This window comes from Apostichopus japonicus, chromosome 21 (genome assembly GCF_037975245.1).
Source record: "Apostichopus japonicus isolate 1M-3 chromosome 21, ASM3797524v1, whole genome shotgun sequence".
Classification (NCBI taxonomy): Eukaryota; Metazoa; Echinodermata; class Holothuroidea; order Aspidochirotida; family Stichopodidae; genus Apostichopus; species Apostichopus japonicus.
Window position 1 is genome coordinate 6,686,497 of NC_092581.1, and position 288,358 is coordinate 6,974,854.

A 288,358-nucleotide genomic window follows, 5' to 3' on the forward strand; every position below is an offset into this window, starting at 1 on the left:
AATTGTTGATGTAGCCTACCAGGTAAAAGGTTGAAATGACTTTAACAATTTCAAATTCAATAATTTGATTTATTATGCCATTTGGAGCACATAACATATAGGCTATAACAGAACATTACTGGCTAAAACTAGGGGGGGGTGATTGTGTGGGCCAACCCCCCCTCTTCAAAAAGTGGGGGGGGGGGGGTTAAAACCAGTACAAACTATTATAAACATAGCTAGGCACAAATTGGCTACATTGCTAACATTGGTTGCCTTTCTGAGTTTCTCTGCTAAATAATGTGTCACTGCTTGTAGGTTTCCTGTTAAAAAAATTAACGTTCTTTAATTTATATATTCCTATTTAAATCAACATATCATCGATTAAGCTCATTAACATATTCCAAATCCCGATTTAGGTGATGATTGACATGTGGAGATACATCACGTGAAGTCACCTGACAAGGCGCGCGAATAATTGAAAATAAACACGAGCACAGTGGAAGGTATGATTTGAGCTTGAATCCTGTAATTGTTAATCCCCTGGGTATATATTTAGCTACAGTAAAACGTAACCTTACAGTAGGCCTCACTGCAGAACAATATCATCTTTGTTTATGGTGTAACTGGAAGAGGTAATTGCATCTGTGTACGTACTGTGGGCCTATGCAGTTGCATGTGTATTCCTATACTATAGCTCCACGTGTTTGAGTAGACAAGCCCAGTTTGCATTGAGATAATTGCACGTCATTGACATATCAGTTTTTCAGCCTTATTGTTACACCGAAATCTTTTTGCAAGTATAATTGTTCATAATTACCATTGACATAATCATGATGAACACCCGTGCTAGCTTGTTAGCTTCGTAATTTTGGAACTATTTCATTATTCGCGCGCCTTGTCAGGTGATTGCACGTGATGTATCTTCACATGTCAATCATCACCGAAATCGGCATTTTGAATATGTTAATGAGCTAAATCGATGATGTCGATTTAAATAGGTATATATCAATTTGAGTTGCTAGAAACTTTAAACACGGAAATTGACTTCTACCGATTTAATTCGACATATCATCGATTTAAACTGGTAGATGTCGATTTAAATCAGGGTTGTCCAACCTTTTGCAGAGGAGGGCCACATGGAATGATTATGATGAAGGAGGGGCCGCATGAACCCTACGCTCGATTTTTTGCCCGGAGCCCAAGGCAACAAAATGTGAGCACTGCACGCGGAGCGCACTGATTTATTTTCCTTCCTGATAAACAGATGAATAAAGTACAGCCGCCCCCCCCCCCTTCCGCTGAGAGTGCCACACAAACTGACCTGTATGCAGTTTTTTTGACCCAGAAGGTTCGAATGATTGATTATATAGCTTCAAATTGTTATCGATAAATCTGCTCACTAAAATTTCGCACCGTACAGCATCTCTGGCGGGTCGGACGCAACCCCTTTGGCGGACCGGACTGTGGCCCGCGGGCCGTAGGTTGGACAACCCTGATTTAAATGGACATATCATCGATTTATTTTACATATCATCGATTTAAATTGGTACTGATATGTCGATTTAAATCGGTATATGTCGATTTAAACTGGTATAAGTCGAATTAAATTGGTATATGTCGATTTAAATTGACATATACCGATTTATTTTACTTATCATCGATTTAAATTGGTATATGTCGATTTAAATCGATGATATGTCGAATTAAATCGGTATATCTCAATTTAAATCGACATATACCAATTTAATTCGATGGTGTATGGGACGTTATCGATTAGCAGTGATATCAGGTGAAGTTCGTCGTTGTCAAGAACCTGTTGTAGGTCAAAAATTCCTCTTTCGGAATTGTGTCGAACGCCTTGCTTATATCTAACGTCAATAGATTTATAGTGTAACCTATGGATGTTATAGCTTTTTCTGCTAGCACTTTAAAGCATGGAGGTGTTTAAAGCGAGGACAAGTTCAGCTGTGCAACGTCGTGAAGTGTAGGCAGTTTGGGTAATGGGGAGGATATGCTCATCAATTGACGGACGAATCCTCCTGGCCACACAAACCGCAAGAATTTTCCTCAGTGTTGATAATAAAATGACTGGTCTTAAGTTTTCTGGTGGACCTTTAGTCTTTCCCGGTTTTTGGATAGGAGTTAGGATTCCTTGTTTAATTTCAATTGGGAAATCTCCTGATTCGGCTATACTATTTATAAGATATTTGCTATGTGTTTGTGTGTGCATGGGGCATTTTTGATATGTTCGGCTGTGACCTTGTCACAACCTGGGGTTTTATTATCTTTTAAGGATGCGACTGCGTGTTTAATTTCATCTTCATCAAAGTTTAGTTTTTCTGCAAACACGTTTGGTTTGGGATCTGGGAGTCTTTTCGAAATGTTTGCTGATTTCTTTAATTTTTGCGTCGGTATCTCCCATGTGTTTATCGCCAATTTTAATTGTAATGGGGTCTCTCTTACTCTTTTGTTGTACTACTCTTATTGCTGTAAAGAAACGGTGGGAGTCATCCTTACAATTTTCAATTTCGGAAATTTCGTCAATTAATTTTTGTTCATGGGCAGTTTTGACTAGAAATTTTTGTTTAATTATTTTGTTCCTTTTAGTTTTTAAATTTCTCTTTTGATCAATATCTTTACAGTTGTCAATTTGTAGTCTAAGGTCTTTTTGTTTATTGGATAAGTTTGCTATTTCAGTATTATTAAAACGTACTTTTTTTGTGGGTGGATTTAAGTTTTGGGCATTGTCTAAACAAATTGTTGACAGTTCATTCCAATAAGTAGCTGGTGATTGGGGGAAATGGTTTCGTTTAATGTGTTAAATACGTTTTCATTATAGTCAATTTTGTTTGTTTTAAGATGGCAGGAATTACTATATTTAACAGTCTTATTGACTGGATAAATTTGTCTTCTTGTTGAGCTATTTAGGGTGAAACTACTTATAATGATTTTGTGATCAGTGTTAATATGAAGGCCATTATTAGCTCGAGCATCAATATTAATAGATTTGAAGTTTAATGGGGCTATGATATAGTCAACTTGGCTTCTGATAGGGTTTCTGTGATTATTAGGTATAAAATTACTTGTATAAGTGTTGATATGCTCAAGTTTGTGTTTGTAGAAAGTATTATAAGTATAGATCGTTACGTACAATTAGGTCTGTTAAGAATTCACCATTAGTATTAGTATTGCCAGTGGTGTATTTTCCAATATGTTATAGGAAAGAAAGGATTTGATGAGCCAACTTTTGCATTGAAATCACCACATATAATTACTTCTTTTTATTGACAGTATTTAGTAGATTTTGGTAAAATTGTTCGGTTTCTTCAGGATTCTTATAAGTTATTGCTGATGTAGGGGCATAAGCATTAATAATATGTAGTGGGTGGACTTTGTTATTATAAGTTCTATAAATGGTCAACAGAGCAAGGCGATCAGATATGGTTTTAAAAACACAATCAATTCCTCTCTTAACAAAGACACCTACACCGTGATATGAATTGCTACAAGCTGCTTTAAAAAATGTATATGAATTGGATTGATCTGATCTTGGTAGTTTGACATGCGCACTACAATATTGAGATTACTATCAAGCTCCATCATCTACATGACTGGCTGGTGAAAGCCAGCTGAACATACACTTTTAATTGCAATCTCAAATTCACTGTTGTTGGCTATACGCAGGATAAAATCCAGACTCAGATTTGCAAAGAATTGTGGTGGCGAACAGTTAATTCTGCTCACGTAAATAAAACAGATCTCCTTGAGTTGCATTCTTCTTCAAAACAAAAAATCACTACCTTGGTTCGTTTTTCTCGAATTGAACAAGACAGGTAACATTTGAACGCAATGGCGTAGGAACCGGGGGGCTGGGGGTGGGAGGCGCCAGCCCCAGTGAAAATATGGGGGCGGAAGTATCATTCCGCCCCCCCCCCCGCTTCGCAAGCCAGAAAACCCCTTTTTCATTTCCAAATGAGAAATAAATCTCATTTGGAGCACCAAATTGCATCTAAGGCCAGGTGAAAATGCAAAGTTATTTACAAAATGGAGTGGGTGTTGGAGTGTGCTATATTGCACCAAATTGCATCTGAGGCCACCTGGAAATGCAAAAAAAAAATTCAAAGGGGAGGGGGACACCCCTTAGACCCCTCCCCATGCCGGCCATCAGCCCCCACTCAAAAGTACCTTCCTACGCCACTGTTTGAACGCATTTGAGTCAGGCGCGTAGCCAGGAATTTGCCAAGGGAGGGGCGAAACTGTAGAATCGGCATTGCAAACTATCTAAGCGTAGCGCCACCATAGTTTGGCGCGAAGCGTACAAGAAAATTTTGGCTGTAAATGCCTCCCAGATTGCTGGAAATGGCACTTCCCAGGCCTTGTAAGTTGCATCTTAGCATTTTCTCTTTTGAAAATACTATAGAGCAATATCATAAAAACATTAAAAAAAATAATATGCTCAAGGGGGGGGGGGCGGCTGCCCCCTTCGCCCCCCCTTGGCTACGTGCCTGATTTGAGCTAACAACATCCTGCATAAAAGTTGCATGCAACAAATGTTAATCGTATTTATCTGCAACGACTCGGCGTTATCTGTACTACTTCAGCTCTCACAACATAGGCACTTGTAACGTTAGTATTGTGGCATGGCATTATTACATACTACATTGCGTATTTTGGATGATGAGAAACCAGGGCCAGGAAATCGACCAAGCAGTTTTAAGTAGACCGGGGGTGTTACATTTTCAATGATATATTTTACGCCTACATGTATTCGTTAGATTAATCGTCCATAAAGCTTTCGTTGCAAATCACCGTATGTTCGTAAAATTTCGCTAACTTGGCGAGGATATAGTAACGTTAACATTTTGTTCAATTTGACCAATCAGTGCCAAGGAATATGTACATTCTCTGTTACGTCCGAAACAGGCGTGACTCGTGATTGACAGCTTGGTTCTGATTGTTTTAGTCATCATTTATTTGTCTATATTGCAGACCATGGGCGGCGATCCGTACTTCCGAGTGGGGGGATATGACCTTGTTGACTATCTAAGCGTAGCGCCACCATAAGTTGGCGCGAAGCGTACAAGAAAATTTTGTGATTTACAAACCCTCTAGATGGCCGGAAACGGCCCTCTCCGAGGTTTCCAAGCGGCATATACCCAACTTTAAAATAGGGATATCATGTCCGAAATATCTCATAATCAGGATCCAAAATACTTTTTTTTTTAAATTTCGGGTGTTATTTTGGGAAAATTGCCCCTGTCAATCTTGTTTCAGGCGCTACGTTAGAATGTTCGAGAGCTCTTTTATATTATTCGATGAAGAAAATGGCCTCATGCAGGCTTTTATAGGCTATACACATGCAATACACAATTACACATAGTTACATTCCTAGGTACCGATTGCTAAGGCATCCAGGTGAAACGTGCATTAAGCATTACCCTGGTAACATGAGATTCTCAGCTGTTCGAGGGAACATGTACGTGTGTAGGCCTACTATAGGGCCTATATGAATACTATGAGGGTGCATATATGTACTATATCAATACCGTGGGCGCAATAATACATTTTGTTGTTATAGGGCCAATGAAGCCTACAGTCAACTATATTCTTGTTTTATAAAGACGGTTTATTTGAAAAGATCGCACTGCGTTTATGGTAGGCGAGAAATGAAGCTAAAAAAGAGCCGTACATTCACGATGATGCATAAATGTAGGCATGAAAATATTATTATCCCTGGCATTTGGTCGGGGGATATGGTGTATTACATCCCCTCCACCCATTTTCATGGGGGATATATCCCCCTCCCCCCCCCCCCCCAGGATCGCCGCCCATGTTGCAGACACACAGCTAGAGTTTTCTTCATAAAAATTACACAATATAACCTAGCGTTGGTCTACGCTAAGGGACCAAACGCCGAAATGGCTTCTTCGTGACCGAAAAAAAACTTCAAAGTGTTGCAGTAACAAAGACCCCTCCATTGAATATGAACAACTAACTTACGTTGACCTTCACCACGCACTACAATGGCATGTGTTTGTATACAAATACAGTTCTTCTAGTTTGATGAGTGTACTCATCCTGTTGATTTGCCTGGAAGTAACCTCTTGATGGCAGGTGATCAGTCCTAATTGACCTGTTGAACATGAGTTCTGCTGGTGATGACATGTTGCTTGCAATTGGCGTTGCTCTAATCCTCAAAATGGTCAATGCTAGATCACCTTTTGTGGCTTTGCATTTTCGTATTGTTTACTGGACGGTCTGTACCATACTTTCTACTAGGTTATTGCCAGTAAACTAATTGAATAGTGGGGTGACGACGTTGTAAGTGAGATGTTCCATTTTTCACACAACTGCACAACTTGGCGCCTGCCCAGTGTACTGTGGACTGTTGTCCGATACTATCTCTCTTGAGGGTTCAAATATACTAAAAAGCCCTGACAGTCATTTTGTTGCACTGGTGATTAAACTAATAGAAACTTTGAGAAGTAGTCATGCAGTCATAATCAAATACTGTATACCTTGCATTGTAACAGATCAGTTCCAAGCTGTAGCCATGAACCTTTCGGTACATATTCATGTGGTTGAAGTGGCTGAAATTACTAGTCTAGGAATCTTCTTGGCAAGGCTCACATGTTTTAATAACATTTCAATGCCTTGTTTATCTTTGACCAATAAACATATTCTCTCGCCAACAGCCTATTTTTCTCAATTCCCTGGTGAGTCTGGTGACTCAATTTAGTGAGTCTGGTGAGTCTGGTCTGACTCAATTTTGTCAGTGCCCATTTGCTGCAAATAACCGATATAGTAACAAAGAAAAGCTTAATACAAATTAAGCACATGTGGCTTGATGATTTCATCAAGGTTTGAGTGAGTTTGTCGATAAACGAAGTTTGTCGATAAACAGAGATTATCGATAAACTTAGTTTATCGAGCGAAAAATATAGTTCCCATTTGATAAACTCGGTTTATCGCCGATAATCTTAGTTTATTGAGGTACCCCTGCTTTTCGCTCGATAAACTGAGTTTATCGAGCGAAAAACAGAGTTTAACGGCGATAAACTCGGATTTTCGAATTATTGCACATATGGCTTGCCATAGGAGTACCACATTAAGTAGAAAAAAACTATTGTTTTTAATGGGGGTCGAAGGTCATTTGGAGTCACCAGAGGCCAAAGTGTGGAAACCTTGTTTCATAATCTACCGTATCTCCCAGGTCATCGAAGGAAGGGTACGTATGGCAAGCCGTTTTAACATTTACCTCCCTATTCTACTTAAGTTGAATTAATTCCACTTAAGTAGAATACAATTAAGCTTAAGTGAAATGAATTGCACTTAAGTAGGATGCATTTTACTTAAGCTTAATTGTATTCCACTTAAGTGGAATTCATATTAGCTTAAGTTCAAACGGTTTTTGTCTACATCGTATTTTACTTAAGTAAAATACAATTCTACTTAAGTAAAATACAATTCTGCTTAAGTAAAATTCAATTCTACTTAAGTAAAATGCAATTCTGCTTAAGTAAAATTCAATTCTACTTAAGTAAAGTGCTATTCTACTTAAGCAAAATGGCTTTTCAATTTCACTTAAGCTAAATTGCATTTTACTTAAGTGAAATAGAATTACGCTTAAGTGAAATGTGATTGGTCAATCTATTTCACTTAAGTAAAATGCAATTTAGCTTAAGTGAAATGTGATTGGTCAATCAGTATGCTACTCATTGCGTCACTGTACTTGCCGCGAACTCCGACTTTGTATACTATTATAGGTACCACACCACGTGTTCATCCGCTCAATAGGTTAACCATTGTCAGAAAAGAGGTAAAAGCATAACGTAAAGCTTGTTTAAGCATGTTATCATTTACTGTCATCGTTTTTTCTGCCTTTATACGAAAGAGCATAATTTGAAGTACAGATGGTGTGAAAATAGGGAGGATCGAAGGTGATATAAACCATTTTAAAAATCTTTGGTTAAATGTTGATATTACTCCGAACGAGCATATGGAAGGGTTCAGTGTGATAAACTTGCTCCTCTTCTAGCTCATAATCTAAACGGTCATGATATGGAAGTTTGCAAGTGCCATGATAGGCCAAGAACACAGCTATCATGTGGTGGGTAGGATATACCAGATGAAAACTTCTATCTATGCTTTGGCAGGTCTTAAAGTGACGAGTTTAGTGTGTAAGTCAATGGAACAATTAATTGTGATGCGAGACCTATAGAGTTACGTTCAAGACGTACTAGTTACGTAACCATTTGCGGCCATTCCCCCATACTGCGATACTTATCCAGCTTTCGTTGTGTATATACGAACATAACACCATATACTTACCCTTAGCAAATGAAGCAAAGCTATGTTTATCACTGAGTCTGAACGTTAGACATTTGGTAAATGCAGCCAGCCAATCAATCGTTGCAAACTGTTGCTGATGCTGTTGGAAGGGCACTTTTGAGGGCAAGGGAACGACTACAACACGACATACCGCTAATCAGTGGTTCTAGTAGTAGAAGTACCACAAGGCATGGTACCATGTAAACATTGCCCACAGACCAACCACTTCTCCACACGAGGTAAATGTTATAACGGCTTGCCATATCCTTCAAGTCCACTAAAGCTAAATTGTATTTTACTTAAGTAGAATTGAATTTTACTTAAGTAAAATGCAATTGTATTCTACTTAAGTAAAATACAATTCTACTTAAGTAGAATACAATTTAGCTTAAGTTAAATTCAATTTCACTTAAGCTTAATTGTATTCTACTTAAGTAAAATACAATTTTACTTAAGTAAAATTCATTTAGCTTAAGTGAAAAAGAATGACAATTTTACTTAAGCTAAATTCAATTTTACTTAAGCTAAATTCAATTTTACTTAAGTAGAATTGCATTTTACTTAAGTAGAATACAATTAAGCTTAAGTGAAATTGAATTTAACTTAAGCTTAAAAGAAAGTGGTAATTTTACTTAAGTGGAATACAATTAAACTTAAGTAAAATACAATTCTACTTAAGTGCAATTAATTTCACTTAATTGTATTCTATTTAAGTGGAATTGGTTCTACTTAAGTAGAATAACGAGGTAAATGTTACAGCGGCTTGCCATATGTAACGGACAGATGCTGACACTGGGCGAGAACACTTTATACGAAGAGTGCCGCATTACGAACATGCTCAAACAGATATGATGATGCTCGAATGCCATACGCTGTCGGATATGTCATTCTCAAGTGCAACGATGATCAAAGTACACCTTCAAATATGTGGAAAACGTTAAGGTTGGTTTTATTCGTCTCTAAAATAGAGTTAATGTTCCATAACAATATACGACCGAAGACTTGATCAAGTCTGTTTTTCGATCGATAAACTCAATTTATCGCTCGATAAACCGAGTTTATCGAATTGGAACTATGTTTTTCGATCGAAAAGCATAGTTCCTCAAGAAAATCTGATAAACTGAGTTTATCGACTCGAAAAGCTTAGATTATCGATTTAGAGACCTCAGTTTTTTAACAACTCTGCTTTTCGCTCGATAAACTGAGTTTATCCCCATTTCCCCACAGCACCAAACGCTCACCCTTGACAACCGTGGAACTACTGATTTGGTTCTGTGTCAGCATGTCCAACGTTAGCATATTAGCACTATTTCGTAGGCCAGTACCTTCTTACGCCGTTAGTTCCCATGTCCGATCCGTCTTGGTGCGTATGGAAAGCCATTTTAACATTTAATCGGGAATTTCAGATATCTTAAATTGTTTCTTATTTTAGATATCTAAAATTCTATTTCAGATATCTAAAATTAAATTCGAGATATCTTAAATTTAATTCGAGATATCTGAAATTTTATTTCAGATATCTGAAATTGAATTCGAGATATCTAAAATAGATTTCGAGATATCTGAAATTCTAATTCAGATATCTGAAATTGAATTTGAGATATCTGAAATTGAATTCGAGATATCCGAAATTGAATTCGAGATATCTGAAATTCTATTTCAGATATCTGAAATTGAATTCGAGATATCTGAAATTGAATTCAAGATATGTGCAAATCTAATTCGAGATATCTGAAATTGAATTCGAGATATCTGCAATTGAATTCCAGATATCTGTAATGCAAATGCAGAAATTCCCGATTAAATGTTAAAATGGCACGTATGGAAAGCCATTTTAACATCTAATCGGGTATTTTCAGATATCTGTAATTGAATTCGAGATATCTGAAATTCTATTTCAGATATCTGAAATTGAATTCGAGATATCCGAAATTGAATTCGAGATATCTGAAATTGAATTCGAGATATCCGAAATTGAATTCGAGATATCTGAAATTGAATTCGAGATATCTGAAACTGAATTCGAGATATCTGAAATTGAATTCGAGATATCTGAAATTGAATTCGAGATATCTGAAATTGAATTCGAGATATCTGAAAATGAATTCGAGATATCTCGAATTCAATTTCAGATATCTGAAATTCCCTTGTATTTCGAGATATCTGAAATTGATTTTAAGATATCTGCAATGATTTGTAGATATCTTAAATAAATTGGAGATATCTGTAATTTAATTTGAGATATCTGAAATTGTTTCGAGATATCTGAAATTCCTTATTAAATGTTAAAACGGCTTTCCATAGGTGCGAATCTTTCACGAAGTCACTAACACTATTCTCGAACTGCTACAGAGAAATATCAGTTTGGTACCACCCTAGAACACATCACATGACCCTCCATGCATGGTACGCTCCCAATTGACATGAATTCTCCAAATTTAATAAACTCGATGGCTACGGGAAGCACGTCACGTGATTCTCCATGATTGGTACGTTTTCGTGCCGTGCAGAGCGCCTTCCAGGACATATGAAATTCGATGATCAGCCACCTCAGCTCAATATTATGTAATATATACTGGTAGGTATAGCCTAATGTTACAAGTGCCTGTGCATACAGCCGCAAATCGTTAAACCTTATTGAAGCTCGGTGTGATGGTGAGGTAGCAGTGTCATGTATTTCTGTGACATGCCCAGCAGTTTAATATGATAATGACAGCTGTAACGCATTTACTGGAATTTAAGGCACCACCGTCATTCGCAAATGACCCAGGTAATCTAATGCAACAATGCTTCTCCTACTAGTACTAGTCCTAGGATAACGTTAAATACAGACCTTAGCATAGGCTCTAAATTTGGACTACAACTCTGGACCTAACGTAACAGTAATTACAGTAACAGTTGTGATGCCGTGGCTACACATGCGTTTGCTTAGGCCTAGAGGTTCATTCATATTTTAAAATTCAATAGTCAGATTTGCCATTGTCGTCAGTATAGGTTAATGACCTGATAAAAGCATCGGCGGATGAATATATGTTGCCCCCCCCCCCCCCCCCAAAAAAATGTATCTTTGAAAGCCTAAGCTAATTCAAACTCAAAGCAAATGAATCAGATCAAGTATGGCATGGCAACAAGTCCCTGTGTGTAAATGCCGCTTGGCAAATTAATGTCCAACATTTATGTGAAAGCAACCTTTTAGCCAGAAGTATATTAACCATAGGGTTTGAGCAATAACTAGCAAGTAAAGGCCAAATATTAGTAATCATACATGTATTTTCAGTTGGATACATAGCATGGTGGGCTCATAATTGATCAACGATATCTATCTAGGAAAAATCCAAATCACTCAACTGTATGCAATTTTAATATGTGTAGTTCCCCAGAAGTGTAATGATCTCAAAATATTTATTGTTCTGTGCCTATAAAACATATAATTGAGCAGAATTTGACCACAAAATGTCTGCCTTGTTAAGTACTGTCATACCCCAAAATTGACACATTCGTAGATCAGCTTACTGTAACTTGTAAGTTTACATCCATTGACTCTAGATGCTGTTTGCTATGCTCTGCATGAGCTTCTAAGCTCAGACAGGTCAGGTCTTAGAGGGTACTGGTATCATGTTGAGGTAATTTTGGTTACTTTTAGGAAGTAAGATTTCCAATGCCAAAAATACGTGCAAAACTGGGGAGGAGGGAGGGTGTTAAAAGCTTTAAAAAAAAACACAATTTGATCAGCACAAATCTGAAATAGATTCAAGCTCATGAAAAATTAAACTCTGCTTTGCTGCAAAAAGTTTAGGTTTCCTGATGTATCTTTTCTAGTAATATTTGAAGGTGGATCAATTACAAAGGTGCGTCAATAATGAAGCCTTTACTATACTACAAAGAGAGGATACTTTATCAATTTCTCAATTTCTTTATTCCGGTATAAAGTGCAAAAGTTAAAAATCTGGGACACATAATAATGATATATACATAAAAGACGTAAAAATTTACAATCATTGAAAGTATGAACAAATAAGGAATAAGATGGAGGATTAGAAGTTTGAAAGATTGAAAGAATTATAACAGAGATTCTAAGAACCCATTTTGAATATAAATGGCTGCTCTGTAGATTAATGAGTTCTTAAAAAGCATATTCTAAAAGTTGGCAAGATTTCACTTGTTGGTTCTAACATACAGAGAGATCAACTCGGAGTGAAGTGGGTGATCTTTAGAACAGTCTTTATTCTTAGGCAGTCTTATGAATTAATTTCTAGCAGCAGTGGCTTTCATAGTCGAGATTAAATATATTTGAGCAGTATTTCAAGAAACTTCTGATTCCTTTCTTGTGTTTTTCAAGTTACAAGCCATTTTATCTTGCGAAACCATTTAGAGAAGTCATGAATTCAAAACAAAGGGGCAGGGGCATCCAATACACAGGGGATATACTGGAAGAACTATGACCAAGTAAGGGTGCACTATTGAAATAGCGAGAACTATCCTGAGAACATTGCATCACTACAACAGCTCCTTTCAGATCATGAGTGGAAAAGATAAAAAATGGACAAAGTGTTTATATACATGTAAAAGGGAGTAAAAAGCAATACTAGGCTAAGTCAAATAGCAAGCTAGCAGGAGTCGGGTACCTGGGTACCCGACCGAACATTCAGGTACCCAAATTGAAAATGCACAAAACAGGTAACCCTTTTCTGGGAGAAAAAAATTGCATAATTGCTACACGAGCACTTTCAGGATTTCAATAATTCTGTAGGTCTGCATGTTTTGATTAATCATGACATGCGAATACAGAAGATTAATTTCATGAAATAACTTTCTTGTAGGGTAGATAGTTGTTTAAATTAAGTAATATTTTAAGTTTTAGCCATTCTTGAAAGGATTGTCTGGTGGCCCAAAGAAGTTACCTTAAAAAATGATAATTAATTTTCCAAGCATGTTATCAAGTATGAGAATGCTAATGTTGCGTTTGACAGAGAAACGATTTTTTAATCGTTAAGGATGGACATTTCCAACATGATTTGAACAGTACAGAATGATACGTCATCTACGCTAATGAAGATTGCGATATAACCCACGCTCCGTACTAGTGTTCAAACGATTATGCATAACAGAAAATACCGATTACCGATTATTTTTTTCATAATCGTACCGATTCCGATTATTTGAAAATGAGAAAATATCCCGTTTATACGAAATCGGCAATAAAGTTTGTGATAGAAACAATTATCGTTGTGATCTTCCTCTGTTTCCATTTGCTTTGTTGTAATGCAAGGCTCTTAGGTATCCTTTTGTATACACACCAAATTACCTCAGGATTTTCTCGGAAAGAAAAAAAAAGATTTTTTTTTAAATTTCCAAAATACGAAAATATGACATCCTACCTAGTCAGCACTGTGCTAAGCGAATGGCCTAAACACCTCGACGTGAATGTCACCTGTTAATGGCTTGAAATGGGCTAAAAATAGTTACTCAAAATATCCATCTCAAAAAGTATCTCAGACAAACCATCCATCTTCAATCTTTACCAAAGTGTAAATTTTAATTACATATTGCCTTCAATCCGACATTATTTTGTACTTATTTTCGGTATTTTACCGTTTATGAACAAATAGAAATGTTACGAACTTGAAGTTTAACATACCTATTCGTTACCTATTTAACTCAGGTTCAATTAGAAAATGTAAGCTTAGGCAAATCAAACTGAAAAGCAAATTGTACCATCGTAACTTGTTTAAAATTAATGTAAAATGTTACCAGATTGATGTAAAGAAATAATAACAACTAGAAACTACTCCAATATAAAATATAACATTCCCTCTATAAGACATAGCACATACCTTCCAAACAAATGCCGATTTCCAGCAAATTGAAAGTTGAATCCTAAGCTACGCATTTTTTTTTTGCAAACCGATGGTTAGGCTACATTTCCCATTGACTTAGTGTGGTTGTTAGGCTAACATGTGGTCGAAGATTGCAGTTTACATGGATATATTTATTTTTTATTTGCGACAACTAGAGCGAATAAACAGATGGCAAGGTTAGATTTCCATGCAGTTGACTTAGTGTGAAGTAAGGCTACCATGTGGTCGGAGATTTGTGGGGATTTTAGGTTATTGTCGCTGGTACTGAAATTGCTTCGTGGAGGCCGTAATTTGCCAGTCACTCTGCAGGAAATTCCCGGTGATTGTGCGCGACCCTCCCGCACTGCTTCAAATTTGATGCGGGATGTGAGAACTGTTTGTGCGATTCGCGCTGCAACTGCAATTCCTAATTCGCGAAATTGGTATTGCTGCCATGCTTACTGTGCCGAGAAATATGAAGTCACTAACCACGAGGGAAGCAAAATCGGCGACCCTGGCAGCCTAATTTGATGAAATTACATCGTGAAAGACGTATAGAGGGTGTCTTTATTTTAATATTTCGTAGTAAAAGAACAAACATAATACATCAGTTGATATTTTCAACTTCCATGCTTTTGAATAATGATATTTTCACCTTCCATATGTTTTTGAATAATCGGTATGACATAACTGGTATTCCACGTAATTTTTACTGATTCCGATTATGTTCCGATTATGCAATAATCGAACCGATTCCGATTCGGATTAGGTTAATCGTTTGAACACTACTCCGTACAGTACCTACTGTACAGTAATCACAACAAAAACTGCGTTTGTATACAAATCCATTCCTTCCTTAATTTTCGGTGAAATTTCTTATAAATTAGATATGTTTACAAAAACTTCTTAAGCCACCATATATGTAGTAGATCAGTGGTTTCGTGGTCTTTGTGTAACACAAGATAAGTTTTAACAGCAGACTCTTCGTTGTTTATACATCGCGCTATCCAGCTCCAACGCAAAGAATGTTCACATGTAGGCTACTCTAATGTTACAATCCGACAGTTCTGCAAAGTCTAAGCTTTTCGGTACTACATTCTGCTCTGACATCGATTCTGCCAAGTTTCATCTTTTGGTGTTCCAGATACTTTTCAAGTTTCCTTTTACCGGGAACCGTGAACTTTATTTCAGCGATTTTGAAGAACAGTTGATGAACTGTGGTTTGAGTGTGAGAGTATATTATGTGCAACGCTATAAGTATACCAACTGGGCATGGTACAGTAGGCTACATACGTTCGCGATATGTACGTTATATATAATAGGCAATCACCTGTGCGTGTACACGTGAGAGTGTATTTGCTGTGGAAATGGGAGTGCTAACTCAAGTCGCCTGTTTTGCCTATTTGCCTGCACTACGTCTATCACCATATTGATGCGTTCGAACAAGCGGTTCTTTTGGTGAGAAACTGGTGAATTTGAAAACCAGATTTCTACAAGAAGGAAACGTTGAATGGGGAAAATTTTTACATGGTTAGAAAGAGAAAAAAGAAAAAGTACAAGGACAATGTATAAAAATCTTCCAGCAGACAATTCCTTTCAGGATTTTTTTTCGTGTGTGGATAAAATCACTTACCGAAAACAAAAATATTATACCGGTGAAAACTACACAAAATTGAAACCTTCAATCCATCGCAACAGCAACAAGTGTACGTAAACTCGTAAAGTACTACATTCCGTCTTCAAAGCATAGCTCATACCTTCCATACAATTGCCGATTTCCAGCTAATTGAAAATTTTAAACAAGGATAAAGTGTCTTTTTTTTTAGAAACGTAAATAATGTTTGTTTGCACCTAGGAAAGAAAGATTAAATTGGATGTCATGTTTGAATAAAACTGATAATAAATTAATAAGGACAGATACCTCTACAACATACAAATGGCATCCTCAATAGCACCATCAACACATGTCCCTCTGTATTTCGTTTTGTTTTCAAATAAATTTACGAATCTCAATTTTTTCTGTGTAATCTATTATTGTTTGCATAGGGTATCCGGGCAACCACCCATGCGATATTACCGGGTTCCTTATTTATTTACCTGAATCCTTCTCTCAGTGTGATTTTGTTTTGTCTGTGGTCCGAAGATCCGTGAGACCGATGGTCTATGGATGGTCCATCGATAGCCCGGCCAGACTGAAGGTTCGAGCCAAGTAACCAGAACCTTAAAGTTAAAAGGGCCTCATTTTTTGATTCCGTGCCATACTAGAGCAACAACAAGAAAGCAAAAAAAAAAGAAACAACTGTTTGAACAAACCAACTAGACTCTTTCATTAGAGGGGCTTCATAAGGGATCAAAGAGGTTCACAACGGGGGCAATCTTGTATAAAATAGGGTATTGCTATATCTAATTATTGTATTCTAAAATTTCATTTGGGACAGCGAGGGGGGGGCGAGACTTTTGAGAGCAGGGTCTTCTGCCCCCTGCAACACCCTCTGGTTAAGTTACAGGTGTAGGCCTAGTATCAATGCAAGCCGCCCCAGCCCCCTTGCGCAAGTCACTGGTCTCCACTATGAATAGAAATGGCTGTAAAATGGATATTTTAGTTCCAGCTAACTGCGTCACAATTTGAGCGAATAGACCGATGGTTACGCTAGATTTTCCCATTGACTTAGTGTGGTGTTATCTGCAGGCTACCATGTGGTCAAAGATACCAGCAATAACCAAAGTATTCAGTTTATATTTTTAGTGCCAGCTTACTTAGACATAATTTGAGTGAATTTGGTTAGGCTAGATTTCCATAGTGACTTTTGGTGATTTTAGGCTACATTGCAGGAATTGCACAATCCAGCGGCTAAATGCGAACCCTGGATCGTAGTGAAAGAAACATTCTGAAGCATATTTTTGGCGAGGTTTTTTCTTTATTTCATATGCATTTGCATTACCATTTATTATACATCAAAACATGAAAATCAGTTGTTCATAACAAAAGGATTATCAATTGAAAACATATATTTCGGAGGTGGCATAGTGATCTGCCATTTATGTTCATTGTGTTTGGCTAGTTCCGCTTTTTTTTGGCAATATTCGGTCCAGAGTTAATATTAAAATTGATATTGGTTCCTTTTGAGCTGATATTGCCAAGTTAGACTCAATCACTTGTTCTTCAAATACTATTTCTGATAACATTAAACATTGACAATTATTTTGAGACTCTCTCTTCGGTGTTTGATAAACATGCACCCACAACGAAACGTGTAATCCGTGTATGGGCCAACCAAGAAATAACAGACGCCAAATGCAAATGTCGGAAATTAGAATGATCTTCTATCGAGGGCCTCTGGACTTGAAATTGACCGCCAACTGAATCGCAATCAGGGAAACTACCTATCCAAGAAAATCTGTATCGCCAAACATAATCATTTCTCGGTGTTGTTACAGGACTGCTCATCAGATCAGAAGCAACTTTTTCATATCACTGGTTAATGTCTACATTGGAAAAAGACCTCATCACTACCAACCTGTGATTCGGCCAAGGAACTTGCCAACAAATTCTCACTTTTTCACTGAAAAGATCCAGATGATTCATGATACCTTTCCATCCGTCGTTAATGCAGCGGTTAATTCTTTGAAGTTTGAACTCCAAATTGGAATTTTTTTAACCAACAACCACAGAGGAAGTGTGTAATATTATTTTTAGATCGCCATCCGAGAGTTGTGATCTTGACCCATTACCAACGACCGTTTTGAACGATTGTGCGCACACTCTTACACCTGTTTTAAAGGGTAATATCAATCAGTCACTGACCACCGGAAAATTTCCTTTAACTCTGAAATCTGCGGTTGTACTGCCTGTTCTGAAGAAATCTAATCTTAATTAAATTTATATAATACTTGAATTTCAGGAAATCCCTCTATAACTGTCAAGAAGAACATCTAGGTTCTAATAAGGGCAAGAGCAGTTAAATGCCATTTTCATGTTGCTGTGACAAGGAACTGGTTTGTTGTAATTGACATGTCGTACACCGTATAAGAGTGACGTCATTTGTTTGTTGTTTACTCGAAAAATAACATCTCTCCAATCATCCAACATCGCGAAAAATGTTCCCAGGACATCCCTCTACAGCTTCCAACAAACAAACCTTGGTACTAAATATTTGCAATGAAACTGGTTTCTTAAGCACTTTTTGAAGCCTGCCCTGATGGACTATGACGTCATATGTTTATTGTTTACTCGTAAAGTATTACCTCTTTTAGCATCCAACAACTCTTCAGGTATTCTTAGGACATTACTTTACAACATCCAACCAACAAACCTTGGTTCTAAATAGGTTTGGTAACATTTAAAAACTATTATCATGTTGCTGTGAATAGTCATTGCTGATTTTTAATTTAGCCCACACTTCATAGTGAGGTTACTTGTTGTTTACACATAAGATAAAATCTCTCCAAGCATCCAACAGCTCCTAAGATAATCTCAGGACATCCCTCTATAACTGTCAACAAAAACATCTAGGTTTTAATAAGTTCAAGAGCATTTAAATGCCATTTTCATGTGGCTGTAACAAGGAACTGCTTTGTTGTAATTGTCGTACACCGTACAAGAGTGACGTCATTTGTGTGTTGTTTTCTCGAAAAATAACACCTCTCCTATCATCCAACATCACGAAAATGTTCCCAGGACTTCCCTCTACAACTTTCAACCAACAAACCTTGGTACTAAATATGTGCAATGAAATTGATTGTTGAAGCACTTTTTGAAGCCTGCCTTGATGGACCAAATTCATATATGTATGATGTAGATGTACCTCATTGATTTTAAGAACCCTATTGATATTGGAGGTCAACTCAAAGGTCATTTAAGGGTAAGAAAACAAGATAACTAAATAAAACCATGGTGGATGACATATTCAGTACAAGAAACCTATTTTAAAATTGGTGGAGGTACCATGTCATTTGAGGTCATTAGAGATCAAAGTGTGAAAATCTTGTAAACCAGATAGTCACAAAGTGAAGCTTGGATAAAGTTCATATATGGCAAGGAGATCCCCTTGGTATATACAAGAAACCTTTTGGTTTCTGTAGTGGTCAAAAGTAATTTTTTTAAATAATAAAATTGCCAAGCTTGCTTTGTATGTGAATTTACCTCAAGTGCTTTCTGTGGAGCTCAATACAGGTCATAGTTAATCATGACAACTCCAAACTACAGCTTGGAAGACCTTTACACATGGTATCTGGATCCAATTGAGTACAAGAACCTTTGGTTGGTCAAAGGTCATTTGATGTTAACAGTGGTCAAGTGTCGTGTAAACTTGAATATTCCAAAAGGACAGCTTGGATGAAGGTCATGAGAACTTAGTTGGTATACAGTAACAAACCTATTGATTTCTGTGATGGTGAGAGGTCATTTGAGGTCACCACACTTTGAAACTATCAAAATTTTGTAAACAAGATATTTTCAAAAGTGGCAAAGCTTGGATGTCATGTACTATGTACATTCTTTGTTACAGATCCATCTTATCGAGCATGCATGAGGTACATTGTGTGAACAGTTCACATTTAAGAATCTCTTATAAAACATGGTAAAGAATCACTCTTTCTCCCTGGCTTCCTTCAACAAGTTCTTTCATTCATCATTTATGACCATTTTTCAGGATTTAAAAAAGAGATTCTTCAGAAGGTGACAGATTTATTCAAGGATGTTGGGTTTGATCATTCCAGCAGCAGCCATGATTTAGGCACAAAGATTGGCCAAATTTTATTCTTGTCTGGGACAAGTGGAAGGTAAGATATCAACTAGTTTTACAACATGGTGTACTTCCCAATAGCACTGATCCCAGAACCGGTTGTAGTTGGATTCAACACATCCAAGTGTTTGTATACTCAACATAAACAAATTAACCATAACCTATACCTTTCATACTGGCATTGCCATCCCAAAGACTGTAAACATGAGACCGTGTTACAATTTTGCTTGGTGCTCATGCAGTGTGGAATAGTTTAATTTGGTATAATGGGCCCATATGTTGCCTGCCTTGTAGTATAATCCTGAAGTCTTAAAGGCATTGAAGACTCGCCCCAAACCGCGTGCCATGCTCTGAAAAAGTTAACTTTCTGCTGTTTGCAAGTCAAGTTTTCTTCTTGTTGCTACAAAATGCAGACAGTAAACTCGATACCTTTTTATCTTTTATCTAGACCTGAGATGTCCATCGCTGCTATGTACACTGTGTTGTGGGTATTGACCGTAGCTGTATGTATTGACTGTTCACTAGTGTCTAATTACCGACGGTAGCAAGCTGTGTGTGTATTTTCTGGGATCGATGGTGGCGTCTAACACTTCTGTTACACCTCATTCTAAACTAGGTCAGATTACCGGCATGAGACGTTTCTTTGTGCGCCAGTCTTCACACCCATTAAGGTTCATATTTACAGTGAATCAGTAGAAACATTTTAATAAAGTGCACACAACTGACTTGCAAAAACTTGCAGTTAGAAATGAATATGATTATCTAACGAGTCAGACCGGCCAACAAAAAAAGGGTTCCTCTACATATATGTAATACTTTGAAGGTGATATTTCAGCAGTGGCAGGCTTCTCCCCACTTTTTCCCAGACCTTTAGTTGGCATTTTTGGTTTCGATGATAATCAAAACCAATTGATTACGAGAAGCTTCTATTTGGTGGAGGTTAAAGGTCATTTGGGTCACCAGGGGTAAAATTGTGAAAACCTTGTAAACACGATATCTCAAGAAGGGAAGCATGGGCAGACCTGATATTTAGTGTGTTGAAGTACCACATTGAGTACCAGATGCCTATAGTGTTTGGTGGAGGTTAAGGTCATTTGGGGTCACCAGGGGTCAAATTGTGAAAACCTTGTAAACATGATATGTCAAGAAGGGAATCTTGGGCAGAATATTGTGTAGATTAAACACATTGAGTGCAAGAAGCCTATTGTTTTTGGAGGTCAAAGGTCATTGTTTTTTTTTTTGCATTCTGGTTATCTGATTCGGTTGGTTTTAAAATTGGTTAGTTTTGCCACAGCAATACTGATACTTATATACTCATTATCTCATTGCTCCCATAGGGAGAATGATATTGTGTCATTCCTTTGCTAGTTGGGACAAAAACAGCTATTTCCGTTGCCATAGCAACACTTGCCATGGTAATGCATTCTGGTTATCTGATTCGGTTGGTTTTAAAATTGGTTGGTTTTGCCGCAGCAATACTGATACTTAAATACTTATTATCTCATTGCCCCCATAGTGAGAATGATATTGTGTCGTTCCTTTGCAAGTTGGGCCATAAACAGCTATGTCCATTGCCATAGCAACAGTTGCCATGGTAATGGTTCATTTCCCTGAGTAGCTTTCAGGGTCTCACAATGGGGTACCCAAAGGTGACCAGAATTTCATGACCGAGGGAGGGGTCAAAACGTCTCTGTATGAGTGACTGGAATATTTATTTGTGACACAGTGAACTCCTGTTCCTTCGGGAGAGTTTTGCAGTGGCCCCTAGACACCAAACCTCCAAAATAAAGCTTGCATGGACTACACACTTGGAATGTGGATCCACCTAATTGAGGAAAATATCCCTAGTGTTTTCTGGAAAGTGAAAAGGTGGTTTGCTGCTAATAGTGATCAAAGTATAAAACACCATGAAAACACTTGCTTATCTTCAAAAGTAAACTTGGATTTACTTTGTATTTGAAATGGGGATCCACCTAATTGAGTACAAGAACTTTCAGTTTTTTCATAACTTTCTGATGGTGGTTTGAGATGCAGTATCTCAGGGTAGGGCACTTTTTGCTTGCTTGCCCATTCTATTATGTCATGATAATTTTTTCTTATGTTATTTAAATTTGATTTTCTTCTTTTGTTCTTCAGGAATGCAGCAGTCCAGATATTTACAAATGGTAGTGTGACTGTGAATATCCAAATACCATTATCTGAAGTCACAATAAAAGAACTTGATTTGCATTCACTTGCCAAAGATATGAAGGCCTTGATGTGTTCCAAGACAGTCAAAGTGTAAGAGTTTATACCTTCAACAATGGTGACGGTGTTCATGTGTATAAATGCAGTATATCAAAAACTATAAGTTGGGAGGATATCAAACTTTGTATTTAAATGCCTCATATTGAGTTAAAGAAGCCTATTTTTTTCTGGTTGAGAGCAGAAGTCAGCAGAGGTTAAAATGTGAAAACCTGTTAACACAATATTTCAAGAAGAAAGACTTGGATGAATCTCATATTTAGTCTGCTTTAGATTAACTTTGATTCCTTGTCAGAAGCAAAAGGTGTCTATATGGTGTGTGTGAGTATTTGATTATGTATGTTAGACAAGATAACTCAAAACGTAGAATCTTGTGGATGAACTTAATATTTGGTGTGTAGAAGCACCTTATTGAGTACAAATCCCTATTGATATCAGTGTGGTCAACTCAGCTCAATTTATGGCAAAAGTGCTCAAAGCCTGAAAACCTTGTAAACAGGGTAACTCCACAAAGATTGAAGTTCAAAATATTTATGTTGTTCTCCAGAGTGAGTACTAAAAGTTTATTGTTTTATGTTGAGGTAAAAGTCATTTGAAGTCAACCAGGTGGTAGTGTGGTCATTGATCATTATTAACCAGGACAAATTGACCAAATTAGAAGGAGCAAAGTCCACTATTCGATATTTCAATAAATGCACCCTTCATGAACAATTCATTCTGGACTACATTAAAGCATATTTAGCCTAAAGTTCACATTCTTCATTCATGAACTCCACACTGCATAAAACCACATTTGTCTTGTGACCTCAGCTGCCATCTACAACTGTACACAAGACATAAACTTTTACATGACGAACATTGCTAACAAGTGTGATTAGATAATTTTATGCCACAATAAAATAGGGTGTGCTACTAGGTAGTAAACTTATGTAATCTAATTGCCATGAACAGTTTTAATGTTATTGGAAAATTTGATTTGTATATCCTGTTACCAAAATGGCATCACTGTCTCTGTGATTGTTTCAACTATTGCTTTAAATGAAAACTGATTTCACCATAGTTTACACTGGCTATAAGCTTTAGGATTGATAAAAACAAGAAGAAAAAAAAACAATTTCAGATTAAAGACCCAAGATTAAATATTAATGTAACACTGTTCTGTTGGATTGACATTCTTTATGTTTACTCATTTCACAATAATCCTTTTAACTGCATTATAAGAAATAAACTACATTACAATTGTCTTTCATGATAGTTTTCCAGAAGTCAAACGATGTGCAACAATTGAGCGATATTTTCCAAACACTGCTAATATGTGGGTTGAGTATGACTTTGATAGTGTTGTATTTGAGAAAGACACACCATACCAGAATTTGAAGATCATGCACTCCACACAGTATGGAAATGTACTCATCCTGGACAGTGACATTAGTAAGTAAAATGAATATAATTATGCTTAACTTTGATATGTATTTGGCTTTGGAACAGCTCAGTCGCATGTAAAAGACAAATGATCAACAATTCAACATGTACTCATATTAACATAAAAATTCACAGTGATGGTGATTCTGTTTAAACAAGTTGCCAATAAACAAGCATTAACAAAGTTCTTCTGTATTAATGAAAAATTGATTCACTGCACACCATTTCTAAGTAGCAATTACTCAGAAAACTGTTACTCGGCTAATATTCTCTGGGTTGACTTTATGACTTTTATGGGTTTTTTTTATGGTAATAATCAATTATTACTGTACCAACTTTGACAGACAATCTTGCAACCGCCTTAATTGTTGAATGTGTCACTGGACACACTACAATTGCTGTTCCAACATACTTGTCAGGGTTTTTATTCTCTCATCATTGTTTTCCTTTTCTGTAGATATAGCTGAGAGTGATTTGGCATATACTCTGACCATCACAGGCAGTGGTCGTGAAGATTATCAAGGCAAAGAAGTTTTAATCTTAGGAGGTGGGGATGGAGGCATACTCCATGAGCTCTTGCAGAAATCCCCAAGATTCCTTACCATGGTTGAAATATCCTTTAACACCAATACTGTCAGGATATGATTATTGATTGCTATGTTGGTATGATAGAAAATTTGATTGAAGGTAGTACATAAGTAATATTGCACTATATATGCTAATTGGCTCCCAGTGTTACCATGGTATTATTTTAAATCCAGTTCAGGAGTAGCAACTCATGTCATGTATTCAGGTTGAAAGGTCATGGATTTCTTCTGAATTTGCAGACTATTATCTGATTGCAGAATGACTTGTAATGAATTTGCTAATTTTGAAACTTAGGGAGAATTAAACATCAAAAAGTCTCTGAAGAAACCTAGTCAACCATCATGACATTGATAAACTAAGTAGTTCTTTGACATCCAGACAAGTGTATTGTTTGAAATGTATTACAAAAGTATGATCTTTGCAACCAAAGATTCTTAGGGAAGTTTAGGTAAACTGTAGCTTTAATATTTGATATTTTTAACAGTATAAGTTAAGTGGAGTCATTTGAACATTTGTAACTGTAGCTGTAAGTTTAATGGAGTAATGTGGATATTTGAAACTATATCTAGAAGTTTGAAAGAATCAAGTTGGTATTTGTAACTAAAGCTCTAAGTTTCATGGATTAATGTGGATATTTGAAACGATATCTGAAACGATATCTGAAAGTTTGAAGAGTCAAGTTGGTATTTATAACTATAGCTCTCAGTTTCATGGATTAATGTGGATATTTGAAACGATATCTGAAAGTTTGAAGAGTCAAGTTGGTATTTGTAACTATAGCTCTCAGTTTCATGGATTAATGTGGATATTTAAAAAGGATATCTGAAACTTTGAAGAGTCAAGTTGGTATTTGTAACTATATCGCTAAGTTTCATGGATTGACCTGGATATTGTAACAATAGTTTCACAGAGTCAAGTGGGAATTATAACTATAGCTCTAAGTTTCATGGATTAAAGCAGATATTTTTCATAGAGTCACATGAGTGATTGTAACTAGTAAGTTTAAGTTTCATAGAATTCTGTATATATTTGTTACTGCAGCTTTAAGTTTGAGAAGTTATCAGGATGATTATAAGTGAGTACTGTTATGTCTGTCAAGAGGAAAAGAAAGTTAAACTGAGTGATACATTGCTACTCCTTGACGAGAACTTATACATTGACCAAGAAGTGATTATTGCTTCAAAGAAACACTTGCGTGGCATTTGTCATGATTCATTGGACAAACTGGAAGGCCCCAACTATAAGGTGATCATGTAATTTATTATACTTTAATGAGAGGATAAATATATTTATTAACAAGGAAGTTAAAGGACAAAGAATTAATGAATTTTAATTTGGATGTTTTTTTATTTGAATTGATTTGTGTCACCAGATACCTTCATTCTGGTGTTGAGTTCATGGCATTATTCTTTATGCCTTGCTGTGGTATATCTACTTGATTGTGCTGGTGTATTAAGTGTACAGTATGTGATTCTTCAGTTAAACTTAATAAACACATAATGGAGTACAGTGAATGAACTCCATAAGTGTTGTGTGGATGCAATTTATTGAGTACAAGAATCTTTATGTTTTCTGTGGAGGTCAGCTGAGGTAAATATTTAAAAACTTTGTAAACACTATCTCCAAAGTGGGCATGAATGTCATACTTGGTTTGTAGAACTACCTTAGAGAATACAAATGTTGTTTCTTATAGAATGTCAAGTGTCATTTGAGGATACCACAAGGTTAAATCTTTCTAAAATATTTTATTCTCGAAATGGACAAGAAAAGGGGGAATTGATCGTTTGTCTTGATAATTTGACATTTTGCAGATATATGATGAGTGACTGTCCACCTAGTTCAAGGATTCATTCGAGTATAAAGAAATTAGTTTTATGTAAAGTATAACTTAAGTTTTCTGTGCCTTTTATGAACAGGTATTGATTGAGGATTGCATTCCTGTTTTGGAGTCGTTTGCAAAGGAAGGCCGAACATTTGATTACGTCATCAATGACCTAACTGCTATACCAATTACATCGGAATCTAGAGGTTTGTCTAAAGTTTCAGTATGCTGTGCTAAGTAGTAATCTTTGTAAATGCTTTATTCTCGAAAGAGACAAGAAAAAAGGGGGAATGATAGTTTGTCTTGAATAGTTAACATTTTGCAAATATATGCTTCCAAATGCGCTTGCTGCTCCTATGCACACCGACCAATGGGAGCTGCTTCCAAATGCACTTGAAGCTGCTTCTATATGCACTGACCATTTGATGCTACATGTGCTGATCATTGCATGCTGTTACTATTTTCACTGATTTTTGGAAACTTCAACATTAAATTGATGATAAGTAAAAAAGAGATGATTTAATTGTGTGTACTTCTGTTCAGCAATTGTGAAATTGTTTGAAATGTTTTATGTCGTTTATGATATTGGCCTGTGTGACACCTTAGCTTGTAAACAAAACATATAACTCAAAAAGCAAATTTGTACTTGGTATGTGGATCCACCTCAGTTAACAAATGTAACCTTTTTTTTTGGGGGGGGGGGAGGGGTTCAAAAACTTTTTGAGGTCGCCAGGAGCACAATTTTCTCCAACAGTAATGTTGTGATTACCTTTGAACTCAGTGTGTAGAATGACCATAGTGCATACCAGAACTCTATTGTTATGTTCAGAGGACAAATGAAATTGAGATCAAAACTTAAAAAATATTGTATGAGATGCTATTTTAATGCTCACATGTAAAATGTGGCAAGGAATCATGATGCAATGATAAGGGCTGTATGGAATCATTAAGCCTGTCTCCTTTGTGGTATTAGGTTCTCAGTGGGATTTCATGAGATACATCCTAGACTTGTCCATGAAAGTATTGAAGCCATCTGGAAAATACTTCACTCAGGTATGTAAATACAGGTGAACCATTTTAGTAGTTGTCTACTCTATATACACATACCTTGTAGTATAGGTATCAAATGTAAGGCAAATGAGTAAAAGTTAAGAGAGCCATGTTTAGATCCTAGCAGGACCTTCATCAGAGGCTATTAGAACAATATTTACCAACATATTTACCTACATAGGCTTTTGCAGTAAATAAGCAAAGTTTTTTCTCTCTTTGTAAATCAATTAAGTGACACATTCTAAAGCAGTGTACTGTGCGACTAAGCGCACCAAGTTTGAAAATAATTGCATATGAATATAGGCCCCCCTCCCCCCCCCACCTAACCACACTTTCTGCAAAACTATGGGATCTGCACATGTCATGGTAGGATTCTACCACTTCATTAGTATGCTACAAACCAAGCATTGTAAATTAAGGTAGGCAATCTGTTTTGTTCTTTTGTCTAGATGTTAAATTGCTTTAGGTCATGATATAGTGTTCATAAGAACAAGTAGACATCAATTATAAGCCAAGGCTGACTAAGATGATTTGATTGATATTGCTGTGAATGTCTTTAGAATTGATGCATAGCTCACTAAATTTGTAGATAAAGTAATACTATATACAAAAACTTAAATACATAATAAATGTCAACTGTTATGACTCAAATAAAGGAAAAAAAGGATAATCAAATAGGGATTGTTCAGGTTTGCAGTGATTCTATTAAGGCATTCAATTTTGTATGTGACATGGAGGTCTGAGAACATGACTCATGGAGAACACCTGTGATAAACTGAACCTAATTTATGCTATTAATTGTAGCATATGTTGAAGCCATTTAAGGTGAACAATGATGAAGCTATCACAGCATTACAACCCTGTAAAACATGAAAAGCAAGGTTAGATGATTGTGAATATTGGTTTGTTGTATTTGCAATTTTTATATTTGAGACACAATTACACACCAAATAATCATTTGGGAATTTGTGACAGAACAGTAACTGCATCGCTGTATATCTGATCCCTCATGGTGAATAGTATAGCATGATGCCTGGGGGTTATAAGTGATTAATCTCAATTGATGTCACTCTATTAGACATTTGTCTGTATATCTACAAAGAAGTTAGCATAACAAATGTTTAAAATAGAACAGATTCCTGGGACAGAAATTTGATATTTGTATTTGTCATCAGCAGAAATTGATGGTGCAAAGCTTATATACTCTAAAATTTAACTATGACATTGTTTTCTTTTACATTTAAGGGAAACGGTGTATTGATGAATTCTGCTTTGAGTATGTACGAAGATCAGCTACAGAAACTGTGGTGCAATGTTAAATATCGCAAAGAAGTAGTCTGTATACCTTCATACATGGAAATGTAAGTCAATGCCCTTTGTGTAATCTGTGAACTTTCATATGTGGACTTCATATTAAGACTATGGTCTATGTGTAGGCTCTGTAGCCTTTATACATGGAAGGTGGGTTAGTTCTCTTTGTGTGTTCTGTGTTCCTTCATACATTGAAATGTAAGTCAATGCCCTTTGTGATAACCCTAGTAATAGTAAGGTTCAGGTCACGTATAGCCACTTTGGTTTCCTTCACATTTAAGTTGCTTTCTACCATTTCTCTTAAAAGGATTGTCTGGTGGCCCAAAGAAGTTACCTTAAAAATGATAAATACTTTTCCAAACATGTTGTCAAAGTATGAGAACGCTAATGTTGCGTTTGACAGAGAAACGATTTTTTAATCGTTAAGGATAGACATTTCAAATATGATTTGAACAGTACAGAACGTGACGTCAGCTATGCTAATGCAGATTGCGACATAACCCACCCTCCGTACAGTACCTCTACGGTAATCACAACAAAAACCGCATTTGTATACAGATAAATTTCTTCCTTAATTTCCAGTGAAATTTCTCAGAAATTAGATATGTTTTCAAAAACTCCTTAAGCCGCCATGTAGTAGATCGGTGGTTTCGTGGTCTTTGTGTAACACAAGATAAATTTTAACAGCAGACTCTTCGTTGTTTAGGCTATACATCGCGCTAACCAGCTCCAACGCGAAGAATGTTCGCATGTAGGCTATACTCTAACGTTGACAATCGGACAGTTCTGCGAAGCCTAAGCTTCCCGGTGCTACATTCTGCTCTGACATCGATTCCGCCAAGTTTCATCTTTCGGTGTTACGATTACTTTTCAAGTTTCCTTTTACTGTTAATTTGATCTGTGAATTTTATTTCAGCGATTTCGAAGAACAGTTTATGAACTGTGGTTTGAGTGTGAGTGTACTATGTGCAACGCTATACAAGTACACCAACTGGGCATCGTAGGATATACGTTCGCGAGTATGTACGTTATATATATTGGGAATCACATGTGCTTACACGTGAGAGTGTATTTGTTGCGGAAAAGGGAGTGCTATCTTCAAGTCGCCTGTATTGCCTATCTGCAAGCACTACGTCAATCACCATATTGATGCATTCGAACAAACGGTACTTTTGGTGAGAAACTGGTGAATTTGAAAACCAGATTTCTACAAGAATAAAACGTCGAATGGGGACAATTTTTACATGGTTAGAAAGAGAAAAATAATAACTACAAGGACAATATATCCAAATCTTCCACCAGACAATTCCTTTAAGCAAAGCCATGACTGTTCATTCTCAGTACCGTATTCACCTTATTGTGGTCGACAAGATGTCCTATTACCTACAGAGAAAGAGCTGGAGATCACAAAGCAGTTTATGGACTGAAATGTACAATGGTTGACCATACAACTCTTTGAATTTTTTGTGGGTGTGCTTGAATGGAGAAAGTTACTCCGAGGTTACATCAGGTGCAGTTCATACTTGCAATGTGGATCCATCTTAGTAAGCATGCACAGTGCTTCTGGGCCCCGGTGAGAATAAAGTTACAACAAATACAGACTACTACTAAATTGATCCAAATATTGCATGTCTTTTTAATAGCTGCAAACTGCAAAGAATGTTTTCGATGCAGTTTTGATTCCCTACAAGCACAGTGCATGATGAAAAAGATTGTATTATGACATTTCTTAAAACCTTTCATAGTAAATCTAAACTTTTTGAATGAATCTACGAGGTTCCTACAACTACTAGAACTAATATAAGCAAACGTGCAAATAATGAATAGATGTAACTCCTTGTAGCTGTTTGATAATTAGTAAGCAAGAGTTTTCGGTAGAAGGACATTCAATGTTCTAGGCTAGGCTCTAGCCTAGTGCAATAGCAAGCACATATTTTGCACTTTGAAATCAAAATACTCCGCAATCGACACACTCGATCAGACATCCGATAAATGTGAACCAGGCTAGTAATGAAGTTTTTGTAAACATGTTTGAAGAAATGACAAATACTTTGGCAATGTTAAAAGATTAATAACTTACAAATTTGCAGTTATGTGCAAAGATCAAACATTGCTACAAGGGTATTACTAACAAGTAAATGCATGAATCTAACCAAAGCAGGTGCTTGTTAAGTTTAACACAACACAGTGCTGGTGTACCATTGCTAGAACCTGTAAATATGAGGAAAGGGCTTAACTTTATGTTGTGTGCCCCAGTCAAATTATGCTGGGTACAAACGATTTGCGCACTTATTGGTATGGCAATGCTTCATATTTGTAACGGCTTTCTCAAATGTTTTCGGGCTACCACAATCTCAGGACAAACAGCCAGATGGGCTACTACTTTTGAAATAAATTGTCGAGCACTGGGGAACCCCTTAATAGAAGTAGTAACCTCCACTCTGGAAACAATATCAGTCAACAGTTCGTTGTAACAATGTAGTGACGTCATATGGCAGATACTTCGTAAGCAAAGGGTGATTGTTTATTTATACATACGCACTACTTGACTTTCATTTGCATAGCTATATTATATTAACAAAAAAGTTACTTTGTGCTGTACCTTTCGTGAGAATATGAACCACTTTTAGCCCCTGTGAATGCCAAAAGAGGCAGTGAATGATATAAACGAACATGAGTACTACAAGGTGTAGGATTGATAGGTTGATTCTGTTTTCAAAAGGATGGCGAAGCAATCTTCATTACTGAGATCTAGATTTACTAATGCAGCATTGCCAAATGAATATCCATGCAAAGGAAAGGAAGTGACGAGAACATTATCTCAACAAGCAATCATGTGGTAATGACATAACAATGTTCAAGCCAATTGTAAGGAATTTTACATTGACTAATGACGTCATCAATCACACAGACATGAGTTTGCATGGTCAAGCACCTACCCACCAAGTTTGAACTTGATTAGACTTACAGTCTAGGAATTTGCGACACACTTTATGGCAATACCATTTTTGAAGTTAACATGATTACATTCTTTTGTGAACCCTGAAAACAAAACTAGGATGAGAGTCCTGACTCCAGAATAAAACTCCAGATAAAATTAGTGTGAAATTGTCTTCTTGCATGCTTAATGCCGGGAATAGACTACCTAGGCTACCTGTCTAGGCACAATACAGTATATATCCCGCATACTCACGTCCTTGTTTACAAGTCATAGGCTTGACCTCCGACCTTTCGTTCTGGTGGTCTTCAAGACACAAGGGTCACCTTGAGGTACATTCCCACCAAGTTGGAATAAACAGGTCCAGCAGTGAAGGAGTTTTTGACACAAAATTGGACACACACGTAGACACACACTGACTGACACAATGACACACATATGGACACTTTTTGACCCCTCCCTCAGTCATTGACTTCTGGTCACCCACAAATTTGAGGAAGCAATAAACCTTGCACAAGATCGTGATATGTGGCGGAGGTTAATCACTGAGCATGTCGGATAGACGAGACTCAACTTACTACTACTACTACTACTATGGCAACTGTGCTATGGCAACTGACATAGCTATATATGTCCCAACTGGCAGAGGAATTATTATATCTCATCCTCCCTAGGGGAGCAATGAGATATAAGCATAGTTATCTTTGAGAAGTCAACAAATTACTGCACCCTCTCGGTTTGCAGCGATGCAAATGGATTTTCTACATTAGTTAAATTCAGTCCCATAGGTCAGTTTGATTGCTAGTTTTCTTCTTCTTGTTTGAGGAAAACTAAAGAGGTAACATGTACAACAGCATATTTTATGCCTTGTCTACATTATACAACATAACTCTTTAACTTTGCTCAATTTGCATGTTGAAATGGACATGCTAGTTAACAGCTTACAGAGGTTAATAGACTTTGAAAACTTACACCAATATTATGTTTTATGGAATATTTTTGATTCAAACCTATCCATCACAGCATCTTTCAGTATGTTATGGTTTTATTGTTACACACTCTCTCTGACTATTCATCCTTAGGTGGGTCTTCTATGAAATCTGGAAAGTCTGAGGAGAATTAAAAGGCCATGTCTGAAAGGTTTGTAAGACATTGAAGGGAATTTTACAGAAAGTAAGACATTAAAAGTGGAAGAAGCTAACCCAATTCCCACCTTTATCATTGCAGTAGACATGCCGATGATGAAAAGTTCTCCAAACTGAGTGCTTCCAATTAGACACCAACATTCTGTAAAAATAATACCTTGTAAACATTATTATAAAAGAGTAACAGCACAACAAAAGTCTTCTTTTTTAATCATATGCAATGAGCTGTGCATCCTTATTTTGTGTACAGTGAACTTATAGTGCAAAAAGGTTTCTTATCATAAATAAAAAGCAAAAATGTTAAGCATAATAGTAAGTGACCAAAAGATGAATGCAGCACAAAGCCTAAACAACAAAATCATCAGCTTCCTTACTGGAGTTGTTTTGTCTAGTGCAGCAGCATCATGCACATCAATTACAATGCTGATCATGTAACTTCTGTATATTGCTTTTAAACTACTGCAAGAGTACAGAAACCACAAAAACCTCTCACTTAGTTCTTATAGACTTATGTGGCCTTTTTTAATTCTCGTCAGATAAGAAAAATGTAACGTAAGAAGCAAGGCACTATCAGTCCTCAGTTCTATGTGTTAAGATGGTTTGGGTGAGAAAATCATTTTGAAGCTATTATAAAGGCCACCACAATCAACAGTTGATTCAAAGTTTACTGGTACTGACATTAGACTGAAATTACCAGTATCCACTAACACGAATAGTTCATAGTTATGATCTAACTTGGTAAACACCTCCTGTTATCTATAATGTCAGACATTAAAACTTCAAGCATATATTTTGGGACACATTCATTGTGCCTGAATTTGTGGGGCCCAATATTTTTGGGACCATTTGGGCCCACATTTTTTGCAGCTCAATTTTTGGGGGCAAATAGAGTTTTGAGTCACTTTGTCTGGGCCAAATATTTTTGTACCATTTATGTGCAAAATTTATCAGGACCAATTTCTTTGGGAGGGTGCAAACTTTTCAAATTGCAATAAATTCACAACCTTTCATCAGATTATATCTTAACTTGGAATACAGTTTTTGGTTAATAGCTGGTACCTGTGGGCATACATATGATAATATTGTTTGATGACATACAACATTTTAATATTCCACTGAGCAAGGAACTATAGTGCCTGTTGGGCTCTTGTTTGATTCCTTGCCAAGCTCAAGAGTTTGTGTAGATGTGAAAATGTGTATGTGACACTTTCACTTTGGCTTGCAAACACGATAACTTAGAAAGTACATGGTAGATAAACTTCATTTAAGTTATGACATTTGAGGTCAACAGAGACCAGAGTCTGTATACCAGGTTGTAATCAAAATAACTCTTAAATATAAAGCTTGGATAAACTTCATACTTGATTGTGAATCTAACTCAGTATGTATATAAGAACTTAATTTTTCTTTGAAATTCAAAGGTCATTTGATATCAACAGAGGTCAAAATCTTAAATTCTTGTAAACACAACTCCAAAAGAAAAATTTGGATGAATTTTATGTTTAGAACATGGAGCTGCAGTGAGTGTGTGAAGTCTGTTGTTTTCTGTGGGGATCAACAACCATTTGGATGGTCTTGCTAAATAATAGTGCATATTCTTGATATTGAATTGTGCAATTCTCAGGACTGTAACAATGGTGATGTTGCAGTGCTCATCAAAATTTAGTATGAACTGGAACTCTTACTGCACAGTTGGAAACCATGCTATCCATGGGGGATCATGTGACATGCTCTTGGTTATGTGCAAAAACAGCAAGGAGACTGTTGCTAAGGAACAACGAATCCTGTTGTCTGCTTCTTGTACAGTCCTGATAAGTCCTGCTAAGCTGTGTGCGTTCTAGCTGCAGTTTGATTGTTTGAAAGAAAATACTTAAAATGGCAAGTTTGGATAAAAAATCGGGTAAACATTGGAAATGTTTATGAAATACACATTCAAACAGAAGATAAAAGTTGAGTGCCACAAGGGAGCATGTCACATGACCCTCCATTGTTGGTACATTTTTGGACATAGTTGGTCCAGATTTATTTGTACGCCGATGGTGGTGATATCAGTAATTTGAGTTTAGGATTTAGAGTCTATCTTGGAAAATCAATGAGAGAAGTCACTTTACTTTATATAACTAGTGACATTTCTTATGTCTCCCTTATAAATCGAGTTCCATTTTCTTTTCTTTTTTTGCAGGAAGCACAGATCTATTCTTTGATCCACAACTTATCCAGTTGTAGTGATGTAGAGTGATGTACTCTGTTGTCTGTGTTTAGTCTCTTTCACACAATGTCAATAAAGTGCTTTTTATTACAAACATTTTTGAATTTAAGATGAGCCTTTCTTCAAGTTATCCATGAATAGCTGATTAAAAGAAACATATTCACTCTCTTGCCGTCCTTTCAAGTATTTCTTTGCGAAATTCTTTTTCTACTTATGATGCCACTGATTGCAGTAGGTAACCTAGCCATTATGAGATAAAAGTAATTTATTTTTCACACTGCAGCTAAACAATTTGTTGCAGCATTTTGAACTGAATTCCCAGAGTAACTGGGAAAATGTCCTTTAATTTGTGCATTAAATTTTCAGCATGATGTCTTTTCTGCAAAGAAAATGTATTATTGTTTATAACTCAGGAACTAATTTTGTTTGTTTGTGTAACATTTATGTTGATTTAGGTCTGAAAATATTGTGATCTTCAGTGCCAACCTTTACTCAGATTTAAGTGATTATTTACCATACTTTTTTCTTTCATGTTTCATATATAGTTCCATGATTTCGTATCTGGTTCATCAGTAATTCACAATCAGTTATTCTACAAGCATAGCTCATTCATTCTGTCTTCTTCAAACATAGCTCATCCGATCAGACTTCTAGCAACATAATCAACCCAATCAGTCTTGTAAAAACATAGCTCATATTTACCTTCTCTAGAAACATGGCTAATCCAATCAGTCTTCTACAATTATAACTCATCTTTATCTTCTCTAGAAACAGCACATCCAAAATGATCTTCTACCAGAAGTTTTGGATGTATGAATTTGCCACTTTTGAAATTCTTGCTCATATTTTAGGATTTGGTTATGTATAAGTTTTATATTGCCATGCTTTACTTTCCAGTATCACAATATTCACTACAATATATTGGTTTGCATATCTGAGACGATGAAAATGTCAAACTCTGAAATGCCTGTGGTTGTCTACTTGCAAGAACACTCGCAACCCATGTCTGTAATTGTGAGATAGAAGAAAAATGTGCTTGAATGTTGTGTTAATTCTGCTTATAGCTCATCCACATAAGTGGTTTATAACATAGCTCGTCAGTGTATTAGAAACTTGATTCAGTCTTACTTCCACATCTTATTCAAACACAACAGACATTCATAGTTAATCTAATCCGTCCTTTATAAACAGTCACATACATGTTTGATCTCAAACCTTACTGCAAGCATAACTGAATGGAGTCCTCAACTAAAATATCTAGTCCACTTAGTCTTCTTCAATCATAGCTCATCTGATCAGCCATCTATAAACATAACATAGTTATCTATAAACATAACTGATGCAGTCAGTGTGCTGCTAAGATAGTGGATTCAATCAGTCTTCCATATTAAATGAGACATGCATTTTAAGCAAGACATATAAGGTGTTGCTGCAGTATGTTAACCTGTGTCAAATTACTAAGCTCTTTCATGCGCTTTTCTGCTTTCATATTTAATGATAAGAAATATGGGGAAATTCCTTGTTTTTTAAGAGTGCAATTGATTTCATTAAAAAGATTTTTTTTATTTTTTTTATAATATCCTTTAAATTATTAGGCCATGATATATTCAGGCGCGTAGCCAAGGGGGGGGGGGCAACTGCCCCACCCCTTTTTATGATATTAAAATAGAAAATGCTTAGATGCAACTTACAAGGCCTATGAAGTGCCACTTCCAGCGATCTGGGAGACGGCCAAAAATTTCTTGTAGGCTTCCCGCCAACTCATGGTGGCGCTACGCTTAGATAGTTTTCCTACAGACTTTGCCCCTCCATTTGCAAATTCCTTGCTACACGCGTCGATATATTTTTCTTAGTTAGCCCATGATATACATCCCACCTATATGTGTGATAAGTGTCTCTAATCACTAAATTGTGTGTGACCCATCCCACCATAGTTACCAAAGATTAACTGACTCAGTGCTGTATAATTGCCACACATTTCTGCCTTCATAGATAAAATTTTCTAATTTTTTTTTCCAATGTTATTTTGTTGCTATCTCAGATAAATGATTCCATGGTGTCATGAACATGAAAGAAGGACATGAGCAAGTAGTATGATAAACAGGATATATTAGATCTTCATCTTGCTAGATATCTTCTGAATACGATTGGTAAAAGCAACATCTTATATACTCTTTTACAATGGACTACAGCATGGCACATGAAGTTAATGTGCCCACAAATTTACCTCTCTCCTTAAAAGAAAAAATGGCGATGCTATGACATCATACATGAGTCATACTCATGGTTACTTTCTGAGTATTCACAGAACTGTGTAGATATAAGATGCACAGACAGGTGTAAGTTTTCTGTTGCAGAGTAATAGAGGGACTTAAACTATGATGTAATTTGTTGGGGCTTGAAAACTAAAAGGATTAGTAATATTTATGGGAATTTGTGACATAGACAAACTTCTGAACTGTGCTACCAGCTAAGTGGTTGCAAAGTTGAGGTTAAGGGAAGGGGTGGATGGCTGTAAAGTACTCTCTGTTATAATGGTATTCGGTTGTTCTTTGTTTCTGTCTGTATAATACCCAGAAACAGTCGTACCTAAATCTGTAGATTTTGTATAAATGCAAAGATTACAGAATCCAAGCCTTCATATCACATTGTATAAACCTTCTTATCAACTATAAGCACATAATACCTTGCTTTAAAAGTGGGTCAAAATATACAAAGATTAAATTTTATGCCAACTTCCCGGTCCTTCAACTCTGAAAATGTTATGCTATTGTTTGGAATGTCACTCTCTCCCATCATTACAACACCCATTTGTGTTTTATAGCTACAACACAGATTCTGGGCATGTTATTATTCATTCACTTGATTTAAATTGATATATATATGCATCTAAACCAGGTCCCAAAGTTGTGAACCAATCAACTTGCTTTATTGTTGAACTGCTTTTGAATATTCAGCACTTTTTGAAATCAAAGTCCATTTGTACTGAAAATGTTTTCATTGGACCGATTAAAGTATAATTTGTATACATCATGAATTTATTACTGTAAGCTGACAATTAAATGTTTAAAATTTGATTATTAAATTTGATGGTGCTATGAGATGGTGTGTTCTGTTGGGTGTGGGACTTCTGTGGCAAAGCTCTTGTTATGTTCTAATGTGTGGAACTTTTGCAGAGGATAATGCTCTCTTTGAATGCAAGAGGTATGAAAGAATTCATTGTTGGGGGAAACATTGGTGCAGGAGTCGTCTTGATGAGAAGTTTGGAGGTGAAAGTACTAAGCTGTGTCGACAATGTTATAAAAATCTCTGTAGTAGTTGGGATGAATGTATGCAGAGAAATATTGAGTCGCAGAAAATATGTCTGATGTTAAACCTGAAGTCATGAGACAGAATATATGTATCAAAGACTGCTGATACTTTTGCCAAGTTTGTTTAAATAGAAGATAAAGTGGGAGGAGAAGGTTCGAGCTCTAAAAATTTGTTTCATACTAGCAATGCATGCTTTCAGTTCAGAGATAAAAATGTACTATTAATGGATGAAAAATAAATGGTTACATTCACAACATTAACTAACTGTTTTTATTCCTTGCCAAAGGCAGAATCCATCAATGCGATGGCATTTGTGTATGTGACACCTGCTTGTAAACGCTCTAACTTTAGGAGGATAACTTGGGTACATTTTATAGTTGGTATGTAAGTTCCCCTTAGGTAGAATTGGTTTGGACTGTTTTTGGTATTGGTCAAATGTCATTTGAGGTCAACGGGTCAAAATCTGAAACATTGTTCACACGCTATGTCAAGAACTGGAAGTTGAAACTTGGTGTGTAGATTGCCGTTGGTGAGTAGACGATCTGTATTGTTTTTCATGTATGTCAAAGGTCATCAACAGTGGAAAAGTGTGAAAATCTTGTCAACATGATATCTTAAGGAAGGTCGCCTGTGCAGTTTTTAGCATACCAGCATGCTGGTGTGAGCTTTTGTTACAGTGCGGCGTCTATCCCTCTATCCGTCAACAATTGGTAAAACCGCTCACACTCACACAGTGTTTGATGGAATTCCATGAAACTTGGACACAAGGACCATTGGGTATAGGGCTATCAGAGATGGTCCGAAATTGGGGTCAAAGGTCACCTGTGGGCCGTAATGGGCCATTTTGTGGAAATACGCAAAATGCTTCTACAGATTCCATGGTACAATGTTGAGGGTTTGTCACGATAGTCCGATGGAAGTTTTACCTTCAGGATGTTCATGAATTTGATAATCAAAGATCAACTAGGGGTCTTTTGTGGCCCGGGCCGTGGCCCTATATTTTCAAATTGCTTCCGTTCGTACAGTGTATGGCCAGTTATAATGAGACTTGGTCACCAACGTTCCTCGGGATGAGGGTTACGAGGGGTGTTCAACATAAAATCTGAGCCTTCACCTTTTTCCAAAGCTCCTTTAATTTGTCTCCCAGTCTCTGCAGTGTTTGTTTACATTTGTGGTTAAGCTCTGCAGAGGCTGTTAGTGGAATTAAAGCAGTATTGGGAGTTGTTATTAACTGTTGAACTGTAAGCATGAGAGCCCTATAGCCAATCAGCACTTGCCGATTCTAAGAAGTCTTTGAGCCTGACGTATTGTAGGCAGCCAGCCAGCCAAAATTTTGGGAAGGAGTGCTTGTGAAGTTATGTCTGCCCAGGTAGAGGGGAGAAAGTTTAATAGGGTAGGTCAGTGGTATTGTTTGAGAGAGTGGGTAAAATTGGATTTAAAGGGGGAAAATAGGAATTATAGCCAGTGGTGTGGCCAGGATTCTGCTAACGGAGGGGGGGGGAGCTCAAAATTGTCTTTGAACCTAAAATGTTTGGCCTGATGGGCCTAAAATTGGTGGAATCTGATAAATGGCCTAAAATTTGGTGGGCCATAAAGTTTTGTGGGCCCTACACTTTAAGCTCGAAAGGTATGAGCTTCTGCACCATTGGTGCTCTAGTTATATTTAGCATGTGGATATACCGTAATTAGTTCAGCAAACCCCATTGTATGTGGTGGATGTTAAAAGTCATTTGGGGTCAGCAGAGGGCAAAATATGAATATATTAAAAGTGCTATATCTCCAGAACATGAAAAGGAGCTCATATTTGCATCGTATGATAGACTTTTGTATTGAATTTGATGTAGGTCATCTAAGGTCACCAGGTGTCAAAACTTGAATACTGTATATATCATATTTCCAGATAGAAAACTGCAGTAGCTGATATGTATGGCTATGTCTTCTCTATAATTAGTACAATAACCAACCATATTGTTTTTTTGTGGAGGATACAGGTCATTTGGGTTCAGCAGAGGTTACACTCCGGAAATTTTAAACATGACATCACAAGATAGGCAAAGATGATGCTGATCGAAGGTCATTTGAAGTCGACAAAAGTCTGGAAACCTTGCAAGCTCTAAAACTCAAATTATTTCATTGCTGAACGTTTTTTCTGTGTCACTAACTGTCACAGGATTGGACCTTTCTCCTTTCAAGTGGCTGGGAGGGTTTTCCACTTATAACTGTTATCTGTCATCAACATGCAGAAGGGTATCACCTTTGCAATGATTCAATTATCTGGAACTATTTTCTTTAGGAAACGTTTGCCTGAATCTCTCTATCAATCAGGTGGTTCCAAATATAAACTTATATAAGGCAAGGAATCACCAAGCCTGCTGACTTTCTGGTGAATGATAATTATTATGAGCTGGTCGTTTGGTGGTGTGAAAATATGTATATCAGTGGGATAAGAAATTTTAGGCATCTGAGGTCTGGTTAAAGTGTATCTTGTTGAAGACCCAATGTAATTGTAACATTGACAGAATTAAGACATAAACAGAAAGTCGCAACATACAAGTTAAAGTTAGAGACTTTGGTATTTGTTTCATGATCAAGGAAGAAATGAGATGTACAAAAGGTGTCCTGGAGGATCCCACTATTTCTAAATTATTATTCACCAAGTAGAATCGAGACAAGTATTAATTTCATCGAAGCTTTACTTTTGGAGTTATCATATTTAGGATTTTTTTCAGACCATGTGATCTTTGATCTCCATAAAAACAATAGATTTCTTATGCTACTTAATGTTGATGTTTATCCAAGCTTTGCATTTGGAGGTATTATATCTATAAGGTTTAAGACTTCAACCGTTGTTGATCTTTGTTGAACCTTAATCTCTACAAAAACAATTTGTTCCTTGTCGAGGGCAAACGAATCTAGGCGGTGGTGATGTGTGTATTTGGCGCCTAGCTTGTAAACACGATATCTCAAGAAGGGAAGCTTGAACCAATCTAATATTTGGTGTGTATGAGTACCACATTGAGTAGAAGTATCCTATTGTTTTGTGGTGAGCTCAAAGGTCAGTTGAGGTCACCAAGGGTCAAATTGTCTAAACCTTGTAAACACGATATCTCAAGAAGTAAACTTTGGATCAATCTCGTATTTCGTGTGAAGATGTACCACATTGAGTTCAAGATCCCTAATCTTTTGGAGGTCAAAGGTCATTTAGGGTCACCAGGGTCAATTGTGAAAACCTTGTAAACACGATATCTCAAGAAGGGAAGGTCAGACCAATTTCATATTTGATGTGTAGAAGAACCTCATTGATTACAAGAAGCCTATTGTTTTGGTGGAAGTCAAAGGTCATTTGGGGTTACCAGGAGTCGAATTCTGAAAACCTTGTTAACAAGATTTCTCAAGTATGAAATCATGGGCGTACCTCATATTTGGTATGTAGGAGTACCGCATTGTGAAAAAGAAGCCTATTTGTTTTGATGGAGGGCAACTTTTATTCGGCCTTCCTGATTCGACCATCCAGAAACTTAAAAAGATCCAAAACACTGCTGCCGTATTGTGAAAAGGAAGGGAAGAAAATGCCGAACCACTCCACTTCTGAAGGAACTTCATTGGCTCCTATCAGCTACAGAATTCAGTATAAACTACTTCTCACCTTTAGTGCTCATCATCTGGAACGGCCTGAGTACCTGTCACAACTTCTCTTGCAGTATATTCCAACTCGCACACTTCGTTCCTCCAACAAACTGTATTTAACTGTTCCTAAACCACGATTGAAGACCTATGGTTACAGAAGCTCGAATACTCTGGGTCTTATCTCTGGAACAAGTTTATCACATTCGAACATGCTATAAACTTTCTACTTTCAAAAGTCTACTTAAGACCCATTTTTTCACTTGTTCTTTTGTAAATTAATTTACTTTCTTTGTAAAGCGCCTTGAGCAGTGACTTTTGTTTACTGATTTGGCGCTATATAAGTCTCATTTATTATTATATTATTATTATTAAAGGTCACCAGGGGTCAAATTGTGAAAACTTTGTAAACATGATATCTCACGAAGGGAAAGTCAGACCAATTTCATATTTGATGTGTACAAGTACCACATAAAGTACAAGAAGCCTTTTGTTTTTGGTGGAGGACAAAGGTCATTTGATGTCACCAGTGATCAAATATTGAAAGCTTGTAAACACGATATCTCAAAAAGGGAAGGTCAGACCATTTCATAGATAATGTGTAGAATTACCACATTGAGTAAAAGAAGCCTATCGTTTTTGATTCCTTGCCCGAACGATCAAGGAATCTATGCGATGGTGATTGCGTGTGTATGCGTGTGTGTGTGTATGTGACGCCCTTGGTTCGTAAACTTGATAACTCAACAATGGCAAGGTGGATTGAAGTCATACTTGGTACATAGATGTGCCATACTGAGTAGAAGAACCATATTGATTTTGATGCCCATCTCATGAATAATAATGAGGTCACAGGGTCAAATGTGAATATATCCAAATGCTAATAACTCCTAAACCGAAAGTCAGAATTTATACATACTTAGTGTTAATGTGTTGGTAGATAGTGGGTACATGGTGATATATGTTCACGTTGATATTATGCATATTTATAAGGGGGCGGGGGCCCACGGGGCTTAAGCTGATATGGGCCATAGTGAGTAGAATAGCCCTTTTGGTGCTCATCTCAAGAATATTAATGAGGTCACAGGGTCAAATGTAAACATTTTCAGAATTGAATCATACTTTGTGTGAAGGTGTTGATAGATAGTGGGTACATGATTATGTATGTTCAATGTGATACTATGCACATTTATTAGGGGGCAGGGCTTGAGTTGATTTTGCTAAAAATTGTAAACTTGGTAAGTTAACATATTTAGTAGGTAGGTCCAGTCAGTGAGAGAACCTTGCTGATCAATTTCATCAACAATGACGAAAGCTTGGGATTATAATTTCAATTGGCAAGGAATCACAATAAGCCCATTGGCCTTCTGGTTGGTGGAGGTCAAGGTCATTTGGTGTCACCAGGAGTCAAATTGTGAAAACTTTGTAAACACGATATCTCAAGAAGGAAAGCTTGGATCAATCTCATGTTTCGTGTGAAATAATACCACAATGAGTTCAAGATCCCTATTGTTTTTGGTGGAGGTCCATTTGGGGTCACTAGAGGTAAAATTGTGAAAACCTTGTTTTATCATGGAGCTATAAACAGGTCTGTTTATAGCTCCATGGTTTTATAAACTACTGTATCTCCCACCCACCAGACTATCACATAACATGTACGCCTCATACGAATAGGAGGCTATTGGCAATTGGAGATGAACTTATGGGCATCCGTAGAATCTAAAACTGAAAACTTGAACATATTTGTGTTGGCTTCAACGTGCAGCTCGGAAGCCTTACCTTGCGTGCAAAAATGTGTACGTTCACTTTGTTCTATTGGACGTTTTCCGTCGTATTTATTTCAGGTTGGATGTAGTTTCGTTTTGACCAGGCAGCGTTTATGAAACTTAACAGTTCATCTAGTTAGATTTTTTGCTATGACCAATGCGAAATAATTGTGTACAACGGCCTTAGTTTGACAGTGAGTTCACCAGCTTTTGTCTGGATTGGCTGTTGATCTCCATTTGTGTAGTCTCTTCCACCAGTTTCAGGCCTTAAAGGTTACGTTCGACTATCGTCATGATTATGATAACAGGAAAACTTGAACAAATCTGGCTAGGCCTGTGAGCAATGTTATGTTGTTTAGGCCAGCAACGGTTGGATAGAATAGGGTTCGTTAACTGTTATCCTGCGGAGTTTTACACACAAAACCTATGCAGTGCGCGTAGTTTTTCTATAAAATGCAGTTTGTAATGCAGTTTCTGCTCTGTTTCAATTTGTATCTGTTTTAACATGTCCCATAAGCTTAGAAAGTATTTCTTTTCAGGAGGTATGTATCTTTATTCAGTTTTCCAGTGATAACATGTACATATAATGAACTAATTAGTTAATTGATCAATCAATTAATCAATCAATCAATTGAAAATGAATGAAAAATGAGTACTAGTGTCGCTCTCTTCTTTCACATGTTTGTCCAGAGTCTCAAGACAGTTCTTACAAGTTTTGTTTAGTGTGGTATTGCTCCCAGCAGGGTCCCAGGCAAAGAGCAACATCACAGGTTTGACAGATGTAGCTAGTCCGCACTCGTTTTGGTGTTAGTTTCATCTACGATCTCTTGCAAAATTCCATCAGTCATGAGGTTCGAAAAATAATCCACTGGCTTCATATCAGGCCGAAAATTGGCTGCAACAACACCACTGTCACCGTTGTACTGGAACGTATGAGCTGGCATTATGTCCGTTTGTAAATCCGGTATAGCGATCCACGGCCTAACTAGTAGGCCTAGGTTAGGCCCACCATCATCACTTGAGTCTGATCCATCGGATGATTCAGACTCACTGAAATCACTCGAAGCTGAATCACCGGAAGCAATATCAGAAATGCTGTCTCCAAAGTTATCAAAATCACTTTCGTCGTCCGAATTCATCTTGAAATACACTCCAAAACGTCCGATAATAATTCTGAAAACTAGTGAAAGTTTCGCTCTTCCAACTGCCTCTTCACTGTTGGTAGTAGTATAGCGAATTTTACCATGCTCCGTATTGCAATCTGCTTGCATTTTCTTCTGGATTCTGTTTGGATTTGGCATATAATTTGCCGATTTCCTATGGATTTATGGTCAAGTTCGGCATTATAGTAGCTTCTAATACCAACTCCTATTCGCTGACGCGATATCTAGTGCCTAGTGTCAACCAATCACAAGCCACGTGGCAATATTTCGGGTGTTTACATGAAAGCCACGATCGTGGCTTTCCGCACGGAACTTGGGGGCCACGATCGTGGCTTTCAGCAGGATAACAGTTAAGACAACAACATGAAGAATACCAGTCAGAATTACCAATACACTTTAGATGGCAAAACATCTCCTTCATTATTTCTTAAGGCAATTTTCCTACTGCCTATCAGTAATAATTTGCAAAGTATAGAACAATTTAAGTAGTTTTGAGACAAGTTTGCTGTTGCTGCTGTTAGAATTTTGGAAGATAAATGCTCTTACAACCTCAGATATTCATTGCGTAAAAGAATGCTTTGATTTAGGCAGTGTAATGGAGTAATAGCATTCTTCTTGGCTCCACCCCATCAAAAAGAGCGCCCTCTTTTAGCCTGTCGGATGGTACGGATTCTAAATTAGTACCATAAGGGCCTGACTCTAAAGTCAGGCCCTTATGATTCTGTGTCATGTTTTACTTTCTTCATCACTTATTTTTGGTGGAAAAAGGTTAAATTTCATACTGCACAGAAACATAATTTTTCAATGTGCAATTACGTGTGCAATTACGTAGCACCATGCTTCTGCCTAAGTGCCTAATCTTCTTTCACAGAAAGTATTGATGTTGTAGATCTGTACTATGGAGACTTGAACAGCAATCATAAGCCTAGTGGCGAGTGAAATTTGGCGAGTAGATTTTTAGTTACGATCGCCAAATAGCGAGTACTTTAAAAAATATTTGTCGAGGAGTGGAAACCTTCAAAACATGATATCTCGTTGTAGAAATCATGAATACTTTTCATACATGGTATATATGGATTTGACATATGGAGTACAAGAATCCTGTTGCTTGTGAGGTCAAATCTCCTTTGAGGTCACCAGAGGTCGAACTCTGAAAATCTTTTACATGATATCTAATGATGGAAATCATGGATACGTCTAATACTTGGTGTGTGGATTCATAACATTGACTTCAAGACCCCTATTGTTTTTGGTGTATAGCCACGTACAGGTGACTGACCTGTGTTTATCATGCCATAGTGTTATTGTATCAAAAGTGGTGGTTCAGGCCATTTATATTGTAACAGCTAGTTCTGGTTATACTTACAACCAGATGTCTAGTGCACTGAAGTCATTGAAACCTCAATGCATTTTGCATTCTGGTTAAAATCTTTGTGTATTACCAAGTAAATGCAGAGTATACTGTTAGAACAGCTTATGGAAGCTGTTGATGCATTCCTTTTTCTTGGGGGGGGGGGTGTTGGTGGGTGGTCATTTAGAAGAGTTGGCCTTGATAACATTACTGTATAATGGTTGTACAGATTGACAAATGAGGGTGAGCAGCAAGGAGGGAGCCTATATAAGAACAGAATCATTTGCAGAATACCGACTGTATGGTATTCTGTGATTATTCTCAATCTGAAATGGTATGGAGGAGCGAGGCTGTCCAAGAAAAAAGACATCAAAGAATTATTCTATTCTCTATCCCTGTATTAGAAAATCTTTTCCTATCAATTTTTTTTGACATCTTGACAGGGAGAGGAGTGTTTTCAACATAGCAATTCAGACAAGGTGATTTCTTACTGGAATATAGAGGAGAATTAATTTCTCTGGAGCAGGCATAGAAAAGAGAACCAGGGAAGATGGCAACACCACCATGTACTTTTATGAGATTGGTGGAACTATAGAATGGTGAGTTAATAAGTTTACTTCCCATTTATAGTTTGTTTGTTTTTAGTTTTCTCAATGACTATTCTCAACATCAACAAGTTAAAACATGTATATTTTTAGTCTTGAAATGTTCACAACATCGGGTTTAAATTTCGCACTATATCACTCACTAATTTGTGAGTAGGACTTCATAATTGCCAGGGGAGAATGAAAGGCTCTAGTCTTTTTCAGGGAGAACTTCCGTGAGAATTTTAGGTGCACTTTTCTACAAATAAAACCCTAGCCTACTTTCCGAAGATTAACAACTCATATCAATGAGTATGCAGTGTCAAAATGCTTTTGGTATGTTGCATGACTGATAGAAGTTATACAATTATGTTTTGCAATGCCCCAAATTGTCGACCTTGAGTGAGTTACTGTTCTAGTTTTGAATATAAAATTTATATTGAAAAATGAAGTGACTTATATTTCCTGTATTATTTCATTTCTCTCTTCAAAGGCATTCCCAATACAGTGGCCAGAGGAGGACGTAGATCATTAAAAGAGCAATACATAAAACAAGGTACCGTACTGCCAAGGGTTTAAGGCAGCATGTTTTTGCCCCTATACTATTGATTCAATAGTAGAAGTAATTTTCTCGAGTGGCAATGCCAGCTTCCTGCTACAGTTTGTTTTTACCAGAAAAAAATTCCAATGTGTGTCTGATCGTGTGTATGTGTGTGTGTGGGAGGGGGGCAGGGGCGGCGATTTGTTTTATATATTTGGGGGGGGTCATTTGCTTGGGTGCAGGATTGTAGCAACTGTCATCCCCAAAATTGTTCGCGCGCTTTGTGATATTTTGTATATATATATATATATATATATATATATATATGTATATGGTTACAGTACTGGTTGCTATAGTCCAATTTTCCTTTTCATCGGCAAACCAAATGTCATTACGGATTCGGTCCATCTAGCTAATTCATTTCTAAAAAAAAGTAAAAATTACTTTCGTTCTGTGACGTTTTTTGGTGATATTTAGTAACAAATTGTGACATGGTTAGACAGGCGCATAGCGAGGAATTTGCCAAGGGAGGGGCGAAGATTGTAGGCAAACTATCTAAGTGTAGTGCCACCATGAGTTGGCGCGAAGCGTAAAAGAAAATTTTGGCCGAAAATGCCTCCCAGATCGCTGGAAATGGCACTTCCCAGGCCTTGTAAGTTGCATCTAAGCATTTTACTAGCAATATCATAAACAAAATATGCTCGAGGGGGGGAGGGATGGTCACCATAGGCGTAAGAGGCGGGGGCTGCAGCCAAAAAGTATTTGTGAAAATTCAGGCAATATGCTGAGAAATTTTGGGGCACCTACTGAAAGAAGAATAATTTTGCAATGTGTTTTTCAATGGTTAAACTTATATTTTTTATCATCAATATTATTGTAACGACTTCCCCAATAATTCTAACCAAAAGGGATGTGTAGTAACACGGGAAATTATTGTATGTTATTGGCATGTGATGTAATAACCGATGAATGCCTATATGATATGCACATTAACATGTTGAACGCGCGAATTTGGTTATATTTTTCGGGCAAGTCGTTACAGGCCCCCAAATCAAATTAGGCTTCTACGCCTATGTCGCCATCGCCGCCAAATATGATTTGGATAAATAATCTCACGCATTATTTTCTATTTATAGCCACAAAAAGAAAAAAATATGCCACCAAATATTGGGGTGGATATGAGATACTATATCCCCCCACCTAAAATATTGGGGGGACATTCCCCCATCCCCCCATGATTGCCACCCATGGGGGGTGCAAAAAGCATCGGAGAATGTACAATTATGCATTTAACTTGTGCATGTACGCTTTTCATTATCTTTGTACAGAAAGACAAAGTCTGAAGTATTTTCTTGGAGAAAGCACTGTTAGGTTTACACTGAGTGTACTCCCTGCCACAGTTTTTTTTTCCAGAAAAAATATTCCAAAAGTGTGTCTCATAGTGTGTGGGTGGGGGTAGAGCATTAGTGGACAATTATGCATTCAACTTGAGCCAGGCACGTAGCCAGGAATTGGCCAAGGGAGGGGCAAAAATATAGGCAAACTATCAGAGCCATAGATACGGCATTGCAAACTATCTAAGTGTAGCGCCACCTATTATGGCGCGAAGCGTACAAGAAAAAGTTTGGCTGAAAATGCCTTCCAGATCACTTGAAATGGCACTTCCCAGGCCTTGTAAGTTGCATCTTAGCATTTTCTGTTTTGAAATGACCAGCGATATCATAAAAACATTAAAATTAAAATTAAAAAATATGCTCAAGGGGGCATGCTTGAGTATGCTTACTGGTACATATTTTGTTGCACAAAAACGTCCAAAAGTGTGTTTGATCTGAATATTTTCTAGACTGGCAATACCACAGGTATTGTTGTATTTTGCTCCCTTTTTTCCTGTTTTAAAAAGGGTACATTCTTTTTCACTTTTGTTATTATGGTTAATATTTGTTATCATTTGTTATTATTTGCTTTTATCAGTTATTATGGTTTCATTGAACATTAAAATATATTTAACATGTGTGCAAAGTATTAACCACTTCTTTAATCCTTTGTTGTCATCTTTCTATCTCTGCAATATGTTGAGCTGCTAAGCTAATGCTAATTCATGCTGCACTTTGCAACACTATAAAAGTGTTTAATATAACAAAAGTTACTGTTATTATTTCTTTGAGGCTTTTCTGAGTCTTAACAATTGTCACATTAGAGTTGATATGCCATGGTATTTTACTATGGTGATAGTAAGTTGGGCCATCTTTTGTGTGAGTAAACAGGCCTTTGTATACTCAAACTTTCAATCCAAGGAACTATTCAGATCTAGTACAGTGATGATGGCTATGTACTGTAGTAGGAATGTGCCAGTATTATAGTGACAGGTGTATGGGGTATAGATGAGAATGCTATAGAATTGATCAATGTCCAGGTGATCTTACTATCTGTGCTAATAGAAGCCAAGTATTTTCTGCACAATGGATTAGCCAATTCATGTAGGCTAGTTTGGAGCAAACACCTCACTCTTAGCTGAAACATCTTGCTGTAATGAGTCATATGAATTTATGTGTCTCTCTTGGTAAGGCGCTAGATTAATTTCCCGTTTCAACACGATTATATCAATGCATATTCGCACCGCTTTGAATTGTATGCTGCGTCCCAGAAGTGGAACAAAACTACCGAGTGGGCCACTAACTTAGCCTCAGGGAGCGTTGTTGTAAGGTGATGTACTTTTTGAATATTCAGCCCTTCCATTTTGTGAACCTATACCTCTGAAACTTAGAAAGAATGATGAAGCCAAAAGAATTTAATATTTTGAAGTGAGAGTCTGTTATTTTCTATGACTTGTCCATACATAGTTCTATGGATCAATCAACCCAAATCGGTCTCAAACACAGTCTTGATGAACATTTTGTGTAACTACATTTTTAGTTTACTCTTGCACATGTTTACCTTCTCCACCTAAATTGCCCAATCAGACCACGTGATTAACTCGACACAAATGTCTATAGGAAATCTGTACACATGGAATATGTATGTATTTTAGATCCTCATGCAAGCAGGAATTCGCAAAGAAGCCTAATTGGCTTATCAAAGCTGCAAGCTGACCGAAGTCAGTCTCTTAGATTCATATTTAACGTCCATGATTATGAATTGTTAATTGTCAACAACTCTGTAACTGGAAGACATACATTAATCTTGGAGTGACTCGAACTCGGGACCTTATGATTGAAAGGCACAAGCATTAACCACTGAGCTAACAGTCCTGAACACTGTTGGATCTGCCATCATTACATCAAAAGTGTGGCGATTTTAATAGATTTAGAAGTGACACAGAAACAACTAAACTAACATTTCTCTGAGGGAATCAACTACCGAACTTGCGTATATTTTAACGTTACTAGTCTAAGTGTGACAAAAACATGTGGCTTGGAAGCACACAACTAACACCCCCACTTGCTCTCATACTAATAAACATCATGGTATGAAATATAATTTACAGCAAAATGCATATAGTTACTTCTTGTGTTCAGAGTGTTCAATGTTAAATACATCAGTTACCAAACAGGAATCGCTTGAACTTGTTGATCTTTGATTTTGTTGCTGGTTTTGTAAAATTATCTGCAACCATGTCTTCTGTTGGGCAATAACCTTACCCTCATTGACCATTGTACGAATAAAATGGTACTTAACATCAATGTGTTTTGATCTCTGTCGGCATGGGCGGCTATCATGGGGGGACGGGGGACATTTCCCCCCCAATATTTTAGGTGGGGGGAATATAGTATCTAATACCCCTCAATATTTGGTGGCATAGTTTTTTTTTTGTGGCTATCAATACAAACTATAATCACTGGCGGATCCAAGAGGGGGCCAAGGGGGGCCATGGCCAAAGGTGGGCCAAAGGCCATGGGGGGCCAAAGGTGAGCCAAAAAGTGTTTCCGAACATCCGCTAAATGCAAAAGTTGAGGGGGCAAATGCATGATAAGCCCCCCTCCCCGATATTTACCAAGGCTCCGAAACGTGCATCTGCCCATTTTTCAATGCATACTTGTCGATCTGTCCGATGCACACGTATACTAGGCTATATAGGTGTAATAATTTTAGTAAATGCTGGGGGACCCTCGGCCCGTCCCCTGGCTATAGACCACATTTTCACCCCAACCGCGTCTTCACACCCCGTGAAAAGTGGAAGCAGTGAGTGTGAGTATACCGGTAAGCGCAACACAACTTCGTCTTAGGACAATGACTTGCCTCATTTCAGCCAGTTCTCCAACATCCACTTACTCAGTGGCGGAGTGTCCATACGATCAGGGGGCGGATGCAACCCCCCCCCACCCCGACGGACTCAAAGGGACTGCTGGCGCCCTTTTCAGCTTTTCACTACTTTTTACTTATTCGCGATTATTGACTATTTTATTGCGCTCTCATCTACCTATTGACATTTGTCATATTCTGTTGGTGTAATTTTCCGACAAAATGGCAATGACACCTATTTATTCTCCGTTTATCTGCAAATTAGCAAGGTCCGGAATAGGTCATTTCCTGCAATCTATAGAGTATCTTTACTCAAAAATTCTTTGTACGCTCCGCGCCAACCTGTGGTGGCGCTCCGCTTAGATAGTGTCGAAAGGGCCCCCCCCCAATAATTTTTCCGTTCCGCCGCACCTGGACTAGTCTAAACCTTTTCGTTTTCTGGTTTAAAATTAAATGCAGAGCTCCCAACTGACCCGCAATTCGCGGGAATTAGACCCGCATTCTAACACCCAAACCCGCTGACCCGCACAAGCGACCGAAAAAAACGCATTGTAATTGTCAAGTATACATAAAAAATTGCATCAAATTTTGACTTAGCAACCATCATTTCTTTAGCATTTAGCATAACAGAGTATAAAACCTCCTTTACAGCATCATTTGAACCTCAAATTAGCCTATATTTCTTTTCATTGGGGCGAGCAGCGAATATTTTCATGCCACGGGAAAGAATGAATTATCACCTACTATTCAATTTATTGATGTTACACACAAAAAAAATGCATATTTCTCAGAAAATTTTGGGTGACAAAAGCCTTTCTAAGTGCCACCAATTTACATGTAGGCATCACCAGGATTCCAAAAAAATTCAATATTCCCCTTATACCCTTCCCCCAGGACGGCAATTCGTGGCATGGACCAGCATTTGCCTTCTCAAGAGTTGGGAGCTATGTAAATGTATGAGCATGAGGATTTACAGTGTAACACCATTTTGCAGTTACAGGCTGGTTGTAAGAAATTTATAACCTATGAGAAATAAAATTTCTTCAGAAAGATGATCCCAACTTTGTTTTATAAATATTTTAGAAAATTACACCTGGGAAACATATTTTTTAGAAGTAAATTCACATCACCATTGTACACTTTTGTTGCACCAAATTGCATCTGAGGGCATTCAGCAATAGAAAATTAATAGCACCCCTCCCCTTAGACCCCTCCCCCATATCACTCTAATGCCACTTTGGCCCCTCCCAAACAAAGGCCCTGGATCCGCTCGTGACTATAATGCGAGAGATTATTTATCCAAATCATATTTGGCGCTGGCTAAAACTTCATCCAACACATACTGCATGAGGTAAATGACAATTCGTGGTCGTTTCTGTGATCATATAGCAAGATGTCACTCATGATTGTTATCATAATGTCTGTACATCTCTTGTGTATATGTGATATGATCCACGTCCATATGGGTTCACTGGGTTTCCATTTGGCCTGTTTCCTGCAAGATTTCTAACCGCAGGCGTGTAGCCAAGGGAGAGGGGCGACCGCCTCCCCCCCCCACCCCCGAGCATATTGTTGGTATTTTTTTAGGATATCGCTAGTAATTTCAAAATAGAAAATGCTTAGATGCAACTTACAAGGCTTGGGAAATGCCATTTCCAGTGATCTGGGAGGCATTTTCGGCCAAAATTTCCTTTTACGCTTCGCGCCAACTCATAGTGGCGCTACGCTTATATAGTTTGCCTACAAGCTTTGCTCCTCTGGCAAATTCCTCACTACATATCTTGAAGCGCGCGAACAAATTGGGGGATGAAAGTTGCTACGCGCCTGCACCCAAGCAAATGTCCCCCCCCCCCAATATTTGAAATAAATTGCCACCCCTGTTTGTTGGTGTACAGGATCTTTACTTAATGAAATAGCTTCCTGGTTATCTTCAAGAATATTAGTACAGTAGTAAATTTTCTTGTCCATATACCATTCAACAACTGAGTTAAATACAAACTTTCTTGTGTTGTAGCTGCCTATGCCATGTATTGAGCCTCACAAGTGGATAATGCAATGTAATGTGGGTTGCTTCTTAGATTTCCATGAAACAAGTGGACCATCCCCAGTCAAACTAAAACAATAACCAGTTGCACTTACAGTAAATTAAGTACCGAAGTACCAAAACCCCAGACCTGGCTTTATATCTGGTTTAATCTGGCCAAATGAAGCCTATATATGGCCACATAAAGCCAGAAAATAACTGGATATAGAGTCAATCCAAATATATGCAGATAAAGTTTTATCTGGCCATATAAAGCCAGATATAACTGGATATAGAGTCATGAACTATGATTTGGCTACTTGTTCTATCTGAGTTGCTTAGCTGGAAAAAAGATGACTCAGAGGGTAAGTGAGATGCCTGCTGGTGGACAAAGGAGATACGTGTATTGCTACTCTGATAGTGAGATAGGAAAGGAGTGTCCACCTGGTAGGAGCAGAGAGCAGAAGGAAGTTTAATAGAAAGGGTTGGTATATTAAGAAAGGTGATGGAGATTCATATAAAATAACCTATTGATATTAGGACATTGGCAAAGGATTCTAAAGTGAACTGAACAATAAGAAGGAAGAATTTTTTTGGAACGGATGGAAACAAGGAACATATTTTGGGACTGAACTTAGATATACTGAATGGAACATATCGCCCTCCTGGACTTATTTCTTAAAGCAAATATATTAAATAAAAGACTAGCACAACGAAATTTAGTATCAACATCTACAGGACAACAGAAGAATAAAGAACTCAACCTTCAAGTATTATTTTTAAGTGAACTAGTCGGTGCGATGCCAGTTTAATTTTAAGTAAGTTATATGATTTACCTGGGCCCAAAATTTGAATGTACATGTATTAAATATCAGTTTGCAAATGTTTTGGTAAGGTATAGTAGAAATGTGTAGTGTGCATGCACATTACATATTTCTACTAATTCCAATGCAGCTGCATAGAACTCAACTAGTTGAGTTCTGTGTTTATATTTCGTGTGTGTCTTGCTCTCTGTATGGGTCTATCTACCAGAATAGAGATAAACTGATCAAGCTAGAAAATTATTCTCAATGCAGCTAGTCCAGTTTTGGCCACTTATTTCCTATTTGATCGACATAACCCGCTTTCATACAGTTATTCCAGATATTAAGATTTATCTGACCATATAAAGCTAGATATAACTGGATTATCAGATTTTTTATATATCAACTAGATAAAGTTGTATCTGGCTCAGATATGGATGGCAAAAAATTTAGCCAGATAAAATTTTATATGGGCCATATAAAAGTTTATTTGGATTTTCTTTATATCTTTGAGTTTCATACCTTTAATTACATCTTGTAATTTAAGAATATCTTCAAAATTACAGTGTCCTAAAATTTCATGCCATGTATGAACATCATATACAGCGTTAACTCTGTCACCTACTATTTCTTTGTCCACAATGTTCTGGTAGTACAATCACCTTGTTCTTTAATGTTGAACGTAGTACCATCTTTGTGGGTATCCTTGTTTCAAGGTCACTGTGGCTCCATTGTTGGTAGCAGCTTTGACATGTCTACTGCAGTAAACATGTCCTGTGGGTAGGAAGGGATATGTGCCGCTTCCAGCATAGATTCTTCTTTCTTGCCTTCTGTACTAAGCAAGGTAACTTGGGCGTTTCCACGTTTTAGCGATACATTATTTTCTCTTGTCCCATCAGCTAACTCCATATAGTGGTTTTCTGGGTGGAATGTGTTGTCAAAAGAAACAAATTTTGATAAATCAGTGATTATATGTGATGTAGCTCCACAATCTACCATTAAGGTTCCTGGCCCTCCTCTTTGACGTATGTTGCTTGTATTGTTGCCAGCCTTGAATGAGAATGTGTGATCTTCTTCTCTAGTTTTGGTCTGTTCCGCTGTTTGCTTTGCCTTGTCCTTGCAATTATGTCTTCTGCAAGTTTTATCACTGTGTGTGGAACTGTTATGGTAATTACACCATCTTGGCAATTTGGTTTGAGACTTGTTACTTGTTTGAAGCTTATAAGGGCACATCTTGCAATATGTCCCTCATTTCCACACTCATAACATGTAAGTCTCCTTTTAATTTCTTCCATTTCCAGTGAGTACTGCACCTGTTCTTCCTGCCTTCATGACGTTGTCAGATTTGTCATGAGACTCGACTCGGAATTTTTCAGTCTCCCCATAACATCTCAATTTGCTTTTGAATTTGTTAAAAGTAATCTCATCACTGCTCTTATATGTGAATAGCAAAGGGTTTGAAAGAGTCTGGCAATCCTTTTTAGAATCATTGCTATCTGGCAATAATAAACCCATCACTTTAGGGTCTCTTTTGCATTACGTAGGGCTGTAATGGCTATTCCTGCCCTAATTATGTAATCAGTAATGCTCTCGTTTGGTCTTTTCTTGAGAGATGTAAGCTCAGTATACAGCGTAATTATACGGGGCTTTCCCTGGTTGGAGTAATGATCTCTCATTACCAACGACAGGCTTTTATCATCTAAAAAACTGTATAAGTTCAGCATAGCATTCTTCGTTCTTACCTCCGGCATCATAAACGTTAGGCTGTTCACTGGCAGCCTCACCTTCTGGCGGTACATCTAGACCTAGTATGGTATCTTTTAGTTTCAACATACGTAGATGTCCGAGAAATTTCGTTTCCGGTATTCGTATTCATTTTCGTCCCCGCATCGAAGCAAAGTAAGTTCAATGATGATTTCCATAGTCTGTAAGATTAACCCGAACGTTCCAAACCAGTTTTGAGTGGTACCTTGCATATTTAATCTGGGTCAATGCTACGTTAATGGGCATTTCGGCCATATTTGGGGGCGTCTGGCGGGCCCTTGACAGGAGAAAATTTGTCTGGCATGGGCCATTCAGTACTTTGTGGAATTCATGCATTAAGTTGACATTGGTTTCAAGTGGTACCTCGTTCGTTTGATCAAATGCATTTTTATAGGGGCCCTTTTGGGGCGTCTGGCCGGCCCTTTGCAGCAGAAAATTTGTCTGGCATGGGCCATTCAGTACTATGTGGCATTCATACATTAAGTTGACATTGGTTTCTAGTGGTACCTCATTCGTTTGATCAAATGCATTTTTGGGCCCCCTTTAACCGGCCCCAGGGGCCACATGCAGCAGAGGGACCCCGGCAGACATCCACTTTTGGATATACTGGGTTTTTCCCCAAATGTTCCAATACTCAGATATTGGTACCTCGTTCGTTTGATCAAAGTGCACTGGGCTGCCAGGCTACAAGGGCTTATAGGCTAGGACTACCCTAACTTCAGTGCTAGTATTCGCAATCGCCCAGGCCAAGTTGTTATACATCGCCAAGCCTCAATACAACTGTGCATGCCTCATGCTGTTATACTCATAGAGTCATAGGTCAAGTTCAAAGTTGTAGGCTAGACGTTCCTTTCCAGAGTTCCTCCCTCCATGGGATGTTTATTCCCAAACTCACTTCAAATGAGGATTAGGCTATAAACAAAATCTGCAATTTGACCTAAGTGGCACATTTTGACTTTTCAGTTGTTCCAGGAATATCTACAGCAGCCTAGGCTAGGTCTATAAATTTATGATATCTGTATCATAGTAAATCCAGGTTAAAACATTAAAATGAAGCTGCATAGAATAGAATAGTAGCTTCCATAATGGATCAAAGAAAATTTATTAGGCCCTAGGATAGGCCTAGGCATAACTTTATAATCATCACCAGTGAAAAAAATAGCAAACCAAACATAGCTTAGAGCTATAGCTATAACCCCAAACAGTAAAATCATTATTGAAATGGTTGCTTACTCTCACTTGCTTCTTATAAATAATAAGAGGAAAGTATTGAAATCAAATTAAAAAATACCAATTTATTTTCACCAGGCTCGTACCTCTTCGCAATGCAGCACTTCTGCATAACTGGCTAGCAACTATTAGCCGGGATTCCTTTGAACCAATTGCTCATCATGTGATCTGCAGTGAGCATTTTCTGAAGGAGGACTATGTGAGAGGTACTATGTTAATTATAGCTTCTAAGCCACTTTGATTTTGTAACATTCCACAATTTCTCTTCAAGCTGGTAGCTTCTTTCTCCTTCAGTAGTATAGTATTAATAAAAATTGTTCATTTATTTATGCCCAGGAGAATAATATTCCTTCTTATATCAATTACATGCAAAGATAGGTGTATGGTGGGGGGGGGATGAATATGATGTATCCCCCCAACATTTCACAAGGGGGGGTAGCCCCTTCATTCTAATTTTTAATAACTTTATTCACTGCATGTTTGCATTGAACCATTTATCCATTTATTCATGTGATCATGGGGGCAGATCAGATGGGCAGTCAAGGGGCATCCGGCGCCCCCATGAAAATATTTTCCTGTGGAATTTAGACAACCTATACAGGTGTTTCATGTTCATGCTCACCCTGCAGATATTTTCACCCCTGAGGAATGTTCCTCCAATACCTGATCTAGCTATGGGTTTAATGGGAGAGGGCACTGAGGATATAGGGGACACGACCACAGGTTATCTTTCGAAAATGCCATTTCAATAAATCTCTGCATGCATGTGGTAAAACGGGTTTATCACTTCTAATTGATTGGATTGACATTATAACCCATTTGTACATGCATTTCACACAACATTGTAGATTGATTATTAAAACAACGTCGTCAATTCAGGAGTGTTTTGGCCAGGGAGCAAAATCTTTAAATTGCTTAATTCCGTAAGTACACACTCACAACTAGGTCAATCAATGGAAACATTCTTTCTTTTCGAAAAACCAAATGTCTTCCACTCCTACAGATCATTGCATTTGTTTGAAAATATATATATCATAATGGCAAGTAATACTTTGAGGGGGGAGTGGAGAGGCCTAACTGGCTAGAACTCTGATGTATGGACACTAGTAGTATAAACACACATTCTCTTCTGTGAAAAAATGTTCTTTGTGCGGGAAGCAGGTCAACTTAACTTGAGACATCCGGGTAACATATGGGTTTTCTCTTGTGACCAATGCAGTAAGTACAAGGCACCTCTCAGTATGTGAAATTTTTGTGTTAATGTCATGGTTTTACTTTTCTCTTTTTTAATTGACAAGAAGCCATCCATCGTGGCTATAACATATATGTAAGCGCAAACATTTAGAAATAATTAAAATCTATTGAATTCATCATTTCATACTCATGGTTGCATGGGCAATGACTTTGTGTAATACCCTGTAATACCCAGGACACCTAGAAGCAGGAGTCACGACAAAGCAAACAAATGAGAAATTATATCTGAGCATTGTGAATGACTTGTGAATGTGAATGTACATATGTCTCTCCTGTTTCGATTACATTTCAGGAATATCCAGTCCCGTATGGCTGTGTATGATGGAAATCCCATTACCCACGTGATAACAAAACTGTTTGTTTTACTGGACTGGACCTTATACCAAATATTCCAGACAGCAACATTTGTGCCTGTGGGGTAAACAGGGTTTTTTGTCCTACTAAACAGCAATTGGAGGGAGGCAGTGGGGGTATGCCTTCATTTTATATTGATATCACACACAGTTGTTTCTTGGGACTTGTACATTCTATAACTAACCTATCAATTTAATGAAAAGAATTTTGTCGAAAGAATAGACCAAGGGAAAATGTTTGTAATATATAGCATGAAAAGTCAACTAGATTTGGTTAAACACAGGTCATTGCAATAGTGTGATGAGTATCTTATTTACTAAGTTGACATAATAAGCAACTGGTAGCATGTACAGTAGTGCAGGCGTGGCGGAACGGGAAAATTATTGGGGGGGCTAATATGTGGAGACTATCTAAGCGGAGCGCCACCATCGGTTGGCGCGGAGCGTACAAGAAATTTTGGGTTTTTCAAACCCCCCAGATGGCCGGAAACGGCACTTCCCGAGTGTTTTATGCTGCGAATACCTAGCCCTAAAACATGGGTCTCAAGCCTGCAATTTCTCAGATTGCACGTAAAAATCTGTAAAAACATTGTAACTTGTATATTCGATGGTGTTTTAAGAGAGTAGCTATATTACTCGACGTGTACTCGCAAAGACGTTTTTGAGTGTAGTAAATTAACTACTTGCAATTAAATGCAACAATTACAAGGGCGTTGGAAGCTATTTTTGATTGGTACGGCGGTTCAGAGTGTGGCCAACTATCATAATAATCGGGGGGACGTTTGGTAGGTCAAACAACGCTACGCGCCACCATGGTTGGCGCGTAGCGTAATGGAGAAAATTTTGAAAATATGCCTCCCAGATTGCAGGAAATGGCACTTGCCATGCTTGAAAACAAGACACCTGCCATGCCAGAGTGGTCACATTTAGCCTACTTGCCGTCATCATTATTGAAAATTATTGAAACATATACCTCCGAGAATTTTTTTTTTCCATTATTTAGTCCTACTTTTTTTTCTTTGGCGTAGTGAATATTGGTCCGACGCCCCTGAATGAAATAAATGTCATAAGAAAAAACAGAAAGCATTTCTTAATGTCAACAAATGGGTAATTCCAAAACCATGTGCAGTTGCCAACAAATTTCTATCACCTAGCACTGTCATCATGTCATGAATGCATGTACCCTATACAGTACTGGTGAAATGCTAATATTGTGTTTTTGTTCGTTTAATAATTGATTGCGTTTAAACATAAAGCCATGTTCCACGCCTTGCGTGTACTCGTAGTGTAAACGCAAATGTTGATGAGTGTAGCGTTTAGCTTATTACCCTCTTATTTAAAACACTAATATTCGATGAGGCATGATACAGACAATCAATTATCATATTTAATTATTACACCTATATAGTATACGTGTGCATCGGACAGATCGACAAGTATGCATTAAAAAATGGGCACATGCACGTTTCGGAGCCTTGGTAAATATTGGGGGGGCTTATCATGCATTTGCCCCCTCAACTTTTTCATTGGGGGGGGTGAGCCCCCCAAGCCCCCCCCCCCCGGTTCCGCCGCCACTGCAGTAGTGTCACTTACCTACAGTGGCTCCATGTACAATTTGACTGATGAAGAATGCTGGCTGCTTGGTATCACACTCACTTGAAATGATACCATATGCTAAATACATTGCAAAGAAATGTGCATCTTAAACAGTATTAGCTTATGACTCACACCACCCAAAGAAGACAAAGATAAAAAGCACCTGGGTGAGAGATTTTGAGAACTATTCACTATTCAGGTTAGTTTCCTATTAGGGTAGAGTAAAGGGAACTGAGAATTGCAAGAGCATCATCACTGCATGACAGCCTTTGACAGGCAAGCATCAAACCATAATTGGAATTGAACTTCAACCTCTTTAGTACGAGCAGTCATTCATCCTATTGCCCAACCAATGCTACTACCATTGTGTATCTGGTATGCAATGTGAATTTCTTATGAGTTTGATATCACTAATTCCTTGAGAGTTATGCTCGAAGGCTACTTAATATATGCAGTTAACAATTTACAGTACCTAGTTATGTCTCCTTTCAATCTTTCAGTCACAATTCAAGTATGAACATTATCCGAATTGTATGCCACCTGTTGAAGACTTCACTTGTACCTGTACATGAGACATGTAAGTAGTTTTGAATTGTCAATGAGTTCTTAGTTCATGCATCATTTATTTTTATTTTTGTGTGTTTGTTCCTTTTCTATTGAAAAGGGGTGTGGGTGTTGCACATTCAGTAACCTTGTGCATGGCAGAGTCTTACTTAACCAACAGCATCTATAGTGCAAACCTCAGGGTGTTGGCTGTTTTTACAGTGAAACTGGACAAAACACTGTGTGCAGGCTTGGATTATGTAAGAAAACATCAAAATGGAAAAGGAAAGTTGTAGGAATTTGATCTATACCGTCATTCTTACACTCATGACAATTGCTAGTCGCAAAAAAACAGCGTTATTGAAATTTGCCATATTGAGGCAACAGCCTTCTACTCTCTTAAATTTATAGACTGAAATTTCAGTCTAATAGACTGAAATTTCAGTCTAAGAGCGGACGAACTGAGGGACCAGTTCCTTCAGACTGAAATTCAGTCTAAGGAAGGACTGAAAATTTTCAGTCTGTAAAACGACTGATTTTTAGTCTAGCTAGACTTAATGATTTCAGTGTAACAGGACTGGAATTTACCCTTTCTTAGACTGAAATTAAGCCAAATTAGATTAGAATCCAGCCTATAAGGTTTAAATTATTTTATTCAATTAGACTTTAAAAAAAAAAGTGGCTAGACAGAATATCGTCATTTTATACTTTTAATTCAGGGATTAATAGTCTAATATGCCAGTCAAAAAACTGCCCAAAGGCACTAAATTGGGACGATTACAGTCGCCCTCCAGGCAGGTTAAAGGAAATTTCCCCGTAAAATTGTAAAAATTCCTAAATGGAGTATAATTTTAGAAACAACTGGTTAAAAAAGCCGGTTGATAGTTACATATTTTTAACTCAGATTTTGCTTTACAATATACAATAAAACAATAATTCATGGGAATATTCCACGAACTATGGAAATAAGAAAACAAAAAACCTGTTAAAAGTTTAAAAACTGTATTAAAACTGTCTTTATTTATTTTCTTGGATACATTTAAGAAATATAAACAAAAAATAGTACAAAAGCTAAATTTGTTTGCTTGGGTTTTATTTATGAAATCTTAGGTCTAAATAATGGTTATTTACCTAAACTACAAAAATAAATTAAATGTAAAGTTTTAGTTATGAAATATTCCAAAAATTAAAGTTGCAATTCCGGTGCCGACGATTTGACATGCAAACTCTATAAATGTGGTCAAGTTTACCAGAAATTTCTAATTTGACCATACCTAATTTATTTTGTGTCCTAAAAATTTAAGGATTGAAACATTTATTTTTATAGTTTTATTTAGTTTTAATTTAGTTTTTATTTAGATTCATACCTTTAAGTGAAACCCATGTGCAGCAGTTGCTGCAAATATAATAATAACCAGAACCAATTATGACAGGGCAAGTTCGTTTATCATACAGATATCGATATAAAGAATATTAAAATGTAAAACTAAAATTGTACTTCAAGAAAAAATAATGGCAAAGGCCACTTGGAAAGTGACCAACAATGAACGGATGCTGGCATAGGCCACTTGGAAAGTGACCGACAATGGACGGATACTGGCAAAGGCCATTTGGAAAGTGACCGACAATGGACGGATACTGGCATAGGCCAATTGGAAAGTGACCGACACTGGACGAATACTGGAAAAGGCCACTTGGAAAGTGACCGACAATGAACGGATTACAATTGACGGATAACAGATTACACTCAACTTATGTACAGAGAAGGCAAGTTCCTAAATAAAAAATAATGTATATTAACAACTGGAATATTTTTATATAGTATCCTAAAAATCTAAGGCTTGAAACATTAATTGTTATGTTTTAATTTAAATTCATACTTTTAAGTGAAACCCATGTGCAGCAGTTGTAGCAAATATAATAATAACCCGAGCCAATTATGACAGGGCAAGTTCTTTATTATACAGATATTGGTATAACGAAATTTAAAATATTAAACTAAATTGTACTTAAAGAAAAAATAATGGCAAAGGCCACTTGGAAAGTGACCAACAATGAACAGATGCTGGCATAGGCGACTTGGAAAGTGACCGACATTGGACGGATACTGGCAAAGGCCACTTGGAAAGTGACCGACAATGGACAAATACTGGAAAAGGCCATTTGGCCAAGCCCTTCTTCCAAGCTCCAGCCTCTTGTCACCCCAACATTTTTTATACTCCCAACCTCTCCACCTACCCTTCAGGGTTTTCATTTCTGCTGCTTATTCCCAACCCCATCTCTTACCAGCCCACACCATTCTGACACTCGTTTCTCATAATTGAACCATTTTTGGAAACTGACTGACCCGACAATGGATGGATTACAATTCAGAATTGTACCAAACTAAGTTATAATACCGATAGTACTGGTGTTTAAATAAACAAAACAATTGTTTACATGACACAACATCAAAATGAAAATACAGCAAACAAATAAACACTTGCAACACCACTCTAAATAGCTACTTAGGAGAAATTAATTTAATGTTAGATGCCAAGCTACGCAATGGTGCCTTTACTGACGTAGCAGGAATCACTCCATATAAAAAGGCAGCTAAGAATTCACAGAATTGATGAAGTGCCAAAGCATAATGCACATTAAATGTGTAATGTGCTTTAAATAATCTATCCACTTGTTACTTGTTCCTGCAGGAATTGGAATTCTATCCGCCAAAAATAAAGAACTGTGACGGATTTTGGGCAGGTCCGAGTGAAAGTATGTACAGTTGTACATACTTTCCATCTATTCCGGCAGCGGTAGCATCAATGCTGGTGTCAAGCTAGAAAGAAATGACAAAAAAATATGTATATTTTACTCCATACTATTAAATTAACATCTGAACATTAGGCAAACTGCCAATCTAAATATTCCATGAGACTTCCAGTTTATTCATACGAGAATACAATTTTACATAAACTAAACTTCTTACATGATCTCCCTAGAATGTCACTAAAACTTCACAAACCTTTGACAGACAACTTTACAAAATTTGGTTATTACAAACCCTGGACAGACTGGCAGAGTGTACCTTCAGTATCAATAATTGTACATCTCAGACACCTGAAGGGTTCATAAGTCAACCGTTTTTCCATCTCTATCTTTGTTATTCCTTACTAAAAATGGCATATATATTGGTTGGCTTTACATTTAAAAATATTATGTCACTTTACTACAATTGTGACCACAATGGGCATTCTCCCCCAAACACGCCTATTAAATTCCCTTTTTGCCGGTTTTCCGCCTTGCTCCACATTCTGGTCAGTATCGCTGCCAATCAGACAGTGCTGAATAAATTATTCCTGCTTTACATTGCCATAATAAGTGTTTTTTCCTACTCTATACAAGTCACTTCCATTGAGCCATGATGATCAAGGGCGTAGGAACCGGGGGGGCTGGGGGGCGCCAGCCCCCCCAGTGAAAAATGTGGGGGGGGGGCGGAAGTATCATTCCGCCCCCCCCCCCCCCCCCCCCCCCCCGCTTCGCAAGTCAGAAAACCCCTTTTTCATTTCCAAATGAGAAAAAAATCTCATTTGGAGCACCAAATTGCATCTAAGGCCAGTTGAAAATGCAAAATTATATACAAAATGGAGTGGGTGGGTTGAAGTGTGCTATATTGCACCAAATTGCATCTGAGGCCACCTGGAAATGCAAAAAAATTCCAAAGGGGAGGGGGACACCCCCTCCCCTTAGACCCCTCCCCCAGGCCGGCCATCAGTCTTCAGCCCCCCCACTCAAAAGTACCTTCCTATGCCACTGATGATGATTATAGAGCCAGTGCCTATACCATTCAGTAGCCAATGGAAAAGAGCCATAAGACCCAGTTGGATATGATGCTAACCTTAATATACACCAGACAAACTTTTTTCCACATAACAAGCCAATTTTTGTTTAGCCAAGCAAATTTTGTAAAACCAAAACTTTTCCACTAAACGCAGGGGTGTTTATATAGCATTGAGCAAGGGAGCAAGGGAATAAACAGTATATTGTCATAAAATACTCACAGGTTTGTTCTGAAGGAAGTACAACAGTGCCCCTGCTCTGCTAGTGGACTGCTGCTTCTGCTTTAACATAGTCACTGATCTGTGCAGTATATATATAAATGTATATAAAGCACACACATCCTCTGAAAAGAAAATTGAGTTTGAAGTTTTAAACATAACATCCAAGGCATAGTATGTGGCTAATTAAATGCAATAAATCATAGAACAAGTAAATGTGAACAAATGGCACATTCCATAAATAACCTTTTTGAATATAATCCAGATAAGTTATACATCTAAATAAATAATTCTGTATTTTCACAAACTATAAAGTTATTGATATTTTGATTTTTTAAAGTTATGGTTCATTGAATTTTGGATGACAATCTGCTCAAATTAAATTGTGTCATATTTCTAATCGTAAACAGGAAAATTTTTTTATAGTACTTTAAGTGCTTGATTTCAAAGAATATTCACAGAAAATTTAACTATGATGTTTATTATTGCCTATATGGTAATAAGAAAAAATAAGAACAATTAAGTTTTCGGTCTTAATTTTAAACCTTTATCTATCAAGCGGCCACAATTTGCCCAAATTGAGAAAAAGAATAAAATTTAGAACTTTCCAGCCTCTTACCAAGGGGTAATGCCCAAAACGTTATTGATTGGTTAGCTAGAAAAAGGCATACAAAGAAAACTTTGAAATATGATAGCTATACTAATTTAACTTACTACTATCAGTTTCCTCAAAAGCATCAATCATATTTGCGATAGCTGGTGAGGTTTTCTTTCTCACTTCTATGATGCGTTCTCTATATCCATCCCACTTCGTGATGAAGTTATCCCTGGATTCGGCAAACATTAATCGAAACTCCTCATTTATCTGAAAGAAATGTAAACATTTTATTACTGCAAATCAGAATGCTAGGAGATTTTTCTAGTATCACAATTATGAAACTTACTACATCAAATCTGAATTTTGCTTCTTCAGTTATCTTTTGACTGAAAAGAAGGTTATGATTATTAGAAATGCTTGATATAGCGCATTATACGTAAACCGGTCTCAATGCCCTTTACAATGGAAAAATGCGAAGCTAGCCTACAGATAACATACTTAACTGGCTGCAAAGCACATCTACCTGCAATAAAGCTACTGAAAAATCGCTGGCACAGGATTCAAACCTGCGACCTTCAGCATCTCAGTCTGGTGCTCTACCAACTGAGCTAACCCGTAAAAGGGCCAGCGGCCTGTCATGGACGATTTGATTACCCAAGCCCCACTGGCGTGAATTAGCCAATAATGTCCAACACTCCTATTTTAGATGGGTATGGAAATGTGTTATTATTTTTGTTTGCTACTAATAGATGTGTTAGGCATTTATCTGAAACATATTCAAAGAAAAAGAAAGCATTTTCAGTACTTTTCTTTTAAATTACAATTAAAGAAGTGAAAAATCTAGTATTTCTCCATTGACTGTAATGATAAGTGACCCCACGAAGTGACCAAGTAGAAACCATACTGAGCCCTATAGCACCAGTGCCTAACGGCCGGGTAAATAGCCAATGCCTTTTCACTTAGGCTAAGTAAACTTGTATGCGCAGCCTGCAGGGTAGGAATAAATTTTCTTAAAAAAAAAAATCATTTATTAAGGACTAACGTTAGGGGCCTAACGTTAGGCTAAGCCTTCTTTTTCGTTTTAACCGGTACCTATTAATTTCAGTTGGCACACTCTGAATAGGCTTGCCTAATTTAGTAATAATTAGTAAAATATCACTAGGCCTAGGCCAACACTAAATTACTCGTAACCAGTGACACAATAGACGTACATGTACGACAGTCTGACAGTACAGTGTATACCGGGCCATAGTATAACTATACTAGGCTATAGCCAACTGTACTACTACTGTACTAGGCATAGCATTGTTCATGTTAACGCTATGACTGCGTATGAGTATGAATCGATTAAAAACGGCCTTTTTTAATATTACCTTCGAGCAATGATATTACTTCTTCTGCATATCCTTTACCTGCCAAACACGTTCTCAATGTTTCTGCCATTCTTATACCCTCGTGGAAAGCTTAAAAAGGTTAGTTTTTACACATAAAACGAAGCGTAAATTCTCTCGGTATTCAAGGTAAGTTCAGCTAAGATGGCGAGTCGATTCAACGGTCGTACGTACCTACGTACGCGGCCGGGCATATGTAGATTAGAATACGTCATTAATTTGGACAGACCGGATTGGTTTAACTGTTCAGTCTTCGCATGGACTGAAATTAAAATGAGCACGTGACAAAATACAATGATTTTATTGGGTATTGCATTCAGTCTATCGTAGGCTGAATTTCGTTCGGAAACAATTCCAGTCTTAGCGTCTGGAAATCGGTCCTATGGACTGAAATAAATATCAGTCGAACCTTAGACTGAATTTTTCAGTCTTCAAATTTAAGAGAGTAAGTGAATGATGAAGGGCCTAAGTGATGGTCAAAATATGTCTTCTAATGGGAATACAGTACATGTGAGCCAAAGTGACAAAAAATGTTTTTGTCCATGAATCTTAATCAATTATTTTAGCAGAAGAAATTGAATGCAGCAAGTTATGAACAGTTGTTGATTTTCTTTTTCTTTTTGCAACACTCTGAAGTACTACGAAATATATTGTATTGCTTCCTAACTATTTGTTTCTTTTTCCAACATTTTATTCATGAAGGCTTCAATCCAATCGAGTGTACTACTTGAAATGTCTCGACGATGGAAAAAGTTGCCAACAACAGCTCAAATACAGTGGTCAAAACATTTTGCAGCATGTGATGAAGTAGGATGGGATTTCATCAATTGTGTGCTCACATCTGAGGTGTCTTTTTCTGCTTTCTGCAGATATGTCACATGTTTATAGGTCTGCTAATCTCATGTCAGCTCCATTCATGCACAAATCCACATTTGTTTCATGGTTCTTTGCTTGGTGTGGACGAATGGATATTGATTTCCGTAAAGAAGTTGATCCCTGGTGTGGGTACAACCCAAAATATCTTGCTGGAGATGGAACCCGGGAATTTCTTTCTGTCGAGTATCCATCTCACCAGTAGAGGCTGCCGGTAGCGACTCTGTGAAACACCAAAGCATAAGAGGTTTGATAGGGTTTTCCTACCATACAGGGAAAGAGTTGATTATGACTGTAAGAGAAAGGCTAGAAACCATCTGAAGACACTGCTAAGACATACCTGTCCAGAGGACACTTGGATCTTGCAAACAAAGAAGCGAATGATCAAAACCTACTGCAATCTTTTTGCCAATATGACAGATGTAAGGAATTCCTTTTTCTGAGTGGTGACATGCCAGCAAATCTCAAACAAACCTCAGCTGAATTTTTTCTCCTGTTGTGGCATCTGATGCTGCTTTAACAACTGTACTGCTTCACAGATACCATGATGCTGTGCTTGCTGCCACAAATTCTATTCTCAAGCAGGATGGAGACAATGATACACCAGTTAACTTTCGTTCTTTCTGCCCAGAGCTTGGACCCGGTGTGGACGTGTAATGGAGGAATCTCTACAAAACAAAAGCGAGCATTGCTTTGCGAAGTTTCTCCTCTACTTACTGGAGTTCATGAATGCAGTCCATTGTCAGGATGAAGATCCCTCTCCTGCTAGTCAAACACCCAGCTCATATAACCCTGAATCCAGTGTAGCATATTACTTCACCCTGCATGGGAATGTTGTCAACAAATTTCCCACTTACCACATCATGTCCAGTGCTTACCACAACATCGAACCACGTCTTGATGAAAGATGCACTAAGAATTTGGCAAGGTTTCACTCAGGGGTGGACATATATATTTTTATGGTTCTGTCCTCTCCATGGACATTGTTTGTAACTGCTTTCAGATAGTCAAAGGTGCTGAAAGGAGGAAAGACCCCTTCTCTTCCCTATATCGTTACATGGAGGAGCCGCCAAGAGAGGTTTATTTATGATTTTGCATGTTCCTTAAGTGAGTATTGCCTGAATTGTGAGCAGAGCTTCTTTCCAGTTTCTTCTAGAATGTGGCATGACCTGTTTCATGGAGTCACACATATTTGTGGAACAAACTTTAAGTCACAGAGATTACAATTTGCAGGTTTCAACACAGAAATTTTTGAACAATTTAATAGTTTCATTTAGTGCATTAAGTACACTGGGACACATTTTTCTCAGAGCCATTTTACATTTTTCATCCAGTTGATGATTTATGTGTGGAACCAGAAGAAAACAGCCGCTTCATGAGAAAGGTTGATTTGGTATTGGCTGGTCACGAATGACTCTCTATGAACTATGGCATTCCATTTGTTGCTCTTCCAAACTTTTTCTATACTGTTATACAATGTTTCCAATATGTAGGTACAATGGCACAATATTCATGCACTTTCTTTCTGTGCAGGGCTATAACTTAAACGTACTGTAATGTTGGGTTTGCAAAGAACGCAACAAATATAGCTGTTATCAGTGTTCTGTTCAAGAAAATATTGAGTATTAATTGGTTCATGATTCTAGTTTGTCTTAACTTAGAATAACTAGTTATCTACAAGGGCAAGTCGGAATATGGGGGTGGGGGGGGGCTGCAAAAACGTTACATGCAAACAGAGAATGAATGAAGCTGTAAGCTCTTTATGGTAAATAAAAATATATACAAATGGAATTTGTAAAATACATGTGAAGTGAGACATAACCGTAAATTTTAGCTGCATAAAATATAGTAACGCAATAACAAGAACCAAACTTGTGACAAATTTATTCCCATTTCATGATGCCGGTACCTTCTATAGAAACCTCCACCTCATCAGTTATACACAATAATGCACATGTTTTGTAGCCTATATAATCCGATACGCCTGTTTTCTCAAAGGTCATCGGTTAGAGTACTGTAGAAGGGGAGTCTGATCGTTTGGGGTTTTTTTTATGTTACTAGTTCCCATATTCGAGATCATTCCACTTCCGTTTTAGAAGTTAAAGAAGGTATAAAGTGGCCATATTTTCAAACTGGGGCCAAAAACCGAAAGAACAATCATCGATTTAGATGAAACTTTCTTAACTAATAGTTTCTGGCAGTTAGTTAACTTTGGCTTCAAAAACTTGCACCCCCACAATAAAATCGACCTCGCAAAAATTCCATAAAAATACAATTGGACTCGCTGGGTCCATTGATGCAATAATTATCAGGACAATCAAATGTTTATTGTAGAGATATTGAGAAAGTCTAAATTTTTAGACAAAGAGTCAACATTTTCATTTAAGAAGTCAACATTTTGGGCAGTTTTTTTCCCCTTTGTCCCTAATAAACCACCGTAAGAACGAGAATGAAATAGTGGATTATTATGGCATCATATCGTGTCTATACAGCTGTGGAGGCCACGTTGACATATAACTTCCGGTGATAAAAGACCACAGTTATAAAAAAAAAACTGTGTTTTCCGGTGATAAAAGACCACAGTTATAAATACCCCATATAAATACCACAGTTATAAATAGCCCATGTTGGCTTACATACAGAGCCATGTATATAACTCTTTGTTTGCAATATTGTAAGATGCTTAACCTGGCATTTTCTAAACTCGAAACCTTACCGTGTTGAGATGTTTCATCCTACCAGACCTAATCTGAGAGTTTATTGAGGCCCACCCCTTCCCAGTAGTATACTGCATGGCTTTGGTGTGTAGAAAAATTTCTGTTTCCAAACTCCATTGGGCTGTTGTTTGGCATACATGGCACTTGAAGATGTAATTTTATGGGACATCTACAAAAATACCAATTTTTTGGGGTTGGCAAAACAGAAAAACGTTATATGTAACTAACCCTTTTCCTAAAGAGATAGTTATGTTTTTTGTGCTTACATTGAACATGGGCCCTAACACATATCCATCTTGACATTGAATATCATTTCACATCCAGTGTGAGGCTGTGGGGTGGGGGTATAGGATGGGGTACATACCCACAATTTACTGCTCAGTATGTGCGGTAGACATGCTAACGGAGTTACCATGTAAATGGTGGTTGCAATGGACACCTTTACCGTTAGCAGTGGTAACACTTCAAAGGTCAATGGGCGAGTTTTTTCTTTTTATTCACAGAAACACTGAAGTACAACCTTTCCTTCATAAGGGAAGCCTCGCAAATCTAACCGCCATGTCCGGGCCGGTGGATTTTTCCGCGGCTATAATGAGCACAGCCACAAGCAGATAATGAGTCACACTTGAGTGCACACTCTCTCCAAACCACCCTCCACGCTATACAGTTATATTCACAGCCGCGGTCAAGTTTTTACTAAGCCGATTTGAACACAATAGTGAGTTGAACAAAACATCATAGCTAAGTCTCAAGGTATTCAAACGTTTCAAAAAGATAGTATGTTTATACGCCGTATTTTATCCTACTGCAGAAGCAAAACTTCTGTGAAAAATAAGTAAGGAAATGTGAATTTACATTGCAGGAATCTAAAATGCTATCTTTCTTATTTTCCCAGTCGCCAAGTAGGAACAAAAAGTTTTGTTGCCTTTTTGCAAGGACATTAAGTTTCCTGAATTTTTAAGATTTAAAAATCTAAAAAACTGAAATCACAATCTCACTTCTTGTACACGTGCACATAAGCGTGAACCAGAGCCTAACATACGGGATGACTTTAGAATAATCCTACTAAGTTGTATAGAACAGGACCTAAACTACCTAGCTAGGTGAAAAAAAAATCGGTTGACTGTAGGGAATTTTTCGCACTCCAGCGAAGCTGTACTTTTTTTTAGCCAGCTAGATCGTAGACATGAGGATTGAACAAATGACGATAATTTCTTGTGAAAGAAATTTGAAATAAATGTGGAAAAAATGCGATTATCCTTTCTCCGTTTTAAGTGTAAATGTTATTCTAGCATTCCATGGTTAAGAAAGTTGAAAAGAAATAAAGTTTATCAACTTCATTTACTGACTTTTGAACTTCGTAAAAAAAAACGTCCATTACTACTCTGAAAATCAGTAGAGAAATTAGCAATTGTGTACGAACAGTAAGTTGGTACACCTTTCAAATTATACGAAAGATCGAGCAAAATACTTTCGAAAAATTCACGCGAAACTGGCATATCGTGCTAAATGCAACTAATGTCATGTAGACAAGGCTCTAGTACACCCATTTATGAATAAACCATACGACCACATCTGGCGGGGAAAAAAGAAAGTATTTTCTAGAATTTCCACCCCCAAAAAAAAGGAAAAATTAATATCCTACCATAGTTAAGTGTATAGTAAATAGCCTAACCACTTCGCCGGTTACGGATCTCACGTAACAACAAAAACACAACTAATTGTATTTTGCGAAGTTGACGTTTTCTACAAGGACATGGAAACAATATTTAGCATTCAGTTAATCATGACAAGTGGCATAAAACATGGGATTAAAAGGTTTACTTTCATAAAGATAGCCATACTGTAGCTATTGGGGCCTTGATATCGTGCTATGTCTGTATGGTATAGACTCGTGTATCATGGGGAGTAGAATGTTTTGTTCATGCGGAGGAGTCGGTTGGCTTGAGGTGTGTTTTACTTACCTTAATGTTACGGGGATATACTTTTCTTGAACGTCTAAGATAATATTTCGCATAAATTTACCGATCCTTTACTGACTTACTTAATTCTAGAGTGGAGCCAAAATAGTTTACTCCATGAAAAGTTTTTTGGAAACGTGCCAAAAATGTTAATAAACAGGTGTTAGAAAATTGGGAAAATTCGCAGCCCATGTACAGTATGCCTACGATGATATTTAAGTAGGGGTAAACACTGCAGTTGTAAACTGATGTACGTATAGTAAAATTTTCACCGAATAGTAACTTATATCTCTAACCACATGGCAGCCTAACACACTAAGTCAATAGGAAAATAAAGTCTAAACCATCTGTTTATTCGTTGAATTTGTGTCGCAGTTAGCTTCAGAGATCAACGTTACGGTCGATGTTCTCTCTTTAACATACATATGTGGCATAGCTTAACTATTGTTTTGTTTAAATTCTGGTTTGTCAATATGGGTTTTCTGAAGTTCTTGGGGGCATATATTTAATGCAATGGCTGATTCAGTTTTTAATTCATAGTTACGTACCAATCGTTGAACAAGGCTCATAATGTATAGGCCCAGGTAAAGGCTGCTTTTATCGAACTTTCGAGTAGCGGAGTTTCACAATTGTTCATAAGAGACCCAAGAATTATATAAAGTACTGAATCTCGGACATTTGGTAATGGCGGATTTTAGTGTATAAGTCACTTTGCAACATAAACTACCGCTCTATTGACTGTCAAAACCGCAAAAGTTAATCCGGTCACTTGGCCAAGTTTGCTCATTGTTTGTGAAGAATAACCAGCCTTGTGTTGTCAGGACGCTGTGCTCATTACTCCGGCTGGCAACCAGCGTGTGTGCATTCAACCATGGGACCAATATGCACATGCATAATGAGCAAGGGGTGCGAGATTTCCGCCGGCCCGGAACCGGCGGTTAGATTTGCGAGGCTTCCCTAACACCTCTGTTACTGTCCTTGTTGTTTATTTCTGTGGTATCTATCCCCTTAATCCAATTTAGCACTCCAAACAAATCAATTTGGAGTTTCGATAGCAGCAGACTGAATTGTTTGTCACCTTATCTGAATATTCATCATGGTTTGTTGGTTACCATGTTCAAAGAATGTGAAACCTTTGTGACATAGTTGTCACAGCATCAAATAGTGTGATAGCATCACATGCAACTGGGGTTATCTACTCAATTTTACATCTAAATTTTAAAATTGGTCTCATCACTAGCCTAATAATGAACACGTCAAGAAATGAGATTTCCATTCATCTGTGAATAATAGGTCATGAAATAACAATTAAATACCATTTTTAATTGCGACATGAGTTTATTGAAAGCACCAAGTACAGTCCTCTTGCTACAGCCTCACAAGATTCAAATATTGCATTTATAAAGCACATATAGGCTGTGATGTCACTAGAATAACAAAACATATCGCTGCTTTCCCAGCAACTAGATCGCAGTAGAACAGCCAATTTAAATTGTGACGTATTCAACCATAGTAACATTTGCAGGCAAATTGCTCTGCAGAAATAGGGAGACACAAAGCACACTTACTTCCTGACATATAAAATGAAAATGAGAATTTACATGCAAGGAGTTGTGATATTTTTTGAGATACATTTGGCATGGCAAAGTAGTATCAAAAACTACTAAATGCCAATCACAAATGCACATTTCTTGTGGGTTGCTGTTATATATGATCCAAGTACAATGCAAACATTTCTTGTTAATTAAACAAACAGGTCTTTGCATACTGACTTGACAGCAAGGACAATGTTAATTGTCTGTCAAGAATGACTGAAACCACAGTATGTTTGACATACAATAGTTTAGTTCATTTACTGCAATGTTCAGAAGATAACATAATATGAACCCTGCTGGTTGATAACTATTTCATCCCACAACAAACCTTTTCAGTGACAAAAAGCCTTCTTTGACTAAACAGATCTGTCAACACATGTACAGAACATTTGGTACCTGTGATTTGTGAGAGGCATATTTCTATAGGGTATTTATGTTAACATTTAATATTTATTTTTAACATTGCTTTTTAATTATTAGTCACTAGTATCAAACTTCTTTTTCATTAGCTGTATGATATGGCAGAAATGTGATAATTATGATGGCAACAGAGCCTAAAAAGTAAGGACAAAATCTTTACTATAAGTTCTATCATTTTTACACTTGGAATGTTCAGCCACATCAGTCCCCCCCCCCCCCTCATGTGTGATTACTGTCATGTCTTTCTGCTAATACTGCTCTCATGAAACTTTCTCTTTGAGGTCTCTTATGCCCTTGAACATCTCTCTTGACATAAAAAGAATGAAAAGATAAATAGTTTCAACACAATATGCATGAAAATATGTGATGACAGGTATTTTGTGTGTTGCCAAGTATTTGCCAGTGTTGCAAAAGGAGCAGTTTTGCAAACTTTAGACGGCAATGAACGAACACTGACCCAGTGACTAAACTGAGAGGATTCAAATTTTAGTCGTCAGAGGAAAGTTTGTGGTTGCAAGTGTGACCTTGGTGTGTGTGAAACAGCAGCTTGCATAATAACACACAAAGAATTCTGGTGGTGTAATCTTTAAACTCATATAAACTTTCAGAAATGAAACATCAATTAGAAGCTTGGTTGTAAGCTTCTATCCTCAGTGACAGAGATGGCTAAGAGTTTTAGTATACTTCAATTGTAATGAAGCGAACCGCGGATTGGCGGGGGAAATTACCGGGATTTAGGGTCCTTCGCTTCGAACTCATAAGTTATAAATGAGGATGCAAGAGTGTTCTTGCGTTGAAACAACGGCTGACATTTTATTACAAACTCTACAAAATGGCTCTTATAAAATGATAATATACAAATGAACAATAAGTCATGACACATGACAATATAAAATGGCTTTATATAATAAATGGCCACTTCTAATTAAAACTATCCTGAATCGGGAAAAACCTTTACTCAAATACTATGAAATACTATGTAATATGCACAGAACCTATGCCCAATGGGTGAAATACCAATAACAGAACTCTATCTGTACCATAAATACTCAAGCTACGAAATACCAATCTCGCAATAACTGTACGAAGTGTAAAATAAACAATGTAAAATGAACAAAATGAAATAATCTGCAAAATAATACAAAACGTTTGCCAATAGGCGAGGAATTTTAACACCTGCGTAATGGTCAGCCTAGGGCAACACATGCCAGCTGCAACACATTATAGGCCTTTTCACCTAAACTGTTCCTAGACAGCAGGAATTTCCACCTCCTGAACCCACAAACTCTCAAGAGACTTGTCACTCTGTAGCTATCCAAAAAGGGGTGTTACTAAAACGAATGACAATTGCGTTACACATAACGAATGACAATATGTTGTACACACTAAAAAAATGCGTTGACTAAAACGAATGACAATAATGATAGATCTAGTAAAGTACGGACAAGATAAAAACGCACCTTATAGTAAGCGAAATTGTAAGTCTGATTTGAAAAAGTAAATTTAACGTCATTTTTCCGATATTAATTGTTAGAAACTAACAATACTATAATCTTGAAACAGCTTCAGTTATCTTTCGATATAAATCTACAGAGGTAAAAAGCACAGCACTCAAGCGCATTCTCACACAAAATCTTTCCCTGTGGTTTCTATCCGTAAATTACTCCAAAACCCTACAACCACGTTGCATGCGATTTTCCTCAAATCATTTTTGCGCAGAAAACCAATAACCGCATTTACTCCACTCCGTTAATCATTCTATCTCCACTCAACACTGTCCTTCGTTGTCATTCGTTGTCATTCGCTGTCATTCGCTGTCATTCGCAAATGATAATTTACCCTGTACAAAGTCAATTGTCATTCGCTGTCATTCGTTTTAGTTTGTCCCTCCAAAAAGGCTAAGATTAAAGGACAAGCTCTGAGACAACTCTATAGTAACAGCAGTAACAAATTGTTCAAGATACAAAATACAAATACGTACACTCTTTACACTGCGAGCAGTACAATACTAAAATACAGGTACAATAAATAATCTTACTCAACTGAACTGTCAATACAGTACAATACACTTGACTTTCAATTACTTTCTGTATACTACACGTAACTGTTAATAACTCTCTGTAACTTAAACCCAACCTAAGCGGTACTGTCACTCTACAGTATAGTATAAAAGTATGCAATACTATACTAGCACCCATGTGCTTAACAATACACAACCACTGATCTACACAGTGTACACAACACATGCTATAAACCCATAGGACCAAGGTCCAAAAATACAACCTAACATACGTACTTTACACACTAAAGTACAACCTAGCCAGAGGGGCAACAATTCTAGGATTCAATTAATTAACAATAAGGGTACGTACGACATTTAAACAAAACAATATGTATTACTTAATCTCTTACTATACTGAAGTCAACTCGCTCGCGATAAGGAAGAAGAAGAAGACTCTACGCTCGCGGGAAAGGAGGTCGCGGACATCGAGACTCCATCAATGCTAACTCGCTATATAGTAGTACTAGTAATGGATCCGCCATCTTGGAAACCAGTGGCCTCGAGCCAGAAGCCGAACCATCCAAAACCTGAGGCATCCTGCCCCTGAGAAGGGTGACATCTCCTCACGGACTCCAGATAGTAAAGATATGGATAAACTCTGGGCTATTGACGACCCAAGATTAAGTAAAAATTACGGAAATACAAAGGGATAACGAGGCGAACCCTGGAGCTCTGCAGGGACGATGCTGCCATTAAAACGACGTATACAGAACTGAAGAAATACACACGTGCGAACAACTAACGCTACAACTGACTGTTACAAACTATTACATAATACATGTAAATACAATGGGTGCATACAACAAAATTTCACTTCACTACAGTACAGTGGGACTTTGATAGCTGTTAAGTGACCTCCCTAACATCTTCAATTCATGTTGACATGATGCAACCAACAACACTCATCAAAAATTGCATCCAACATTCACAAAAGTTCACCAAACAAAGAGTTCCCAGAGCACTAAACAATCATGGTTGAATGTAATACCTCTAATCCATTAAAATCACTCTCAAGTTATGAAGTTGTAACACAAAATTTTCACAACTTTTTTAATACTACTGATAAGTTACCACTTCAAACTGGTCATATATAATGATTTGCAAAATCCTGAAACTGGCATGTTGTATGCAGGTTTCATGTTAAGGCTTTACTTTATTCATATATAAGTACTCGCATAGGCAGCGGGGGGGGGGGGCTGGGGGGCTACAGCCCCCCAACCAAAAAATTTTGTGAAAATTCAACAATATGCTGAGAATTTTTCGGGCACCTACTGAAAGAAGAATAATTTGCAGTGTGTTTTTCAATTTTTGTTGTGAAAATTCTGCAATATGCTGAGAATTTTTCGGACACCTACTGAAAGAAGAATAATTTGCAATGTGGTTTTCAATGGTTAAACTTATATTATTATTATCATCATTGTTGTAACTGTTATGTCAGTTATAATTTATATATTTCCCTTTGTTTTCCCTCTCTCCCCTGCAGGTATGGTGGGGCTTTATTGTATGCCATTAGTATAGAGTCATTAGCATAGACAGTGGAATAGACATTAACAAAGTATTCATACTAGCCATTTATCATGGTAGCAGAGCGAGTTTCCTAAAGAACAACAGAAGCAGAAGATAATAAAGACTCTGAATAACCATATTACAGTGAAAGTGCACAAGAAGAAAAGAAGATGGCTGAAGCAATAAAAGAACATATGATGGCCCCACCAGTATGGGACACCAAATCAACTTCGTATGAAGATTGGAAGTTTGACGTTACATTATGGGCACAGTTTACCAAAGCGGAGAAGAAAAGAAAGGTATTCATGCTGTACAGCAAGCTGCCAACAAGCAAAGGAGTAAATGAGAAAGTGTGGCTAGCAATACAAAATGAGGAGATAAATGAGGAAAATGCCATTGACCAAATCTTTGTGGTGCTTGACTCGGCCTGTTCCAAAACTATTCCAAAACTGTGACTGGACGTGTGTGGAAGCAAATTTTCATGGAATCATTATCAAGTGATGAGAAGAAAGATGTGAAGATATCATCAGGAGGAACAACATTCAAGTTTGGGGGAGAAAGTAGTGTGAAGTCAGAAGAAAAAATGACATTTCCTTGTGTTATTGCCGGCAAGAGGACGACCATCACAACTGATGTGGTAGACAGTGACATACCATGGCTTCTTGGCAAGCCAGACATGAAGCGTTTAGGATTCAAATTGAATATGATGGACGATACCCTTGAAGTCAATGGCAAGAAGATTGATCTCGACATAACTTCATCAGGACATTATTACATCCCGCTAAAAGAGTGTGAAGTCAAAGTAGTAGAGAACGTCCATATGGTTTTGGGACAGAAGACACAGAAAGAGAAAGTGAAAATGATTGAGAAGCTTCATCGTCAGTTTGCCCACCCTACTGCCAAGAGTCTCAAAGCCATCATGAAGAATGCTGAGGTGTTTGATGATGATTGCAGCTCCCTGATTGATGACATAAATGGAAAGTGTGATGTTTGCAAGCAGTTTAAGAAAACCCCATCTAGACCAGTAGTATACTTACCATTGGCAAAGGAATTTAATGATGTGGTTGCTATGGATTTAAAGAAAATTGGAGATGTCTACTTTCTGCATTTCATAGACTTGTTTACCAGATTTAGCAAGAGCAAGCTGATTAGAAGAAAGACACTTAAAGTCATAGTAGATGCAGTTGCAACAGAGTGGATTGCTGCTGGTTTTGGTCCACCAAAGAAGTTCCTGGTAGACAACGGTGGAGAGTTTGATAATGCTGAATATAGAGAGTTGGCTGAACAGTTTAATGTGGAAGTATGTGCAACGGCTGCATATTCGCCATGGTCTAATGGAATTTGTGAACAAAATCACTACGTAGTTGATACTTGTGTACAGAAGATGATTGAAGATGATCCAGACATGGAGTTGAGTGTTGCTTTGGCTTGGGCTGTTAATGCCAAGAACTGTATGCAGACCCACCAGGGGTTCAGTCCCATTCAACTTGTGTTGGGTAAAAGCCCCAACTTACCTTCAGTTCTTCTAGATGAGCCTCCTGCATTGGAAGAAGTTGAAGTCAGTGATAATGTTCTGAAGCATTTGAATGCTTTACATGCAGCTAGAAGGGCGTTTACTATCTAAGCAGAGTCATCTGAGAGGATTCGCAGAGCATTGCGACATAATGTCAGAGTAGCAGAAATGGAATTTCTGCAAGGAGACAGAGTGTTTTACAAGAGAGATGACAGCAACAGATGGCGTGGTCCAGGGAAAGCTATCGGACAAGATGGTAAAGTAGTATTCGTAAGCCAGTTGATACGAGTTGCTTCCTGTAGAGCCATTAAGACACATCCCGACACAGGTGCTCCAGACAAGACATGCAAAGAAGAAATGAGCAAAGAAACAGATGGAAATGAAATTAAGCAACAGAAAGTTCTACCCCAAGAAACTCCTGCTGAAGAATTCATGGATGAAGAAATAGAAACCAACATTGAACAAGAACAAGAGCACACTGAAGAACCTGCCTTAGATAATAGTCACACAAGCAATACTGATGAATCTCAGCTAGACACTGATGAACAAGAGTTGCCTGAAAATCAACCACAGCAACAGGCAAATCCTGAGAATACGATAACCAAAATTGATATACTCAATGTTAACACAAAGATAAAGTATTGTCTTCAAGAAGACGATGTATGGACACAAGCCACAGTTATGGGAAAATGTGGCAAAGCAACAGGAAGAAATAAACATTATGTTAATGTTCAAAGAGAAGAAGATGAGCAAAAAGTTGGAATTCACTTGGACAAAGTTGAGTTTGAAGTCATCAAAAATGCAGGTAGTGATGCACATGTAAGCAGCAGTGCAGATGCCAATATTGTATTCATACCTGCAGTCATCATGGGGACAATGAAGTTGTTCAAGCAAAGCACCAAGAATTACAGAACTGGCAGGACTTTAAAGTGTATACAGAAGTTCAAGATCATGGGCAAAAGAAGCTTTCTACAAGATGGGTAGTGACTGAGAAAACCTTACCTAATGGTGAAAAAGGTGTAAAAGCACGGCTAGTGGTTAGAGGCTTTGAAGAGGAACAACAAATACCATCTGATTCACCCACTGCTTCAAAGTCCACTTTGAGAATCGTCATGGCGATTGCGGCTAGTGAAGACTGGAAGTGTGAAAGCATAGATATTAAGGCTGCATTTTTACAAGGCAGGAAGATCGACAGAGATGTGTATTTAGTTCCTCCGTCTGAGGTGAGAGAAGAAGGTGTGATATGGAAAATTGAAAAGGCTGTGTATGGGCTAGCAGATGCATCCCGTAACTGGTTTTTCAGTGTTAAAGAAGAACTTCTGAAGCTCAACTGCAAACAATCACAGTTAGATAAAGCTTTGTTCAGATGGTACAACAATGGGAGGCTGGAAGGAGTGTTTGTCATGCATGTAGATGACTTCCTGTTTGCAGGATCAGAAGCATTCAACAAGAATGTCATTGATAGAGTAGTTGACAAGTACAAAGTTGATAGCTTTCTAGAAGAGAAATTGAGAGCTTTCGTTATGTTGGATTGGATCTTGAACAAGGTGAAAGTGGGATAAAAGTAAATCAAGAGAAATATGTGATGGAGATGGAAGAAATACCAGTGACATATAAGAGAAAGACTGAAAGATCATCACCATTAACCAAAGTCGAGATGCAGAATTTGAGAGCCACAGCAGGACAACTAAACTGGGTAGCTACACAAACTAGACCAGATCTGAGCTATGATGCTCTGGAACTTAATATGAACATGAACAATGCTACAGTTGATCAGATGCTGAAAGCTAACAAGGCGGTTCGTCATGCCAAAATGTTTCTGGAAGTATTCTTTTCCCAAACCTTGGGCTAAGTAGCGACTGGAAGATCAGGGTGTTCTGTGATGCATCCTGGGGAAATCTGCCTGATGGTGTGTCTAGCAGTCAAGGACATGTGGTTTTTCTGACAGGACATGCACAGAAGGGTTGTCCTCTAGCTTGGACATCCAACAAGATAAAGCGGAAAGTATCAAGTACCCTAGCAGCTGAAACTCTTTCCATGCAAGATTCACTTGACGAAGCTGTGTACCTCGGAACTCTGATAACAGAAGTGTATTTTGACAGCTACAAGTGCCAACAAAATTCCTATCACAGTATACACAGACAACAAGTCTCTATACCAGAATGTACATTCAACTAAACAAGTGCATGAGAAGCGCCTGAGAATCAACATTGCAGAGATCCAAAGAATGATGACTACAGGAGAAGTTCAGACAATTGAATGGGTACAGAGTAAACTCCAGTTGGCAGATGCTTTAACCAAGAGAGGAGCAGATAGCGATTGGCTTTTGGAATGCCTCAGCTTTGGTGAACTGAAAATGGATCGCGATGAATGAATCATTGGACTCTATACTGTTTTACATTTAATGTCAGAGAACATTAATTCGCTAGTCTAAGTCTCGTGAAGGATTCAGTGAGAACTTTTTAATACCAAGTTATCAAGTTTGTCTTACAAGACTGTAAAGATTGTTTTTAGTTAACAAGGGCATTTTCATGTGCATGGGTACAGTTAGCCCACGTTCTTCTGTAACAAGTAGCTATGGACATTAGTTTTGACTCCACCATCTTGTCACCTGATGTTGCTTTAGAAAGATGAGGGGGAGTATGTTATGTCAGTTATAATTTATACATTTCCCTTTTTTTCCCTCTCTCCCCTGCAGGTATGGTGGGGCTTTATTGTATGCCATTAGTATAGAGTCATTAGCATAGACAGTGGAATAGACATTAACAAAGTATTCATACTAGCCATTTATCAGTAACGACTTCCCCAATAATTCTAACCAATATGGAAGGGTAATAAGACGGAAAATGATTGTATGTTATTGCCATGTGATGTAAAAACTGACGAATGTCTATATGATATGCACATTAACATGTTGAACGCGCGCTGAGCACGCGAAAAATTTTGGTTATATTTTTCGGGCAAGTCGTTACAGCCCCCTAAATCAAATTAGACTCCTACGCCTATGAGTACTCGACCACATCATGTGTCAAGCTGCAATAAAAAGACAATATTATAGAACTCAAAAATACATAAATGATGACATCCTAGCACAGTTACATGTATTGTGAACAAACTTACCACCTTAATGGTTATCTATTTCATGTTAACACAAGTAAGAAGCTAACTGTGATGTGCCAATTTTGAGCTGTCTACATTACTGCAATAGTTCAATCTTTTGTCAGCAATCCCACTTGCCTCAAACACAGGACTGCAGGGTTTAACGTTGGCAAAGGATGGCTTAGCCAAAGGTTGTCATACAGTTGCAGTGCTACGAGGGGTTTTCACACTGCCCATTCAGTAGTTACTTCAAAAAGGTACTGTAGAAAGACAGATAACAGCTGGATGGATTGACAGAGTGAAGATGCTGAGTCACAATAGCTGGTTTGAGCTGAAAGTTACATTCCAATATGGGAGTCTTTCAAATATCCAGTTGCTCAGACTTACACCAGCATTTTACATATACTGTGCTTGCTCTCCATTGACCAGGTGCCACTCCATTAAATGTGAAATAACAACATTTTGCTCTAAATGTTTGGTTCATACTAAGCATCCACCATGGATATACAGTAATTTATCATGACTTCCATAGACCAGTCATGGAACCATTCAAAATATTTTGTGTGTCTTTGAGTGCAGCTTTACTTTCATTTCCAATGATTTTGGTTGTGACATCATCCCATATTCATAAAATAGGCACCTGGCTGAAACATAAGAAAATGGATGTTTTCAAAGACATATTAAACAAGATAAAAATGGTAATGAGTAGTGCCACCCTCAGTTAGTATCTTGATTTTGACTCACTGGTGGATAAGCAAAGGGACAGATCAAACCAGAATGCAAAATTTAATTGAAATTTTTATGAGGCAACATTAAATATTTCTTAACTTCTGATATAATTATGACGTGCAGTATCAAAATATTATATTATTAAATGCAGTTAAAGGCATTGAAGATCCACCCCACACCGCGTGCAGCCATCTGAAAATGTTAAAATTCTGTTGCTTGCAAGTGACGTTTTGTTCGTGTCGCTACAAAATGCAGACAGTAATGAAACGTGATACCTTAATTGTTGTCTTTAGCTGGACCTGTGATGTCCATCGCTGTATCGTTTGTATATTGTGCTGTGGGTATTGACTGCAGCTATATGTACTAACTATACACTAGTGTCTAATTACCGAGGGTAGCAAGCTGTGTGTGTATTTTCTGGGATCGATGGTAGTGTTTAACACTTCTGTTACACCTCATTCGAAACTAGGTCAAATTACCAGCATTAGACGTTTCTTTTTGCGCGAGTCTTCACACCCTTTAAGCAAGAAAAACCAGAATGCAAAATGCATTGAGGTTTCGATGACTTCAATGCACTAGACTGCTTGTTAGTATAACCAGAACTAGCTGTTACAATAACACTCTGGCATGATTACACAGGTCAATCTACTGTACGTGGCTATACACACCTCTATCAAAAACTAGAGGGGTCTTGTACGCAATGTTATGAATCCACACACCAAGTATTAGAGGTATCCACGATTTCCATCGTTACATATCATGGCACTGGAGGTCAAAGGTCACCCAAATGCAGGTCGAGTATTGGATTACAATAGCGTAACTACCACTTTAATGGACATTTGGTTCCCAAGTAATTGCAAAAATACGATAAGATAAGATAAGATAAGATAAGATAAGATAAGTAGAACTTTATTACTCCAAAGAAGGAAATTAAGATCTTGCACATAAAATGTAAAAGACAGTATAAAAATATGGCTATGTTACAAATATGAAAAACAGGGATAGAACGGAACGATAAAACATTAAACAATCGAACAATAAAACACACATAGGCAGGACCTAACGGCTCAAGTTATCATTGTAAAGCCTTATTGCACGTGGAATAAACGAATTGCGATGACGGTTGGTTCTCATGGGTGGGAGACGCAGTCTGCCAGTGCCCCTAGTTATGATATTATCGTGCAGATAACAGTGAAGCGGGTGATCATGGTCATTCCAAACAATGTCTAGTTTGTTTTGGAGCAAGCACACATAAATTTCCTCAACTGTTGATTGAGGGTCTCCAATGACTCTACCCGCTTTACAAATAATGCTGTCAATACGGTCTTTGTCAGTCCCAGTGGCGTTCCCACCCCAACCGACGAGACAATACCGCCATACGCCACAGATAGTAGCGTTGTAAAGAATACCCATTATAGAAGTATGGACGTTAAAACTGGCCATCTTATTTAAACAATACAACCTGCAATACAATACTAGTTTTTTACCCCTGATTGACCTTTGTTGACCTTGGATCACATGACCTTTATGTTTGGAAACAATCCCTTACTCCATTCACAACTTCTCCCAAAATATCAACCATGTCGAACCCTGTCAATGGGAGTTATTACATACACACACTCCCCGCCTGCATGAATGCATAGGTTACGATTATCATCGAAACCAAAAATTGATTAAATGTCCATTTTGCTGTTCTTCAAATTGTATTTTACATGTTTTCCCCTATTATGACTGCTAACATGGAAGCAACCCTACAGTTTTCTTGCTTTCAATGTGGAAAATCAACATACCAGTTAAGAAAGATGTGAAAGCTTCTCTTCTACAAGATATAAAACCTTTGACTCATGCTAACCTAACTGGATTTTTGGCCTCCAAAGAAACAACAGTGCACACATGCTAATATTTATAGTGCATCAATGGGTGTCCTATTAGTGCTGATAGTTATAATCGATTAATCGCCAGAAGTAACAATTACACTTTGGAAGTTCAATTAATTGCGCTCAAAACCCATGCTTGTTCTGCAGTGCAACATTCAGTCATAGCAATGTTTGATCATAGTGCATAATCGAAAATTCGTAAGTTATAAATCTTTATGATTGCCAAAGTATAAAGTCATTTCTTCAAATATGTTTACAATTACTTCATTACTGGCCTGGTTCACATTTATTGGATGTCTGATCGAGTGTGTTGATTGCGGTGTAGTTTAATTTCAATGTGCAAAATATGTACCTGCTTTCGCGCTAGGCTAGAGCCTAGCCTAGATCGTCCATCTACAGCAAAATTCTTGCATACTAATCCTCACACCGCTGCAAGGTGTAACATCTATTCATTGTTTGCACGTTTTATTATTGCTAGTAGTTGTCGTAGCCTCGTAGATTCATTTGAAAATTTGGGCCATGAGGGATTTCAAGCAATGTTATAGATTGAAAGTTGTTAACAGTTTTTGTTTGGTAGATGTTTTAATCATCACACCGCTGCAAGGTGTTACATCTATTCATTGTTTTCATGTTTTATTATTGCTAGTAGTTGTCGTAGCCTCGTAGATTCATTTGAAAATTTGGGCCATGAAGGAATTCAAGCAATGTTATAGATTGAAAGTTGTTCACATAGTGTTTGTTTGGTAGATGTTTTAACATGACTTAGACACCACACATTAAGACACGAAAGAACAGTTAACCGGAGAGCCAGTGGGCTTGTTGTGATTCCTTGCCAAATTGAGATTATAATCCCAAGCTTTGGTCATTGTTGATTAAATTGATCAGCAAGGTTCTTTAACTGACTGTGGATCTACCTACTAAATATGTAAACTAACCATGTTTACAAGCTATTTTAAGCAAACTCAAGCCCTGCCCCTTAATAAATGTGCATACCACATGAACATACATTATCATGAACCCCCTATATACCAACACCTTCACACAAAGTATGAATCAATTCTGAAAATATTTACATTTGACCCTATGACCTCATTAATATTCTTGAGATGAGCAACAAAATCAAAAGGGCTCTTCTACTCACTAGGGGGCATATATGTACCAAGTATGACTTCAATCCAACTTGTCGTTGTTCAGTTAATGTTTACAAGCTACTTTCCTGAAAATAAACTTAAGTCCCACCCCCTTATAAATATGCATGATATCAACTTGAACATATATTACCGTGTATACCCACTATCTACCAACACATACCCAAGTATGAATAAATCCTGACTTTCGGTTGTGGCGTTTTTCACGAGCCAAGGGCGTCACATACACACACACTTACACATACCATACTCACACTTAATACCTTATGGGGAACACCTTGTGAGGAACAGCAATGAGCGTGACGGTACCTCATCAGGGGCAAGGGCGGCGGAACCGGGGGGGCACAGGGGGCACGTGCCCCCCCACTTTTCCTCAGGTTAAAAATGTGCCCTTTTTCTACATAAAAATTGAGGTGTCTCAAGTTAGCAAGAGGCCAGGGAACCAGAATGAACACTCGGGAAGGGCCGTTTCCAGCCATCTGAGGGGTTTGTAAAACCAAAAATTTTCTTGTACGCTCCGCGCCAACCGATGGTGGCGCTCCGCTCAGATAGTCATGCATATAACTTTGCAAATCCTGGCTACGCCCCTGACTTTTAATGAATTTCTGTGGGTCAAACTCAAAGCTATTTCGAATGGAAAAAATTTGTTAAGATATTGACAAGAAATAAACTCTAATTCGGAAGATTCCTACAATAGCAACTAGCATGATTTCACCTCATTTTGTCTCAAAAGAAAACTTGTTCCTTGTTTCCCAATTTGCACATTGGATATTGCAGTGCTAGTATGCATATTTTCCTTGAGGGGGGGGGGGGGGGCGGCGTTGATGGAGTGATGTTTATACGCAAATAAGATAATACGATAAGAGTTATAAAGGGTACTAAATATAAGGCTGCATCAGTCCAATCGAATTTCTGCAAAGTGCCCTTTGATGTCGGTGCCCCCCCAGATTAAAAGTGCTTCCGCCGCCCTTGATCAGGGGTAACAGTGAGGATGAAGATACCTTGTGAGGAACAATGGTGACTAGCATACACATTAGCGTTTCAATTACTTCTTAATTAACCAATATGGACAGTTAAATGAATGACACTTTTTAGGATCATGTTGTATTGTGTGGTGTTGTTTAATCCTGATTTGCTGTAGCTCAACTAAGTATACTTGAAAGGGTTTTAAGCTGTACCATGGACAAAAAATAAAATGATTGCGGTGTAAAAGAAAAACTAATTAAGTTTGAGGTTAAACGACATACTTTGCATTGAATTACGGATCAGGACTAGAGAACGATTGCTTGGGATCAAGTCAAATAAAGGTACAAACGTTAGGAGCTACAAGGTTACTTATTGATCCCTTCAAACCAATGAGTTAAGGCTAAATATTATTTGAGTAACAATGTAACTTGTGGGTACAGAACAACATAACCAGAATACAGCATCAATAGGTGAATGTTCATATTCCACTGATCAACAATATTGTTTGGCTTCAATATACCTTAATGCATCTAACTTCCAGCCTAATGTAGATAGCAGTGTAGCTTGTGGGGTACAGAACTTAAAGGGTGTGAAGACTCGCGCAAAAAGAACCGTCTCATGCCGTAATCTGACCTAGCTGCGAATGAGGTGTAACAGAAGTGTTAGACACCACCATCGATCCCAGAAAATACACACACAGCTTGCTACTGTTGGTAATTATAAACACTAGTGTACAGTAAATACATACAGCTACGGTCAATACCCACAACACAGTGTATAAATGATACAGCAATGGACATCTCAGGTCCAGCTAAAGATAACAAGGTATCACATTTCATTACTGTTTGCATTTTGTAGCGACACGAACAAAACGTCACTTGCAAGCAACAGAAAGTTAACTTTTTCAGATGGCCGCACATTATTTGGGGTGAGTCTTCAATGCCTTTAAATGTGATACATATACCTTAATGCATCTAATATGCAGCCTACAGTAGATGCCTTCATTGCTATTAGAAGCCAACCAATAACTTTACAGAGGAATATGAAAATTGACCTATTGATGTTGTTTTCTGGTCATGTCACTTGTATGAGTGCCAGGATACCTTGTGGGTTACAGACAGTGGAATGAAATTTCAATTTGTCTATTGATAACTGAAACCTTCTACACAGAGGGGGCCATTTGGTTCAAATATTGAGGGGGGGGACATTTGCTTGGGTGCACGCGTAGCAACTTTCATCCCCAAAATTGTTCATGTGCTTCGTGATATTTTGTATAGTACTATATAAGCGGAGCGCCACCATTGGTTGGTGCGCAGCGTACAAGAAAATTTCTGGTTTTGGTAGCCCCCCAGATCACCAGAAATGGCACTTCTCGGGCTTGAAAATGACCAACCAGATGTACACTTTTGCCTGAGAACCAAGTTTTTCCCAATAGTTTTTATTCATCCATAACCTTTTTCAAGATTGTCACCAGTCACACATCATGTGTGACCTCATCGCATCTCCTGTGGATCATTGCTTTTGTGGGTAATACTACGTAATGGCCCACAATACCCGTCAGCCCCACTTTTCAAGGTTTTAAGCCCATTATTTGTTCAGAATTTGAATAATAAATTCACTTCAAAACATGCCCATAATGTTGCACAAAATATCATCTATGGACAACCAACATAGAAAAAAAACCTTCAACCCTAATAGACCGGTCAAAATTGCACAAGTAGAGGGAAGTATGATGAAGAATGTTGGTCAGGGAATTTTCGAAAATTCAGACACAGTTAATTTAATGGTGTACAAATATTGAAACCTCTTATAATGGCTACTATTAAACTTCGATATCATAAAAGATACAAAAAATATGCTCGAGGGGGGGGCAGTCTCCCCCTTCGCCCCCCTGGCTACACGCCTGCGGTTACAAATCTAGGAAACAGAAACGACCACGAAGAGTTGTTTACCTCATGCAGCATGTGTTGGATGAAGTTTTAGCCACCGCCAAATATGATTTGGATAAATAATCTCACGCATTATTTTCTATTTATAGCCACACAAAAAGACTATGCCACCAAATATTGGGGGGGTATTAGATTCTATATCCCCCACCTAAAATATTGTGGGGGACATGTCCCCCCCCCCGTGCACCCCCCCCCATGATTGTAGCCCATGCTTCTACATAGCAAACAATGAAAATTCATTGATATGAATTCATCAAATTGACAGCGGTAATCTGTATGGTAAATATTTTATTGGCCCAGTAGCACATATTATATGAGAAAACCAGTGTAGCTTGTGGGGTACATAACTTAAATGTGATATTGTAGTGAAGTTAAATTTTGTTGTGTACACCCGTTGTATTTGCATGTATTACGTAATAGTCAGTTGTAGCGTTAGTTGTTTGCACCTGTGTATTCTTCAGTTCTGTATACGTTGTTGTATGGCGAGCATCGTCCCTGCAGAGCTCCGGGGCATCGCCTCGTTATCCCTTTCATAATTTGTTAATTTCATTTAATCTTGGGTCGTCAATAGCCCAGAGTTTATCCATATCTTTACTATCTGGAGTCCGTGAGAAGATGTCACCCTTCTCAGAGGCAGGATGCCTCAGGTTTTTGGATGGTTTGGCTTCTGGCTCGAAGCCATTGGTTTCCAAGATGGCGGACCTACAACAGTATATAGCGAGCTAGCGCTGATGGAGTCTTGATGTCCGCGAGCGTAGAGGATTCTTCTTTTCCCGCGAGCGTAGAGTCTTCTTCTTCTTCGTTTCCGCGAGCGAGCTGACTTCAGTATAGTAAGAGATTAAGTAATACATAATATTGTTTAAATGCCGTACGTACCCTTATTGTTATTTAATTGAATCGTAGTTGTAATTGTTGCCCCTCTGGCTAGGTTGTACTTCACCGTACAAAGTACATTCGTTAGGTTGTATTTGGACCTTGGTCCTATGGGATTATAGCGTGTGTTGCGTACACTGTGTAGATCAGTGGTTGTGTATTGTTAAGCACATGGGTGCTAGTAGCATTGCGTACTTTTATACTGTAGTGTTACAGTAAGGTACGTACCTTGAGTTTATATCCAGAGAGTTATTAACAGAAAGTGTATTGTACTGTATTGACAGTTCAGTTGAGGAAGATTATTTATTGATTTTAACTGTATTTTTGTATTGTACTGCTCGCAGTGTAAAGAGTGTACGTATTTGTATTTGTCTTTTGTATCTTGAACATTATTGTTTACTGTTGGTCACTATAGAGTTGTCTCAGAGCTTGTCCTTTTAATCTTAGCCTTTGTGGATAGCTATGGAGTGCCAAGTCTCTTGAGAGTTTGTGGGTTCAGGAGGTAGAAATTCCTGCTGTCTAGGAACAGTTTAGGTGGAAAGGCCTATAATGTGTTGCAGCGGCATGTGTTGCCCTAGGCTGGCCATTACGAAGGTGTTAAATTCCTCGCCTGTTGGCAAACGTTTATTATTATTTATGCAGATTATTTCATAATGTTCATTTTACATTGTTTCTTTTACACTTCGTACAGTTATTGCGAGATTTGTATGGTACAGATAGAGTTCTGTAATTGGTATTTCACAGTTGGAGCATAGGTATTGTGAATATTTCGTAGTTTCAAGTATAGGTTTTCCCCCAAGTTAGGTCATTAAGAGTGTAAAAGCCATTTACCGTATACTGTCATGTATCATGATTCGTTCATTTGTATATTTTCATTATCATTGTAGAGTTTGTAATAAAAGTCAGCCGTTGTTTCAACGCAAGAACACTCTTGCCTCCTCGTTGATCACTTATGAGTTCGAAGCGTAGGACCCTAAATCCGGTAATTTCCCCCGCCATCCGCGGTTCGCTTCAATATCAATATACAGTACCTTAATTCATCTAAGATACAGCCTACAGTAGATGCCTTCATTGCTATTAGAAGCCAAACAATAACTTTGACAGTGTAACATAAAAGTTGACCAAATTGATGCTGTATTCTGGTGATGTTGTATGAGTGCCAGGATACCTTGTTGGGTACAGACAGTGGAATAAAATTTTAATTTGTCCATTGAGGTCTAAAACCTTCTACATAGCAACTAATGGAAATTTATTATTTGTATTGTAGGACCTAATTATTTTTTATATCATTACCAGTGTAGCTTGTGGGGTACAGAACCTAAATGCTATATAAATATACCTTATTGCATCTAAGTTTCAGCCTAATGTTGATGCCATCATTACTATAGAAAGCCAAACAACAGGTTTTATACTGGATAAGGGAAACTTCAACAACTGATGCTGTAATCTGCTCATGTTGTGTGAGTGCCAGGATACCTAGTGGGCTACAGACAGTGAAATAAATGTTCCATTTGACTCTCAAGAACAATGGAAATTCCTTGCTGTGAATTCATGGACTTGACACTGTTAATCTGTAGAGTAAATTTATTATCTGCATTGTAGGACCTAAATATTACATAAGTACCAGTGTAGTTGTGGGATACATAACTTAAATGAGATATCAATATACCTTAATGCATCTAATATGCAGCCTACAGTAGATGCCTTCATTGCTATTAGCAGTCAAACAATAACTTTGACCAGAGGAATATGAAAATTCACCTATTGACAGTGGCGGAGCGTCCAGGCCCCCCCCCCCCGACAGACTCAAATGGACTGCTGGCGCCCTTTTCAGCTTTTTACCACTTTTCACTTATTCGCGATTATTGACTTTTTTATTGCGCTCTCATCTACCTATTGACATTTGTCACATTTTGTTGGCGATGAGACCTATTTATTCATCTTTTGTCCGCAAATTAGCAAGGCCAGGAAAGATCATTTCCGGCGATCTAGGGAGTATCTTGACTAAAAAATTTTTTGTCTGAAGCGAACCGCGGATGGCGGGGGAAATTACCAGATTTAGGGTCCTACGCTTCGAACTCATAAGTTATCAATGAGGATGCAAGAGTGTTCTTGCGTTGAAACAACGGCTGACGATTTATTACAAACTCTACAAAATGATATGAAAATATACATATGAACAAACAATGGCTCAATATAATAAATGGCTCTTTACTCCTAATTAAAACTATCCTGACTCGGGGGAAAACCTATACTCAACCTATGAAATACTATGTAATATGAACCTATGCTCAAACTGTGAAATACCAATAACAGAACTCTATCTGTACCATAAATACTAAATCCACGTGATATTAATACAACGTAGCACTCGTACAATACTGTATAAAAATGTATAAAGTGTATAAAGAACAATGTAAAATGAACATAATGATATAATCTGCATATATAATACAATATGTTTGCCAACAGGCGAGGACTTTTGGCACCTTCGTAATGGTCAGGGCAACACATGCCAGCTGCAACACATTATAGGCCTTTTCACCGTACTGTTCCTAGACAGCAGGAATTTTCACCTCCTGAACCCACAAACTCTCAAGAGACTTGTCACTCTATAGCTATCCAAAATGGCTAAGATTAAAGAGGTTATGAAATGAAAAATTTTCATGTCTTGATATGGTTTATCTACATTACTACAACACCACCCATGCACAATTTTCCGTAAATACGGCTTCAAACGCCAGAAATTCGCTGTCAAAGTATTCCCTAGAGACCTCTCGAGCTGCCACTCGTAAAAAAAAAGCAAAGCTGCCCACCGCAGTTCATCTGACGTCATCAAAGGAACCGTTTCAGCCAAAGCCGACTCCCCGCTGTTTACCGATACGGCGTTATACAGTTAACAACATGTAATCACAACACTCTTCTCATCAATTGTCTTTTCCCGAATCTTCTGATTCCGAGGAAATAGGACTTCACCTCTCAGGACATTCGTAAGCTTTAACTAAAATTATTTTCTTGAGGAAGAAGAGGAAATATTTTTGAGGGTGATGAAGATATCGTTGTTTTTCCCTATCAATTGAGCCCCTTGCAGAAGAATTGTAAAACGATCCCGATGGCCGAGACGCGTCGCTGCCGTGCGAAGTCCCCGAGCTCAACGGTTGGACGACCCTGAACCGAAACTGGTCGGTTGAGCATAAACAAAACCACCGTTATTAAGACCTTCATGTGATTTAAATTATCTCGAATGTCGATGATCCTGCTACTTTACTTCGCAGCGAAGCTTCTAGAATTTTGTGTCTTACATTGCAAGGAAAATGTGACATTCTGTTACAGTGCAACCCTATAATAGCACTGGTAACATGGCCCTATAACTAATAGACGTTGTATAACAGGCTAGCCCGTGTAATTGTATCATCCAACTGTTAACGTACGTAAAATCACAACACAACGCCAGTTTTACCACAAAAGAAACTTGCAGATCTAGAACTGAATGTTCTAAAACCAACTAGCTTTAAGTTTTGTGCAAAATATTAGGTAACCAACTAAAAATCGTCATTTGCTGTATCAAGGAGGCCTAGGCTATGGTCATTTAACAAGTAATTTGGTAACAGTATAGGCCTACAGGCACTCATAACGTTGTGTATGTGTATGCGAGTCGTGTTCAAATTCTTCGATTTCTGTCATCTTTTGGAAAAGCTTGCAGTAGAAATCCGTCTTTACTTGTGGTGGCGCAACCTGTTACATATCGGCTCGGCATATTTAACAGTAACGAGATAAATTTACGTAAAAACAAAACTCCAAACACCAAATCAATTACTACGGAGCGCTGCAACAGTGTAATGTTGTGTGTTCTCAGACGTTTTAAGAATGTAAACAGCGTCTCGGAAGTGAGCTGAGTTCCTCGACTGACGTCACGCCGCATTACCGTAAATACAACAATTTTTCGAAAGTTTTTATTACCCTCGAATTTTGATCGTTTATTACGAGTATACAGAATTCGATGAGAAAGAATTTTTTTTCCATTTCATAACCTCTTTAAAGGACAAGCTCTGAGACAAAAACAACAGTAACAATAATGTTCAAAATACAAAATACGAATACGTACACGCTCTTTACACTGCGAGCAGTACAATATTCAAATACTCTGAGACAATAACTTTTAAACAACAGTAACAATAATGTTCAGAATACAAAATACGAATAAGCTCTTTACACCACGAGCAGTACAATACTAAAATACAGGTACAATAATCAACTGTCAATAATCAGTACAATGCAATAACACCCACGTGCTGAACGATAAAAACACGCTACGAACCCGTAGGACCAAGGTCCAAAAATACAACCTAACATGTACTTTGTACAGTAAGCACAACCTAGCCAATGGGGCAACACTTAAAACTAATTCAATTAACTAACAATAAGGGTACGTACAGAATTTATGAAAACAATATTTACGACTTAATCTCTTACTAAAATGGGTACAGCTCGCTCGCGGAAAGGAATAACTCTCTACGCTCGCGGACATCGAGAACGCGGACATCGAGACTACATCTCTCGCCAGCCAGCTCGCTATATAGTATTAGTGGATCCGCCATCTTGGAAAAACCAGTGGCTTCGAGCCTGAAGCCGATAACCAGAAAAACATGAGGCATCCTGCCTCTAAGAAAGGGGGACATCTCCTTCGTGATCACCAGACAATCCAGATATGGGTAACTCTGGGCAATTAACGACCCAAGAGCAATAAAATGATGAAAATATGAAAGGGATAACGAGGCGAACCCTGGAGCTCTGCACAGACGCTGCTAGCCATATCGTGGCGCGTACAGAACTAACAAAGCACACATGCAAACAACTAACGCTAAAACTGACTATTACGTAACACATATAAATATTCAAAGGGTGCAAACAACAAAATTTCACTTCACTACAGTATCATGATTTGTTCATATGTATATTATCATTTAGAGTTTTGTAATAAATCGTCAGCCGTGGTTTCAACGCAAGAACACTCTTGCATCCTCATTTATATCTTTGGGAGTTCGAAGCGAAGGACCCTAAATCTGGTAATTTCCCCTGCCATCCGCGGTTCGCTTCAATATCAATGAACGTTGTCAAACATCAGTCATGTCTCGTGTTGTGCTGTAAATTAAACTGTCTTCTGAAAAAGCTGTAATCATTTCAGTCTTGTTATCATCTATGAGAGATTCCTTACTACTTTTGACAGTTTATCAGAATGGGGAAGCTTTACAATTAATATGTATCGAACTTTAGTATTGTGTTGCCTATTTTAAAGTAGCAGGATCTCATTTTTTAACCGTACTAGAAGATATGTAAGCAAACTGCTATTCTTCTAAGACGTATGTGTGTGACTGTTGATTTTCAGACTTTTCTATGTGTATATAGGCTAGTGAACAAGTGAATCAGTTGCTCATTAAATAGACTAATGGCATATGCAAGAAAATAGTTTTGGTAGTTCTCTGGCAAAAATATGTTCTTTGTGGGATTGTACAGCCGGAAGCGAAAATTTCAAACACTACATTGCCCGAATGAAGTATTTAGGGGCCAGGGCCAAAAATATAAGCACACTTTTGAAACTACCTCATATGATGAAATTTTACAATTTATGCTTGTCACTTCAATCCAACTTGTCGGTGTTCAGTTACCGTGTTTACAAGCTATTTTAGTGAAAATCGACTTAAGCCCCGCCCCCTAATAAATATGCATAATATCAAATTGAACATATATCAACATGAACCTGCTATCTACCAACATTTGAAGAGTTTACCTTTGACCCCATGACCTCATTATTATTCATGAGATGAGCACCAAAATCAACAGTGTTCTCCTACTAAGTATGGCGCATCTATGTACCAAGTATGACTTCAACACAACTTGCCATTGGTGAGTTATGGTGTTTACACACACAATCACCTCGCATAGATTCCTTGAGCCTTCGGGCAAGGAATCAAAAAGTGAAAAACAATGTACTCTTTTTGGTACAGGGCAAAATGAAATCAAATACAGCAATACATGTGTATTCTATAAGTTAAGCTGGCATAGCGTGTCTAGAAAATACTTTAGACACACTTTTGGACTTTTTATCAACAAAATGTAGCTGTAAGCATACTCCAGCATGCTCAAGTTAAATGCATAATTTTTCACTAATGCTCGCACCCCCTGGCCCCCACCCACACACAATCAGACACACTGGAAATTTTTCTACAAAGATAATGGAAAGCTTACAAGTTAAATCTAACTGTGTATTCTCATATAATGCTCTACCACCCCCCCCCCCCACCACCACACACATTTCTGAACTTCTTTCTACAAAAAAAACATGTAGCAGGAAGCTGACATTGCCACTCAAGGAAACTACTTCTACTATGAAATCTACACTAAAGGGGAACCAAATGTTACTACATTTAAATGAAAAAAAATGTTGCCTTAAACCCTCGGCAGCTTCAAAGAGGCAGAAATGTTCCTCAATGTTCAATCTTTGATATTTTTCCATGTTCTTCCTGAAAAGTTGGCTAGATATTTCTCCATGCATATTTCAATTTATCTTTTCCAGAAAGTGTAGCCTACCTTGTTTTGTATTTCTTAAAGTGCTTTATTAAAAGTTCTTTGTCCTCCTCTGGCCACTTTCTTGGAATGCCTTTGAAGAGAGAAATGCAAACATACAGGAAATATAAGTCATAAGATATTCAAAATTATACAGTAACTCAAGGTCGACAATTTGGGGGCATTGCAAACCATAAATGTGTAACTTCTATCAGTCATGCAGCATACCAAAATTAATTCCTTGTCACTTTGAAAAATAAGCATTTTGACACTGTATACACATCAATATGAGAAGGTGGAATTCATAGTTTATGACACATTCCTGTCATAGGCAACACATGAAATAGCAAGGACGTATATGTTAGACTATTCTCTTATCAAAGGACAAGATAACAATTCAAACTTTACAAGGACATGTCTTAGTAATTATTAATTATCTATACAATACTTTACAACAAGAAAACATCAATATGTTTTGGTAATAGCAGTGCTTCAAGCAGCTTTTTGCATCCTTTTGTTTGATTTTCAAAACCTGATTTGACCCCATGCAATAACGACATACAAAACTACTGTAGCTTATCTATTCAAATCTAACATCCAATAGTGGAAAAGACGTAAAACAATTTACAACTTTCAACATTGTTTTTCTGGAAGATACTTTCTGATATGAATAATTAAATTCTATGAACATCATGGAATAATGAGGTAATTAATTTACACTTTGCTAGCATTGTAAGCAACCCAGTCTAAGAATACATAGTGTAACACCATGCTTTGTTTGTTTACATTGTGTATGTACATGATACTGATGCAACCTTTCTGATTGTTGTGTTTTGAGCAACGGCTCATAACTAGACATGTTAGCTATTCAATGATTGGTTGAATCCAACCAAACTGGTGTGTAGCAGGCTAGTAGATTACCCTTCCCGTTGCAGATCCCCACTACTAATGCTTCATGTCCCCTTGTACATAGTCATCCCCTTTCCAGTTCAACGAACTGAAGTCCCTTTACATCTTCATTAGAGCATTTTCCAAGTTTCAAGGGGTTGACTCATCCTCTCCCAGAGACAAGAAAACTTTTGTGTTCGTGCCAGCCACTAATTGTCAGTTTAGTTTAATTACTGTCCACTTTTCTGACTTCTGAGATTTGTTACCACTAGTTGACAAACAGTGCCAGATCAGTGGTTGGCATTTAATGTAAGTCTCTGTGTTATGCAGGAAGTGTGTGGGGTATATTCTCATGGCACTTTGTGTAACGGGTGCATTATGTTACTTTGGCGAGTAAAAGATACTTAAACTCCAAAGGGGTCTCCTTTGTTTAAAGGCATTGAAGACCTGCCCCAAACAGCGTGCCGCCATCTTTAAAAAGTTAACTTTCTGTTGCTTGCAAGTGAAGTTTTTCTCTTGTTGCTACAAAATGCAAACAGTAATGAAACGTGATACCTTGTTATCTTTTATCTAGACCTGAGATGTCCATCGCTGCTATGTACACTGTGTTGTGGGTATTGACCGTAGCTGTATGTACTGACTGTACACTAGTGTCTAATTTCTGACGGTAGCAAGCTGGGTGTGTATTTTCTGGGATCGATGTTGGTGTCTAACACTTCTGTTAATACACCTCATTCGAAACTAGGTCAGATTAACAGCATTAGGCGTTTCTTTTTGAGCGAGTCTTCACACCCTTTAAGAAGAGGGTCTGATAGACCAGGCTATGAATGAGCTAGGTATCACCTGGAAGGAGGATTTATCTCATGTGGTTTTCTGGACCATAATTTCATAAGGAATAAGAATATCTTGGGTAAAAAGCTCAAATCCTGAACGCACCCGCCGAAACGGTGGATTTCTTTCTAGGGGACGGGTCCATTTTTCAGGAAAAATACCAGAAGTTACAATTACACACAAATAGGATAAAATGTGGTTTTTCTAGACCATAATTTCATAAGGAATAAGAATATCTTGGGTTAAAGCCCAAATCCTGAACACACCCCCGAAAAGGTTTTTTTTCGTGGGGGGGGTCCATTTTTAAGGACAAAATACCATAAGTTACATTTACACACAAATAAGGTAAAACAAACTCTTATAAACCTCAAAATTAAACCCAGTGAGTGAATTAAGCCTTATATATTGGATTTGGTAACACTGAGGTGGTAGGGGAGTATTAGGGGTCTCTAAATGACCCCCTATTTAACCCTAACTGCACTGGGGGAGAGCATTATGACATATTTTGCCACGGATTTTGAACCGTTTTAGATATGAACTAGATTATTTCATGACTTTTTATTCATACCACCTTTGATACCACTTTTGTCCATATAGGACCCCTTTTTCCTTTTCTCTGTATGTCAGATTATGTAGTAAAAGATGCATTTTTCAGTCTGCTGCTTAGGCAGGAGAGCTTATTAACTTTGTTACACTATACAGAGATTTTCTGATGCCATGAACAAACGTTCAAGTTTGAGGTTACTGCAATAAGCAATTGTGCAGATCTTTCCTTTTAGCCACATGAACACAAGGTGCTTATTTTGCAACATAAATCATGTTAATTATATATAGGAGTTTTGATTCCAAAACACTTTGGAGATACTTATCTTCATGAAAAGAAAATGTGTTTCGAATAGGTTTCCCATTTCTCACCACTGAATGTTCACTTTTAATTTTTAAATCTTTACAGTTCAAATTTGTTTTATGCCTTCTCTCCATCCCAGGTTCACCATTCTTTTGTTACAGTTATGATATTTGGTAGAAATAAAAGTTGTTACCGTCCACCTGACTATCAGGGGCATATCCAGGATTTTCTAACCCGGGAGGCACGAATTACTATCTGAGCGGAGCACCACCATCGGTTGGCGCACAGCGTTCAAGAAAATTTCGCAATAGTTTTGTTTTCATCCAAAACCTTTTTGAAGATTGTCACCAGTCACACATCATGTTCGACCTCATCGCATCTCCTGTGGGTCATTGCTTTTGTAGGTGATTCTACGTCGCGGCCCACAATACCCGTTAGCCCCACTTTTTAAGGTTTTATGCACATTATTTTTTCAGAATTTGAAAGTACACATTTTTTGTGAAATAAATTCACTTCAAAACATACCCATAATGTTGCACAAATTTTCATCTATGGACAACCAATATAGCAAAACTTCCTTCAACCCCTAACAGACCGGTCAAAATTGCACGAGTAGAGGAAAGTATGTTTAAGAATGTTGGTCAGGGACTTTTCGAAAATTCAGACCCAGTTAATTTATTGGTGCATGTGCGCAGATCAGTCTTGGATAATGGTGGGGACGTGTGTCTGTTCTCTGATACTAAGCGGAGCGCGACCATGCCCTTACCGAAATCCCAGATCTGGGCCAGATATAACAATCCAGATCTGGCCCAGATCTGGAATTTCAATCTGGGCCAGATCTGCTACAGATCTGGAATTTATATCTGGCCAGATAAAAAATTGGGCAGATATAACTTGATATAAAATAAAGTTTTATATGGCCCATATAAAATTTGATCTGGTTAAATTTTATTGCATCCATAGCTGGGCCAGATAAAACTTTATCTGGTTGATATAAAGAAAATCCAGATAAACTTGTATATGCCCCATATAAAATTTTATATGGTTGAAGTTTATGGCTTCCATATCTGGGCCAGATAAAACTTTATCTGGTTGATATAAAGAAAATCCAGATAAACTTTTATATGGCCCATATAAAAATATATATATATCTGGCTAAAATGTCAATTAAATAGGAAATAAGTGGCCAAAACTGGACTAGCATTGAGAGTAACTTTCCAGCGTGATCAGTTATCTCTGTTCTGGTACGGAGACCCATATATACAGAGAGCAAGACACACACAAAATATAAACACAGAACTCAACTGGATTGGAACATAGAGGAAATATGTAATGTGCATGCACATTACACATTTTTACTATACCTTACCAAAACATTTGCAAACTGATATTGAATACATGTACATTCAAATTTTTCGCCCAGGTTAATCATATTACTTACTTAAATAAACTGGCATCGCGCGGAACCACTGGTACACTTAAAAATAATAATTGAAGGTTGAGTTCTTTATTCTTCTGTGGTCCTGTAGATGTTGATACTAAATTGCGTTGTGCTTTTCTTTTATTTAATATATTTGCTTTAATAAATAAGTTCCAGGAGGGCGATATATGTTCCATTCAGTATCGAAATTCAGTCCCAAAATATATTCCTTGTTGCCATCCGTTCCAAAAAATTCTTTGTTACTTCTGACTGTTCAGTTCACTATAGAATCCTTTGCCAATGTCCTGACATTAATACTGTAGGTTATTATTTACTGAACTCCATCACCTTTTCTTAATGTACCAATCCTTTCTATTAAACTTCCTTCTGCTCTCTACTCCTACCATGTGGACACTAGTGTACACATAGCTACCTTTCCTATCTCACTCCTAGAGTATCAATACATAAATGTCCATTGTTCAAAAGCGGCCTTCACACTCAATAAACCTCTGAGTCATCCTGTTTCTATAGCTAAGACCCTGTGGTTGCCTAGCAACCCAGATAGAGATAGTTATTCCCCCCCCCCCTTTGACTTAGTGTGCACTGTAAGTGATTTACTATTGAAATATATATGCATAGTGCAGTACCACAATATAGTGCAATGTAAATCTCTTTGAAAATACACTATGTAAGAGCATACAGTCTTACATGTATATCCAGTTATACCTGACTTTATATTGACAGATAAAACTTATCTGCATATCTGGATTGACTCTATATCCAGTTATATCTGTCTTTGTTTGAACAGATAAAACTTTATATGCATATCTGGATTGACTCTACATCAGTTATATCTGGCTTTATATGGCCAGATAAAATTATCTGCATATCTGGATTGACTCTATATCCAGTTATATCTGGCTTTATATGGCCAGATAAAACTTTATCTGCATATCTAGATTGGCTCTATATCCAGTCATATATCTGGCTTTATATGGCCAGATAAAACTTTATCTGGATTGACTCTTTATCCAGTTATATCTGGCTTTATATGGCCAGATAAAACTTTATCTGCATATCTTGATTGACTCTATATCCAGTTATATCTGGCTTTATATGGCCAGATATAACTTTATCTGCATATCTGGAATGACTCTTTATCCATGTTATATCTGGCTTTATATGGCCAGATAAAACTTTATCTGCATATCTGGATTGACTCTATATCCAGTTATATCTGGCTTTATATGGCCAGATAAAAACTTGATCTGGCCAGATTAAACCAGATATAAAGCCAGATCTGGCATTTCGGTAAGTGTGGGTCTGTGCGTACTTACTTACTTACTGCCCATTATGCCTCCTGGCACATAGGGCAGCAACAAAAGTCTTCCACTCCTTCCGATCCTGGGCTAAATTTTGGATGGTACCCCATGTGTGGTTCAGCTGAACCACCGTCCTTAATCTCTCCTTCCACAGTTCTTCGCCAAGTGTTTTTAGGACGTCCCCTCTTTCTTTTGCCTTCTGGTGTCCAGTGGAGGGCTGTTCGTGTGATGTCATCTATGTTTTTTCTCAATACATGTCCGATCCATCTCCACCTTCTTCTCATGATGATGTTCTCCATGCTGTCTTGATGGCATTGGGCATATAGTGCTTCGTTTGAAATGGTGTTTGGCCAGAAAATGCGACATATTCTTCTTAGACTCTTTGAGTGGAAGACTGACAGCTTATTGAGGTCGATTTTCGTCATTCTCCAGCATTCAGAGCCGTACAGAAGAGTGGAAAGGACACAGCTCTGGTACAATTTTAGCTTGGTCTTGGTGATGTACTGCTGTGATCTCCATATATAATTGAGCATTCTGAATGCATTTCTGGCTTTATTAAGACGGTTCTTAATGTCTTTGCCTGCGACTCCATCGTGCCTGACAGTGCTGCCCAGGTAAGTAAACTCCTCAGTAATAGGTAGGTCTTCCCCGTTTGCTTGTATTGGTAAAGGGTCCGAGATGTTCAGGGTCATCACCTCTGTTTTCTTTTGGCTGATCTTCAAGCCAATTTGCTGAGCAAAATCACTGAGTCTGGATGTTTTTTCTTGCATATGCTGGTGGGTGTGTGAAAGTAGAGTGCGATCATCTGCAAAGTCGAGGTCCTCAAGTGTAGAAAAGAGGGTCCATGCATCTTATGCCTCTTTTTTGGCCTTCAGTTGCCTGTCTCATCACCCAGTCTATGGCGATATTGAAGAGCAGTGCTGACATGACACATCCTTGCCTAACTCCAGTCTTCACTTGGGACTTACGGTTACTGTTTCCAACTCTGCATGTGAAATTGGTGTAAAAGCTCTTAACTACAAGAACTAGCTGCTCTGGTATCCCATAGTTGCGTAGTATTCTCCAAAGGCTGTGTCGGTGGATGCTATCGAAAGCTTTTTCAAAGTCAACAAAATTAATATAAAGCTTCCTCTGCCATTCTGTGCATTGCTCTATGATGTTACGTAGTGCAAATATCTGGTCAGTGCACCCTCTTCCTTTCCGAAAACCTGCCTGTTCCCTTCTGAGACTTTGGTCAACAGCATCTGTGATACGGGTAATAATTATCTTTGCCAATATTTTGCTTGGTATTGACAATAGTGTGATGCCACGCCAGTTATTGCAGTTTTTAGGGATCCCTTCTTTGGTAATTTTACAATAACTCCCTCTGACCAATCGTCAGGAACTGCCTTCCTTTCCCATATAGCTGTGAAGAGTGGCAGAAGGATTTTTCCTGCTATTTCTGGGTCCGCTTTAAAAAGTTCTGCATTGAGATTGTCAGAGCCAGGGGCTTTACCATTTTTTAGGGATTTAATTGCAGCTATAACTTCTTCTTTAGTTGGTGGTGTGCTGCTGACATCCAAATCATCCTCTGCCTCTTGTATGACAGCCTCTATTGTCGGTGGTGGTCTATTCAACACCTCGCAAAAATGCTCGGCCCATCTAGCTTCCTGTTCTGCTTCTGTTGTAAGAAGCCTCCCCTGCTTGTCTTCAATAGGTGAGTTTGTGGTTCCCCTATACTTGCCGCTGATTATTTTAGTAATTTTGTATACCTTTCCTTGTTCCCCTTTATTGGCTGCTTCCTCTGCCTGATTTGCAAGGTCTTCAACAAAGGCACGTTTGTCTGCTCTTGTCTTCGTCTTTACGGCCTTGTTTGCCTCTCGGTACTGTAGCTTATACCTTTCTTTCAGTCTGTCTGATTTTGCTTCCATGGCTTTTTTCTTTGCACCCCTCCGTTTATCTATGGCTTGCCAAGTATCATCAGTTACCCATTCTTTCCTTTCTTTCTTTTTGACTCCTAGACACGATTCACTAGTTTTCAAGTAGGCTGTCTTAACCTGTTCCCAGTTGATGTTGACGTCATCTGTGGCTGCATCCATATTTGGTTGGTTGTCAGTTTCTAGTTCCGCTAATATCTGGAATCTATTCTTAAGCTGCAGTACGAAAGAGCTCTTCACTCTAGGATCTCGCAGCTTATCACAAGCGCGTAGCCAGAAATTTGCCAAGGGAGGGGCGAAACTGTAGATTCGGCATTGCAAACTATCTAAGCGTAGCGCCACCATGGTTGGCGCGAAGCGTACAATAAAATTTTGGCTGTAAATGCCTCCCAGATCGCCGGAAATGGCACTTCCCATGCCTTGTTAGTTGCATCTTAGCATTTTCTCTTTTTGAAAATACTAGCAATATCATAAAAACCTTAAAAAAAATTTGTAAAAAATATGCTCAAGGGGGGGGCGGCCGCCCCCTTTGCCCCCCCATGGCTACGCGACTGGCTTAATAACATTGAGTTGTTGTTGTCCTGTCTTCCTAGTACCAGTTTTCCTGAGCTTTACTTTGACTACTGCAATTACAAGATGGTGGTCGCTATTGACATCTGCTCCACGCATCACTCTGACATCAAAAAGTGAATGTCTCCATGTGCCATTAATCATCAGGTGGTCAATTTGGTTCTTATCTCGTCCGTTGGGAGAGTTCCATGTGAGCTTGTGGATGTCATTATGTGGGAAGAGAGTCCTGCCTATAACAAAGTCATAGGTAGAGCAAAAATCAAGAAGTTTTTCTCCATTCTCATTCATGACTCCACATCCCTGTCTTCCCATTGCCCTGCTGTAGCCTGTGTCGTCGTTCCCAACTTTTGCATTCATGTCTCCCATCACTATCTTCATGTCATGCCCTGGTGTGTTGTTCAACTCGGCTTGTAGTTGGTCATAAAACTTGTCTTTAGCTTCCTCGTCACTGTCATTAGTTGGAGCGTAGCACTGGATGATAGTTGTGTTAATCTGTTTCCCTTTAAGCCTTATCTTCATGAGCCTGCTATTAATAGGTTTGTCTCCATGCGGCACTTCTCTACACCTTTCTTCAGAATGATGGCTACTCCTTCTGAATGGTGGTTGTCATCTCTTCCAGAGTATAACACCGTCTCGCCAGTGCTGGTTTTAATACTTCCAGATCCCGTCCATCTGCTTTCACTAACTCCCAAAATGTGTAAATTGTAGCACCTCATCTCTGCTGTAACTTGAGCAAGTTTTCCTGCCTCATACATAGTACGTACATTCCAAAATCGTATCTTAGTTTTACATTTGGCGTTCAGCACTTCCACCTTCCTGTCAGTGGCTTCCTCTCGGCTTTCACCACTGCCATTCATAAAAGTATCAAGTGATACACCTGGAAGCCCATCACGCCGGGTAGTTTTAGTTTCTTTTGTTGCTGTTTCCGTAACAATGGTACATTTTTACAGGTCAGGGCTGTCAACCCAGAGCCCAACCCCCAACCTGGAGGACCAGGGATCAGGATTTGTCTGGTCTCTACCCGTCAACCTGTACGGCAAGGGTGGCCCTACCAGGAGATGAATCTCCAGCCGGCATAGCTCTAAGGGTCATGGAGACACACAAGCTTCCCAACCACGGCAAGGTTGTGATCCAACGGGAAGGGGTCTTTGCGGAGCGTACAAGAATTTTTTGGGCAAATATACCTGCCAGATTGCAGGAAATAACACTTCCCAGACCCAATGATGCTCCCAAACCTGGTTTAGATCTCATGGATTAGAAATTTAGTTTGGAGAAATACATGGGCGTCTGCAGAAAAAAAACATCAGGGGACAAAAAATCCAAGTAGACTTTTGTATACGATGGGTCTGGGGTCCTCTCCCAAAAAACAATCATAGACTGCTGCAAATGTGATTTCCGTCCTATATTTAACAACTGTGGATAAATATCATAAAATGAGAACTGGACGTGAAGCTAGCTCAAATTGGCAACACACAGTGTGAGTTGTTAATAATTGTTTTGTTCGCACTCAGTTCGTTTTGCTGACCACAAGTGCCAGTCTCTTGTATAGATTATGTTTCACATGATTGAATGTGTTAATACTTCAGCGGAGAAGTCACGCCTAACAGTGTCAATAGTAATAATTCTCGTCTCTTATAGCATGTCATTTGCACAATGCTCGATCAAAGTTCAATACAGGGGAATTTTAAATGCAACGTTTGGTCAAGACAACTTGGTGGGGACGCGGTATATCATGTCCCCGCCACTGAAAAGGTTGGTGGGACGCGTCCCACTGTCCCGCCAGGATCTTTGCCCATGTATTGGTGTACAAATATTAAAACCTCTTATAACAGCTAAGTATATTTAACCCCTTACAACCTTCCTGAAAGGAGAACTATTCAGGTCTGTAAGGTGACCAATGTGGCTGCGTAGTAAAATTACGTTCAGGGGAATTTTTCGGGCTAAAAAAAGGTATATCTGCCGCCATTGGGAATTGAAGATTTTGACCACACTACAGTCGCATCATGCACATAGTACCTTGTGAAAAACATATGAATATCTTACCATCGTTGGAGATTTTATTCAAGGTTTTCAAAACTTTCACCTTATGGGTCATTTTTTTGTGATTCCCCCATCCAGCCATATATATATGTATATATATGTATATATATATGTAATTGAAATTGTAGTGAGTTGGAAAATATCGATATATATATGTATGTGGTTTATTCACTAGACAGACAGTGAATTCTGTTTAATATTCACAGCTGTGTTGCACAATTCAAAGGTCAAGAAGTGCCAATAGTGATCTTGGGAGTTCCAGCCTATCCACTCCTCCCTTGGTTAATGAAGGGGTTTTCTGATACAGGCCGACTTACAGAAGGCCAAAAGGAACGTCACTAACCTAGAATGTTTACCAACCCAAGTGATAGCCTGTTGTATTCTTCACAACCTATGGTAATCAAGGAGGGATCATGTGAATGATAACTGGCTGGAGGAAGCGGAGGAATATAGGCAACAACAATGACATGAAGATCCCAATGATGACCAAGATAATGCCAGTGCAATTCCTTCCAGGGGTGCACTTGTGCAGTATTTTGCTGGAGGATATTAATAAGCCCTACATTTTTTCTATGATATATTTCAGAAAATATCTGTAATTAGAAAACTCTAGACTCAAGTTAGATACAGATTTTCCCTAGACAATGCTAGGTATTTGCTTGTTACATATGCCTTTTATGCACTTATTTCTCCCCACGGGCTGCTGCCTTTCCTATTACACACGAGAGTGTTAGCTCAGTGGTTAACCCTAGTGCCTTCCAAACATAAGGTCCCGGTTCGAGTCACTCCAAGATTATGTATGTCGTCGAGTTACAGAGTTGCTGACAATTCATCATCAATCATGGACGTTAAATATGAATCTACGAGACTAACTCCGGTCAGCTTGCGGCTTTGATAAGCCAATGAGGCTTCTTGGCGAGTTCCTGCTTGCAGGAGGATCTAAAGTACATACATACATATATTATGTGCTGTGCGGAATTTCCAGAGGGAGGGAGCGATTTAAGAGAACAGCGGTGTGTTCACAACTTGGAAAGTGCGCAAATCTGCTCCCCAAAAACTCACCGGAGTCCAATTTTCCCAGGCCAGAATACATTTCAATCAAGTTCATTACAACTTTGCATTGTTTGTAAGGTGACAGGTGCATTTGAATTTATATCTGATAAGGATGGGTATTTGAAAGTAGCAGTCAAAAGTGCTAAACAATGGAATGATAGTTTTGCCAGAATGATTAAGAACTCTTCCAGAAAAGTGTGATTGTCAAGTTTCCAATAAGTTTCACTAGTGAAACAACACACTTCTTGTTTGAGCTTACATTAAGAACAGTGTGTATCCTCTTCCACTCAAAGGTGTCATTGTTTCCAAGTTTTACAAGTTAAAACAACACATTTCTTGTTGACTGTTATTGCTTAATGTGTGCCACTAGAGTTAGGGAAGTGTTCAAATTTAAAGGGTGTGAAGACTCGCGCAAAAAGGAACGCCTTATGCCGGTATTTTGACCTAGTTTCGAATGAGGTGTAACAGAAGATGTTGGTGTAGACACCAACATCGATCCCAGAAAATACACACACAGCTTGCTACCGTCGGTAATAAGACCCTAGTGTACAGTCAGCTGTGGTCAATACCCACAGCACAGTATACAAACGATACAGCGATGGATATCTCAGGTCCAGCTAAAGATAACAAGGTATCACGTTTCATTACTGTCTGCATTTTGTAGCGACACAAACAAAACGTCACTTGCAAGCCACAGAAAGTTAACTTTTTCAGATGGCCGCCAGCGGTTTGGGGCGAGTCTTCAATGCCTTTAAAGGAGGATAGGTAGATGTGATTGAAACAGTTTGCGTGCCAAGGAAAGGGACCTAGACTGAAAATGAGTGAGAAAATTTAGGGGAAAGGGTGAAAGGGATTCTATATACAGCCTTGGGATGGAGAAATTACCTAGTCTTATCGGTTGATTATACTTGTTGCTTGACATAATGTACAGCTCCATTTTTGCAGATTTTGCATGCTGTGCTGCGTATAAAGTAAGAACGTAGTTGTTATTAGAAAGTTGTCTTTGATCATAGTATCATTATAAAGACCTTGATATGTTAGTACCAGATGTGTTATACTTCAATAAGACGGATTAACCAACACACGTATACTTTAAAGTATCTTTTTCTTCATTTTGTATCTTGAATATCATTGACCACATGTTGTGATCAACAAACTTCCTATATAGGCTCTTTTCAAGATTTTCATTTTGTACTTAATCTGTGTTACCGTACAGGGGCACCCACACTCCTCCATCCTCTTGCAAATTGTTTTATAAATTTCGGAATTTTGGCAAGTTCCGTCCATTTTATACATAATGGATCCGTCTCCCCAAATATTGAGTAGGGTCAGATCCAAAACCTGTCAACCTCAGGGCTAAAATTTAGATGATCATAGTTATCAATTTTGATAGTTTTGTTCAAAAGAAGAACAATTTAAGCTTGCTTGGCAAAAAAATTAAATTTATATGTTTCTTTGTTAACGAGTACTGCTTAATTATATCGACAATGCACTTAAGCCAGCGTTATGGACGGAAACAGCAATTTGTGCCACTGAACTGCAAGGAATGATGGAATTCACAGGAATCTGCACCTGAATAATTGTTTATGGTACTGATCTCTTCAAAATAGTTTTTGGAAAAATTAAGTAGGGCATCCCTAATTAAGATGCTAATCGAGAAGAAAATCATTAATTCCGTCCATAACGCTACCTGATGTCATTAATCTCCTGGCAATTTTAAAGTTCACTTCAGTGATCAAATTTGCATGTAATCTTCTGAAGGTTATCAATGCCATTAAGGATGAAGTGAAAAATTACCAGATTCTTGCATATAGATAAACTGGGGTTCAATGAAACATCTGTGTTATGGATGGAATTAGGAAAACGTTATGGACGGAATGTGAATGTTATGGATGGAAATTACTATCTTGGAAAAACTATGCAGAATTTTTTTTAATAAGTTAAATCAAAGACATCAAATGTGAATGAATGTTATTTAGGATGGAAAACCTTTTTTACATGTACATTACAGTATTTTTCTAGGCTTTCAGGTGATGTTTTCCCTAAATTAAAAAAAAAAAAAAAAGAAGAAATTATTGTAAAAATCCAAAACTTTGAGGATTTTTCATTTCAAAATAAGGCAAAACACCCTCCTGAATTTTTTTGTACAAGCAGGGTGGTACTATATCTCTTCCAGAAAAAATTATCAGATTTTTTCAACATGACGCGTTTTGAGTTATTGGCCGTCAAAGACGACCTCTTTTGTACATCGGAGCAGCTTAACAACTTCATAAATTATTATTGAGAAGAGCTAGAACCCTGAAATTTGTTTAGGTGTAAGAACTTTATACTTATAATTAAAGTACAAAACCCGGACAGCTCTAACATGGTTACTTTGGTAAAAAATTGGCAACAAAACTTCTACCTCATGCTGAATCGCAGCATGAAATAGCAACTTTAGAGTTGCACAACTTGCAAACATATCATAGGAAAGCATTGTAATCATTATTTTGTAATGTTTGTACCAGACATAATAACCTCTGAAAGAATCAAGTACCCTGAAGCAATGGTTTAGGAGCAATTCATCACTAAAAATAGCACATTTTTTTGTGAAAAGTACAAAAATCGAATATTTTGACACAGTTTTTAAGTTGACCTAACTCCACAAGACAATATTTTTGTAGCCTATTTTTTTATTTTCCTATTCTATGGGATAGACTCTATAGGCATCTGTAATAGAAAGGTAGTAGAATGGTTAATTGCTGAGAAATGAGACCTCAAAAGTCAAGAAAATGCCAAAATGCCATGGTGGCGACAAATTGCGGAATTTCAAAGTGTGATAAATGGGCCAATTGTAAAGCAATGCAACTGAAATTTTCAGAATATGCTTATTTCATGATGGTCCAATCATACAAAAAATTGGGAATTTTTGGAGAGGGTGCAGCAACAGCCATCCGTGATTTGACACGGAATGACCCTTATCCAAGTTGTCATCCTCATGCAACATGGTTTTTGTGTATGAAGGAGACTGGTGGTTGGAAAAGGTGGACCAAATATCAGTTGACAATAATGATGTCTATGTCTCCTTCCTACACCCTAAGGGCCCTACCAATACTTTCTTCTGGCCATCACCTGAAGACAAATTTATCTTGGATCCCACTAGGAATGATCATGGGGAAACTAGAACAGCCTGTCCTCCCAATTTCAAGTAGCAAAGTGGGAATTGCAACAAAGGTGGTTGAATATATTAGGGACAAGTTTCAAAGAGATTGTGAGCCGTGATGGTGACGGAAAATTTTGACAAATATGAATCGATGTATTTTGTTAAGATTGATAAGTCTATTTCAAATTTTCATGACTGTTCAACCATACAGGCCTCGATTGTCCACAGTTTTTGTGGTAATGTTAAAGTGTTGAAAGTTTACTGATGTTCTCGTTCATGACCTTAATAAAATGTTTAAAAGAGGGCTATTGCTATCCATGTACAGGTCCAAGGTTTAATTTCTTTATGAACAATAGGGTTCATCTTGTTCACTGTTACAGCTGAAAGTGTTTTGAATTAAAAAAATAAAAAATATTTGCATGTGTTGTTTTCTTTCATACAAGTTTTGCAGACTGGTGAAACTTTGATTTCATTGGCATTGTTTGAAGGAGGTGAAGCCACAAAAGTGAAAAAAACAAATGGGAAAAGTACTGACAGCCTCTGCTTATAGTGCTGAAAGCCACCTGATGAGTACCTTCCGCAAGAGTGAAACTTTTCATGTGCTATAGCAATTCATTTTAGGCTAATTCAATACTTTCCGTCCATAACATTCCGTCCATAACAATTCCTATTCCAGGACTAGCTCTTTCCCTTCTTGTAATAAATTCAATTTTATTTGATATTATTACACATATTGGCCATAAGTATTAACTTATAACACACACTTCACAATTCAAGAGTTGATCCTAAATCAGGACAAAACCTTCCGTCCATAACGTTGTACATTCCGTCCATAACACAGAATTTTGATTTGGGGTAGTGGGTTAATGGAGGTACATTGAAGATTATGAGTGGGAGTATGATAAAGCTTAGGTACCAGGCCTGTGATGTAAAGTACCTTATACTTTGAAATCCTGAACACTTCACAGAGTTTTGACCCACTATGAAGGTTGGTGGGAATTGATCATTTTTCTGATTCCGTCCATAACGAACACCTAATTTGCATATACAGACTAATATTGCACCACCCAATTAATTTTTTTCCGTTATATGGTAGAGGTATCCCAACTTAGATCAATCATGCATACCTCACCATATACTAACTCTCACACTATTTTTGATGGGACTTTATCTCTGTGAATTCCGTCCATAACATTGGCAGAGGTTTTGGATCTGACCCAATACGCGAATTTCCATATCTGACCAAAGCGTTCAGTTGCCATTTTTTGTTAAGTTAACGTCAGGAATGCTGTAACAAGTGTGTACATGGATATACCAGGAAGCTGCTACTCTCCCTGGATATACGCAGGTTGTTGATATGTACACTATAGATCAGATAAGAGATAAGACCGGAAATAGCGTCAATCGCTCATCACCACAGCCCCTCAAGGCATAGTTTATATAGAAACAGCAGGGGTTGCTGCCAGCAAGCAAATCTCAATCCACCTTCCTTCGAAGGGCTAGTAAGTCCAGACCCAGCCCTAGCCCTAGCCCTGTTCCCTTGGGAAAATTAGAGGGTTGGCCTTGCTTTTTCGGAGATGTCAGGGCTGGGTCAGGGCTTGTCCGGGTTTGTGGGAACGCACCTTATGACTTGTTTATGAATTCTACCTAAGGGCGTCATCCACTTAAACATCATGTGATGTAACAGTTAGTTTTTTCAGTAGTGAGGGATACTCTTGTAGAGAACTGCAACTTTTGTTAATCGGAGGGTGCCCTCATTTTCAGAAGATTAATTACGCTCAATAATAACTTCATCAATGTCATGACTCATGCTGGGTCAAGAGACATTGGTTTCGATAAAACAATGGATAGTTCTATTCTAACGAACGATAAGCGAAATCTTTCTCACAGTGAAAGAGAATATACCTTACTTACGACTGCGATACTTGGATTACGATATTCAACGACTTGACAACGATTACATATTTTACGACGAATTTATGCTTGAACGGAAATCCTTTTATTGTTTTTCCCTATTTTTATTCCATATCAAATCAGATATGTGTTGCCCCCGCTTCCGGGCGAATAATATTGTTTTTATGGATTAGGATTTTGATATTGGGATTTGTGTTTGGATTTTTCATTGGGTAGGGTTTGTACGAGATGGCGACCTAGCGCAAAAAGGACTATAGTGTTTGAGGTGAGTGACGTACTTTTATATTTCATTACATAATTTACCGCCAAATAACCCGAGCGTCCAAACTTTCTTATTGGTGGAGTCTTTGATCCTATTGTTCTGGTATCTAGTGATCAATTTAACAATTGAGACTTGAAGGTATTCTCTCAGCTAGAAATTTTTTAGAGGGCGGGCCAATTTCATAGGTTTCCTTGGTTCACCGTTACTCCACTTTCTGACTTGGTCACGTGATACGATATACTGCCAATGTACAGTGTATATCCTGTATGTAAATGTATGTACTGTATAGCACAGTTTCATGCAGTGTTAGCATAACACAGGTAACATGTATATTGCGGTCGCCGCACTGTTTAGGTGGAAGGTACAGGTTGCTTTATTGTGGGTCGCAATGCCAAAAGCAGTGAGCGAAAAAGGGACAGAGAAATGCAGGCATGAAAAGTGATACTTGCGCCGGTGCTATGTGGACTGGGTCTCCAAAAACGATCGTACTGGAACAGAGATCGGGGATCGACAAAATGACCAATGCTAACTTCGGAGCATTTACTGGCAGATCATACGAGAAGGTAGGCAGCAAATTATGCTAACGACTAACGTTATATATTAACTATTTATGCTACAGTAAACTGTTGACCGGCCGAATTATGTCTACTGTAGGCTTCCTTGTTATATGGTTAAATAGATGGATGCTAGGCTGACAAACTAAGGCAACTAATACACTGAGAGACTTAGGCTAGTAGTTTAGTCAGTATTGCGAAGTTTCGAACACTGCAAAGTTCGGCCACCCCTAAGAAATACACAATTTCACCATGACAACCTACAGCAAGAGCCAATTGCATGAAAAAACTGAGAAGCTACAGTTATTTTCTCTCCAAAATGACCCAACCATATCAAGTATATTTTCAGGTGATTTATACCATGAGATATAGTTTTGGGGTGTTTTAAGGCTTAGGTGTCCGAACTTCGCAGTGTCCATACTACTGCAGTGCAGGCTGCTGTACTTACTGTAGCCCAGCCTAGGCTGAACATTTTTTGAAGTGTTATTTATGCTTTTCTACTTATATTCGCCTAGTAAGCATTATCAGTATGGAAGTCTGCGGTATCATATGCATTTGGTTTATGATTCGGTAGCTTTGCAAATATGAATAGGCCTTAGCCTGCATCAGTGTAATATGGACATGGATTTGGTAGGGAGATCTCCCCACAAGAAAATAACAAAACTTCTCATGAGGGGAGCAACAGCAAAAGTAGAACTACTGTAGCCTAGCTCCAGGCCCAGATTTAAACAATGATGTACCATGTAGGGCCTACCTCAATTTGGTGGTTATTCCTGTCAAGAGCATTTATTGATCAAGCGTCTGGGCATATTTATTTTGTAACTGTAAGTCTAGTGTGCAGCATAGGCGTAGGAGGTGGGGGGGGGGGCTGCAGCCTCCCCCAACCCAAATTTTTGGTGAAAATTCGGGCAATATGCTGAGAATTTCTCGGGCACCTACTGAAATAAGAAAAATTTGCAGTGTTTTTCAATTTTTTGGATGAAAATTCGGGCAATATGCTGAGAATTTTTCGGGCACCTACTGAAAGAAGAATAATTTGCAATGTGTTTTTCAATTTTTTGGGGGGAAAATTTGGGAAATATGCTGAGAATTTTTCGGGCACCTACTGAAAGAAGAAAAATCTGCAGTGTGTTTTCCAATTTTTTGGGTGAAAATTCGGGCAATATGCTGAGAATTTTTCGGGCACCTACTGAAAGAAGAATAATTTGCAATGTGTTTTTCAATGGTTAAACTGATATTATTATTATCATTATTATTGTAACGACTTCCCCAATAATTATAACCAATATGGAAGGGTAATAACATGGAAAATATAACCAACATTTTTTGCGCGCTCCGCGCGCATTCATTTGTACACATAAATTTAAACTCTTTCTATCCAAAAATAGAGTATTGACTAATACCCCCAACTTGGTAGTAACTTAAAAAAACAAAAACAGTAGCGGCTACCTCATTTCCTGGTTACTGTAGTGTAAAGTGATATTAGTTTCCAAATGGAAGTCAAAAATCAACAGCCTTCTCAGAAAGCTCTACAGCTCTACAGGCCTCTTTGTTGAATTAGTGAAGGATATTGTTCACATATTGATGCATTCATAAAATGATAGTTTGTTATCATCGTTGTTTAATCAGAAAATCAAGGAAAATATAAACAAATCAATGTCCCCAATAATTGTGTATGCCACCATTTTATTTTCGACAAAATTTATCACATTTAATTTAAAGGATACACTATGATATTTTGTTACATGGTACAGTATTCTGCAATTAGTCTTAGAATCTACTCAATCTATTAAAGATGTTATAATAAAATACTAATCTACTATAAAATGTGCTAGGTCTATTATATTCTTCTCTATTGTTCCAATAATTTATATGGTTACCATGGTGATAGTGTGTACTATTTAAGTAACATATTGCACAATGGAGTAGAAACATTGTCTAGTGGTTTACTCAAATCACAATGTTGGTTGAACTAACACATTATTGATCGTTCTAATGTACTTATCTGTTTAACTCAAAATAGGCGTGAATTATTGTTTCTCCTTAGTATGTTTTAATCTATTTTGATTATAAAAGGACTATTAGGATTGCAGATGCCAGTAATGCACAGGTCTAGCAATTGTATGACGCACCCTTGGACCCCTGAAATAGGTTAATTTGACTTAATTTTGCACATTGATGCACCCCTGCATAATAGTGAAATTGACACATCACTGTATGTCTTTGACATACACCAACATTACACTTTGACCGATCGTTTGCTGACCATGATGGACCCTGCATGGCACATTGACGCACACTGACGCACATATTGTAGTTGTAATGACGCACCAAATGTGCGCTTTGACGGACCCCTTAGTCACACAATTCAACGGACATGACGAACCATTCTGGGGGGTCGTTGAGTTCGTCTTACAATAATTGATAATTTCATCATGATATAGAAATTAAATACATTTGCCAAAATATAGCAACATCAAAGGCTTCATAGCTCTACACATAATCTGATCATGCAGTTCTAAAAATTATACAAAAGGAAAGTGATACTACTGATTTGTGAGAGAACTAGAATGGTCTCCCATAAACTACCATATCATGTTTCTATGTTGTCTTTAAAAACTTTATTGTTTAGGGCACACCTGTAGAATATTCCGTAATTTTTTAGTCTTGGAAATAAGCAAAGTCTAACTATATCTTCATCCCTGAACATGATGAAATTTGGTGACATATTAGTGCAAGAACAAGCCTACTGGGACATTGCCATTGTAACATCAAACGTTATGACATTTAGGGTATGTAAGGTATTAGTATATAAGTTATAATACTGCAGGTGTATACTACTAATATACAAAAAAAATAATAGAAATTGTTGCACATCACTAGTTTAGGTTTGCATTAGATTAGTAAATGAACCATTCTTGAATCCTTGCAGAGTTGACACTATACATACTGTAAATCATAAAGCAGATGTGATGAATTTATGCTGCCAAGAGCAAAGTTCTGTAACTAGTAGTGAAATTTCTGTTCTGTGTTGCAAAAATTGATGTGAATTGTTTAGTAAAGGGCATAATGTGGTATCCAGTAATTTATGTTAGAATTTATATAATTCACTATGTCAGGGATGTGCTCACACTGGGCGGCACCGGGCCGCTGCGCCCAGCAGTTCTGAATGCCGCCCAGCACAAACAGTATTTTAACCTTTTCCGCCCGGCACTTTTCTGATGATAATTTAACAAATTTTACCATAACCAAAATCTGGGAGAATACATGGCACAGAATAGGGAAAATTTGTCCAGTTGGGAGGGGGTACCCCACCCATGAGATCCCTCTCCCGGGGTGTGGATCACACTACCACACGTACAATCTGCCAGGCACTCAAATATTCCTGAGCACATCCCTACTATGTGTACAGTATGCATTCTGATATATTATTAACTTTGCACATCCTGGTAACTCCAGAGATTGGTATCCAAACTGATCCACCAGAAAAGACAACACCAGTTCCTCAACAAAAGGCTATGCCAAACAGAGGCTGATGCAGCAATGCACTCCAGCAGCTGTACCCCAGTGGAGACTGGTAATTTTTTGATGTACATACTGTAACCATTCCATGCTGTTACTAAGTCTACAATTCAACTAGGTCTGCAGTCTACTACTGTAGGACTGTATATGACTAACCAGATTTAGAACATCGGACACATTTATTCATTTGTTGTATTATGTAATATTAATGACATAGACATATAGTGCTAAATATGGTGCTAATACAGCCACTGGAGGTCTGTAAATGCGAGGGACCCAAAAATGTTCAAACTCTACAGGTTAATGATAACAGTAGTATTTTTCCTTATCTCTGAAAAATAAAGATATGTACCAATCTTGTAGAATGTGCTACCTACCAAATGATGCCACATCATTATGAAACATTAAAACAAACATAAGAAAAGAATAAATATGTAATTTGTGAACACAAACTGCTTCAGACGTCTGAAGCAGTTTGTGTTCACAAATTACATATTTATTCTTTTCTTATGTTTGTTTTAATGTTTCATAATGATGTGGCATCATTTGTACATACTTACACTGCCTAAAGATAGTTACTCTTGACTGCCTATACTGCAGTTGTCATCTGATGAGGTTGTTATGTGCATAGTTTCATATCAGCAAAGAAATTTTTGGCAAATTTTGAGTGTGAGCTATATTTCTAGTTTAACATTTGAGGGGCATCATTTAGGGGTCTACTTTCTCCCAGATTTGAACAATGATTTTTAGTTATTACAATTAGTGCAAGTTACAATCTCAGTGAATAAACAAACATAACATATGTGCTGGCTCCAACCCAGTTACCTTGGCTATGAGCCTGAATGTCTCTTTTGCAATTCAAATCAAGTCAATCATATCTTGGAATATCATTTTAATTCAATCTTCAAAGTATATCTTTGTAACAATTTTGTCCTACCACAAAGCCATAAATATGTCTTTTTGCCATTTTCATTTTTACATTACAGATGTACAGTACATCCTTTAGAGGAGCAGTACAGCACAGTATAGTGTTATGACATGATGGATGTTTTGCAGGCAGATATAAGGGTTGGAACTGGAAGTGTTTGTGTTTCGATTGTTTCATAAATTAATGTGTGATTCTCTATTTCTATTATGTAAGATGATTGTCATTCTCTCTTGTTCTCCAGTGAGAGCTGCGGATTTGCATAGTGATTGTTGTTAAAATGGATAAGGACAATTTTGAAAGAGCTGATGTCAAGGCAGTTGCAAAAGCTTGTTTAAACACTATACATCAAGGACACAAGAGTGGACAATTGAAGTAACAAGTATCCAGAATGTAGATATCACAAGCCTTCAAGACAATCGAACAAACTGTACCATAACAGACAACAACAAACATGGTGTCTCAGTGAAATAATGTCACTAATGGTATCATAATAATTTATCTTTTTCATGGTGTCAAACATTGATTGTTGCATTCAGTGCGTTATGTATCTTACTCCTTTCTGTAGTATGTAGCATTGATTTGCATGTTCATTCATAGTGTAATATAAACTACATAATTGATGTCATCAAAGTTACAACTGTGTCATATTAATAAACTAAGTGATAGAATATTGGTTTCACTGCATACTTTATTGTACACCATTTGGCTTTCCATGATCACAATATCTGATCTGTTTACATACTGTAGTTTGTTCAGTCATACCAGTAGTTTTAATGTGACATTGATCTTGGGTTATTTATTGTTGGCACAGAATAACTTTTCTTTATTTTGTATTGTGTGAGATCAATTTAACATAACATATATTGTGAATGTCATGGAGTGTTGCAGCTAGTCGTGATAAAACAGTTCATTCAGTGCTATCATGATAACCCCAGTGGCAGATGGATGGAAATAGTGGCAGATAGAGATGTTTGAAATGCAAGGAACATTATAGGGTCTTTTGAAGTTTTGGCAAAGTTTCTTTTGGATGTAAAGGCTGCTATACTTATCATGGAAAGGTCCACAACGGAGGCACAGTGTCTCCTGCCCTTATTTGGGTATCTGTTCCTGATTTCCGTATTTGGAACACTGCCCTACTATTGTTTGTATTGCTTATTCTAAAGTTAGGTTATTCAGTATTGTAACATGTTTTTATTTTTTTAACACATTGATTGCACCTGTACAGTTCTATACATTAATTCAACTACAATAACCATGAGCAGGGAAACCTACCATCATCTCTCTTGCATTTTTCTTATGTTGAAGTGACCATCTTCATTCTTTAACCAAAACATTTCTTCCATATTTGTTAGTGTTTATCCAGAGCAGGTTACAGGATATTTTCAAGGTGGGCTATGTAGTATTGGCGCCCCAATTTAGCATGCTATAATTGCTAGAAGATTTCAAAAGGACGTCCCTTGAGGTCTTTACTTTCCAAATTGTTCTTAGGCATTCTAATTGAAAGCACAAGATACCTGATAGTCCCAGTGAGGTAAATTTCCTCGAAGGTGGTTATAAAAACAGTTTCAAAACTTTGACCGAAGGTAACCATATTTGAAGATCTGGTATATTTGGGGCCAATACAGCATACCTGGTCGAGAGTTGCCGTGGAAGCCACCATATCTTTGTAGTAATGTAGTAAAATGTAGTAAAGGCAGCTGGAGGAGTCCAGTTTACCCCTTTTTGGTTTTTTTCAATCATAAGGTCCCCGGTTCGAGTCACTCCCAGATTAATGTATGTCGTCCAGTTACCGAGTTGTTGACAATTAACAATTCATAATCATGGACGTTAAATATGAATGTAAGAGACTGACTTCGGTCAACTTGCGGCTTTGATAAGCCAATGAGGCTTCTTCACGAGTTCCTGCTTGCAGGAGGATCTAAAATACATATATACATACATACACGCATACATACCCATCCCTCGGATTGGTAATCCCACTGCCTCATTTTGGCAAAATGGTTACACACTCACACACCCCACACACAGAAAGGCCTTAATCTTAACAGGGAGTCCCTGATCTTACCCAAACCTAATCACCCCGTACTACAGAAACAGAACCCATGATATGAAGCCTCAACTAACAGAAAAAAGGAAGAAATGTATACCAATGCACAGCCTGAAGAGTCAAAGTTGTCGGTGTGACTAATTTATCTTCAGCTGAACTAATGTGAGAATTTATCGGATGACCTTCCCATTCATTACCTAGCTCAAATCATTCTATCAATATTGTTGTTTCCTTGCTCATTAAAACAATTGCATACATGCCTTGCCTATCTATTTGGTTACCAATAATTAGACCTATCTAAACTGTGCTGGGGCCATTTATCCCTATTAGTTTGCTTTTTTTCATGTGGATTGCCAGCAATCAAACTAAAAAGTGTGTACCTTTCGTTTATTACTATTTATCTATCAAAAAGTTACTTTTAACGTAATGGATTAGAGCAATTTATCACAAAGTAGCGATGCGAATATTTCAAGTGCAGCGGATCCCTCTGTCTGTAGCTGTCGTACGACATGCCAGCGAAAATCGGGAAAAGGGGTTTTCCCCGTCACATGGAGGATTTGTTTACTCTGACAAATGTATTGTTTCATAGCCAATAGAAAAATTGTGTACACCTAGCACAATCGTGAACCAGCGGAAAGTTGCTCGCACACAACGCACATTACGATTACACAGTAGGCCTATAGGGTATGCAGAACTGAGATACTGATTGGAATTTCGGACACCTGAGAACTTTGCGGTAACCATGCCCAGATCCATTTCCTGTTTATAGCTAAGGATGAGAATGCCACATTAAAGGAATGAATCTGTTGTTGCTATACAGAGGGCGGCATTGCTTTTATTTTTTAATCGGGGAATACGTTGAGACCAGATTAGCTGAGAAAATACATTTAATAATACACAAAATATTAGTTTCAATGTAGATGCAATTGTGATTTATGGGTCTATAGGATTCAGTCTGCTTTACAACATATATTTGCAAAGTTTACTTTCAGTAATAATGTTGTTAATTAAATTATCGCAATGTTTGGACATATCCCCCATTCAAGCTTTAAGCATTCAACTCTTCTAATGTTCTCCTTCTTTATCACCTGTCCTTCATCCAACTCCTTTAACATATTACCATGTTTTGTTTTGTTCTGTAATGTTTTTTTCTCCCACAAGATTTTACTATGTAGCGATGTGCACATCGCTGGCCTTTTGACCTATGCATAAGACAAGGGCCACAATGTTTAAATCAATTAGGACTCCCACAGAAAGAAAGCAAAAATTGTGCAAAAATTTTGCTTGGATTGCAATATTGTGGTGAGGGTCCATCATCCCCCCCCCCCCCCACCCACCTCATTATCCTTTCTCAAGCAGTATTCCATCCATTAGTGTATTCCCCACAACTAATCTCAAGTATCTGGACCTCAGATGAGTTTGAGAAAAGTCCAGTTCCAAGACATCCGCATTCCAAGTCAGAGACTACAGAAAATGAAGGTTGATACTACCAGACTGCTATTAAATAGGTGACTACTTAGGTAATATTTTCATAAGAGAGTGCTTTGTAATTAATGAAATAAATAAAAACAGCAACTTGAATGAATTATACTAATGCTCACCTGGATGATCCTTGATTTCTTCCTTGGTGAACGTAGATGGTAACTGCTCTCAGTTGGTTCTTAAGAGTCATCCGAATCGATAGACTTTGCTGAGTGCTGAAGGGAAGAGCAAGATCGAGGACTTGTAAAATATTTTCAAACCAAACTTTCCAAACTATAAAAACTTTTAATAACAAATATCACTCGTATGTAGCGAGCTAATCTCAGGCATTATGTGAATAGAGTGTTTTACGATTAAGATGATTAAGAAGTTTAACACCTCCCTTCTTCCAAACTATCAATCAAACAATCATGCTATTGATGATAGCCTTTCACCATATTATTGAAATTCGTAACTCACTTTGCTCTGTTTTCCTTTTCTTTTCTTCAGTCTCCTTTTTCTTTCTTTCTTTTTGTCTCCCTACTCTCTTCTTCATGAGAAGAGTGTATTTCTGAAACGGGATAAAGGCAATAGCACTAGTGACAGTGTAGGCAGAGTCAAGGTTGTTAATATCTTCTCTTGACCTTTTCCAGTTATTTAAAGATGTGATCACAATATTTCAAAAAAGAGGGTTGTCATTCCACCTGATCAAAGGATCACTGGACAAGTGGACAGATGTACATAACAGATTAAAATGAAAATCAACAATGCGCAACAGCAATTTCAAGGAATTAAACTAATTCTCACCTCTTTTGTTAAAATGATCCCTGATTCATCATCAAATTGAGGATGATATTCTCCTTTAGAATCTGGCAATCCTAGAAGAAAACAGCAAGAAGATATTTATAAGTCATTTTTCTTACTTACTGACATTCCTAATATTATTTTTTGATCAAAAGTTTACCCTGCTAAAAACATGACTTTTGTTAAAATAAAATATTTAAACCACTTGGTCATTGCTATGACAAGTAGTGCACTGAACCTGAAAAACAGAAAGTATGCAGTTATATAGGGGAGACCAAGGACAATTGAAACAAGTTTCAATGGTACTATATCAGCGACTTTACCCTTTTTCTTGAATTTGAATACACTATGGAGGATATTGTTTCAGCGTTGGTAGTGATCACATGCCCATTGACCCACACCAATTGTTCAAAATGTTGTACCAGGCGCGTATCCAGGGGGGGGCGTTGGGGGCGCGAAAAAGAGGAGAGAAAAAAAGAGAAGAAAAAAGGGAAAAAAGAGGAGGAAAGAGAGGAAGGAAGGGAAAAGAAAAAGAAGAAAAGGAAGAATAAAGAGAAAAGGAGGGAGTAGAAGATAATTATATACACAGGGTAGCCAGTGACGGATCGAGGATTACGCAGGGGTGTGCGCCTCACCCTTCCCCTTACACCGACAACTCCATTTTTTACGTTTCCATTTTTCCTCTCTCACTAATGTATATATATATATTATATATGGTCTACCATAACGCGTGTGTGTATATGAACGCCTTAATCAATTGTACAATTGTGCTATGAAACCAACTGTAGCATTAGACCTATGTCCTTCGATGCAACACTGCCATCCAGAGATAAAATGTTATACACTCCCAAACCTAGTACCGTAACTCTTACAATGAATCTATAACAATAAATTCCGCATGCGATTGGAGAATTGAGCACGTCTCCTGTGAATATCATGTAGTGGATCCAAGGGCGTATTATGGGCGGGGGGGAGGGGGCGGACGTACCGATCACTTCTTGAGATTGTGCCCATCTGCATGAAAACGCGCGCCCACGACCCTACGCCCCACCCCCTAATCTCTTCCCGATGAGTTCCGAAACTTAATTAATGACCTTCGCCCGTAGTACCAAGACCTTGACAAAATCCGGCAACACACCACTTCATCTTGATCGGGTTGTGATTTAGTGAAGTCTAGAGGTCGTGCACTGACCTTCATGGAGTGTGACCACTCCCGACTTTGCAATTTCCCAAGATCACTGCAGGCCCCGAAAAATCCAACAAACTCCCAAGGGCTCTGTATTGTATGGATATCTGTCTAGCAACATCTAGCGATATCTAGGGATGGAAATCCCAAGCTCTTCCCTAAACTGAAGGCAGATAGAGAATTGAAGCCTTGTGTGTAATGAACTTCAAACTGTGCATCTTTCGAAATGAAAATAATGTGGGGCAAAGTAGCGTAACTCCTATGGGCTCGGACCGTGCTGAGCCGGTGGCCCCGACCAAAAGGGAGTCCCCGCTATACTGATGCACAGAAAAAGGGTACCTTTTTGAATAGGGAGGGCCCGTTTTACTGGGAAAGAAAACTCATGCAAGACTGAACAAGACAATATACATATTTTCATGTTATACGGAATACGGACATCGTGATCATGGGCTCATTGGGTATTAATCGAGATAGTTGTGTCATTTATTATTATAATGAAAACAAAGTATATACTTTAAAACCCAATTCCAGCCAATGTTGAAATGAGTACAACATCCGGACTTAAGATTTTTTGAAAAATTCTAAAACAATAACCCAACACCCAACAGACTTGAAACTTCGTTCATTTGAAGAAGGCAGGGCTTTCATATATATAATAATAAAAGGTAAGAATAAAGATGCCTTCGGTGTATGTATGTATGTATGTATGTATATATGTGATCTTCCCGCAAGCAGGAACTCGCGAAAGAAGCCATGGAGGCTTGTAGACTCGCAAGCTGACCGAAGCCAATCTCTCGGCACACATCCATTTAACGTCCATGTCAGGAAGTTGTTATTGAACAACACCCTTGCCAGACGGCACACATTGCTGTCGGCGGGCAATCGAACCGGGGATCTTAAGACTGGGAGACGCCGGCGTTAACCACTAGGCTACACACTCCGCCACTCCCTATACCTCCGCTATACACTCCGCCTCCGTATATGGTAAGTAAAAAAGCACAGGAAATTAGGCTTAGATGGAGACAAATTTTCAGCCGAATTTAGGCCTATGCTTAGGTTTGATTACTGTATTTGTACAAAAGTCTCCATTATACTCCATACAGTAGGGGGCACTTGCCCGCCAACCCCCCCCCCCCCCGCTGGAAAATCAAAAATTAAAAAACAAGTTAAGCATTTCAATGATTTCCCCCAACCAACAGTTCTCTAGTTATGTTCATTGCATACGGACCCATAATGCATAACTGAAATTATTGAAAGTCAAATCCTTAAACATGAGATCTCAAAATAACCGATGTGTAAATGCAACTTGACGGGAAGTGTCTTTTCCGACGATCTAGGAGTATTTTTTGGCAAAAAAGAATCATTGTACGCTCCGCGCCAACCGATGGTGGCGCTCCGCTTAGATAGTATCAAGTAGTGTGTTACACCATATGACCTACTGATCCCCCTTGTAAACATTTTTGAGGACGCCCTTACTTGGACCTCCTGATAGGGGGCCCCTTTGGGCCAGGACCCTCCCCCCCCCAACCGAAAGGCTCATCGTTACGCCACTGGTGGATCATTGCACAATAAACAGATAATAGTGATTTATTTCAGTCTCATTTTCAATTATTTGATTTCTTAAAGCAAACAGCACATATCACATCATATCAGTGAGCATGGAAAAGGCTTTGATGAACAGCCTCCAAACTGTAGATGTGTGTAGTGTTCGTTTTCGGAAATATCCGGTATGTATTCATTTCCTTCAACAAAGTTTTGTAGTAGCCGTTATAAGAGGTTTTAATATTTGTACACCAATAAATTAACTGCGTCTGAATTTTTGAAAATTCCCTGACCACCATTCTTCATCATAGTTCCCTCTACTCGTGCAATTTTGACCGGTTTGTTAGGGGTTGAAGGGAGATTTTCAATATTGGTTTTCCATAGATGAAAATTTGTGCAACATTTTGGGTATGTTTTGAAGTGAATTTATTCACGAAAATTGTGAATTTTCAAATTCTGAACAAATAATGAGCTTAAAACCTTGAAAAGTGGGTCTTACGGGTATTGTGCAGGCCGCGACGTAGAATCACCTACAAAAAGCAATGATCCACAGAAGATGCGATGAGGTTGAACATGATGTGTGACTGGTGACAATCTTCATAAAGGTTATGGATGGAAATAAAAACTATTGGGAAATTCTTGGTTCTCAGGCAAAAGATTTACTTTCTTTGTAAAGCGCTTTGAGCAGTAAATTTTGTTTACTGATTTGGCGCTATATAAGTCTCATTTATTATTATTATTATCTGGTTGGTCATTTCAAGCCCGAGAAGTGCCATTCCCGGTGATCTGGGGGGTATCAAAACCAGAAATTTTCTTGTACGCTGCGCGCCAACCGATGGTGGCGCTCCGCTTAGATAGTAATTCGCGCCCCCCGGGTTGGAAAATCCTGGATACGCCCCTGTGTACAGTGTAGGAAAGTAATCAAAATATAAAAATTTCAACCAATTGAGTAATTCTTTGTTCGTTACATCAAGTGGGAACAATTGTAATATCCATTCAGTTTTCCTTCATGCTGATATGAACTATCACAAGTTAAAATCTACAGGTTGAACCACAGATTTAACTTTCTAAGAAATGGTTCAGTCACAACACATTTAAAGTTTGGGAGAATTTTCACTTAAATTTTAGTATAACCGTCTGTGGTTTGCCCTATGGTAAGCTTGCAAATATTTTTTCATCAATATATGTTTGATCTGTTTCCAGATTTCAAGACAGCGAAACCTCAGCTAAGTTGAAAATTTTACCTAAATCTTTCTTTCATTTACATTCATTCCTTCTCCGGTTTCTCAAATGGTGATCTCACTTTGTCCTGTAGAGATAAGGTGTATTAATGTTAGAGGATCATTCACAGTTCCAAGCAGTGGCGGAGCGTCCATACAGTCAGAGGGGGTGATGCCCCCCCTGACAGACTAAAATGGACTGCTGGCGCCCTCTTCAGCTTTTTACCACTTTTTACTTATTCACGATAATTGACTTTTTTATTGTGCTTTCAAATACCTATTGACATTTGTCACATTTTGTTGGTGTAATTTTCTGACAAAATGGCGATGACACCTATTTATTCTTCTTTTATATGCAAATTAGCTAGGTCCGGAAAGGGTAATTTCCGGCGATCTAGGTAGTATCTTTACTCAAAAAATTCTGTACGCTCCACGCCAACCTGTGGTGGCGCTCCACTTAGATAGTGTCGAAAGCGCCCCCCCTGACCAATACCCCTAACTCCGCCGCTGGTTCCAAGTATAATTAAGCCCTTCATTTATGACAAACGATGGGAGCTTTGCAAAGAGACAAATACAACAATGACCAAGATTTATCAGTTGGCCTTTCCTTGTGCTTGTGGCCTTTCCTTGTGGCCTTTCCTTTTTTTTTGCTTGGCCTTTCCTTGTGCCTATGTAAGTTAATGTTTGATCAATTAAATTTTGCAAGCCAAAAGTAAATAACAGAATATCTTCAAGTGGTTACTGTAAGCTCATGTTTAAGGTATATCATTCCGTTATGCATATTGTTCTGGTTTTCCAACATTTAAATCCCAAGGTCAATGAGAGAATTTCTTTTCAAGATGTATTTTAAGGATAGACTTTGACAAGGATTAAGAAATAATTTCAAGTTTAAACTTCAGTTAACAAACATACTTTTCTCCTAGCTGATTCATTTCTCATGTTTTGTTTCAGGAAGCTAAAAGTTGAAAAAGGAAGAGCTGTTGCTTTTAAAGACCAACTATGGAGACAAAATTTTTGTAGGGGATTTTCCATTAATTTGGGAGTTTACATACCCATAATCAACATGTGTAAAAAACAGGGGCGTCATTCCGATTTGAAACGTGGGGGGGACATTATCAATTCGAGTATTCCGGACGAAAGTACTATCTAAACGGAGCGCCACCATTGGTTGGCGCGCAGCGTACCAAGAAAATTTCAGATTTCAATACCTGCCAGATCGCTGGAGATGGCACCTGCCAGGCTGGATAGCAGCCATCTACTTGCGTGATTTCGGGAGAAAAATACAAATTCGTCACTCAGGAAATCTGCAATAAAGTTCATGTGACCTTCATTTTTGGTGGATTATTTCATTTATTAGTGATTCCAATTGACATGAACATTAGAACCCAGTGCAAGTTGACAAATGATGTGGCGAAGTGGAACTCCAGCCCTCTTTTGCCTATGTTTCAGGATAGAATACCCCTCATTTGTTCGAACCCATGACAACTAACAATCTGTGAATAAATTTACTTCGAAATGGGCACATTATATTGCACCAAGTTGGTAAAGGAATGACCCCAGGGCCTCAGATAAAGGCCTATAGCAGGGGTGGGCAACCTTTTTGAATGAATGGGCCAGATTTTAGGAGTGAAAGATTGACAGGGCTGCACCTAACCAACGACCTGCTGTTGATTTCAAACCGTTGCTTCCGGGGACGTTCAAGCAATAGGTGTGTGTACTAATCTGTATTCACAAAAACATAATGTCAATACAGTCCCGTTTAATAGACCTACCTGACAGCATCATTAGTGCAGATCAATTCTAAGCAGCTAGTTCGTTTTTTGTGATGATGTAAAATAGATTGATTTTTTACTTTTCTTGAGACATCTCACGGGCCACAAAAGTCACTGGCGGGCCGCATGTGGCCCGCAGGTTGCCCATCCCTCGCCTATAGGACGATGTCCCAAAATGTGTCCGGACATATAGGCGAAGGAAGCTGTTCGCAGCAACTGCATGTGAGTTTCTCGACTTGCCCTCCTGGGAGTAATACCAAAAAATGGAGTACTTCCTCATATGCCATTATTAATAATTTAAATAACTAACTAATTAGGCACAGCCCAGATCCGAGTTCGTATATTGAGCTTAGCACAAATTTGGCCAAAAGTCGTCATACGCCAGCATGTTAAACCACCAAGGACTTTTAATGCCACCCGTGACACACCTCCAATGGGACCGTGTCAGTTTAAATATTTTGCTAGGTCTACAAGAATACACTTCTATGAAATTTGAAATAAGGATGGCAAGACAAACCACTTTAATTATGTTTTCAGGACCTCACACATGCACATGTATCGTCAGACTTAGAATAGGTCCCATGTGAGTGGTGGCTAAAGTGATGAAGGCATCAAAATAAATCATTGGTTGTTCGTTGGAGTCCTCACACAAGTTACCTCGGTTGCTAGGTAGATCTGCATCTGGTAATCAGGTGAATTCTGGTCGGAGCGTACTATGTAACCACCGTGTACCCAGGTACGTAGCTAAGGCCTGAATATTGGGGGGTAGTGGGTTTTGAAGCCAGAAAATTGCGACTGCTGCTTTGTAGCCCCCTCCCCACCCTTGCGCTACTCGTCAACGATACGGTCAGTGTCAGTCAGACACCCAATCTTTTGCGACTGCACTTTTGTTCTGAACTTTTTTTCGATACATTTGTACCCACTGGCACTCATTTCACAAACTTATTAGCACCCCCCCACCCCAACCAAATATTTTAATGAAAATTCGGGCGATATGCTGATAACTTTACGGGCACCTACTGAAAGAAAGATTATTTGCAATGTGTTTTTCAGTGGTTAAACTTATATAAATATTACCATTAATATTGTAACAACTTCCCCAATATGAAGAGTAATAAGACGGAAAATTATTGTATGTTATTTGCATGCAATGTAATAACAGATGGATGTCTATATAATATGCACATTAATATGTGGAACGTGCGCGTAGTGTGCGAAAAATTTGGGTTATATTTTTCGGGCAAGTCGTTACAACCCCCCCCCTCCGCCCCTCCTCCAAAAAAAATCAAATTGGGCTCCTAAGCCTATGACGGTAGTTCTATTAGGCATTTTTTGGGGGAGTTTTTAAAATCATACAAAGTTTTGTACGGTGGAGTATAAGAATCGCAAGATACAATTTCTCAAAGTGGCAAGGAAAACGTGGTAAATATGACAGATTAAAGGTCAATTTTGACCGAAATTTTTCAATTTTTTGGTCATGCACAATCACAGGAATAAATGAATAGGCCTAGATAAACTAGAGTGGGACAGTCGGAAATTCCTGTAGCGACGTCCCTGCTTGCACCCAGTGTTCTCACTTTGGAGTAAACTCCGGTATCACTCAACAACAAGGTAACATGGGATGCGCTGCCAGGGAATATGCCCCCTATTTCATTTCCCCAATATTAGGGAACGGGCACCGTCTCTGAAACACCATCTACAACTAAATAATATGAATATGGCACACCATCACATGGTTCATCCTCTGTTGAGTCATGGTGCTCCGTAGCCATGTCTTCAAACGCCTCAAAGCACTAAAAGATCTCTCGGCTTCCGTCGAACTGGTGGAGGAGACGAATAGCAACCGCAAGAGAGCTTCAACTTCACCAAATATAGCCCGTACCGCTGGATTCATAGACTTGAATATTTGTTTATACCTTCAACCGACAACGACTGGAACTGGCCCGCAAGAAAGACAGACTAAGCTTAAGATTGTCGGAGAGCTCAGGGTACCAACTCACAAGATCTGGGTGGAATTCTCCATTCAGCAATATTGAGTGATATTCGATGATATGAATCCTGAGTTGTGTAAGCCCTAACCAAATAGACACTTCTCTTTTTCCAAATGTGTGTGGGGGGGACATTTGATATTGTTTTCCCCACACATCGAAATGTGGGGGGACATGTCCCCTGTCCCCCCTGGATTGACGCCCATGGTAAAAAATAATCTTCAAAAACCTACTATAACCCATCAAAAGGTAGTCACGTGACATGTACCTCTGGAATGTCTGAAAACAGAGATTGACCCAAAGAAGCCTCTGGTCATGACGTCATGTTTGGTATACCGCAAAAATCAAACGCTGAAATAAGCAATGTTTATACACAGATAGCGAACAATTTTACTGTATTTGACTTCCAATTTCGAGCGTTTGAAAAGCTGTTAGCTTAAAACAAGAACACATGAAGGAAAACAACTAGTTTTAAGAAATTTTAAGCAGAAAATTTAGTAAACTGGGTTATTTTATTAGCAAAATTTCCTCTCAAATGGAGGCATTGTTTACATACCATAGCGTCAATAGGTACGTACGGTACAGTATACTGTAGAACATGTAAGCAGCTTGCCGATTCCGTTATACAATTTGATTGCAAAATACCGCAAACTGAACAGAAGAATAGACCTAAAAGATGCCTCATGCGTGATATGTGACGGGAAAATGGTTTACGTTACTGTCAACGAATTACCAAAAATACACGAACAACTACAAGAAGACGCTAGCCCGAATCGAAAAGGGTAGCATATACATGACTAAGCTTCAGCTGAACAAAGTACTTACTCGTTTTAAAATCCAAAAGTACAAACACAGAAAAAGTATCCTGTCAATAAACCAAATTTAGCAGTAAATATCCAAATCCACGTTTCTTGTTCAATCCTGGGCGAAATACTACCGTGACTCTGTGTAATTCCATAGAGTTAGGTCTAGTTGAAACAGGCCTTGACCAGTACCATCCCACAATCACAAGACATTTACTAACGAAATAAAACGTCCGATCGCTACATAGCACAGTTTTTATTCAACTCCTTGGACCATGCAGATAGATGCCCAAATAAACATAACGGAAAATATAACACATGTATCACGAACTAACAATACTGGAATACAACAAATGAAATAGATAAATGCGATGAAATCCTAACATGACTATTTACACATGCTGTGAGCCAACCCTGGGGAGAGTTGTAACTCACTACATGTACTAGCAATGCTACCCTATAGGCACGGTATATACACGGTCATCTCAACCAGTAAATAGTATACTGTCAATTGCCTGATATAATGTTACATGTAAGGACGTCCAGGGCGTGTTTACGAGGAGACTGTCGAAAGTATATAAGTTTCATAGAATGAGACATTTGCAGCATACACAGAGGCAGGGTCATGCATGTGGATGCTGAAAAATCTTTCAGGGTGGATCTCACAAAATTGATCCAAAGTCTACAACGTTTTACGTCGGTTCTTCAACTCAGAAAGCTAAAACAGCTGATGCTTTTTATGGCTGGGGTATAACTGCAACCTCCAACAACACAGAATTTTGGCATTTTGGGGGAAACGGAGTAATATCATTGATGTTTTTGGCAGCTCATGTATACAACTTTACACACTAAAAGTATTGTTGTATTAAAGTGCGGTATACCAAAGGTGACGTCACATGGTCACCTGATGTCTTAGGAATGTTTCAGGAATGTCTGAAATAGGTTTCCTGAAAAGCTGACTTTCCTTCCCATATTTCACGTATTTAACGTCCGAATTTTGGTAAAGTTAATAACAGCAATGTAATTGGAGTGAGTTAAGGATTACATACATGCAAAATGGTGGGATTTTATGTTCATCGAAAAGTCTCCATAGTTGGTCTTTAAATCCTGCAAAAGGTTAAATTCCTCTATCTTATGTAGTCTTGTTTAGACCATAGTAAAAGCTGCTTCAGTGTACACAGAGTACACCTTCCTTCTTTACACAGAGGTGACCGCATCTTTGCTCAGAGTGCACGCCCTTTGCCTCCCCCTGCCCCTTCCCCCATACTTGATGTTAATATTCATTTCTATAGGGTCTGGTTCATTTCTCGATAGCTATCTTGTTTTTCTGAGCTTAGAGAGTTTTTCACCATGTTTTAAGGCAGATTGGTAATGAAAAGTGAAGCAGCCAAGCAGATTGCCAAAGGGCTCACTCTTCAATATCCTGTTCATCCTGCAACCCACAATTATGATTTGTTTTGTAAGAAACTGGATCACCGTGGCATAGCCAGTTCGGAGAAATTTCGCATCATTTATAAGAATACATCAATGTTGTTTGGATAAATTCATGCCCCTCTTGGGAGGAATGTTCAAGTAGTATTCAGTGATTGATCTCCTTCATATTTTGAACATAACATTTCTCTATAAATTATGAAATTTTTTCAAAACATTATTTCTTTACTCAAGCATTACAATTTTTTGTACCGTCTTTCTCCATGGCAAATCTGGTTGCCCATTGTTGTAACGTAGTTCTACACCATGTTTCTCTTCTAGCGTACAAAGACAGACTCTTCCTTCAAGTTTTTGTTGCTTCATTATGGAATTGGCCTCTCTGCCAATCCCATCATTCCCCATTTTCGCGACACAGTCTGTGTCCGTAGCATCAATACTTAGGGCAACAAATTGAAAAATTAAGTGGATTGATAAAACAATTTAGAATGATTATGATATCGCAGGAGCAGGACTGAATACCTGTAAAAGTGGACACTGCACAGACATACAGTACCGCCCAGATTAAAATCAGCCGTGGCATCGTGTATCGTGATGCCCTTATTGTTTTCTATCGTAAAACCTGAATACTGTAAAGTTTTGTAAACGCTACAACTATATAACGATATACCACGTTCACACGCTATATCGTGATACCAAGCCTTCACGGTAGCAAACATGACTGCTACATTCATGCTAATACGTAATATCGTGATTTTAAGCTGAGTGTGTCACGATTCATAATTTCGTTTGGGCTTTGGGTTTTTATTATTCAAGCTTTTTTGTTAAGTCTTAATAACATGTATCAGGAAGTTCCTACTGTACTGTGCGAGAATCGATCTTCACAGGAGTTTCGACTTGAAAACTTGTTGAAGTCAGCTCACAACTTAAGTAACATTTACATATTATTAAACAACAGTAATGTATCATACGGATAGCCACAGTAGCATATATACTATACCGTTAATAGCTTAGGCTAAAGTTACGTTCGAATTTGGTCACAGTACAGTCTCTGTGACCAGTGGCGGAGCTAGGTGTATTGGTCAGGAGGGGTGAGAATGGTCTGCAGGGGCGCTTTCGACACTATCTAAGCGGAGCGCCACCACAGGTTGGCGCGTAGCGTACAGAAATTTTTTGAGTAATGATTCTCCCTAGATCGCCGGAAATTACCCTTTCCGGGCCTGGCTTATTTGCAGATAAACAAAGAACAAAAAGGTGTCATCGCCAAATTACACCAACAAAATGTGACGAATGTCAATAGATAGATGAGAGCACATTAAAAAAGTCAATAATCACAAATAAGTAAACAGTGGTAAAGAGCTAACAAGGGCGCCAGCAGTCCATTTGAGTCCGTCAGGGGGGGGCATCCGCCCCCCCCCCGACTGTATGGACGCTCCGCCACTGTCTGTGACGTTGCCAAACAAGACTCCTTAGTTACGATCACAACTTGCCTACTCAGGCCTACACTAGTACGACAGTAACTATTTGTTTTCCCAATTAATACTAGCCTACTGTTGAAATATTAAATGTGCTAAAGAATAAATTTGTTTTAAAAATTCCTTAGGGCCTACTGTAGTTTCATTGTGAGAATGATTGAGACAGTGTTTAAACTTTTATTAATATTTTACTGAATTTGTTTTCATTAGGATAATTTGTTGCTTTTGGATAACGATTAGCGTAGAAATGGGTAAGATTGACGTGACTGTTCGTGTCAGAATTGTTGTTTATGCCCTGAACCATTCTTTGTCGACTAATGATATACATAACTGCTTGTAGATGAGGGAATTTTAATTTCTCTTTCATCTGTAAAGTATATAATAAAAAGTTTAACTCAACTACTGTAAGAAGCTGGAGGATTTTGCAGGATGTGGAAGAAAGCCAAACTATTCAATTGAATATATAAACATTATTGATGAAGCACTCAATGCAAATGATGAATTGACCTCAGTTGACTATAAAAAACTATTGTTTGATGAAACTGGTCAAAACTTTTCTTGTTCAACTTTGAAGAGGTTGAGGAAAAAACTTGGTTGGGTCAAAACATGAGCTAAATATTGTCAGCTTATTCACCAACAAAACCAGGCCAAGGGATTTTACTTTGCAATTAGATGTGTTCGCACAAATGAATCATTTGACAATGTTATTTTCACTGATGAGTCAAGCATCGTAATGGAAAGCCATGCCAAGATGGTTTTTTGGAAGCCAAAGCTGGCTGAAACAAATGACATCTATGCTGCCAGCATTCGCAGAAAACTTAAACCAATTGCAAAGCATCCAGTGAAAGTTCATGTTTGCGCGGGTATTTCGAAGGGAGGAACAACAGATATAATCATTTTTGATGGTATTATGAAAGAAGACTTTTATAAGGATATTATTGACAAAGGGTTTTATTGCCATTTATTGATCAAGCATTCCCAAATGGTGAACATTGTCGATTTCAGCAGGATAATGATCATAAACACACTACTGGGACAGTGAAAGAACATCTAAAGCAAAAGAATGTTCATTGGTGGAGGACACCTGCAGAATCGCCTGACCTAAATCCAATTGAGCTGGTTTGGCATGAAATTTAGCATCACTTGCACAAGGTAAGCTTTAATCATTTGAAGAATATTGTTGTATCTTTATATGATATTTGTAATTTTATTCTTTCTTCCCATCATAGAATAATAATACAGGCCAGATTGGAAAGTTTATGTGTTTAATAAGCCAAATAAAGTTGACATATCATTGGAATGGAGCTTAATTAATAGCCAGTTTTACCAAATTTGGCATAGGCCTACTTTTCTTTCAAATTGATAGATTGTGATCTGAATAAAGCTGATGTAAGCAGGTTTTAAAAATAACTGGAAATGTTTACGTTTCAAATAGAATTCTCAGTAGGCCTAAGTGAGGTGCGCTGACGTTGTGCAGTGGTGTTCGGTCGAGGTTGACCTGCCTCCGATCTGCTTGGGTAGCATCCAGGTGACAAAAAATAGCACCTCAAACCCATGTTCCAAGCCCAAAATTTCAGAAAAGGTCAGAGGTAAAGTTTACTAGCCCAAAAGGAACAAAAGAGTGGAGTGTTTATCTAGAGCATTTGAGATCTTCACACTGCCGCGACTATTCTTCAGCGTGATAACAATAGGCTTACAAGTTCACTTGCAAAACGGCAGAAATGTTGCATTTAATGGAGGATTTGGTGAAACCATACATGTCTGGACCACTGGCGTAGCAAGGATTTTTCGAGCAGGGGGGCAATGGGGGGTCACAAATTTCCCTAGCAAAAAGTTGTGCGAAGAGTGGTCATCCCTCTTCGGCAGATAGAAAAAGGCTTTTCTCAGAAAACAATTCTCACAGTTCATATTTCGAGAACATGAGATCACAATATATAATCAGTTTCAGTGTACATCAAACGGCCCATTTCCTGCAATCGGGGGCCTCTAGGGGCCATAGAGTTGTTGTACTCTATGTGCCGTGACCGCAATGACGTCACCCTCTCCCCACTTCTTCGTGAATCGAACCTGCTGACGTTCATGTGCAAAATTCGTCGTTAGCACTTCAATTCCCTCTGGAGAGACAATACCTTTTAAAAATTACCAATGGTCTAAATGTTTTGTTCATTCACTTTCACATGAGACTAGTAATTTCCTAATCAGACAGGATGAATATTTGGTACATATCTCCGAAAGTCTGAACATCCTTTTTATTTCTTTGTTTGGATTCTCCTTTTTTTACATGTGTTAACAAACTACGCATGAAGCTAAGTGTTAAAACTGTTAAAAGCAAACATATATAGATAACTGCTTTATATTTGTACTAGTTACCGCACCCAGGAGGACTTGTCGATGTGAGTGATAAATCTACCAAGCTGTACACTGTTCAGATCAGATGAGAGCTATTCTCCTGTTATTGTGCCCGTTTGCAAAGTTTTTTCTCTCCCTTCGGGAAGTTATATAGATTACAACTTGCGAGGGTAAAGGGCTGCAGCACTGGACTTGCCTGGAAAGGGCGATGTTTGGTGATCAAAATGTCAAAAGTTGGGCCAATTCCCCTCGGGGGGCACCTGGGGGGGTCACGGCTTTGTCTTGGGGGCGGCACGTGCCCCACCCCCCCCCATAGCTACGTACGCCACTGGTCTGGACTGATTACGGTTTGAAAATTCTACGAGGTTCATGATCAACTTGACCGTAGACTATTTTCAGAAAATAAGTTTGCATGCTACCATACAAAACTGTCCGACCAAAAGCAATTAAATTGCTTCATGACATTTAAATAAAAAGAGTGTGTAACAGAAGTTTTGACCTATTTTGTATAATTTTTAATGTGTGCGTCAATATGGGTTGCCATCAGAATCCCATCGCTTACTGATGCTATGCAAAAGAAACTGTCAATTTGAGCATATTATATGGTGCGGAATAACATTCTTCAAGCAAACTATTTTCTTGAAAATCTTGCAAAATTTGATCATGAACACAATGTTCAAAGAATGTTTATATATCATACTAACGTATGCCAGCCCATGCATCCCAGATGGTGAAAAGCTAGGCCTATTCAGCGTTACAATGCATATTAACCCTTTCCTAGCATTTTGGGACGATTTGCTAGTTCAATTAAAGCCTAGGCTGATATTCATGCATACAAGAAGTTCAGAACGGAATGTTTTGTTTTAATAGAGAATATTTTGGGATCCCTGTGTTTTAAAAGGAGATTGTATGAAGGAGTTTCACACCAATTTCCCTGAAGTCCATTCTCCATTACACAAACTTTTGTTTGGAAGTAGCTAGGCTAGGGTTTTATTTGTAGAAATGTGCACCTTAAATTCAATTCTCTGGGAACTTAAGCTACCCCTTGCAAAAGACTAGAGCCTTTCATTTTCCCCTGGCAATTATGAAATCCTACTCACAAAATAGCAAGTAATATAGTGTGAAATTCAAACCTGATTGTTGTGAACAGATAACAAACAGTTTAAAAAAATACATGTTTTAATTTGTTTATGTTGTGAATAGCCATTAAAAACTAAAAACATACAGACTTTAAATTGGAAGTAAACTTATTAATTTACCATTCTATGGTTCCACCATTCTTGCAGAAAACATAAATGTGTTGCCATCTTCCTCCAACTTTGCATTTGCAAAGCCTCCTCTTGCGAAATTCTTTTTCCTCTGTAATGCAGCAGGAATCCCCTTGCCGGAATTACTTTCTTACAAACACTCCTCTTCCTGTCGAGATGTTCAAAAAGAATTGATTGAAAATGATATTCTAATACAGGGATAGGGAATAGAATAATTCTTTGATGTCTTTTTCTTGGAGAGCCTCACTCCCCTACCATTTCAGATTGAGAATAATCACAGAATACCATACAGTCGGTATTCTGAAAATGATTGTTCTTAAATAGGCTCCTTCCTTTCTACTCACCCTCATTTGTCAATCTGTATAACCATTATAATGATTAAGTAGTGTTATCAACTCTTCTAAATTACCCTCCCCCACCTTCAACCTCCCCCCCCCCCAAATAAAAGGAATGCATACAAAAATCCATAAAGCTGTTTAAACAGTACTCTGCATTAACATGGTAATCCACATTAAGATTTTAAAAACGAAATATGAGACTGGACACTAGGCATGATCCCCCCCGTCAGGTGGCAGGATGGAAAATTGAATTGTCTTCATAATAGTACTCCAATGAGCAACAGTAAATGGTGGTACTTTCCATTTTGAAACTTGATAAATTTACCTTACTGGGACATTCAATCATCTTGTGTGTTCATGTAGAATATATGAGATCAGGGAGTAGTTATCCATAACTCCTTGATGAGAACAATTTGGAAAGTAAAGACCTCTAGATAAGTACCTTTTGAAAACTTCTAGCGATTGAAGTATATGTTGAAACAACTTTTGAAAAAAAAAACAGGTTTTGAAAAATAAGCCACTTTTGAAAACAAAATTTACCAGTTTTCAAAAAAAAAAATCACTTTAAATAAAAATAATGTCCACTTTTGAAAAAAATACCAAACCATATGAAAAAAAATTAACTACTTTTGAAAAAAATAATTGACAATTTTGGAAAATATTTGCCCACTTTTGAAACTAAAAACCCAAACCACATTTGCCAAAAAAATTACCACTTTTGAAACATAAATGATTTTTTGGGGGAAAAGGAAAAAAATTAATGTCTTCGCCGAATGATTTAGAAAACCGGAGGAGGGGGGCTTGTTGTTTAATATCCCACAAAACAATAAGAAAATTGCAGAAAGAAAAAAAATGCAGAAAATTACGTTAAACATTAATTTGCCTACAAAATATGTTTGTCAAGGAATAAATTCTGAAGCAAAACTATCCTTTTTTTTCTACATTTGCCGACAATCGATTAAATTTTCCGAAAGAGTACCTTAATTTGCCAAAACTTTGGAAATTATTGGGGTGTGACATCCCACACTTCTGTTAGTTGCGCCCTGAATCTGAGAATAAGAGACATAAGTAACTAAAACCAAAGGCTGTTGATCAAAGTAACTTAATCTTCAGTCGGAAGTGGCATAAACAGCGGGGTAGCCGCCAGTAAATGAGTTCGTTTGGTGGATGAAGAAAAACATACGCAAAGTTACCAACGGGATATTCTGCCTCGTTGCCAGGGGCGTAGCGACCGAGGGGGTGTGGGGGGTGTAAGACCCCCAATCAAGATTTTGCCAAAATTTTCAGGTTAAATGATGCCTACTTTCAGGCAGAAATATGCTTCTGGAAAAAGTTTTTCAGGTATTATTTCAGGTAATTTTTGTCTCCATCAGGTAATTTTCCCCCTACACCCCCCCCCCCTTAGACAAATTGCTTTGTGACGCCCCTGCTAGTGGCGTATCCAATGAGGTCAGGTGGCAACTTGAAAAATAGTGAAACACGAGCGCACAACAATTAGGGAATGACCAGATGCGAGGACCTTCCTTGCAGAATTAGGACCGGGTTTATTTACGTCATAAAGGTTTGAAAATCCAGAGAAGCACCTCATATTTATGATAACGCATATTATTCTTATACATAACCCCAAGAGAGGTTGCTTTGGCTTATAGTAGCTTGTTTTTGACTAGCAGCCAATTCTGTAATAATATAGTAAGGTTGCTGTTACCCTTCCTTCTGGAGCAAATGACAGGGCTAAACTGCTAAATGCCATGGAGGAAACTGATCAATTGCCCTATTCCCCACAAGGAAAGAAGGAAGTAAAGTCAAGTGTTACCCTTCTTTTTTTATTTATAGAGTAGGCCTTTCACGAGAGATGACGAATGAAGGACAAAATTATACCAATTTATAAAATCAACAATATTTGTAAATTCAACTTGTGATATAATCTTTGATCTTTGACATGAAGATAATATCACGTGAACAAAAAAAAGAATATGTGTCTATTTGACATGTGTAACGTTTTAACAAGTTAAACTTCGCTGTCCCTCACGTTTCGTCTATCAGATTTCCAAGTGAAATAACTAGAACCTACAATGTTTCATCCACTTGTAGAATAGAGATAATTTGAGAAATAAAGAATTTTTAATTAGATATTTGCCAGTTTGAATCACCTGATCATGCTGAGGGTTGATGTAAGGCTACATGACAACCAATTCTGCTAAACTATTTGTATGTTCACACTGATGCTGCTAAGCGAATTTTGAATTGTACTGCAAAATGTTATTTATGATTTTAATATTGATTGAAGTTACTAAAGTTATAGGAATTTTCCTTTGGTCGTTTATCCATTTCTATATAGAAATTGTCACATTTTCTGAGTGGCGCTCTGTGATACAGTACATGGCAAGCCACATAATAGCAGATGTCATTGTTAAAATATGGAGTTTGATTTCACTTGCATTTACGAAAATTCAATTAACCAGATCACTTATAAACTTCTCTCAATATAACACATGGCGAATCTAAAATGACTGTTTTGTAAATGTAACGAATATACATGACACAGGCAATCTTCTTAAATATAACACATGGCAAGTACCACTTCTGTAAATGTACAACAACAACTAGCAACTACAAAAACAACAACTAAACTACAAACGTTTATAAAATTGTGAGTATCTTTTTGTTAGCAAGAGATGTACATGTGGCCACCGTATACAGAGAATGATCTTACTTCTTCCAGAACATTTTACGAATTACGTTCCAACCAGGACAATTGTCAAGTAGGGCCAAAATCAACCAAGCAAACCACCATCTTGGGTGAATTGATAACAGACTTTTTAGAGCCAAGCCTAGACCACTCATTTTCCCAGCTTGTTTTATGATGCGTTGGACAGAAATCACAGCCTAGACAAAAACAACTCCGAATCCAAAGTGGGTCTTATGTAAATAGGTACAGCCTCACTGTATATTTTGAACATGGCATAACAATGGCGACACAATTCTCGGTGCCGAGCGCAATGATTATAGAAATCACTATTGACCTGTGAAAGTTTGCCAATTGTCCTTATATCCGCATGTTCAGCGGAGGAAATAATCATTTCATTGACATTGACATTGACATTGACATCATTTATTTCCATCATCAATTAAATACAAGAATGTTGAGCGTAACATTTATAAGCTCACAGAAAGCACAATACAATATAGAGACAACATTCGTTGAATGGATATATATGTAGATAAATCAAGATTTAATGGAAATGGAGAAAAAAGAAGCATAATTTCCGGGGGAAATATTGGACTTTGGTTCGTTCCCGAACTAGCAGTAGCACCCCTGTCCAATCTTATAGTAGCACCTCCATCCCCTCTTTCAGTAGCTCCGTCCCCTCCCACATTAGGTCCCCTGTCCTTTAGCACACCAGCACACTGCTCCTCTCTTACTGTACCACCCTGATCCTCTCTTTCAGTAGCTCCTTGGTCCCCTCCCACATTAGGTCCCCTGTCCTTTAGAACACCAGCACACTGCTCCCCTCTTACAGTACCACCCTGATCCTCTCTATTAGTGGCTCCTTGTTCCCCTCCCACACTAGCTCCCCTATCCTTTAGCACACCCACACTGCTCCACTCTTACAGTACCACCCTGATCCTCTCAGTAGCTCCTTGGTCTCCTCCCACATTAGCTCCCTTGTCCTTTAGCACACCAGCACACTGCTCCTCTCTTACAGTACCACCCTGATCCTCTCTTTCAGTAGCTCCTTGGTCCCCTCCCACATTAGGTCCCCTGTCCTTTAGAACACCAGCACACTGCTCCCCTCTTACAGTACCACCCTGATCCTCTCTATTAGTAGCTCCTTGTTCCCCTCCCACACTAGCTCCCCGATCCTTTAGCACACCCACACTGCTCCACTCTTACAGTACCACCCTGATCCTCTCAGTAGCTCCTTGGTCTCCTCCCACATTAGCTCCCTTGTCCTTTAGCACACCAGCACACTGCTCCTCTCTTACAGTACCACCCTGATCCTCTCTTTCAGTAGCTCCTTGGTCCCCTCCCACATTAGGTCCCCTGTCCTTTAGAACACCAGCACACTGCTCCCCTCTTACAGTACCACCCTGATCCTCTCTATTAGTGGCTCCTTGTTCCCCTCCCACACTAGCTCCCCTATCCTTTAGCACACCCACACTGCTCCACTCTTACAGTACCACCCTGATCCTCTCAGTAGCTCCTTGGTCTCCTCCCACATTAGCTCCCTTGTCCTTTAGCACACCAGCACACTGCTCCTCTCTTACAGTACCACCCTGATCCTCTCTTTCAGTAGCTCCTTGGTCCCCTCCCACATTAGGTCCCCTGTCCTTTAGCACACCCACACTGCTCCACTCTTACAGTACCACCCTGATCCTCTCAGTAGCTCCTTGGTCTCCTCCCACATTAGCTCCCCTGTCCTTTAGCACACCCACACTGCTCCCCTCTTACAGTACCACCCTGATCCTCTCTATTAGTGACTCCTTGTTCCCCTCCCACACTAGCTCCCCTATCCTTTAGCACACCCACACTGCTCCACTCTTACAGTACCACCCTGATCCTCTCTTTCAGTAGCTCCTTGGTCCCCTCCCACATTATCTCCCCTATCCTTTAGCACACCAGCACACTGCTCCCCTCTTACAGTACCACCCTGGTCCTCTCTTTCAGTAGCTCCTTGGTCTCCTCCCACATGAGCTCCACTATCCTTTAGCACATCAGCACACTGTTCCCCTCTTACAGTACCACCCTGGTCCTCTCCATCACTAGAATCTTGGTCCTCTCTTTCAGTAGCTCCTTGGTCCCCTCCCACATTAGCTCCCCTATCCTTTAGCACACCAGCACTCTGCTCCCCTCTTACAGTACCACCCTGATCCTCTCTTTCAGTAGCTCCTTGGTCCCGTCCCACATTAGCTCCCCTATCCTTTAGAACACCAGCACACTGCTCCCCTCTTACAGTACCACCCTGATCCTCTCAGTAGCTCCTTGGTCCCCTCCCACATTTGCTCCCCTATCCTTTAGCACACCAGCACACTTCTCCCCTCTTACAGTACCACCCTGATCCTCTCTTTCAGTAGCTCCTTGGTCCTCTCTCACATTAGCTCCCCGATCCTTTAGAACACCAGCACACTGCTCCCCTCTTACAGTACCACCCTGGTCCTCTCCATCACTAGAATCCTGGTCCTCTCTTTCAGTAGCTCCTTGGTCCCCTCCCACACAAACACTGTTGTGCCCCCTGAGAATGACGCTAATATCTCCATCCAAACTCACAGTGTTCTCCTTGTTAAGGGGAATGTCCTAAGATGATCACATGGAATGAATCCGCTCCGGTTGGTGGAGACAACACTGTGTGGTACTCGGGTCCCCTAGGATCTATAACTAGTAACTACTATCCTCACATTAAACATTTCTGAAATCCTTATTAGTATTGTGCGATCACAGAACGTACCAGGCTGAGCCATGGATTCGGTATGTACTCGGAAGTCATTATTAGGTACATAATTTGACAGTGGATAACCGTCAAGTGTAGTGGGATTGATTTCAAGATCTTTCAGAACTTCACGACACAATGTTTCAACTGAACGCCATATCTGTATATGAGAAAATTGATCCGACACAGCAGCAAAAACAGTTGCCATCTGGCGGTGGATCCATGAGCACTTGAAAACCTTGATTGAGAAAAGCATCTACATTGTCCACGTGAAGTAATGGAATGTAAAACATGGATTTATGATGTCTTCTTTGAAAACGTAACCTTTTCTGCTGTTCTGATTTACAAGTCTGACTTGTAATATTATCAACAGAAAACCAAGTGGGATTTTCTCTGCCAATTGCAACTTTGTACCGCCCAATTCGAACGTTGGTTTGCCGTACAACTCCCTGATGAAAGTTAAAGTTTTAAACACGGATTTGGCAGATTTGGATATTCTGACAAGAAACCTTTCCCCAAGTTTGTACGTGACCGGTGGATATAATTTACAATGATATTTCACGGTCCTCTTCATACATCGCTCGTCCGCTTTTTTTGCCAATTGGCATATTCTAGATCGCTGTTGATTTAATTGCTTATAATCCCGTTCAAGATTTGATGAGTTTACATGCTCGTCGCGAAGATGTACATTGCCGGGCGGTCTTACAACAAACTTATTCCTGAGACCTCTGTAATATACTTCAAAAGGGCTCCTGTAACCGAGTACCTACTTCTTTTCATCGTTCATGACTTTGTTGTAATGGTGAAGGTTCTCCACCCAATTAACCCCACGCTTTTTCATGGTTAATAGATCATACAGAAGTTTCTTTCTCAATACTCTTTGGCAACGCTCAACCTTTCCTTGGCTTTGCGGTCTGTATGGTCTGCTATTCACCGTCTTCACCTTCAACATCCGAAGCATGGTTTTAACAGAACCTTTGAACTCCTTACCGTTGTCTGATTGTACGATACGTGGTGGGCCGTGTTCATGATATATATCTACCAATTGCTGTGCTGTAGTTTCTGAATTTTTACTGCATAACGGTCTTAGCCACAGGTATCTAGAGAAATCATCCATCACTGACAAAATGTAACGAAACCGCTGTCCTTCATATTGACATTGCATTGCCTTTAGATCCATCAGGTCTATTTGGTGCTGTACCTGAACAGCTTTTGCTTTTATAATCGGGCGAAGTGGGGCCTTGTTTGTAGAACGTATGTTCATTTTCCTGTAAACCCTGAAAGTGGCATAGTACTTTTGTATCCTTGCTTCGCTAATTCCTCACAACTCATCATACCGTCTGTTTTTCACTTTCCGGGCTCCTGCTCCCTTTGTCTCTCTTACAGCTTTAGTTATTGCCTTTGTCACATTCCATTTCTGTACTGCTTTTCCGTCAACCATCAATGTTTTTCCGTCTGAATCTAATTTTTAGTTATACTGCGAAAGTAAGCGTTGCATTGGACTCATGATATGTCTTTTACTTTGGGCAACGGAATGCCATGTAAAATATCAACGATCGCATCGTACACGTTATCGCTCATCGGTCTAGGTTCGCATAAAACCGGAACACACACTACACAGACTGCCCCCCCCCCCCCCAATGTGTGGAAAACCAAGAATTCGGGCAAAATCTGTTTAAAAATTCGGGCAACCAGGTAAAATATGGCAAATATGTATACAAATTTGGGCAAACAGCTTAAGTGTGGATAGATATTCGGGCAAAACAGGCGCAAATACCAGTATAAAAATTCCATTGTAGAAGAATTGTTGAAAAGTTACAACCCCACCCTCACCCCCATAATTCGACAAATTTGCTGACAGGAGAAATCATGGAACTCCCCATTTACACGCATGTAGCTATTTTCTCATGTTCAGTTTTGTGACGACATTTAAGGATTTAAGCACATTTATTTCAAAACTTTTTATTATTGTTTGATGGCGAGAAACCTCCTACTTTTCCCCCTACCTTGTGTGATTATGTTTGGCTAATATCACCTACCCGAGGGGGTTTCCCCTACGAGTGGCAGGCGCTATATTTTGTTTTGGCCTAGCCCACGCATGGTACGATAACATATAGGCCTAACGTTCATCTTATGATAGGCTTGATAGGGTACCTATAAATAGTTTCAATAGTAATTGGTCAAACAATGCATGAAAACTTACCACCAATCTGAAGTCCCGCTGAATTTGGTAAAGATATTTCAGGCAGTTGTTCGGTGTTCAGTTGTATATGAGTATTAGGCCAATATAATCACATGATATTTTGCATTATGGCACCACTATCAGACTATAGGGCACGATACTATTGACATCCATATTGGTACTTAGCGTTTGGCTGCATAGGAAAAACCTGAAATTTTGCCAATTTTTGCTTCTTTTTTAAAAACTATCACACCACTGGTCATGAAACTCGTAGAAATGGCAAGATAAATTCCTTTTAAACTATTCCCTGCTCAAAATATGCAAAAGCTTAAATCTGTCTAAGCAAAAAAGAGGAAAATCTGAGACACTTTTTGAAGCCCAAAGGCTTTAAATATGGAGTTCCAGCCATTTATTTGCATGCTTTATCTAATGTATTGATGTAGATAATTAATAAATGATTTAAAAGCAGTAATTATTTATCTTAAGACATAATTTAAACATACATTTCAGATTAACTTTTCATTGTATGAAGTAAACTGAATTAAACTTGATTTTGCTACTAAGAAACGACTTGAACTTCATTTTTAAGTCCCTAGAGAGCCTAGAAGCAAAAATCGGCAAAATTTGAGGATATTCCTTTGAAGCCTATTGCTAAGTACCCCTATGGATGTCAATAGTAGTGTGCCCTATAGGCGACACTACGAAATTGGCCATAGGGACAATATCGTTAGGTTCCATATGAGAAAACATGAAAAGTTGCAATCTTTCCTTATGTTACTTACCTATCACTCAACTGTTAGAGAAGATACTTGTAATTCACCAAATTTTTGGAAAGAACATTAATACCAACATACAAGAACTCATGTCCAGAATTAACTAATCATTAAATTCCTGTGTTAATTACTATTGGCAGGAGAAAGCATGTTAATACTATGGTCCAAAGTATTAATAAAAATAACCTGATTGAATGCCTATCTGTTCCTGTATTTCATAATTTGAATTTCTCCGTCCTAAATGCTCGGTCAGTATGCCAAAAGACATCTGCAATTTTGGACATTGTTCATGAATACCAGCTGGACCTTTTTGCCATTACTGAGACCTGGTTGGCTCCAACTGGTGATGATGTGTTAATTCGTGCCCTTACACCACCTAACTTTGACTTTATCCATGTGCCACGTGGATCACATGGAGGTGGTGTCGGCTTCCTATCCAAGAAATCGTTGAGTTTTAATATGGTTTCTTCAGTTAAATATCATTCTTTTGAGAGTCTCGAAGTTTTTAGCGCATTAGCAAATCTGAGAGTTGTGGTTCTCTACCGTCCACCTCCTTCTGCTACCAATAAATTCACAGTTAATTTCTTTCTGGAAGCATATCAATTCCTTTCTTTCTAAAATGCACACTAAACATTCTTCAAAATAGCCCTCTTACTGACCAACGCGTATGACTCATCACCTTGACCGAAAATCCTGTGGCGCTGTGCGGACAAGTTGCTTGGACTATTCCATTCATCAGGGGGGGTCTTAAACGGTGTTTCTATAATTATAGGATTGCATTAGATAAATTAATTGGTACCTACTTGCTTCAATATTTATGATGCATATTCCACGGTCATTTTCTTTGAAATAATATTAAGTTCAATAAAATATGACGATTTGAAAACGAAACTCGGCTGTGGCGATGTAGGTGAGCACTGTGCATTGCGTAGCTGTACCCTATTGCAGAGTACAGGGTACACATATTACGTAACGGCGTGCCCACCGAAGAAAGCGAAACTTGCATTTTTCTTAGAAGACATTCTATTGGATTGTACTTGGTCCGATTGAAGACAGTGACCAATGAAAATGAATTTAACATCAATGTAAAGTTAAGAAAAAATCCTTTCCAAAACCGTTTGAACTAAATTTGTCAATGAATATTCAAGAGGATGGTTACGCAAACAAAGTACGGCTATCAAATGGTGATTTTCTTCAGTATTTACTGTGTGTTTTCAATGAGGGTTTTGAGTTCGATATTTATTAACCTTGCATCGTAAATCACCGAAGTCCGGTGGAATTTTGAACTGTATTGTTAAGAAAATAACAGAACTTTAGAGACAACATATTTCTCTGTTTAGTGCCGTTTGAACTAAGTTTTTTCGGTATTAACTTTTCACGCTATGGCTGTAGGAAAATGGTCTATATGGTAAAGTCATAGGCCTAAAACTGCGGCGGTCGAACTCAGTTCGCATGCCGCACAAGGAATGGCGCTAAGGAATTGATATGATTACTGATTATGTAGTTTCTCAACACTACTCCTGGAAAATTACTCATAGTTGGTGACTTCAATTTTCATATTCTGAATCTCTTGACATTAAAAGTTTACATCCCTTCTTTACTCGGAAAACTTGTGCCAACATGTTACTACACCAACACACAAACATGGTCATTCTTGACTTAGTTATTTCTTGTGTCATGGAGCAAGTTATTAATAACATTTCTGTATTTGATCCTCATGTATCTGATCATATGATTATTACCAGTCACATTAACTGTGCAAAGACCACTGTTGTGAAAAAAACAGTCATATGTTATCGTAGGACACAAGATATTGACTTGGTTCAGTTTAGATCTGATATTAATGACAACCCAATTTGCAGGGTTGATCAAAAGGGTTCACTCCCTGAACTTGTGTCTACTTTTGACTCATTGAGTATTATTATTGATAAACATGCCCCTGTTATGAGGGAGGTCGTCAAAACCTGACAAGAAAACTGAACCTTGGTTTAGTCTGGATATTGTACAAGCTAAGAAAGTTAGGAGACAGTGTTAGTGTTGACTTTGTTGACTTTGTTTTCACCTCTTTCTACAGGATCACTGGTGGGGTTTTTGAGTGTTAGTGTTGGACTATATATATTTTTAATCAAGCGAATATTCAAGTGAACAATCAAGTGAACAATCAAGTGAACCTTCAAGTGAACCAATTCAAGTGAACATTCAAGTGAACTTTCACGGGAACATTATGGTGAACTAGTGTATACAAATAGTGAGTGTATTATATTAGCGTGTGTAGAGGAACTCAGAACAGTTTGTTTTTTATTTAAATACCCTCTTTAACATGGTAGCAGAGCGAGGTTGCTGAAATAAACACAATGGCGAATTATAAGACCCCACCAGTCTTTAGTGAGGCAAAACCATATTCAAGATGGATTGAAGAAGTTAAAGCATGGCAAGAACCGACCTTAAGAAAGAGAAGCATGGCTTAGCCGTAGCTCTATCATTACCAGAAGAAGGAGCTAAATCTATCAGAGATAAAGTGTTTAACGAAATTGATCTGGAGGATTTGAAGAAGGAAACTGGTGTTTCCACTCTTATCAAATTCATGGACAATGTTTTTAAGAAGGATGAGCTATCAGCTGCATATGAGGCTTATACCTCATTTGACCGTTACAGGAGACAGACAGAGACAACAATGGAGGAATTTGTGACAGAATTTGAGAAGTTGTACAATAAAACAAAGAAATACAAGATGGAGCTACCCAAACCAGTCCTCGCATTCAAACTTCTTGAGAGTGCTCAATTAGAGCACAAAGACCGACAATTGGTGCTTACTGCAGTGGACTATAAAGAACTGATAAGATGTTTGAGCAAATGCAGAACTCCTTGAAGAAATTCTTTGGGCAACAATCAATGCCTCCACCTGAGGCCAAAGAAGGAGTGGCTGTCAAGACAGAGCCAACATTCCTTACAACACAAGAGACAGCTTTCTTCACTGGAAGAGGGGGCTATAGAGGAACAGGGCGTGGAAGATATGGTTACAGACAGTCAGGTGCTCCAAATTATGAGAGACCAAACACTTCTGGAAGAGGTCGAGGCAGTAGAGGAGGTGGGCGAAATATGAGGGGCACTGCAAAACACCTTAACCCTATTGGCCCTGATGGTTATCCATTAAAGTGCAGTAGCTGTGAGTCAATCAGACATCTGCTGAAAGATTGTCCTGATTCTTATGAAAATATGCAGAAGAGGGTGTTTAAGGCAGATGTTAAGGAAGAAGAGGCTGTTTTGTTTACGGGTAATAAACAAATAGAGACAGAAGTTCTAATGAATGAGGCTGTGGGTGCTGCCATCCTTGATAGTGCATGTAGTTCTACCGTGGCTGGTCAGTCTTGGATGACATGTTATCTGGATATGCTTGATGAAGAGAAACAGGCCAGAGTGATGAGAAGTAAGAGTGACACGGTTTTCAAATTTGGTGGTGGGAAGCGCTTGAAGTCACCATTCCCTGTGAAATTGCAGGAGTTAAATGCCAAATAACCACAGACGTTGTAGACAGTTATATTCCCCTCCTCCTTGGTAAACCAGCAATGAAGAAAGCTAAAGTGAAACTTGATTTGGAGAATGATTGTGCCACAATCTTTGGAGAAACAGTTGAATTACAGTGTACCTCATCTGGGCATTACTGCGTCCCCATAGTTGAAACTACCATGCCCATTGGTGATACAGTTGAAGCTTTACTGTCAGTAGATGAGAGGAGTACAGAAGAAAACAGAAAAAGAATTGAAAAGCTGCACAAGCAGTTTGCTCACCCGACTGCACAGAAGCTAAAATACCTGTTGGAAGATGCTGACGTGTCTGACAAGACAACTTTGGATTTAGTTGATGATGTTGTCTCTAAGTGTGAAGTCTGCAAGCAATACAAGAAGACACCTCCAAGGCCTGTAGTTGGTGTACCTTTGGCCAAAGAGTTTAATGAAGTGGTGGCATTAGATCTCAAAGAGTGGAAGAGTGGCATATACTTTCTACATATTATTGATGTCGCAACACGTTTTAGTGTTGCTGGTGTTATTCATCACAAGACCCCAAAGGTGATTATTGAGAAGGTGATGAAACTATGGATTGGAAGTGGTATGGGTGCACCCAAAAAGTTTCTCTCAGATAATAGTGGAGAATTTGCCAATGAAGAATTCAGAGACATGGCTGAAAACCTAAATATCGAGATATGGAATACTGCAGGATACAGTCCTTGGCAAAATGGCCTTTGTGAGAGAAATCATGCTGTTGTTGATAATTGTGTTGAGAAGATCTTGGACTACCCCAACATGGATATAGAACTTGCTCTTGTGTGGGCTGTGAATGCAAAAAACTCATTGCAGATGGTGTACGGATATAGTCCCTATCAGCTGGTGTTCGGTAGAAATCCCAATCTACCGTCTGTACTGACTGCCAAAGCTCCAGCTTTACATGGCACTACAGTGAGTGAAATCTTTGCAAAGCATTTAAATGTGCTTCATTCAAGCCGTAAAGCATTTATTCAAGCTGAAGCCTCAGAGAAAATCAGACGGGCACTCCGACATAAGATAAGAAGCTCTGGTGAAGTGTACCAACCTGGTGACAAGGTGTTTTACAAGCGAGATGGTAGTACCAAATGGAGAGGACCAGGTAAAGTCTTGGGACAAGATGGTAAGGTGGTATTTGTTCGCCATGGTAGTGTATATGTAAGGGTGCATCCCTGCAGATTAACAAGAGTTGGTGAAGAGTTCAACAGATCATCTGAAAGTGATCTCAGGCATGAGTTACCCAATGAAGGGAATGATGTTGGTTCCCAACATGAATCAAAGAGTGAAGTTGAAGACATGCCTGTTCATCCAACAGTGGAGGAAGATGATAATGTTGACATTCCTCAAACTGTTACAGGAGATGATAATGAGGAAAGAGATGCTACCAGAAATCAACATCAAGTTTACCAGAGGAACAGAATACACTCTGTTCAAACACTACCAAAGGTGAAACAGAATATCACATACTTACCAACAGGTAAAGACACATGGATTGAATGTGAGGTTGTAAGGAGATCAGGAAAGGCCACTGGAAAATACCGTAACTGGTTTTATGTGAAGAATAAAGATGGTTCAGATATTCAAGAACTTGATTTTGAAAATGATGTGGAAGACTGGAAGGTAATAGAAGACAGTTCAAATGAGGCAAACATTTCTAGCTCCAGGGAAGAGGCTAATGTAGTTTTCATACCAGTTCACAGGCATGAAGAGGCAGAAGTTAAACTGGCTAAAAATGAGGAGCTAACAAATTGGACGAAATTTCAGGTTTATAAAGAAATAGAGGACTGTGGACAGCCGGCAATCTCAACTAGATGGGTGATAACAGAGAAGTCAGTTGATGGTAAGAAGATTGCTAAAGCCAGACTTGTGGCACGTGGTTTTGAGGAGCAAAAATGTGTACAAGCTGACTCTCCAACAGTTTCAAAAGAGACTTTAAGGTTTTCCTTGCACTTGCATCCACACACTCCTGGAGATGTCATTCCATTGATATCAAAGCTGCTTTTCTACAAGGTAATGAGATCAACCGTGAGATGTTTTTAAGACCACCTAAAGAGGCGAATGCTCATGGTAAAGTGTGGAAATTAAGGAAGTGTGTTTATGGTTTAAATGATGCTTCTAGAAACTGGTATTTCAGCGTTCGAGATGAACTTAATAAACTTGGATGTTCCCGTTCAGAAGTAGACTTGGCATTATTTTACTGGCATCATGGCGACAAACTTAGTGGTATGCTCATAATGCATGTGGATGATTTTCTATGGGCTGGAACAGAAGACTTTAAGAGAATTGTGGTAGATAAGATAAAGTGTGCTTTCAAAATAGGCAAAGAAGCAGAGGGAGCTTTTCGATACATTGGACTAGAGATTGCCCATGATGTAGATGGCATTGTGCTGACACAAAATTCCTACATAGATTCCATAACAGAGATCCCAGTTCCAGCAGCTAGAGTGGCACAAAAGGAATTTCTACTAAAACAAAGTGAAGTCACACAATTAAGAGGTGCCATTGGTCAGGTGCAGTGGGCATCCAATCAAACCAGACCTGATATAAGTTATGATGCCCTGGAACTTAGTACTACAACAAAGGAACCGAAGGTGAAAGACTTATTACAGGCTAACAAGGTGATCAAAAAGATAAAGATGAAGCAAAGTCACATCCTATTCCCTAATCTTGGTGACCAAGAACAACTGAGGTTAGTTGTGTATTGTGATGCATCATATGCAAACTTACAAGATGGAGTGTCCAGTGCTGGTGGTCATATAGTGTTATTAAAGGGAAAAGACAACATTTCTTGTCCGTTAGCATGGCGATCTGGAAAGATTAGAAGAGTTGTAAGAAGCACTTTAGCAGCAGAGGCGCTATCAATGGCAGATGGCCTGGATTCAGCGTTTTGCCTTGGTTATCTTTTGTCAGAGGTGACTTTCAACAAACCCAAGAAAAACATGATACCCATTGATGTGTGCACGGACAATAAATCTTTGTTTGAGAACATTCACTCTACCAAAGTTGTGAGTGAAAAGCGTCTGAGGGTAGAGATAGGGAGTATCAAGGAGATGTTGCACAAAGGAGAACTTTCTAGAGTTAGTTGGATTGAGAGCAGTGATCAGATTTCCAATTGTATGACAAAGCATGGTGCGTCTTGCAAGAGTCTCATGGACATCTTACAGATGGGAAACTTAGTGTCATAGTGATTTACATTAGTGTCTCACCAGTTGATCCTTTTGTTTTTGAAAAGAAGAAGGGGGAGTTTTGTTAGTGTTGACTTTGTTGACTTTGTTTTCACCTCTTTCTACAGGATCACTGGTGGGGTTTTTGAGTGTTAGTGTTGGACTATATATATTTTTAATCAAGCGAATATTCAAGTGAACAATCAAGTGAACAATCAAGTGAACTTTTCAAGTGAACTTTCACTGGAACATTATGGTGAACTAGTGTATACAAATAGTGAGTGTATTATATTAGCGTGTGTAGAGGAACTCAGAACAGTTTGTTTTTTATTTAAATACCCTCTTTAACAGACAGCACGTGCGTCAGTGGCGCAAAACAGGTTTATCTGTTCATAGAGAACTTTTTAAGGAACATTGTAAATTTGGGCAGAACAAAATTCATATTGCAAGGAGAAATTATTATGCTTCTATTGTTGCTGACACGTCATCTCCTAAAGATCTTTTCAAGACTGTTGATTTTCTTTCAAATAAACAGAAGTGTGCCATCCTGCCGAACTATTCCTGCCATACAGAGTTATCTGAGAGATTCTCACTTTATTTTTCCAAGAAGATCTTGGATCTTTGTACTATGTTAGATCGTCAAGGCCTTCATCCAACTGCAAATTGTTTGACTGAGCCATCATCTGCATCTTCATTTGACACATTAGGGAAACAGTCCCCTTACAGCGAAGTTGCATTTCCAACCCGACCTCAAGCGGGGGAGCTCGGGTTGGGCTTATCTCGAGCTTCAGCTCTGCTTACACCACTTATCTTAACCCTATCACACGGACCAACGAACATGCGGTTTGCTCGCGGCATTAGCTAGTGTGTCAGCTATATGCAAGTGATAAACAGATCAACGTTGTTCACAGGCATGCACAGCTATAGCTACAGGCGTACGTACGGTACTCGCGACATATGATCGTATGAAGTGTATTCCGTGTCTTAGTTCCCTTTAGCTGCCGGTTCGGATTTTCGTGATTTTTATTCACCGGTTCCTGATTTTTCCGCGTCTGGCTTGCCTTTAATACATAACACCAGACGACCGCTAATTTTCATAACCGACGCTTGGAAATTTTCCAAACGTTACTACATCCAAACCTGAGATTGTTATGTGCCTCGAATCCATAGCTGTCGCATTAGGCCTAACGCTATGTTGTAACATTGAGAAACCGGCCTCTGAATACGGTCTATATTTTTGTTCAAATTAATGCTGCACAAGTAAATGCAATTTTTTATTATTAGAAACATCATTGGAGTTGTTTTTAGTTCTTATCATTCCTTTATATCAATCTGGAAACGTTAAACAGTAATCCTACACTAGTTACGTTGTCACTATTTACTTAGTTTGATTGGCCTAAGCTTAACTTTCTAATTGAGCTTGAATGGAGTTAATAATAGTGACGAACAAGGATGTTAAACACTAAGTTCGGCATATTTTTTATTTGTTCATAAACAGAATTATATTGAACATAAGTACAAAATAACGTCGGAGTGTAAGAATTAGGTATTAAAATTAACATTTTGGTAAAGATTGAAGATGGATGATTTGTTTGAGATACTTTTTGAGATGGAAAGTTTGGGTAACTATTCTTGGCGCTTTTCGGGCCATTAACACATCTAGTAGGTTAGGCCATTCGCTATTCATAAACACATGGTTACTTGGTACGGACAATCGTCATGTTTTTTATCTTTAGAAATTTTTTTTTTGGAAATCCTTTTTCTTTTTCCGCGAAACTCCTAAGGTGGTTTAGTAGGGGCCTATACATACACAAGGATACATACAAGCCTTTGTTACATGCATGAGAAGAGTTGCATTAAGTACAATGTACCAATTTTGAGGGAAGATAGGCTATTTCATTACTAGGGTTGTGCGGGATCCCGGTAGTCAAGTGAATACCGGCATCCCGATCCCGGCTTTGACTAACCCCGATCACAGTGCAATGTGTAACTACTACCGGTATTGGGAAAACAACTGGTTATTACATTCGTTTCGGTATCATTCCCGGGAATCCAGGACATAATAAAAATATCTACGTGTTACTATTTAAATTACAGAAAAGAAAACACGTTTATTTCTGGTTCCTGTGTTCTTAGTTTGAATAATATCTTATCAATTTACGCACTGGCCTAGACATATTAACAAATCAACTTTTCACGTAGTAATGTGGACCTATAGGCTACACCAAATATCGAACGTTAGTGAACTCAGCATGTTACGAGACCTCAAAGTTATTCAGAAATTTTCGTTATTTATTCTTCCTTCAAACGATGATTGTGAAGGTTCCCATGTACAAAATCTCACCCTTATACATTTCACCACATTTTGTTATAATAATTATAACGATTTAATAATTTTTGATCCAAAACCGAAGGGAGCATATCAAATTAAATCCATCTTCGCACGGGACTGTATATTATTATAGCCTAGGGTACGGTACTGTTACACACTGCTGTTCGGTACTTGAGAGTTGATGCTGTAATGAAATGGATTCGTTTATTAATGCGGGGGGTTCCACGATGTCATTTCTAGTTATCTTTCGCTACTTTTTTTTATTTTAAGAACTTTTGTACGAAGATTGATATTGTACGTATTGAAAGTATATTTTCTGGAGTAAACAACAGCCGATTAACGATATAAATAAATCTGTACTATTCTTATATATGTAGTTTATAATCCCGTATTTATGTAGCCCCTAAGTTACATTATTGTTGTCTGAAGTTCCAAAGAGGTGGGGACTTGTTGATAGTTAAAAACTTTTCATTGTGAACTTTTAAACTTAAAGTATTAGTAGTAAGTCGAGTCCTGTCTTTCCGACATGCTTAGTGATTCCCGTTAAATTTAATTGAATTTAGGTAAAAATTCATGCAAACTAGGTAGGCATCGGCCGATCCTAATTCTAAGCCTACATCGAAAGTTACGCCGTATACACCTCGCAAGAAAACCACGATAACCTTGAATGAAAAAAAAAACAATATTTTGCACTTGAAGATCTGTCTTCCCCCAAAATGCAATGATAAGGTCTAGACCCAGTACTTCTTGATACATTGAGTTTCCAATTACTAGTCAAAAACATTTTCTGGAGAAAAAAACGTACGATATTTTTCACAAAAATTGATGATTAGATAAGTGCTTCCTCACAATCAACGAGCCGCCCCGAAATTCGCTCCCCTTACGTAAAACTTCTATATATATTACACGTGGAAAAACACGAGTTTTTACACACATAATTCCCATTGACATTGGTCACGGAACATAAGTAGGTCATCGACATTCGAACTTGGCAACTTGCCCAAGTTCATCGCACCATGGGAACGACCCAACAGATTGAACATTATGTTACATTTTCCCGCCATCTGGACGCCGATTGTAAATTTTGGTGTAATATGCAAATTATGAATGGTACTGCCCTTGGTTAAAACTTAAACTATTGCGACACTTACAAATTTTGGGAAACTGTTGTATAGAAGAAACTTTTGTATCAAATGTAAAGTACTGTATGGTAGGCCTACTATAATTTATAAAAGACGGTTTTCCTCAGGTGATAAGGAAAAGGGATGTTTCGGTGAACGCGATCTCTTTGTATAGTACTTGGATACTTAAAATGACCATGCTGTAAATGCAGTTTCTATTTCTCTTTAAGTAAGCTCTACTTAGCATTGTTATCCGTTGTGGATCTTTATTGGAATAAATACGAAATGTATTTTTTGACGCCAGTATTTAACGGTAGGCCTAAGCATTTCTTAAATTGTTGACTGAGCTTCAAAATCCATTTTCAAAAAGTCTGTTTTCATGAAGGTTTTTTAAAATCGACATATAGCTAGGGTCGGAAAATATTAACGAAAGTTGTTCTATTATACAAATAAAATACATGTTTCTCGTACTGAGATCTGAAGGGAAAAAACGGGCGGCTATCGTTCTTCTTTTCATGCGCTTATACTAGTTTGGAATATGTGGCAACCTTTACGTGATTTCAGAAATGGCTCAGTCCTGTTCTTGGAAAAATGACTCCCAGTCATTATTCATTTTCTTATATTAATGTTCTTATTATTATTGTATATTATTATATTTTTCATTTCACTATTGGTTATGATACTTCAGGTCCTCGGGAGAAGTTAGCTTTACGCTAACCGAGTTAAATAAATATACGGAGATTTGATCACGGGTGCAATTTGTATCTACGGATCCCCTTAAAATAACATTCAATGCTAACAGCATCCTCCTATTCTTATGAGGCGAATAGCACATAATATCAATAGGATGGTCGGTGGGAGGTACCTTAGATTATGAAATTGTGTTGCGGGCGCTGAGCGAGTGTATGGAGGGCCCGAATGCCCGACATTTTTTATTTATTCGCATTTTTATCCAGGGTTGCTTATTCAGCAAAAGCTGGTTTCCAATAAGGCCCTGCTATTTACATTCAACTTTATACATAAGAAGTAAAACATAGCAATACAAAAACAATTAAATGTACAGATACAAAACAATTAAAGCTGTAAAGTGGAGACAACTACAAAAAAAAAAATGGAAATAAAAGAATTATCCAAAATTGGGCTTGCAAATAAAATCTGGAAAGTTTTGGAAACCAACACTATGCTAGTTATTTCAACATGCGCGTTGAAACTTTCGATACCCAAGAGCTGATATAATGTAATAGCTGAACAAAGCCCAGGAAGCAATAAAAAAAAAAAATATTGTAAAAAACAGCAAATAAGATTCATAATGCAAAAGTTATCATTGTAATCACTCTTTGGTGAAAGGATTGGTGTGCCTACGACATGAAATTGAAACACAGTAGAAGACTTTCAGTTTATCTCAAATAGTTTTCCATCCAGTTCACATGCATCATGGACTCGCAATAACATAAAGAATATAATTTTGCCCTTCAGCTATGTATTTGCCAGGCATAAAGCTGACACATTAACCTTTTGTTTAACTGCCTTTATATAAGCAGATACAAGAAAACGGACTGAGAAAGATTGTATTTTAACAGAGTCGGTGTTGTTTCACAAGGGCGTAGGAACCGGGGGGCTGGGGGCGCCAGCCCCCCCCCCCCCCGCACCCCCCTGTGAAAGATATGGAGGGGCGGAAGTATCATTCCGCCCCCCCCCCCCCCCCCGCTTCGCTTTTCTGTCATCCTAAATCTGTGTTATTATTTATATATTACATAGAAACATAGTTACAAGATAGTTGAGGTCTTGACATGTACAGAGATGAGTTTTAAATGCAAGTCTTCCACTCAACACAGTACATGTTAAGAAGTCAATATCATTTCAGCTATACACTCTATACTGTCTTGATTGCTCATTAAAGTGCATATAATCCCTTATGTCATGTGAAACTGGTTTGATTAAATTAGTTCGCATAAGCGATCTTGTGGTCATTCTTATCCTGCTCATCTTACAAAACCTGCTCAACCATGTGTGGTATAGCCAGATAAGCAGCCACTTGGCAACAATTCAAGTGGAAAATTTTGCACCTTCGGTGTAAGGGGACTGTTTCCCTAATGACTTTCTCTGAAGCAAATACTTCAAATTATCGAAAACTCTCCATCAAAATCGTGTATGCTTGATCCGCTGCCAACATGGTTAGCTAAAGGTTGTTCAACAGAAGTCATTCTTCTCATCACGAACATTGTCAATACTTCAATGTCAACAGGAACGTTACCCGATTCCTTTAAGGTTGCTCATGTGACTCCTGTACTTAAAAAGACCAGCTTAGATAGAAACTGTTTAAAAAATTATCGCCCTATTTCGAACTTGAGTTTCGTTTCAAAGGTTTTGGAAAAGACAGTTTTATCTCGCTTAATGGATTATCTTACACAGGAGAATCTTCTTGAACCATACCAGTCAGCTTAAAAAAAAGCCTGGTCATAGTACGGAAACTGCCCTCAATGCAGTTCATAATTTTATTACATCCAAGCTTGATGAAGAATGCTTTGTCCTTTAGTTCTTTTAGACTTATCATCAGCTTTTGATACAGTTAATCATTCCATTTTGTTAGAAAGACAAAGTATAGATTAGGTGGTACTGTTCTATCCTGGTTCAATTCTTATATTACTGAGCGTTATCAACAGGTGAAAATTGATGATGTTCTTTCGTCTCCTCGTCCATTAGTTACTGGTGTCCACGGGGCTCTGTACTTGGACCTGTTCTTTTTTCTCTATATCTTGCAGAGTTAAGTGATATTATTCGGCATCATGGTGTTCATTTCCATCATTATGCGGATGATACTCAATTACTTCTTGCTTTCGATAAGAAAGCAAGAAGCTTTTCATAAAATGGAAACCTGTATAAGTGCTGTAAACACTTGGCTTACAACTAATCAGTTGAAACTAAACTGTGATAAAACAGTTTATTGTTTTTCGATCACATTTCTCTGAAGTTACACCTAATTTTCCACCACTTACTGTTGGTAAAGACTCTATTAATATCTCCTCAACTTTTAGAAACCTTGGTGTATATTTTGTCCAGACCATGTCACTTGAAAATCACGTTACTAATATCTGTCGTTCTGCAAATTGGCAACTGAGGAAAATCAGTTTGATGAGGAATTACCTCGATTATAAGACTTGCGAGATACTGGTCCATGTACCGACCTGTGTACCTGTCACAACTTCTCTTGCCATATACTCCAACTTGCACACTTCGTTCCTCCAACAAACTGTATTTAACTGTTCCAAAATCATGATTGAAGAACTATGGTTACAGGAGCTTCCAATACTCTGGGTCTTATCTCTGGAACAAGTTACCAGATCACATTCGAACATGCTATAAACTTTTTTCTTTCAAAAGTCTACCTAAGACCCATTTTTTCACTTGTTCTTTTGTAAATTAATTTACTTTCTTTGTAAAGCGCTTTGAGCAGTGACTTTTGTTTACTGATTTGGCGCTATATAAGTCTCATTTGTTATTATTATTATTACTACCATATAACCGTGATACGTAGCGATGGAGTCCCAGCCGATGAAAATTTTGAAAAAGCAAAAGACGATCATATAGTCGAGAAGTTAATGCTTCCCCTCACACCATAAAAAAATTACCCTATTACCACTTTTGAAAAAAACGTATTTATTTATCAAAAGTGGACATTATTTTTCAAAAGTGGTTAGTTTTTCAAAACCTGTTTAAATTACTACTTTTGAAAAAACATTTATTTTTCAAAAGTAGTTAATTTTTGTTCAAATATGGTTAGGTATTTTTTTCAAAAGTGGACAATATTTTTATCAAAAGTGGTTATTTTTTCAAAACTGGTAATTTTTTTTTCAAAAGTGGTTAATTTTTCAAAACCTGTTTTTTTTACAAAAGTAGTTTCATCAGCATTCCAAAATGATGGGAAAATACAAACTACCTTTAACATTCTGTACTAAACTGTCAGCTTTCGGTAATTTGATCAACGTTCAAGTTGAAATTTTGAGTTTTAGTGTAACAAGTTTTGGTACATATCTCCCTTGAATTAATGCTATCATACTATATCCTAAACAGGCATTAACATATTACTTTTAACTTCTTACCAATGGTACCTTTGATAGACCTCACTTCGAAGCCTTCCTTCTCACACTTTGATTTCACATAGTGGAGGCAGACGTCCTTGTGTGGGTTGATTCTTTTATGAATCTACATAGAAAAGAGATTACATCACAAAACATTTAGAATGATAGACACAATACACATGCAGTGACTTTGAAAGCAGTTGAAGACAAAAGCAAAATACTGTTATAAACATCTTAACACTGAGAAAATATTAAAGAAGGGACGTCAGAGACTATTTTTTACAAACCCTTAAATCTTATGGTGTCAGTGCAAATGTTTTGATCAACTTTTATCGTGCAATTATAGAAAGTATCTCAACTAATAACATTTTAGTCTGGTTTAGCCGAGTGAGTCAAAGGGATCTTAGAAAATTACAATCTGTAATGAGAAACGCCCAGCTCATTATTGGAACCGGCCTTCCCTCCCCTCACTCACTTTACCAAGAGCGCGTCCTGAAACGAATAGATAATGTACTAAAGCAGGCGCGTATCCAGGGGGGGCATTGGGGCACGCGTATCCAGGGGGGCGTTGGGGGCGCGTGCCCCCCCGGGGTAAGAATAAGAGGAGAGAAAAAAAAGAGAAGGAAAAAGAGGGGGGAAAATGAGGAGGAAGGAGAGGAAGAGAGAAGAAAAAGAAGAAAGAGAGAAAAAGGAGGGAGTAGAAGATAAACGCCAAGACACCGGGAAGAGAAGAGAAACAGTCATAATTACAGTGATGATCACTATTATATACACAGGCTAGCCAGGGACGAATCGAGGATTACGGAGGGGGTTTGCTCCTCACCCTACCCCTTACACCGACAACTCCATTTTTGACGTTTCCATTTTTCCTCTCTCACTCATGTAGAAATATATATATATACTATATATGGTCTATCATAACGCGTGTGTGTGTATGGATGCCTCAAATTGTACAAGTGTGCTATGAAACCAACTGTGGCTGGTCTCGAACTCGACCGAGTCGTCGGGGAACATGACGCACCCATCAATTCTTGAGATTGTTCCCATCTGCATGAAAACGCGCGCCTACAACCCTACGCCCCACCCCTCTAACCGCTTCCCGGTGAGTTACGATACTAAATTAATGACCTTCGCCCGTAGTACCAAGACCTTGACAAAATCCAGCAACACACCACTTCATCGACAACAAGTGATCGGGTTTATTAATGACATGGAGTGTGACCACTTCCGACTTTGCAATTTCCCAAGATCAGGCCCCGAAAAATCCAAGAAATCCCAAGGGCACTTTACTGTATGGATATCTAGCAATATCTAGGGATGGAGATCCAAAGATCTTCCCTAAACTGAAGGCAGATAGAGAATCGAAGCCTTCAGTGTGTAATGAACTTGAAACTGTGCGTCTTTCGAAATGAAAAGAATGTGGGGCAAAGTAGCGTAACTCCTATGGGCTCGGACCGTGCTGAGCAGGTGGCCCCGACTAAAAGGGGGCCCCGCTATACTGATGCACAGAAAAAGGGTATACATCTTTGGATAGGGAGGGCCCATTTTACTGGGAAAGAAAAACTCATGCAGACTGAACAAGACAATATACATATTTTCACGTACACGAAATACTGACATCATGATCATGGGCTCATTGAGTATTAATGTCTGTATCGAGCTAGTTGTGTTATTTATTATTATAATCGTAAACAAAGTAAATAATTTAAAACCCAATTCCAGCCAATGTTGTACTGAGTACAACATCAAGACATATGATTTTATGAAAAGTTCTAAAACAATAACCCAACACCCAACAGACTTGAAACTTGCCCACTCCCCTCTGGAAAATTAAAAATTAAAAAAAAGTTAAGCATTTGACATTTTCAATGATTTCTTCCAACCAACAGTTCTCTAGTTATGTTCATTGCATACGGACCCATAATGAATTACTGAAGTTATTGAAAGTCAAAATCCTAAGAGATGAGATCTCAAAATAACCGATGTGTAAATGCAACTTGAACGGAAAATGTCTTTTCCGACGATCTAGGAGTATTTTTTGGCAAAAAGATCGTCGTACGCTCTGCGCCAACCGATGGTGGCGCTCCACTTAGATAGTATCAAGTAGTGTGTTACACTCCTTTATGACCAACTGATCCCTCCCCCTTGTAAACATTTCTGCAGACACCCTTGCTTGGACCTCCTGATAGGGGGCCACTTTGGGCCAGGACCCCCCAGGCTCATCGTTACGCCACTGGTGGAGCATTGTACATTAAACAGATGATAGTTACTTATTTCAGTCTCATTTCAATTATTCAAATTTTTAAAGCATACAGCAGATATCACATCATACATGAAAATGGTGTTCCGGGATGAACAGCCTCCAAACTGTAGATGTGTGTAGTGTTCGGGTTTTTTCGGAAATATCTGGTATTTTTTCATTTCCTCCAAGGAAGTTTTATAGTAGCCATTATAAGAGGTTTTAATATTTGCACACCAATAAATTAACTGTGTCTGAATTTTCGAAAATTCCCTGACCACCATTCTTCATCATACTTCCCTCTACTCGTGCAACTTTGACCAGTCTGTGAAGGGTTGAAGGAGGTTTTTCTGTATTGGTTGTCCATACATGACATTTTGTGCAACATTATGGGTATGTTTTGAAGTGAATTTATTCACGAGAATTGTGAATTTTCAAATTCTGAACAAATAATGGGCTTAAAACCTTGAAAAGTGGGGCTCGTGGGTATGGTGGGCCGCGACGTAGAATCACCTACAAAAAGCAATGATCAGATGCGATCAGGTCAAACATGATGTGTGACTGGTGACAATCTTCAATAAGGTTATGGATGAAGGAAAAAAAACCAATGGGAAATTCTTGGTTCTCAGGCAAAAGTGTACGTCTGGTTGGTCATTTTCAAGCCCAATAAGTGCCATTTCCGGTGATTTGGGGGGTATCAAAACCAGAAATTTTCTTGTACGCTGTGCGCCAACTGATGGTGGCGCTCCGCTCAGATGTAATTTGCGCCCCCCGGGTTAGAAAATCCTGGATACGCCCCTGTAAAGGATGATGCCCATCCAGCACAAAATTATTTCACTTTCTTGCCTGCTGGAAAAGACTGCGTCCATTCAAGGGTTTCTAGAGATTTATTGATAGTTACTATCCTTCCGCTGTGAGGCCATATATACAACTCGCACCATACTCGTTGATTGTTACGCTACGTCCTTAGCGTGTTGTTTCTGCCATTTACTATGCAATCTTTCGTAATCTTGATTTTATTATCTGTTATACCAATTGTAGGGTTTCTGACGTATTTTTAACACTGTGTTAATGTCTTAGCAACATTTTCATCCTGGTATCCATATATATTTTGAATCTGTTTTTTAGTTTTTTACATTATTTTGACTTTTGAGCTCTTATTTTTACCCAATTCCCATTTTATTTTTATGATCAGTGGCGGAATAAATATCTATCTATCTATCAATCTGAAATAAGCCTACATACACCTCAATCTAAGTGGCTAGCTCATATTTTAAGTGAGAAGAACTGAAATAATATAGGAAACACATGTATACTCACGTCAACAAAAATTATTGAAATATCCAACCCAAAACTTGACAGCAAAAAGTAAGTTTACTACTAACTCCACAAAAAAATTAACAACTAGAGCAGCAGAATCTCAATACCCAACTTTACTTAGCAGTGTGTTAAAGGTAAAATAACCAAGTCTGTAAATTTCTTAAGTTCTGTGCCCTTAGTAATATGCATGATACAAAGTTTAGTATGTGGGTCAATCCATGCCAAATCAATAAAGGCCTCCAAGTCGCCCCCCTCAGAAACACCTGAAAGTGATATGGCATCTTTTGCATAAATGTAAAGTATTTTATGTCTGATATTGCAGATATTGTGGAAGACGTGACCAGTTTTCTAATTTAGCTAATTTTGAGAAAAAATTTAGTCTTAATTTTTTGTAAGAAGTAATTACAATGGCAGAAAATGAGCCTTTTCTGGCCCAACTTTGAGTGTGCTCTATATTCACAAACAAAGACATGTTTGAGTTTTAATTTGCATAGGATCCTTGTCCAGTGGTAGTTGTACAGGAAAAATGCCAAAAGAAGACAAGCGGATTGTACTTTTTACGAACAATGCCCCCCCCCCCGACCCGCTTCCCGTAGTACACTATGCAGATTTGTATATAAACATGTGGGTCATTCCATATCAAATCACCAAATTTGGGATTATGTTGTGGTTCAACCTCTCCGAAAAATTACCAAATTCATGATACACTTGGAACACAATGAAATAAGCATATTCAGAAAATTCAGTTGGATTGCTTCAAAATTGGCTGATTTATCAAATATCATGCTGAAAAAATCTCATAATTTTTCTAGAAGAGATATAGTACCACCCTTTTTGTTTAAAAATTTTCAGTAGGGTATTTTGCCTTAAATTTAAATAAAAAACCATCCAAATTTGTGATTTTCACAAAAAACGGTTTTGCCTGTTGTTCTGTTCCACATGTATTTGAGCCTGCATGGGTATTTTAGTTCAAATTCATTCAATACTGTGCATATTTCTTTGTCATATAAACAAATAATATTTGCAATGTACTGTACCGTCTGGTTACATGCATTCAGACAATTTGAAGCAGAAGATTACTATAAACCAAATAATTCAGTATAACTTAAATGCATGTGTTATGTAGTCTCTTTGCAGTAAAAGTCAGTCACATGCTGTATGTATACAAATCTGCATAGTGCTCTATTGGGAGGGACCGGGAGGGGGGGGGGGGGAGTCAAAGAGTATTAGAAAGAACATTTTTAATAAATTTACATTTCAATAGTTTCTTATGTTGTTTAACATGTCTCCTTGAAAAAAGATTCAATGGTACCACTTTTTGCTCTCGCAAGCATGTTTCTGTAGAGCTGATGTAACTCTCATATACGCCACTTTAAGCTGCTCATCAGAGCATTCACAAATCGTCAAAAAGATATATTAAACTCATTCTTTGCATCATAACTATATACATGTCTTACTAGTTTGTATTGAAAACCAAAAATAAACCTTTTAATTATGACCAAATTTGACCTTGAAATGTCCAAAATATTGGTAAAATGTTCACAAGGCATCTTTGGGTATATGACCCTGAAAATGCAGTTAGTTGGTAGTCCTTTTGCTAGTGAAACACCCTCTTATTTGTTAAGCACCTGTATGCTAATGCTAAGAAGTTGTTGTCATTTGAATTATACAAATCAGCTTGTGCTAGCATTTTCATGCATATGAAATTTGTGATTTTGGCAATTTTCGAGTCATAAATTTGAGTAGATAACATAAAATACAACTTGTGACTTGAGTTTTTTCAACTTATGGTTAATGCACTCCTGAAAATGGTGTTTTAAGAAAATTGAAATTTACCCACAGGCCCATATGGTCAATTCCATGATAAGGTCAACATCATACCAAAAAATTAAAAATCATTGTACATTAAAATTGTATAAGTTTCCAATAAATAGAATACTTGTAGTTACTAAAAATATTTTTTTCACCCACGAAAAATCATTTGTTTGATTATGGGGTCAGTAATAACAAAGGTTCCCGTAGTAAATAAATTATGAAAAATACAGTGAAATTTCATTTTGTGCAGATTTGTACATAGTTATCATAGATATCATCAGTTTTTTGGACTAATCATATTTGCTATTGCATAGTGCTCACATAAATAGCTTCAATTTTTTTCCGACATAAAGGCATTAGACAACTGGTGAATTGAAAACACCCTCGATTTACTGTCACGAGAGTCACAAAATTTATTGTTTTTGTTTTTTTCTCCTTGCCTGCACAATAGTTTAACTCCAAAAAATGAATATCAAGTCTTCACATATAGATACCAAAAGGATTACTGAAGTTTCCTTTTCAGAAAATATTCAAATTTTGCAGAAAATCACCCTTTACGAATGTCACGCGAGTCACGTCACGCGAGTCACGTCAATTCAAGATAGTGTTTCTACCTATTTACTATGTGAAAATTACAAGGATGTTATAGTTTGATGAATGAATCACTGATTAAAGATATCATATATGCATTCCACTGATTAAAGATTATCATATATGCATCATTGTGGAGTGTTAGCTCAGTGGTTAACGCCGGCGCCTTTCAATCATAAGGTCCCCGGTTCGAGTCACTTCCAGATTAATGTATGTTGTCCAGTTACAGAGTTGTTGACAATTAACAATTAATAATTATGGACGTTAAATATGAATGTAAGAGACTGACTTCGGTCAGCTTGCGGCTTTGATAAGCCTTTGAGGCTTCTTCGCGAGTTCCTGCTTGCAGGATGATCTAATATACATACATACACATTCCCCTTTAATAAGGCAACTTGAATAATATGGACACACATAATTAAACTAATTATAATAATTTCATTTGAAATATCAGAATTTAAATTCATGAATATTTATTCACAATATAATGCCTATTTTATCACCACATTTGGAAAGTGAGCATGCATCATTGATTTTTAGTAATATACCAAAACATAATCTATATTAGTATCTGGCAATGCCATGTGCTATGACTTGACAACCTTAAAGAGGTTATGAAATGAAAAATTTTCATGTCTTGGAATGGTTTATCTACATTACTACAACACCACCCATGCACAATTTTCCGTAAATACGGCTTCAAACGCCAGAAATTCGCTGTCAAAGTATTCCCTAAAGACCTCTTGAGCTGCCACTCGTAAAAAAAAGCAAAGCTGCCCACCGCAGTTCATCTGACGTCATCAAAGGAACCATTTCAGCCAAAGCCGACTCCCCGCTGTTTACCGATACGGCGTTATACAGTTTACAACATGTAACCACAACACTCTTCTCATCAATTGTCTTCTCCCGAATCTTCCGATTCCGAGGAAATAGGACTTCACCTCTCAGGACATTCGTAAGCTAAAGACTAAAATTATTTTCTTGAGAAAGAAGAGGAGTAAATAGTTTTGAGGGTGATGAAGATAATATCGGTGTTTTTCCCTATCAATTGAGCCCCTTGCAGAAGAATTGTAAAACGATCCTGATGGCCGAGACGCGTCGCTGCTAATTGTATCATCCAACTGTTACGTAAAATCACAACACAGCGCCAGTTTTACCACAAAAGAAAACTTGCAGATCTAAAATTGATTGTTCTAAAACCAACTGGCTTTAGGTTTTGTGCAAAATATTAGGTAACCAACAAAAAATCGTCATTTGCTGTATCAAGGAGGCCTAGGCTATGGTCATAACAAGTAATTTGGCAACAGTATAGGCCTACAGGCACTCATAACGTTGTGTATGTGTAGTGTTTTGAGCGAGTCGTGTTCAAATTCTTTGATTTCTGTCATCTTTTGGAAAAGCTTGCAGTAGAAATCCGTCTTTACTTGTGGTGGAGCAACCTGATACCACATATCGGCTTGGCATATTTAACAGTAACGAGATAAATTTACGTAAAAACAAAACTCCAAATCTCAATTACTATGGAGCGCTGCAACAGTGTAATGTTGTGTGTTCTCAGACGTTTAAGAATGTAAACATAGCGTCTCGGAAGTGAGCTGAGTTCCTCGACTGACGTCACGCCGCATTACCGTAAATACAACAATTTTTCGAAAGTTTTTATTACCCTCGAATTTTTGATCGTTTATTTCTCGAGGATGCAAGCTTCGTTTGACATAAATTGGGTATCATTGGAAAGCTACGAGTATACAGAATATGATGTGAAAGAATTTTTTTTCCATTTCATAACCTCTTAAAGGTTTTAACTGCTCAATCATTCCCATAATCCTATGAGCGAATGTATCTTCTCAAATATTACACTTTTGGTTTATTCAAATATGACAAATGAGAATGGTAATTTGAATCACATTCTGATAGATATTTCTTCTACAACTTTCATGAGTGACTTCAACAGACTAAATATTGTTATAAATATGAATTGACAAAATATTTTGCCTGAACAACTGTGCTACTCGTACAGTATATTACCTACTGTCTGCAGTCATGAGGGTAACTCATTAATATCATCTGGACATTCCCAAGGGAAGTACCTTTTGGACACTTTCTAGACCAATGAATGTTATATTTCACTATGCAAGATCTATACCTTCGTTTCACTACTGCATTTGGTCTAGAACTATCCGAAAAGTGAACTAGTCACGCGAGTCACGTTTTCTTGTCACGCGAGTCACAATACATCTTCAACGTTTTTTTCATGCGTTACAACATTTTTCAAAGTTGCATAGCAATTGAGGTAGAGGTGTTTTTCAACTTCAGTATGGTTATAAAAAGTTATTGGAAACATTTTAATAAGACATAAAAAATCGAACATTTGTGTGCGCATTCTGATTTTTGTTAATAGTAACTGTCACGCGAGTCACGTTTAGATTTTCGCCAATTTCACCCCCAATACTTGAGGTATAAATATATTTTCTATACTGTTGTAAGCATTAAGGCATACTTCACTGACTACATGAATGCTTTTCTCCCAGGTAATTTCTTTATTTGTTTAATGATATCAAATAGAGAGGAATTTTAGTAAAAATGTCACGCGAGTCACCGTGGAATTAACCATATAAAAAACATGCAACCTGCTTGACCTTTTTGGGGATTTATCCTATACAACTCCCACTGGACAAGGATCCTATGCAAATTAAAACTCAAAGTAGAGCCAGAAATGGCCCCTATCCCATTTTCTGCCATTTTAATTACTTGATACAAAAAATTGAGACCGTAAAGTATCCTCAAAGTTAGCCAAAGTAGAAGACTGGTCACATGTCTTCCACAATATCTGCAATATCAGACATAAAATACTACAACATTTATGCAAAAGATGCCTACAAACTTGAGGAAAAATTTAGGGCTCTTAAAATGAACCTGGAGTTGGTTGCTAGGCATGTCCATATGCTAGTGTAATGTAGTATGAAGATATATCCCCATCATATTCATTTAAACATGTGCTTCTATGCCTCGTCTGAAAGGAATAGTCCCATGCTATTTTGTTTTTACATATACATGCTTAATAATATAATAACCTTCAAATATATGCATTAAGTTCATTTGAAAGTGAGCTAGAAAAGCAGAAATAATGATGTTTTAAGGTTACTTTTTTAAATAAAATATGACAGGTTTTCCTTTTCTAACATTGACCTCGCTCGACCTGTGACGTAGCAGCGACAAATACAATCCTTACGCGTTATCGGTACGGTTAATATCAAGACTGATACTGCACTCGGCTGTCGGTACGAATCGTCTTTCAACTAATATTACTCTTTGGATTTGCTTATTTACCTATACCGTTTTGAATATTTTCAATGGAAACATTTTTCTTTTGATTGTGTGGCTACTGCTTACCTTCAATGGTTTAGAATTATGACGGACTTGTGGGGTATAATGTATAATTTCGAGCCGGAATTCACGGAGGCTCAAATCACAGCGAGGTCTAGCGTTAGGCCTAGTGTTATTGCAATGGAAGAAGAAACGGGTGATGATAGCCCAACCCATAAGGGTGAGCGACTGAGCGATGGTGGTGTGAAATTGTGAATGCGAACAGTGCACTAGCATGTCAAGTGAAAAGGAAAGTATATGCTGCAAAGAATCAAATTCAATTGAACAAAAATTTGAAAACGACAAATTTGACTGTGTAACTGCACATTGTGATTTTTCAAGTATATGCCTTAACTCTGCCATTTTTGTCAACTCTTGGATTTTCCAGCAACATACAAAAGGGAACGTTAATTCCTCATCTGGGCATATGGATAACAGGTTGGCAATTAAAATTAATTAGTAGTGCTAGGGGCCTACTACCTACCTGGATTTGCATGCTTTCAATATTTTGATATAGGGGCCTAGTATTAAGTAGTAATGTAACTGCATATCTAAAGTCTTTCAATTTTAGTTCTTAAGTATCAGAATCAGCACAAACATAGGCCTTTCAATACTACAGCTCCTCGAAAAACTTACTGCATTGCTAACTTCTAGGTAAGAACCAACGCACGAAAACGGACCAACCAACAACGAAAGACAGCTATCACTGTACGCCTAGTAATCATGTATGTTGGCAAAAACAACAGTACGTAAACCTAATCGAAACTAGCTGTACTAGTATGGCGTATAATATTTATGCTTCCTTTTATTATTTATATTTGCGCAATTTTTATCTTCCATTACGTAGAAAAGATGTTGATCCATGTTTCGATATATATATATATTAAAGCCTATCTTATAAAATTACGACTTACTCGCCAGGTTGTCACTCTGATCTTGGCTTCGGACTAAGGCCAAGTATACGAGTCTACACAGTTTGGCGTGATTCGACCTACGCTACGGTCAAATTTTTTTAACGAAACTTGCAGCAAGTTAAAAACAAAAATATCAAGATGCTTGAAAGTGAAAATTAACATTCCCCCACAGCCACTCACGCCCAGGATTCGTCACTGATACAGTGACAGCATGCATTAAATGGAAACTTAAAAATTTCCAGCATTATACTGTATGCAACTTTCAATTAGACCAATATCAGAGACATGTACATCAAGTCAGGCATCCTATAACTGATAGTTTGGTGAGAAACTGAATAGTAACTTAGATAAGTAACTAAGAAAAGAAATATTTTAGTATTCTTAAGTAATGCTCACAGAGTCAATGACCTGTGTGTATTACCCCCCCCCCCCCAGTGTTTCATGGATTTATTCCTGCTATAAAAGGACCATTAGCAGGTGTGAAGACTCCTGCAAAAAGAATCGTCTAATGCTGGTAATCTGACCTAGATTTGAATGAGGTGTAACAGAAGTGTTAGACACAACCATCGATCCCAGAAAATACACACACAGCTGGCTACCTTCGATAAGTAGACACTAGTGTACAGTCAGTACATACAGCTGCGGTCAATACCCACAACACAGTACAAACGATACAGCGATGGACATCTCAGGTCCAGCTAAAGATAACAAGGTATCATGTTTCATTACTGTCTGCATTTTGTAGCGACAAGCAGAAAACTTAACTTGCAAGCAACTCAAAGTTAACTTTTTCAGAGCGCGGTACGCGGTTTGGGGCGAGTCTTCAATGCCTTTAAGCCTTGTGAGGTTTGTGTTACTCTTAGGTTACTCTAAGTAACTGGTAATAATTCTGTTATTCCCAATCTTCATAGGCCAGGCTTTGTTTTATTCTCCTTTAAGTGTAGTGAGTTATGTCATGCTCTCTGTAATCTCTGGTGAAATAAGCTAAATATGTGGGAAGACAGTTGTCTACTTCCTGGAGGCTGTGTGGCCAAGTCTAAAGTAAAATCTTGTATGGTAGGGTGGGGTAACAAACTTCTCTTTGTTCTAAAACTGGCTTAAAACACTCAAGTTTGCAAGCAACTCTACCATTCACCAAGACACTCCAAGCTGCCATATACAACTGCAGTGGAAACAGACTGTACCAGTTAATTAGAAATCAATTGCATTAATTAATTTACACAGGTAAGAGTTCATCTTTTGACTTTGCCCCAGACCCTTCAGGAGCCTATTTATATTCATCATGCATACCTAGTGTATTATACTTGTAAATTGTTATGATCTAACCTACATTGAGTTAATATGAGAGTATTGAAAGCACTTAAGGTTATTGGTCTACATAGGCGTAGGAGGCGGGGGGGGCTGCAGCCCCCCCAACCATATTTTTTGGTGAAAATTCGGGCAATATTCTGAGAATTTTTCGGGCACCTACTGGAAGAAGAATAATTTGCAGTGTGTTTTTCATTTTTTTGGGGTGAAACTTTGGCAATATGCTGAGAATTTTCGGGCATCTACTGAAAGAATAATAATTTGCAATGGTTTTTCAAATTTTTTGGTGAAAATTCGGGCAATATGCTGAGAACTTTTTCGGGCACCTACTGAAAGAATAATAATTTGCAGTGTGTTTTTCAAATTTTTTGGTGAAAATTTGGGCAATATGCTGAGAATTTTTTCGGCACCTACTAAAAGAATAATAATTTGCAGTGTGTTTTTCAAATTTTTTGGTGAAAATTCGGGCAATATTCTGAGAATTTCTTCGGGCACCTACTGAAAGAATAATAATTTACAGTGTGTTTTTCAAATTTTTTGGTGAAAATTCGAGCAATATGCTGAGAATTTCTTCGGGCACCTACTGAAAGAATAATAATTTGCAGTGTGTTTTTCAAGTTTTTTGGTGAAAATTCGGGCAATATGCTGAGAATTTTTTCGGGCACCTACTGAAAAAATAATAATTTGCAGTGTGTTTTTCAAGTTTTTGGGTGAAAATTCGGGCAATATGCTGAGAATTTTTCAGGCACCTACCAGTGGCGGAGCGTCCATACAGTCAAAGGGGACGGATGCCCCCCTGACGGACTCAAATGATCTGCTGGCGCCCTTTTCAGCTTTTTACCACCTTTAAACTATTCGCGATTATTGACTTTTTTATTACGCTCTCAAATACCTATTGACATTTGTCACTTTGTTGGTGCAATTTTCTGACAAATGGCGATGATACCTATTTATTCTTTATCTGCAAATAAGCCAGGCCCGGAAAGGGTCATTTCTGGCGATCTAGGGAGAATCTTTACTCAAAAAATTTCTGTACGCTACGCGCCAACCTGTGGTGGCGCTCCGCTTAGATTGTGTCGAAAGCGCCCCTGCAGACCATTCTCGCCCCTCCTGACCAATACCCCTAGCTCCGCCACTGGTCACAGAGACTGTACTGTGACCGAATTCGAACGTAACTTTAACACACTTTGTTGGTGCAAATACCCCTAGCTCCGCCACTGGCACCTACTGAAAGAAGAAGAATTTGCAATGTATTTTTCAATGGTTAAACATATATTATTATTATTATCATTATTGTTGTAACGACTTCCCCAATAATTATAACCAATATGGAAGGGTAATAACACGGAAAATGATTGTACGTTATTGGCATGTGATGTAATAACGGAAGAATACCTATATGATATGCACATTAACATGTGGAACGCGTGAGGTGTTCGCGACAATTTTGGTTATATTTTTCGGGCAAGTCGTTACAGCCCCCCCAAATCAAATGAGGCTCCTACGCCTATGTTGGTCTAACAAGAACCCACATTGGGATGTTTATTCAGTTTTATTATGTACTCTTACTATATGTTTTACATAACCCGTTACTGTAATGCTTTCACATTCTTAATCTAGTTGTACTAAGTTTCCCCTATTCGAGTTATGTTAAGATCCCATGATGCAATGCTACACTTTTACTAGTTGCCATGGTGAAAGGAATAGCCAAACTTCTGCAAACATTTATATTTGAAGAGTTGTAGCAATATGTTAGTAGGCATATTGCTATATTGTCTACTTTGTGAATCGAGACACTTTTGTTGTTGTTTTCTTAGAATATTAGAGTAGAAGTATGTCTTTAGCCCTTCATTGGTACAGACTCCATCTGACCAGATACAGCGGGTAGGCTAGGTGACATAGTCTCCGTTTTATAGACTACTCTTAGTCCCAAGTGACGCTTAGGTACCTGCAGCCTAACAAAAGGTGTCAGTTGCCAGGGCAACCTGTGGTCTAAGTCAGTAAAGGTGCATGGGTTGAATTACATAGTTAGTATCAGTGTTTCCGCTATAAGCCGTTATGACGCAATGCTTGCCGATTTGACGCACTGGCGTTCAGAGAGAGAGAGAAAAAAAGAGGGTTTCATTTTCTCCTGAATTTTATACAGTGTGAATAGAAGAAAAAAAAGTTTCAAAAGGCATGGTGTTCAGAACTTCAACTTGAAGTGAAGAAATAATTACTGTAAATTGTTTCCAATTTATCATCAGAAATGTTAAATTAGCGATCGTTAACTTTACCGAAGCTATGTTTTTCTATAGTCACACAGATTTAGCTCGATTGCTGTAAAGCTAAATCATATATCATAACATGCACTGGCACTGATGCATTGCCTACACTATACGATGGTAAGAACTACCAGTGTACTAAATATATATCTGTATACAGCCTACCTTACATAACATTGCAACAGGGTTAGAAATAAGCGGGGGAAGGCGGATTCGCCCTAGCAAGTGGTTAAAATAGAAATAATAAGAAAATTGCCCTCGTAATATCAGGTGTCTGTGTAAATTGACTATTGTGACATGCTTTTGCTTTAGCTATAGTTAACAGTTGCAGCGCGAATCGCACAAACAGTTCTCACAATCCTGCATCGAATTTGAAGCAGTGTGGGCGGGTCGCGCACAATCACCGGGAACTTCTCGCACAGTCACTGGCAAATTACGGCCTCCACTAAGCAATTAGAGAACCAGCGACTATAACCTAAAATCCCCACAAATCTCCGACCACGTGGTAGCCTAACTTCACACTAAGTCAACATGGAACTCTAACCTAGCCATTTGTTTATTCGCTCAAGTTGTGTGGCAAATAGAAAATAAAAATATCCAAGAAAAACTGCAATCTTCGACAACATGTTAGCCTAACAACCACACTAAGTCAATGGGAAATGTAGCCTAACCATTGGTTTGCAAAAAAAATAATATTAACAATACTTTGCGTAGCTTTGTTAACATACTTTCCTTGCTGCTATTGTCGCGCGCATGGTAGCCCAACACCACACATAGTCAACAGGACATCTAGCCTAAGCATCTCTTTATTCGCTGAAATTGTGACGCGCAGTTAGTTAGAACTAAAATATCCATGAAATACTGCAACCTTCGATCACATGTTAGCCTAACAACCACACTAAGTCAATGGGAAATGTAGCCTAACCATCGGTTTGCCCACATAACAAAAAAAAATGCGTACCTTTGTTTACAACTTTCAATTTGCTGGAAATTGGCAGTTGTTTGGAAGGTAAATTAAGGAATGCCATATGTATCAAAAATGTCCAAAATAATATAAGCATGTCCAAATTTATATAAACATGTCGAAACTAATATGAGTATGTCCAAAAAAAATAAGAGCATGTCCAAAATAATATGAGAGTGTCGATAGACTATATGAGCATGGCTAAAATATTAAGTAGTGTCGAAAAATAATACAAGAGGGTCAAATATAACTGCTTAATTCAATTTTGTATTGAACATTTTGGCGTTTTAAATTTATATATAGACATGTCAAATCTATTATGAGCATGTCCAAAGTAATATGTGCAGGCTTGGGATAATCGTAATCAGTAATCGTAATCGATTACAATCGATTACATTTTTTGAAGTAATCGTAATCGTAATCGATTACTTTTGTGAAAATTACAAAGTAATCGTAATCGTTTACAAGGGCAAAGTAATCGTAATCGTATTACATTTATAATTACAGTGAAATTTGAATGAGAAGGGCAAAATTATTAGAAAAGATTAAAACTAATTCTTACTATTGGCTTTAAGTGTGACCAAAGAAGTGTTCCTGCTTCTAGAATTCTCTAGCACAATAAACTTATACTAAGAAGTACTGGGGATTTGATCGCCATATTCAAGGATTTTTTTTTATCACCTGAATTATTCTGTTCAATACTGCCTCTCAGCGTTCACAATCCTTTTGCATACACAACTGGTTGTCTGTTTAATTGTCTGTTCATTCATACTTAGTAAAGATTCCTAAATCCTATTGGTCCATTCAGGTCAGCTGACCGTGGTTAATCCTTTGAGTAACGCACGGTAAAATTACGGGGCATCAATTTAATAAATCTTTGGTTATATGTAACCAAAAATGTTTGTTTTATGATTTTTCCCCCACACAAATGGTAGTGTATGAATGAACGGGGTTAATCAACAGTCTAGCGTGCGTTACTCACATGATTAATGCACTCCGGGTGTTAATGCTATCGCTGGATGCACTCGGGCTCCGCTACTCTCCGCCTTCGTGCATCGCTTGCATTATCCCCCGATCGTGCATTAATCCTGTGAGTAACGCACGCTAGACCGTTGATTAACCCCTTATTTAAATTGTATTTTTTACTGGACTTATGGGTTACACATCTTAAACGTGTTAAGGCATAAATGTGTAATGCCTGGTAGCAATTGTAGATATACTTCCACAATTTTGTCCGTATATACTGTAAATGCCCTTCCTTTGCCCTATTTCATTGCCCTATTTCCCGGCAGAGAGTTATATTAAACAGATATGCAGAAGATTGTGCAAGTAACCACAATGTAATCATGATTGTAATCACGATTACATTACCATGTAATCGTAATCGTAATCGATTACTTCAACTTTAGGCTGTAATCATAATCGTAATCATACATTCTCAAGTAATCGTAATCGATTACATTCAGATGTAATCGCCCCAAGCCTGAATATGTGCATGTCCAACACATATAAGTATGTCCAAATATAATATGAGCACGTCCAAAATAATATGAGATTGTCAAAAATAATAGAAAAGTCTCGAGTGTTATTGCTAACTTCAACTTTGTTGTGAACATTTAGGCGTTTAAAGTCACGCCATATGTTCCAAATATCGAACTTTTATATTGGTATGTCGAAAAAAATTCAGCTTACAATACCTTCTTTGGAGTTAATCTGTATCAACTGACACAATGGTTATCATTGTGACATTATATTATTAAAATATTCTTCTGGTTTTGTGACAAAAATAATTCAAAATATGTAACCAGAATGCAAAATGCATTGAGGTTTCGATGACTTCAATGCACTAGACTTCTGCTTGTTAGTATAACCAGAACTAGCTGTTACAATAACACTATGGCATGCTAACACAGGTCAGTCTGTACGTGGTTATACACACCTCCATCAAAAACAGTAGGGTTCTTGTACTCAATGTTATGAATCCGCACACCAAGTATTACAAACCAAACCAAATCTCTAATAACTTCGCACATTAAGGTTGCAGAGGAGTCCACTTATCGACAATTTAGATTGGAATATGCCCACAAAACTTCAAAGAATCAACTTGAAAGAAGCTTATACAGGTCACTGGAGGTCAACCTGAGGTCAAAGGTCACCCAAATGCAGGTCTACTATTGTATTACAATAGGCTAACTCCCAACCTTAATGGACATTTGGTTCTCAAGTTATTGCAAAAATACTAGTTTTTGACCCCTGATTGACCTTTGTTGACATTGGATCACATGACTGTATGTTTTGAAACAATCCCTTACCCCATTCACAACTAGTCCCAAAATATCAACCTTGTCACACCCTGTCAATGGTAGTTTCACAAGTTGAGAAAAACTAGGCCAACATTACAGCCAACTCCATGAAGTGAAAGCAAATCTCAAGTTCACAGGTGCTTGACCTAGTTTCTCCTTGGCAGCTGGCCAAGAAATGTTTTGAAATTCGTGGTACCTGTTGTGCGCAACTTACATCCAACCAGAACTACCAATGATCTACAAATATTTTCTAGAGAAGGCATGCTTCGCCATTCAAATGCACTATTCCATCGAAATCACATCAACTCTTTAGCAAAATATCCATACGGATGAGTCACAAGTGTTGAAGTAGCTCTAGCACTTCTATATATCTATGGTCTGCAAGCAAGCCTTGGAAGACACTGTACATGTATGTAGATATGTACATAGCAATTCAGGACTTCTAGCGACACACTTAAGTCAATGGGGATATTGTCGCGAGTTCAGATTCAAATCTACGGATGCCCGTAAGATCATTTTCAATTGTCAGTAGGCTCTCCTATTCTTATGAGGCGAATCGCCCATGTCATATACTTATAGGCTGGACGATGGGAGATACCGTATATTATGAAAAGGTTTTTACAAGTTGACCCCTGGTGACCCTAAATGACCTTCGATATCCGCCAAAAACGATAGGCTTTTTGTACTTAATGTGGTCAACCTACATACCAGAAATGAAATCAATCCAAGCTTTGCTTCTTAAGATATCATGTTTACAAGCTTTTCACTATTTGACCCCTGGTGACCCCAAGTGACCTTTGACCTACACCAAAAACAATAGGCTTCTTGTACTCAATAAGATACTCCTATGAACCAAATATGAGAACTGTCCAAGCTTCCCTTCTTGAGATATCGTGTTTACAAGCTGGGCGTCACAAACGCACGCACACACACACATACACACGCACACGCATACACACACACATACACACACGCATGATTGCAAAGGTTACGATTATCATCGAAACCAAAAACAAGACCATCACCTAACAGTTTTCCTTTTCCCTTCGTAATGTGAGTGGTTTCGCCCTGCCTAGAGGTGCTGAAATTATTCATATATTGATGCGAAGGCAAAGAAGTTCATGTGCGAAAGTACGTACAACATGCACATGCGCTAACAACTTTCTAACAAGTACAGTAGTTATCACACATGCGTAATGGTGGCTAATTATGGGCTAGCCTACATGAACGAAGTAGGACACTAGCCCAGGATTAAAAAAAAGTAAGCCTAGGTTAGGGGTATTCAACGTTTAATCTTCACTCTCACCTTTAAACTAAATTTTAAGATGGAAACGTGGAAAGAACTAGCCAACTACAGATTAGTGATTAAACCGCGTGGAGTGTTGGACACCAGTGGTTCTTCGTATTAAACTCATAGTTACAGCACCTTGGGGCCCGGTTAACCACTCGCGCTATGAAACAACTCAACTAATATTTCCTCGAAAATAAAATCGTTCTTGATCGAAAAATCATTAAAATATAAACACACACATTTCGACACTCTTATATTATTTTGGACATGCTCTTATTATTTTTGGACACACTCATATTGGTTTCGACATGTTTATGTGAAACCAACCGTGGATTGCGGGGGAAATTACCAGATTTAGGGTCCTTTGCTTCGAACTCACAAGTTATGAATGAGGTTGCAAGAGTGTTCTTGCGTTGAAACAACGTCTGACGATTTATTACAAACTCTAACAAAATGATAAATATACAAATGAACAATAAATCATGATACATGATAATATAAATGGCTTAAATAAACTCCTTAACCTAATTAAAACTGTCCTAACTCGGGGAAAATCTATACTCAAAACTACGAAATATCCATCTCGCAATAACTCACCAAGGATATTCAGGGAAACTAAATTCAACAACAACAATATTAAATACACAGAAGAATAATACTAATACATAATAATTTTTGATACATATGGCATTCCGTAGTATATGCTATGTCTTGAAGAGGGAATGTTGTATTTTACGTACACCATTGCTGTGACGATGGATTGAAGGTTATAATTTTGATTACTTTTCAGCAGTATAATGGTTTCGTATATGGTGGTGAGTGATTCTATCCACACACGAAAAAATACATGATTAAAGGAAAGGGCACCTTCAGTGGAAGTAAACCTGTGTTTTCTATTTCAGTTGATGGGTTGTTGGTTTTTCGTCATATATTCGGTGGATTGACGTTATTTGCTAAACGATCGCAAATTTTGGCAATTAAACTTTCAATGAATTTGCTATACGGTCGCAGCTAACTAGGAAGAGGGTAATTGTGCTTACTTGATCAGGACTGATGAATGCTAACAACCTTTTCCTTAAACAGCATATTGAACTTTGGAAAAGCGCCCCCTTAAACCTTAAAAAAGCCCTCGTTAATACATTAAGGGGGGCGTTTTTAACTTTTCATTTTCCAAAATAGCCCCCAAAGCCAAATTTTAATTCCTACCCTGTATTGCAAGTGGTGCACTATCTGAGCCAAATTTAGCTAATATGCGTAATATGCAACAAACTAATTTATTATTATTTAGAAATCATCGTTTAAATAAAGCTCAGTTTAAATCATGCCTCAATTTAAATTCAGACATTGGATTGGCCAATGTTTAGTTCACAGGGGCGTAGCCAGTATGTAGCACTGTAGGCCCGGGCCTACACTTTTTTTGGCCAAGTTATCTTTTTATTAAAAACACCCATAATTTATATCCATAAGCTTGCTGGAAGAGTTTTAGAGTCTAGACAGGACAAACTATTGATATGAACGTAGCAAAATATGGCTAAATTAGGTGACCTATTCTTCTGTCATCTAGGCTGTCATTTCTATCGCGTGTCGTTTCAATCAACACTCTACCCGCCGAAAAAGACTAGGATCCGATCTTGTCAGTTTTTTAGCATCTAGTTAAGAACCTGTTTATGCAAATAATATAATCAGTTGAGAAACATTCCCCAGTCAAGTAAGCCTATCGTTGATTATCAGACTTTATAGAGCTGCAGCACTTTGTTGCCTGTTGTTACTGGCTTACCCTGTACATGTACCTTGCTAATTTTAAATACATTATGTAGTATTGAATTACGCACTATTTTAACTTGCTTGTTTTTTGGGTATAAAAGTGATATTGAATGAGGTGTAATAAGTTACCAAGAGGCCAGGGAACCAGAATGAACAAACGGGAAGGGCCGTTTCTGGCCATCTGGGGGGTTTGTAACACCAAAAATTTTCTTGTTAGCTCGGCGCCAACCAAAGGTGGAGCTCAGCTTAGATAGTCATGCCAACAACTTTGAAAATCCTGGATACACCCCTGGTAATAATACTGTGGACAAAATGTAACATCCTTGATGTCACAAAATCATTGACAGATTGTGTTTTGGTTCAATAAATAAGTTTCCCGGAATATTACCCCTCCGATTAGACCCCTCCCCAAGGACGGTGGTGAGTCAAATATTCAGATATTAGCCATTTTGACTCAATGGGAAATTTCTTAGAGGAAACACTGGTTAGTATGCTACCTATTGTTGCTATTATTACTAGCTGAGGGGTTTCCAAAGTAGTATATAATATTTATACTTGTAGACTTCATGTAAGTCACAGAGGGTATAACAATTTAGGATATGTTCTAGGATATGTTCGTAGTGGAACTAGGGCACCCAGCTTCCAGTTATATATATATTAAACTACGTCATTTTCAGAATTATTCTGCTATGCCGAATAGGGATAGACAGTTTCACTTATTTATGGAGCACTGTGTTATTGCTGTATGAGTAACATAGGCAGGTACTTGTGTGTGTGTTTAGCATCCAGTTGCATATTAGTGTTATCTTGGAAGGTTCACTTTATTTTATAGTTTACTTGTTGTCATGCGGACCAGGTATGGTGGGATGTTCCATGGTTTACTTTGTATGAGGTGATCAGATTGACATTTGCTTATGCTATTTCACTATTGTTGTCACCCTTACTGATTATATCTTTGTGTATATAATCACATATTTTCATACTTATTTTAATTGCTTATTAATTGTTTGATACTGTGGCAGATCGTTGACCCCTTGCCCCTTGTTTAGTTCATTTGAATGTGTTGGCAGTATTCAGTGGCGGATCCAGGATTTCGCCGAAGGGGGGGCCCAGATGGGAAATGCCTAATCGTCGTCCTGGGGGAGGGGTCTAAGGGGAGTCTGTGCCCCCCTCCCCTTTGGAAAATTTCACAAAATATGGAGGTCCTCGGTGCAATCTGGTGCTACTTTTCGTGAAAGTTTGGAGTAAAATTTATTTCCAATAAATCATGTATTCATGGTGTGCCGGGCATATATTTGCAATTTCGAGCAATGAGCTGGGATTTACGTCTTTGGGGAGTAGGTGGTGATGCAAACTACTTTTTACCAGGCTACTCCAGGCCATTTCATCTTGGATGCCCCCTTCCAGATGGAGACTATTGATGCAGTCAGAGTGCCCCTCTCACCTTCACTTTATCAGAATGATGGTGTACTCTTTTTGCAAATTTATTTTACAAAAAATTACACGCACAGTGGCGTAGCTAGGATTTTTGAGTGGGGGGCCATGGGGGGCTGTTCTTTCTTGTGGGGGCCGGAGGTTACTATCTAAGCGGAGCGCCACCTTGGTTGGCGCGGAGCGTACAGAGAAAATTTGAGATTTCAGCACCCCCCAGATCGCAGGAGATGGCACCTGTGAGGCAAAATAGCAACCAAAAAGATGTGCAACTTTGGTCACAGAAATGCAAAAAAAGTTTTTTCTCTTTCATGCTGACTGGCCTTGCCAACTCAGCCAGACTTTTAACTTGAGGGAAGTTGGCATCATTTGTCGTTTCAAGCTGTCAAGGCCTTTCTCCCAACTCAAACCCCTGTAGGCTACCGGTAGATTTGCAGGATATGCCCACATGTGGACTTAAATAGCATTAGAGGAAGGGGATGGAAGACTAACACGTATCGATGTGTCGGTAATGGTCCACATTGGTGGCTCGGTGCAAATTAGGCCATTTATTGGGTTTCTTGAGGCAGCTGTCATCAGAATCTGGCTTTTTGTGCCAATCGATGACCGATAACATGTATTGGTATGTAAATTTCTTCTTCATATACAGTATCTAGCAACACTCTAAAAACAAATGAGTGGATTTCATTCCATTGGAGTGATCACTCGGCGCACTTCAAATTAAGAGTGAAATTTAACTCTATTGGAGTTAACCCTCACTCCTAATATGAATGAATATAACTCTATTAGGAGTTAAGATTTACTCCAATGGAGTGGAAATTCACTCTTATACCGGAATGTGCTCAGTGATCACTCCCATGGAGTGAAATTCACCTATGTTTTTTATCAGTACAGTACAGTGTATATCATCATAGACGTACGTACGTACGTTCGTATATCAGACGCACTCGATACCCACGATACGATACGGTCCTGGAGAAACTATTTCCACTCATCATTTTTTAAGGCGATACAGTAGTGAGTATTGAACAGGCACAGCCGCATGTTTGCAGGAAATTCAGAATTCCCAATATTTTATATCTCTACCAGTAGTGAAAATCATGTTTTGACAGTTTCTTGGGCATAAAAAAGTTGTTTTGTGGAATATTCAATGACATATCAGGGGCGGATTCAGGATCTGTGACAGGGGGGGGGTCTGACTGGTCCAGCCGCACCTGAACGTAAGACTATCTAAGCGGAGCGCCATCATCGATTGGCGCGAAGCGTACAAGAAAATTTTTGGCTTTACAAACCCCCCAGATGGCCGGAAACGGCACTTCCCGAGTATTCTAAGCAGCATGTACCTAGCCTGAAAATATGGATCTCATGTCTGCAATTTCTCAATTTATGAGAAAAAACAATCTATGAAATATGGTATTACATATCAGATGAGTTGAGATGATACAAAAATCATAATGCCTTTAGCCCCCAATCCCCTCCCGTTCCGTCACCACTGTTTGATGCAGGGCCGGATCCAGGATTCTGGAAGGGTGAGGGGTTTGCTCATGAAAAATTCGTTAGCGCATCCTAGCAGCCTACCGCTCTGTAACCTCACCGCCCAAAAAAAATTAGAACACCACCTCAAGTTTGAAACTTTTCGGTCTGAAAATTGAGATCGTTAGGCATTTTTGGCACGTGTAGCACGCGTGCACACTATAGTTAATTGGATGGAAAAGACACACCTGGATGACCTGTGAGGATAACCGCTTTTCTGACGTCCTACATGTTTAAAATTGGCGTTCAATTTAATTATTTTTTCTCTTTCTTTTTTTCTCTTTCTTTTTTTCTCTTTTTTTCTCTCTTTTTTTGGCCAAGAGCAGGTGGGTCCGGACCCCCTGGACCCCCCCTCTGGATCCGCGCCTGCATATTCATTTGATTCGAGGCAATATATGAAAACCTGATACCTCGGCTCAGTACAAACGGAGCCAATTGTTGCGCTAGGTGGAAGCACTGATCATATTTTCAGCAGATATCGATATCGCGCAGCACAACAAGGTTCGTGGTATATGGTCGCAATCGTCACATCGACCATTGCCATGCCATGCTGTGTGACCATTCTCATGATTACTACAGATATTGTATTTTCTTATTCTGCCAGATGCAGACGAGATAATTGTGTAACTCTATTTCCCAAATTATTGAACAAAAAATATAAGTGAATCGCACTTATTTTTATTTTTTTACAACATTTTTTTTACCCCATTCCCAGTGGAGGGCCAGTGGGGGGGCCAGCCTATTTCATGGGGGCCTCGGCCCCCAGGCCCCCCGTAGCTACGCCACTGATCACGCATGGGGCCCTTTCCCTCGAACGCGGTAAAAAAAAAAAAATCAGGATTTTCAAAAAGGGGGGGCCCGGGCCCCCCCTGGATCCGCCCCTGGTATTAGCAATGTATGGTGACCATTTACCAAGCTGCCATACACCTGCAGTGGAAACAGACTGTACCAGTTAATTAGAAATTAATTGTATCAATTTTTACACAGTATATACAGATATTGTTGATGTGTAGTTGGCACCCTATCGAGAGGCGTGCTGGTAGATGTCCCCTAGGCGGTATTGTTAGACGCCGGAGCCCCCCACTCCTGGTCCAGGTAACCAAGGAACATATGATGTACCCCCACTAGCCGATGCCTTTCGTGGACTGAGGGATCATTCTAATAGATGAGATGGGCTTGACCCTGGATTATTATATTAGTTTGGCCATTAGTGTTAGGCCATGACGATTGCCATGTTTTAACTTTATTTTATTTACATTAACATATCATAATTGACTACCACTGTTTCATGATATTGTCAACCCAATATTGCACACTCGATCAACGTTATGCAGACAACCAAATATAAATATATAAAAAATCTCACTTTGATTCATGTTCCCTGAACATAAAACCTTGGTTCCTTCACCTTCTGGAGGAAATGCTATGACTTGCATCTATTTCCACCACCTGATGACAGCATTTAGAGAAAATAAAAAGTAAGATTGTTATTCATAAAAAAGGAGGTTTTTTTGTTCTGTTTGTAGGGAGAAATAACTGGAAATTAGAGCTTTTCACAAGATTTCACACAACAAAGACACAAAACTTTGGTATGCAAACAGTTAGACACTTGCTCCTATAAAACTGTCCATATGGCATCAGTGGTAAGCTGGGTAAATGTTGCTGGTGAATCACCAGACTAATATGGGAGAGGAAAAAAGGGGGCAGGATGTCTCTTTTGTCTTTTGGAAATGTTATAACAGAGAAAACTAGCCAGATGTAAAATTGTATGATTAATAACCAAGTTGGTGCAATTGCTGAGAAACAACTATGTACTGATTTATCCAAATCCAGTAATGACAAAGGTCTGAAATCATTTTAAAAAAACAACAGTGTAAGGCTGGGTTCAAACAGTGTATGAAAAACAAAAAATTAATCCTGCAAATTGACAAGCTAAGGACAAATACATTGTAAGTGCCCACTAGGCATGAGCACTGCACACTCTATGGGTCACCCATACAGGTGCATATCATTTCTTGTCTGATTAAGAGATTTGGAATAGATTAAGATAAAATTGTACGAAAGAAAAATTGCTGGCTCTCTCATGAAAATTTTAAACATGAGAATGACCTATATGTGTCCCAGCAAATGCTGCATCAGACAAACAATACACAATCACAATGATAAAAATAGTGAAAATATTAAATGTAGTAATACCCCATGCCTACACAGAAAACATTTCAAAATAATTTTGAGTGCAAAGTGTATGAAAAATGGTAGATGTGGGTTTGAGCAAGTCATTGTGTTGAACAACTGTTTGTGAGGGATTTGTAAATACATCCTCCACAACTGAGTGATAGCCCCAGTTTGACCTCTGCTGATCCTAAATGACATTTGACCTCCACCAAAACCATACTCTTCTGGTAATAATAATAGCTAGTCTTATAAAGCAAAGACTCCAACAAAAGTTGTTCAATGATCTTTACTGGTGCTGAATGTACAAAAACTAATAGAGTTGAGAGATAAGAAAAGTTTTAAGTCAGAGCTTGAATTGAATAGTATAATCTAAAGACCTAATTTCAACCGAGAGGGAGGTTCCATAAAAGTGGTGCAGGATTCAGAGAGCTACGGTCACCGAAAGATCTTATACGTGACATTGGAACCTGGAGTTGAAATTGATAATCCAAACGTATTGGTATACATTTAGCTTGCTGATGTAAGAGAACATTAAGGTAGGTTGGGGTACCAGTTTTAATGGCATGATATACTAGAATGAGGATTTTATAGTCGATACAGAGTCTTATTGGTAACCAGTGTGTAGTTCTTCCAGTATAGGAGTGATGGAGTATAAAACATGTTCGCCCTATTGACAATTCGAGGAGCCGTGTTTTGGATCCTTTGCAATCTCTATGGTTGGAATGCAGCTACACCAGTTTGGTCCACCAACATACCGAATATGAGATGGATCTAAGCTTTCCTTCTTGAGATATCATGTTTAAAAGCTAGGGTCACCAACGCACACACCATCATTACTACAAAGGTTACGATTATCACGAAACCCAAAAGCAAATAAAAAATATCTTGTATCTGATGTGAATGTGTGATTGTAGACTAATTATTAACAACAAAGAGACCACTTGATTTCCCTGTAGTTGTTTACATCAAACAAGTAAGGAGACTTCAATCTAAATTTTAATCACAACCCATCTGTGGTTGTAGAAAGTCCCTAAAAGCACCCAAAAAAAAGGGACTAAACAGTCAAATTATTGAGGTAAATTGTTTTGAAGATTACACTTGAGGTGGGTAATTATGCAACTAAAATTGTGAAGACTAAGCAGTTGTATTAACTTTAAGAATGAAAATAACCATACTTTTGAAGGAAAACATGTAGATAGACAATGGAAGGGATGAGCCTGGGGTAAAACAAAACTCACTGAACTTTGTGGGTGATACTATACTAACACCTTAGGCGTCAGTCAGAGCAGTGCAATACAGTTACAGGTGGGGTCCACGGGCCTGCCTTAGGGCTCCTGGTGGGGTCACTGGGCAAGGCACCCATTGGGGTCCAGGGTCGAAGACCCAGTATGTGAGAAATTAGAGGTTTAAAGACAACATTTTGGTGCCTATTTTATAAAGATTTTGAATATATTAAAACACTCAGAGCAAAGTTTCACACTCAAAATGTGCACACTGAAGCCACATGCCTATGTAGATGCATAATATCAACTTGAACATATATCAAAATGTACCCGCTATCTACCAACACATTAATACCAATTATGAATAAATTCTGACTTTTGGTTGCAGAGTATATAGCATTTGGAGATTTTCACGTTTGACCCTGTGACCTCATTTTATTCATAAGATAACCAGAATCAATAGGGTTCTTCTACTCAGTATGGCACATCTATGTGTTAGCTCGGAGTGTTAGCTCAGTGGTTTACGCCGGTGCCTTTCAATCATAAGGTCCCCGGTTCGAGTCACTCCAAGATTAATGTATGTCATCCAGTTACAGAGTTGTTGACAATTAACAATTCATAATCATGGACGTTGAATATAAATGTGAGACTGACTTCGGTCAGCTTGCAGCTTTGATAAGCCAATGAGGCTTCTTCGCAAGTTCCTGCTTGCAGGTGGATCTAATATACATACATACATACATACATACATACATACATACATACACCCATACATACACCCACATACACGCACACCCACACAAACCCACACAACATCACCATCGCATTGATTTGTCCAGCCTTTTGCAATGAATCAAAAAAGGCATGTTTCTGGATATTATACCCCTGAGAACTACAGCAACTGAAATACAATAACTCAGACTTTTCATTTTTCTTTCTTATTTGATACCAAAAATATAGCATAAATGTAAACATACACGAGGTACACAAAGAATGACTATATAGGGTAACAGTAAAATGTGATAAGGAGCTTGAAATAACTTAATTCCCAGTTGCCTACACCACTCGAACCCCATCAGAAGACTTAATAATGATCATAATAATGATGACGACAACAATGATCATACTAATAATAATAATTATCATGATAACGATGACACTGATGCAGTTTCCTCTTAGAAATTTCCCATTGAGTCAAAATGGCTAATATCTGAATATTTGACTCACCACCGTCCTGGGGGATGGGGTCTAAGGGGAGGGATAAATTTCTGGTCAAATTATTTAATTGAACCCAAAACACAATCAGTTAATGTCTTCGTGACTTTTCACGATGTTACATTTTGTAGACAGTATGAATTTAATGGGCATAGCAAGAATTTTCAAAGTGGTAGGCACGACTATCTGAGCGAAGCGCCTCCGTAGGTTGGCGCCGAGCGTACAAGAAAATTTTTGGTGTTACAAACCCCCAGATGGCCGGAAACGGCCCCTCCAGAGTGTTCATTCTGGTTCCCTGGCCTATTGCCAACTTGAGACACCTCATTCAATTTCATTTTTAAACCAAAAAACAACCAAGTTAAAATAGTACGTAATTAAATACTACATAATGTATTTAAAATTAGCAAGGTACATGAACAGGGTAAGCCAGTAACAACAGGCAACTAAGTACTGCAGCTCTATAAAATCTGTAAATCAACGATAGGCTTATTTCACTGTGGAATGTTTCTCAACTGAAATAATATTTGCGTAAACAGGTTCTTAACTAGATGTTATAAAACTGACAAGATCAGATCCTAGTCATTTTCGGCGGGTAGAGTGTTGATTGAAACGGCACGCGATAGAAATGGCAGCCTAGTAGACTCTAAAACTCGTCCAGCATGCTAATGGATTTGAATTATGGGTGTTTTTAAAAAAAGATAACTTGGCCAAAGAAGTGTAGGCCCGGGCCTTCAGTGCTACATACTGGCTACGCCCCCGTGTACTTAGCATTGGCCAATCCAATGTCTGAATTTAAATTGAGGCATGGAACCCTGAGCTTTATTTAAACATGATTGCTAAATAATAATAAATTAGTTTGTTGCATATTACGCTTTAATTTTACTAGCTAAAATTGGCTCAAATAGTGCACCACTCGCAATGCAGGGAAGGAATTACGATTTGGCTTTGGGGGCTTTTTGGAAAATGAAAAGTTAAAAACACCCCCTTAATTACGAGGGCTTTTTTAAGGTTTAGAGGGGCACTTTTCCAAAGTTCAATATGCTGTTTACGGAAAAAGCATTCATCAGGATCAAAGCACATTACCCTCTTCCTAGTTAGCTGCGACCGTATAGCAAATTCATTTAAATTTTAATTGCCAAAATTTGCGATCGTTTAGCAAATAACGTCAATCCACCGAAAATATGACGAAAAATCAATAACCCATCAACTGAAATAGAAAACAAAGGTTTACTTCCACTGAAGGTGCCCTTTCCTTTAATCATGTATTTTTTCGTGTGTGGATAAAATCACTCACCACCAAATACGAAACCATTATACCGCTGAAAAGTAATCAAAGTTAAAACCTTCAATCCATCCCCACAGCAAAGGTGTACGTAAAATACAACATTCGTTCTTTAAGACATAGCACATACCTTCCAAACAACTGCCGATTTCCAGCAAATTGAAGGTTGTAAACAAAGCTACACATTTTTTTTTTTTTGCAATGAGATGGTTAGGCTACATTTCCTATTGGCTTAGTGTGGTTGTTAGGCTAACATGTGGTCAAAGGTTGCAGTATTTCATGGATATTTTAGTTCTAACTAACTGCGTCACAATTTCAGCGAATAAAGAGATGCTTAGGCTACATTTTCCCGTTGACTACATGTGGTGTTAGGCTACCATGCGCGACGATATCAGCAAGGAAAGTATGTAAACATAGCTACGCAAAGTATTGTTAATATTATTTTTTTTTGCAAACCAATGGTTTAGACTACATTTCCCATTGACTTAGTGTGGTTGTTAGGCTAACATGTTGTCGAAGATTGCAGTTTTTCTTGGATATTTTTATTTTCTATTTGCAACACAACTTGAGCGAATAAACAGATGGCTAGGTTAGAGTTCCATGTTGACTTAGTGTGAAGTTTAGGCTACCATGTGGTCGGAGATTTTTTTGGGATTTTAGGTTTTTGTCACTGGTGCTGAAATTGCTTGATCGGCCGTAATTTGCCAGTGACTGTGCGAGAAGTTCTCGGTGATTGTGCGCGGCCCTCCTGCACTGCTTCAAATTTGATGCAGGATTGTGAGAACTGTTTGTGCGATTCGCGCTGCTGCTGCAAACCCTAGATAAAGCAAAAGCATGTCACAATTAAATTTACACAGACACCTGATATTACGAGGGCGGCTTTCTTATATTTCTTTTTCGCCTTCGCAATTGGGCTTTCGGAGGGCTTATTTAGCACTTGCTAGGGAGAATCGCCCGTCACCCCCGCTTATTTCTGACCCTGTTGCAATGTTATGTAAGGTAGGCTATACAGATAATATTTTTAGTACACTGGTAGTGGGAACCATGGTAGTGTAGGCAATGCATCAGTACACATTACGTTATATGATTTAGCTTTACAGCAATCTAGCTAAATCTGTGTGACTGTATAGAAAAACATAGCTACGGTAAAGTTAACGATCGCAAATTTAACATTTCTGACGATAAATTGGAAACAATTTACAGTAACAATTTTTTCACTTCAAGTTGGAAGTTCTGAACACCATGCCTTTTGAAACATTTTTTTCTTTCACACTGTATAAAATGCAGGAGAAAATGAAAACCCTCTTTTTTCTCTCTCTCTCTCTCTGAACACCAGTGCGCCAAATCTGCAAGCCATTGCGTCAAAATCGCGTCATAGCGGCTTAGGTGAAACACTGCACTGATGACGATGATAATAATAGTAATAATAGTTACAACAACAACAAAACCACAACAAGAATATAATAATAACAATACAAATGATGACGATTACGATAATAATAATAATAAAAGTAACAACAACAATAATTATAATAACAATAAGAATGATGACGATGAATAATAATCACAATATTAACAGTAAAACGCAGTTATACATTAAGTTGCCCATTGGTGTACCTGATACTCTCGAGCACTACAATACATTTCGTAGTATTTCAGGATATTAAAAAAAAAAAAAATCAACAACTGTTCATAACTTTCTGCATTCAATTTCATATGCTTAAATAATTAAGACACATGGAAAACAACATTTTGTTTTTCACTTTGGGTGACATGCACTAAAGCCAATATCCCCATTAGAAGACATGTTTCAACCATGACGTTGACCCTTCATCATTTCTTTCACTAAGAAGGCTGTTGCCACAAATATGGCAAATTTCAATAAGGCTCTGTTTTGCATAAATGTCATCACTGTAAGAATGATGGTATAGATGAAGTTCCTACAACTTATCCTTTCCATTTTGATGTTTTATTCATAGTCCAAGTCCGCACGCAGTGTTTTGTTCAGTTTCACTGCAAAAACAGCCAACACCCCCAAGATTGCACAATAGATGCTGTGGGTTAAGTGGCCTTTTCAAAACTCGCCATTGCCTTATGCCGCGGATGAGCACAGCTCATGTGCACTCAGGTGTGTCTCATTATAGCAGCAAGCTCAAGTGATCACTCCCGAGCCTTTCCGAAATATTCCACCACAGAGCTAGCATGCACTTAATCTGATTAGAGTTACAAAGAAAGCACTGCTGCTGCTAGGAGCAGAAACGATCGATACTCTCAGTCCAGGAAGTTATTATACTGTAGTGATTTACCGAGTTCGACCTACTGTTTCGTCAAGAAAGTGGTTCCCCACCTATTGTTGTTCACAACATCATAACAACAACTATTGCAGTGGCGGATCCAGGATTTCGCCGAAGGGGGGGCCCAGATGGGAAATGTCTAATCGTCGTCCTGAGGGAGGGGTCTAAGGGGAGTGGGTGCCCCCCTCCCCCTTTGGAAAATTTCACAAAATATGGAGGTCCTCGGTGCAATCTGGTGCTACTTTTCGTGAAAGTTTGGAGTAAAATTTATTTCCAATAAATCATGTATTCATGGTTTGTCGGGCATATATTTGCAATTTCGAGCAATGAGCTGGGATTTACGTCTTTGGGGAGTAGGTGGTGATGCAAACTACTTTTTACCAGGCTACTCCAGGCCATTTCATCTTGGATGCCCCCTTCCAGATGGAGACTATTGATGCAGTCAGAGTGCCCCTCTCACCTTCACTTTATCAGAATGATGGTGTACTCTTTTTGCAAATTTATTTTACAAAAAATTACACGCACAGTGGCGTAGCTAGGATTTTTTGAGTGGGGGGCCATGGGGGGCTGTTCTATCTTGTGGGGGGCGGAGTTTACTATCTAAGCGGAGCGCCACCTTGGTTGGCGCGGAGCGTACAGAGAAAATTTGAGATTTCAGCACCTCCCAGATCGCAGGAGATGGCACCTGTGAGGCAAAATAGCAACCAAAAAGATGTGCAACTTTGGTGACAGAAATGCAAAAAATGTTTTTTTCTCTTTCATGCTGACTGGCCTTGCCAACTCAGCCAGGCTTTTAACTTGAGGGAAGTTGGCATCATTTGTCGTTTCAAGCTGTCAAGGCCTTTCTCCCAACTCAAACCCCTGTGGGCTACCGGTAGATTTGCAGGATATGCCCACATGTGGACTTAAATAGCATTAGAGGAAGGAGGTGGAAGACTAACACGCATCGATGTTTCGGTAATGGTCCACATTGGTGGCTCGGTGCTTATTAGGCCATTTATTGGGTTTCTTGAGGCAGCTGTCATCAGAATCTGGCTTTTTGTGCCAATCGATGACCGATAACATGTATTGGTATGTAAATTTCTTCTTCATATACAGTATCTAGCAACACTCTAAAAACAAATGAGTGGATTTCATTCCATTGGAGTGATCACTCGGCGCACTTCAAATTAAGAGTGAAATTTAACTCTATTGGAGTTAACCCTCACTCCTAATATGAATGAATATAACTCTATTAGGAGTTAAGATTTACTCCAATGGAGTGGAAATTCACTCTTATACCGGAATGTGCTCAGTGATCACTCCCATGGAGTGAAATTCACCTATGTTTTTATCAGTACAGTACAGTGCATATCATCATAGACGTACGTACGTACTACGTACGTTCGTATATCAGACGCACTCGATACCCACGATACGATACGGTCCTGGAGAAACTATTTCCACTCATCATTTTTTAAGGCGATACAGTAGTGAGTATTGAACAGGCACAGCCGCATGTTTGCAGGAAATTCAGAATTCCCAATATTTTATATCTCTACCAGCAGTGTTCGATTTTTCCGGTATCGCATCGCAAAATGCGATCCAAAACGACAAACTTGCGAGACATTTCCAAATCAGCATCGCACATTGTGCCGATTTGTGCGATTCAAATTCCTAGTCAGATTTGGGAGCAAACACTCAAACCTTAACTTACGAACTGTCGATCACAATGTAGAAGTTATAATTTATTGAGTTTATACTCAATGTACAACTTATTCACTTGACCATATAGCGAAAAAAAAACCTGAAAAAATAATATCCTACCATAGTTAAGTGTAAAGCAAATAGCCTAACCACCTCGGCAGTTACGGATCTCACGTAACTAAAAGGTTCCCTGGCAACGTGCCAAAAAATGTTAACAAACAGGTGTTACACAGGGGATGAGCTCACAGTTGTTGGGAAGGTACGTGGGCAAATTCGCAGCACATGTACCGTGGTACAGTAGTTGGGTATAGGGTTAAACACTGCAGTTGTAAAAATGTACGCATAGTGCACGCTATTCATTGTTAGGCAGTCTAGAAACGGGGCTTTGCTGAACGTTGTTTGTTTCATAATATCGGAAGTTTTGTAAGTTGCACTTTTTAAAGATTGAAAGACAGATTAAATCTCTTTTCATTTTATAACATAATATAGCTACTTTAACTTGTCATTTTAAAATTTTCATCAGTTTCGTGACAATTTAAATAAAAAAAAGTTGTCAGTATTTTGCATCCTCAACTGCGAATTTTTTCATCGCCAGACATCGCAAAAAATGACAACAATTTTCGGGGGCTTTCGCCCCCAGGATCCCCACGAGGGGTTCTACCCCATGACCCCACCATAGCCCTAAGACTGGCCCCTGGACACCACGCCTTTATGCTCGCACGTTACGCGTGCTAGGCAGGCGAACACCGGCGGGAAATCGGCAGTGTGTTCGCGGGAAATTGAACAAGGTTTTCCAACACTGCTGAACTGTGCAGTTACTGTATGCATCATGTTCAAGGTTTTCACGGAGGCCTTTGAGGAAATGAATGGTTAGTACAGTGTATATATGCTGCACTAATGCTGTGTGTAGGCCAAGGTTCACGAAGGTCATTGGTTATATTCGCGCGCCGTAGACATGTTTTTAGATGTTACGGAGAGTCAGGTTTCCATGGATATTAATCGAAAATGAATCTGAGTTTAACTGACGCTAAAGAAATGGATCGTCTTGGGCAGATTAACAAATCATTGCAAGTATAAATAAGTACAGGTAGCTCTGCTGTTAAAAAGAAAAGTTCAATATCGGTTTGCTGTTATTGGCAATTAGGCAAAATTTTACCGATACCGATATGCTGCCGATATTGCAAATATCGGCCGATACCGATATTGAAAACAATTATCGTAGCAACACTAGTATAAATAATAATAATAAACAAACATTTTCTAGTTAATACATTGATCGCCAACATTTGGTCCGTTTTGTGGTAATTTCAAAACTGCTATTCAATATTGGGGAACTGCTATGCAACAAAAATATTGTATAGCAATTGTCGAAATTTGTTGCTATGCAAGTTTTTGGCCATAAGTCGAACCCTGTCTACCAGTAGTGAAATCATGTTTCGACAGTTTCGTGGACATAAAAAGTTGTTTTGTGGAATATTCAATGAAATATCAGGGGCGGATGCAGGATTTGTGACAGGGGGGGGTCTGACTGGTCCAGCCGCGCCTGAATGTAAGACTATCTAAGCGGAACGCCATCATCGGTTGGCGCGGAGCGTACAAGAAAATTTTTGGCTTTACAAACCCCCAGATGGCCGGAAACGGCACTTCCCGAGTATTCTTAGCAGCATGTACCTAGCCTGAAAATATGGATCTCATGTCTGCAATTTCAGGCCCCCCGTAGCTACGCCACTGATCACGCATGGGGCCCTTTCCCTCGAACGCGGTAAAAAAAAAAAAAAAAAAAAAAAAAAATCAGGATTTTCAAAAAGGGGGGGCCCGGGCCCCCCCTGGATCCGCCCCTGTATTGTAATACAAGCACCATCAGTATACACCTTGTCAAATTGGTAGGCCATGAGCCTGTCCTTGGCGTACATTGCACAACATCAACCAACAGCCCACAATAAACTTTCAAGAAAGAAAAACTGACTTTCTGTTGAAGTTATCACTTCCTAACAAAATTCGACGTTAATTATGTTTTAAGTTTATGGTATATAAAAAAAAAGGTCTTAAATGCAACCTCTTGGTAAAAACTTTCCGTTTGTACATTCTGTTTATTTGCCCGTATCGAAACTGAGTTACGGCCAAGTCCAGTGGCGGAGCGTCAATACACTCAGGGGGGGCGGATGCCCCCCCCCTGACGGACTCAAATGGACTGCTGGCGCCCTTTTCAGCTTTTTACCACTTTTTACTTATTCGCGATTAATGACTTTTTTATTGCGCTCTCATCTACCTATTGACATTTGTCACATTTTGTTGGTGTAATTTTCTGGCAAAATGCTCTAACAGCTATTTATTTATTCCTCGTTTATCTGCAAATTAGCAAGTCCCTGAAAGGGTCATTTTTTGCGATCTAAGGAGTATCTTAACCCAATAAATTTCTGTACGCTCCGTGCCAACCTGTGGTGGCGCTCCGCTTTGATAGTGTCGAAAGTGCCCCTACAGACCATTCTCCCCCCGCCCCCGACCAATACCTTTAGCTCCTCCACTGGCCAAGTCACGCAGTTACATAAAAAGCCTAGCCTAGCATGTGTAAAATAGCGTTATGTGCAGCGCGTTCCAATATGGAAGTGATTCCAGCATATCTCTCGCCACCTAGCTACTTTCCGTCAAGAAAGGAGTCTGTGGCTTCGGCCTTAATTATATTTAGCCGCTCAATATGTACTGCGCTTGCTGCTTATATGTGCACTGAACGTTAGTTTATCAAACAGAGGGCAAGCAGATCGACCCTCGTTAAAAATGGATAATACTGTACGCGTGCTTCCCATCGTCGGCATAAATTTTGTCTGGGTGTTTAATACCGATAACTTTTAAAAAGCCATTTATAGCGTCGGAATTGACTAGCACATAAAACTATTTGCCAGAGAAATTATTTTATGTATCCTTTTAAACAACATTCTGTTACGTTTGATACCATCATAAATTCAACACACCTTTTCGACCAGACCAACTGAGACCCATCGTTAATGTATTGAACACAATCTTTTTTACAAAACATTTCTTAAGGCAAAACAGCAAGAAAATATAAAGAAATTGTTGCTTTAGAACACAACATGTATTGGTCAATAAACTACAAAAGAGCAAGTCTTCATCGTTCTGTCGTTGATTGTCAGTATGTCGAATTGTTATAAAGAGAGAGTGGTTTTATGCACAGGCCAGCGGGACCCTAAGCCACAGGCAGGATTTCTGGTGAATGACCCCTCCCCTCCCCCCCCCTTTGTTTTTATCACATGTCGATATTCAGACTTTCAAAAACAGTTAAGTTAATATCTTGTTATACTACTTTGTAACTTGAGGAGTTTAAGTTAGTGAGTTTAAGTTAGTTAGTTTAGGTTAGTTATAGTTATAGTGTTCAAATGATTATGCCTAACAGAAAATAAGGATTACTGATTATTTTTTCATAATCGTACCAATTCCGATTATTTTAAAAAGAGAAAATATCCCGTTTATACGAAATCGGTAATAAAGTTTGTGATAGAAACAATTATTGTTGTGATTTTCCTGTTTCCTTTGCTTTCGTTGTAATACAAGGCTCTAAGGTATCCTTTTGTATGTACCAAATTACCTCTGGAGTTTCTCAGAAAGATTTTTTTTTTTTTTTACAACTTTCCAAAATACGAAAATATGACATCCTACATAGTCAGCACTGTGTTAAGCAAATGGCCTAAACACCTTGACGTATATGTCACCTATTAATGGCTTGAAATGGACTAAGAATAGTTACTCAAAATATCCTTCTCAAAAAGCATCTCAGACAAACCATCCATCTTCAATCTTTACCAAAGTGTAAATTTTAATTACATATTGCCAACAGTACATTCCGACATTATTCTGTGAAGTAAGGCTACCATGTGGTAGGAGATTTGTGGGGATTTTAGGTTATTGTCCGGTGATTGTGCGCGACCCTCCCGCACTGCTTCAAATTTGATGCGGGTTTGTGAGAACTGGATGTGCGATTCGCACTGCAACTGCAAACACTAACTAAAGCAACGCATGTCACAATTAATTTTACACAGGCACCTGATATAACGAGGGCAATTTTCTAATAGTTCTATTTTCTTTTTCGCACTCGTAATTGTGCTCTAGGGCTTTCTTAGCACTTGCGAGGGCGAATCGCCCGTCGCCCCCGCTTATTTCCGACCCTGTGTAGCACATTCGTTAATTCATGAAATTGGTATTGTTACCATGCTTACTGTGCCGAAAAATATGAAGTCACTAACCATGAGGGAAGCAAAATCGGCGACCCTGGCAGCCTAATTTGATGAAATTACATCATGAAAGACGTATAGAGGGTGTCATTATTTTAATATTTTGTAGTAAAAGAACAAACCTAATACATCAGTTGATATTTTCAACTTCAATATGTTTTTGAATAATGATATTTTCACCTTCCATATTTTTTTGAATAACCGGTATGACATAACTGGTATTCCACGTAATTTTTACCAATTACGATTATGTTCCGATTATGCAATAATCGGACCGATTCCGATTCAGTTAATCGTTGAACACTAGTTAGTTAGTTGGTCGCTTACAATGTATATTTTTTAAAAGGTATGCTGTATTGGCCCCAAATATGCCAGAAATTCAAATATGGTCACCTTTGGTCAAAATTCTTAAACTGTTTTTATTATCACCTCGGAGAAAATTTACCTCACTGGGACATTCAGTCATCTTGTGTGTTCATTTAGAATGTCTGAGAACAATTTGAAGAGTAAAGACATTGATTGAAATACCTTTGAAAACTTCTAGCAATTATAGCATGCTATAATTTGGGGCCTATATACAGGGTATTCAGTTGAGGGGCCCCCAAGTTGAAAGAGTTTACTGTGAAGAAAATGGGTGCGCGGTATTGTAGACATTAACTTTGCAGATAGGTTTCAATAATAAACACTTTTTGTCACATGATATCTCTACTTAGAAGCAAGTATAGTAGAGCAATCAAAGCTAACACCGCAGTTTGCCAAATTTCTTTTTGTCATAAACACCGTTTCCACTATTATTCATGTGTACTGGGCCACATGTACTTAGGTCTCCTGCTAAATCAGTGTTCTCCACTACCGGTTTTGTCCGGGCGCGCTGCCCGGACAAAATTTGAAAAGGCTGGCTAGCGCCCGGACATAAAGCTACCGCCCGGACGAAAAACTCGGCCGCCCGGACAAAAAAAAAAAAATACACTGGCACCTCGTCAAACATTTTCTAAAAGTCACTCATATTCTTTAAGAGTGACGAATTTGATCGAAACTAAAAGTTTTGTTTCTGCCGCGGCCGCGACGATTTACAAAACTGTCGATATTATGAAACAAACTACGTTCGGCAAAGCCCCGTTTCTAGAATGCCTAACAATGAACAGCGTGCACGATACGTACATCAGTTTACAACTGCAGTGTTTAACCCTACTTAAATATCACGGTAGGCTAGCTTCATGTGTTTCGAATTTTCCCAGGTACTGTACCTTGCCAAACAACCCCCTGTCTAACACCTTTTTTTAAACATTTTTGGCACGTTTCCAAAAAAACTTTTCATGGAGTAAACTATTTTGGCTCCACTCTAGAATTAATTAGGTCAGTCAGTAAAGGATCGGTAAAGTTATGCGAAATATTATCTTATACGTTCAAGAAAAGTAGGTAAATATCCCCGTAACATTAGGGTAAGTAAAACACACCTCAAGCCAACTGACTCCTTCGCATGAACTGTTCATGATGAACAAAACAATCTATTCCCCATGATACACCAGGCACAGTCTATACCATACAGACATACAGTAGCACGATATCAAGGCCTCAATAGCTACAGTATGGCCATCTTTATGAAAGTAAAACGTGCAATCCCATGTTTAAGGCCACTTGGCAATATTAACTAAATGCTAAATATTGTTTCCATGTCCTTGTAGAGAACGTCAACTTCGCAAAATACAATTTAAATTGTGTTTTTGTTGTTACGTGAGATCCGTAACCGACGAAGTGGTTAGGCTATTTACTATACACTTAACTATGGTAGGATATTAATTTTTCCTTTTTTTTGTGAAAATTCTAGAAAATACTTTCTTTTTCTGCCGCTCAACACCAGATGTGGTCTTATGGTTAATTCATAAATGGGTGTACTAGAGCCTTGTTTACATGAAATTAGTTGCATTTAGCACGAAATGCCAGTTTTGCGTGAATTTTTCGAAAGTATTTTGCTCGAGCTTTCGTAAAATTTGAGAGGTGTACCAACTTACTTTTCGTACACAATTGGTAATTTCTCTACTGATTTTCAGAGTTTTGTTCTCTATACAGTGAATGTTGCAAAGGACGGGTTTTTACGAACTTCAAAAGTCATGAAGTTGATAAACTTTATTTCTTTTCAACTTTCTCACTGCAATTGTTATCCTGTTGGTGTTGAAATAAATAAAGACTAATTTGTTATTTGATCATCTATTTATCATTCTTTCATTCATTGTGTGCATCTGTGTAATAAGGACTGATAATTGGTTGATATGCCTGAACTTGGCAGTTATCCCAGTCAAGCACAGGCTGTGTTGGGTTAGCCTTGCACAGTGTAGAATAATTTTTCATTGGACTTAGGGCCTATTCATTACTACTCATATTTCAGCAACAATTTTGAAGTGTTCTTATTTTTTTTCATTTGGCAAACGTAAGAGAAAATTTAAAACACTGCCTAAAAAATAGCAATTCCTGGAGATACATGCAAGGCAAATATAGCACCAAATATTGCACCATTTGGCGTCTAGCCCACCTTCGGAGGGCAAAAATTTTCCACAGGGGAGGGGGACACCCTCCCTCCCCTTAGACCCCTCCCCCAGGACGGCAATTACCCCCAGGACGGCTATTACCACCCGGACAAAAAAATGACCTGCGGAGAACACTGTAAATATGATTAAATATTCATTAATTATTACAAAAAGTAGGTACAGCTCAAACTTCGAAGTTTCATTGTGAACACCTCACACGTGCGGTACGATTGTTAACTGTATATATTGGTATATGTACTGTAGGCAACGTTGTCAAAGTCCTTCAGCTACTCTGTTCCTTGGCGAATCGATTAAAGCATTTAATTAGGAATTCGGTTTGTTTCTCATGATATAAAATATCAAATGGCATGTGAAATAACATTTTTATTTCTCTCTCCGAACAAAATAAACTTGCATTGCAGGACCGGGTTTCACTCTGCTGAACACAATAGGCATAGGCTAGGCCTACTCATTCACTCCACGATAAGCAGTTCTATTCAGTGCAGGCTGTCCGTTGTGCCGGCGGACAAAGCTCTGTCTGCTGACCACCTAATTAATCTTCGGGACTTTTTGGTCAAAGCCCAGTGACGTCATTCAGAATATTCATAGCCTCGGCAGAAACATGGCTTTCCGCGGCATACCGCAACGACGAGTTTTGAAAAGGCCCTAAGTAAGACCATGCAGAAGAATAGAAACAAGCACACACACACACATAAAAAAATGAATGATGCAACAGCTAAGAACTCATTGACTATTCATAATTACTTACATGTCCAAGGGCGTAGGAACCAGGGGGGCTGGGGGGTGCTAGCCCCCCCCAGTGAAAAATATGGAGGGGCAGAAGTATCATTCCGCCCCCCGCTTCGTAAGTCAGAAAACCCCTTTTTCATTTCCAAATGAGAAAAAAATCTCATTTGGAGCACCAAATTGCATCTAAGGCCAGGTGAAAATGCAAAATTATATACAAAATGGAGTGGGTGGGTTGAAGTGTGCTATATTGCACCAAATTGCATCTGAGGCCATAGGCGTACGAGGCGGGGGGGCAGGGGGGGCAGACTGCCCCCCAAATTTCCAGAGGACAAGAAATTCGGGCAAAAGTCCTGAAAAATTCGGGCAGCCTAAGAGGAGAAAAAAAAAAAATATATATATATATATATATATATATATATATATATATATATATATATATTTTTTCTCCTCTAAGGCTGCCCGAATTTTCAGGACTTTTGCCCGAATTTCTTGTCCTCTGGAAATATATATATAAATATGCAGTAGCTTGCCCGAATCTTTTTCAAGTTTTGCCCGACAATTCCATGATTTTCTTTATTTAGCATCATGATGCCCGAATATTTCCGTGTAACACCACCGTAAGCGCAGTTCATCTGGGCTAACACGCTTTTTGCACGATCAATTTTTTTTTTGCTATTCAATTGTATACCTGGACCAAGGGCGGCGGAACCGGGGGGGGGCACAGGGGGCACGTGCCCCCCACTTTTCCTCAGGTTAAAAATGTGCCTTTTTTCTACATAAAAATTGAGGTGCCTCAAGTTAGCAAGAGGCCAGGGAACCAGAATGAACACTCGGGACTGCTCTGAGGGGTTTGTAAAACCAAAAATTTTCTAGTACGCTCCGCGCCAACCGATGGTGGCGCTCCGCTCAGACAGTCGTGCATACAACTTTGCAAATCTTGGCTAAGCCTGTGACTTTTAATGAATTTCTGTGGGTCAAACTCAAAGCTATTTCGAATGGAAAAAAATTGTTAAAATCGTTAACAAGAGAAAACTCTAATTCGGAAGATTCCTACATTAGCAACTAGCTTGATTTCACCTCATTTTGTCTCAAAAGAAAACTTGTTCCTTGTTTCCCAATTTGCGCATTGGATATTGCAGTGCTAGTATGCATATTTTCCTTTAGGGGCGGGGGGGGGGCGTTGATGGAGTGATGTGTATACACAAATAAGATAATACAATAAGAGTTATAAAGGGTACTAAATGTAAGGCTGCATCAGTCCAATCGAATTTCTGCAAAGTGGCCTTTGATGTCGGTGCCCCCCCCCCCCCAGATTAAAAGTGCTTCCGCCGCCCTTGACCTGGACATCCCCAACATGAGTGTATATAAGAAACATTTCCTTTTTCATGGATGGTGGGTGGATGGGGAGTGCCTAGAAGTACAGGTTTATCATATTCTTTGTTATTTTATACTTTTTTTGTGAGACAAATTGCAGTCTCACCCGACACAGCGACATATCCCGCCTACGTGTCGTTGAACAATGTATGTTTTTCTGGAGGTAGCTGAGTATTGTGTTAAAATAATAAATACGGTAACTAAATAGGAGCTTAAAAAATATACTGTCCCATTTTTCCCCTTCAAAGTGATGTTACCATTTTTTCTTCTTCTAATTTACCAAGTTTTTGGGGAAGTGTAAATTTCTAAAACGTGAGATTATTAAATAAAGAATGTTTAGATGCAACTTGCAAGGCCTCAGAGGTGCCGTTTCCGGCAATCTGAGAGGCATTGTGTGCCAAAAATTTTCTTGTACGCTACGCGCCAACCGATGGTGGCGCTCCGCTTAGATAGTGTCACGGGAAGTTTCGGGCACAAAAAGTTCTGCCCCCCCAAACTGAAATGGTCCCGTACGCCTATGTCTGAGGCCACCTAGAAATGCGAAAAAATTCCAATGGGGAAGGGGACACTCCCTCCCCTTAGACCCTCCCCTTAGACCCTCCCCCAGGCCGGCCATCAGTCTTCAGCCCCCCCACTCAAAAGTACCTTTCTACGCCACTGTATATGTCTCATGTACAAGGTTTAAGTCAAGGTTTAAATCACAAATGTAATGTGGTCTCTAAGTCTAGATAAAAGTTCTGGCTAAACGCTAGTTGGCCTTTCATGGTGTTAAGACCCGGATCTCTCAATCCCCACTGGCAGCATTGACCCAAGTACCACCCGACCAAGCTACCATTAAAACTGTGAGACGAAAAGAGGAACAACAGTTTAGCTTCATTGTCGTTATAACATTAGGGCACATGTAAGTCAATCGCTGATATAATAAAACAATAACTATGCAGTCTCACAAATTATACTTAACTGCACATTTGGATAAGGCATCTGAATGGATTTTATCTTGACATAAACAAAGGCTACTTCTAGTTCTTAAAATAATAAAATGAAACCTGCTCTTCCTTTCTAATAATTCAATACATAACAACACAATCAATTTGGCGGGCCTTAAATACTTATTTCTATGTGATTGCAGTTTTGATCACTTCGGGGAATACCCTACTCAGAGTGTTACTCAGCAATGACGTCACCCCTCATGACGACCAGATGTACACGTTGTAGCCTATTCATAACGCTAGGTCACTGAGCAACAGTACGTACAAAAAAATTACCTAAAATGTCGCATCTACGGCATCCTGATACATATAATATACTGCTATTAACAACATCAAGAAATAAATCACTTTTGTACTGAAATGACTGTGTAAATTATGATTTTGTACCACTAATCACTTATCGAACGACAAACGTTGGTTATGCGAATATGCGTAGGCCCATGGTAAAACAGACATATCATACATGCAAACCTAACGGTCTCGTTTATAATGAATATTAACTCTCATGTATCGATGGCAAATCTGGACCATCCGTCATGATGAAACACTTTTAATAACGAAAAATATTCAATCAACAACCTAGTAATACTTTCATATTCACATGAAAGAGGTTTAAGCATCATCTTACCTGTGAGACGGAGAGAGGGAAAACAGTTTAGCTTTATAGTTGTTAAAACGTTAAGGCACATTTAGATCAATCGCTGAGGCTCCGCCCACCATATGCGCTATTGAACGCCAAAATAAACAACAAAATTTTGGGTAGGACACCGCTAATAAACCATACCCATAACAATGGCACCATCAATTTTCCCTACCATAACCGCGCGGGTTTTTTTGCTATCAGAGCCGGAAGTTTTCGCCACTTGTAAACAATTCAGTAGTAAACAATTTTCGTACGCTGCTCCTGTGAAGCCTAAATGGGTCTAAAATTGCCTCTATTGACCCAATTTTCTCACCACATGTACTTTAATTCATGCTCTTCAATATGCAAGCCACAAAAAAAATCTATAAGTTGAAGGTTTACGGTCTTGTATGAGGCTGATGCCTCCTAACACGACTTTACAACTTCACCCCTGGTCATTGGTAACTTGTCACACCCACACACCAAAGTGTGCACAATTCAAACAATCTCTCCTGGGGCACCACAGTGCACCACAACCACGTGTCCCCCGGGGAACTTCCCATAGGGTGCAGCCACAAACCGGCGCACGCAACTATATTTACAAGTTACCTCGCAGGTGCCCATTTATAAACCTGGGTGAAGAGAGGCAATGGAGATAAAGCGCCTTGCCCAAGGACACAACGCAATGATCTGGCCAGGGACCTGTAATCCTTAGATCACAAGTCCACTGCCTTAACCACTAGACCACAACGCCCTCCAAAAAATTGACAGTAGTTACTGTATGCTCTTTGTGTATCGGGTGCCCAATGAAGTAACTTTCCTTCAGGGTTATAACAACAAAGATTTAAGAAGTTTGACCGAAGGTGACCATATTTGATAATCTGGCATATTTGCGGCCAATGCAGCATACCTCTACACAAAGACCTAGATAAGGTTGGAGTAAAAAAAAATGCACTGAGCTAATGAAAAGTAATACGTTATTTATTGACAGACTCTTGGGAATATGAAGTTACAATGCTGTTTCGAATATTATTGATGTAGATTTATACACTTAATATGGCTGTACTAGTGTTATAATTAAGATCTGTGTATTCTATTCAAGAAATGTATATCTGTCGTACGTAGTTTAATAGTTTATCTTGTGAATGAATTAATAAATGTATACAACGTACTTAGTTATGTTAATTGATTGTATAAACCTTCGGAATGCGTTAATACAATTAAAGTGTTACGTAATCGCTACACCGTGCTAGCTCCTCTTTGGCAGTAGCTGTATAAATACAATTAAAGTGTTACGTAATCGCTAAGCCGTGCAAGCTCCTCTTTGGCCGTAGCTTTATTTGAATTGTTTAGTTCATTCAATTCACTCCTCCCAACAAGAAGGGCGTCTTCTCTTCACTACATATGTTGCCTTTCTTTTCATTATCTGGCAACGCCGTTCTACAGTTTGCCGATTGTTACATTGCCGAATTTTACATTGCCGTTCAGTTCTGCCCGTGCTTGCTTCCATGAGTTTGTTACTGTACGATACATCTATGCTGAATCATCTCTATCTCTCGCTAGTTGAACTTACTTTCCGTCAATCCATTTACCTGCATGATTTTCTCGTCCATTTGGATGTTCTCGATTTGGACTATGTTGTGTGTAACTTTTACTCGGAATCTTTCCATATCTTTTCACGAGGAACTTTTCTACAAAATATATATTGGTCAATTTCAAAACCACGCTCTTCCGAAAACCTGACTAGCAAACTGTACGGAACAACTTTCGACAACCTACCCTGCTCTCAGCGACTTCTATTGCAAGTAATAGAAATGCAGTGTTCGAGGTAATGGCAAGCTTAGAAAAAAACTTACTTTTCAAAAAGATATATTCTGATTATTGATGTAGATTGATACATTTAATATGGCTGTTCTAATAGTCTGTATATAGGGAAGCGCTTATTTGTTTTCATTGAAGTAAAAAGTTAATACTGGTGCTTTTCGGGAGTTTTCTTTTGTTGTTTGAAACAAGTAGTGTACCCTTGATTTTTGTTTAACCACGGTTGTCTGTACATTATTTAACTTTTCATATAGAGTTATTTCTTTCAAGCAATTTCAGACATGGATATAAAAACTCTCCCTTTCTTTCAAATTGAACCCAAGGAATAGCGTGACGTTTGTTGAGGCATGCTCCAAGGTCCCTGCAAATTTTCTCTCTTCGAGATACACAGATGTACCCTACCCTTGTGGGATTGTAGACAGGCTTCTGCAAGAAATCATTCCGTGAACATGTGAGTATTATCATTTATTTACATTATTAAATTTTGTTTGTATGAATTAATGAGGGTGAACATTTTGCTTCAAACGCACTGGCTTACTTAAAACATATTGTATTTAAGGTACATAAATAATAGTATGTCAAAAAGGTATTTCCTGATTATTAATGTAGATTTATACATTAAATAATGCTATACTACGGGTGTATATGCCCCAAATTATACCATGCTATAAATACTACAAGTTTTCAACAAATAATTTTCAACACATGCTTTTTCAAAAAACCGATGGTTAGGCAAGATTTTCCCATTTACTTAGTGTGGTGTAAGGTTACCATGTGTTCTAATATAACAACAATAACGAAAGTGTTACATGGATATCTTATAACTGCGTCATGATTTCAGCAAATAAACAGATTGTTAGGCTTGATTATCCCCATTGACCTAGTGTCATGTTAGGCAACCATGTGGTCGAAGATAAGGACAAAGTATTCCATGATAACTGCGTCACAATTTCAGCTAATAAACATATGCTTAGGCTAGGTTTCCCATTGACTTAGTGTAGTGTTAGGTTACCATGTGGAAGAAATTGAAAGAATTCGGAATTTTATTCTGACTCCAATATTTAATATGTTTAAACTGTCTTTAAACATATCATATATTGGAGTCGGAATAAAATTTATTGAGCTAATGAAAAATAATACATTATTTATAGACACATTTTAGGAATATGAAGTTACAACTCGGTTTCGCACACGTTTTGTTAATCAGCTAGGCCTTTATTTTCATTCATGAAAGTGATAGTAAAAGCAATAAAGAAAGTATTTCATGGATATCTTATAACTGAGTCACAATTTCAGCTTATAAACAGACGGGTTAGGGCTAGATTGCCCCCCCCCCCCCCGTTGACTTCGTGTGGTGTTCCATGTGGTCGAAGATAAGAACAATAACAAAGTATGATAACTGCGTCACAATTTCAGCTAATAAACATATGCTTAGGATGGGTTTCCCTAGTGACTTAGTGTAGTGTTGGGTTACCATGTGGAAGAAATTGAAAGAATTCGGATTTTTTATTCCGAGTCCAATATTTAATGTTAAAACTGACTTTAAACATACCAAATATTGGAATCGGAATAAACTTTACTGAGCAAATGAGAATTATTACATTATTTATTGACACATCGTAGGAATATGAAGTTACAGCGCGGTTTCGCATACGTTTTGTTATTCAGATAGGCCTTAACGTTTCATTATGAAAGTAAAAGCAATAACGAAAGTAATCCATGGATATTTTAGGCTAGGCTTAGGCTAGATTTCCCCATTGACTTAGTGTGGTGTTAGGTTAACATGTGGAAGAAATTGAAAGAATTCGGAATTTCATTCTGACTCATATATTTTATATGTTTAAAATGACATTAAACATATCAAATATTGGAGTCTGAATATAATTTACTGAGCTAATGAAAAAGTAATACTTTATTTATTGACTCATTTTAGGAATATGAAGTTACAACTCGGTTTTGCTTACGTTTTGTTATTCAGCTAGGCCCTAATTTTCATTCATTAAAGTGATAGTAAAAGCAATAACGAAAGTATTCCGTGGATATCTTATAACTGTCACAATTTCAGCCAAAAAACAAAATGGTTAGCCTAGATTCCCCATTGACTTTATGTAGTGTTAGGTTACCATGTGGAAGAAATTGAAAGAATTCGAAATTTTATTCCGACTTCAATATTTAATATGTTTAAACTGACTTTAAACATATCATATATTTGGGTCAGAATAAAATTTACTGAGCTAATGAAAAGTAACACATTATTCATTTCCTGATTATTGATGTATATAGATATATGCATCTATTATTGCCCAAAACATAGCATGCTACAATTGCTACAAGTTTCGAAAAGTCATTATTTCCTGGCAGTGTTTTCTCTCCAACTTGTTCTCTTTCTAAACCGGTATTTCTGCATCAAGTGTCCCAGATTCGGGTATAGCTTTGAAGCCATTTCAGATATGGTATAAAAAAAATGTCCGCTTCTCTAAAATTGTTCCCCTAGCATATTGTTGGTTCCGGCAGGATAACCGTTGGTTCCTACTTGTTATGTCAAATGTTTAAATTGTTGTGGCCCTATGGAGTACTACGTTAAAGGAAGGTTGGGGAAGGGGGTTGTATATGTCGCAAAGATATTTCCTGATTATTGATGTAGATATATACATCTATTATTGCCCAAAATATAGCATGCTACAAGTTTCGAAAAGTAATTATTTCCTGGCAGTGTCTCTCCAAATTGTTCTCATTCGAAACCGGTATTTCTGCATCAAGTGTCCGTGATTCGGGTATAGCTTTCAAGCCATTTCAGATATATGGTATAAAAAATGTCCGCTTCTCTAAAATTGTTCTCAAAGCATAACGTTGGTTCAGGCAGGATAAACGTTGGATCCTATTGGTTATATCAAATGTTTAATGTGTTGTGGCCCTATGAAGTACTAAGTTAAAAGCAAGTTGAGGGAAAAATTGTTTATGTCGCAAAGATTATTATTGACCATAACATAGCTTGCTACGATTGCTAAAAGTTTCGAAAAGTAATTATTTCCTAAAAGTGTTTTCTTTCAAATGTTTCATTCTAAACCGGTATTTCTCCATCAAGTGTCCCTGATTCGGTGTTGGTCAAGCCATTTCAGATATATGGTTTTAAAAATGTCCGCTTCTCTAAAATTATTACCACAGCATACGTTGGTTCCAGCAGGATAAACGTTGGTTCCTATTGGTCATGTCAAATGTTTAAATTGTTGTGCCCCTATGGAGTACTAAGTTAAAAGCAAAATGGGGCCAAAATTGTATATGTCACAAAGATATTTCCTGATTATTGATGCAGATTTCTTCATCTATTAATTGCCCAAACATAGCATGCTACAATTGCTACAAGTTTCGAAAAGTAATTATATCCTGGTAGTGTTTTCTCTCCAAATTGTTCATTTTCTAAACCGGTATTTCTGCATCAAGTGTCCCTGATTCGGGTATTGCTTTCAAGCCATTTCAGATATAGTATAAAAAATGTGCGCTTCTCTACAATTGTTCCCACAGCATAACGTTGGTTCCAGCAGGATAAACGTTGGTTCCCAAAGCATACGGTATGTTGGTTCCAGCAGGATAAACGTTGGTTCCTATTTGGTATGTCAAATGTTTAAATTGTTGTGCCCCTATGGAGTACTAAGTTAAAAGCAAATTGGGGGAAAAGTTGTTTATGTTACAAAGATATATCCTGATTATTGATGCAGATTTCTTAATCTAACAATTGCCCAAACATAGCATGCTACAATTGCTACAAGTTTCGAAAAGTAATTATATCCTGGTAGTGTTTTCTCTCCAAATTGTTCATTTTCTAAACCGGTATTTCTGCATCAAGTGTCCCTGATTCGGGTATTGCTTTCAAGCCATTTCAGATATAGTATAAAAAATGTGCGCTTCTCTACAATTGTTCCCACAGCATAACGTTGGTTCCAGCAGGATAAACGTTGGTTCCCAAAGCATACGGTATGTTGGTTCCAGCAGGATAAACGTTGGTTCCTATTTGGTATGTCAAATGTTTAAATTGTTGTGCCCCTATGGAGTACTAAGTTAAAAGCAAATTGGGGGAAAAGTTGTTTATGTTACAAAGATATATCCTGATTATTGATGCAGATTTCTTAATCTAACAATTGCCCAAACATAGCATGCTACAATTGCTACAAGTTTCGAAAAGTAATTATTTCCTGGTAGTGTTTTCTCTCCAAATTGTTCATTTTCTAAACCGGTATTTCTGCATCAAGTGTCCCTGATTCGGGTATTGCTTTCAAGCCATTTCAGATATAGTATAAAAAATGTCCGCTTCTCTTAAATTGTTCTCACAAGCATAACGTTGGTTCCGGCAGGATAAACGTTGGTCCTACTGGTTTGTTGGGCCCATGCTCAAAAATATATTTCCTGATTTATTGATGTTGATTTCTACACTATTTTTGCCCAAATTTTAAGCATGCTAATATATTGCTGCAAGTTTTGAACAAGTACTTTTCTGGAGGGTCTTAACTCTCCAAACTGTTCTCAGACATTCTTAATTAACAACAAAAGATGTTTAAATGTCCCAGTGAGGTTTATTTTTCCTCCACGGTGATAACAAAATAATTTTCATAATTTTCACCAAAGCTGACCACCGTGTATGTAAAAGTGGCATGCTTGGGCAAATACAACAGCATACCTTGAAACAAACAAATAATCTTGGAGTCAGAATAAAAATTTACTGAGCTAGAGATAACATACATTTTTAAGTCACACATACTTAGGAATATGAAGTTACAACGCTGTTTCGCATACGTTTTGTTACTTAGCTAGGCCTTAATTTTCGCTAATGAAATTGATAGTTATAGCATCAACACAGACGAACATGAATGGAAGGATATTTTGCATCCTCATGGAAAAAGTAACATTTAAGTACTTTTAATTACACCGGTTATTTCAAATGTTTAATGTGTTGTGGCCCTATGGAGAACTAAGTTAAAGCAAGTTGGGGGGAAAAGTTGTATATGTCACAAAGATATTTCCTGATTATTGATGTAGATATATACATCTATTGTTGCCCAAAACATAGCATGCTACAAGTTTCTAAAAGTAACTTCCTGGCAGTGTTTTCACTCCAAATTGTTCTCATTCTAAACCGGTATTTCTGCATCAAGTGTCCGTGATTCGGGTATAGCTTCAAGCCATTTCAGATATATGGTATAAAAAATGTCCGCTTCTCTAAAATTGTTCTCAAAGCATAACGTTGGTTCAGGCAGGATAAACGTTGGATCCTATTGGTTATATCAAATGTTTAATGTGTTGTGGCCCTATGAAGTACTAAGTTAAAAGCAAGTTGAGGGAAAAATTGTTTGTCGCAAAGATTATTATTGACCATAACATAGCTTGCTACAATTGCTAAAAGTTTCGAAAAGTAATTATTTCCTAAAAGTGTTTTCTTTCAAATGTTTTTCTAAACCGGTATTTCTCCATCAAGTGTCCCTGATTTGGGCATAGCTTTAAGCCATTTAAGATATATGGAATAATAAATGTCCGCTTCTCTAAAATTATTACCACAGCATAACGTTGGTTCCAGCAGGATAACCGTTGGTTCCTATTTGTTATGTCAGATGTTTAAAATGTTGTGGCTCTATGGAGTACTCAGTTGAAAGCAAGTTGGGGGAAAAGTTGTTTATATCACATAAACATTTATCTATTATTGCCCATAACATACCATGCTACAATTGCTACAAGTTTCAAAAAGTAATTATTTCCTGGCAGTGTTTTCTTTCAAATGTTTCATTTTAAACCGGTATTTCTGCATCAAGTGTCCCTGATTCGGGTATAGCTTTCAAGCCATTTCAGATATATGGTATAAAAAATGTCCGCTTCTCTAAAATTGTTCTCAAAGCATAACGTTGGTTCAGGCAGGATAAACGTTGGATCCTATTGGTTATATCAAATGTTTAATGTGTTGTGGCCCTATGAAGTACTAAGTTAAAAGCAAGTTGAGGGAACAATTGTTTATGTCGCAAAGATTATTATTGACCATAACATAGCTTGCTACGATTGCTAAAAGTTTCGAAAAGTAATTATTTCCTAAAAGTGTTTTTTCTTTCAAATGTTTCATCCTAATTCGGTATTTCTCCATCAAGTGTCCCTGATTCGGGTATAGCTTCAAGCCATTTCAGATATATGGTATTAAAAATGTGCGCTTCTCTTAAATTATTACCACAGCATACGTTGGTTCCAGCAGGATAAACGTTGGTTCCTATTGGTTATGTCAAATGTTTAAATTGTTGTGGCTCTATGGAGTACTGAGTTAAAAGCAAAATGGGGCCAAAGTTGTATATGTCACAAAGATATTTCCTGATTATTGATGCAGATTTATTCATCTATTAATTGCCCAAACATAGCATGCTACAATTGCTACAAGTTTCGAAAAGTAATTATTTCCTGGTAGTGTTTTCTCTCCAAATTGTTCATTTTCTAAACCGGTATTTCTGCATCAAGTGTCCCTGATTCGGGTATTGCTTTCAAGCCATTTCAGATATAGTATAAAAAATGTCCGCTTCTCTTAAATTGTTCTCACAAGCATAACGTTGGTTCCGGCAGGATAAACGTTGGTCCTACTGGTTTGTTGGGCCCATGCTCAAAAATATATATCCTGATTTATTGATGTTGATTTCTACATTATTTTTTGCCCAAATTTTAAGCATGCTAATATATTGCTGCAAGTTTTGAACAAGTACTTTTCTGGAGGGTCTTAACTCTCCAAACTGTTCTCACACATTCTTAATTAACACAAAAGATGTTTAAATATCCCAGTGAGGTTTATTTTTCCTCCACGGTGATAGCAAAATAATTTTCACCAAAGCTGACCACCGTGTATGTAAAAGTGGCATGCTTGGGCAAATACAACAGCATACCTTGACACAAACATATAATCTTGGAGTCAGAATAAAATTTACTGAGCTAGAGATAAGTTACAACGCTGTTTCGCATACGTTTTGTTACTTAGCTAGGCCTTAATTTTCGCTAATGAAATTGATAGTTATAGCATCAACACAGACGAACATGAATGGAAGGATATTTTGCATCCTCATGGAAAAAGTAACAATTAAGTACTTTTAATTACACCGGTTATTTCAAATGTTTAATGTGTTGTGGCCCTATGGAGAACTAAGTTAAAGCAAGTTGGGGGGAAAAGTTGTATATGTCACAAAGATTTTTCCTGATTATTGATAAAGAATTTTACATCTATTGTTGCCCAAAACATAGCATGCTACAAGTTTCTAAAAGTATCTTCCTGGCAGTGTTTTCACTCCAAATTGTTCTAATTCTAAATCGGTATTTATGCAAACAAGTATTACTGAATATTGTTTTCAAGCTATTTCAGACATGGTATAAAAAATGTCTCCTACTTCCAACATTGTTCCCACAGAACAACGTGGTATCAGCAGGATAAACGTTGGTTCCTACTGGTTTGTTGGCCGCATGCTTCAAGGTCTCTGCAATTTCTCTCTCTCTCTCTTCGAGAAACACAGATGTACTTCTGTGGGATCGAGACAAGCTTCTGCAGGAAATCATCCCGTGAAAATGAACCTAAGTATAATCATTTATTTACATTTTTCGTATCAATTTTCATTGTAAACATTTGGTTTCAAACACACTTGCTTATTTATGTCAAACCTATTTTGTTAACAACACATCAAAAGTAGTATATCTCAAAAATATTTTTCCTTATTTATTGATTGTAGATTTCTTCATTTATTTTGGCCAAAATTATAAGCATGCTATAAATTGCTGCAAGTTTTGAAAAAGTATTTTCCTGGAGGGTCTTAACTCTCCAAACTGTTCTCAGACAATTTTAATTAACACAAAAGATGTTTCAATGTCCCAGCGAGGTAATTTTCCTCCAGCTTCATTAGAAAAATAATAAAATAACTATTATCAAAGCTGACCACCGTGTTACAGTTTAATAAGATTGCCCGCCGTATATGAAAAAGTGTCACGTTTGGGGCCAATACACAAACGTATATAATGTTAGTGTGACAATTTAATGTGCCGAGCTAAATGGAACAATTACATAATGAAGTTTAAGAAGAATATGAAGTTTCAACGCTGTTTTATATATAAGTTTTGTTATTCAGATAGGCCTTTATTTTCGTCATTGAAAGTTGTAGTTAAAGCATCACACAGACGCACCATAATGGAAGGATTTTTTATTTTGCATCCTCAGGGAATCAATATATTAACTGCTTTCACCAGCTTTGTCAAATATCCTAAATTGGTGTGGCATTTAACTTGAGCATTCAAGTTGAAAGCAAGTTGGGGAAAAAGTTGTATATGCTTGAAAAGATATTTCTTGATTATCGACATTTAACATGGCTGTACTACTAGTCTGTTTACGCCCAAAATTTATAGTGACCAAAGACTGGCATGTTTGGGGGCTTTAAAACTTCATTGTGCTAATGAAATGCAATTTTCTTAATTGAAGTAAAAAGTTCATACAGATGCTACTTAGGTTTCTTGCTTTTGTTGTTTGCATCAAGTACCCCTGATTTTTCTCAACTCCGATGATTGTACATAATTTGCTTATCTAGTTTCATTGAACTCTTAATAGAGCGGTATTTCTTTCAAACAAATTCGGACATAATACCATAAGAGATTGTGCATAATACCATAAGAGTAGGAATTGGTTTTGTTATGCTTAAAATGTAATATGCGAACGACGAAATCATATTTTGGACCTAAGTAGTGCCCAAGAGTGCATGGTGCAATTTACACCGAAACGGTCTATTTGGATCGAATGGGTATGTTCCCAGAATCGGTTGCTCGAAACTGGTTTTAACCATCGAGTAGCGAATGAGTGTTTCCTCTCATGGAGGGGAGCACCCCAGATGAATCACGAAGCTTTTGGTAGTCATCGTTTCGGTTTTCTCCTCTCTATGAGAGAAGCACCTGGTGCTTTTTACACCGAAACGGATCTCAAAACTCGTTGAAGAAACAGTTGAAGAAAACAGTTTCACGGAGGAGTATCTCCTCTCGCAATCACCACCCTAGTGCGTTAAAGAACAAAACCTGGTCTAAATGTGTGTTAAAACTGGTGATAGCCACCATTTACCGGAGAGGAATCGCCTCTCGCTTTAGAGTAGCAACGTTGTGCATTTTCGAACGAGAGAATGTTTCCCTTTTATCCTTAGGATGTGGTTGGCACCGTTTTTATCGTAGGGGTGTCTCCTCTCGCCGAAGGAAGCACTGCCGAGTGATTTGGAACGGAGGAGTGTTTTCCCGAACTAAACGCGGAATCGAAGCAGGCGGCATGCGCTGATTCCTGTATGCTCATATACTTTGTTTGCTGGTATACTTTTCGAGCGGATTTATTTTCAAAACTGGTGCCAACCACCGATTCAGGCTGTTATAGTCTAAAACCCACAAACACGCGGAAAACTTCTCCGGAAACATCCACCGCTTGTGTGCCCCACAAGGGTCAAATATCACTCCCCTTTCAGCCAAAAGCTTGGTGTGCTTCTCTTGACCTTAATTCAGTTCTAAGCCCCATCCGGTTCAGGGCGGGGCCGTTTCGATGCAAAACACACGGAGGTCTGCAACCAATTTCAAGATCAATCCGGCGGGGAATATTCCGTTTTTTTGTCATAAAACACACTGGTGCTTTTCAACTGCGAAAGGAGACACTTCTCAGAGAATCGGTAGATGCCACCAGCTTCAAGCCCCGATTCGAAGGAAACACCACTTCGTTCCAGAACACACGGTCGTGTGGAAAGGAGACACCCAAACGGGAAACCGTGCCTGTCACCAGTTTTGAAAACCATCAAGGCCTTTTTGTTCTCAGACGCACTGGGGTGCAATTGCGAAATGGAAGACACTCCTCTTTGAAACTTTTTTTTCCACCAGTTTTGAGGTCGGTTCGGTTTTAATAGCAACGGGGTGCTTCTCTCAGGGAGAGGAGACAACCGTTCTCGAAACGCTGACTTCCAACAGTTTCGTGTTTCATCTGGGGTGCTTACCTCCGCGAGAGGTGACACAACTTCGTGATTCGGTGGGTGTTTGCAGTTTCGAGCCCAACCGATTCAAGGAACAGGCCCATTCCATCCGAAACAAAAGGGATTCTCCTGTTGGCGCGAGAGGAAACCCATCAACGAAAATTCGAAACGCGCGAAAACGCAGAGGGTGCCTTTCTCAGTGACAGTTTCGTGTCTCATCTGGGTAACTTACCTCCGTGGGAGGTGACACTACCTTGTGAATCGGTGGGTTTTTGCAATTTCGAGCCCAACCGATTCGAAGAACAGGTCCATTCCATTTAAAACACACCGAGATTTTCTGGTCGGTGAAAATTCTAATCAGGCGAAAACGCACTGGGTGCATTTCTCCCTTTAAGAAAACACCATTCTAAGGAATCGGTTGGTGCCACTTGCTTCGAGCCTCATATTGTTCGCTGAACATTTCGGTGCAAGACCCACGGAGTCCGTCTTTAGTCGAGAGGAGACACCTCTCCGATTTACTGTGCTTACAAACAGCTCTGAGCCCCATGATGAGCGGGGAATTTCATTCAAAGTGCTTAGGGGTGCTTCTCATGGCAAGAGTAGAAAGCAGTGACAATCATGAGATATTTTCTGTCAAAAAAGGACAGGGTGCTCCCCTTCCGCGATATGAGACACTCCTTCGTGAATCGGTTTCTGCCACCAGTGGCGAGCTCCATCGAAGCGGAGATCAATCCTGTGGAACAAGCCGTTTTGGTCCTAAACGCTACCCTAGGAAAAAGAGACAAAGTTCTGCGAAAAGGTCACATCACTGGTTTTCAAAATAAATCTGTCGGGATGCACACTGTTTGTTTTCTCTCGGCATGAGCAAACACCCCTCCGGTGGGTGTTTCCATCCGGTTTGAAGAAGAGACTTTTCGAGCGGATTTATTTTCAAAACTGGTGCCAACCACCGATTCAGGAAGGAGCATCTCGAGCTGTTTTCTTCGAAAACGCACAAATACGTAGAAACATCCACCGCTTGTGTGCCCCACTAGGGTCAAATATCTCTCCCCTTTAAGCCAAAAGCGCACTTGGTGTGCTTCTCTTGAACTTAATTCAGCTTTAAACCCCATTCTATTTAGGGCGAGGCCGTTTCGATGCAAAACACACGGGGGTCACCCGGCTGCGAAACTGTGTCTGCAACCAATTTCAAGATCAATCCTGCGGGGAATATTCTGGTTTTTGTCATAAACACAGTGGTGCTTTTCAACTGCGAATGGAGACACTTCTCAAAGAATCGGTAGATGCCACCAGCTTCAAGCCCCGATTCGGAGAAAACACCACTCCGTTCCAGAACACACGGCCGTGTGGAAAGGAGACACCCAAACGGGAAACCGTGCCTGTCACCAGTTTTGAGACCCATCTAGGCCGAAAACAGGCCGTTTGTTCTCAAAAACACTGGGTTGCAATTTCGAAAGGGACACACTCCTCTTTGAAACTGTTTTTTTTTTCCCACGAGTTTTGAGATCCGTTCGGTGTTGAAGATCGAAACGCTTACTTCCAACAGTTTCGTGTTTCATCTGGGGTGCTTTACCTCCGCAAGAGGTGACACTACTTCGTGAATCGGTGGGTGTTTGCAGTTTCGAGACCAACCGATTCAAGGGACAGGCCCATTCCATCCAAAACTCCAGGGGATTCTCCTGTTGGCGAGAGGAGACACCCATCCACGAAAATTCGAATCTGGCGCGAAATCGCAGAGGGTGCCTTTCTCAGTGACAGGAGAGACAACTCTCGGAATCGGTTTGGTGCCAGCAACTTCGAGCCCCATCTATTTCGATGAACAGACCATTTTCGTTGCTAAACGAAGGGGAGTCCGTCTTTCGGCGTGAGGAGACACCTCTCGACGAACTGTGCCTAAAACTAGCTCTGAGTTCAATGAGGGGCTGGGAACATCAATCAAAGTGCACTGAGGTGCTTCTCATAGCGAGAACAGACACCCCTCCAGAAAGCGGTGGGTATTAACCAGTTTTGGGATATATCTCTGTTCAGGAACTTTTCGGGCGAAAACGCAAACGCACACGGTGCTCCCTTTAAGCAAGAGGAGACTCCCCTTTGGTAAACCGTGCCTTGCAATTGGCGAGAAGTGACACTCCCCTGTAAAACTTTTTTCCACGAGTTTTGAGATCCGCCCGGTGTAAATAGCAATAGGGTGCTTCTCTCAGAGAGAGGAGACAACCGTTCTCGAAACGCTGACTTCCAACAGTTTCGTGTTTCAATCTGGGGTGCTTACCTCAGCGAGAGGTGACACAACTTCGTGATTCGGTGGGTGTTTGCAGTTTCGAGCCCAACCGACCAAGGAACAGGCCCATTCCATCCGAAACAAAAGGGGATTCTCCTGTTGTCGAGAGGAGACACCCAACCATTCTAAGGAATCTGGCGCGAAAATGCAGAGGGTACCTTTCTCCGTGACAGTTTCGCGCTTCATCTGGGTTGCTTACCTCCGCAAATCGGTGGGTTTTTGCAATTTCGAGCCCAACCATTTCGGAGAACAGGCCCATTCCATTTAAAACACACGGGGATTTTCTGGATGGCAAAAATCCTTATCAAGCGAAAACGCACTGGGTGCATTTCTCCGTGTAAGAAGACACCACTCTAAGGAATCGGTTGGTGCCACTTGCTTCGAGCCTCATATTGTTCGCTGAACATTTCGGTGCCAAACCCACGGGAGTCCGTCTTTAGTCGAGAGGAGACACCTCTCCGTTTAACTGTGCTTACAAACAGCTCTGAGCGGGGAATTTCAGTGAACGAGCTAGGGGTGCTTCTCATTGGCAGGAGTAGACACACCTCCAGAAAGCAGTGACAATCACCCAGTTTCGAAACCACCCTTTTACGAGATACTTTATGTTTCTGCCAAAAAAGGACAGGGTATCTCCTCCGCGATATGAGACACCCCTTCGTGAATCGGTTTCTGGGAAACAAGCAGTTTTGGTCCTTAACGCTACCCTAGGAGAGAAGAGACGAATTTCTGCGAAACGGTCACACCACTGGTTTTCAAAATAAATCTGTGTCGGATGCGCACTGTTTGTTTTCTCTCGGCATGAGCAAACACCCCTCCGGTGGGTGTCACCATCCGACTCGAAGAAGAGACTTTTCGAGCGGATTGCCAACCCGGTACCGATTCAGGAAGGAGCATCTCGAGCTGTAATCTTCGAAAACACACAAATACGTAGATAACTTCTCCGAAAACATCCACCGCTTGTGTGCCCCACTAGGGTCAATATCTCTCCCCTTTCAGCCAAAGCGCACTTGGTGTGCTTCTCTTGAACTTAATTCAGTTTTAAACCCCATCCTATTTAGGGGAGGGGCCGTTTCGATGCAAAACACACGGGGGTCACCCGGCTGCGAAACTGTGTCTGCAACCAATTTCAAGATCAATCCTGCGGGGAATATTCCGTTTTTTGTCATAAACACAGTGGTGCTTTTCAACTGCGAAAGGAGATACTTCTCAGAGAATCGGTAGATGCCACCAGCTTCAAGCCCCGATTCGGAGAAAACACCACTCCGTTCCAGAACACACGGCCGTGTGGAAAGGAGACACCCAAACGGGAAACCGTGCCTGTCACCAGTTTTGAGACCCATCTAGGCCGGAAAACAGGCCGTTTGTTCTCAAAAACACTGGGGTGCAATTTCGAAAGGACACACTCCTCTTTGAAACTGTTTTTTTTTTTCCCACGAGTTTTGAGATCCGTTCGGTGTTAAAGATCGAAACGCTTACTTCCAACAGTTTCGTGTTTCATCTGGGGTGCTTTACCTCCGCAAGAGGTGACACTACTTCGTGAATCGGTGGGTGTTTGCAGTTTCGAGACCAACCGATTCAAGGGACAGGCCCATTCCATCCAAAACTCCAGGGGATTCTCCTGTTGGCGAGAGGAGACACCCATCCACGAAAATTCGAATCTGGCGCGAAATCGCAGAGGGTGCCTTTCTCAGTGACAGGAGAGACAACTCTCGGAATCGGTTTGGTGCCAGCAACTTTGAGCCCCATCTATTTCGATGAACAGACCATTTCGTTGCTAAACGAAGGGGAGTCCGTCTTTCGGCGTGAGGAGACACCTCTCGACGAACTGTGCCTAAAACTAGCTCTGAGTTCAATGAGGGGCTGGGAACATCAATCAAAGTGCACTGAGGTGCTTCAAATAGCGAGAACAGACACCCCTCCAGAAAGCGGTGGGTATTAACCAGTTTTGGGATATATCTCTGTTCAGGAACTTTTCGGGCGAAAACGCAAACGCACACGGTGCTCCCTTTAAGCAAGAGGAGACTCCCCTTTGGTAAACCGTGCCTTGCAATTGGCGAGAAGTGACACTCCCCTGTAAAACTTTTTTCCACGAGTTTTGAGATCCGCCCGGTGTAAATAGCAATAGGGTGCTTCTCTCAGAGAGAGGAGACAACCGTTCTCGAAACGCTGACTTCCAACAGTTTCGTGTTTCAATCTGGGGTGCTTACCTCAGCGAGAGGTGACACAACTTCGTGATTCGGTGGGTGTTTGCAGTTTCGAGCCCAACCGACCAAGGAACAGGCCCATTCCATCCGAAACAAAAGGGGATTCTCCTGTTGTCGAGAGGAGACACCCAACCACTCTAAGGAATCTGGCGCGAAAATGCAGAGGGTACCTTTCTCCGTGACAGTTTCGCGCTTCATCTGGGTTGCTTACCTCCGCAAATCGGTGGGTTTTTGCAATTTCGAGCCCAACCATTTCGGAGAACAGGCCCATTCCATTTAAAACACACGGGGATTTTCTGGATGGCAAAAATCCTTATCAAGCGAAAACGCACTGGGTGCATTTCTCCGTGTAAGAAGACACCACTCTAAGGAATCGGTTGGTGCCACTTGCTTCGAGCCTCATATTGTTCGCTGAACATTTCGGTGCCAAACCCACGGGAGTCCGTCTTTAGTCGAGAGGAGACACCTCTCCGTTTAACTGTGCTTACAAACAGCTCTGAGCGGGGAATTTCAGTGAACGAGCTAGGGGTGCTTCTCATTGGCAGGAGTAGACACACCTCCAGAAAGCAGTGACAATCACCCAGTTTCGAAACCACCCTTTTACGAGATACTTTATGTTTCTGTCAAAAAAGGACAGGGTATCTCCTCCGCGATATGAGACACCCCTTCGTGAATCGGTTTCTGGGAAACAAGCAGTTTTGGTCCTTAACGCTACCCTAGGAGAGAAGAGACGAATTTCTGCGAAACGGTCACACCACTGGTTTTCAAAATAAATCTGTGTCGGATGCGCACTGTTTGTTTTCTCTCGGCATGAGCAAACACCCCTCCGGTGGGTGTCACCATCCGACTCGAAGAAGAGACTTTTCGAGCGGATTGCCAACCCGGTACCGATTCAGGAAGGAGCATCTCGAGCTGTAATCTTCGAAAACACACAAATACGTAGATAACTTCTCCGAAAACATCCACCGCTTGTGTGCCCCACTAGGGTCAATATCTCTCCCCTTTCAGCCAAAGCGCACTTGGTGTGCTTCTCTTGAACTTAATTCAGTTTTAAACCCCATCCTATTTAGGGGAGGGGCCGTTTCGATGCAAAACACACGGGGGTCACCCGGCTGCGAAACTGTGTCTGCAACCAATTTCAAGATCAATCCTGCGGGGAATATTCCGTTTTTTGTCATAAACACAGTGGTGCTTTTCAACTGCGAAAGGAGACACTTCTCAGAGAATCGGTAGATGCCACCAGCTTCAAGCCCCGATTCGGAGAAAACACCACTCCGTTCCAGAACACACGGCCGTGTGGAAAGGAGACACCCAAACGGGAAACCGTGCCTGTCACCAGTTTTGAGACCCATCTAGGCCGGAAAACAGGCCGTTTGTTCTCAAAAACACTGGGGTGCAATTTCGAAAGGACACACTCCTCTTTGAAACTGTTTTTTTTTTTCCCACGAGTTTTGAGATCCGTTCGGTGTTAAAGATCGAAACGCTTACTTCCAACAGTTTCGTGTTTCATCTGGGGTGCTTTACCTCCGCAAGAGGTGACACTACTTCGTGAATCGGTGGGTGTTTGCAGTTTCGAGACCAACCGATTCAAGGGACAGGCCCATTCCATCCAAAACTCCAGGGGATTCTCCTGTTGGCGAGAGGAGACACCCATCCACGAAAATTCGAATCTGGCGCGAAATCGCAGAGGGTGCCTTTCTCAGTGACAGGAGAGACAACTCTCGGAATCGGTTTGGTGCCAGCAACTTCGAGCCCCATCTATTTCGATGAACAGACCATTTCGTTGCTAAACGAAGGGGAGTCCGTCTTTCGACGAACTGTGCCTACAACTAGCTCTGAGCTCAATGAGGGGCTGGGAACATCAATCAAAGTGCACTGAGGTGCTTCTCATAGCGAGAACAGACACCCCTCCAGAAAGCGGTGGGTATTAACCAGTTTTGGGATATATCTCTGTTCAGGAACTTTTCGGGCGAAAACGCAAACGCACACGGTGCTCCCTTTAAGCAAGAGGAGACTCCCCTTTGGTAAACCGTGCCTTGCAATTGGCGAGAAGTGACACTCCCCTGTAAAACTTTTTTCCACGAGTTTTGAGATCCGCCCGGTGTAAATAGCAATAGGGTGCTTCTCTCAGAGAGAGGAGACAACCGTTCTCGAAACGCTGACTTCCAACAGTTTCGTGTTTCAATCTGGGGTGCTTACCTCAGCGAGAGGTGACACAACTTCGTGATTCGGTGGGTGTTTGCAGTTTCGAGCCCAACCGACCAAGGAACTGGCCCATTCCATCCGAAACACAAGGGGATTCTCCTGTTGTCGAGAGGAGACACCCAACCACGAAAATTCTTATCAGGCGAAAACGCATTGGGTGCATTTCTCCGTGTAAGAAGACACCACTCTAAGGAATCGGTTGGTGCCACTTGCTTCGAGCCTCATATTGTTCGCTGAACATTTCGGTGCCAAACCCACGAGAGTCCGTATTTAGTCGAGAGGAGACACCTCTCCGTTTAACTGTGCTTACAAACAGCTCTGAGCGGGGAATTTCAGTGAACGAGCTAGGGGTGCTTCTCATGGCAGGAGTAGACACACCTCCAGAAAGCAGTGACAATCACCCAGTTTCGAAACCACCCTTTTACGAGATACTTTATGTTTCTGTCAAAAAAGGACAGGGTATCTCCTCCGCGATATGAGACACCCCTTCGTGAATCGGTTTCTGGGGAACAAGCAGTTTTGGTCCTTAACGCTACCCTAGGGGAGAAGAGACGAATTTCTGGTTTTCAAAATAAATCTGTGTCGGATGCGCACTGTTTGTTTTCTCTCGGCATGAGCAAACACCCCTCCGGTGGGTGTCACCATCAGATTCGAAGAAGAGACTTTTCGAGCGGATTTATTTTTAAAACTGGTGCCAACCACCGATTCAGGAAGGAGCATCTCGTCCGAAAAACCGTTTTATATTTTTTCCCGTTTGGACAAAAAGAGACCGCATTTTTCTTGCAATGGGTTACAATTGGTGTAATTATCACACATTCACATCATTCAGTGTTTGTGATCCATTAAAGCACAACATATGACACAAGTACATAATTGCCTATTTGCATGGCTTTCAAACTTTATAATATAATTGTATAGAAAAGCTGCTCATGTTCTATCATTGAGTGAGGTAAAAAAGAAACCGCAAGACTCAAACAGCAATGCAATCTAAACTAACATCTGTGTCTGAGCAATAACTAACTACAATTTATTTTATTTTTTTGTCATTATTGTGACATGATACAGAAGAGAACAATTTGGAGAGAAAACACTGGCAGGAGATAATTACTTTTCGAAACTTGTAGCAACTGTAGCATGCTATGTTTTGGGCAATAATAATAATAATAATCGTTTATCCTACTGGAACCAACGTATGCTGTGGGAACAATTTTTAGAGAAGCGGATATTTTTTATACCATATCTGAAATGGCTTGAAAGCTATACCCCGGATCAGGGACACTTGATGCAGAAATACCGGTACAGAATCAGAACCATTTGGAGAGAAAACACTGCCAGGAAATAATCATGATATATCTTCGTGACATCAACAACTTTTCCCCAAACTTGCTCTTAACTTAGTACTCATAGGGCCACAACAATTGAAACATTTGACATACCAAATAGGAACCAACGTTTATCCTACTGGAACCAACGTATGCTTGTGGGAACAATTTTTAGAGAAGCGGACATTTTTTATACCATATCTGAAATGGCTTGAAGCTATACCCCGGATCAGGGACACTTGATGCAGAAATACCGGTACAGAATCAGAACCATTTGGAGAGAAAACACTGCCTGGAAATAATCATGATATATCTTCGTGACATCAACAACTTTTCCCCAAACTTGCTCTTAACTTAGTACTCATAGGGCCACAACAATTGAAACATTTGACATACCAAATAGGAACCAACGTTTATCCTGCTGGAACCAACATATCGTATGCTTTGGGAACAATTTAAGAGAAGCGGACATTTTTTATACTATATCTAAAATGGCTTCAAAGCAATACCCGAATCAGGGACACTTGATGCAGAAATACCGAATTAGAATGAGAACAATTTGGAGAGAAAACACTGCCAGGAAATAATGACTTTTCGAAACTTGTAGCAATTGTAGCATGCTGTGTTTTGGGCAATAATAATCATGATATATCTTTGTGACATAAACATTTGTGACATAGCCACTAGGAACCAACGTTTATCCTGCTGGAACCAACGTTATGCTGTGTGAACAATTATTGTAGTGAAGCGGACATTTTTTATACTTTGTCTGAAATGGCTTGAAAGCCTTACTCGAATCAGGGCAATTGATGCAGAAATACCGGTTTTAAATAAGAACAACCTGGAGAGAAAACACTGCCAGGAAATAATGACTTTTCGAAACTTGTAGCATGCTATGTTTTGGGCAATTTTAGATCTATACATCAATAACCAGGAAATATTTATGCGACCTTTACAGCTAACCACCCCAACTTTCTTTTAACTTAGTACTCCATAGGGCCACAACATTTTAAACATTTGACATAACAAATAGGAACCAACGTTTATCCTACTGGAACCAACGTATGCTTGTGGGAACAATTTTTAGAGAAGCGGATATTTTTTATACCATATCTGAAATGGCTTGAAAGCTATACCCCGGATCAGGGACACTTGATGCAGAAATACCGGTACAGAATCAGAACCATTTGGAGAGAAAACACTGCCAGGAAATAATCATGATATATCTTCGTGACATCAACAACTTTTCCCCAAACTTGCTCTTAACTTAGTACTCATAGGGCCACAACAATTGAAACATTTGACATACCAAATAGGAACCAACGTTTATCCTGCTGGAACCAACATATCGTATGCTTTGGGAACAATTTAAGAGAAGCGGACATTTTTTATACTATATCTAAAATGGCTTCAAAGCAATACCCGAATCAGGGACACTTGATGCAGAAATACCGAATTAGAATGAGAACAATTTGGAGAGAAAACACTGCCAGGAAATAATGACTTTTCGAAACTTGTAGCATGCTATGTTTTGGGCAATTTTAGATCTATACATCAATAACCTGGAAATATCTATGCGACCTTTACAGCTAACCACCCCAACTTTCTTTTAACTTAGTACTCCATAGGGCCACAACATTTTAAACATTTGACATAACAAATAGGAACCAACGTTTATCCTACTGGAACCAACGTATGCTTGTGGGAACAATTTTTAGAGAAGCGGATATTTTTTATACCATATCTGAAATGGCTTGAAAGCTATACCCCGGATCAGGGACACTTGATGCAGAAATACCGGTACAGAATCAGAACCATTTGGAGAGAAAACACTGCCAGGAAATAATCATGATATATCTTCGTGACATCAACAACTTTTCCCCAAACTTGCTCTTAACTTAGTACTCATAGGGCCACAACAATTGAAACATTTGACATACCAAATAGGAACCAACGTTTATCCTGCTGGAACCAACATATCGTATGCTTTGGGAACAATTTAAGAGAAGCGGACATTTTTTATACTATATCTAAAATGGCTTCAAAGCAATACCCGAATCAGGGACACTTGATGCAGAAATACCGAATTAGAATGAGAACAATTTGGAGAGAAAACACTGCCAGGAAATAATGACTTTTCGAAACTTGTAGCAATTGTAGCATGCTGTGTTTTGGGCAATTATAATCATGATATATCTTTGTGACATCAACAACTTTTCCCCAAACTTGCTCTTAACTTAGTACTCATAGGGCCACAACAATTGAAACATTTGACATACCAAATAGGAACCAACGTTTATCCTGCTGGAACCAACATATCGTATGCTTTGGGAACAATTTAAGAGAAGCGGACATTTTTTATACTATATCTAAAATGGCTTCAAAGCAATACCCGAATCAGGGACACTTGATGCAGAAATACTGAATTAGAATGAGAACAATTTGGAGAGAAAACACTGCCAGGAAATAATGACTTTTCGAAACTTGTAGCAATTGTAGCATGCTGTGTTTTGGGCAATTATAATCATGATATATCTTTGTGACATCAACAACTTTTCCCCAAACTTGCTCTTAACTTAGTACTCATAGGGCCACAACAATTGAAACATTTGACATACCAAATAGGAACCAACGTTTATCCTGCTGGAACCAACATATCGTATGCTTTGGGAACAATTTAAGAGAAGCGGACATTTTTTATACTATATCTAAAATGGCTTCAAAGCAATACCCGAATCAGGGACACTTGATGCAGAAATACCGAATTAGAATGAGAACAATTTGGAGAGAAAACACTGCCAGGAAATAATGACTTTTCGAAACTTGTAGCATGCTGTGTTTTGGGCAATTATAATCATGATATATCTTTGTGACATAAACATTTGTGACATAGCCACTAGGAACCAACGTTTATCCTGCTGGAACCAACGTTATGCTGTGTGAACAATTGTAGTGAAGCGGACATTTTTTATACTTTATCTGAAATGGCTTGAAAGCTTTACTCAGGACAATTGATGCAGAAATACCGGTTTTAAATAAGAACAACCTGGAGAGAAAACACTGCCAGGAAATAATGACTTTTCGAAACTTGTAGCATGCTATGTTTTGGGCCACAACATTTTAAACATTTGACATAACAAATAGGAACCAACGTTTATCCTACTGGAACCAACGTATGCTTGTGGGAACAATTTTTAGAGAAGCGGACATTTTTTATACCATATCTGAAATGGCTTGAATATACCCCGGATCCCCGGGACACTTGATACAGAAATACCGGTACAGAATCAGAACCATTTGGAGAGAAAACACTGCCAGGAAATAATCATGATATATCTTCGTGACATCAACAACTTTTCCCCAACTTTCAAAAAAAGGACAGGGTGCTCCCCTTCCGCGATATGAGACACTCCTTCGTGAATCGGTTTCTGCCACCAGTGGCGAGCTCCATCGAAGCGGAGATCAATCCTGTGGAACAAGCCGTTTTGGTCCTAAACGCTACCCTAGGAAAGAAGAGACAAAGTTCTGCGAAAAGGTCACATCACTGGTTTTCAAAATAAATCTGTCGGGATGCACACTGTTTGTTTTCTCTCGGCATGAGCAAACACCCCTCCGGTGGGTGTTTCCATCCGGTTTGAAGAAGAGACTTTTCGAGCGGATTTATTTTCAAAACTGGTGCCAACCACCGATTCAGGAAGGAGCATCTCGAGCTGTTTTCTTCGAAAACGCACAAATACGTAGAAACATCCACCGCTTGTGTGCCCCACTAGGGTCAAATATCTCTCCCCTTTAAGCCAAAAGCGCACTTGGTGTGCTTCTCTTGAACTTAATTCAGCTTTAAACCCCATTCTATTTAGGGCGAGGCCGTTTCGATGCAAAACACACGGGGGTCACCCGGCTGCGAAACTGTGTCTGCAACCAATTTCAAGATCAATCCTGCGGGGAATATTCTGGTTTTTGTCATAAACACAGTGGTGCTTTTCAACTGCGAATGGAGACACTTCTCAAAGAATCGGTAGATGCCACCAGCTTCAAGCCCCGATTCGGAGAAAACACCACTCCGTTCCAGAACACACGGCCGTGTGGAAAGGAGACACCCAAACGGGAAACCGTGCCTGTCACCAGTTTTGAGACCCATCTAGGCCGAAAACAGGCCGTTTGTTCTCAAAAACACTGGGTTGCAATTTCGAAAGGGACACACTCCTCTTTGAAACTGTTTTTTTTTTCCCACGAGTTTTGAGATCCGTTCGGTGTTGAAGATCGAAACGCTTACTTCCAACAGTTTCGTGTTTCATCTGGGGTGCTTTACCTCCGCAAGAGGTGACACTACTTCGTGAATCGGTGGGTGTTTGCAGTTTCGAGACCAACCGATTCAAGGGACAGGCCCATTCCATCCAAAACTCCAGGGGATTCTCCTGTTGGCGAGAGGAGACACCCATCCACGAAAATTCGAATCTGGCGCGAAATCGCAGAGGGTGCCTTTCTCAGTGACAGGAGAGACAACTCTCGGAATCGGTTTGGTGCCAGCAACTTCGAGCCCCATCTATTTCGATGAACAGACCATTTTCGTTGCTAAACGAAGGGGAGTCCGTCTTTCGGCGTGAGGAGACACCTCTCGACGAACTGTGCCTAAAACTAGCTCTGAGTTCAATGAGGGGCTGGGAACATCAATCAAAGTGCACTGAGGTGCTTCTCATAGCGAGAACAGACACCCCTCCAGAAAGCGGTGGGTATTAACCAGTTTTGGGATATATCTCTGTTCAGGAACTTTTCGGGCGAAAACGCAAACGCACACGGTGCTCCCTTTAAGCAAGAGGAGACTCCCCTTTGGTAAACCGTGCCTTGCAATTGGCGAGAAGTGACACTCCCCTGTAAAACTTTTTTCCACGAGTTTTGAGATCCGCCCGGTGTAAATAGCAATAGGGTGCTTCTCTCAGAGAGAGGAGACAACCGTTCTCGAAACGCTGACTTCCAACAGTTTCGTGTTTCAATCTGGGGTGCTTACCTCAGCGAGAGGTGACACAACTTCGTGATTCGGTGGGTGTTTGCAGTTTCGAGCCCAACCGACCAAGGAACAGGCCCATTCCATCCGAAACAAAAGGGGATTCTCCTGTTGTCGAGAGGAGACACCCAACCATTCTAAGGAATCTGGCGCGAAAATGCAGAGGGTACCTTTCTCCGTGACAGTTTCGCGCTTCATCTGGGTTGCTTACCTCCGCAAATCGGTGGGTTTTTGCAATTTCGAGCCCAACCATTTCGGAGAACAGGCCCATTCCATTTAAAACACACGGGGATTTTCTGGATGGCAAAAATCCTTATCAAGCGAAAACGCACTGGGTGCATTTCTCCGTGTAAGAAGACACCACTCTAAGGAATCGGTTGGTGCCACTTGCTTCGAGCCTCATATTGTTCGCTGAACATTTCGGTGCCAAACCCACGGGAGTCCGTCTTTAGTCGAGAGGAGACACCTCTCCGTTTAACTGTGCTTACAAACAGCTCTGAGCGGGGAATTTCAGTGAACGAGCTAGGGGTGCTTCTCATTGGCAGGAGTAGACACACCTCCAGAAAGCAGTGACAATCACCCAGTTTCGAAACCACCCTTTTACGAGATACTTTATGTTTCTGCCAAAAAAGGACAGGGTATCTCCTCCGCGATATGAGACACCCCTTCGTGAATCGGTTTCTGGGAAACAAGCAGTTTTGGTCCTTAACGCTACCCTAGGAGAGAAGAGACGAATTTCTGCGAAACGGTCACACCACTGGTTTTCAAAATAAATCTGTGTCGGATGCGCACTGTTTGTTTTCTCTCGGCATGAGCAAACACCCCTCCGGTGGGTGTCACCATCCGACTCGAAGAAGAGACTTTTCGAGCGGATTGCCAACCCGGTACCGATTCAGGAAGGAGCATCTCGAGCTGTAATCTTCGAAAACACACAAATACGTAGATAACTTCTCCGAAAACATCCACCGCTTGTGTGCCCCACTAGGGTCAATATCTCTCCCCTTTCAGCCAAAGCGCACTTGGTGTGCTTCTCTTGAACTTAATTCAGTTTTAAACCCCATCCTATTTAGGGGAGGGGCCGTTTCGATGCAAAACACACGGGGGTCACCCGGCTGCGAAACTGTGTCTGCAACCAATTTCAAGATCAATCCTGCGGGGAATATTCCGTTTTTTGTCATAAACACAGTGGTGCTTTTCAACTGCGAAAGGAGATACTTCTCAGAGAATCGGTAGATGCCACCAGCTTCAAGCCCCGATTCGGAGAAAACACCACTCCGTTCCAGAACACACGGCCGTGTGGAAAGGAGACACCCAAACGGGAAACCGTGCCTGTCACCAGTTTTGAGACCCATCTAGGCCGGAAAACAGGCCGTTTGTTCTCAAAAACACTGGGGTGCAATTTCGAAAGGACACACTCCTCTTTGAAACTGTTTTTTTTTTTCCCACGAGTTTTGAGATCCGTTCGGTGTTAAAGATCGAAACGCTTACTTCCAACAGTTTCGTGTTTCATCTGGGGTGCTTTACCTCCGCAAGAGGTGACACTACTTCGTGAATCGGTGGGTGTTTGCAGTTTCGAGACCAACCGATTCAAGGGACAGGCCCATTCCATCCAAAACTCCAGGGGATTCTCCTGTTGGCGAGAGGAGACACCCATCCACGAAAATTCGAATCTGGCGCGAAATCGCAGAGGGTGCCTTTCTCAGTGACAGGAGAGACAACTCTCGGAATCGGTTTGGTGCCAGCAACTTTGAGCCCCATCTATTTCGATGAACAGACCATTTCGTTGCTAAACGAAGGGGAGTCCGTCTTTCGGCGTGAGGAGACACCTCTCGACGAACTGTGCCTAAAACTAGCTCTGAGTTCAATGAGGGGCTGGGAACATCAATCAAAGTGCACTGAGGTGCTTCAAATAGCGAGAACAGACACCCCTCCAGAAAGCGGTGGGTATTAACCAGTTTTGGGATATATCTCTGTTCAGGAACTTTTCGGGCGAAAACGCAAACGCACACGGTGCTCCCTTTAAGCAAGAGGAGACTCCCCTTTGGTAAACCGTGCCTTGCAATTGGCGAGAAGTGACACTCCCCTGTAAAACTTTTTTCCACGAGTTTTGAGATCCGCCCGGTGTAAATAGCAATAGGGTGCTTCTCTCAGAGAGAGGAGACAACCGTTCTCGAAACGCTGACTTCCAACAGTTTCGTGTTTCAATCTGGGGTGCTTACCTCAGCGAGAGGTGACACAACTTCGTGATTCGGTGGGTGTTTGCAGTTTCGAGCCCAACCGACCAAGGAACAGGCCCATTCCATCCGAAACAAAAGGGGATTCTCCTGTTGTCGAGAGGAGACACCCAACCACTCTAAGGAATCTGGCGCGAAAATGCAGAGGGTACCTTTCTCCGTGACAGTTTCGCGCTTCATCTGGGTTGCTTACCTCCGCAAATCGGTGGGTTTTTGCAATTTCGAGCCCAACCATTTCGGAGAACAGGCCCATTCCATTTAAAACACACGGGGATTTTCTGGATGGCAAAAATCCTTATCAAGCGAAAACGCACTGGGTGCATTTCTCCGTGTAAGAAGACACCACTCTAAGGAATCGGTTGGTGCCACTTGCTTCGAGCCTCATATTGTTCGCTGAACATTTCGGTGCCAAACCCACGGGAGTCCGTCTTTAGTCGAGAGGAGACACCTCTCCGTTTAACTGTGCTTACAAACAGCTCTGAGCGGGGAATTTCAGTGAACGAGCTAGGGGTGCTTCTCATTGGCAGGAGTAGACACACCTCCAGAAAGCAGTGACAATCACCCAGTTTCGAAACCACCCTTTTACGAGATACTTTATGTTTCTGTCAAAAAAGGACAGGGTATCTCCTCCGCGATATGAGACACCCCTTCGTGAATCGGTTTCTGGGAAACAAGCAGTTTTGGTCCTTAACGCTACCCTAGGAGAGAAGAGACGAATTTCTGCGAAACGGTCACACCACTGGTTTTCAAAATAAATCTGTGTCGGATGCGCACTGTTTGTTTTCTCTCGGCATGAGCAAACACCCCTCCGGTGGGTGTCACCATCCGACTCGAAGAAGAGACTTTTCGAGCGGATTGCCAACCCGGTACCGATTCAGGAAGGAGCATCTCGAGCTGTAATCTTCGAAAACACACAAATACGTAGATAACTTCTCCGAAAACATCCACCGCTTGTGTGCCCCACTAGGGTCAATATCTCTCCCCTTTCAGCCAAAGCGCACTTGGTGTGCTTCTCTTGAACTTAATTCAGTTTTAAACCCCATCCTATTTAGGGGAGGGGCCGTTTCGATGCAAAACACACGGGGGTCACCCGGCTGCGAAACTGTGTCTGCAACCAATTTCAAGATCAATCCTGCGGGGAATATTCCGTTTTTTGTCATAAACACAGTGGTGCTTTTCAACTGCGAAAGGAGACACTTCTCAGAGAATCGGTAGATGCCACCAGCTTCAAGCCCCGATTCGGAGAAAACACCACTCCGTTCCAGAACACACGGCCGTGTGGAAAGGAGACACCCAAACGGGAAACCGTGCCTGTCACCAGTTTTGAGACCCATCTAGGCCGGAAAACAGGCCGTTTGTTCTCAAAAACACTGGGGTGCAATTTCGAAAGGACACACTCCTCTTTGAAACTGTTTTTTTTTTTCCCACGAGTTTTGAGATCCGTTCGGTGTTAAAGATCGAAACGCTTACTTCCAACAGTTTCGTGTTTCATCTGGGGTGCTTTACCTCCGCAAGAGGTGACACTACTTCGTGAATCGGTGGGTGTTTGCAGTTTCGAGACCAACCGATTCAAGGGACAGGCCCATTCCATCCAAAACTCCAGGGGATTCTCCTGTTGGCGAGAGGAGACACCCATCCACGAAAATTCGAATCTGGCGCGAAATCGCAGAGGGTGCCTTTCTCAGTGACAGGAGAGACAACTCTCGGAATCGGTTTGGTGCCAGCAACTTCGAGCCCCATCTATTTCGATGAACAGACCATTTCGTTGCTAAACGAAGGGGAGTCCGTCTTTCGACGAACTGTGCCTACAACTAGCTCTGAGCTCAATGAGGGGCTGGGAACATCAATCAAAGTGCACTGAGGTGCTTCTCATAGCGAGAACAGACACCCCTCCAGAAAGCGGTGGGTATTAACCAGTTTTGGGATATATCTCTGTTCAGGAACTTTTCGGGCGAAAACGCAAACGCACACGGTGCTCCCTTTAAGCAAGAGGAGACTCCCCTTTGGTAAACCGTGCCTTGCAATTGGCGAGAAGTGACACTCCCCTGTAAAACTTTTTTCCACGAGTTTTGAGATCCGCCCGGTGTAAATAGCAATAGGGTGCTTCTCTCAGAGAGAGGAGACAACCGTTCTCGAAACGCTGACTTCCAACAGTTTCGTGTTTCAATCTGGGGTGCTTACCTCAGCGAGAGGTGACACAACTTCGTGATTCGGTGGGTGTTTGCAGTTTCGAGCCCAACCGACCAAGGAACTGGCCCATTCCATCCGAAACACAAGGGGATTCTCCTGTTGTCGAGAGGAGACACCCAACCACGAAAATTCTTATCAGGCGAAAACGCATTGGGTGCATTTCTCCGTGTAAGAAGACACCACTCTAAGGAATCGGTTGGTGCCACTTGCTTCGAGCCTCATATTGTTCGCTGAACATTTCGGTGCCAAACCCACGAGAGTCCGTATTTAGTCGAGAGGAGACACCTCTCCGTTTAACTGTGCTTACAAACAGCTCTGAGCGGGGAATTTCAGTGAACGAGCTAGGGGTGCTTCTCATGGCAGGAGTAGACACACCTCCAGAAAGCAGTGACAATCACCCAGTTTCGAAACCACCCTTTTACGAGATACTTTATGTTTCTGTCAAAAAAGGACAGGGTATCTCCTCCGCGATATGAGACACCCCTTCGTGAATCGGTTTCTGGGGAACAAGCAGTTTTGGTCCTTAACGCTACCCTAGGGGAGAAGAGACGAATTTCTGGTTTTCAAAATAAATCTGTGTCGGATGCGCACTGTTTGTTTTCTCTCGGCATGAGCAAACACCCCTCCGGTGGGTGTCACCATCAGATTCGAAGAAGAGACTTTTCGAGCGGATTTATTTTTAAAACTGGTGCCAACCACCGATTCAGGAAGGAGCATCTCGTCCGAAAAACCGTTTTATATTTTTTCCCGTTTGGACAAAAAGAGACCGCATTTTTCTTGCAATGGGTTACAATTGGTGTAATTATCACACATTCACATCATTCAGTGTTTGTGATCCATTAAAGCACAACATATGACACAAGTACATAATTGCCTATTTGCATGGCTTTCAAACTTTATAATATAATTGTATAGAAAAGCTGCTCATGTTCTATCATTGAGTGAGGTAAAAAAGAAACCGCAAGACTCAAACAGCAATGCAATCTAAACTAACATCTGTGTCTGAGCAATAACTAACTACAATTTATTTTATTTTTTTGTCATTATTGTGACATGATACAGAAGAGAACAATTTGGAGAGAAAACACTGGCAGGAGATAATTACTTTTCGAAACTTGTAGCAACTGTAGCATGCTATGTTTTGGGCAATAATAATAATAATAATCGTTTATCCTACTGGAACCAACGTATGCTGTGGGAACAATTTTTAGAGAAGCGGATATTTTTTATACCATATCTGAAATGGCTTGAAAGCTATACCCCGGATCAGGGACACTTGATGCAGAAATACCGGTACAGAATCAGAACCATTTGGAGAGAAAACACTGCCAGGAAATAATCATGATATATCTTCGTGACATCAACAACTTTTCCCCAAACTTGCTCTTAACTTAGTACTCATAGGGCCACAACAATTGAAACATTTGACATACCAAATAGGAACCAACGTTTATCCTACTGGAACCAACGTATGCTTGTGGGAACAATTTTTAGAGAAGCGGACATTTTTTATACCATATCTGAAATGGCTTGAAGCTATACCCCGGATCAGGGACACTTGATGCAGAAATACCGGTACAGAATCAGAACCATTTGGAGAGAAAACACTGCCTGGAAATAATCATGATATATCTTCGTGACATCAACAACTTTTCCCCAAACTTGCTCTTAACTTAGTACTCATAGGGCCACAACAATTGAAACATTTGACATACCAAATAGGAACCAACGTTTATCCTGCTGGAACCAACATATCGTATGCTTTGGGAACAATTTAAGAGAAGCGGACATTTTTTATACTATATCTAAAATGGCTTCAAAGCAATACCCGAATCAGGGACACTTGATGCAGAAATACCGAATTAGAATGAGAACAATTTGGAGAGAAAACACTGCCAGGAAATAATGACTTTTCGAAACTTGTAGCAATTGTAGCATGCTGTGTTTTGGGCAATAATAATCATGATATATCTTTGTGACATAAACATTTGTGACATAGCCACTAGGAACCAACGTTTATCCTGCTGGAACCAACGTTATGCTGTGTGAACAATTATTGTAGTGAAGCGGACATTTTTTATACTTTGTCTGAAATGGCTTGAAAGCCTTACTCGAATCAGGGCAATTGATGCAGAAATACCGGTTTTAAATAAGAACAACCTGGAGAGAAAACACTGCCAGGAAATAATGACTTTTCGAAACTTGTAGCATGCTATGTTTTGGGCAATTTTAGATCTATACATCAATAACCAGGAAATATTTATGCGACCTTTACAGCTAACCACCCCAACTTTCTTTTAACTTAGTACTCCATAGGGCCACAACATTTTAAACATTTGACATAACAAATAGGAACCAACGTTTATCCTACTGGAACCAACGTATGCTTGTGGGAACAATTTTTAGAGAAGCGGATATTTTTTATACCATATCTGAAATGGCTTGAAAGCTATACCCCGGATCAGGGACACTTGATGCAGAAATACCGGTACAGAATCAGAACCATTTGGAGAGAAAACACTGCCAGGAAATAATCATGATATATCTTCGTGACATCAACAACTTTTCCCCAAACTTGCTCTTAACTTAGTACTCATAGGGCCACAACAATTGAAACATTTGACATACCAAATAGGAACCAACGTTTATCCTGCTGGAACCAACATATCGTATGCTTTGGGAACAATTTAAGAGAAGCGGACATTTTTTATACTATATCTAAAATGGCTTCAAAGCAATACCCGAATCAGGGACACTTGATGCAGAAATACCGAATTAGAATGAGAACAATTTGGAGAGAAAACACTGCCAGGAAATAATGACTTTTCGAAACTTGTAGCATGCTATGTTTTGGGCAATTTTAGATCTATACATCAATAACCTGGAAATATCTATGCGACCTTTACAGCTAACCACCCCAACTTTCTTTTAACTTAGTACTCCATAGGGCCACAACATTTTAAACATTTGACATAACAAATAGGAACCAACGTTTATCCTACTGGAACCAACGTATGCTTGTGGGAACAATTTTTAGAGAAGCGGACAATTTTTATACCATATCTGAAATGGCTTGAATATACCCCGGATCCCCGGGACACTTGATGCAGAAATACCGGTACAGAATCAGAACCATTTGGAGAGAAAACACTGCCAGGAAATAATCATGATATATCTTCGTGACATCAACAACTTTTCCCCAAACTTTCTCTTAACTTAGTACTCCATAGGGCCACAACCTTTTAAACATTTGACATACCAAATAGGAACCAACGTTTATCCTACTGGAACCAACGTATGCTGTGGGAACAATTTTTAGAGAAGCGGATATCTTTTATACCATATCTGAAATGGCTTGAAAGCTATACCCCGGATCAGGGACACTTGATGCAGAAATACCGGTACAGAATCAGAACCATTTGGAGAGAAAACACTGCCAGGAAATAATGACTTTACGAAACTTGTAGCAATTGTAGCATGCTGTGTTTTGGGCAATAATAATCATGATATATCTTTGTGACATAAACATTTGTGACATAGCCACTAGGAACCAACGTTTATCCTGCTGGAACCAACGTTATGCTCTGTGAACAATTGTAGTGAAGCGGACATTTTTTATACTTGTCTGAAATGGCTTGAAAGCCTTACTCGAATCAGGGCAATTGATGCAGAAATACCGGTTTTAAATAAGAACAACCTGGAGAGAAAACACTGCCAGGAAATAATGACTTTTCGAAACTTGTAGCATGCTATGTTTTGGGCAATTTTAGATCTATACATCAATAACCAGGAAATATCTATGCGACCTTTACAGCTAACCACCCCAACTTTCTTTTAACTTAGTACTCCATAGGGCCACAACATTTTAAACATTTGACATAACAAATAGGAACCAACGTTTATCCTACTGGAACCAACGTATGCTTGTGGGAACAATTTTTAGAGAAGCGGATATTTTTTATACCATATCTGAAATGGCTTGAGGTATACCCCGGATCAGGGACACTTGATGCAGAAATACCGGTACAGAATCAGAACCATTTGGAGAGAAAACACTGCCAGGAAATAATCATGATATATCTTCGTGACATCAACAACTTTTCCCCAAACTTGCTCTTAACTTAGTACTCATAGGGCCACAACAATTGAAACATTTGACATACCAAATAGGAACCAACGTTTATCCTGCTGGAACCAACATATCGTATGCTTTGGGATTAATTTAAGAGAAGCGGACATTTTTTATACTATATCTGAAATGGCTTCAAAGCAATACCCGAATCAGGGACACTTGATGCAGAAATACCGAATTAGAATGAGAACAATTTGGAGAGAAAACACTGCCAGGAAATAATGACTTTTCGAAACTTGTAGCAATTGTAGCATGCTGTGTTTTGGGCAATTATAATCATGATATATCTTTGTGACATCAACAACTTTTCCCCAAACTTGCTCTTAACTTAGTACTCATAGGGCCACAACAATTGAAACATTTGACATACCAAATAGGAACCAACGTTTATCCTGCTGGAACCAACATATCGTATGCTTTGGGAACAATTTAAGAGAAGCGGACATTTTTTATACTATATCTAAAATGGCTTCAAAGCAATACCCGAATCAGGGACACTTGATGCAGAAATACTGAATTAGAATGAGAACAATTTGGAGAGAAAACACTGCCAGGAAATAATGACTTTTCGAAACTTGTAGCAATTGTAGCATGCTGTGTTTTGGGCAATTATAATCATGATATATCTTTGTGACATCAACAACTTTTCCCCAAACTTGCTCTTAACTTAGTACTCATAGGGCCACAACAATTGAAACATTTGACATACCAAATAGGAACCAACGTTTATCCTGCTGGAACCAACATATCGTATGCTTTGGGAACAATTTAAGAGAAGCGGACATTTTTTATACTATATCTAAAATGGCTTCAAAGCAATACCCGAATCAGGGACACTTGATGCAGAAATACTGAATTAGAATGAGAACAATTTGGAGAGAAAACACTGCCAGGAAATAATGACTTTTCGAAACTTGTAGCAATTGTAGCATGCTGTGTTTTGGGCAATTATAATCATGATATATCTTTGTGACATCAACAACTTTTCCCCAAACTTGCTCTTAACTTAGTACTCATAGGGCCACAACAATTGAAACATTTGACATACCAAATAGGAACCAACGTTTATCCTGCTGGAACCAACATATCGTATGCTTTGGGAACAATTTAAGAGAAGCGGACATTTTTTATACTATATCTAAAATGGCTTCAAAGCAATACCCGAATCAGGGACACTTGATGCAGAAATACCGAATTAGAATGAGAACAATTTGGAGAGAAAACACTGCCAGGAAATAATGACTTTTCGAAACTTGTAGCATGCTGTGTTTTGGGCAATTATAATCATGATATATCTTTGTGACATAAACATTTGTGACATAGCCACTAGGAACCAACGTTTATCCTGCTGGAACCAACGTTATGCTGTGTGAACAATTGTAGTGAAGCGGACATTTTTTATACTTTATCTGAAATGGCTTGAAAGCTTTACTCAGGACAATTGATGCAGAAATACCGGTTTTAAATAAGAACAACCTGGAGAGAAAACACTGCCAGGAAATAATGACTTTTCGAAACTTGTAGCATGCTATGTTTTGGGCCACAACATTTTAAACATTTGACATAACAAATAGGAACCAACGTTTATCCTACTGGAACCAACGTATGCTTGTGGGAACAATTTTTAGAGAAGCGGACATTTTTTATACCATATCTGAAATGGCTTGAATATACCCCGGATCCCCGGGACACTTGATACAGAAATACCGGTACAGAATCAGAACCATTTGGAGAGAAAACACTGCCAGGAAATAATCATGATATATCTTCGTGACATCAACAACTTTTCCCCAACTTTCTCTTAACTTAGTACTCCATAGGGCCACAACCTTTTAAACATTTGACATACCAAATAGGAACCAACGTTTATCCTACTGGAACCAACGTATGCTGTGGGAACAATTTTTAGAGAAGCGGATATCTTTTATACCATATCTGAAATGGCTTGAAAGCTATACCCCGGATCAGGGACACTTGATGCAGAAATACCGGTACAGAATCAGAACCATTTGGAGAGAAAACACTGCCAGGAAATAATGACTTTACGAAACTTGTAGCAATTGTAGCATGCTGTGTTTTGGGCAATAATAATCATGATATATCTTTGTGACATAAACATTTGTGACATAGCCACTAGGAACCAACGTTTATCCTGCTGGAACCAACGTTATGCTCTGTGAACAATTGTAGTGAAGCGGACATTTTTAATACTTTGTCTGAAATGGCTTGAAAGCCTTACTCGAATCAGGGCAATTGATGCAGAAATACCGGTTTTAAATAAGAACAACCTGGAGAGAAAACACTGCCAGGAAATAATGACTTTTCGAAACTTGTAGCATGCTATGTTTTGGGCAATTTTAGATCTATACATCAATAACCAGGAAATATCTATGCGACCTTTACAGCTAACCACCCCAACTTTCTTTTAACTTAGTACTCCATAGGGCCACAACATTTTAGACATTTGACATAACAAATAGGAACCAACGTTTATCCTACTGGAACCAACGTATGCTGTGGGAACAATTTTAGAGAAGCGGACATTTTTTATACCACATCTGAAATGGCTTGAAGCTATACCCCGGATCAGGGACACTTGATGCAGAAATACCGGTACAGAATCAGAACCATTTGGAGAGAAAACACTGCCAGGAAATAATCATGATATATCTTCGTGACATCAACAACTTTTCCCCAAACTTGCTCTTAACTTAGTACTCATAGGGCCACAACAATTGAAACATTTGACATACCAAATAGGAACCAACGTTTATCCTGCTGGAACCAACGTATGCTTGTGGGAACAATTTTTAGAGAAGCGGACATTTTTTATACCATATCTGAAATGGCTTGAAGCTATACCCCGGATCCCCGGGACACTTGATGCAGAAATACCGGTACAGAATCAGAACCATTTGGAGAGAAAACACTGCCAGGAAATAATCATGATATATCTTCGTGACATCAACAACTTTTCCCCAAAATTGCTCTTAACTTAGTACTCATAGGGCCACAACAATTGAAACATTTGACATACCAAATAGGAACCAACGTTTATCCTACTGGAACCAACGTATGCTGTGGGAACAATTTTTAGAGAAGCGGATATTTTTTATACCATATCTGAAATGGCTTGAAAGCTATACCCCGGATCAGGGACACTTGATGCAGAATTACCGGTACAGAATCAGAACCATTTGGAGAGAAAACACTGCCAGGAAATAATCATGATATATCTTCGTGACATCAACAACTTTTCCCCAAAATTGCTCTTAACTTAGTACTCATAGGGCCACAACAATTGAAACATTTGACATACCAAATAGGAACCAACGTTTATCCTGCTGGAACCAACATATCTTATGCTTTGGGAACAATTTAAGAGAGGCGGACATTTTTTATACTATATCTAAAATGGCTTCAAAGCAATACCCGAATCAGGGACACTTGATGCAGAAATACCGAATTAGAATGAGAACAATTTGGAGAGAAAACACTGCCAGGAAATAATGACTTTTCGAAACTTGTAGCAATTGTAGCATGCTGTGTTTTGGGCAATTATAATCATGATATATCTTTGTGATATAAACATTTGTGACATAGCCACTAGGAACCAACGTTTATCCTGCTGGAACCAACGTTATGCTGTGTGAACAATTGTAGTGAAGCGGACATTTTTTATACTTTATCTGAAATGGCTTGAAAGCTTTACTCAGGACAATTGATACAGAAATACCGGTTTTAAATAAGAACAACCTGGAGAGAAAACACTGCCAGGAAATAATGACTTTTCGAAACTTGTAGCATGCTATGTTTTGGGCAATTTTAGATCTATACATCAATAACCAGGAAATATCTATGCGACCTTTACAGCTAACCACCCCAACTTTCTTTTAACTTAGTACTCCATAGGGCCACAACATTTTAAACATTTGACATAACAAATAGGAACCAACGTTTATCCTACTGGAACCAACGTATGCTTGTGGGAACAATTTTTAGAGAAGCGGACATTTTTTATACCATATCTGAAATGGCTTGAGGTATACCCCGGATCCCCGGGACACTTGATGCAGAAATACCGGTACAGAATCAGAACCATTTGGAGAGAAAACACTGCCAGGAAATAATCATGATATATCTTCTGTTGGCCTATATTGGGGAAGAGAAAAGACAAACTTTAAGATAGTCCTCCAGCATTAAACCAGGATCATTGCGAAAAGCCATGTAATTTAGACATGTCAAAATGGAAACCAACAAACACATATAATATTGTTATTGTCATAGTCAGTGTTTAGTCATTGTCCTAGTCATTATGATGAGTATTATCATTACTTATCTTTTTGCCTATTCTTTATCTTGCTTCTTGTTGCTTCTTCTTGCTTATTCTTCTTCTTGCTTTTACTTCTTCTGTTGGCCTATATTGGGGAAGAGAAAACACAAAATTTAAGATAAGTCCTCCATCATTAAACCAGGATCATTTCGAATGGCCATGTAATTTAGACATGTCGTAATGGAAACCAACAAAACATTTATGATATTGTTATTGTCATATTCAGTCTAAGTCATAGTCATTATTAAATTATTATTATTACTTATCTTTTTATTCTACTTCTTGCTTCTTTTTCTTGCTTCTCCTGCTTACTTCTTCTTCCTTCCTCTTCTGTTGGCCTATATTGGGGAAGAGAACAGACAAAATTAAAGATAGTCCTCCAGCATTAAACCAGGATCATTTCAAATAGCCATGTAATTTAGACATGTCAAAATGGAAACCAACAAACACATATAATATTGTTATTGTCATAGTCAGTCTTTAGTCATAGTCTTAGTCATCATGATGATGATTATTATTACTTATCTTTTTGCCTCTTCTTCTTCTTCTTGCTTCTTCTTCTTCTTGCTTATTCTTCTTCTTGTTTCTACTTCTTCTGTTGGCCTATATTGGGGAAGAGAAAAGACAAAATTTAAGATAGTCCTCCAGCATTAAACCAGGATCATTGCGAAAAGCCATGTAATTTAGACATGTCAAAATGGAAACCAACAAACACATATAATATTGTTATTGTCATAATCAGTGTTTAGTCATTGTCCTAGTCATTATGATGAGTATTATCATTACTTATCTTTTTGCCTATTCTTTATCTTGCTTCTTGTTGCTTCTTCTTGCTCCTTCTTCTTCTTGCTTTTACTTCTTCTGTTGGCCTATATTGGGGAAGAGAAAAGACAAAATTTAAGATAAGTCCTCCATCATTAAACCAGGATCATTTCGAATGGCCATGTAATTTAGACATGTCGTAATGGAAACCAACAAAACATTTATGATATTGTTATTGTCATAGTCAGTCTAAGTCATAGTCATTATTAAGATTATTATTATTACTTATCTTTTTATTCTACTTCTTCTTGCTTCTTTTTCTTGCTTCTCCTGCTTACTTCTTCTTGCTTCCTCTTCTGTTGGCCTATATTGGGGAAGAGAACAGACAAAATTAAAGATAGTCCTCCAGCATTAAACCAGGATCATTTCAAATAGCCATGTAATTTAGACATGTCAAAATGGAAACCAACAAAACATATATGATATTGTTATTGTGATAGTCAGTCTAAGTCATAGTCATTATTAAGATTATTACTATTACTTATCTTTTTATTCTTCTTCTTGCTTCTTTTTCTTGCTTCTCCTGCTTACTTCTTCTTGCTTCCTCTTCTGTTCCTCTTCTTCTTCCTATATTGGGGAAGAGAACAGACCAAATTGAATATAGTCCTTCAGCATTAAACCAGGATCATTGAAAATAGCCATGAAATTAAGACATGTCAAAATGGAAACCAAGAAAACATATAAAATATTGTTATTGTCATAGTCAGTCTTTAGTCATAGTCCTAGTCATCATGATGATTATTATTATTACTTATCTTTTTGCCTCTTCTTCTTCTTGCTTCTTTTTCTTCTTGCTTCTACTTCTTCTGTTGGCCTATATTGGGGAAGAGAAAAGACAAAATTTAAGATAGTCCTCCAGCATTAAACCAGGATCATTGCGAAAAGCCATGTAATTTAGACATGTCAAAATGGAAACCAACAAACACATATAATATTGTTATTGTCATAGTCAGTGTTTAGTCATTGTCCTAGTCATTATGATGAGTATTATCATTACTTATCTTTTTGCCTCTTCTTTATCTTGCTTCTTGTTGCTTCTTGTTGCTTCTTCTTCTTCTTGCTTATTCTTCTTCTTGCTTTTACTTCTGTTGGCCTATATTGGGGAAGAGAAAAGACCAAATTGAATAGTCCTTCAGCATTAAACCAGGATCATTGAAAATAGCCATGAAATTAAGACATGTCAAAATGGAAACCAAGAAAACATATAAAATATTGTTATTGTCATAGTCAGTCTTTAGTCATAGTCCTAGTCATCATGATGATGATTATTATTACTTATCTTTTTGCCTCTTCTTCTTCTTCTTGCTTCTTCTTCTTCTTGCTTATTCTTCTTCTTGCTTCTACTTCTTCTGTTGGCCTATATTGGGGAAGAGAAAAGACAAAATTTAAGATAGTCCTCCAGCATTAAACCAGGATCATTGAAAATAGCCATGTAATTTAGACATGTCGAAATGGAAACCAACAAAACATATATGATATTGTTATTGTGATAGTCAGTCTAAGTCATAGTGATTATTAAGATTATTACTATTACTTATCTTTTTATTCTTCTTCTTCTTGCTATATATAATATTGTTATTGTCATAGTCAGTGTTTAGTCATAGTCCTAGTCATCATGATGATGATTATTATTACTTATCTTTTTGCCTCTTCTTCTTCTTCTTGCTTCTTCTTCTTCTTGCTTATTATTCTTCTTCTTGCTTTTACTTCTTCTGTTGGCCTATATTGGGGAAGAGAAAAGACCAAATTTAAGATAAGTCCTCCATCATAAAACCAGGATCATTTCGAATGGCCATGTAATTTAGACATGTCGTAATGGAAACCAACAAAACATTTATGATATTGTTATTGTCATAGTCAGTCTAAGTCATAGTCATTATTAAGATTATTATTATTACTTATCTTTTTATTCTACTTCTTCTTGCTTCTTTTTCTTGCTTCTCCTGCTTACTTCTTCTTGCTTCCTCTTCTGTTGGCCTATATTGGGGAAGAGAACAGACAAAATTAAAGATAGTCCTCCAGCATTAAACCAGGATCATTTCAAATAGCCATGTAATTTAGACATGTCAAAATGGAAACCAACAAACACATATCATATTGTTATTGTCATAGTCAGTCTTTAGTCATAGTCCTAGTCATCATGATGATGATTATTATTACTTATCTTTTTGCCTCTTCTTCTTCTTCTTGCTTCTTCTTCTTCTTGCTTATTCTTCTTCTTGCTTTTACTTCTTCTGTTGGCCTATATTGGGGAAGAGAAAAGACAAAATTTAAGATAAGTCCTCCATCATAAAACCAGGATCATTTCGAATGGCCATGTAATTTAGACATGTCGTAATGGAAACCAACAAAACATTTATGATATTGTTATTGTCATAGTCAGTCTAAGTCATAGTCATTATTAAGATTATTATTATTACTTATCTTTTTATTCTACTTCTTCTTGCTTCTTTTTCTTGCTTCTCCTGCTTACTTCTTCTTGCTTCCTCTTCTGTTGGCCTATATTGGGGAAGAGAACAGACAAAATTAAAGATAGTCCTCCAGCATTAAACCAGGATCATTTCAAATAGCCATGTAATTTAGACATGTCAAAATGGAAACCAACAAACACATATAATATTGTTATTGTCATAGTCAGTCTTTAGTCATAGTCCTAGTCATCATGATGATGATTATTATTACTTATCTTTTTGCCTCTTCTTCTTCTTGCTTGCTTATTCTTCTTCTTGCTTCTACTTCTTCTGTTGGCCTATATTGGGGAAGAGAAAAGACAAAATTTAAGATAGTCCTCCAGCATTAAACCAGGATCATTTCGAATAGCCATGTAATTTAGACATGTCAAAATGGAAACCAACAAACACATATAATATTGTTATTGTCATAGTCAGTCTTTAGTCATAGTCCTAGTCATCATGATGATGATTATTATTACTTATCTTTTTGCCTCTTCTTGCTTCTTCTTCTTGCTTCTTCTTCTTGCTTCTTTTTCTTGCTTATTCTTCTTCTTGCTTCTACTTCTTCTGTTGGCCTATATTGGGGAAGAGAAAAGACAAACTTTAAGATAGTCCTCCAGTATTAAACCAGGATCATTTCGAATAGCCATGTAATTTAGACATGTCAAAATGGAAACCAACAAACACATAATATTGTTATAGTCATAGTCAGTGTTTAGTCATTGTCCTAGTCATTATGATGAGTATTATCATTACTTATCTTTTTGCCTCTTCTTTATCTTGCTTCTTCTTGCTTCTTCTTCTTCTTGCTTATTCTTCTTCTTGCTTCTACTTCTTGCTTCTACTTCTTCTGTTGGCCTATATTGGGGAAGAGAACAGACAAAATTAAAGATAGTCCTCCAGCATTAAACCAGGATCATTTCAAATAGCCATGTAATTTAGACATGTCAAAATGGAAACCAACAAACACATATAATATTGTTATTGTCATAGTCAGTCTTTAGTCATAGTCCTAGTCATCATGATGATGATTATTATTACTTATCTTTTTGCCTCTTCTTCTTCTTCTTGCTTCTTCTTCTTCTTGCTTATTCTTCTTCTTGCTTTTACTTCTTCTGTTGGCCTATATTGGGGAAGAGAAAAGACAAAATTTAAGATAAGTCCTCCATCATAAAACCAGGATCATTTCGAATGGCCATGTAATTTAGACATGTCGTAATGGAAACCAACAAAACATTTATGATATTGTTATTGTCATAGTCAGTCTAAGTCATAGTCATTATTAAGATTATTATTATTACTTATCTTTTTATTCTACTTCTTCTTGCTTCTTTTTCTTGCTTCTCCTGCTTACTTCTTCTTGCTTCCTCTTCTGTTGGCCTATATTGGGGAAGAGAACAGACAAAATTAAAGATAGTCCTCCAGCATTAAACCAGGATCATTTCAAATAGCCATGTAATTTAGACATGTCAAAATGGAAACCAACAAACACATATAATATTGTTATTGTCATAGTCAGTCTTTAGTCATAGTCCTAGTCATCATGATGATGATTATTATTACTTATCTTTTTGCCTCTTCTTCTTCTTGCTTGCTTATTCTTCTTCTTGCTTCTACTTCTTCTGTTGGCCTATATTGGGGAAGAGAAAAGACAAAATTTAAGATAGTCCTCCAGCATTAAACCAGGATCATTTCGAATAGCCATGTAATTTAGACATGTCAAAATGGAAACCAACAAACACATATAATATTGTTATTGTCATAGTCAGTCTTTAGTCATAGTCCTAGTCATCATGATGATTATTATTATTACTTATCTTTTTGCCTCTTCTTCTTCTTCTTGCTTCTTCTTCTTCTTGCTTATTCTTCTTCTTGCTTCTACTTCTTCTGTTGGCCTATATTGGGGAAGAGAAAAGACAAAATTTAAGATAGTCCTCCAGCATTAAACCAGGATCATTGCGAATAGCCATGTAATTTAGACATGTCGAAATGGAAACCAACAAAACATATATGATATTGTTATTGTGATAGTCAGTCTAAGTCATAGTCATTATTAAGATTATTACTATTACTTATCTTTTTATTCTTCTTCTTGCTTCTTTTTCTTGCTTCTCCTGCTTACTTCTTCTTGCTTCCTCTTCTGTTCCTCTTCTTCTTCCTATATTGGGGAAGAGAACAGACCAAATTGAATATAGTCCTTCAGCATTAAACCAGGATCATTGAAAATAGCCATGAAATTAAGACATGTCAAAATGGAAACCAAGAAAACATATAAAATATTGTTATTGTCATAGTCAGTCTTTAGTCATAGTCCTAGTCATCATGATGATTATTATTATTACTTATCTTTTTGCCTCTTCTTCTTCTTGCTTCTTTTTCTTCTTGCTTCTACTTCTTCTGTTGGCCTATATTGGGGAAGAGAAAAGACAAAATTTAAGATAGTCCTCCAGCATTAAACCAGGATCATTGCGAAAAGCCATGTAATTTAGACATGTCAAAATGGAAACCAACAAACACATATAATATTGTTATTGTCATAGTCAGTGTTTAGTCATTGTCCTAGTCATTATGATGAGTATTATCATTACTTATCTTTTTGCCTCTTCTTTATCTTGCTTCTTGTTGCTTCTTGTTGCTTCTTCTTCTTCTTGCTTTTACTTCTGTTGGCCTATATTGGGGAAGAGAAAAGACCAAATTGAATATAGTCCTTCAGCATTAAACCAGGATCATTGAAAATAGCCATGAAATTAAGACATGTCAAAATGGAAACCAAGAAAACATATAAAATATTGTTATTGTCATAGTCAGTCTTTAGTCATAGTCCTAGTCATTATGATGATGATTATTATTACTTATCTTTTTGCCTCTTCTTCTTCTTCTTGCTTCTTCTTCTTCTTGCTTATTCTTCTTCTTGCTTCTACTTCTTCTGTTGGCCTATATTGGGGAAGAGAAAAGACAAAATTTAAGATAGTCCTCCAGCATTAAACCAGGATCATTGCGAAAAGCCATGTAATTTAGACATGTCAAAATGGAAACCAACAAACACATATAATATTGTTATTGTCATAGTCAGTGTTTAGTCATTGTCCTAGTCATTATGATGAGTATTATCATTACTTATCTTTTTGCCTCTTCTTTATCTTGCTTCTTGTTGCTTCTTGTTGCTTCTTCTTCTTCTTGCTTATTCTTCTTCTTGCTTTTACTTCTGTTGGCCTATATTGGGGAAGAGAAAAGACCAAATTGAATAGTCCTTCAGCATTAAACCAGGATCATTGAAAATAGCCATGAAATTAAGACATGTCAAAATGGAAACCAAGAAAACATATAAAATATTGTTATTGTCATAGTCAGTCTTTAGTCATAGTCCTAGTCATTATGATGATGATTATTATTACTTATCTTTTTGCCTCTTCTTCTTCTTCTTGCTTCTTCTTCTTCTTGCTTATTCTTCTTCTTGCTTCTACTTCTTCTGTTGGCCTATATTGGGGAAGAGAAAAGACAAAATTTAAGATAGTCCTCCAGCATTAAACCAGGATCATTGAAAATAGCCATGTAATTTAGACATGTCGAAATGGAAACCAACAAAACATATATGATATTGTTATTGTGATAGTCAGTCTAAGTCATAGTGATTATTAAGATTATTACTATTACTTATCTTTTTATTCTTCTTCTTCTTGCTATATATAATATTGTTATTGTCATAGTCAGTGTTTAGTCATAGTCCTAGTCATCATGATGATGATTATTATTACTTATCTTTTTGCCTCTTCTTCTTCTTCTTGCTTCTTCTTCTTCTTGCTTATTATTCTTCTTGCTTTTACTTCTTCTGTTGGCCTATATTGGGGAAGAGAAAAGACAAAATTTAAGATAAGTCCTCCATCATAAAACCAGGACCATTTCGAATGGCCATGTAATTTAGACATGTCGTAATGGAAACCAACAAAACATTTATGATATTGTTATTGTCATAGTCAGTCTAAGTCATAGTCATTATTAAGATTATTATTATTACTTATCTTTTTATTCTACTTCTTCTTGCTTCTTTTTCTTGCTTCTCCTGCTTACTTCTTCTTGCTTCCTCTTCTGTTGGCCTATATTGGGGAAGAGAACAGACAAAATTAAAGATAGTCCTCCAGCATTAAACCAGGATCATTTCAAATAGCCATGTAATTTAGACATGTCAAAATGGAAACCAACAAACACATATAATATTGTTATTGTCATAGTCAGTCTTTAGTCATAGTCCTAGTCATCATGATGATGATTATTATTACTTATCTTTTTGCCTCTTCTTCTTCTTCTTGCTTCTTCTTCTTCTTGCTTATTCTTCTTCTTGCTTTTACTTCTTCTGTTGGCCTATATTGGGGAAGAGAAAAGACAAAATTTAAGATAAGTCCTCCATCATAAAACCAGGATCATTTCGAATGGCCATGTAATTTAGACATGTCGTAATGGAAACCAACAAAACATTTATGATATTGTTATTGTCATAGTCAGTCTAAGTCATAGTCATTATTAAGATTATTATTATTACTTATCTTTTTATTCTACTTCTTCTTGCTTCTTTTTCTTGCTTCTCCTGCTTACTTCTTCTTGCTTCCTCTTCTGTTGGCCTATATTGGGGAAGAGAACAGACAAAATTAAAGATAGTCCTCCAGCATTAAACCAGGATCATTTCAAATAGCCATGTAATTTAGACATGTCAAAATGGAAACCAACAAACACATATAATATTGTTATTGTCATAGTCAGTCTTTAGTCATAGTCCTAGTCATCATGATGATGATTATTATTACTTATCTTTTTGCCTCTTCTTCTTCTTGCTTGCTTATTCTTCTTCTTGCTTCTACTTCTTCTGTTGGCCTATATTGGGGAAGAGAAAAGACAAAATTTAAGATAGTCCTCCAGCATTAAACCAGGATCATTTCGAATAGCCATGTAATTTAGACATGTCAAAATGGAAACCAACAAACACATATAATATTGTTATTGTCATAGTCAGTCTTTAGTCATAGTCCTAGTCATCATGATGATGATTATTATTACTTATCTTTTTGCCTCTTCTTCTTCTTCTTGCTTCTTCTTCTTCTTGCTTATTCTTCTTCTTGCTTCTACTTCTTCTGTTGGCCTATATTGGGGAAGAGAAAAGACAAAATTTAAGATAGTCCTCCAGCATTAAACCAGGATCATTGCGAATAGCCATGTAATTTAGACATGTCGAAATGGAAACCAACAAAACATATATGATATTGTTATTGTGATAGTCAGTCTAAGTCATAGTCATTATTAAGATTATTACTATTACTTATCTTTTTATTCTTCTTCTTGCTTCTTTTTCTTGCTTCTCCTGCTTACTTCTTCTTGCTTCCTCTTCTGTTCCTCTTCTTCTTCCTATATTGGGGAAGAGAACAGACCAAATTGAATATAGTCCTTCAGCATTAAACCAGGATCATTGAAAATAGCCATGAAATTAAGACATGTCAAAATGGAAACCAAGAAAACATATAAAATATTGTTATTGTCATAGTCAGTCTTTAGTCATAGTCCTAGTCATCATGATGATTATTATTATTACTTATCTTTTTGCCTCTTCTTCTTCTTGCTTCTTTTTCTTCTTGCTTCTTTTTCTTCTTGCTTCTACTTCTTCTGTTGGCCTATATTGGGGAAGAGAAAAGACAAAATTTAAGATAGTCCTCCAGCATTAAACCAGGATCATTGCGAAAAGCCATGTAATTTAGACATGTCAAAATGGAAACCAACAAACACATATAATATTGTTATTGTCATAGTCAGTGTTTAGTCATTGTCCTAGTCATTATGATGAGTATTATCATTACTTATCTTTTTGCCTCTTCTTTATCTTGCTTCTTGTTGCTTCTTGTTGCTTCTTCTTCTTCTTGCTTATTCTTCTTCTTGCTTTTACTTCTGTTGGCCTATATTGGGGAAGAGAAAAGACCAAATTGAATAGTCCTTCAGCATTAAACCAGGATCATTGAAAATAGCCATGAAATTAAGACATGTCAAAATGGAAACCAAGAAAACATATAAAATATTGTTATTGTCATAGTCAGTCTTTAGTCATAGTCCTAGTCATCATGATGATGATTATTATTACTTATCTTTTTGCCTCTTCTTCTTCTTCTTGCTTCTTCTTCTTCTTGCTTATTCTTCTTCTTGCTTCTACTTCTTCTGTTGGCCTATATTGGGGAAGAGAAAAGACAAAATTTAAGATAGTCCTCCAGCATTAAACCAGGATCATTGAAAATAGCCATGTAATTTAGACATGTCGAAATGGAAACCAACAAAACATATATGATATTGTTATTGTGATAGTCAGTCTAAGTCATAGTGATTATTAAGATTATTACTATTACTTATCTTTTTATTCTTCTTCTTCTTGCTATATATAATATTGTTATTGTCATAGTCAGTGTTAAGTCATAGTCCTAGTCATCATGATGATGATTATTATTACTTATCTTTTTGCCTCTTCTTCTTCTTCTTGCTTCTTCTTCTTCTTGCTTATTATTCTTCTTCTTGCTTTTACTTCTTCTGTTGGCCTATATTGGGGAAGAGAAAAGACCAAATTTAAGATAAGTCCTCCATCATAAAACCAGGATCATTTCGAATGGCCATGTAATTTAGACATGTCGTAATGGAAACCAACAAAACATTTATGATATTGTTATTGTCATAGTCAGTCTAAGTCATAGTCATTATTAAGATTATTATTATTACTTATCTTTTTATTCTACTTCTTCTTGCTTCTTTTTCTTGCTTCTCCTGCTTACTTCTTCTTGCTTCCTCTTCTGTTGGCCTATATTGGGGAAGAGAACAGACAAAATTAAAGATAGTCCTCCAGCATTAAACCAGGATCATTTCAAATAGCCATGTAATTTAGACATGTCAAAATGGAAACCAACAAACACATATCATATTGTTATTGTCATAGTCAGTCTTTAGTCATAGTCCTAGTCATCATGATGATGATTATTATTACTTATCTTTTTGCCTCTTCTTCTTCTTCTTGCTTCTTCTTCTTCTTGCTTATTCTTCTTCTTGCTTTTACTTCTTCTGTTGGCCTATATTGGGGAAGAGAAAAGACAAAATTTAAGATAAGTCCTCCATCATAAAACCAGGATCATTTCGAATGGCCATGTAATTTAGACATGTCGTAATGGAAACCAACAAAACATTTATGATATTGTTATTGTCATAGTCAGTCTAAGTCATAGTCATTATTAAGATTATTATTATTACTTATCTTTTTATTCTACTTCTTCTTGCTTCTTTTTCTTGCTTCTCCTGCTTACTTCTTCTTGCTTCCTCTTCTGTTGGCCTATATTGGGGAAGAGAACAGACAAAATTAAAGATAGTCCTCCAGCATTAAACCAGGATCATTTCAAATAGCCATGTAATTTAGACATGTCAAAATGGAAACCAACAAACACATATAATATTGTTATTGTCATAGTCAGTCTTTAGTCATAGTCCTAGTCATCATGATGATGATTATTATTACTTATCTTTTTGCCTCTTCTTCTTCTTGCTTGCTTATTCTTCTTCTTGCTTCTACTTCTTCTGTTGGCCTATATTGGGGAAGAGAAAAGACAAAATTTAAGATAGTCCTCCAGCATTAAACCAGGATCATTTCGAATAGCCATGTAATTTAGACATGTCAAAATGGAAACCAACAAACACATATAATATTGTTATTGTCATAGTCAGTCTTTAGTCATAGTCCTAGTCATCATGATGATGATTATTATTACTTATCTTTTTGCCTCTTCTTCTTCTTCTTGCTTCTTCTTCTTCTTGCTTATTCTTCTTCTTGCTTCTACTTCTTCTGTTGGCCTATATTGGGGAAGAGAAAAGACAAAATTTAAGATAGTCCTCCAGCATTAAACCAGGATCATTGCGAATAGCCATGTAATTTAGACATGTCGAAATGGAAACCAACAAAACATATATGATATTGTTATTGTGATAGTCAGTCTAAGTCATAGTCATTATTAAGATTATTACTATTACTTATCTTTTTATTCTTCTTCTTGCTTCTTTTTCTTGCTTCTCCTGCTTACTTCTTCTTGCTTCCTCTTCTGTTCCTCTTCTTCTTCCTATATTGGGGAAGAGAACAGACCAAATTGAATATAGTCCTTCAGCATTAAACCAGGATCATTGAAAATAGCCATGAAATTAAGACATGTCAAAATGGAAACCAAGAAAACATATAAAATATTGTTATTGTCATAGTCAGTCTTTAGTCATAGTCCTAGTCATCATGATGATTATTATTATTACTTATCTTTTTGCCTCTTCTTCTTCTTGCTTGCTTATTCTTCTTCTTGCTTCTACTTCTTCTGTTGGCCTATATTGGGGAAGAGAAAAGACAAAATTTAAGATAGTCCTCCAGCATTAAACCAGGATCATTGCGAAAAGCCATGTAATTTAGACATGTCAAAATGGAAACCAACAAACACATATAATATTGTTATTGTCATAGTCAGTGTTTAGTCATTGTCCTAGTCATTATGATGAGTATTATCATTACTTATCTTTTTGCCTCTTCTTTATCTTGCTTCTTGTTGCTTCTTGTTGCTTCTTCTTCTTCTTGCTTATTCTTCTTCTTGCTTTTACTTCTGTTGGCCTATATTGGGGAAGAGAAAAGACCAAATTGAATAGTCCTTCAGCATTAAACCAGGATCATTGAAAATAGCCATGAAATTAAGACATGTCAAAATGGAAACCAAGAAAACATATAAAATATTGTTATTGTCATAGTCAGTCTTTAGTCATAGTCCTAGTCATCATGATGATGATTATTATTACTTATCTTTTTGCCTCTTCTTCTTCTTCTTGCTTCTTCTTCTTCTTGCTTATTCTTCTTCTTGCTTCTACTTCTTCTGTTGGCCTATATTGGGGAAGAGAAAAGACAAAATTTAAGATAGTCCTCCAGCATTAAACCAGGATCATTGAAAATAGCCATGTAATTTAGACATGTCGAAATGGAAACCAACAAAACATATATGATATTGTTATTGTGATAGTCAGTCTAAGTCATAGTGATTATTAAGATTATTACTATTACTTATCTTTTTATTCTTCTTCTTCTTGCTATATATAATATTGTTATTGTCATAGTCAGTGTTAAGTCATAGTCCTAGTCATCATGATGATGATTATTATTACTTATCTTTTTGCCTCTTCTTCTTCTTCTTGCTTCTTCTTCTTCTTGCTTATTATTCTTCTTCTTGCTTTTACTTCTTCTGTTGGCCTATATTGGGGAAGAGAAAAGACCAAATTTAAGATAAGTCCTCCATCATAAAACCAGGATCATTTCGAATGGCCATGTAATTTAGACATGTCGTAATGGAAACCAACAAAACATTTATGATATTGTTATTGTCATAGTCAGTCTAAGTCATAGTCATTATTAAGATTATTATTATTACTTATCTTTTTATTCTACTTCTTCTTGCTTCTTTTTCTTGCTTCTCCTGCTTACTTCTTCTTGCTTCCTCTTCTGTTGGCCTATATTGGGGAAGAGAACAGACAAAATTAAAGATAGTCCTCCAGCATTAAACCAGGATCATTTCAAATAGCCATGTAATTTAGACATGTCAAAATGGAAACCAACAAACACATATCATATTGTTATTGTCATAGTCAGTCTTTAGTCATAGTCCTAGTCATCATGATGATGATTATTATTACTTATCTTTTTGCCTCTTCTTCTTCTTCTTGCTTCTTCTTCTTCTTGCTTATTCTTCTTCTTGCTTTTACTTCTTCTGTTGGCCTATATTGGGGAAGAGAAAAGACAAAATTTAAGATAAGTCCTCCATCATAAAACCAGGATCATTGCGAAAAGCCATGTAATTTAGACATGTCAAAATGGAAACCAACAAACACATATAATATTGTTATTGTCATAGTCAGTGTTTAGTCATTGTCCTAGTCATTATGATGAGTATTATCATTACTTATCTTTTTGCCTCTTCTTTATCTTGCTTCTTGTTGCTTCTTGTTGCTTCTTCTTCTTCTTGCTTATTCTTCTTCTTGCTTTTACTTCTGTTGGCCTATATTGGGGAAGAGAAAAGACCAAATTGAATAGTCCTTCAGCATTAAACCAGGATCATTGAAAATAGCCATGAAATTAAGACATGTCAAAATGGAAACCAAGAAAACATATAAAATATTGTTATTGTCATAGTCAGTCTTTAGTCATAGTCCTAGTCATCATGATGATGATTATTATTACTTATCTTTTTGCCTCTTCTTCTTCTTCTTGCTTCTTCTTCTTCTTGCTTATTCTTCTTCTTGCTTCTACTTCTTCTGTTGGCCTATATTGGGGAAGAGAAAAGACAAAATTTAAGATAGTCCTCCAGCATTAAACCAGGATCATTGAAAATAGCCATGTAATTTAGACATGTCGAAATGGAAACCAACAAAACATATATGATATTGTTATTGTGATAGTCAGTCTAAGTCATAGTGATTATTAAGATTATTACTATTACTTATCTTTTTATTCTTCTTCTTCTTGCTATATATAATATTGTTATTGTCATAGTCAGTGTTAAGTCATAGTCCTAGTCATCATGATGATGATTATTATTACTTATCTTTTTGCCTCTTCTTCTTCTTCTTGCTTCTTCTTCTTCTTGCTTATTATTCTTCTTCTTGCTTTTACTTCTTCTGTTGGCCTATATTGGGGAAGAGAAAAGACCAAATTTAAGATAAGTCCTCCATCATAAAACCAGGATCATTTCGAATGGCCATGTAATTTAGACATGTCGTAATGGAAACCAACAAAACATTTATGATATTGTTATTGTCATAGTCAGTCTAAGTCATAGTCATTATTAAGATTATTATTATTACTTATCTTTTTATTCTACTTCTTCTTGCTTCTTTTTCTTGCTTCTCCTGCTTACTTCTTCTTGCTTCCTCTTCTGTTGGCCTATATTGGGGAAGAGAACAGACAAAATTAAAGATAGTCCTCCAGCATTAAACCAGGATCATTTCAAATAGCCATGTAATTTAGACATGTCAAAATGGAAACCAACAAACACATATCATATTGTTATTGTCATAGTCAGTCTTTAGTCATAGTCCTAGTCATCATGATGATGATTATTATTACTTATCTTTTTGCCTCTTCTTCTTCTTCTTGCTTCTTCTTCTTCTTGCTTATTCTTCTTCTTGCTTTTACTTCTTCTGTTGGCCTATATTGGGGAAGAGAAAAGACAAAATTTAAGATAAGTCCTCCATCATAAAACCAGGATCATTTCGAATGGCCATGTAATTTAGACATGTCGTAATGGAAACCAACAAAACATTTATGATATTGTTATTGTCATAGTCAGTCTAAGTCATAGTCATTATTAAGATTATTATTATTACTTATCTTTTTATTCTACTTCTTCTTGCTTCTTTTTCTTGCTTCTCCTGCTTACTTCTTCTTGCTTCCTCTTCTGTTGGCCTATATTGGGGAAGAGAACAGACAAAATTAAAGATAGTCCTCCAGCATTAAACCAGGATCATTTCAAATAGCCATGTAATTTAGACATGTCAAAATGGAAACCAACAAACACATATAATATTGTTATTGTCATAGTCAGTCTTTAGTCATAGTCCTAGTCATCATGATGATGATTATTATTACTTATCTTTTTGCCTCTTCTTCTTCTTGCTTGCTTATTCTTCTTCTTGCTTCTACTTCTTCTGTTGGCCTATATTGGGGAAGAGAAAAGACAAAATTTAAGATAGTCCTCCAGCATTAAACCAGGATCATTTCGAATAGCCATGTAATTTAGACATGTCAAAATGGAAACCAACAAACACATATAATATTGTTATTGTCATAGTCAGTCTTTAGTCATAGTCCTAGTCATCATGATGATGATTATTATTACTTATCTTTTTGCCTCTTCTTCTTCTTCTTGCTTCTTCTTCTTCTTGCTTATTCTTCTTCTTGCTTCTACTTCTTCTGTTGGCCTATATTGGGGAAGAGAAAAGACAAAATTTAAGATAGTCCTCCAGCATTAAACCAGGATCATTGCGAATAGCCATGTAATTTAGACATGTCGAAATGGAAACCAACAAAACATATATGATATTGTTATTGTGATAGTCAGTCTAAGTCATAGTCATTATTAAGATTATTACTATTACTTATCTTTTTATTCTTCTTCTTGCTTCTTTTTCTTGCTTCTCCTGCTTACTTCTTCTTGCTTCCTCTTCTGTTCCTCTTCTTCTTCCTATATTGGGGAAGAGAACAGACCAAATTGAATATAGTCCTTCAGCATTAAACCAGGATCATTGAAAATAGCCATGAAATTAAGACATGTCAAAATGGAAACCAAGAAAACATATAAAATATTGTTATTGTCATAGTCAGTCTTTAGTCATAGTCCTAGTCATCATGATGATTATTATTATTACTTATCTTTTTGCCTCTTCTTCTTCTTGCTTGCTTATTCTTCTTCTTGCTTCTACTTCTTCTGTTGGCCTATATTGGGGAAGAGAAAAGACAAAATTTAAGATAGTCCTCCAGCATTAAACCAGGATCATTGCGAAAAGCCATGTAATTTAGACATGTCAAAATGGAAACCAACAAACACATATAATATTGTTATTGTCATAGTCAGTGTTTAGTCATTGTCCTAGTCATTATGATGAGTATTATCATTACTTATCTTTTTGCCTCTTCTTTATCTTGCTTCTTGTTGCTTCTTGTTGCTTCTTCTTCTTCTTGCTTATTCTTCTTCTTGCTTTTACTTCTGTTGGCCTATATTGGGGAAGAGAAAAGACCAAATTGAATAGTCCTTCAGCATTAAACCAGGATCATTGAAAATAGCCATGAAATTAAGACATGTCAAAATGGAAACCAAGAAAACATATAAAATATTGTTATTGTCATAGTCAGTCTTTAGTCATAGTCCTAGTCATCATGATGATGATTATTATTACTTATCTTTTTGCCTCTTCTTCTTCTTCTTGCTTCTTCTTCTTCTTGCTTATTCTTCTTCTTGCTTCTACTTCTTCTGTTGGCCTATATTGGGGAAGAGAAAAGACAAAATTTAAGATAGTCCTCCAGCATTAAACCAGGATCATTGAAAATAGCCATGTAATTTAGACATGTCGAAATGGAAACCAACAAAACATATATGATATTGTTATTGTGATAGTCAGTCTAAGTCATAGTGATTATTAAGATTATTACTATTACTTATCTTTTTATTCTTCTTCTTCTTGCTATATATAATATTGTTATTGTCATAGTCAGTGTTAAGTCATAGTCCTAGTCATCATGATGATGATTATTATTACTTATCTTTTTGCCTCTTCTTCTTCTTCTTGCTTCTTCTTCTTCTTGCTTATTATTCTTCTTCTTGCTTTTACTTCTTCTGTTGGCCTATATTGGGGAAGAGAAAAGACCAAATTTAAGATAAGTCCTCCATCATAAAACCAGGATCATTTCGAATGGCCATGTAATTTAGACATGTCGTAATGGAAACCAACAAAACATTTATGATATTGTTATTGTCATAGTCAGTCTAAGTCATAGTCATTATTAAGATTATTATTATTACTTATCTTTTTATTCTACTTCTTCTTGCTTCTTTTTCTTGCTTCTCCTGCTTACTTCTTCTTGCTTCCTCTTCTGTTGGCCTATATTGGGGAAGAGAACAGACAAAATTAAAGATAGTCCTCCAGCATTAAACCAGGATCATTTCAAATAGCCATGTAATTTAGACATGTCAAAATGGAAACCAACAAACACATATCATATTGTTATTGTCATAGTCAGTCTTTAGTCATAGTCCTAGTCATCATGATGATGATTATTATTACTTATCTTTTTGCCTCTTCTTCTTCTTCTTGCTTCTTCTTCTTCTTGCTTATTCTTCTTCTTGCTTTTACTTCTTCTGTTGGCCTATATTGGGGAAGAGAAAAGACAAAATTTAAGATAAGTCCTCCATCATAAAACCAGGATCATTGCGAAAAGCCATGTAATTTAGACATGTCAAAATGGAAACCAACAAACACATATAATATTGTTATTGTCATAGTCAGTGTTTAGTCATTGTCCTAGTCATTATGATGAGTATTATCATTACTTATCTTTTTGCCTCTTCTTTATCTTGCTTCTTGTTGCTTCTTGTTGCTTCTTCTTCTTCTTGCTTATTCTTCTTCTTGCTTTTACTTCTGTTGGCCTATATTGGGGAAGAGAAAAGACCAAATTGAATAGTCCTTCAGCATTAAACCAGGATCATTGAAAATAGCCATGAAATTAAGACATGTCAAAATGGAAACCAAGAAAACATATAAAATATTGTTATTGTCATAGTCAGTCTTTAGTCATAGTCCTAGTCATCATGATGATGATTATTATTACTTATCTTTTTGCCTCTTCTTCTTCTTCTTGCTTCTTCTTCTTCTTGCTTATTCTTCTTCTTGCTTCTACTTCTTCTGTTGGCCTATATTGGGGAAGAGAAAAGACAAAATTTAAGATAGTCCTCCAGCATTAAACCAGGATCATTGAAAATAGCCATGTAATTTAGACATGTCGAAATGGAAACCAACAAAACATATATGATATTGTTATTGTGATAGTCAGTCTAAGTCATAGTGATTATTAAGATTATTACTATTACTTATCTTTTTATTCTTCTTCTTCTTGCTATATATAATATTGTTATTGTCATAGTCAGTGTTAAGTCATAGTCCTAGTCATCATGATGATGATTATTATTACTTATCTTTTTGCCTCTTCTTCTTCTTCTTGCTTCTTCTTCTTCTTGCTTATTATTCTTCTTCTTGCTTTTACTTCTTCTGTTGGCCTATATTGGGGAAGAGAAAAGACCAAATTTAAGATAAGTCCTCCATCATAAAACCAGGATCATTTCGAATGGCCATGTAATTTAGACATGTCGTAATGGAAACCAACAAAACATTTATGATATTGTTATTGTCATAGTCAGTCTAAGTCATAGTCATTATTAAGATTATTATTATTACTTATCTTTTTATTCTACTTCTTCTTGCTTCTTTTTCTTGCTTCTCCTGCTTACTTCTTCTTGCTTCCTCTTCTGTTGGCCTATATTGGGGAAGAGAACAGACAAAATTAAAGATAGTCCTCCAGCATTAAACCAGGATCATTTCAAATAGCCATGTAATTTAGACATGTCAAAATGGAAACCAACAAACACATATCATATTGTTATTGTCATAGTCAGTCTTTAGTCATAGTCCTAGTCATCATGATGATGATTATTATTACTTATCTTTTTGCCTCTTCTTCTTCTTCTTGCTTCTTCTTCTTCTTGCTTATTCTTCTTCTTGCTTTTACTTCTTCTGTTGGCCTATATTGGGGAAGAGAAAAGACAAAATTTAAGATAAGTCCTCCATCATAAAACCAGGATCATTTCGAATGGCCATGTAATTTAGACATGTCGTAATGGAAACCAACAAAACATTTATGATATTGTTATTGTCATAGTCAGTCTAAGTCATAGTCATTATTAAGATTATTATTATTACTTATCTTTTTATTCTACTTCTTCTTGCTTCTTTTTCTTGCTTCTCCTGCTTACTTCTTCTTGCTTCCTCTTCTGTTGGCCTATATTGGGGAAGAGAACAGACAAAATTAAAGATAGTCCTCCAGCATTAAACCAGGATCATTTCAAATAGCCATGTAATTTAGACATGTCAAAATGGAAACCAACAAACACATATAATATTGTTATTGTCATAGTCAGTCTTTAGTCATAGTCCTAGTCATCATGATGATGATTATTATTACTTATCTTTTTGCCTCTTCTTCTTCTTGCTTGCTTATTCTTCTTCTTGCTTCTACTTCTTCTGTTGGCCTATATTGGGGAAGAGAAAAGACAAAATTTAAGATAGTCCTCCAGCATTAAACCAGGATCATTTCGAATAGCCATGTAATTTAGACATGTCAAAATGGAAACCAACAAACACATATAATATTGTTATTGTCATAGTCAGTCTTTAGTCATAGTCCTAGTCATCATGATGATGATTATTATTACTTATCTTTTTGCCTCTTCTTCTTCTTCTTGCTTCTTCTTCTTCTTGCTTATTCTTCTTCTTGCTTCTACTTCTTCTGTTGGCCTATATTGGGGAAGAGAAAAGACAAAATTTAAGATAGTCCTCCAGCATTAAACCAGGATCATTGCGAATAGCCATGTAATTTAGACATGTCGAAATGGAAACCAACAAAACATATATGATATTGTTATTGTGATAGTCAGTCTAAGTCATAGTCATTATTAAGATTATTACTATTACTTATCTTTTTATTCTTCTTCTTGCTTCTTTTTCTTGCTTCTCCTGCTTACTTCTTCTTGCTTCCTCTTCTGTTCCTCTTCTTCTTCCTATATTGGGGAAGAGAACAGACCAAATTGAATATAGTCCTTCAGCATTAAACCAGGATCATTGAAAATAGCCATGAAATTAAGACATGTCAAAATGGAAACCAAGAAAACATATAAAATATTGTTATTGTCATAGTCAGTCTTTAGTCATAGTCCTAGTCATCATGATGATTATTATTATTACTTATCTTTTTGCCTCTTCTTCTTCTTGCTTGCTTATTCTTCTTCTTGCTTCTACTTCTTCTGTTGGCCTATATTGGGGAAGAGAAAAGACAAAATTTAAGATAGTCCTCCAGCATTAAACCAGGATCATTGCGAAAAGCCATGTAATTTAGACATGTCAAAATGGAAACCAACAAACACATATAATATTGTTATTGTCATAGTCAGTGTTTAGTCATTGTCCTAGTCATTATGATGAGTATTATCATTACTTATCTTTTTGCCTCTTCTTTATCTTGCTTCTTGTTGCTTCTTGTTGCTTCTTCTTCTTCTTGCTTATTCTTCTTCTTGCTTTTACTTCTGTTGGCCTATATTGGGGAAGAGAAAAGACCAAATTGAATAGTCCTTCAGCATTAAACCAGGATCATTGAAAATAGCCATGAAATTAAGACATGTCAAAATGGAAACCAAGAAAACATATAAAATATTGTTATTGTCATAGTCAGTCTTTAGTCATAGTCCTAGTCATCATGATGATGATTATTATTACTTATCTTTTTGCCTCTTCTTCTTCTTCTTGCTTCTTCTTCTTCTTGCTTATTCTTCTTCTTGCTTCTACTTCTTCTGTTGGCCTATATTGGGGAAGAGAAAAGACAAAATTTAAGATAGTCCTCCAGCATTAAACCAGGATCATTGAAAATAGCCATGTAATTTAGACATGTCGAAATGGAAACCAACAAAACATATATGATATTGTTATTGTGATAGTCAGTCTAAGTCATAGTGATTATTAAGATTATTACTATTACTTATCTTTTTATTCTTCTTCTTCTTGCTATATATAATATTGTTATTGTCATAGTCAGTGTTTAGTCATAGTCCTAGTCATCATGATGATGATTATTATTACTTATCTTTTTGCCTCTTCTTCTTCTTCTTGCTTCTTCTTCTTCTTGCTTATTATTCTTCTTCTTGCTTTTACTTCTTCTGTTGGCCTATATTGGGGAAGAGAAAAGACCAAATTTAAGATAAGTCCTCCATCATAAAACCAGGATCATTTCGAATGGCCATGTAATTTAGACATGTCGTAATGGAAACCAACAAAACATTTATGATATTGTTATTGTCATAGTCAGTCTAAGTCATAGTCATTATTAAGATTATTATTATTACTTATCTTTTTATTCTACTTCTTCTTGCTTCTTTTTCTTGCTTCTCCTGCTTACTTCTTCTTGCTTCCTCTTCTGTTGGCCTATATTGGGGAAGAGAACAGACAAAATTAAAGATAGTCCTCCAGCATTAAACCAGGATCATTTCAAATAGCCATGTAATTTAGACATGTCAAAATGGAAACCAACAAACACATATCATATTGTTATTGTCATAGTCAGTCTTTAGTCATAGTCCTAGTCATCATGATGATGATTATTATTACTTATCTTTTTGCCTCTTCTTCTTCTTCTTGCTTCTTCTTCTTCTTGCTTATTCTTCTTCTTGCTTTTACTTCTTCTGTTGGCCTATATTGGGGAAGAGAAAAGACAAAATTTAAGATAAGTCCTCCATCATAAAACCAGGATCATTTCGAATGGCCATGTAATTTAGACATGTCGTAATGGAAACCAACAAAACATTTATGATATTGTTATTGTCATAGTCAGTCTAAGTCATAGTCATTATTAAGATTATTATTATTACTTATCTTTTTATTCTACTTCTTCTTGCTTCTTTTTCTTGCTTCTCCTGCTTACTTCTTCTTGCTTCCTCTTCTGTTGGCCTATATTGGGGAAGAGAACAGACAAAATTAAAGATAGTCCTCCAGCATTAAACCAGGATCATTTCAAATAGCCATGTAATTTAGACATGTCAAAATGGAAACCAACAAACACATATAATATTGTTATTGTCATAGTCAGTCTTTAGTCATAGTCCTAGTCATCATGATGATGATTATTATTACTTATCTTTTTGCCTCTTCTTCTTCTTGCTTGCTTATTCTTCTTCTTGCTTCTACTTCTTCTGTTGGCCTATATTGGGGAAGAGAAAAGACAAAATTTAAGATAGTCCTCCAGCATTAAACCAGGATCATTTCGAATAGCCATGTAATTTAGACATGTCAAAATGGAAACCAACAAACACATATAATATTGTTATTGTCATAGTCAGTCTTTAGTCATAGTCCTAGTCATCATGATGATGATTATTATTACTTATCTTTTTGCCTCTTCTTGCTTCTTCTTCTTGCTTCTTCTTCTTGCTTCTTTTTCTTGCTTATTCTTCTTCTTGCTTCTACTTCTTCTGTTGGCCTATATTGGGGAAGAGAAAAGACAAACTTTAAGATAGTCCTCCAGTATTAAACCAGGATCATTTCGAATAGCCATGTAATTTAGACATGTCAAAATGGAAACCAACAAACACATAATATTGTTATAGTCATAGTCAGTGTTTAGTCATTGTCCTAGTCATTATGATGAGTATTATCATTACTTATCTTTTTGCCTCTTCTTTATCTTGCTTCTTCTTGCTTCTTCTTCTTCTTGCTTATTCTTCTTCTTGCTTCTACTTCTTGCTTCTACTTCTTCTGTTGGCCTATATTGGGGAAGAGAACAGACAAAATTAAAGATAGTCCTCCAGCATTAAACCAGGATCATTTCAAATAGCCATGTAATTTAGACATGTCAAAATGGAAACCAACAAACACATATAATATTGTTATTGTCATAGTCAGTCTTTAGTCATAGTCCTAGTCATCATGATGATGATTATTATTACTTATCTTTTTGCCTCTTCTTCTTCTTCTTGCTTCTTCTTCTTCTTGCTTATTCTTCTTCTTGCTTTTACTTCTTCTGTTGGCCTATATTGGGGAAGAGAAAAGACAAAATTTAAGATAAGTCCTCCATCATAAAACCAGGATCATTTCGAATGGCCATGTAATTTAGACATGTCGTAATGGAAACCAACAAAACATTTATGATATTGTTATTGTCATAGTCAGTCTAAGTCATAGTCATTATTAAGATTATTATTATTACTTATCTTTTTATTCTACTTCTTCTTGCTTCTTTTTCTTGCTTCTCCTGCTTACTTCTTCTTGCTTCCTCTTCTGTTGGCCTATATTGGGGAAGAGAACAGACAAAATTAAAGATAGTCCTCCAGCATTAAACCAGGATCATTTCAAATAGCCATGTAATTTAGACATGTCAAAATGGAAACCAACAAACACATATAATATTGTTATTGTCATAGTCAGTCTTTAGTCATAGTCCTAGTCATCATGATGATGATTATTATTACTTATCTTTTTGCCTCTTCTTCTTCTTGCTTGCTTATTCTTCTTCTTGCTTCTACTTCTTCTGTTGGCCTATATTGGGGAAGAGAAAAGACAAAATTTAATATAGTCCTCCAGCATTAAACCAGGATCATTTCGAATAGCCATGTAATTTAGACATGTCAAAATGGAAACCAACAAACACATATAATATTGTTATTGTCATAGTCAGTCTTTAGTCATAGTCCTAGTCATCATGATGATTATTATTATTACTTATCTTTTTGCCTCTTCTTCTTCTTCTTGCTTCTTCTTCTTCTTGCTTATTCTTCTTCTTGCTTCTACTTCTTCTGTTGGCCTATATTGGGGAAGAGAAAAGACAAAATTTAAGATAGTCCTCCAGCATTAAACCAGGATCATTGCGAATAGCCATGTAATTTAGACATGTCGAAATGGAAACCAACAAAACATATATGATATTGTTATTGTGATAGTCAGTCTAAGTCATAGTCATTATTAAGATTATTACTATTACTTATCTTTTTATTCTTCTTCTTGCTTCTTTTTCTTGCTTCTCCTGCTTACTTCTTCTTGCTTCCTCTTCTGTTCCTCTTCTTCTTCCTATATTGGGGAAGAGAACAGACCAAATTGAATATAGTCCTTCAGCATTAAACCAGGATCATTGAAAATAGCCATGAAATTAAGACATGTCAAAATGGAAACCAAGAAAACATATAAAATATTGTTATTGTCATAGTCAGTCTTTAGTCATAGTCCTAGTCATCATGATGATTATTATTATTACTTATCTTTTTGCCTCTTCTTCTTCTTGCTTCTTTTTCTTCTTGCTTCTACTTCTTCTGTTGGCCTATATTGGGGAAGAGAAAAGACAAAATTTAAGATAGTCCTCCAGCATTAAACCAGGATCATTGCGAAAAGCCATGTAATTTAGACATGTCAAAATGGAAACCAACAAACACATATAATATTGTTATTGTCATAGTCAGTGTTTAGTCATTGTCCTAGTCATTATGATGAGTATTATCATTACTTATCTTTTTGCCTCTTCTTTATCTTGCTTCTTGTTGCTTCTTGTTGCTTCTTCTTCTTCTTGCTTTTACTTCTGTTGGCCTATATTGGGGAAGAGAAAAGACCAAATTGAATATAGTCCTTCAGCATTAAACCAGGATCATTGAAAATAGCCATGAAATTAAGACATGTCAAAATGGAAACCAAGAAAACATATAAAATATTGTTATTGTCATAGTCAGTCTTTAGTCATAGTCCTAGTCATTATGATGATGATTATTATTACTTATCTTTTTGCCTCTTCTTCTTCTTCTTGCTTCTTCTTCTTCTTGCTTATTCTTCTTCTTGCTTCTACTTCTTCTGTTGGCCTATATTGGGGAAGAGAAAAGACAAAATTTAAGATAGTCCTCCAGCATTAAACCAGGATCATTGCGAAAAGCCATGTAATTTAGACATGTCAAAATGGAAACCAACAAACACATATAATATTGTTATTGTCATAGTCAGTGTTTAGTCATTGTCCTAGTCATTATGATGAGTATTATCATTACTTATCTTTTTGCCTCTTCTTTATCTTGCTTCTTGTTGCTTCTTGTTGCTTCTTCTTCTTCTTGCTTATTCTTCTTCTTGCTTTTACTTCTGTTGGCCTATATTGGGGAAGAGAAAAGACCAAATTGAATAGTCCTTCAGCATTAAACCAGGATCATTGAAAATAGCCATGAAATTAAGACATGTCAAAATGGAAACCAAGAAAACATATAAAATATTGTTATTGTCATAGTCAGTCTTTAGTCATAGTCCTAGTCATTATGATGATGATTATTATTACTTATCTTTTTGCCTCTTCTTCTTCTTCTTGCTTCTTCTTCTTCTTGCTTATTCTTCTTCTTGCTTCTACTTCTTCTGTTGGCCTATATTGGGGAAGAGAAAAGACAAAATTTAAGATAGTCCTCCAGCATTAAACCAGGATCATTGAAAATAGCCATGTAATTTAGACATGTCGAAATGGAAACCAACAAAACATATATGATATTGTTATTGTGATAGTCAGTCTAAGTCATAGTGATTATTAAGATTATTACTATTACTTATCTTTTTATTCTTCTTCTTCTTGCTATATATAATATTGTTATTGTCATAGTCAGTGTTTAGTCATAGTCCTAGTCATCATGATGATGATTATTATTACTTATCTTTTTGCCTCTTCTTCTTCTTCTTGCTTCTTCTTCTTCTTGCTTATTATTCTTCTTGCTTTTACTTCTTCTGTTGGCCTATATTGGGGAAGAGAAAAGACAAAATTTAAGATAAGTCCTCCATCATAAAACCAGGACCATTTCGAATGGCCATGTAATTTAGACATGTCGTAATGGAAACCAACAAAACATTTATGATATTGTTATTGTCATAGTCAGTCTAAGTCATAGTCATTATTAAGATTATTATTATTACTTATCTTTTTATTCTACTTCTTCTTGCTTCTTTTTCTTGCTTCTCCTGCTTACTTCTTCTTGCTTCCTCTTCTGTTGGCCTATATTGGGGAAGAGAACAGACAAAATTAAAGATAGTCCTCCAGCATTAAACCAGGATCATTTCAAATAGCCATGTAATTTAGACATGTCAAAATGGAAACCAACAAACACATATAATATTGTTATTGTCATAGTCAGTCTTTAGTCATAGTCCTAGTCATCATGATGATGATTATTATTACTTATCTTTTTGCCTCTTCTTCTTGCTTCTTCTTCTTCTTGCTTATTCTTCTTCTTGCTTTTACTTCTTCTGTTGGCCTATATTGGGGAAGAGAAAAGACAAAATTTAAGATAAGTCCTCCATCATAAAACCAGGATCATTTCGAATGGCCATGTAATTTAGACATGTCGTAATGGAAACCAACAAAACATTTATGATATTGTTATTGTCATAGTCAGTCTAAGTCATAGTCATTATTAAGATTATTATTATTACTTATCTTTTTATTCTACTTCTTCTTGCTTCTTTTTCTTGCTTCTCCTGCTTACTTCTTCTTGCTTCCTCTTCTGTTGGCCTATATTGGGGAAGAGAACAGACAAAATTAAAGATAGTCCTCCAGCATTAAACCAGGATCATTTCAAATAGCCATGTAATTTAGACATGTCAAAATGGAAACCAACAAACACATATAATATTGTTATTGTCATAGTCAGTCTTTAGTCATAGTCCTAGTCATCATGATGATGATTATTATTACTTATCTTTTTGCCTCTTCTTCTTCTTGCTTGCTTATTCTTCTTCTTGCTTCTACTTCTTCTGTTGGCCTATATTGGGGAAGAGAAAAGACAAAATTTAAGATAGTCCTCCAGCATTAAACCAGGATCATTTCGAATAGCCATGTAATTTAGACATGTCAAAATGGAAACCAACAAACACATATAATATTGTTATTGTCATAGTCAGTCTTTAGTCATAGTCCTAGTCATCATGATGATTATTATTATTACTTATCTTTTTGCCTCTTCTTCTTCTTCTTGCTTCTTCTTCTTCTTGCTTATTCTTCTTCTTGCTTCTACTTCTTCTGTTGGCCTATATTGGGGAAGAGAAAAGACAAAATTTAAGATAGTCCTCCAGCATTAAACCAGGATCATTGCGAATAGCCATGTAATTTAGACATGTCGAAATGGAAACCAACAAAACATATATGATATTGTTATTGTGATAGTCAGTCTAAGTCATAGTCATTATTAAGATTATTACTATTACTTATCTTTTTATTCTTCTTCTTGCTTCTTTTTCTTGCTTCTCCTGCTTACTTCTTCTTGCTTCCTCTTCTGTTCCTCTTCTTCTTCCTATATTGGGGAAGAGAACAGACCAAATTGAATATAGTCCTTCAGCATTAAACCAGGATCATTGAAAATAGCCATGAAATTAAGACATGTCAAAATGGAAACCAAGAAAACATATAAAATATTGTTATTGTCATAGTCAGTCTTTAGTCATAGTCCTAGTCATCATGATGATTATTATTATTACTTATCTTTTTGCCTCTTCTTCTTCTTGCTTCTTTTTCTTCTTGCTTCTACTTCTTCTGTTGGCCTATATTGGGGAAGAGAAAAGACAAAATTTAAGATAGTCCTCCAGCATTAAACCAGGATCATTGCGAAAAGCCATGTAATTTAGACATGTCAAAATGGAAACCAACAAACACATATAATATTGTTATTGTCATAGTCAGTGTTTAGTCATTGTCCTAGTCATTATGATGAGTATTATCATTACTTATCTTTTTGCCTCTTCTTTATCTTGCTTCTTGTTGCTTCTTGTTGCTTCTTCTTCTTCTTGCTTATTCTTCTTCTTGCTTTTACTTCTGTTGGCCTATATTGGGGAAGAGAAAAGACCAAATTGAATAGTCCTTCAGCATTAAACCAGGATCATTGAAAATAGCCATGAAATTAAGACATGTCAAAATGGAAACCAAGAAAACATATAAAATATTGTTATTGTCATAGTCAGTCTTTAGTCATAGTCCTAGTCATCATGATGATGATTATTATTACTTATCTTTTTGCCTCTTCTTCTTCTTCTTGCTTCTTCTTCTTCTTGCTTATTCTTCTTCTTGCTTCTACTTCTTCTGTTGGCCTATATTGGGGAAGAGAAAAGACAAAATTTAAGATAGTCCTCCAGCATTAAACCAGGATCATTGAAAATAGCCATGTAATTTAGACATGTCGAAATGGAAACCAACAAAACATATATGATATTGTTATTGTGATAGTCAGTCTAAGTCATAGTGATTATTAAGATTATTACTATTACTTATCTTTTTATTCTTCTTCTTCTTGCTATATATAATATTGTTATTGTCATAGTCAGTGTTTAGTCATAGTCCTAGTCATCATGATGATGATTATTATTACTTATCTTTTTGCCTCTTCTTCTTCTTCTTGCTTCTTCTTCTTCTTGCTTATTATTCTTCTTCTTGCTTTTACTTCTTCTGTTGGCCTATATTGGGGAAGAGAAAAGACCAAATTTAAGATAAGTCCTCCATCATAAAACCAGGATCATTTCGAATGGCCATGTAATTTAGACATGTCGTAATGGAAACCAACAAAACATTTATGATATTGTTATTGTCATAGTCAGTCTAAGTCATAGTCATTATTAAGATTATTATTATTACTTATCTTTTTATTCTACTTCTTCTTGCTTCTTTTTCTTGCTTCTCCTGCTTACTTCTTCTTGCTTCCTCTTCTGTTGGCCTATATTGGGGAAGAGAACAGACAAAATTAAAGATAGTCCTCCAGCATTAAACCAGGATCATTTCAAATAGCCATGTAATTTAGACATGTCAAAATGGAAACCAACAAACACATATCATATTGTTATTGTCATAGTCAGTCTTTAGTCATAGTCCTAGTCATCATGATGATGATTATTATTACTTATCTTTTTGCCTCTTCTTCTTCTTCTTGCTTCTTCTTCTTCTTGCTTATTCTTCTTCTTGCTTTTACTTCTTCTGTTGGCCTATATTGGGGAAGAGAAAAGACAAAATTTAAGATAAGTCCTCCATCATAAAACCAGGATCATTTCGAATGGCCATGTAATTTAGACATGTCGTAATGGAAACCAACAAAACATTTATGATATTGTTATTGTCATAGTCAGTCTAAGTCATAGTCATTATTAAGATTATTATTATTACTTATCTTTTTATTCTACTTCTTCTTGCTTCTTTTTCTTGCTTCTCCTGCTTACTTCTTCTTGCTTCCTCTTCTGTTGGCCTATATTGGGGAAGAGAACAGACAAAATTAAAGATAGTCCTCCAGCATTAAACCAGGATCATTTCAAATAGCCATGTAATTTAGACATGTCAAAATGGAAACCAACAAACACATATAATATTGTTATTGTCATAGTCAGTCTTTAGTCATAGTCCTAGTCATCATGATGATGATTATTATTACTTATCTTTTTGCCTCTTCTTCTTCTTGCTTGCTTATTCTTCTTCTTGCTTCTACTTCTTCTGTTGGCCTATATTGGGGAAGAGAAAAGACAAAATTTAAGATAGTCCTCCAGCATTAAACCAGGATCATTTCGAATAGCCATGTAATTTAGACATGTCAAAATGGAAACCAACAAACACATATAATATTGTTATTGTCATAGTCAGTCTTTAGTCATAGTCCTAGTCATCATGATGATGATTATTATTACTTATCTTTTTGCCTCTTCTTGCTTCTTCTTCTTGCTTCTTCTTCTTGCTTCTTTTTCTTGCTTATTCTTCTTCTTGCTTCTACTTCTTCTGTTGGCCTATATTGGGGAAGAGAAAAGACAAACTTTAAGATAGTCCTCCAGTATTAAACCAGGATCATTTCGAATAGCCATGTAATTTAGACATGTCAAAATGGAAACCAACAAACACATAATATTGTTATAGTCATAGTCAGTGTTTAGTCATTGTCCTAGTCATTATGATGAGTATTATCATTACTTATCTTTTTGCCTCTTCTTTATCTTGCTTCTTCTTGCTTCTTCTTCTTCTTGCTTATTCTTCTTCTTGCTTCTACTTCTTGCTTCTACTTCTTCTGTTGGCCTATATTGGGGAAGAGAACAGACAAAATTAAAGATAGTCCTCCAGCATTAAACCAGGATCATTTCAAATAGCCATGTAATTTAGACATGTCAAAATGGAAACCAACAAACACATATAATATTGTTATTGTCATAGTCAGTCTTTAGTCATAGTCCTAGTCATCATGATGATGATTATTATTACTTATCTTTTTGCCTCTTCTTCTTCTTCTTGCTTCTTCTTCTTCTTGCTTATTCTTCTTCTTGCTTTTACTTCTTCTGTTGGCCTATATTGGGGAAGAGAAAAGACAAAATTTAAGATAAGTCCTCCATCATAAAACCAGGATCATTTCGAATGGCCATGTAATTTAGACATGTCGTAATGGAAACCAACAAAACATTTATGATATTGTTATTGTCATAGTCAGTCTAAGTCATAGTCATTATTAAGATTATTATTATTACTTATCTTTTTATTCTACTTCTTCTTGCTTCTTTTTCTTGCTTCTCCTGCTTACTTCTTCTTGCTTCCTCTTCTGTTGGCCTATATTGGGGAAGAGAACAGACAAAATTAAAGATAGTCCTCCAGCATTAAACCAGGATCATTTCAAATAGCCATGTAATTTAGACATGTCAAAATGGAAACCAACAAACACATATAATATTGTTATTGTCATAGTCAGTCTTTAGTCATAGTCCTAGTCATCATGATGATGATTATTATTACTTATCTTTTTGCCTCTTCTTCTTCTTGCTTGCTTATTCTTCTTCTTGCTTCTACTTCTTCTGTTGGCCTATATTGGGGAAGAGAAAAGACAAAATTTAAGATAGTCCTCCAGCATTAAACCAGGATCATTTCGAATAGCCATGTAATTTAGACATGTCAAAATGGAAACCAACAAACACATATAATATTGTTATTGTCATAGTCAGTCTTTAGTCATAGTCCTAGTCATCATGATGATGATTATTATTACTTATCTTTTTGCCTCTTCTTCTTCTTCTTGCTTCTTCTTCTTCTTGCTTATTCTTCTTCTTGCTTCTACTTCTTCTGTTGGCCTATATTGGGGAAGAGAAAAGACAAAATTTAAGATAGTCCTCCAGCATTAAACCAGGATCATTGCGAATAGCCATGTAATTTAGACATGTCGAAATGGAAACCAACAAAACATATATGATATTGTTATTGTGATAGTCAGTCTAAGTCATAGTCATTATTAAGATTATTACTATTACTTATCTTTTTATTCTTCTTCTTGCTTCTTTTTCTTGCTTCTCCTGCTTACTTCTTCTTGCTTCCTCTTCTGTTCCTCTTCTTCTTCCTATATTGGGGAAGAGAACAGACCAAATTGAATATAGTCCTTCAGCATTAAACCAGGATCATTGAAAATAGCCATGAAATTAAGACATGTCAAAATGGAAACCAAGAAAACATATAAAATATTGTTATTGTCATAGTCAGTCTTTAGTCATAGTCCTAGTCATCATGATGATTATTATTATTACTTATCTTTTTGCCTCTTCTTCTTCTTGCTTCTTTTTCTTCTTGCTTCTACTTCTTCTGTTGGCCTATATTGGGGAAGAGAAAAGACAAAATTTAAGATAGTCCTCCAGCATTAAACCAGGATCATTGCGAAAAGCCATGTAATTTAGACATGTCAAAATGGAAACCAACAAACACATATAATATTGTTATTGTCATAGTCAGTGTTTAGTCATTGTCCTAGTCATTATGATGAGTATTATCATTACTTATCTTTTTGCCTCTTCTTTATCTTGCTTCTTGTTGCTTCTTGTTGCTTCTTCTTCTTCTTGCTTTTACTTCTGTTGGCCTATATTGGGGAAGAGAAAAGACCAAATTGAATATAGTCCTTCAGCATTAAACCAGGATCATTGAAAATAGCCATGAAATTAAGACATGTCAAAATGGAAACCAAGAAAACATATAAAATATTGTTATTGTCATAGTCAGTCTTTAGTCATAGTCCTAGTCATTATGATGATGATTATTATTACTTATCTTTTTGCCTCTTCTTCTTCTTCTTGCTTCTTCTTCTTCTTGCTTATTCTTCTTCTTGCTTCTACTTCTTCTGTTGGCCTATATTGGGGAAGAGAAAAGACAAAATTTAAGATAGTCCTCCAGCATTAAACCAGGATCATTGAAAATAGCCATGTAATTTAGACATGTCGAAATGGAAACCAACAAAACATATATGATATTGTTATTGTGATAGTCAGTCTAAGTCATAGTGATTATTAAGATTATTACTATTACTTATCTTTTTATTCTTCTTCTTCTTGCTATATATAATATTGTTATTGTCATAGTCAGTGTTTAGTCATAGTCCTAGTCATCATGATGATGATTATTATTACTTATCTTTTTGCCTCTTCTTCTTCTTCTTGCTTCTTCTTCTTCTTGCTTATTATTCTTCTTCTTGCTTTTACTTCTTCTGTTGGCCTATATTGGGGAAGAGAAAAGACCAAATTTAAGATAAGTCCTCCATCATAAAACCAGGATCATTTCGAATGGCCATGTAATTTAGACATGTCGTAATGGAAACCAACAAAACATTTATGATATTGTTATTGTCATAGTCAGTCTAAGTCATAGTCATTATTAAGATTATTATTATTACTTATCTTTTTATTCTACTTCTTCTTGCTTCTTTTTCTTGCTTCTCCTGCTTACTTCTTCTTGCTTCCTCTTCTGTTGGCCTATATTGGGGAAGAGAACAGACAAAATTAAAGATAGTCCTCCAGCATTAAACCAGGATCATTTCAAATAGCCATGTAATTTAGACATGTCAAAATGGAAACCAACAAACACATATAATATTGTTATTGTCATAGTCAGTCTTTAGTCATAGTCCTAGTCATCATGATGATGATTATTATTACTTATCTTTTTGCCTCTTCTTCTTGCTTCTTCTTCTTCTTGCTTATTCTTCTTCTTGCTTTTACTTCTTCTGTTGGCCTATATTGGGGAAGAGAAAAGACAAAATTTAAGATAAGTCCTCCATCATAAAACCAGGATCATTTCGAATGGCCATGTAATTTAGACATGTCGTAATGGAAACCAACAAAACATTTATGATATTGTTATTGTCATAGTCAGTCTAAGTCATAGTCATTATTAAGATTATTATTATTACTTATCTTTTTATTCTACTTCTTCTTGCTTCTTTTTCTTGCTTCTCCTGCTTACTTCTTCTTGCTTCCTCTTCTGTTGGCCTATATTGGGGAAGAGAACAGACAAAATTAAAGATAGTCCTCCAGCATTAAACCAGGATCATTTCAAATAGCCATGTAATTTAGACATGTCAAAATGGAAACCAACAAACACATATAATATTGTTATTGTCATAGTCAGTCTTTAGTCATAGTCCTAGTCATCATGATGATGATTATTATTACTTATCTTTTTGCCTCTTCTTCTTCTTGCTTGCTTATTCTTCTTCTTGCTTCTACTTCTTCTGTTGGCCTATATTGGGGAAGAGAAAAGACAAAATTTAAGATAGTCCTCCAGCATTAAACCAGGATCATTTCGAATAGCCATGTAATTTAGACATGTCAAAATGGAAACCAACAAACACATATAATATTGTTATTGTCATAGTCAGTCTTTAGTCATAGTCCTAGTCATCATGATGATGATTATTATTACTTATCTTTTTGCCTCTTCTTGCTTCTTCTTCTTGCTTCTTCTTCTTGCTTCTTTTTCTTGCTTATTCTTCTTCTTGCTTCTACTTCTTCTGTTGGCCTATATTGGGGAAGAGAAAAGACAAACTTTAAGATAGTCCTCCAGTATTAAACCAGGATCATTTCGAATAGCCATGTAATTTAGACATGTCAAAATGGAAACCAACAAACACATAATATTGTTATAGTCATAGTCAGTGTTTAGTCATTGTCCTAGTCATTATGATGAGTATTATCATTACTTATCTTTTTGCCTCTTCTTTATCTTGCTTCTTCTTGCTTCTTCTTCTTCTTGCTTATTCTTCTTCTTGCTTCTACTTCTTGCTTCTACTTCTTCTGTTGGCCTATATTGGGGAAGAGAAAAGACAAAATTTAAGATAAGTCCTCCATCATTAAACCAGGATCATTTCGAATGGCCATGTAATTTAGACATGTCGTAATGGAAACCAACAAAACATTTATGATATTGTTATTGTCATAGTCAGTCTAAGTCATAGTCATTATTAAGATTATGATTATTACTTATCTTTTTATTCTTCTTCTTTTTGCTTCTTTTTCTTGCTTCTCCTGCTTACTTCTTCTTGCTTCCTCTTCTGTTGGCCTATATTGGGGAAGAGAACAGACAAAATTTAAGATAGTCCTCCAGCATTAAACCAGGATCATTTCAAATAGCCATGTAATTTAGACATGTCAAAATGGAAACCAACAAACACATATAATATTGTTATTGTCATAGTCAGTCTTTAGTCATAGTCCTAGTCATGATGATGATTATTATTATTATTACTTATCTTTTTGCCTCTTCTTCTTCTTGCTTCTTCTTCTTGCTTATTCTTCTTCTTGCTTCTACTTCTTCTGTTGGCCTATATTGGGGAAGAGAAAAGACAAAATTTAAGATAGTCCTCCAGCATTAAACCAGGATCATTTCGAATAGCCATGTAATTTAGACATGTCGTAATGGAAACCAACAAAACATATATGATATTGTTATTGTCATAGTCAGTCCAAGTCATAGTCATTATTAAGATTATTATTATTATTACTTATCTTTTTATTCTTCTTCTTCTTGCTTGTTCTGCTTACTTCCTATTGCTTCCTCTTCTGTTGGCCTATGTTGGGGAAGAGAAAAGACAAAATTTAATATAGTCCTCCAGCATTAAACCAGGATCATTGAGAATAGCCATGTAATTTAGACATGTCGATATGGAAACCAAAAAAACATATATGATATTGTTATCGTCATAGTCAGTCTTAGTCATAGTCATGGTCATTATGATGATTATTATTATTACTTATCTTTTTGCTTGTTCTTGCTTATTCTTCTTCTTGCTTCTTTTTCTTGCTTCTACTTCTTCTGTTGGCCTATATTGGGGAAGATAAAGCATTAAACCAGGATCATTGAAAATAGCCATGAAATTTAGACATGTCGAAATGGAAACCAACAAAACATATATGATATTGTTGTTGTCATAGTCAGTCTTCCTCATAGTCATTATTATTGTTATTATTATTATTACTTATCTCTTTGCTTCTTCTTGACTTTACTGAAAATTCCGAATTCTTTCAATTTCTTCCACATGGTAACCTAACACCACACTAATTCAATGGGGAAATCTAGCCTAACCATCTGTTTATAAATTGTGACGCAGTTATAAGATATCCATGGAATACTTTCTTTATTGCTGTAACATTCGACCATATGGTTGCCTAACACCACACTTAGTCAATGGGGGTAATCTTGCCTAACCATCTGTTTATTAGCTGAGATTGTGACGCATTTATAAGATATCCATGGAATACTTTGGTTATTGCTGTTATCTTCGACCACATGGTTGCCTAACACCACACTAATTCAATGGGGTAATCTAGCCCAACCATCTGTTTATTAGCTGAGATTGTGACGCAGTTATAAGATAAGGCCTAGCTTTTGTAACTTCATATTCCTGAGGTGTGTTAATAAATAATGTATTACTTTTCATTAGCTTAGTAAATTTCATTAAGAATCCAATATTTGATATGTTTAAAGTCAGTTTAAACATATAAAATATTGGAGTCGGATAATTCCGATATCTTTCAATTTCTTCCACATGGTGACCTAACACTACACTAAGTCAATGGAGAACCTAGCCTAATCATTTTGTTTATTAGCTGAAATTATGACGCAGTTATCAGGGAATACTTTGTTATTGCTGTAATCTTCGACCACATGGTTTCCTAACACCACACTAAGTCAACGGGGTAATCTAGCCTAACCATCTGTTTATTAGCTGAGATTGTGACGCATTTATAAGATATCCATGGAATACTTTGGTTATTGCTGTTATCTTCGACCACATTGTTGCCTATCACCACAATAAGTCAATTGGGGTATTCTAGCCTCACCATTTGTTAATTATTAGCTGAAATTGTGACGCAGTTGTTATGGAATACTTTCGTTAATGCTGTTATCTTCGACCACATGGTTGCCTAACAACACACGAAGTCAATGGGGGTAATGTAGTTTGACATTCTGTTGATAAGCTGAAATTGTGACGCAGTTTTTATTGAATGCTTTCGTTATTGCTGTAATGGTAGACCTCATGGTTTCCTATCACCAAACTAAGCCGATGGGTGCAAATTAGCCCAACCATCTGTTTATTAGCTGAAATCGGACGCAGTTATTATGGGATACTTTCATAATTGCTTTTACTATCACTTTCATGAATGAAACTTAAGGCCTAACTGAATAACAAAACGTATGCGAAACATTTTCATTTCATTAGCTCAGTAAATTTTTTGCCACTTCAATATATGATATGTTTAAAGTCAGTTTAAACATATAAAATATTGGAGTCAGAATAAAATTCCGAATTCTTTCAATTTCTTCCTCATGGTGACCTAACACTACATTAAGTCAATGGGGAATTCTAGCCTAATCATCTGTTCATTCGGTGAAATTTTGACGATAAGATAAGATATCCATGGAATACTTTGTTTATTGCTGTTAAATTCGACCACATGGTAGCCTAACACCACACTAAGTCAATGGAAAATGTTGCCTAACCATCGGTTTGCGCCCCCCCCCCCCCCGAAGAAAATATCACTTTTTGCTTAGGATTCAGGTAATAAATTTGGAACCGGGTAGTATCGCGTCGGGCTAGTATCTGGATACCCCGTGCAGACACTAGTTTAAAGGATGCTGTATTGGCCCCAAAGATGCCAGATTTTCAAATATGGATGTCACCTTTGGTCAAACTTATAAAACTATTTTTGTTATCACCCTGGAGGAAAGTTACTTAACTGGTTCATTGAAACATCTTTTGTAATACAAAATGTTTGCCCTCATTAATTGATACAAACAAAATTAAATTATTTAAATACATGATGATAGTTACGTAGATTTCACGGAATAATTTCTTGTAGAGGCCTGTCTACGATCTCACAAGAGTACATCTGTGTCTCTCGAAGCGAGAGAGAAATTGCAGCGACCTTGAAGCATGCGCCCAACAAACCAGCAGAAACCAACGTCACGTTAATCTGTGGGAACAAAATTGAAAGAATGGGATATTTATGATATCATGTCTGAAATGGCTTGAAAGGATTACCCTCTATGAAAAAAGTTCAATTAAACTAGAACAGCAACTTATGTAAAGACAATCGGGGTAAAAAAACCACAGGTACTTGTTGCAAAGAAATACCGAAAAACATCAGTATTAAATTTTTGCTTCAATGAATAAATATTCATTAAAATTTAGCTCTCCCCTACAGACTAGTACAGCAATATTAAATGTTAAAATCTACATCAATAACCAGGATATATCTTTTTGACATACAATTTGTTTTTCTAAGCTTGCAATTACCTCTATAGGGCCATAAAGATCTTTTACAAAAGCTTTTCTTAACGTAACCTAACACCACACAGAGTCAATGTGGGAATGTAGCCTAACCATCAGTTTAGTTTATTCGATGAAATTGTGACGCAGTTATAAGATATCCATGGCATACTTTCGTTATTGCTGTTTTCTTCGACCACATGGTTACCTAAGACTACACTATGTCAATGGGGAAACCTAGCCTATACATCTGTTTATAAGCTGAAATTGTGACGCAGTTATTATGGAATACTTTCGTTATTGCTGTTATCTTCGAACACATGGTTGCCTATCACCACACTAAGTCAATGGGGGTATTCTAGCCTAGCCATATGTTAATTATTATCTGAAAATGAACACCACACTAAGTAAATGGGGGGGGGGGCGGGTAATCTAGCCTAACCATCTGTTTATTATCCGAAATTGGGACGCAGTCATAAGATATCAATGGAATACTTTCGTTATTGCCGTTATCTTCGACGACATGGTAGCCTATCACCGCACTAAGTCAAAGGGAAAATCTTGCCTAACCATCTGTTTGCCTCCCCCCCCCCAAATAAAAGCAATCCCACTTTGCTCAGGATTCGGGTAATAAATTAGGAATCGGGTAGTATCGCGTCGGCATTAGTTTGCTGTATTTGCCCCAAACATGCCAGATTTTCAAATATGGTGGTCGCGCAGCTTTTGTCAAGCATTTTAAACTCTTTTTTATCACCCTGGAGGAAAGTTACCTTACTGGGACATTGAAACATCTTTTGCGTTTATTTAGTATGTCTGAGAACGTTGAGGTAAAAACAAGGGCGTAGGAACCGGGGGGCTGGGGGGCGCCAGCCCCCCCAGTGAAAAATGTGGGGGGCGGAAGTATCGTTCCGCCCCCCCCCGCTCCGCAAGTCAGAAAACCCCTTTTTCATTTCCAAATGAAAAAAAATCTCATTTGAAGCACCAAATTGCATCTAAGGCCAGGTGAAAATGCAAAATTCTTTACAAAATGGAGTGGGTGTTGAAGTGTGCTATATTACACCAAATTGCATCTGAGGCCACCTGGAAATGCAAAAAAAATCCAAAAAAAATCCCCTTAGACCCCTCCCCCAGGCCGGCCATCAGTCTTCAGCCCCCCACTCAAAAGTACCTTCCTACGCCACTGGATAAAAACATCTGGCAAGTACATTTTGAAAACTTGTAGCAATTAAAGCATGCTATAATTTGGGCAATAATAAATGTACTTTTTGACATAAACAATTTGTTTTACTAAGCTTGCCATTACCTTTAGTACTTGACAAGGCCACAACAACCAAAGATTTTATTGAAAAAGCTTGTGTTGAAGGTACTTTTTGAAAACTTGTAGTAATTATAGCATGGAATAATTTTGGGGCATACACACCCGTAGTGTAGCAGTAAATTTAAATAAATCTACATCAATAATCAGGAAATATCTTTTTGACATATATTATTTTGACGTACTTTTAATACAATATGTTTTACGTTAGCCAGTGCGTTTGATGCAAATTGTTTACCCTCATTAATTGATACAAACAATAATAAATAATTGAAATAAATGATAATACTTACGTAGATTTCACGGAATGATTTCATTGCGTATGATACAGTAACAACCACGTGGAAGCAGGCACTGGCAGAACACACTGGCAATGTAAAAATTCGGCAATATAACATTCGGCAAAGAAGAACGACGATGACAGATAATGAAAGATATGCAACATGTGCAGTGAAGAGAAGACACCCTTCTTGTTGGGAGATGTGAATTGAACTAAGCCAGTTCAATTATACCTACTGTCGAAGAGGAGCTTACACGGCTTAGCGCGATTACGTAACACTTAAATTGTATTAACACAGCTACTACCAAAGAGGAGCTAGCACGGCGTAGCGATTACGTAACGTTTAATTGTATTTACACATTCCCAGGCGCGGCGGAACGGAAAAATTAATGGGGGGGGGGGGGACTAATGTGTGGAGACTATCTAAGCGGAGCGCCACCATCGGTTGGCGCGGAGCGTCCAAGAAAATTTTGGGTTATTTCAAACCCCCAGATGGCCGGAAACGGCACTTCCCGTGTGTTTTATGCTGCGAATACCTAGCCCTAAAATATGGGTCTCAAGTCTGCAATTCCTCAGATTGCACGTAAAAGTCTGTAAAAACATTGTAATTTGTATATTCGATGGTATTTTAAGAGAGTAGCTATTATACTCGTAGTGTACTCGCAAAGACGTTTTTGAGTGTAGTTAGGGCAGTGGCGGAGCTAGGGGTATTGGTCGGGGGGGGGGCAAGAATGGTCTGTATGGGCGCTTTCGACACTATCTAAGCGGAGCGCCACCACAGGTTGGCGTGGAGCGTACAGAAAAAATTTGAGTAAAGATACTCCCTAGATTGCAGGAAATGACCCTTTCCGGGCCTTGCTAATTTGCAGATAAACGGAGAATAAATAGGTGTCGTCGCCATTTTGTCGGAAAATTACACCAACAGAATATGACATATGTCAATAGGTATATAAGAGCGCAATAAAATAGTCAATAATAGCGAATAAGTAAAAAGTATAGTGAAAAGCTGAAAAGGGCGCCAGCAGTCCATTTAAGTCTGTCGGGGGGGGGGGGGGACATCCGCCCCCTGACTGTATATATGGACGCTCCGCCACTAAGTAAGGGGATGTTGGAGAACTGGCTGAAATGAGGCAAGTCATTGGCCTACGACGAAGTTGTGTTACGCCTTACTGGTACTCACACTGACTGCTTCCACTTTTCACGGGGCGTGAAGACGCGGTTGGGGTGACAATGTGGTCTATAGCCAGGGGACGGGCCGAGGGTCCCCCAGCAATTACTAAAATTATTACACCTATATAGTATACGTGTGCATCGGATAGATCGACAAGTATGCATTGAAAAATGGGCAGATGCACGTTTCGGAGCCTTGGTAAATATTGGGGGGGGGGGGGGCTTATCATGCATTTGCCCCTCAACTTTTTCATTGGGGGTCTGAGCCCCCCCCCCGGTTCCGCCGCCACTGCACATTCCTAAGGTTTATACAATCAATTGAACATATATTCTAAAAACTGTTGGGCAAAAGTGGTTGAGCAAACAAAGCATTGCCCAATATGAGTAAATATTAACCAACAACTGAGTAAAAGAAATCACACAACTGATATGGGTAAACTTTGTTGTGCAAAAACTAAGATGTAATTTATTGTTACTTTCTGTTGGGCAAACAAGCTTGATTTGCCCAATGTTGTGCAAAAACCAGCATTTTCGCGCCATTACTATACTGGTAGTGTGCGGGATGTGCATGCATCATGAGTAGATCGTATATAGGGAAAGTGTTATAACTTACACAATAGCTGACGAATTTGTTAGCGCAATACTCAAGAGGTGGGAAATGCCAGAGTTATGTACTACATTTGAAGGTGAGCGTAAAGAAAAACAATCCTCTGCTTTGGTGTGTGCATCGAACACTGCGATCTCTACATAGTGGTATCGAATGATCGTTCGTTCTCTCGGTGGTACATGTAGGCTATACCAGGCATACGTAAAGGTTAATCATACTAATTGTACTTCCAGTATAGTTGTATTACGTTAGGCTAGCTTGTAGTGAAGCGATTGACAGGCGCCACAGGCGCGCCCGCAAGTGTGAACTACGTCTAAATTACTCACATTGTATTAACGTTGCGAACCCCTGTGTAATGCAGATCCTCGTCAACTTACGGTAAGCTATGCGTATGGAACAGGTCTCTCTAGCCTACATCTTGGCTAGACAAGGTTTCATTGTAGCACATTTGCGTTGTAAATCATAAATTGTACTCCGTTTGTTCTTTAAGTTTTATGCGGCAAATGACCACATTAACCCTTATTAGCTTTTACGTTAGACCTAGCATGTCATAACTTAGGCCTAATGTTAGGCTTACACGTACGTTGTTAATACGTAGTACGTACATACAGTAGTATAATAATGGACCCTTCGAAGTCCGAACACTTTAGCACTAAAATGATCCAGAATTGTATTTGTTCACACTTCTTTTAAAATGATACTATCGATGGCAGAAGAAACATTTTCGTTAGAAAAAAAAGTCGCTTCATAGGTTTCGTCAAATTGATCCTATTGTATTTGTGCCATGGTGAAATTATGCATTCGTTAGGGGTGTCCGAACTTTGAGGGTTTTTCGAACTTCGAAGTAGCCTAAGTTAGGCCTGGCATTTAATGAGTTCTAGGCTTTAATAATATTACAGTAGTATAGCATAGAACATCAGCGCGCATAATGTTATAGGCCTATAATGCTGTTTGTATATTTTTCTCTTTCCTACAGGTAGAACAGGACTTCGAATTATTACAAAAACCAATTAACTGCAAACAAATTATACAACAGAGTGGGATATTTGACGATGGACATCTTGTGCTATACAGGCAATCATCCTAAACTGGCCGAACTTTTTACATTTAGAGAAGACATTGGATGCACTGACTGATGGTAAGCCTCCTTTATTGCAGTCGTGGCCTGTGAATTCATTGCTAGCTTCACTAAGAGCTTATATAAGCCATGACAATATAGTTTTCTCTTTCCAGTATATATATCTGTAAAGATGGGTCAATATTTGGATTTACCTTCAAAATATGTTTTTGGTTGTTTGCTACTTTTTAAAAATCTATCAAAATCAACTGATCTGAATTGACCAAATCAGGTCAATGTCAAATGGTGGCTTCGGAACCTTTCTGCAAACTTTCTCCAATCATTGCACTCAATATGATTAATTGGCTACTATTTTTTTGTAGTCGCGTTCAGGTTTGTGTGTGATTGAAGTGAGACCCAGCCCTGTTATAATATTAACTTAATGACAGTCACTTGGACATGTATCAGTGTTGTTTGTAGGTTCCACATAGGGTTTGAATTATTCTTTCAAAAATCTTTGGACAATTGTATTCAGATTTCAGTACGACTGTGTCAATGAAAGGTTAGCACTATGGGCTTTTTCATTTTTTCCCTTCAAAATCTGATCAAATTTGGCTTGAAATTAGTGTGTAGGGTAGGTAATTAAGTCTTCTAATACAAATGTGTAGGTCCCCTATGAGTACACCTGCCACATTAACTTTCATGTCGCTGTTATTAATGTGTATGAGCATAAAGTTGTGGAGCCAATTTAGGGCGATGTATCCCTTGAATTTTATCCTCAGTCCTTGAAGTTTTATATGGTCAGACTATAGTGTGCCTTATTAATGTTTTTGCGTTTATACCTGCAAGCATTCTCATTTCTTGCCTTAATCTCTTTACAGATGAAAAGAAGAACTTAGCTTTCTTTCTGTTGCCATTACTTTTTCGAGGACGGGCAAAGAAAAGCGGGTCTACTGTGGTGACTAGTTGCCTTCAAGCATTCATAGACGATCAGCCAGTAAGCAGAATCATTAATTATATTTTAAGTAAAATTCTTTTGGTGGTACACCTTTTGGTTCAAATATGGTCATCTTTGGTCAAACTTCTTCAAATATTTTGTTGTACCTTGGAGGAAAGTTATCTCACTGGGCACCCGATACACATAGAGCATACAGTACCCACTGTAATTTTCTACACTTTGTAGTAAGTACGGGTAAGAACTTGTTCGTGCTCGTAATTCCGTAGGATGTGCTATATGATACTTTTTAAGAAAAAGTCTCCCAGGAAAGAACCTGGGCACGAAAACCACGGTAGTAACTGGACCCATGCTATATAAGTCAATGAAGCACTGGGAGTAGTGCGTTGAAAGGTGGCATACTCCTCTTAGAGTCTATATACATCCGCTCAATTGTTCTTCTGTTTCAGGAGAAGTGCCAAAAGCAGCCGGAGAACATCTTTTTTAACTGTTATATATCATGATATAGGCTTGCATGTTGAAGAGCATGAATGAAAGTACATGTGGTGGAAAAATTGGGTCAATTGAGGTAATTTTAGACCCCTTTAGGCTTTCCAGGAGCAGCGTACGAAAATTGTTTACTACTAAGTGAAGAGGTTTGTTTACAAGTGGCGAAAACTTCCAGCGGTCATGGTAGGGAAATTCATGGTGAAATGAAAGGCCAACTCGGTTGTCAGCTATCCGGTGAGCAAATATTTTTTTCCTAGAACTGTAGCGCAAATATTGCGCAATATTTGCCGTATTAAGGAATTTAGGCTCCGCCCACATATATTATGTACCTCAACTCCAAATTTACCAACAGAATTCACAGATGAAAGTTCGTGGTTGCGAAATGGATTCTGCAGTCAGAAATAGCGAATTAAGCGATATTCCTGCTTTATCTGTAAGTAGCCTACACTGTTTAATTATGAAGTCCATGATAATGTGTTTACTAATGAAGTTCATGGTAATGTACGAAAGAATAAATGGTATTAATTGGGATCTTCTACTAGTATTGTCAACCAACCTTAATTCAAAATTTGTGCACATGCCTAGGCTAAGCCCTAACGTTAGGCAACACAAACTTCCTAGGCCTACTAGCACTGGTACTACTCGCCCTAGCCTACTTTAGAACTACCCGATTCTCGTTGTGGTCATGATTACTATCGTGGTTATTGGTATTGTTGATTCACGATAGTTATCGTGGTGTGTTATTACGGCACACACTCACACATGTTATGAATTTCACGATAACTATTGTGAACTATTACAAGCCATTCAAGGAGACTTTTGATAGTCGGATATTACAGAAAGTGACTGAGATGCTAACTCTAAAGTATTGACAAAATCCGTTTGACAATGTTGCAAAATGCACTTGCATTTTGAAGGTTTCACTGATCTAACTTGATTGACCATCAGTACATAAGCTCATAGGCGTAGGAGCCTCATTTGATTTGGGGGGGCTGTAACGACTTGCCCGAAAAATATAACCAAAATTTGTTCGCGCGCTCAGCGCGCGTTCCACGTGTTAATGTGCATATCATATAGGCATCCATCAGTTATAACATCACCTGCCAATAACATAAAATCATTTTCCGTGTTATTACCCTTCCATATTGCTTAGAATTATTGGGGAAGTCGTTACAACAATAATGATAATAATAATAATATAAGTTTAACCATTGAAAAACACATTGCAAATTCTTCATCTTTCACTAGGTGCCAGTGGCGGAGCTAGGGGGTATTGGTCGGGGGTATTGCATTGCTTTGGAAGCCTCAGTCCTTGCCCTCAGTCCCACTTGCAACATTCGCCCGCTTTCAATTTCTTTAATGTAATGGTCACAGGTCAAGCACAGTGCATGATCGTCATGATTTCACATTGCTAAATACATGCAAGCGCATTTCAGTCTAAAAACAGTATCAATAAAACTTATTTTATATTAAGAATTCTGACCAATGGTTACCATACTTGCAATTATGAAGTTGTTAAACAGATTGACCTCATATATTTGCAGTATTATTGGATGAGAAACACTTTCATAGTCAATGTAAAACTTCAGTAGTAATGTCATTGGTCGGTTTAAAGTGTCATCTAATAAATATATGCAAAATATTGCATTGCTTTGGAAGCCTCAGTCCTTGCCCTCAGTCCCACTTGCAACATTCGCCCGCTTTCAATTTCTTTAATGTAATGGTCACAGGTCAAGCACAGTGCATGATCGTCATGATTTCACATTGCTAAATACATGCAAGTGCATTTCAGTCTAAAAACAGTATCAATAAAACTTATTTTATATTAAGAATTTTGACCAATGGTTACCATACTTGCAATTATGAAGTTGTTAAACAGATTGACCTCATATATTTGCATCAAAGTCAATAGAGCACTACTTATTATGGGCCACTCACCCATCAAGCATATTATTAGGGGAACCAAGACCTATTGATTATAAGGAAGATGCCCAACAGTCTCCACCCACTCACCCCCATTTTGAATTCACTGATCTAGCATCCCTTTTCGAATCTTCACTCACGATTGCTCCAAGAACAAGGAGGATGTTTCATGCATTTGCAGTTATCCGTCTCCTCCCCCCCCCCTAAAAAAAATAAAGAAAAGCAAAGATATGAAATCATGGTTCTGGGTATATTTGCCTGCACAGATGGGTTGTGGTTGAGTACCATTCTTGCAATTTATAAGTTTTCTTGTTACTACTCATGCTAGCTATGGTCATGCAACTTCCAACATTTTCAGGTCAATACCATATTTGCACCCAATACTGACGAAACTATTCCATGTTCATTTCTAACCTTTTCAATGTAACCATGGGCCACAAAAAGTTTGGGTGCTGAAGAATGTTCCGGGGGTATTTAACTATCTTATCAGAAACGATGGAAAGAACATGATAGGAACCCTGACAAACTTTTCCCTAAATAGCAGTGCTTATAGGTCAGTGGCGTGTCAATCATTGAGGTACTGTAGTAAGTCCCTGTCAAATGGGACTTGATACTATGATACTTCATTGGATTCATCGCAGTGTGGTGCCAGTTAACCAACATCTTTCAACTTAATTGTTGTTATCAAAGTTTTGGAGTCCACTTCTTCAACAGTAATATATCGATCCTTTCTGTATTCATGTTGATTGAAGTCTTTGATATGACTTCCTGTGCCATATTGTTCATTAATTACTTTCATCTATATAATCTTGTTGTGCTAATTATATCCATGCAAATGTTTGTCAAAAGACAGAAAAAAATTGAGTTTCATCCATGCTCTCTCAATAATTTGGTGTAACAGCAGGTACAGGTACAGTTACAAATTATAGCCTGCTTAATAACTAGGTTTCAAAAAGTACATTCCTGGAGATCTTTGCTGTCCAGATTGTTGTCATACACTTTAAATGAACGCACAAAATGACTGAAAGTCCCACTGAGCCTAATTTCATCCAAGATACTAATAAATAGTGTTCAAACGATTATGCATAACAGAAAATACCGATTACCGATTATTTTTTTCATAATCGTACCGATTCCTGTTATTTGAAAATGAGAAAATAACCCGTTTATACGAAATCGGCCATAAAGTTTGACACATACAATTATGTTTGTGATTTTCCCCTGTTTCCTTTTGCTTCATTTTAATACAAGGCTCTAAGGTATCCTTTTGTATGTTCCAAATTACCTCTGGAGTTTCTCGGAAAGAAAAAAAAAGTTTTTTTTTTTTTTAAAATTTCCAAAATACGGAAATATGACATCCTACCTAGTCAGCACTGTGCTAAGCGAATGGCCTAACCACCTCGACGTGAATGTCACCTGTTAATGGCTTGAAATGGGCTGAGAATGGTTACTCAAAATATCCATCTCAAAAAGTATCTCAGACAAACCATCCATCTTCAATCTTTACCAAAGTGTAAATTTTAATTACTGTACATATTGCCTTCATTCCGACATTATATATAATGTACATAATTTCAGTATTATACCGTTTATGAACAAATAGAAATGTTACGAACTTGAAGTTAAACATACCTTTTCGTTACCTATTTAACTCCATTCAGGTTCAATTAGAAAATGTAAGCTTAGGCCAATCAAACTGAAAAGCAAATTGTACCATCGTAACTTGTTTAAAATAATTCTAAAATGTAATACCAGATTGATGTAAAGAAATAATAACAACTAGAAACTACTCCAATATAAAATATAACATTCCCTCTATAAGACATAGCACATATAGTACCTTCCAAACAAATGCCGATTTCCAGCAAATTGAGAGTTGTAAACTAAGCTACGCATTTTTTGTTGTTGTGCAAACCGATAGTTAGGCTACATTTCCCATTGACTTAGTGTGGTTGTTAGGCTAACATGTGGTCGTAGATTGCAGTTTCCATTGATATTTTTTATTTGCGACACAACTAGAGCGAATAAACAGAT

At 38.0% G+C, this 288,358-nt stretch overlaps 1 protein-coding gene and 3 long non-coding RNA genes across 4 annotated transcripts; 2 read left to right on the forward strand and 2 right to left on the reverse strand.

Annotated features, from left to right (window-relative positions):
* Nucleotides 1-10,895: 10,895 nt before the first annotated feature.
* LOC139963030 (spermine synthase-like) lies at nt 10,896-38,195 on the forward strand. Its single transcript, XM_071963491.1, has 11 exons — nt 10,896-11,083; nt 19,802-19,931; nt 22,031-22,174; nt 23,394-23,569; nt 24,018-24,172; nt 25,304-25,393; nt 26,065-26,176; nt 26,944-27,023; nt 28,266-28,381; nt 32,352-32,409; nt 34,597-38,195. Exons 1-10 carry the CDS (start codon nt 11,017-11,019, stop codon nt 32,380-32,382), a joined length of 1,101 nt encoding a protein of 366 aa, XP_071819592.1. The 5' UTR covers nt 10,896-11,016; the 3' UTR covers nt 32,383-32,409; nt 34,597-38,195.
* Nucleotides 38,196-61,462: 23,267 nt separating this feature from the next.
* Nucleotides 61,463-203,718, reverse strand: LOC139963031 (uncharacterized). The gene is made up of 12 exons (XR_011791480.1): nt 203,642-203,718; nt 184,623-184,705; nt 160,178-160,280; nt 137,191-137,347; nt 122,172-122,242; nt 121,845-121,935; nt 121,505-121,600; nt 96,672-96,741; nt 66,778-67,891; nt 65,521-65,671; nt 64,810-64,931; nt 61,463-63,587 (listed from the first exon to the last, which is right to left on the reverse strand). It is a non-coding gene; the product is annotated as an uncharacterized lncRNA (long non-coding RNA).
* A 1,245-nt stretch (nt 203,719-204,963) lies between these two features.
* Nucleotides 204,964-209,374, forward strand: LOC139963070 (uncharacterized). Its single transcript, XR_011791495.1, has 3 exons — nt 204,964-205,463; nt 205,780-205,907; nt 208,979-209,374. It is a non-coding gene; the product is annotated as an uncharacterized lncRNA (long non-coding RNA).
* A 66,407-nt stretch (nt 209,375-275,781) lies between these two features.
* LOC139963035 (uncharacterized) lies at nt 275,782-280,760 on the reverse strand. Its single transcript, XR_011791488.1, has 3 exons — nt 280,137-280,760; nt 278,091-278,232; nt 275,782-276,078 (listed from the first exon to the last, which is right to left on the reverse strand). It is a non-coding gene; the product is annotated as an uncharacterized lncRNA (long non-coding RNA).
* Between the last annotated feature and the right edge of the window lie 7,598 nt (nt 280,761-288,358).

Bases quoted from the DNA above. Each gene is read 5' to 3' on its own strand.
- LOC139963030 (XM_071963491.1), top strand. From the start codon at position 11,017: ATGATAATGACAGCTGTAACGCATTTACTGGAATTTAAGGCACCACCG. The intron at 24,173-25,303 runs ATATCCTTTAAC...GAGAACTTATAC, and splicing joins GATTCCTTACCATGGTTGAA to ATTGACCAAGAAGTGATTAT. The intron at 25,394-26,064 runs GTGATCATGTAA...TTTTATGAACAG, and splicing joins TGGAAGGCCCCAACTATAAG to GTATTGATTGAGGATTGCAT.